The 288358-nt window shown below is 41.8% G+C and overlaps 6 protein-coding genes across 6 annotated transcripts; 3 read left to right on the forward strand and 3 right to left on the reverse strand.

Moving 5' to 3' along the window:
• Window positions 1–7840: 7840 nt before the first annotated feature.
• LOC139458988 (LIM homeobox transcription factor 1-beta-like) lies at window positions 7841–76219 on the forward strand. The gene is made up of 10 exons (XM_071240427.1): window positions 7841–7961; window positions 20488–20588; window positions 28276–28474; window positions 69157–69380; window positions 70085–70227; window positions 72694–72771; window positions 73243–73357; window positions 74167–74208; window positions 75115–75198; window positions 75709–76219. The coding sequence occupies exons 2-10, from the start codon at window positions 20513–20515 to the stop codon at window positions 75906–75908; spliced, it is 1161 nt and encodes a 386-aa protein (XP_071096528.1). The 5' UTR covers window positions 7841–7961; window positions 20488–20512; the 3' UTR covers window positions 75909–76219.
• Window positions 76220–83567: 7348 nt separating this feature from the next.
• On the reverse strand, window positions 83568–242775 carry LOC139459674 (E3 ubiquitin-protein ligase UBR4-like). The gene is made up of 119 exons (XM_071241293.1): window positions 242650–242775; window positions 240633–240730; window positions 237778–237881; window positions 236791–236923; window positions 235577–235955; window positions 232908–233154; window positions 230819–230878; window positions 228431–228612; window positions 226878–226989; window positions 225685–225825; window positions 223486–223612; window positions 222260–222447; window positions 221435–221520; window positions 220127–220209; window positions 219843–219928; window positions 218262–218502; window positions 217314–217437; window positions 215810–215912; window positions 208508–208655; window positions 208042–208121; window positions 207436–207558; window positions 206431–206613; window positions 205547–205669; window positions 205233–205370; window positions 203761–203846; window positions 202557–202776; window positions 201067–201227; window positions 200491–200581; window positions 199636–199757; window positions 198439–198545; window positions 196970–197187; window positions 192382–192461; window positions 191321–191515; window positions 190269–190332; window positions 189843–189919; window positions 187482–187596; window positions 185310–185380; window positions 184522–184669; window positions 183512–183745; window positions 181999–182172; window positions 181216–181467; window positions 179288–179377; window positions 177857–177949; window positions 177127–177186; window positions 176509–176733; window positions 175301–175385; window positions 174666–174738; window positions 173862–174042; window positions 172759–172806; window positions 171442–171598; window positions 170093–170163; window positions 168953–169042; window positions 166507–166723; window positions 165061–165271; window positions 163924–163987; window positions 163151–163285; window positions 162508–162673; window positions 161794–161985; window positions 161031–161152; window positions 159639–159747; window positions 158914–159056; window positions 158305–158472; window positions 157182–157238; window positions 156316–156493; window positions 153861–154014; window positions 152799–152895; window positions 151889–151996; window positions 151313–151426; window positions 150098–150217; window positions 149463–149630; window positions 148724–148801; window positions 148225–148272; window positions 147076–147249; window positions 145290–145368; window positions 142963–143157; window positions 142259–142430; window positions 141525–141672; window positions 140618–140703; window positions 139427–139514; window positions 138668–138796; window positions 138394–138458; window positions 137646–137706; window positions 136459–136637; window positions 135200–135338; window positions 134410–134535; window positions 133553–133681; window positions 132065–132222; window positions 131731–131842; window positions 130808–130990; window positions 129766–129850; window positions 128690–128814; window positions 127870–127996; window positions 126707–126971; window positions 125957–126098; window positions 125573–125654; window positions 124656–124829; window positions 123676–123797; window positions 122178–122331; window positions 121473–121516; window positions 120753–120836; window positions 120132–120219; window positions 119669–119750; window positions 118528–118681; window positions 117211–117336; window positions 116550–116740; window positions 115006–115078; window positions 114226–114335; window positions 113058–113157; window positions 111529–111657; window positions 110797–110886; window positions 108473–108595; window positions 107203–107336; window positions 105159–105284; window positions 104107–104301; window positions 103461–103545; window positions 102035–102174; window positions 101089–101188; window positions 86944–87103; window positions 83568–85582 (listed from the first exon to the last, which is right to left on the reverse strand). The coding sequence occupies exons 1-119, from the start codon at window positions 242763–242765 to the stop codon at window positions 85518–85520; spliced, it is 15540 nt and encodes a 5179-aa protein (XP_071097394.1). The 5' UTR covers window positions 242766–242775; the 3' UTR covers window positions 83568–85517.
• A 7815-nt stretch (window positions 242776–250590) lies between these two features.
• LOC139458989 (uncharacterized) lies at window positions 250591–251196 on the forward strand. Its single transcript, XM_071240428.1, has one exon. The coding sequence runs from the start codon at window positions 250591–250593 to the stop codon at window positions 251194–251196; it is 606 nt and encodes a 201-aa protein (XP_071096529.1).
• Window positions 251197–255077: 3881 nt separating this feature from the next.
• LOC139458479 (histone-lysine N-methyltransferase SETMAR-like) lies at window positions 255078–256112 on the reverse strand. The gene has a single exon (XM_071239917.1). The coding sequence runs from the start codon at window positions 256110–256112 to the stop codon at window positions 255078–255080; it is 1035 nt and encodes a 344-aa protein (XP_071096018.1).
• A 3386-nt stretch (window positions 256113–259498) lies between these two features.
• On the forward strand, window positions 259499–269456 carry LOC139459677 (uncharacterized). Its single transcript, XM_071241296.1, has 9 exons — window positions 259499–259540; window positions 262477–263100; window positions 264516–264572; window positions 264863–264969; window positions 265347–265613; window positions 266578–266691; window positions 267782–267817; window positions 268481–268540; window positions 269286–269456. Exons 2-9 carry the CDS (start codon window positions 262485–262487, stop codon window positions 269454–269456), a joined length of 1428 nt encoding a protein of 475 aa, XP_071097397.1. The 5' UTR covers window positions 259499–259540; window positions 262477–262484.
• A 3673-nt stretch (window positions 269457–273129) lies between these two features.
• LOC139459676 (uncharacterized) lies at window positions 273130–273972 on the reverse strand. Its single transcript, XM_071241295.1, has one exon. The coding sequence runs from the start codon at window positions 273970–273972 to the stop codon at window positions 273130–273132; it is 843 nt and encodes a 280-aa protein (XP_071097396.1).
• Window positions 273973–288358: the final 14386 nt, after the last annotated feature.

Raw genomic sequence — 288358 nt, forward strand, 5'->3', positions numbered from 1 at the left:
ATAGGACCAGGAACCCAGGATAGGGTCTGCGCCAAAGTGAGTGAGTTGGGTTTAACGCCGCTTTTAACAGTATTCCAGTTATATCACGGCGTGTCAGCTTAATGTGGGAGGAAAGGCCGAAGTGATGCAGGTCTCAAACGTTTACCACTTCGGTGAAACCCACGAGCACGGTGCTGACATACCTAAAAACATAATTGGGGCGAACCGGGATTCGCACCCACAATCATAGGTTACTGGCGTGCCAAATGGACGCAACTCTGCACAGCGAATCGCGGCGCCCTAGACGACTGGGCCACACGTGCCCCCCCCTGCACCAAAGTGAGAAAAAATATGCTGACAATTGTAGAAATCATAAGCAAAGTGTTTAAAAGAGTTTCCGAAGCGCGTTTTCTGCGCGAGTTTCTGCGCGTCGATATTAACAGTAGGACTGATACTCCGTCCCGACGTATAATAGACTGACGTCTGTTGCCAAAATAGAAATAGTTAGATATTTGCCATGTTTTTCATACAATGCAGAAACAATAGCGTCAAAGTGAACTCAAAGACTGCAGGCTGATTGCACTTTAGCTTAAACTGTTCTAACAGTCGAATTTTTACAGACTGCCGTCAAACAAAACAAACAACAACAAAAATATAAACAAAGAACTCATTACAATATTCAAACCTTTTTTTCGGCACTTGACCGTGGAACTTAGCACTTCTTTAAATCTCCACACCAAAAGTATGTTGTTTAACGCCGCACTCAGCAATATTCCAGCTATATGACGGCGGTAGATAATCGAGTCTGGACCAGACAATCCAGTGATTGACACAATGAGCATCGATCCACGCAACTGGAATACGATGACATGCATCAAACAAGGCACCGAGCCTGACCACCCGCTCCCATTAGTCGCCTCTTACGATAAGCATGGGTTGCTGGGGACGTATATTCTTACCCGGAATCCCCACAGTTTGCAAAAACGATTGCATAAAACTCCCGATAATAAATGACACTAGCGAGGAATTCTCTCAACATATACGATAAAATTAACACGAAAATAAACATACTATTCAAGTAACGCTACATTAGCGAATACAGTAGCAAAACAACATTAAAACCGAATTAATGTCTGCCAAAATTAATTCTTAACATCAGCAATCGCTGTATTTGTGTTGAATAGTGAATGTTTACAGGACCCTCGCCTGTTCCATAAAAGACGCTTGAGTTTGGTGTTTGTTTCTAACTGTACTCGTGTAAAAGTTATTTTTATTAGAAGAAGCAAAACGTGGTTTGCTCTTTAAAGGGTTTAATATCAACTGCAAATACATCAGTTATTTTCTTTCGGAGTTACACTTTAAATAGCTCTTGTAAGTTAATGAAAATGGTTCTTTGTTCGAGAGAAAACACCCACGATATGACACAGAGAGAAGGCAGCCACGGTGGTCCGTCTGTTGTTCTGATGGAATCAGTCTGTTTGGTGTGAACACATGTCATTCATAGTTTGTTTACGTGCTGTAGGAACAGAGGCATTAGAGTTGTTTGTGTGAAGGATGGATGGTTTTACATTTATAACCTTTTTAAAAGAAATGATATTGATTTGAGGGCATTGCGAGGTGGCTTGTTTGGGTGTTATTATGGAAATCGTTGATACAACGACAATGTCGGATTTTGTGGTTAAATGAAGTCATTGTAATTCAATAACAAAAGCATCTCGTCAATCGGAGTGAGTGGGTGGATGAGTGAGTGTGTAAGTGATTGGGTGAGTGAGTGATTATTGTTTAACGCCGCACTCAGCAATATTCCAGATATATGACGGTGGTCTGTCAACAATCGAGTCTGGACCACGTAATCCAGTGACTGATATCATGAGCATCGATCCACGCAGTTGGGATCGATGACATGCATCAACCAAGTCAACGAGCCTGACCACGCTAGTTGCTCTTACGACAAGCATAGTCGCCTTTACGGCATGCGTGGGTTGTTGAAGAGATATCCATATGCAGATCTTCAAGGGTCTACAATAACGTGCTGATATTCTAAGTCATGTCCCCACGGGCGAATACATTCGGTAGGGTTCTGGCAAAGGTTAATTACTTCACATTAAATAAACTACTTCTTCTTCTTCTTCTTCTTCTTCTTCTTCTTCACTCTCGCCGGGTACACGATCAGCCAACCTTTGTCAACAAATATGTCAAACCACAGTCGGTTTCAGACGGTGAGCGCAGTTTCATCAGCGCACAATAGGTCATCGTTATGTATCGGTAAATTAACTTTCTTTCTCGAAACAATATTGCGCGGTATATTATACATGCAGGAACTGATTTCACTATCAAGGTGACACATTGGGGGAGAATTGCCAACTTGTTCACGTGTCGTAACAATTTATCGAAAGATTTTTAACTGCTTCAAGCTTCTGCATGATAAGAATATTTTCAATTTGTCCATCGTGACATCTGCCGGCTGGTTTTTGTGTGTGCGGCATGTACAGTAGTCGTTGCTGTAACTTCCTTTGAAGACTCCGGATTAGAATGGGTCTTAAGAAATCCATGCTTGTAGTGAGCGACGACCAGCAGGATTGGGTGGTCGATCTCGCTGACTGGGTTGATGGATGTTATCATATCCCAATTTCGTAGGTCGATGTTCATGTTATCAATCACTGGATTGTCGGGACTCGATTATTGACAGACCGCCGTCTAAAGCTGTGATATTGCTGAGTGTGGCGTTAAAGAGCGAACAAACAAACAAACACATTTTGCTGGACGATTCGGTAGTATAGTGGTAAAATGTTGGAACGCCAGGTCCGGGTTCGATCCCTCCCCCTTAGATATTGGTGGGATATTGCCAAAGGAGTGTAGAAATCAACTTACACACACACTAAACTTGTTTCGTTGTCATTGTGCCATTGGCCCGTGAAGATCCAGGGTAGAATAGGTCTTCAGCGACCCATACTTGATGTAAAAGGCGACTATACTTGTCGTAAGAAGCGACTAAAGGGATCGGGTGGTCAGGCTCGCTGACTTGGTTGATGTATGTCATCGTATCCCAATTGCGTGGATCGATGCTCATGATGTCACTTACTGGATTGTCTGGTCCAGACTCGATTATTTACAGACCGCCGTCATATAGCTGAAATACTGCTGAGTGCGGCGTTAAACAACAAACAAACAAGCCCTGGCCTCATTGACAGAGTTTAATCCTAAAACCACGTCATTTAACCATTAACCAATAACACAACACAAAATATGTCGTAAGCGTCGCTTACAGTTTCGGCTCAGGCGTCTCTGATACACACAATGGCAGCTAAATATTCTCATTAGCAATCAGCTATACACATCTAAGCACAAGGGATATGATGTCATTGTCTTCTTCCTAAGTCAGATGCTGAATCTTCGTGGCTGACTAATCCAGCATCACCCCCGGTCAAACGTCGAACCTCCCACCTCCAGCGTAACAATTTCAAAGCCCCCCTCTTCGTCTGTCTGAATAATCCGACCATTCAACTGTTTTCCATTCAGCCCCGAGCTGACGTTTGCCAGAAACTGCAAAAGGTATCACCGAATACTTCCTATTTCTATTCTAGTTTTAAACTCGCCTCTCCGTCTCAAAGTAGGCCTCTTCAGTGTACCTCTGAATAAATCCATTCGATTGTCTCTCACCTACTCCAGCCTAGCTTTCAACGAGAGCCAAATGCTATCGTTAGCTTGAGAACTAACTTCTTTCTACTACCGTGTAGCTCGAGTGTTTCGGAGTTCCTAGTCGAAGCTCCGAGACCCCAAGCCGCCTCGTAAGAGGGGGAGGGCGGACAATAGACGCCGAGCGCACATGCCAGGGAGGGTCGGAGAAGTGTTATTATTCTGATGTCTTTGTCACGCGCCACGTGCTGAAGGCAGAACACAGTGGCAACGTCCCTCATCGTCGGGGCGATAAATCAACGCTGTGTGTCACGTGACACACACCTTCACTTCCCCACCCCCCACCCCTTTGTTTGCATGCCTGGGGATGGGGGTTTGAGCGCACTGGGCAACTTTGCATGAGAGTGTGCGACAACGCGGTAACAATAACACGACGTCCATCGTTGTTGCGTGAGCTGCCGACTACTGTCATTTGCATTCTGGTGGTATTCAAAGGAAAGTCACAAAAATTATGAAAACAAATTCTTCCAAAACGTTTCTTTTCGTTATTGTCAGTACAGTTGAAATGATCCCACTCTAGATTGATTGATTTATCTAATATCGATGGCAAATCACCCTCATTTAACCAACGCTCGGATACTTCCAGTCAGATAACTCGTCAACGGCATCTTACCGCTGCCAACAGAGTAAACGTCTGTATTTTTGGCGAGTCGGGACTAATTTTTAAAGTTTGTTTGTTTGTTTACTTGGTACGCCTCGGTCAGTAATACTCAAGCTGTTCACGACGGGCTGTAAACAGTCGAACCAGTCGACGTTGACGCTATCTGCCTACGACGACTTCTTGTACATGGGGATACGACGTTAACGCTATCTGTCTACAACGGCGTCCAAACGTGAAGACGCGACGTTAACGCTATCTGTCTACAAGGGCGTCTTGTACATGGGGATACGACAAAAAAAGCTTTTTATCTCCGACGACGTCCTGTTCATGGGAATACAACGTTAACGCTATCTGTCTACGACGACGACGCCCTGTACATGGGGATACGACGTTAACGCTATCTGTCTACGACGACGATATCCTGTACATGGGGATACGACGTTAACGCTATATGTCTACGACGACGCCATGTACATGGGGATACGACGTTAACCCTTTCTGTCTACGACGACGCCATGTACATAGAGATACGACGTTAACCCTTTCTGTCTACGACGACGCCATGTACATGGGGATACGACGTTAACGCTATATTATTACGACAGCGTCTTGTACGTGGAGCATCGACATTCTTGCCGTGTTCGGCGGAATTGGAGCCCTAAACTAAGGTACCCACGCAGTGATATTATCGTACAACCTCGATTGACGCTGACAGATTTCGTTATGACCTATACTCTCCCGATGACCACAATTTAAGACAACATTTTATACCCACGCAAGTCTTATCGTAAGCCCAAATCTACGACGAACCATAAATTCATCTTTACGTGCATGGGTTCGATAATCGATATCAACCTGGACAACTGATTCATTCATACATACGCGTGAGTAGGTTAGGCTGTACGGGAAGCAAAGACATCTGTTATTGATAAGATCATTAAAGGGGGAACCACGCTCGGTAGGTGAAGAGGGACGCCAGATATTGGAGCGGAGCATCCCTTTAAGGTTCTACTACACCAAGTAAGAACCAGTCATCAGTGCAGATCGAGAGATATCTGCAGGCTGTGATTGGAGGATATTGTGTAAGATTTTTATGTCTTTTAAATGTACATCCATCCAGTTATTAAAACTGACCATGTTTTTCTACATTTAGTGCTGTCTTTTTCAACATGATGACTTATGCTGAATGTGACCACAGCTATTTTCAAGTAGGTGACATTTGGTGCGAAACTGGGGGTGGTGTGGTTAGCTTCCTGTACTCGGAAAAGGAGCTGGCTAAGCTAGTCATGTTTTGTTTTTATGCTGCTCTAAGGCCAAACTGTGCGCACACGTACAGGTAATAGCTGTTGAATGCTTAGTTAATTTTTAACAAACTATAACGTTACTATAGAAATCTATGGGGAAACATTTGGTTGTGTGTAACCTGTAAGTATGAAAGATTCTCAAGTTACCTTAAAATTGTTGTTAAATGTAATACAACAAAACATATCTTTGTGTACTCTTTTGGAATTAAAAAAATGAAAAGACCAATAAATATAATACATATTCCGTGTATTTTGATTGAATTCTACTTTCAATGGAACTGTCACCATTGCTAAAACTGGGTGAGTATGGTCCTTCGCCGCTTTAAACAAATTCCAGTAATATTACGACGGGGGACGCCAGAAATGGTGTTCACACATTGTAACCATGTTGAGAATCAACCCTGAGCCTTCGGTGTGACGGGAGAACGCTTTAGCCCGGTGGACTAAACAAACCGCGCTAGATACAACGGAGGATTCTGTGTTTAATATTGTCTCTGGTTGTAACGTTAAGCGTCCTGCACAGCGCATGACTGAAATACAGTGAAATTCCAAATCCCTGAGTCCTCGTTTGGGATACGATATCGAACTAATGCAAATGGTCATACTAGGTTATACGCCCCAGGTAGATGAGCATGGCAATCTGGTACACACTGACCCATTGACCAGGGTAAATAAGTGGATTTGCCGCATTATAAATATCACATTATGTTTATAATTAACTAGACTCATCTCATAAAACATTGCATTTCACAATTACCGCTCAACTCGTCAGTATCTGATTGTATGAAAACAGTGAGTGAGTGAGTTGGGTTTAACGCCGCTTTTAATAGTATTCCAGTTATATCGCGGCGTTTCAGCTTAATGTGGGGGGAAAGCCCGAAGTGATTCAGGTCTCAGATGTTTACCACTTCGGTGAAACCCACAAGCACGGGTGTGGTGCTGACAAACCTAGAAACATAATTCGATTCGAACACACAATCATAGGTTTCTGGCGTGCCCAAGGGACGCCCTCTGCACAGCGAATCGCGGCGCCTTAGACGACTGGGCCGCCCGTGCCCCCTGATGTATAATATACATCGATTCCCGACATGGGTACAATGTGTGAAGCCCATTTCTGGTGTCCCCCGCCGTGATATTGCTGGAATATTGCTAAAAGCGGCGTAAAACCATACTTACTTACTCACTCAATAATCTTGCTCTTTATGCACGAGATCATTATGGAAAATCACTATCAGCTTCTGAGTTTTAGAGTATAATTTTGTATGTATATAAATTTTATCGAAGTGGGTCACAGCTTATAGGAAAACGTGTAACATAAAAATATATAGATGTTAAACAGATAAATGAATAATTATAATGCCAAACGGCTCTTGTGAATCAATGGAATCAATTCCTGTTCACATTCCAGACAGAAATAATATAATTTAAGTCAATATTTGCAATCCGTTGACAATGTTCACAAACTGTATCGAACATTGTTTCTGCGGCATTGTTCAAAGTACTGACATCAATACTAATACTATAATGTACATGGGCTGATACAGAGAAGGGGGAGAGAGGCGCAACCCCCCCCCCCCCCCCCCCCCCCTTTTTTTATTTCGAAAAAAACCTTTATTTCTGTATAAATTACCACCAAAGACAATAAATAGATCTTACTTGTGCACCCCCCGCAAGGTTCTGCCTTTACGTTTGTTTGCGGTGGAAGAAGTACCACTCCTTCCGTACTTTTCGTCAGAAGAAACACTCAATGTGTTCAACGTAACTCGAACAACGAATGTAAACAGATTAATTTAATGATTTTTGTTTACATTTGTATTTAAAACACTACGTAATCAAATCAGTGCGGCATTCTTGCTTATTGGATGCAGAGTATTCGCGGATTTGTCCGACAACTTGTTTGTGATCTCCACCCAGCTCACAGCGTTGACGAGTAAATGCACTATCAGGTTACCCCGAGGTTTTTTTATGGAACCCCTGTCTTGTTTGTACCTTGAATCGGGTGTTAAAACTATTAACGTCGCACCCGTCGAATAAGAAACGCCTTTGCGAACACAGCAACGGGTTTCAATGGGAATGACAAAGGGGGCGGGTACATTAACTGAAAGGCCAGAAAGGAAAGTCAAATACTCGTTTCTGATTGGTCCTATCGATTTAGGGTGCGTTCCGTAAGGGAGAGTGACAGTTTATCGGTCCTCCGGGAGTAATCATTGTACTGATCGCGATCAACCCCACTACACTTATCAATCGGGTGAGCGAGTAGATCACGGTTTTGCCGGGTGTCCGAGATACGATCACCACTACGGTCAGCACTGGTCTTAACGGCTGACCACTGCTAGGATTATCTGTATACACGTTGACTGGACTATCCGAGGACTCGACAGGTAAGAGTTTGGTTATGGGGTAAATAGGACAGTGGCCTCAACACCTGGCTGTAGTTTGACAACACATTTCCGTTATAAACGTGCACCCGTGTTTTCTATAGCATATCCTGTTCACTGAGTGTTTCCCGTAGTTTCGTAAACAAATACATGTGATTTTGTTGTGATAAATCTGTGTCGACATTTCGAAAACACATCTTTATTGCAACCAACGTCTCGCTCACCTGCATGTCGGTAATGTTTTCAAATGATTGTATTGTTATGAACAAAATTGAATTATTTCAACGATTTAAACATTTCTTATTTTGACGTTTCTACGTAAACAACATATTCAACTCTAAAACATGTTTTGTTAAGATTAAAATGTACAGATTAGCATTAAAGGAATCCGACTTCTATTTGTGATTATAAAAATAACAAGGAGCTATTGTGTTAATCAATATGTGATTAAATCTTATCAAACATGCATATTTGAAGAAATGGTCCCCAGTGTGGATCGACCATGTACAGCCGAACCTAAAACTATTTCTGTGAGATATATATTCTCACCGAGAGATTGACAGCTTCTGAAATCAACACTGATAACAGACAATGTAAACACATTAAAATTCATTTCATAATTGTTTTAACGTTTAGAGGTCTGAAACATAAAATGGAGATATAAATCGGAGATAAGGGATGAAATAATGACCGCCAGCGCAGCTCATGCATCTAATCAATATGACAATGCATTTCAAATAACATGTTTTATGTTACAATATTTACTTTTTGCTATATGAAATATATATCAGTATGTCCTGATTAGATAATATTGATATTATCTAAATTGAATTCACACATGTCATAATCTGACCTCTTTGGTAGCCGAGGTTTTGTATGTTAAATATTTTGCTAAATAATATGGCTAAGAGAAATCAATTACTGGCTATTGTGATTATACCGACATCTTGCTATCATCGTTAGCAGCATATTGTGATTGTTCATTGAACATCTTCAAAGATGATGTCAAAGAAAGAAAGTGCCTGAACGGGATAACGAACAAATGGAAATGTTTACATTTAATTTAATTTTATTCCAGTTAAAAATCACTAGGCGTAATGCATGCTGTCTCTCGTGGCGAGGATGAACGTCTACCAAACCTTCATTTAGAAGCATTTTGTTTCCATAGATTTCCCAGAGCCTTATGCCAGTTGCAATTCGACTGTAGTGCGGACAAAATTCATTGCCTAGAAACGAAAATAACTCAATTGGAAATCGTTAAAAGAACCATTTTGCGACTGACCGTCTGCGCTGCTGTTGAGGAATACTCAAAATTCCTCAATCCCAATTGATACATCACTATGATACAGAGAGACATTTGGAGCCAAATTTTAAGATAACTAAAACAACGAATACTTTTAGAAAGTGTATAAGAAGCATAATGTTTGAAGTCTTTTTATTCATAGACCGGTTTATGTTCAAGGCTTGTTTTACTGTAAACATAATCCATCACATGGACGACATACTTGCTGAGTCGGAATATGTAATAATATAAAATAAAATAAATGTAATTAAACTGGGGAAAAGAATCGATACACCCATGTTTTATGGTGGCTTAAATAAAACAAACACGAAATGGTTATTCGATGGTGATGTATTTGATACGGGTATCATAGGCGATATAACATTTATCATATCAGGTCAGCCTAGTGTCGTTTTGATAATATTTTTTGTTAAATCCTATTCTCAAGTGTATACTTTCTTTTGACCAGCAGTTTACACATATGTATAAAATGGAAGAACGTTTTAAATGTAATCCTCTCCTTGTAAAGTTTAACATAGGATGTTTTCATAACGACTCGACCTAAAGTTTTGTCGCTTTCAATGCCTTTGCCGGAACTAGGTTTCAAAATAAATAAGACTGTATTTACTGGTGAATTAAAAAGATTTTTTAACACAAAAGTTAGCCCTTTGAAGCATTTCTCAATGTGGGGTTTCACATATTTCTTTGATGTTTTAGGTAAAAGAACGGGACTATTCTTATCTGGCGATATTGACACTCATATTCACAAACATGGCCTTCTCAAGATAAGCTTGGTTTCGCCGTCCGTGAAACACTGTTTACTTTTAAACAAATGTTTATTTATTTATAATCATAGTTTAAATGTATCTATTATACTGTGACTGGTTGTCGTGACGACATCAGGTGCATTACCCAAGAATGAGCTAATCAAAATAGATAGGATAGGTTTGTGTGTTCAAAGTTGAAAGAAATTTCAAGCCACGTCGAATGGCGATCAAATCAAAACCTATTCTTTAAATGTTGTCTTTCTTGCAAAAGTAGGAACACGGATGAACCGCAGTGCATGTGGTACAGAATTTCAATTTAAAAAAATAATATTTCATATTTGTGTTAGGGTAATGTAGGTACGACAAACCACATTCTAGACCCCCCACCCCCAATATTTGCAGGGTCTTGTTCATTAGTTAGTGTATCGTTATCCTGTTAACAGACTCAGCTGGTAACTAGTTAACCTTACAGTAAACATGGTACTGCTAATAACGTACAGTTATCTATTAATATTGAAAGTCGCCATCATTAATCATCAATACCCTGTTCATCAAGAGGTCATGGCTTGGGAATAGATAGGAAGCTAGATAATCTGATATTAGGAAGAAAGGCTGAGGTGTAGACAACGTTGCAATTGGTTGTAAGGAGATAAGGGTAAAGTAGATGGTCGGATGGATACGTCCCCCACCCCACCCCACCCCACCCCACCCCACCCCACCCCACCACACCTACGGACAGCGTTAAGGTATAAGGGACGTTTAGGTCAAGAAACCTGGTTCTATGAGATGCTATGTTTCAAAGTCTTAAGGAGATGATTCGTGTAACAAGATGGTTGTAACTACTGTGTTTTGCTGCAAATATTCAATGTTTCATGATCTGGCTGTAGTGGTTTAAATGTGTGGCTCTGACTAGATACACACAACCAGGACCAATCGGATACCTCTACTGTTTTCACATACAATGTATGAGTAATTACGACAGGAGATACAAACAAACGTTTTACTGAATACAAATGTATTTCAACTGTACACATATAGAAAGAAACCCATATTTAATAGTAAGCATATTATTGTCCCAAATCGTAACTAATTAAAATTGTCACATCTATGTTCAATTTTTTAACTGTATAATATTTGCAAATGTGTGAAATGTAAACTATTTTCATTTTCATGTAGATATCCCTTTAAACCAGTACTGTGTGAAAGTGTGCACTGTTTCCACAAAGCAATCTTCAATTATAAATTGTTCATTTCCATTTTGTTATATTACGTTTAACAGTAAATGGTAGAATGCAACAATAAGTGTTGCACTTGTGCCAATCCCATTGTCTTTATGGACAATAAAAACATGTTTGAACTCTAAATGGTCTTCACATATTGTAAACCAGTTGCAAACCGAATCTAAGTCTTGAATCATACAAATCTTATACATATAAGCCTATAAAAAAACGTACACATTGATTAAAGTACGGTAATGATTTCGTCATAAACGTTATTTAAAAAAAGTACTAATATGAATTTAAGGTTTGGTTTGGGAAACAGAATGTAACAAAACTGTGACACACATATCATACTTAAATATATCGATGTGGCAATGCGGCAGCGTTCATACCGCGTTATACCTTCTATGAAGAACAACCAGTTCGCTAATTCCTAAACAGTTGCTGATTATGCTCGCCATCTGTCGTGATGGTGATAAAATTCTATGACCCTTCTACTGTCGTGAGCGGACATATTATTCAAATCTGAGATCAGTCTGTATTCTTTACAGCCGTAGTTCACATAATTATTTATTCATTCTCAAACTGTTTAACGTTATCCATGTTCAGCGATGGGTATAGCGTCAGGTTGTTTAATGGAAAAAACAGTATGCGAAGGTGTTTGTCGAGGTACTTATCGACGTTTTCGGACTCGGTTGATGTGGTATATCATACTTTGATAAAGATTCTAAAGATAACCATATCTTTGACGTATTTTAATAAGGACATGTTTTCTACTTATTACCGTTATCTAGAAATATTACAAACTATAAACGTGTATACTATAATCTATATAACGATGCACGTCAATTTCTTGATTGCGTGACCATACACAATGTAGATGTGTACTATTACTGGGGTACGATTTTGTGAACATATATGGTTCATATTTCGAGTTGCAGAGAATACATCATCCGAAAAGGATAACGTCAGCTTGTCACTGGAAACAGTTGTGCTATTCCCATGTGAATTCCGTTTTCAGATGTAATATGGTTATCATGTTATTTGTAACTTATAGCCACATTTTCTTAGTAGGTGTTTTTCGGTGTTTTAATCGGAGATGATTAAAATCTGATCTCGCATCCATCTTCTTGATAAAATAGACATATTTCAAGCCATATGTTTCCAAGGTTTTACGATGAGGTGATGGTGTTACCCGGTCGTCACGCCGAAGGCTTGGGTTCGAATCCCTTCATGAGGACAACTATTACATGCAAGTGTCTCCCGTCGTCACATGGCTGGAATAATCCTAACATGGCATTTAACACAACTCACACTCTCACGACTTGAAGCGATGTCCCTTAAGTATTTCTCAAAAAAATGTATAAATTGAACATTTATTGCTAAAATGATTGAAAAATAAAAAAAGTTTATCACAAAACTTGTAAATTTCTTTTAGCTAAAATCATCGTAAATTCCGCCAGTTTTTTAAAATACGCATTTGGTCCCTATAAAACCACGTTAATGTGTCTCAGGTAGCGTATTTGTGTCTCTCACGGTACGGACAATTTGTCTATCGAGGTACGTATTTGTCCCCGAAGATGTGTATACCCTCTTTATAGTCGTACATGTTCCCTTTAGGGTGCGTATTGATGTGAATAGCTGCATAAAGAGGGTCACCGAAGAGCGTATCGTGGCTTAACATTGATAAACTTTCAGTAACAATGGATAACATTTAGATGTCCGAAGTCGTTTAGTTTAAACTTAGTGTTTCATGTTCAAACAAACACGGCATATAGGTTTCTGGTTCATCGTTTTCGTTGATTGAACCGTCGAAGAATAGAGATGCATTTATGGAATTTATGGTCGTAATACGCATAAACGAGCTATTTCATGCAGCCTCAAGATCACTTAGAAGTAGAATAATTAAATATGTTTAAAATTTAGAATGTGATGTATTTTGTCCGGATGTCACAGCTTTTGTCTTTTGCAGACATTGTGAGGCACTTTATGCAGTCATAAAACTATGCATTCACATAACTTCTCGTTTTCTGTTTTTGTTCGACGTAAAAAGTACTGAATAAAAGGTTAGATGTTCAAGCAAAAATACTCGTCATTCACATTTTAAAATGCCATGCCTCGAAACAAATTGATTTTTCTCTTTTGACAATGTGAGTTGGTTGTATAGGTATTTGACATAATAGTCATAGTGATGGTATATTAAGGTAGCATCTGTTTGTCATTGATGTATCGCAATATGAATGTGCTCTACATGTAGTGTATTGTTACACACACCAGGAGCTATATATGCATCCCGCCAAATACCACCTACCTCCTTTCCTCTTATTATTTCTTAATTGGTCGTTCAGAAAATGATTTTCCAAGCTAAAACTACACAAACACATGGCCAATATCGACCAAAAGAATTTGTTAACTATAACAAACGAAAAGGGCAAAGAATTTCCGATACAAATATCGACTCGTATATAGGTTAAATCGCTTCGCATGAATTCTTCTGCTCTGTGCCTAAACTGACTTCAGTGGTCTGTCGCCACACTAATCTATAATCAATGTTGCAGTATGCAAGGTACAATTGCCCTGCGCAATAAAACCATAAACCTAGAAGCTACATGGACAATTTAACAATATTGTGATCTTTGGAAAATAATTTGATTCAAGTGTCATCATCGGCTTGTCGTAACCAAGCCTTTCTTATCGTAATGCTCTCGCAAGCTGTTGTGGGTGACATTTTATAGTAAGGGAATTGATATGTATCGTTTAGTGTAATTTATTTGAGGGTTTGTCGACATTAGAGATATAATTACATTTTATGATATTGAGAGAATTGGACTGATTTCATTTAACAACATATGATTATTTAATCGTTTATTAATTCGAATCATATTTTCACCTAGTTGGCCAGGAAGGTCTTACATTAAATTATTATTTTAATATTTGATGTTTCTGGGTGTTGTTTTGTTAAAGAAATCACTTTGTGATATGGGAGTAACACAATGCAGCACGATCGAGTGACAACTTGGATGAGCACCAAATTTCATTATTTTTATCAAAATGTAAATGTTTTAAGAGTGAATTATTGTTTGTCTTTATTTGGTGTGAGACAATCATGAAAAGTACGCTAATCTCTGAAGGAATCTTCCATATGTGTATCGTAAATCTTGAAACACATATCGCACAATTAAACCGATACATTAGTCCTGCACCATGACCGTGGAATATATTTATTTTATGAAAAAATAATAATCTAGAAATGCATACAAAAGCAAGTCTAGCCAGCTCAAGCTAGCTCTATTCCACAATCAGCATAGGGATTTTTTTTAAATTTTTCGAGTCAAGAAGGATATTGTGTAATATAAGATTTCAGAGACTAAATGTTATTCTACCGATACATAGGCTACCCCTTATAGCAGACAAGACAAGCTTTGTATTTATTGCTTTTATTGGATTTGTGGTCTAATCATCATTTTTCTAAATTAGTTTTGGGAGATTAAAAAACAGTATCCTTTATTATATTCATTGACATAACATTGAGATGAGCACCTTTTTTAATTATTTATATCAAAATGTAATTGTTTTAAGAGTGAATTATTGTTAGTCTTTATTTGGTGTGGTCTAATCATCATTTTTATAAATTAGTTTTGGGAGATTAAAAAACAGTATACTTTATTTATAGAATAGAAGTTTTGCAATAAGGTACATCATTAATATAATTATCATTATCAATAACTTTCCAAAGTATCATAGTATAATTTTATTATCATTTTACATTTCAGTGCGGCGTTAAACAACAAACAAACAAACATTTTACATTTCAATGAGACAGTTACGAAGGGATAATATCTTACGGGAGAATTACCTACTATTTATATATTTACACAAATTCTAACCATCCGGTATACCTATTAAGGCTTAATGGAACAAAGTTGAGTCCCGTTGGCGTGCGAGAAACATTTTCTGCGATCGGGGTTCGAATCCCAATATCTCCTTGATTAAATTTCTTGTCTTGTTAACACCGTGGGTTTCATCAAAATAGTCAATATCTATGACCAATACCATTTTGAGCTTCCTCCCACATTAAGCTGACACGCCGTGACATAACTGGAATAATGTTCAAAGCGGCGTTAAACCCAACTCACTCACTCTGTTAAGACTGAAACGATGCGATATCAATTCCCGCGAGACGACACGCGATCCCGTCATTTTGCAGCGATCCGTGTAGTTTCGTAATTGTTTATTTATCTGTTCATCGGAGCAAGACTATTATTCCGTTTAATTTGATATGGCATTTGTTATAGATGAACGTTAAGACGTTACATCAACATTGATTTTAAAAAGATATCTGTGTTTATTTTCTCTTTTATTTCAAGATCAGAAAGGTCAGGGCGTCATTCTTTTACTGTAAAATTGATGTGTGTAATATATATATTGTGAACAAAACATCGCCATACATATACACATTGTGAACAAAACATCGCCATATACATTGTGAAAAAACATCGCCATACATATTGTGAACAAAACATCGCCATACATATTGTGAACAAAACATTGCCATACATACATATTGTGAACAAAACATTGCCATATATACACATTGTGAACAAAACATCGCCATACACATTGTGAACAAAACATTGCCATACATATTGTGAACAAAACATCGCCATATATACACATTGTGAACAAAACATCGCCATATACATTGTGAACAAAACATTGCCATATATACACATTGTGAACAAAATATTGCCATACATACATATTGTGAACAAAACATTGCCATATATACATATTGTGAACAAAACATTGCCATACATATAAACACTGTGAACAAAACATTGCCATATATACATATTGTGAACAAAACATTGCCATACATATACACATTGAGAACCAAACATCGTCATATGTACACATTGTGAACAAAACATCGCCATATACATTGTGAACAAAACATTGCCATATATACTCATTGTGAACAAAATATTGCTATATATACATATTGTGAACAAAACATTGCCATATATACATGTTGTGAACAAACATTGCCATACATATAAACATTGTGAACAAAACATTGCCATATATACATATTGTGAACAAAACATCGCGATACATATACAAATGTGAACAAAATATCGCCATACATACAAACATTGTGACTGATATTATACATATACATATTTAAAACAGACTGTGTCACTTAATACCTAAATAGTAAACACTGTATACGAAAACATGGATTTCAGTAGCTCATGAAACAGTAGTAAATATTGAGGAATGAGCTCATATATATCTTGTAAAGCATCTTTGCTCAGAAACATTATGCTACTTCCCGACGTGTATTAGTGATAACAATATACTAATCTACGTGAATATGACCATCGGGTTCTCTAATACCAAACTTTAAATATACATATCGACATACTTACATGTTTTATAAAAATGTCAATATCTTTGTCAACATTAGTTTTCATATATCAACACACTCGAAATATTCTTATAAGTGTCCCTATATACCGTGAAGTTTCCAGTGGGAAATATGTATTAATCTATCTTGCAGTATGTTCTTGATCATAGCGTGTACTTCCAATCTGTAGTTTTAATAACTGTCATATCCGAATAAATGAAAACTACAAAATACATTTTCATAATCATAAGAACTCGCTGCAGAAAGCTGAGACCATTGTACGATTCCGACTATATCATAAGCATGTGTTTATGAATCACTATCTGGTAGTGATGACACCAGGTGTTCGCAAAAAGGTGAGCGTATCCTGCCCCACCCGTGGCACCCTTCACAAACACATGCAAAGGCAAGTCAATTGATCACCTGAAAAAACGTGGGAACATAGTCAACAGTACAAGTCAAAGTAAGGAATGGAATCGGCGTTATTTTGTCACCGAAGCGTCAAATTTAGAAGCATTCAGAAGTTTAACCAACTGAAATAGTTGATCTTTAATAAGCACCTAGTATTGAACACATACCGATATACGGTATTTCCATTCTGGGTCCCGTTCCACAAAGCGATCTTAGCCCTTAGACGATCATAATTACCATTCTTTAACATTGACTTGCGCCATTCGAGGAGCTAAGATCGGTTTGTTGAACTGGGCCTTGACCATGTAGCTTAATTTTGTTTTGGACATACCATTATCATATTTATTTATCCAGAATCAACCTAACAATATATTATTATTTTTTCTCCTTCTTCTTCTTTTCATTATTATTATTATTATTATTATTATTATTATTATTATTATTATTATTATTATTATTATTACATGATTCGCAGGTAAATTCAATTTCATATTAATGTTTATAGGACGAAACATCATGGCGGATATTCACATAGTTACTATCACGGAGGTTATTATCAAATGTTATCATTATATTATCCTTTTGGTATATTGTGATTTTTAAACTAATAAAAATATTTTTACAATATATAATGATCATTATCGACATATTTGCTTTGTTATTATGTACACATTATGTCCGCTGCTTACAGACTAAACATTGTACTTTATAAAAAACAACAACTATTAAATGGTAGTTAATGACTTTCGTAACATGGGCGCCTGGGTGTGTTGGTGATTCAGTAGAAACTAAACTGTCGAGCAAAAGAAAGTATTCACTTGAAAATTGGATTAGACAATAAAATTACAAACTTTATCAAAACATTGCTAGGCTGTAACAGTCGCCGAAACATTACAAATTTAAGGTAAACTATGATACTCATATCAAATACACAATCGTCCATTTCTTGTTTGTTTCATCTCTCCCCCCCCCCCCCCCCCCCCTCCACACACACACACACACACACACACACACACACACACACACACACACACACACACACCATCAAACATGGGGGTATACATTATTTTGCCCGGCAGTGTACATTGTACAGTAAACTACGGTTATAACGAACACGCTTATAACGAACTGACGGATATAACGAACTTACTTTTTGGTCCCGACTATTTGCTGTAGTTATATTGTGTATATGCTTATAACGAACTACGGTTATAACGAACTAAAATAAGTAGTCCCTTTGAGTTCGTTATAACCGTACTTTACTGTAATACATATAGGTACTGCGTCTACAGTCTTGGGGTTACTCGATTTAACTGGAACAGCATATTTTTACGACAAATGGACAAGACAATGATTAACAGCCTTCTAGGTAGTACACAATGCTGAGATATTCTCTGACGAAACACATCGTAACACTGAACTAGATAACGTGTTCGGTAGCTATTTAGCTGATGATCAACGAATCAATGCAGAATCTGAAATGAAGGAATTCATTTAATATGATGACTATAATATATTAAGTAATTAGGAAGGTCTGTCTAATAACTTTGGTAGAGGTTAATTGTATCAGTGACTGCTGCTACTGGTTGGGCAGGACATGTTTACCATTCTCGCGAACACCTGGTGTCATCACTGATTTTCAGTGATCCATTAATATAATTTTCACCGCTATTTTGCCGTTTACGCCCAATGGAATCTGTTTCGGCGGATAATCGAGACTGGTTATTTTCTGTCGTTGACGTTATATATTTACACACATGGCACATGGACTCTTTGTACACATGAGGGGCGGTCGGGTAGTCTAGTGGCTAAAGCGTTTGCTCGTCACGCCGAAGACCCGGGTTCGATTTCCGACATGGGTACAATATGTGAAGCCTATTTCTGGTGTCCGCCGCCGTGATATTGCTGGAATATTGCTAAAAGCGGCGTAAAACCATACTCACTCACTTTGTACACATGCTTTCAGCAGATATTTGTCATGACCATGGAAATGGTTTTGTCGCGTTTACTAACATCAACAAGAAATGACTATGTATTACATGTAGAACATATTTACATTTATAGGAAATTCGCGTATGAAATATACATAATAATAGCAACAAAACATATCTATGTATCATTTGGACAGCAATCGGGCAAATTGAAGTGGAAAGAACTACGCGTTGTTTAAGACATTATAGACACATCTACATCTGTAAAGTGCCGGGCAAAAGAAAGTATACACCCATGTTTGATGGTGGCTAAAAATGAAACAAACAAAAACTGGTCATGCGATGGTGATGCATTTAATATGAGAATAATAGTTTGTTTTGGACCTTAAGTTTGTAGTGTTTCTGCGACTATTTCAGTCTAGTTATGTTTTGATAACGTTTGTAATATTTTAGTGTATACTTTCTTTTGCACGGCAGTTTATGTTTTTTTCCAAAAGTCTATACTACTAAGAACATTTACTGTAACAGGCATTTAATTTATTACACAAATAAGTATATACACCATAGAAACGACACCCAATTATATATATTTATAATAGATTGCCATGATTAAAGATTTGAAAACATATCACTTTTCAAAGGATTTGAAAAATGCATAATCTCGTCGTGAAAATACCTTGAAATGACCATCAGTTGTTAAAAAGCCATCAGTGGACGATATCGCTTTGTCCACTGACCGTCTTGTCTTGACGCAGACGAAATGTTACATCAGATTTGTTAATAATAATGGTTGGTTGGTAGGTTGGTTTGTTGTTTAACCCCGCACTCAGCAATATTCCAGCTATATGACGGCGATCTGTAAATAATCGAGTCTAGACCAAACAATCCAGTGATTTATATCATGAGCATCGATCCACGCAATTGGGATCGATGACATGCATCAACCAAGTCAGCGAGCCTGACCACCAGATCCCGTTAGTCGCCTATTACGACAAGCGTGGATCGATGATCATGATATCAATCACTGGATTGTCTGGTTCAGACTTGATTTTTTACAAATCGCCGTCATATAGCTGGAATATTGCTGAGTGCGGCGTTAAACAACAAACCAACCAATAGTGATACTATGTACTGTACCATGTGAGTACTTAATCAACTTTAAACTTTAATTCTTTGATACTGTGGTAAAAATGTTAAAAGATATTCTAAAGGCTCTTGCCACGTCTTCAGATACGAATAGAGAGAAGTGTACCCGTGTTTATATAGGTAAGTTGAAATTTAATACATATTAAAGGTCAGCTCTAAACTGAGAAAAGAGTAGTGAAAAATGTTGACCCATAAACGTTTGAAAAATAAAATTTATGTCAATATATTGTCGAAGCCAGAAGTATGGGGCGTGTGTAAATATATGCTTGTGTTTGTTATTATTTTTAAACATTTTAATATTGAGTGTTCCTTCTGGGAACCTGTTCTGTTACAAATGTTACATAGTGATTTTTTCCTCCTAGGCTTGCGTGCACCTTCGGCCCTCGTATGAAGGTTTGTGATTGGATGGATGCTGGGTGTGACGTCACTCAAGTCCTCACCGACAACCACTGCCCACTTCCTGGTAAGTTGGCACGTGACTTCGTGTATTGCATCCTAAGGCCCGTTTGACATCTTCATCATTTCAAGCAACATTTGGTTAAGGTGAAGGTCAACGTTAGATTCTAAATAGGCGTTCACGTTGACGTATTAGGATTTGGTTTGTACTAGTCCGGACTGATGCCGATTTTCAGTGCTAGCTCATTGACATACCATGCCGCAGTTCAACATGAATACTCTCCCAGACACAGTATACAGACTCCGAGCCGACCAGTCCTTGTTTTCGCCCCTTAATGCCGATAGGGTAACAAGTAACGTCTTTTGTTATGACGCAGCCGGGGATCGAACCCCGGACCTACCGCTTTACGGGCAGCCGCTCTACCACTAGACCACGGAGGCGGTCTGGTATCTCAGGAAGACAGTGAAGGGTTGTTTAGTATCAATTCAACACCGAATACACAGTCAGTCAATGGCGGCGGATAGGGGACCAAGTCTGCCCCGAAAACAAATCGTCAAGCCTCTGTTATAAAGTGATTTTTGCAGTAAAATGACTACAACATATGAACTAGAACTCGATCCGCTTCCTAGCTGATGTTCCCTGTCACTTTGGCACCGATTCAGAATAGTACAAAACTACCAAGTATACAGTAAATTACGGTTATAACGAACTCAGAGGGACCACTAATTGTAGTTCGTTATAACCGTAGTTCGTTATAAGCTTATATACAGCAAATGGAGAGGAACAAACATTGTCACCCCCCCCCCCCCCCCCCACCCCCCCTCCACCACACACACAAACACACCTTTCCCACGCTCCACGTAATGCCGCACATTCTGACCATCCGATCCACGTATTGCCACGCTTAATGACATATCCATCCACATTTTTGACGATTATTTCGAAATCATTATTTGCTTATATACTGCCTAAGTTTAACACCGCACTCGGCTATATTCCAGCTATATGATAGCGGCCTGTAGGTAATCGAGTCTGGACCTGAAAATCAAGTGACTGATATCATGAGCATCGATCTACGCAACTGGGATACCTGACATACATTCAACGAGCGTGACCACCCGGTCCATTTAGTCGCCTCTTACGATCAGCAGAGGTTGATGGGGGCCTCTATTCGTATCTGTAATTACTACGAGTTTTTAGTCTCACTATCCCAACTGGAAATGTAATATTTTAACGAGGTCCTCATATAAATATGCTAGCTGTCGTGTTTAAAACATGCTACTTCGTAAATTATATTTCACCTGCGCTTTCACGAGTTAAGACTAATCGAACAGCGTCATATGCATGTCAAAATATCAAAGAAAGGGATCTACATTCTTGCGTGTGTGAAAAGAGCTGCACGCGTTTCGTCCAGCGAGATTGTGGAGTGGTTCATATCGACTGGGGATGCGGCGTTATTGCTACAAGTATCGTCAAGATTTACAGTCCCGACAATTACAGTATCAGGAGTTACGACTTCGCAAACTCGCCACTTCACCACCATATCTCGATTCCATCTGCCGTGGAAATTCCGCCGATACGGAGACCACCGAGGAAGCAGGTACGTCTGAGATCCGTGCGCGCGTGTGGCACGACACGAGCCTTGTTGTCGCGAGACGTAACCCACACGCGTCCTCCCCAGGGGTTTGCTAAAAACGCTTCTTGGCGGCCACAGCAACTCGCAAGAGAATGTATTCCCCGGCCTCCCTCTCGCTCTGAAATCATTCAGTCACGCTTACTGGCCGCGGTTCCATGTTCAATCGAAAGCTCCCGCAGTCATCGTGCCGGCGTCCTGGCTACGTTTAACGATGGAGTTCACGACGTTGCTATGCTCCGTGAGTTAGAGTTTGCTTTGCAGTGAGAGAAACATGTGGAGCAGACACAAACAAACTCATTATTTTACCATATCTGAGGCCTCCTTTCAAAGCCTTGACTTGGAATTGCTAAGTTATATCTTTCAATGAATGGTTACGTGCTATTCTCCGGTTGACATATTCAAAAAGCGGAAAATATGTTTTGAATAGACTGTCGATACCGTGATGATATACCACTACCCCTCGCCTGAATATTCAATAAGATTATCTCAATAAAAATGTAAGTTTATGAGATGTTATGTTAACGAAATAGCATTTAACATTTTTTGCCTTGAATATGGTGATTGAAACTAGTTGTCCTACAAGTATGACCATTATACATCGAACTAAAGTGACTACCGTCATAAGCGCAAGAAAAGCGATTTGTCTTCCTGCGACCGGCGATAGCTCCACCTATAATCTCTTGTACTAAACTGATAGAACCCAGCGTCTGAAATGTGTTTGCTGATGTTATATTTACATACTACATATTTAATTACCAGGGTCAGCCTTAAACATCCTATAACCACATCGTACACCCAGTAACCGTTAAGTAGCTCACGTTATACTGTGGGCATCAAAACCTTGAACATTTATAAAACAGGCTGAATTTGCAACATCATACAAAATTAGTTTCATCCAAATAATTGAAGCAGTATGGGGAAGGTTTTAATTGAACGTTTGGTATCTACAGTATCTACTCGAGAACTGTCTTTCAAAGAAGTTTTAAACCTCTTCAAATCGTAGTAAAATCTGTATTGAAACTCTAATTAGACACGAGCGTTACTTGACATTTTGGAATGTAAACCATCGTCTTTACAAAATGGTTCCGATATAAGTTATATGGCATCGTCACGGAAAACTGAAAGCTTTTCACTGTATTTCAACTTCTAACGTCCATTTTAACATTGCTTACTAACCGAGCAGCGTGGTCGTCCTAACGCTGCCTTCTAACAACGTATACAGTAAAGTACGGTTATAACGAACTCAAAGGGACTACTTATTTTAGTTCGTTATAACCGTAGTTCGTTATAAGCATATACACTGTATAACTACAGCAAATAGTCGGGACCAAAAAGTAAGTTCGTTATATCCGTCAGTTCGTTATAAGCGTGTTCGTTATAACCGTAGTTTACTGTATTGTTTCATTTTATCCCAGCCGTCTAGCATCGTATATCGTTTATTTGAATTTAGTATTCCAACAAAGGATAGCGTTCATTTCATCCATGCGCTTTATTTAAGCATATGTTCATTATATTCAAGCTCTCTAACTCAGTATAGCGTTATTCAAACGCTCCAAGTATAGTGTTCATTAAATCTAAACGTTTTTATTAAGCACAGAGTTAATTTTATCCAAGCCCTCTGAGGATAGCGTCCATTGTATCCTAACGTTCTAACTAATCATAGCGTTCATTTTGACAAAGCTTCCAATCGGTTATAAACTTTTATTTAAACGTAGCGTTCATTGTAGACCTAACAGTATCTATGATGTTCATTGGTCCATGCTTGTCATTAGAGGCGACTAATAGGGTCGGTTGGTCAGGCTTGCTGACTTGGTTGATGCATGTCATCGTATCCCAATTGCGTAGCTCGATGCTCATTATGTCAATCACCGGATTATCTGGTCCAGACTCAATTATTTACAGATCGACCTCAGGTAGCTGGACTATTGCTTAGTGCGGCGTTAAACAAAACTATGATGTTCCAGAACCACGGCTTCACCCTCTCCCGAGTGTTGGCCTCACCATCTACCGTGTGTTGGCCTCACCATCTACCGAGTGCTGGCCTCACCATCTACCGTCTGTTGGCTTCACCATCTACCGTGTGTTGGCCTCACCATCTACCGTGTGTTGGCCTGACCATCTACCGAGTGTTGGCCTCACCATCTACCGAGTGTTGGCCTCACCATCTACCGTCTGTTGGCTTCACCATCTACCGTGTGTTGGCTTCACCATCTACCGTGTGTTGGCCTCACCATCTACCGTGTGGTGGCCTCACCATCTACCGAGTGTTGGCCTCACCATCTACCGTCTGTTGGCTTCACCATCTACCGTGTGTTGGCCTCACCATCTACCGTGTGGTGGCCTCACCATCTACCGTGTGTTGGCCTCACCATCTACCGTGTGTTGGCCTCACCATCTACCGTGTGGTGGCCTCACCATCTAACGTGTGGTGGCTTCACCGTCGACCGAATGTTGAGAGGGAGGGTCATTGATATCGCTGTGTCCGTAATCCGTACATCATCGGAGTGTCAAACCAAAAACGGCGTGCCGTCGCTGCTGATCAAGCTATATGCTTCCCAAGTCTATTTGCACTGATAAACCGACCAGGACTAACTCATCAAATCTCTTGAAACCTCACTGAAGACCAAGTAGTTTTGTGTGCTCAAGCGTGATAGCGTACACCTCTGCGGCGCAGGTTTATGTGCGCAGCGGGAGTGAATTGAACAGTCCAACCTTCGCAGTGGCATGCGCCTTTAAGTGTCACCCGACTCGAAACATTGTGTGTGCTTTTATGATTATCGTGGTATGTGGAGAGGAAACATGCCAGGGACGTTTATCAATGTGATGTTTATGGTTAATTAGTTTTAGTATCATTGCGAAAAATAGTTTTTTTCAAAAAGAAACGCATAAATTGGTTATGTTTGAAACGGAATCGGCAAAATATGAACCTAACTGAGTCGTATACGTCTCCAATCAAACCTGACGTGAGTATGATAAACAGATTAAGTATTTTTTAACAGTAATTTAACTTATTTCGTATTCACAATACGTGAAACACGAACATTCATGAAACATGTTTTTTGTTATATTGTGACTGTTATGTGGGTATGATAAATGCACTACAAGTATACATATTTCAAAGTTGATTCTAATGTAAAAATCAGCCTTACAGTACTACCAGGAAGCATCTGTTATCTGTTAAACCCGAGTGTACATTATCTGTTAAACCCGTGTGCCTGTTGTCTGTATGATCCAAGTGAATATTATCTGTTAAACCCGAGCATCTGTTATCTGTTAAAACCCCTGTGTCTTTTATACCCGTGTGCCTGTTATCTATTAAACCCAAATGAATGGTATATGTTAAACCAGTGTCCCTGTTATCTGTTAAACCCGAACGTCTGTTATCTGTTAAACCCGAGTGAATGTTTTCTCTTAAACCCAAGTGAATGGTATCTGTTAAATCAGTGTGCCTGTCATCTGTTAAACCTGAGCGTATGTTATGTTAAATCCGTGTGCATGTTATCTGTTAAACCCGAGTGAATGATATTTGTTAAACCAATGTGCCTGTTACCTGTTAAACCCGAACGTCTGTTATTTGTTAAACCCGTGTGTATGTTATCTGTTAAAACCGTGTGTATGTTATCTGTTAACCCCGAGCATCTGTTATCTCTTAAACTCGAGCATAAGCTGTCTGTTAAATCCGAGTATATGTTATTTGTTAAATCCGAGCATCTGTTATCTCTTAAACCCGAGCATATGCTCTCTGTTAAATCCGAGTAAATGTTATTTGTTAAACCCGCGCGTCTGCTGTCTGATAAACCCGCGCGTCTGGTAGGCGTAAACTGAGTGTCGGACATCGGAACAGTTGTTATCAGTTGGTCCAACCGGATGCTTTCCGAGCGTTCTCGAATAAGTTTGTATTTCCGAAGAGAGACCGAGTGGTCATGTTTGACAATTGCCATCACACCTAATACGAATGTTGACTCACACAAAACTTGTCGTGTTGACAACGTAGGTAGACAATAGTGTCATTTACGTTCGAAGTTTAATCTCAGTATGTCACAAGTGTACCTATCCATTTTGTCTAGACCACTGCAGTTTATTGTCACACGTCAATGTCACGAGCAGCAAGACACATGCCCGACAGGATAGGAATATATCCATCTTCTTTATGCAGTAAGTATTAACACGCAAAAACACACACCTTCCTTCTTGGTCTTCGCCAAAACCAGCATCTAAACTGCCGGGCTAAAATGAAGCAACCTGGAAATGGTTCATCGGTGGTAATGTATTTCATGCGGGTTACATGGTTGTGTTAGGACGTTAACTTTCAATTGTTACTTCAGCCTAGTAACGTTTGAAGACGTTTGGATTTTTTTTTATCAAATCTAATTTTTAAATGTATACTTTCTTTTGCGAGGCATTTTATTTCCGATTTTTATATCTTATCGAAGCCCACAATAACCTTCAACTAGTGTCTTCCTTCAACCGTAAACCATCTTCTCTAATTTGAAGCACGACAACTATTATGACCTTTGTTACCCACCACCCCAACCTCTGTGCACCCCGCCCACCCCTTCCCATGTCCTCAAACCTCCCACCCGTCTCTAAAGCTGTCCTCTCTAACCCCTTCCCCAAAGGTCCCTCCTCAACCCGCATGCCCCCTTTACCCCTCAGCTGCCAGTCAAACACGGGGGCGACTTGACCACCCTGTGAAAAATGGCTTTTCAATCGTTGACCACAAAGGGCTTTGTTTGGTTTGCCAAATCTATTGCCCGTCTCTCAATACCAGCCAAGCTCCCCGCCATTGTTTTTCTCAACGGTTTTCTTGGAGCTTCGGAATCAAAGAGGTCCCACTGTCATGTCGTTGTATATCATTTTCAGATTACTGGCCAACCTCGCACCACCTGTACTCAAAACAAGAATAGATTTCCGATAGTCTTTCACTATCCTTCTCAGTTCTTGACACTTGGCCGGCTTTTGGAGGATTTTCCAAACACTGTATTCAATATTTCTGTTTGCTCCCCAAGTTTACATATCTCCCCCGTCCATAGCCTCTCTGCCCAGCGCTCCCACCACCCGAGGTCTATGCGCCGACCATGCCGAGATGCAAGGCTATCAAAGCGGTCGAGAGGGGGACTATTTGCCTTGTGTTTAGCATCGTGTGTGTTACTCGGTCTTCAAAGAGACTGCAACACTTTTGGAGATGTTTAGTTATAATACAATGATGGTTTTCTAAAAAGTATAATTTCTAACACAAACATGGTCGTCAATATGTTTGTGGGGTTTGTGTAGCAAGGTGTCAGTGCGGCAACACGATCGCCTGATAGTTTAACCTCTGCGTTAGTGCACTGGGAATACCTTACCTCGTGTTTGACATGTTGATATTTCTTTTACAAACATTGATACCTAGGGTCTAAAAAACCCCATATCGTACGAAAATACTTTGATTTGTACTGGGAAATACTATCATAAATCTATAAACTACTTTTTCAGTTTAGTTTGAAAATTTATGATATTAGACCGAACAAACATATACCGGATCGTGATAATGGACATGATAATATTGTCAAATAGATGATTATATTTATCGAATAGATTTATCAAATATATTGTCAAACAGATGGAAATCTTTCCGCGATGAGTAACAACATCCATTATACATGTATGCGTGAAGTAGATCTTCACACAGATAATCTGGTGTGTGAAAAATTCAATTGAACATTGTGACAATTATTTCTAAGGAGGAACGGGTTAGTGTACGTTATCTCAATAATTCGTAACAGAGCTAATGTAGATGTTATTTGTCGGTTACCTTGATCTATATCAACACGAGAAAGAGGTAGACTTGCGTAAAGTTGTGTGATGTCAGACTACTACTACTACTACTACTACTACTACTACTACTAGGCGGTGGGGTAGACTGGTTTTCCGCCGCTTTAGCAATTTTCCAACAATATCACGGCGGGGGACACAGGAAATGGGCTTCACACATTGTACTATGTCGGGAATTGAACCCGGGTCTTCGGCGTAACCTCTAGGCTACCCTGACGCCATGCACATCTTTTAATATACACTATCATTTTTAGAATCATTTACATGACCACCGCCTGAACTACCAGTTTTTGACTTCTTCAGACGGCATGCCTTCTCAGACAGTGGTTCACAAGGAGGTGTGTTCTGGGTGTCAGTGCCCCATCGAAGACCGCTTCCTGTTGAAAGTCATGGAAAACTCATGGCACGAACACTGTCTCCAGTGCGCAATATGCCAAATACCTCTCACCGGATCCTGCTTCGCCCGGGACAGAAAGCTCTACTGTAAAACAGACTACGAAAAGTGAGTACTAAATATGTTATTCCATTTTGTATTGTGGTTATGTCAAAAATATGAAATATTTAACGAACGTTCCACTTGCGTGCTGAAGACGACTCTGTTCTGTTCTTCTGACTTCCGGTTGTGTGGGACATGCGCAGTACAAGATAATGCTTCCTGTTGGTGTTGACCTTTTAAACTTATGATTCGGGCCTCGATTATCCGGAATCCCCCTCATTCCGGAATTTTCACTTTGGAACGTCTTTAGTCAAGTGAAAGGAGCACACGTTTTGTTTAGACGGGGATTCGTTGATCCGGACTGTTTCTCTGGATAAACAGGGTCGCATGTTACATAACATTAACCTACCCGTGCATGTAGGACGAGCCAGGCGATTCTTTTGTTGCAAAAAACAAATTTACATTGATTACACAAAACTCATCTGTCGTCTTCTTTGAAATATTTATCATATTCTTTTTGAAAACCGTAGTCTAAGGCATCTTTATATCAAACATGATGTCTATCCGCACTTTTGTTCAAAGTTGAGACGGGTGTCGCATATTTGTAAAATGTTTTAAGTAAGTCATTCCTGGACAGTTGGTCAGTCGGCTACTTTGACATGTGATCGCCGTTAATGGCGGCCCTTGTAAGCAAAACCAAGTGAGGCAGGCGATCGGAAGTGGAAGGATGGAGAGAGTGGGAGAGGGGGGTGAGGGAAGGGGGGGTGTGGGGTGTGGATGAATGGAGAGACAGGGAGGAATTGAGAGAAGCGGGGAAGGGAGGGATGAAGAGATGGAGGGGTGAGGAGAGGAAGGGAGAGAGGGAAGGGGGGTGGATGAATGGAGAGACAGGGGGGAATTGAGAGAAGCGGGGAAGGGAAGGATGCGTAGAGGAATGGGGAGGGAAAGATAGATGGATAGACAGGTAGGGAGGGAGAGACTGAGAGAAGCGTTGAAGGGAGGGTTGAAGAGATGGAGGGGTAAGGAGAGAAAGGGGAGAGGGAAGGGGGGATGGATGAATGGAGAGACGGGGGAATTGAGAGAAGCGGGGAAGGGAAGGATGCGGAGAGGAATGGGGAGGGAAAGATAGATGGAGAGACAGGGAGGGAGGGAGAGACTGAGAGAAGCGGGGAAGGGAGGGATGAAGAGATGGAGGGGTGAGGAGAGGAAGGGAGAGAGGGATGTGTCTACAACACTAGTACTGTCGAATGCATTAATCCCTGAAAATAAAAGTCCTAAAATATGGACGGCATACCGATCTTCGTCAGATTTGAACTCAGTCACTCACTCACTCACTCACTCATAGCTATCTGATGGTTCCAGAAAAAACCCCTGAAAGATGAATGATGTAGAAAAATGGAGACATGAAGCTACAGCAGAAAGTTCCACAAGATCGTCAAAATTTGGAACATATCTCTTATTACATAAAAAATATATTTCCAACATCCACGTGGTTAACATCTGTAATTTACCCTTAGCAACAAACATACGTGTAGCGTTGTTTAATTTGAGCTCATGAAGGTCGTGGAACCATCGGCATCCCTTTCTCCTGGGAGTGAGTGAATGAGTGAGTATGGTTTTACGCCGCTTTTAGCAATACTCCAGCAAAATCATGGCAGGGGACACCAGAAATAGGCTTCACACACGGAACCCATGTCGGGAATCGAGCCCGGGTCTTCAGCGTGACGAGCGAACGCTTTAACCACTAGGCTGCCCCTTCTTCTGGGAAGAGCTCTTTATACCAATGCCGTAAAGTAGCTCTTCTCTAAAAAGGATAAAATAAATGTCAGATAATTATTATAATTTTCCAAATCCCTCGATAGTCAGGCACTGTCCTCATTCAATAAACACTCGTCGGCTAGAAAATAGACAAGAAATTATTTTTTAAAAATTTTAGTGAACTATTTATTGTCAAAATGTTGATACATTTTTATCTTTAGTTGTAAACCTTCTATACTGTTTTGGACTCATTGTTGCCATGACTACTATTATGAAGAGACTTTCAATTACATTGGCGCTCAAGCCATGGTGCAAAACCTGCCAAATAGAATTATATTCTTGAAGATGTTATGTTTTATGTAATATTTGATAGGTTATGAGAGTATCTTAATACATGATAATGATAGAAAATATATGTCATAAAACGTTTTGCCGTTTAACAAACATTCTGTTAATAAAAAAATAAAATATTTGACACGGTTCAGCAACTTTGAAAATCATTGCTGATTAAGCTGCACCGGTGAGTCAGTGTGATGTTCAATACATACTGCAACCGTCCACGGGCACCTGAACACATTGTGTTTTAATATTAACACCATGTGATGTTTTTTGTTTTTTTATCTTGAAAAAGACATCACCGTTCCTCGGTATGCATGGGTCATCAAAGACAGTATCACACACATGTGCATACTTATGTAAATTTATATACCTGTGAATACGACAGGAGGGAAATCAGGTAATTAAATAAACTGCCGAGCAAAAAGTATCCACTTGAATAATGAATTTGACTAAAATAATTACAAAACAACGTTACGTTAATAATACCAGTCGCCGAACACTGCAAACTTAAGGTCCAAACAAAACTATGATACCCGCATTAAAAATATCACCATCGAATTACCATTTATTGTTTTTTCGTTTTTAGCCACCATCGAACATAGTGCATCCATTCTTTTGCGCGTTACTCTAGTTTGTACTGTAAATACGAACGTGAACGTATGTACGTCTACACACGTGGGTATATAGTACTATGTACAAGTACAGGTGAGTTAGAAAAGAGAAACCACGCCGAATTTTATTCAGCTTTAAACTCATCGAATGAAAAGTTCTTCACCAGAGACTTGTATGCTCCTTCAAACGCATCACTTGCTCACAAACATCGTCCCAAAGGTCTGGTTGCCTCCAGTCGACCCAGTTCACATTTTGGGTTTATTTTTTCAATATTTTACAACTGTACATATTTTACATTTTTTGGCGATGCTTATCCTGTTGGTCAGTACATAACATGCATGCACAATTTCGTCTGTAATAAATTATAATTGTGGGAGATGAAAAATGTCCAATCTGTCGAATGTGCATTTACTGTAGCTTATAGTATGACTTTCTCTGTAGTTGTGGTTAAAATCACCTATGAGAGTGATGTTTAAAATTATCTACATATCCATGTATATATTTATTGATGGACGGTGTTAAGAACATGATTAGAAAATATTAAATCTAAATAGAATTTTAAAATCTATCAGAAATTGTTCTGTTTATATAAGCATTTTCAAAATAGCAGATATTGATCGAGGATCATTATTATGGTACATACATTCAAGATTTGTTGAAGCGGGTAGTTAAAAGTGAATACACATATATACAAGTATATCTCAATGTGACTTTAGGTCCTGTGTAATTCAGTTAAACAATCATTTTAAAAATTATATCCCAATAGAATAATATTGGCATCGAAACTATACCTATCCTCTGTTTCCTGGATATAGATAAGATAAAATAAAAGATAATTTTGTATTTTTGTGTCATACAAAAGACCTATTCATTTACACACTGTATTATATGCAATTACTTCCAACCATGCGTGCAACCTGTTTGGTCAAAGCTAGTCAACTTGTAGTGGGCCAACATTGAACATAAGGTATAATCCTTGTCATTATCGCCCTGGCAAGATGGTTCCGCGTAAGCTGATGTATCATATATGGCGATCAATTGTGTTGAAATCTTAATGAACTATTCGGATTTCAAATTAAGTTTCATGGCACCAAATCGAGATTTGGATTTCTCTCAAATTTTAATTTGGATTGTTGCTGTGTTGGGGAAGCTCCTATTTATGTGTATATCCATAATCCCGCGTGTATAGTTCAAGGCTCTGCTGCATCTGTGTCGAGTTTTTCGGCTTCTCAATGACTTCCGTCAATAGTACAGAAATGCGAGATGTCGATAACACTTGTTAATATCAACTGACATATGTCAGCAAGGTGTCAAATGTTTCTGTGGAGTGACGTGAAATTAACAGCAAGAAACAATTTGAAAATATTTTTGAAAATTATTGATTGATAAAATATAAATTTTCCTCTAAAAATATTTTTAGTATTTTATCCTCATAAAAGAAAAAAACATTTTGTTGTACGTGCATTAATAGTCTTAGCTATGAAATACATCTTAAGGAATGTTACCAGCTTCTGTGTGAGTTTGTATATTTATGATTTATGCTTATGCGAAGATCAACATAATAATTTATATTTTGGCGATAGAGCCTTTCACATTATATATTTTTCGCATGAATTGTTCGAATATTTCAGTTTCATATCCACATTTAATATATTTGTATTCAAATAAAAATGCTTTTCTCCAATAGAATTTTTAAAATAATATTATTCGTAAACAAGATACATCTTTTTCGTTTAATAAATTGAAAAACCGTGAATATTCATAGTGTTAAAGCAAATATGAAATGATATTTGTATGACTTTCATCAATTCTTTCAATTTCGTTTCATTAATTGGTACTGGTTATTTTTTGTCAATTTATCAGCAATTATTTTTAATTCTAAATTGCGTTAATGTCGCACATTTCGCGTTTTGCAGTTCTCCTAAACTGTAATTACATGAACTCGGTATGCAATGCTATATGTCATATAACTCAAATTAAATTTGGCCATCTGTCACCATGCAACAGGCTCACAGTAGGCCATGATGATACAAACGATAGATCTGATTGTATATTTCAATAGAAACTGACACACATTCAAGCCATGAAAATAATAATAATTCAATATATATCGTGATGTACACGCATTTGTTTAGACAATATCGTGACTTGACACACAACGCGTGGAGTATGTGGTTTCGTCTGTTTTGCATGCTGGATATATTGTATTAATTAAAACGCTACCTATTGTTGATGAAACATTTTTAACACAAACACACCAGGAAAATCTCAGGTGAAATTTAATAATATTTACTCGGAGATTGATAGTCTAGATTTATGAAAATGTGCCTTCAACCAGTAAGTTTCACATGAAAGCGGGACAAATACTGTAACGGTATCGTTAATAAAAATCGCGAAAGCTACCATATGAACAGTTCAACCACAAACATTAATAGTTTATGTACCTTACGTATGCTATTGTTTTTTAGTGGCGATTTAAATATTCTTCTATGTGTAATTGCTGCAGGATATTATTATATCTATAATTTATTCGTATTTATAAAACTTGTAATATATGAAGATGCGCTTGGATTTTTTACTTCTTTGTTGTGGTAGTCATTTAAATCATCTTTTTACTAGGTTCATTTTGATTGAAGTTATGGAACATTCTTTCATTTAATAGGATGGGGGTTGGGCAAATGCTTTGTTTGTTGAAAAATATACCAAAATAAAAACATTGTTGGCATTGTTGAAAGTGTGTATATATTGGGTTTTTTAAAACACCCAAAGGTGGGAAAATGAATAGACTGTTTGATACCCCATCAAACGGATGCACCGAAACGCTGTATATTAATGGAGGCGGAATCAATATGGTTACTGTTCCAATGCGTTGTTGATATGCTTCGTCGGGGTAGCAATATAAGTTTTTAAATTGATTTGTCTGTTATGATATGCTCTACTTCCACATATATTAGTAGAAATGTAATAAGCGCCACTACATTTGAAGCAAATGCAAACCAAATGTTGTAGGTTCCCGAGTTTGCTATGGTCGTTTGAAATATTACTTTATTTATTACATACTACTTATATTTAACGAAATTAAATTTGAAATGTTATTTTATGCGTAATATGATACACAGTGAGTGAGTTTTGTTTAACGCCGCTTTGAACAGTTTTTCAGTTTAACCCCGCTTTGAACAGTATTTCAGTTATATCATGGCCTGGGAATACTCTGTATATAACAAAATAGGTTTTGTACAATTTAAAAACATATTAGAGTTTTAAAATATTTATGAATAGAATCTACCTTTGTGTGGTATCCTTAAGAAAATATTTGTTAAATGGAGTGTTCATCTTCCAAAGTGTTATACACCATAACTCCATCGGGATATGGTTTAGTGCCTTAACCAACAGCTTATCAGTCTGTTATTTAATCACCAAGGCCTTTATCAATAATATTTAAATAACTGCTGTATTTGGTTAAATTTAACGATTTCTTCACGCCTCATTATACACCTGCAATCAAACGTCCGTCTAACAGACGTGTTACCTAACGACTACGTATTAACTGTTGTAAAAGTACTTTCCGTAAGACTACTAATTGATAAGTGTGACTCTACTCGGCTCTCCCTAACACCTCGATGGCGATTATATCTTATGTTAAATGAGTACAGAGCCAAGTAATAAATGCAACCTAAACTCCCGTGTTGGTCGTCATTTGATTCTTAATTACAGATGCTAGGTCGGGGTGCCGTAAGGGTAATGGCGAGTCTTTCTTGGTATTTCGTAGTATCTGTAGCGAAGGGCTAGTAATATTGTAAGCCATGTCAATGACTTAATTGCTTTAATGACATCGTTTAGTCAATCTCCTCTCCCAAGGGAGCCGACACCCTCATTTAATACTGTGTGGCGCGGCATCGCTCCTCTTGAGCGTTGATTTATAGGGCTGACAGTTTCAATGTGGCGCGAATCTTGCGAGCAGACGACAGTAGCGAGTGTGATGTAATGGTGAATAGAAGGTACCCGTGAGATTAATTTGGACACCAGAAAAACAAATAACGTTCGGGAGCTGCCCGCAAGCCTTGGCAAGAAGCGTCATTAATTGTCCCACGTGCAGTCTGCTTCAAAGCGTGAGCAAATTCGATGACAAAAGATGGCCGTATCCTGTCTTGTTGGGGAAGAACACACGGACTAGTCAGGGCAAGGATTCGCTACCAATAAAAGCGTGGATATTTACATATCTTGTTAGATGCCACGAGGTCTTTGTCTGGTGTTTGGGCAGTCTTCCTCTCTTTTGTTGAAGGGACCATAACAAATTACTTAAAACCGGCCTATGTTGAAACAAAGGCAGGAGAATCACAGCTCTGATAACAGCAATGACTGCCAATGTCAATTTCGACAAAATTCTTCACAGATACATTGATAACACACACCTCGTATCTTCTTCCAGAATCTATATATGACTTATATTGGCCACTGTGGTTCCATCAGGAAATACTTTGAATATTGGTTATAAAGATATTGAGAATTGACTAAAAGAACTATTCTGATAATGGAAGTTTTTAAATGACAAATATTTTCAGATGAAAGTAAATATTTTCCCTGCAGAGTAAATTCAATATTCATAATTTCCATCTAGTAGATCTAGAAGCAGCTGCACATATGACCAAACAATGAAGCCGCTTGTTCATCAGCGATGGATATACTACCGAAAATGATAAAGCAATGATAAAGAAACTGAAAAGAAATTAAATTTAAAAAATATTCCCTAAATGTGACAAAACAACCTCACTGCAAATAAAATGTATTATACAAATACATAATATTAAATAATAACCTCAACTGCCAAGAAAATATATTACCAATTTTCCAATTAATGAAAATAACCTTTAATGCAAAGCCTAATGTATTACCAAACAATACCAAAATGTCAGGAATATCATTTACAGTCAATAAAACAAATAAAAATTAAACTGAAAAAATATGAGTGATTATAAATCTTAACTCTATCACACACTCACACAACAAATGAAGAAAATAACCTTTGCTGCATATGAAAATATAATGCCAAATATATCCGCCTTAGACCCCAATTCAAAGACCTGATGTCTTCCAATAAGTTTAACTGATATCAACATTTTCTAATCCATTCCATGCATAGGTGTGTTATTTAGGTGCTCCGTTTCATCTTAAAGTAAATAACGCTCTCTAATAGATGCAATGTTCTTCTAAAGCGCAAATTTAAAACAATTGCCTTCGGAGCTTTTAGGGACGACGTTAGTGGGTATTCTAGATTCGACCTGTTGGTGACCAAACGGATCGGGTGGTCAGGCTCGGTGACTTGGTTCATGGCATGTGGTCATACCCCGACGATGTGGATCGTTGCTTACAATATCGATCACTGGTCTGCCTGGTCCAGACTCGATTATTTACAGACCGCCGTCATATAGCTGGACTATTGCTTAGTGCGGCGTTTAACAACAAAATCACAAACTAACCAGTGACGGTGTCCATCTTAGAGTATCCAGGCACAGGTTTTGCCAGAATAATATGAAATCTAACTATTTTGATAGGTTGTTTCGTATTTATATAGAATACGGATAGGGAGCGAATATAAAGATATATACCACCACATGCGGGGATCGGTTGAAACCTCGCAGAATTTCTGCTGATATTAATTCTTGTTTAATGCCCCACTCAGCAATATTCCAGGTAGATAATCTAGTCTGGACCAGACATTCCAGTGATTGACATAATGAGCATCGATCCAAGCAATTGCATCAAGCATCAACCGAGTCAGCGAGCCTGACCATCCGATCCCGTTTGTCGCTTCTAACGACAATCATAGTCGCCTTTTACAGCAAGTATGGGTTGCTGAAGACCTATTCTACCCGGGATCTACACTGGTCCGTTACGAATCTATTTTACGTGATCCCCTTCCGCTTCTCTTTAAGCATATACCCATGTATAGATGATGAAACACCTCCCTATATGCTGTATCGTCCCACTGACAACCATGTGTCTGTACAGATGGACTGTTTCTGTAGCGTTCCAGCTGCTTGTACGACCCTCCCACTCTTACACACCAATTCCATCGTTATCCTACCCTTACTTAGGGCCCCATGGGGCAGCCTAATGGTTACAGCGCTCACTCGTCGTAGGTACACTGCGTGGTTCGCCCAACCTGGGTGACCCGCGACATTGCTGAAATGCGGCGTAAAACCAGACTCAAAACTTTTGTATAGACTGCTTTCTCCCTCTCTCTCTCTTTCTCTCTCCCCCCACCCCGTACCCACACGACTCCCTACTTATCGTCCCTAACAGTGCCCTAATTGAACGCACGTCCTAACCTCTCTGTGTGTGTGTGTGTGTCTCTGTGTGTGTGTGTGTGTCCCCCCCCCCCCTTCCAATACTCGGCCCGACCCCCCTCCGCTGTAAATGAGCACACCTTTATGGCTGTCATTACTACTGTTAGGACGGAGCTGACAGGTGAATGAAAATTTATCATTATTTTATACAACACCCTTTCCGATCAATACCGACGCACTTGCTCTCCATTGCAAATGCGAACCGTTTGGTTCCGAGAAAATGTTTTTGAGTGTTTTTTCACACATTTTGTTGATTTATGTTTTGCTTAAAAGGATTATTTGTATGAAAATGCGCATCGCATTTGAGATTTTTGAATTTGCCTTTAAATTTGACGATTTGATGGATGTGGAAAATGCAAAATTCTCACTAAGAACTTGGGCACATTTTTTCATTAAAAAATGGAAAATGCTGTGAGAAAGAGAAGAATTAATATAATCCAGACAAAGCTGAAATTCAATAAATAATGAACATAGACCATAACAGAATGCGCTGCGTCGGAATTGTATTTTGATAAAATGATATGATATATGAACTCTCATTTCTGATTGAAATTGAATCTAGCTATGCGAGTTCATTTCTAAAGTGTTAGAACAAAATAAGCGCGTCATCATAGACCCGTGTTGACTGACTGACACTGGAAACAAAATATCCCAACATTCACCTTAGGGCGCCCAGCTTATGTCAGACAGCTTCTTAACATCAACTAAGGATTAACGGCTTAAAGGTGGCGACTTAATCGCAGTTGTCTACCCTTGTTAGGGAGCAGTCATTAGTCAAAGGATGGATGGGGGATGTTTACGACTTATTTGGGATTTAAAGCGGTGTTTTATCAGCGGTTGCTCTCAAAAATGTTGTACATTTGTCGAGAGTTGATAACCTTTTGGGGGCGGTTATTTATACAGTTCACTCTGTCACCTGTCACCATTAGTCAGAAGTGTCAGCATGCTGCTCAACGACAAGCACGGGGCGTTAAAATGCCGGATAATGTATCCCCTCACGTGCCACACGCGCACCGAACGGTAGTTAGCAGGTAATGATACCCCTCATCCCACCCGTGGTCTGTTAACCACCGACTGGGCACACTTGATTCCTAGTCGGACGTCTCACTCCATTGCCCCGTCGTAGATCGAATTACGGCCGCATTTGATTCGCAGTACGTCGCGCACCCAAGTTTTACAGGTAGCGCAGCCGCGACGGACATGGTCACGTGACATGGTTCGGCCTTTCTCGGTATTAGCTTATCCCCCACAATCGCTGAGAGCGGATTACATGCTTTGGTACTAAAATATATCCAGCAGAGCTAGACAATGAGTACAGATGTGTGGTATTTGTTGCCTGGATGGTATGGGTAAAACCCGGAGCATTATCTGATGTAGATGCAGGGGACAATTTAAATGGTTCCCCCCCCCCCCCCGTTTATTACCACTTCTTCGGCTATGGGTAATAAATATACGCAATATTGTACTATACGAGCTCTTTACACATGATGCATGCGGTTTTATTGCAACAAAATTAACCTCAGTGACACCTGTCGCTGCACTAGTGAGTGAGTGAGTGAGTTGGGTTTAACGCCGCTGTGAATTATGTTGTTTATCAATGCGTGTCAGTTTCTTGTGGGAGGAAAGCCCGAAGTGGTGCAGGTCTTAGACGTTTCCAAATTCCATGAGCAAAGGCATGGTGCTGAGAAACCTTGAAAAATCATCGGGGCGAACCGGGATTCAGACACACGGCATAGGTGTCTGACGTGGCCAAGGGACGCAACTCTACAAGCGAATAAATGGTTGTGATTTATATCAATGTTGTTGTCAATCACTACCCTCATCCCACATTAGTAATCTCACTTATGACACATTGACAGGGAGCTATTTCCTTTAAAGGGAGAGTAGGCACGGCTGGCCCAGTCGTCTAAGGCGCCGCGATTCGCTGTACAGAGTTGCGTCCCTTGGGCACGCCAGAACTCTGTGATTTGGGGTTCGAATCCCGGTTCGCCCCGATTATGTTTGTAGGTTTGTCAGCACCGTACCCGTGCTCTGTTGGTTTCACCGAAGTGGTAAACGTCTGACACCTGCATCACTTCGGGCTTTCCTCCCACATTAAGCTGACACGCTGTGATATCACTGGAATACTGTTCAAAGCGACGTTAAACCGAGCTCACTCACTTTAAAGGGAGAAGTGTTAATAATCATTCTGACTCTTAAAGGACTTCCACCCACCCACCCCCGAAAAATAATTAATATAATAGGTTTAAAAAAACATTCCCAAACATCTAGGACCCCAAAACGACCTTATCGTTACCACTGTTGTTTTAATTGTGTGTTAATCTATGGGAGTTATGACAGTCGCAGAGCTGCAATCATTTTGTGATAGTGTCCCTGCAATACAAAGATTGTTCATCACACGGGCAATGACAACATGACGGAATCTTACAGCAACGAACGGTAGGCCCTCTGTCTCTTTTCTCGTGCAGCACGTGCGCGTCACTGCGGGGGCTGATGAGTAATCCGGCTTGATCCTGTCATTAATCTTGTACCGGTGGAGAGAAATCCACGCACACTGAAGTAGACCACAGAGTTTGCACTCAGATACAAGCCCAGTGGCTAGACTGTAGGCAGTGTGAGCGCAAGGGAGCGAGCAGGCATGGAGCAATAGGGCTTAGCCTCACTTGAGGGTAAGGGGTAACGCATAAATTCACCGGAGCGGACAAGAGGGCTCGGGATATCTGGGTGCTTGGTTTGGACTTGGGGTGGAGGGTTAAGAGGGTAATGTGAGCTAAGCTGGAGGGTCGGGGAATTAAGAGTCTTTGGCGTGGAGCAAGGGTCAGGGAGGGCTAGATGCTTAGCCTGGGGGTGAGAAGAGGTGTAAGACGAAACCCCCAGCTTGAAGGCCCGGGGAGGATGGGTGTCATTATTTGGGAGGAAATTGGGAGGGAGTGAAGTGCGCGCGTGGTTTGGAGGGGGTGAGGAGTTGGAAAGGGGTCCGATGGAGATGACTTGGCAAGAAGTTCAGGGAAAGGTGGTCTATTGGGTGGATGGTATATGGTATTTATGCTAAACAGTATCTGTTCCAGTATGTCTGGAACTGGTTCCATGTTGAACTGGTCATCGTTGAAATTTACACATAGTATGGGTTTGGTGGGTGATGGAGAGACAAAGCTCAGGAAGAGCACGTTTTTTGTCATCAGCTACTGGTATGCTAATGTGTACAATGTTAATAAACATACTACTACTACTACTACTACTACTACTACTACTACTACTACTACTGGGCGGTCGGGTAGCCTAGTGGTATAAGCGTTGGCTCGTCACGCTGAAGACCCGTGTTCATTCCCGACATGGGTACAATGTGTGAAGCCCATTTCTGGTGTCCCCCGCCGTGATATTGCTGGAATATTGCTAAAAGTGGCGTAAAACCAAACTCACTCACTCACTACTACTACTACTACTACTACTACTACTACTACTACTTTTCGTTGCTAACATTGACCCATATCGTATATAACTGAAACAAGTTAAGGATCGCTCGATTCTTTCATACTAGTGTCACATTTCAGCAGTATAGTATATGTGTCCATGTCGTCACAGGAGGGTTCGTCTGATGGATGCGGTCGGGTGGCCTAGTGGTTAAAGCGTTAGCTTGTCACGCAGAAGACCCGGGTTCGTCAATGCCTCTCTATAAGCAATGACTAATATATACCATGTTTAAACTAACGTCGTCAATCGTGTTCTGGTTTGGTCATCACTGTCTGTATATTCCAACTAATATACTCCAAAAGTTTATAACATCAAAACAATATGACTGCAGGTAGAATGGCTTATCATTTTCGAGCCTGCTGGATAGAAAACATTGTACACCTGGAATCTAATCATGTGACATCAAAGAACACGTAAATTATACTATTATTAGTAGTTTAATTAGGTTCAACTATACATGAAGATAAGAGAGCCCATAGGCGCACAATACGCCCCCCCTCCCCCAAATAAATGAAGTATGTTGTGTTGTAGGCGGTAAAATTGACTGAGAGAGGAGTTTTGGACCCCTCTCTTTTTTTAAATGCTGGATCCGCCCTTGGAGTCCTGTAAAGTAATGGGATATTCAATGTCCAATACGATATAACTGGGTTACTCCTTGGTAGCCGTAGGGTAAATAGCATTGATAGGGAGGGACTCGCTTGTAACACCGCATCTTACTCGGCTCTCCTGTTACACTACATCCTCAAGCCCCCAAGGGAGCAGTCATTGACGAGATCATATTGCCAAGCGACTCAGCGCTTTGTGTGTGTTTATGCTCAATTAAGTTCGTATCTGTCCCCTATCTGCAGTTGCTATTGTGTGCCAGTTAAACTATTAATCTCTGGTTTTACGACTGTCGAGCCTTCTTCCAAGGGAATGAATTCTTCCTCGCGACTTTGGCGCGCGGCATTTTGTCTGCATTATTCGTCGTAAAATGAGCATTCTCTGAAAGTAAAGATCTCAGTTTATGACGTCAAAGGTTATGTATACACCATTGCTGAGCAGATTTGAGAACTTTCATTTGAAGTCGGGAATTTATTATTCATAACAATTGAGTTACTTCTGTCATACTTGGCCTGGACACGGCTCTACATCACAACAAGCACCATGAGTCACTGGGTTAAAAAGCAAGGGAGGTGGTAATTGTTTTAAACTTTTACAGATCCGTACCTGGAAAAACAGTCCAAAAATAGTGCGTCTGATAGCACATGGATGATGGATACACGCGTACACACCTTGAAAAATAGTTCCCGTAATCCCCGTAGAAAGTTACTGATAAGCGCAAACTTAAAATAATTAATGAGCTAATCATATGGACGATATTACGCTGTCTTAATCAATCTTATAAAAAAAAATACTTGTCATCGATTCCGTTTTACCGTAATGCGTTTGGAGATTCTAAAATGGAAGAAAGTAAAATCTAAAGTTTCTTCCCTTTCGAACTGATGTGCATCTCTGATGGCAAGTTGAAATAAGCAGACGCTTCACCATAACCTGTGTTAAAACAGCTTGGCAGATTTCCAATTTGAAATTTGAATTAGTTTTAAGAACTTAAATCTGTAGAAATCCGATCAGGGTAATGTTCAGTCCCCCAAATAAAACACCACAGCATTTTACATCTTGTGAGAAACGGTGAATGTGTATTGCAATTGTATTGTATTCACGGCAATTAGAGAAAAGGGAGCAGTTTTAATTTAAGCGTATGTGCTTCTAAAATTGACAATACGAGGCATATGAGGGCAGGATCCCAGTTAGGAGTATGGATACGTCCCGGTATGCTTTAGACCTCGATTAGAACCATCAGTGACTACTCCAACTTCTTCATACTCAGACACGACATCGCCGACCACCCTTCTTCCCCCCTCAACGTATTCTGACACTCTCATTTCTTTGTACACATTTCCATTATTGCTTATTGATTATCATTTATGTAAGGATTTACCTCGCTTTTGTAGAAATTTAATAAGACTTTGTTATCAGGCAAACAGACTCCGTTATCGGGGGATTCTAAAGTTACACTTTGATTTTATTGAATTTCCCGGACAACGCTTTTACAGAACGTAGGGTGATATTAGGCGCTGAGAGATACATTTCAACTGGAGACGAGATTGGAGTTGTAATGTGAGAAGGCGTTGGAATTAATTTCTGAAAAAGATGAAAATCCCGTTGATATTAATTTGAAGGCAAAAGAGGGTACTCTAAATAGCAATAACATTTGAGAAAGGATTTGGATAGTGTAAGATATCAGAGTTCTTGTTAAATAAATGAAAATGTGGCCATTGTTTTAATGTCAGAGGGTCTCCTATTCATCTGGACTTTTTGTCGCGAAAATCTCACCTCACGTGTCCAAGAAAATAACAACTTGAAAGAAAGTCATTATGCTTTGTTAGCCTTGGCGAGAACTATCATTTACGACATTGACCTAGCTGTCTGAAACATGAACCTGTCATATCATGGTTACACGTTAGCAAACTGACTCAATGTGGGACCGCAAGCAATTACATTTTTTTTTATTGATTTCATTGGTAAAACATTATATAACTATGATATGTTGAACATACTAAGTATGTGTTTTGTTGAAATTGTCAGTCGGATATGTCTTCCATCGATAATCTGTGGTCATACAACTTGACCGCTGATATTGTGTACAGCATAACACTCGATCATATATCACATATTATGTGCATTGACATATTTCCTGTAAAAAATTCATGTATTTATTCGTAGTCATCATTATCCGACAAAACAGTCGAATCGATATTTTGTTTCGACATCGGTTTCGTCGCCAGCGACCTTTACTCTGCTTAGAATGTAAATGTAAATACGCTTTGCCAATTTATCGTCCAAGATCAAGAAAACACAAGGACGTAAAACGTCTCCCCGCTGTAATCCAACATCAAAAGTAATGGTTCATTGTTACATATTCTCCCCGTACAGACAAAGCCGAATCGGCACGCATTATCATGATGTATCTTATTCAGACTTAGCAAATTCAATTTTAAGCCTTAAAAAAGACCCTTTATTCTTCTTCCCCAAGCGTTAGGTTGAAATCCAAATATTTATGTGCGTTATACACACATGTTTTTTTGTCTAACTCGAGTGCCTTGTACGATTGTCTTGTCGAGATAGGTTCAAATTGCCACTTAAACCTTAAACGTAGTATTCAATTAGTGTGATCTACAACTCTCCCCAAGACAGACAAGTGCCGTGCGTTACGTGAGTCCTGCTCAGGTTTGTACCTACGAGCTGAAGTTTTTCAAACACGCTGCTTTGATTGGAGCACCCCTCTGTGAAGACCAGACCAGCAGATTTACGACCACGTTGATTGCACCTTCATAAGAAGTGTGTGTCTTCAGAAGGTCGTGTTTCACCCCTCCCCGTCCCCCTGTCTGTCTCCGCGCGGGGACCCCTGTAATCCCCCTACCCTACTCGAACGCCAACTGCCGCCTAGGGGGACTGTATTACCCGGGAGCTCGAGTGGAAAACACGTCTAATTGAAAGTAAAATGGAATAGATCACACTTAGCGCCTGGTCCAAGTGTCAACCCTCACCAGTGTCCGTGAAACAAATGTACGTGGATACTTGGGTCCCTACCCGTCTACCTTGGAGCGTGGTGATAGATTTATCGCAGGTTTTACATGGAGCGGCGTCACTCGTCTCTGCTACTACCCTTATACTTCGTGATGTGCTACTGTGACGGTCTCCTGCCTACACGCCCGTCTAGTGTCCCTACCTCGTCTGTAGCACTACCTGTAAGAGAACCACCTGAACTGCAATCTCATGTAACTAATGTTATATTTGGGATAACACTTTCTTAGTAAAGTACAGATTCTAGTACTTTTTTGGGTTGAGTCCCGTCCGGGATTCGAACCCACACCTGCCAGGGTAAGGCACCTAATCGCCAGCACACAAAGTCAGCGATCTAACCCACTCAGCCACCGAGGGTTTCACAAAAATGGAAGTCCGACAACTGGTAGCCTAGATCACGTACTGTACGTTGTGTATTCATGCAATCTCATGTTTATCCTAAAACAGTACATCTATTGTCGAAACTACAACACTCCTCCTCTTCCTACTACTACTACTACTACTACTACTACTACTACTACTACTACTACCACCACTGCTGCTGCTTTCACTAATGCTACTATCTACAAATACTACTACCACTACTGATGTTGCTACTGATACTACTGCCACTACATCAACGATTACTACTACTACTACCACTACGTCTATAAACACTGCTACCACCACCAGCCTGTTACTAATTTCATTAATGCTACTGTACCACACTTGCCACGACCACTACTACTACTACTACTACTACTACTACTACTACTACTGGCGGGGCGGTCGGGTAGCCTAGTGGTTAAAGCGTTCACTCATAACGCCGAAGACCCGGGTTCAATTCCCAACATGTGTAAAATGTGCGCAGCCTATCTCTGGTGTCCCCCGCTGTGATATTGCTGGAATATTCCTTAAAGCGGCGTTAAACCATACTCACTCACTACTACTTCTGACACTTTCACCACTACTGATTCTACAACACTACTACTGCCACAACCTCCACAACAACTATGGATACGACTACTACTGCTTCTATACCACAATTACCCTTACTACTGCTGCCACCAATTGCCATGACATCCTACTACGAGTGCTTCAACTACGGTCGTTTATTATCCGTGAAGATCCGGGATAGAGTAGGTCTTCAGCAACCCATACTTGCCGTAAAAGGCGACGATGCTTGTAAAAGGCGACTAACGGGATCGGGTGGTCAAGCATGGTTGCTGAAGAACTGTTCTCAACCCGAAACTTCACGGGTCTAGTGACAACGACCCACGTCACCAGGGTCAATGCCATGCAAGAGCCTCCAAACCCTCACTAAGCTCTCAGACAAGCCACCCGTGAAGATCCGGGTTAGAATAGGTCTTCATTAACCCATCTTTGTCGTAAAAGGCGACTATGCCTCTCGCAAGGGGCGACTAACAGGATCTGTGGTCAGGCTCGCTGACTTGGTTGATGCATATCACCTTATCCCAATTGCGTGGATCGATGCTCATGATATCAATCACTGGGTTATCTGGTCCAAACTCTATTGTGTACAAACTGCCGTCATATAGCGTGAATATTGAGTGCTAACACAATCTTACGAAAACCATAGGATAACCTAATCCTCCCCGGATCTCCGCGATGGAGTCAGCTACCACAACTACAACCACTACCATCGTCCCAATGTTGCTGAACATAACCGTCCATTATTCCCCACAACCCAACCATCAATTCCATCACCCTCATATACCGTTCCAACCCCTCCCCCACCTCCGGGTTCATATTCCTACCCCTATGCCTTCCCACCCGTATTGGGCCGATACGCCTTTCGTAAGGCCGATTGACAACAAAGGGGGAACTTTCGGTGCAAAATGCTTTGAAGTTCAGCGCTGCTCTCCAGACCTCCGTCTTTATAGTTTGGTCCAAGTCCGCGAGTTTTATTACCCGCCCAACGTCATGGCGTCTTACTTTGATAGTGTGCTTGGCGCACTCCATCGACAGTATCATCGGCGCGGTTTTAGCAGCCCACTTCATACCATTCCGTGTGATCTCGAGACAGGGACAAAGATTCTATGATTTATGGACCAGAACTATTTCACAGAAACGTATGATTCACTGTGAATTAATCCCATTTTCTCATGTTGTTGATTAAGAGACAAATCTTGCAGTTAATGGCTTGCCCCGTGCGTTCAGCAAACAGGCTTAGGGTCGCGACAGTAAATTTTAAGGGTCAGTCCAAATATGCCAGGTAAAAGGTCTGTTTGATTCAAACATAAAATAGGTCACATGAAATAAATTTCCTGGTCTTCGTCTTTTTAAAAAAACAAACAATGGGGTTGGGTGGACTGTTTTTATTGGCTTTATGTTTTTTTTTGGCTTCCTATTTACTTTGATAACTATTCTGGTTCCTGGAGCCTTAGTCCCGTTCTACAAAGCGAACTCAGCGCTACGATTGTCGGAAGTCTGTGTTCAAGTATGGGGGTTAGATGGTCTTAGCGCTACGATTGTCGGAAGTCTATGTTCAAGTATGGGAGTGAGACCCACCCCCTTTTTTATTTTTTACATCTGAGGACATTTCGTATTCGCATTTTGTACCATGATAACATGTTGACAGGGCCTTAAAGAAAAAAAATAAATAATAAACACACCATTGAGGTTACAAATGGCCCAAGTGGAACCCCATCCTGGGTCCACCTTTGTCCGATACTGGTTTCATACAAACGGCATAACAAGCAAACGTTTAAACCTGTCTGGCTTGGAGCTTATATAACCTCAGTTGTCAAACTCACTACATAATCAACTTGCGTGCAAAATAATATGCAATAAATAAACAATTTCGGGATCGGATGGCGAGGACAAACGTTGCTTGTTTTGTGTTGTTTTGGCCAAGCCGGTTGAACCTGGCAAGTCGTATACTAAACAAACCCAAATAAAATAAAATGAAGATTCCAACATTTCCGTTTTGCCTAGAATATGGACTCTGCAACTGTTATTATTATATTATTTCAAAATTGAATTTCCAAACGACACCATCAAACCCATCGACACATGACAGATCCGCCATAAAGTATAGCGTTTCATTGAGGTCATAGGTTAACAACCATCGGCGCATGCCCGTAAGGGTCAGCACGTGCGTAAAGACACTGAGTATGTCTATTATTAGACCACAATCCCGGCCATTGGTATCAGCTGGCGACAGCCACCTCAGGTTAAGGGCACCTGTGACAATGGTCAGAATGTCATCTGTCACCTGTCCGGTTCCATATCGCCAGGTAAATTTGAGTTATCGCTCAAGGGTCAAGACTTACACTGATGCTCGTAAGTTAACGTCATTTTACTGACGTCTGCCCGGAATCGCCATTGGTGCCAAATGACATTTAGGTTACAGTGATGGGGTTTCACGAGACGAGGCTACGTCATGATCTATTACTTTTGGCAGCCACGCGGCGTTTTCTATGCATATCTATGCATTTTGATTAGTTAAAATTTATTAGTGCATTACCTTCTATTTCTCGCCAGTTTTAGGGGTTCAATGATTTGGTTCAGATAGTGGTCTGTTACAATGGCTTTACTTCAAATATCAAAAGGGACTGATTATATGGATTGGTCATTTTACGGTGGGGATTGCTCAAGGACCGTATCATATTCATATTCATATCCCGCTGACATCCCCCCCCCCCCCCCCCCCCCCCACACACACACACACAAATTGATGACGTTTTCATTTTAAAATGTAGAATAGTGTAACTTTTTCATGCCCCACTTCCCACTATATAGTTGTGATAAATTATTGCAACCCCCATCATTCGCTGTGTCATTTTCTAGTACAGTGTTATTGCTAAAGCAATAAAAGAACTATTGATTCTTACATTTGCTGCAACACATTATGAGAATGGTGATCAGATTATGGCTAAAGGTTAGGAAAGGTGTACAAAATTAGATTTCTCTGATATAGATGCTTCAATCAAGGGGCTGATAAGGAAATAACAGTTCATTGAAGTTCCAAGGTGAATTTGATGCAAATATTTGCAAAAGAGATCTCATTTGTCATCATAGCATTGACAGTTCTATGTAAGAAATCAAACGATTTGACGGAAATGACTGGGACGTGAATAGCTAATATGTTCGTAAAACTAACAAGCTAAATGGCTACACGGCTGATGCATTGTCGTGAATCGACACAATATCGCCAGCTCTCGAGACCATTCGAGAACCAATAAGGGAAGATCCCTAATATCCCTAATGACATCACAATGACAAAGCCAACTATAAATGACATAGTATTTCAAAGCCCTTGAGAGCGTTCAGAATAGTTTGTAACGGTTCTCAATAAAATTCCAATGACCCCCACACCTTATTGTCTTTAAGGTGAAGGCTACGCCTGATGTGGAGTTTGGACTGCAGAGCCTGGCAGGGTTCCCATGATTAATCTTGTGCATGAATGAAACATTCTGACATGTCTCTGCTCCACTGTGATGCCCTATTCATGAGCTGAAGTCCTGTTGAAGTGGGGGCCTCTGATCCCTTGCCTAAATAAGATGTTTGTTCCAAATTTCAGATACATTGGCTTGGTTAAGAAAATATTGTTTTTGCGAGTTGTTACATTATTTAGTGTTATTTTTAAGAATTTTGAATCGTGTTGTCTCCCATGCCTTTTCTTGATAGTAGGGGCTCAAATGGTAATTTGGAGAGCTGCTGAAATAAAAACTGCATTTAAGATGTTTTTCCTGTTACCATGGTTAGCTAATATTTTGCCATAATGGTTTGGGTGTGTAAGTTTGCATTTGGCAGTGTAAAAAAATTGTTTTCCACTTTTCGGGTTTTAGGGTATATGGGTCTTGTCTGCATCTCAATAAAACGATTATACCCTTATTATATGAGTGGGTGCAGTCATCAAGTTGTGCAGTATTTATGATAGGTTGTTTGCCAGTGTAAATCTAACTTCAACAGAGCCGGTTGAAGCTTCTCTTTCTATTTGGTGACGGCGGGATGGGCAATAACAGAAATGTTTGATTGACCAGAGTTTGTATTACAGAATTCAACAATGTATAAGTTGACAGATGACAAGATAACTCCTTGTGAAATGTGTACAATGATGTTGCTATATATGTTACCGTATTCGACGTAATAAGCGCCAATGGCGATATTTGCTAATATATTGGCTAGTGAACAATCCCAATTTGCATCCCTACCGATTGATCAATGTACACAATAAAATATGCACTTGTGTGTAATATGCATCCTCAATTATGGGCAGTTAAATTCTGGAAACATATCTGTTGTATATAAACATTTCAGGCTGTCAACATAAGCCGGGAAATTTATCTATAAACTCTGTTTTTTTCAGCCAAAATAATATTCTAATAAGAGCCCCCTATTTCTTATTTTGAGAGCGCCCTGGGCGCTTATTACGTCGAATACGGTATTGTGGTTATAATAAAATTTAGAAAGGACAATCATTTCTGGACATGGAACATTATTTTGGCAATTGTATTCTGGCAACAGTAATTATACATAGTCTACATTAATTTGTAGGTAATAAATATTTGTCCTAGTAAAATCAATTGCTGAAACACCATCCAAGACATTACAATAAGACATTAAAAGAAAATAGAAAGAGAGTGTATTAATTTGCATAAATTGGAATACGGGTGTCCTCGAAACTGTTCTAAGGGCAGGAAATATGCATTTCAAAGAAAAGGGCAGCTTTTGTGTTTTTTGTCTTTTTATTCTGCATTAATTCCATTTCACATAAAAGTATCACTGTGGAATTATATTTGCATGAAGAATTTCACTGAGAGAAATGAACTTAGGACATCAGTCTATTTTGCCTTCATGGGATAAAAGAGTTGTCATGAATTCGCCGTGAAATATGCGTGAAAAATTGTATTGAAGCTGGGTTTGAATAGAGAAAGGGTGTAGTGTAGGGGTTTGCGGTCTAAAATCCTGTTTTGTGTTGGGGCGAGAATGTTTTTATTTGCAGGTGTTCGGACAAACGTAAGGGGTGGCTCATTCGTCCCCGATTTTCTCAAAAGCCAGATTAGAGGTAGTGTGTAAAGTACGGAGGGTAGACAGGGGCACGACCCACTCAGAGACAGAAAGAAATACTCAGTGTGAAAACGATATGGCTCTACGATGAAGTCAGGCACAGTGCGAAGAAAGGTACAAGTCGTGAAAACGTGCGCAAGGTTTGAATTGACGTCAAAAGAAATATTTCAAAGACACAATTGAATGTATCGATAATCATGATAATAGTGTATTTTATTCAATGGAAAGCTGTGGCCTCTGATCACAATGGAAGTGAATGTGTGAGTGAGTCTTGCCACGGTCTGGTGTTTGGATTGCTTGCTCCAACACACCCAGACCATGGTTGTTTGGGGCTGGGAATTAGCAACATTGTATAAAGCCACAGAGGGAGGGTATTCAAATAGAGGCTCAGTGATGTGTCCACCCCTATCTATTCTCCCTACCCTTTAAGAGCAAGTTGAAAAGGGGATATCAGTGAGCAGTGCCTTGCAGAGACCGTCGATTGAAGATTTATTTCCCGTCACAAAGCTTATGCAGTGATTTATTTGCTCTGTACTTCTCTATGTACCTGATCACAGTCGTGAGAGGTCCTTCATGAACAATCTTTTCAACTTTTATAGTCGGAGAAAGGACCCTGGTACAAAAAGGGTTTACATATTTCGAGCTTACTAAACATACATTAAAATCACTTTGCCCTATGAAACGGTATCCTACTTTCCCGACAGCACTGTAAAGACTTGGTGTAAAGTTTGACGTAGAACCAGTAAGGGCCTTAACAGGCAGACACAATATTGACTCTAACATTCAGGACCCTAAGGAAAATATTACCACATAAAAGTTCAAAGAGTTCTGATCATAAAAGTTTCATAGAAAATTTGTCAATGGGTATTGAAAATATTTACCCAGCCCTTTGCTTTGAGAAAGTTATACACTAGGTAGAAATATGCAGATCACTATAAATTTTCATAATTTCCTTGCTTTACATCGTAGGAAGAAGGCTTTTCAAGAATTATGTTTATGTTATTTTGAAAATCTGCTATTGGTGTATTATATTCTTCGCTGATTTTATTGTAATTGAAAATATTGGATTAAACTTTGTTAAATGAAAATTCAAAGTGAAATGATTTTTATTGGCATTCTGAAGCCGTGTCAATATTTAGTCTATTGCAAACTCTCTTCAAGGGGAAGTCTAATTTAAGATTAAAAGCTTTTGGTTAAAGGGAAAAAAGGTTTCAACTGGCTTTTTAACATGATTTCAAGATTTGAATATGTGTCTGCATGTACAGGGTTCCAGCTTGAAATAATATTATCATTATAATTCTTCACGTGGCAAAATTAACAAAAAGAAGTTTACTATGTTCAAGGAATGTAAATCCTTTGGCATTTGAGGGTAGAGGTAAGAACCTTTATGATGTTTAAATGAAACTCTGTCAAAAATTGATGTAGCAAATTAAATGACTATTAATTAGTGTTGGAAAATATGCAAAGAGGTTATCTGTGATGAAAAAAATATTATTTTGAAATTGAATATCACAGCAAACATTCCGAACAAAATCTAACTGGTGCACCATATTACCTGATTTTAGTTTTATTGAATTTCATGTAAGTTTGAATTGGAAGCAAATTGGATATTAGTATGCTTATGAATATGATGATAAGTTTGTGATATTACTTGTCCCATACTCAGAGTGGTTCTGAATGTTTATCTGAAATCTGGCATTGTATTATTAAGTTCATCTGATGGCCGTCAAACTGTCATCATGGATCTTGAGTTGTCAGGGAAACAGGATCCGCACAGTAACATGAGGTGCAAGATGAGGCCGTCAAGCTGGAAGATTTATTAAAAGTATTTCTGACTGATCTCAAGACTCTCGATAGCTTGTTATGGCTGGAGACAAACGTGGCCTTTTAGAGACTGCTTCAGAACTGGAATTAATTTGATTAGACAGAGGCCAGTAAGTGATTATAAATCATTACTTAAAACTTAGTTGGAGTTTTCGTAGTAATTCAAATATCCAGCTAAATGAAATTATTTTTATTGCTGATGAAAGTGTTAATTTATATGTTTGTAGTAAATTTTTTCCTGTGAAACGACATGTGATAGGTTTTTGAGTTTTGTAGTAATTTAAATATCCAACAGCTTAATGAAATTATTTTTATTTCTGATGAAAGGGTTAATTTTCAAGTTTTTAGTGAAATTCATCCTGTGAAACGACCTGTGATTGGTTTTGTAAATGAGATGAACGTTATCATAAAGTTATGGGGTGTACACATGGCTTGTTTTGGATAATTTAAGACTAGAAGAAGAAGAACATTCGCATACGTATTGTATAACACCTATTCTATCATTATATTTATTTGAAAATATGAAATTGGTATTGAGGTAAATAACATGATGTTTCATTCAAATGAAATATTACTTTATGGTAGAACTGCGCTCAGCCTGCCTCAGTGAAATGGTATTCAGACCGGGATCAGGAAGATTATTAAGAAGTTGTTTGTTTGTTGTTCAAGGCCGCACTAAAGACAATATGAAGTACATAACTAAATAGAATATTTGTCTTGTGACCTGAGAAAGTTGACATTTTCACTGCATTGCTCATGAAAATATCAGTAAGGTCAAGTCACTCAAAGAGATAAATCATAAATATGTTATTGGACGAGCAAGGACAAAATATCATCTGTTCGTTACTTTCTTCAAAATATTAAAAAGCCCCCAAATGTTCAGAAATACGCCAATGTTCAAAATATTTTGAAAAAAAATACATGAAATTCATATTTTTTTATATTGCAATTTCATTACAAGGATATCACCTAGGAGATATCACTTGATCACACACGAGCAATATCTCGTGTGGAAGCAAGTTTTGGATGATAAACGGCTATTTGCAAAAAGCAAACTAACCCAAGAAGATAAAGAAGATAAAGTGATGATGGTTGTAAAACTGGAATAGATTTTGCACAAAGCTCCCACAGCTAGAAAACTGTTTCAGTCTTAACTGTACAATTTAGTCCCGTTGAATGAGATGATTGTATAGCCAAAACGTTTTGTCTTCCAGTTGTGTCATGAATGGCCTTACAAATGCAGATTTCCATCTTACCAAGCACTTCCAGGCTTGTGAATTGTAGGAGATTAATAGCCCATGCTCCACAGTCTAACTGCAGGTGTTCCAAAACAAAAGAGATGCCACGTTTGCGGAATGCACGCAATTGACGGAATGATAAATTCAGTATTCTTATGCAAATTGGTGCATGTGCATCTATTCGGCTCCAGGACCAAATTTGCACATGAAGATAATTATCCATCGCTGTTAACAAAAGGGCCGGGAAGGGTGATAAAAGATAGTGTTTTTACGATGAAGAAGAGCCACGGATGCTATGCTTGTCCGACGTGAAGTTGGACGGAGTTAAGGCACCCCCTTTACACGGGAAACCAAGTATAACTGATCGTTGATTAGGGAGTTTGCCAAATGAATGGCTTCAATTGATGTTCACGTCCACTGCAAATAAACATTGAGAGGGGGTGAGATGGGGAAAGCTAAGATGGAATAAATGGTCCTTGTGCTGTGGTTTGGATAGTTGGGATGCGCTGCTCCTGAGACTGTCTCTAGTAGTGCTATTGAAATACAAAAGCCTGACTCCTTGTTCTATTGATTGTCATCGTAGCCAGGACACATCTGTGGAAGAGGCATAATTGTGTCTTTATTGTACACTTAGTATTTGCATAATTGTATGGGAGCCGTTATCGAACTTTTGTCGAGTTGCTGTTGTGACTGAAAACAGGCGGAAAGGATTAGAAACGGATCTCCCAGTCAATGTTGTCTCTGAATCGACTGTTATTCAGTTTGACAATTTGTGTTACATCTTTCTAAGAAAGTACATGGTTTACACTGACTTCCTTAAATGCAAAACTCATGTGGCCTGTAATCTTGCCATTGTGGGAGCCATTAACTGGCCAAGTTTGTTGCTTCTCCTCCAGGACAAACAGTAGGGATCGGCCTCGCTTGACTGCCACTGAAACAATGTGTTTTGTGGAATGGATGAAATAATCCGTTCCCACTATGCAGCAGAATGTGCAGTGTCGAACATTAGGTCTTCCTCCTGGTTGGCTTTGTGTTGCAAAAATGGCAACACAGAAATGGGTTCGTCAAGTACAAAGTTTCTATGTATCTGGAGTGGTTTGAGTGCTGGGTATAAGTGGCCAGATTGATAACTGAAAATGTTACAGGACACTAAACAAGTGTTTTGAGTTTGAATTAACTGAGAAATCTTAAGTTGTTTGGCGTTCACTTATCAGGAATTCTTATGCCTAATGTCTTTCTGAGATATACAACAGGCCCTTGAGACGCTAAACGTTGTAAGCTTGCAAGAGACCAACACAAGCCTCTGACACTAGGATTGTCTATTCATGCTTAAATATCACACAAGGCCACAAGGTCTTTTTAACAGCAGACCCTATATTAAATAGTAGTTTAAAAAGTCAAGTCAATTCATGTAATTAAAAGTTACTATTAATATATATATATCTGTTTATCTAATTTCAGTGTTATTTATACAGAATTTATTATCCCCTGCCCAACAAAGTTGGCGGGGGATATAGAAACAGGCTTTCACCCCTTTAAATTGAAGTGAAGTGGGACAATAGTGATACAATAGTTTATATCAAAATGTCACCCCTTTAAATTGAAGTGAATTGGGCCAATAGTGATACAATAGTTTATATTAAAATGTCACCCTTTAAATTGAAGTGAATTGGGCCAATAGTGATACAATAGTTTATATCAAAATGTCACCCTTTTAATTGAAGTGAATTGGGCCAATAGTGATACAATAGTTTATATCAAAATGTCACCCCTTTAAATTGAAGTGAATTGGGCCAATAGTGGTACAATAGTTTATATCAAAATGTCACCCCTTTAAATTGAAGTGAATTGGGCCAAAAGTAATACGATAGTTTATATTAAAATGTCACCCCTTTAAATTGAAGTGAATTGGGCCAATAGTGGTACAATAGTTCATTATAGTCAAACCTCATTAACGACATGAAAAATGATATTGTTGAAGACGATGCTACTATGTGGTCCTGACATTATAGCCTCTCCAGTCTTCAAATTAAGCCTGAAAATAAAGGTATCCTTGGTATTACTCTGTTAGAAACTAAAGTTTCAGGTGGTCCCTAAAGGTGGCTTTAGAAGAAAACCTTAAAGGTCCCACGATCTCTGTAATTTTTAACACTGGTCTATTGTCTGCTGCACTGTCTTCAACTTCCTATATTTCGGTATTTTGTTTTCTCAACCAATTGCAAGTGATTCCGTGGCATTTGATTGGCTAACCAAGCATGTTGTTATTTCATTTATGTTTCCGTAAACCAGAAAAATAATTAGGACTATCGTTTCCTGGTTGGCTGATGGTAGAACGGTGGGGCTTGTGTTGGATTATTGGGCTGAATGATGTCACTGATACTGTTTTTACCATTTTTTTGTGTGATAATCAGGGATCCATTTAAGGAACTTGATTTAAGTCAATAGTCGCACCAGACAAAACCAGGTTGCACCATGGTTCTATAAATTGATACAAGATAAAACTCAGATGCATAAATTAGTCTAAATAAGTGCAATCCCAGATCTCTGATGACTGTGTCATGAATCATGGTAAACAAGGCAAAAAGTGAGCATACCCCCGACTTCGACACCAACATAGTTCATTCTAAGTTCTAAACGTGAAAAAAGCAATTTTTTCCTGAGAAAATCCACTTATCAAACTTTATACTGCACCCCTCCTATTGGTATAGAAACTGTACCCCCAATTGGAAAAGAATCCATGAAGTAGCTTTTAAGTTATAGGTTGCACAATGTTGAAGAAAAAAACAACATTCTCGTTCAAAACGTGTAAAAATTCATATTTTCTCTGAAAATACGGATGTTAAAATCAAACGTTGCACTACACTCCTCCTATTGGTATAGAAAGTGTTCACCAAGTTTGAAAAGAATCTATGAAGTAGTTTTCAAGTTAGAGGTCTCACACAAAAATGTCCTCAGACGGAGGGACTGACGGAAGGACAGAATTCCTCGGCATAACAATATACCCCCCACCCACACACACATACCTTTTAGCTCGGGGGTATTTTAAAGCATTGAGGTATTGAGTGTCTTCAAAGATCATAGTTGTGTGGACAAGTAAGCGTTGGACTCAAATTAAAAAAATTCATGTTGACACAAATAAAAGGTTGCATTTTTCAATAATCGTTTGTACTGGTGCATGTTTTTTATAGCTAAATGGATCACTGATAATAATTAAGTAAACTGTCTGTGAAGTTATTATCAGATTATTGTTGACATTTATTTGTATGAAATAACTTCTGTATGTATTTTCATTTATGAAAACATTTTTATTTTTTATATCTTATTAACATTTTTTTTTTTATATATCTTATAAATGAACTATTCCGATATAGTTGATTAGTGTTTGACAAATTATCTGCCATTCAATATCCAATACGCGCGTGAAGATAACTGTGAAGAAGGTTAGAATTGACCTTCAGCAAGCCGCTTTTGTCGTAAGAGGAGACTAACAGGATGGGGTGGTCAAGCTCCCTGACTTGGTTGATGCATGTCATTGTATCTCATTTGTGTAGATTGATGCTCATGATGTCAGTCACTAGATTGTCTGGTCCATACTAGATTATTTACAAACCGCCATCAATATGGAATATTGCTAACAACAAGCAAGCAAACAAACAGTATTCAATCAGGGCATGTGACTATAGTTCTTCACTATAATCCACAGCTGATTTCAGACTGGTGGCTTTTGAAATATTCAAGTATGAGAATTATTCCAGGAATTCCACAGATTCCGTTACATCAAGGGTCAGTTTTGTGATACATACCATTACGATATATGCATAAGTGATATAGTCCCCCCATATCCCCAGCTAACTTTCAGTGTTTCTTAATAAAAAACATTCTCATCCCTGGATATAACTGGATTCATAAAGTTTGCGACTGTTTGTGGTTGTATGTGAACTATATTCTGAAAACATACTGTTTGTGTACTCGTAAGAGATAAAATTGTAAAAAAAAACAAAAAACGTTTGAAACTTCTGTTTATTCCTGATTTTTATCTGGATGGACACATAGTGTCATCACTTCAGTGTATTCCATGTATTGACCATTTCTCGTTAAACCGTTATATGGCTCATAGTCTCTACACCCGTATTATGTAATAAAACCTGTCCTCCCCTTGCTTGAAAAGTGTATAAAATCTGTTTATGTGTGTGAGAGCCTCACACTGGGGCTCGGAAACCTTTGATGTGTTGGCGATTCTCTGAAGTTGTATCTTAACGGGAAGTGTATGTGACAGGCAGCAGCTCAGTCTGTCTCCCTCACAATCGAGGGAGTAGCTCCCTAGATATTTATGATATACAAATGTCCACGCAGAGCCGTGCATATGATTTAACGATGAGAGACTCAAGATTCGCCAAGCTACAATGTTTGCGGCCATTCTGATAGTGTTCGATAGGGGTAGGTTAGCAGATAACTGGGGGTAAAAAGCAAGGTTTGATCACAGTGAAGTGAATATAGATGGTTCAGGTGTAATGGCGGGGCTCAGAAATGTGGGAAGAGAGCTGTGTTAAGTGTCGCGGCTTACTGGCTACTCTTAATCACCATTTGAAGTTGTGCGTCAAATCGGCCATAATCGAATCTCCCTCATACTAAGTGACAATGAAAGGGATTCCAACTTCTAGTACACTGATAAATCTTTCATGGAAACGGGTGATAAATGCTTTGGTTTCGTACAAAGGGATAGGTATAGCATAGTACCTCTTGTGAAAGCCTGTGTTGACTTGGTCGAGGTGTTCATGATATTTTGCCAAGAATTAAAAGTTTTATTCCTTTGTTATTCTCCGGTTATTGACTAATACTATCTAGGGATTTATCTAGACCTGCTCAGGCTGATATTCGGCTCCAAGTTTGTAGAAAATGTTATTAAATTCCCAAATCGAATTAAAGAATTTCCATATCATCTTAATATATATGAACTAATAACTCATTTTATGGCTTTGTAGAGATAACCTGTATTTCACAGATAGAATGACTAATAAATAGGAAGAGGTTTTGTTGCTTATGTAATATATTTATGCATTGATTGCGATCTCTAAATACAGAGTTAAAATACCTATGACTATAAGAACACAAGAACTTTTTAATAAGTTCCGATTTTGGACAAAATAACAATTTTCCCCCAATTTGCCTGTCAGGGCACTTATTTTAGAATCCTGGATAAGTCCCAGCTATCATACCATACTTCCTCTTGTATACGCCCACATATTCATATTCAAGGTGGGTATTTAGCAATGAAAGATATATAAATTTATTTTCATATAGCTCTACTGATAATCCCTAATATCAAGTACCTCAATGGACATATTGAAGGTTTTGTGAGGCATTTAGCCAAGAACTTTTCCATAATTTTAATCTCAGGGGATTGACCAATGAGAGTGTGTAAAACTTTCCTTATTACACCCAGAGGATTGACCAATGAGAGTGTGTAAAACGTTCCTTATTACACCCAGGGGATTGACCAATGAGGGTGTGTAAAACGTTCCTTATTACACCCAGGGGATTGACCAATGAGAGTGTGTAAAACGTTCCACCCAAATATGATTACGAATGATACCCTTGTGGAACAGACATGGGGGAATACAAGAGCATGATGGATGGAGTGAGTGAGGGAGTTAGTGGTAGGACAGACCGAGTAAGTGACGGATGGAAGGAAGGAAGGAGAGGCTACAATTGATGGCATCAGTGCACGACACAACCTCTATGTTTCTGCACCCCAAGATTATTGACTGGTAGAAGAAAATCAACAAAAACAAATCTGATAAATTATTGGATGAGATGCATCATTTCACTGTACATGTGCATGTTTTTTTCAGATGTTGTCTTAGTACAATTTCAATTTGATGGATGAGAAATGAAATTTTAAGTGAATTTAAAAATGATACGCCATTTGAATTCTTTTTCGGACTTATTCAAGTGAGGCAGATATGATATGTGTTGTTGAAATTAGTTTGATTTGAGAGAAGGTGTTCATTTCGTGTGATTTATTCAGAAAAGTCTCTGTGGGTATTTATGGCCATCAATCATATTTTTTGTCAGAAAAAACACAGAAATTAATTCTAAATTGACAAATTTGTTTTATTAGATTAGTGGTCATAATAAACCCAATGAAGGAATTTCCTTATTAGTCAAACAGAAGCTTAAAGTGTTCAGCATTGCATAGCAAGTCGTAAAACAGCACTCAGACTGATGTTCGTCTTTGAAATTGGAGCAGATTTTTTCAAATAGCTTGAGAACAAATATTAATGAGTGAGGATATTGCATACTGCTGGCTGTAAAGGCACCAATAGTTCATACGAAGAACAGAAAGTTTAATAAAGAACGTGAAGGAACATAGAGAGATGCTTCAGAAAGTGATTTAATAATTTGCACAGTGAAAACAGCTGACTGCTATGCTTGATTTGCTAGATTTCTCATAACTGTTGGAAGCCGAACTCACATAAAACTTGCAGGACCCCTCATGGCAGTATTGGTTTAAAATACACCGCCGTTGCGCCTTCGTCATTTATTATCCACACACCGTATGGTTTTACCGTGGTTACTGGGTATGATTCGGCGTGACAGGTCACCGTTAGCGATCGCGAATTAATAACTTGGAGGAGTATCAATATGCTTCGCTGATGCCTCGTCGCCAAACTTGACATTCCTGACCATCTGTGAAAATTTTATTTCGCGCAAAAACGCTCCGATGCAATATTGGCCGATTCTTGATACGGGCTCGACGTTACACAAACTAATAAGTCCCAGATGTGAGGGCTTGAGAGATAGTATTGTTTTCCTACGGATTTAATTGAATTAAAACTCTAAATCAATACAGAAAATGGTAAATGTGCACAGAATTGGCCACAAGGATTTCCAACTTGTAGATTTATCAAATCTTGTTTTTTTGGTTACTATATTTTTGTTTATGTAGATATTTATTTGTTTCCATGGCTACATGATGCAATAATTTTCGGTTTTTATGATTTACAGTTTGAAAACATAAAAGGAAAATAGTATAATTAAAACTACTATCCTAGCACCAACTTGAATCTGAAAAAATGTCTGATTGGAATTTACCTTTGTTGACAATGCGTGTCATTTAAGATGTAAAGTTTACAAATATGGACTGTTAAACACAAATATATCCAGACATGAGAATATGATTTCGTGAAACATGTACTAACAAAGGATATTTTATTCAGTTTATGGTCATCAAAAATCAATACATGGATTAACTCTCAAATCTAAAAAATCCATAGTTGAATAGTTGTTTGTTCCAGCAGGAATTTTTCTTTTAGGAAACATGAGATACGAACTTGTATTCATCATTCAGAAAACATTAAATGAAATAATGTCCGGCCTTTTTCTATGTACATTGCTGACAGATGCCAGTTGCCATTGTAATTCTGATCAGGGTATTGATTATATAAGATATAAATATGTACCCATTGTATGCAGTGGCGTAACATGTGACTGGATTTCTGACTGAGTGACAGGTTTTGATTGATGATCATCGTACGAGGTTACAACATACAGTTGGATCTAGGCATGTCATGCAACATATATTCAGTTGGGTTATCCCCTCTTGTCATATTTAAGCTGTGCGCTCACAATTGTGACTCATTGGAAAATAATGCTGTATCAAGACTCTATCCTAAGAGTGTGTCTTATCAGAAGCGGCTACTTTGTATGTGCATATTGTTACAGATATAGTTAGTTGAAAATTTACAAGACTTAAGAGACGTCATTTATTATTGAGGGGGAGAGTGAAAGAAATGTCATTTATTATTGAGGGGGAGAGTGAAAGAAATGGGTATCATTTTTTGCCCCTCCCCAATTCAAGTTTGTTTAATTCTCCTCATTATTATCTCATATATAGGAAGTATAATTTCATGAAGCAGAGCTACAGACAAGCTTTGTGTTTGCGTAAAATATATACCCTCCGAAAACTATCCATAACTATCCAAATTAACTTGCGAACATGAAAAACGCAATTGTTTGAAAACAGCACTAGTAAATACCCAAATGAAGCTTTTTCAGCATGCATACAACAGAGCAAATTTCCGAAACACAGTTTTGAGCTTATTTCCGTTCAGAGTCAAGTGGGCCTATATTTAGAACCGTTATATACATCTAAAACATTACTTCATTTTTTTTTTAAATCTCAAAATACTTACACATTTTGAGAAAAACCAAATAGAGTAATGAATAGACGAGTAAAAAAATATTGGTTACCCAATGAAAAATGTAATAACCCAATTAAAATAGTAACCTTTGAGTAAAAACTCAATTGCTCAAAAAGTTATCTGGAGCTCTGATGAAGTGTTTCTTTTGAAATCACACAAATACTTATACTATCATAACCAGTAACATAACAACGTTGTTTCGAAGCCTAAAACTCAATTGCACAAAATCATTGAATAATATTAATTCTATTTTTCAAAAATGTCATTGTATCTCTTCACAATTTGGCTGTATACAGACCCTGAAACAAATATACCCAATACAGCCCATGCAAGTCTGTAATATTTGGCAAGTCTAGATTACTGCAGTATAAGGAAGAAAGTCCCTGGGCTCCTTTTTATGATATTATATAATTATATTATGTACGGTAACTATTTTTCTGTAAAATCTGTTCGTTTCAGAGACTAGATGTTAGTCTAGTAGTAGTGGAGGACTGATGATCTCAGCCACCTTACCTAATCCTCAGTAAGCAACTGTGTACAACAAAGTGACAATTGATAATGCTTGATTCATCATTCACAAGACACCTTCGGTTTAGGCCAGGTATGGTATGTGAATATCTTGGTGTTTTCGATTGTCATGTCTCGTGTAAACAGACCAGGTGACTTCTCCCATTGTGGCCAAGTTGCCATGCCTTCTGAGCCACGATGAGATCAGCAACCACATGTCCTGCTCCAACTTGAAGGAATTTCTGGGGAAGATTACCAATTTGTCATTGCCATATCATATCATATCGGGCTTAGTTGAATAGGACGTCGACGAATATTTCAGTAGTTCTCGTTGCCTGTGTGATAAATGGCTGCTTGCATTGTCTGGGTTGTGAGCCTGAAGCTGTCCACCAGTACTCCCTAAGCTGACCTTGCTTAAATTTCACCTGTGAGGACAAAAGTTGTCATAACGTCAGGTCTGGTTTGTCATTTGAGATAAATAGATTTGATTTTGACACTTCTGCTTTTTGCATTATGACAGTGGTTTTTGTAAGTGGTGGCGTGTTAAGGAAAATATTGATGAATTGAAATTTTATGGAGATGCACTTGCATTGAAGTTTACTGAATATATTGATGGTTAGGCTCATAACAATAACTAAACTAGAATCCAAAGATGAAATAAAGATCTGAACAAGAGGATATGGTAGTAGATTGTATTGGATGGGCAAACATGTGGCTGCATTTCTGCTATTCTGAGAAAATATTGTGCCAGGTTTGATACTGTTAGCTAAAGATCTAGTTATATTATTAAAGAAACTTAGAAATAACGCCCATGAAAATGTTGTTTTGTTTTTCGTTTTCATTGTATCAATATAATCTGCGAGTCAGTTTTGTTTAGTTACGTACATAGCAAGGGCGGGTAACTCTAAGTATGTTTCAATGCAATATCTCAGACATGAAGCAACGAGTATAAAGTAGTCCCGATAAATTGTCTCTAAGGTGCTTCTGTGTAATTTAATGGCTGTGTTTATATTATTAATGAATTATTAAAATCATCCCAGCACCCCTTCCAATAGGGCTGGGTCCAATAAGTCCGAAATTAATTCCCGGGTACCCGACCCCCTATTACCTGACCCTACCTGGGTACCTGCTTTAGGTTTCAAGAGTTGGGAACAAAATGTCTGATTGGGAATTGTTTTACCGCGGCCCTAACAAAAACTAGTTAGATACATGTATCAAACGATCAGATCATCTTACACTGAAGTTCACTGAAGTTTTATCTTTACACAAACATATAGGCAAAAGGAATGCGTGCATCGTCATAAATAAATTCAAACATTAGCGACGTACGTGTAACCACTGAGCTATAGTGAGTTTTTGTCATTAAACAATACATCACGTAACTAACAACGGGCCCGGGTAGTCCTGTGGGTTCCCGGGTCCTACTCAGGACCCACCCGACCCGAGTTACCCACCCCAGCCCTACCTTCCAAGCACCTGCCTCACATCAGTTTATTGTCCATAAGTTCCGGGAGTTGAAGGACCATGTGCTGCCTTTACTTGATGGAAGTCAACCATGATTCATCAGGCGATTCACATCTCTTCACAGTTGGAGTGCCTTGAGTAGTTTGTATTATACAATCAGAACTACAGATAAGCAATGTATTTGTGTAAAATCCTCCCCCCCCCCCCCCCCAAATATTTAAAACCCAATTACTTTCAATTAACTTGCATACAGAAACGCATGCATTATATGAAAAACTCAAATGTATAAATGTATAAATGTATAATGTATAATGTAAAAACAGCACACGTATATACCCATGGAACCTTTTCCAGTTATATACATCTGAAACATTATTTCATTTTCTTTTTAATCTTAAAATGTTCAGTAATTTGGGGAAAAACCAAATAGAGTGATAAATAGATGCGTAAATAAATATTGGGTACCCAATGAAAAATGTAATAACCCAATTATAATAGAAACCATAGAGTAAAACACTCGATTGCTCAAAAAGTTATCTGGAGCTCTGTACAATTGATAAATAAATGCCTGCATACGTTTTGAAAGTTGTGGATGAAAATATAATAATCAATTTATTGTTGCCTAAAAGAGAGAATTTTGGTCAATATTAAACCAAATCAGTATACTAACTTCACAATATTTATATTACACACCCTAATGTTCATTGACCCCCCAAAACCTATATTTGTACTGGTATCAAGCTTCTCTGTGTCACCAGTGGATAATTCTGAACTCATTCTAAATATAAAAGTGTTTAGATCTTTAAGTCATAATGATGCCCCACTGCAGTATTTGAAATAATTTAAAACCCGGGCAGGTGACCCACAAATGGTGTCTGCTCATCTTCAAAGTTACCTGCCCTCATTCCGACATAATGAATATCGAAAAATCGCGAAAAATAAGAGACAAATCGCATCTTGCTTCAGTTGAAATAATGCCGAACAATCACTTTAGAATCTACGAGGTGCTATTATAAAACTGAATACGTAAGTAGTCTTAATATTATCTGCCAGACAGTCGGGCAGGTGGAGGAAAATTTCATGCATCCCGACAGAAAAGTTACCAGCCACGGGCAGGGGGGCAGGCAGTTATTTTGGACACTGCCATGCTAAGATCTGCTGTTAGAATACCTGACTCCCCCTAATAAGCAACCTTATTCAAGTCAGCACCAACCCTTCACAATCCACCTTGAATAAACAGGTGCTTGTTCTATGAAAATGTAACATAAAAATAACTGTCGGGTAGTTGAGGTTTTATTAAACTAATTAAAAATAATTTAGGTTGAGGTTTGTTCAAATAATGAAAACTGTAATTTGAGGTTTGTTAAAATAACTAAACATAATTAAATTCATCTATAATGGACTATTAGTAGCAAATAAGGAAATTTCTCTCCATATGAACACTTTGACAATATGAAACAACTAATTGTCATCTGTTTTGCATATTTAAGAGTTATCATGATGAGGGTAGTTAACAAGTTGCATATACAATTTTTTCAAGTAAACACATTATGTTTCAAAGGGATTATTTGTCCCATATCGATAGAAACATTTAGAATTAATTACCAAGTTGTGTACATTATTTCTTCAAATATGAACATTGTCAGTATGGAGTGAATACTTGTCCCATATTAATGAAAACTTAAGAATTATAAGGAATAATTAACAAATTGTGTCTAACATTTATTCAAGTACATTGTCAGTATAAAATGAATATTTGTTACATATTGATAGAAAAATTTACAATTACCAGAATAATTAACATATTTTTGTATATAAAATTTCTTTAAATATGCGCATTATCGACAACAAGGACCTCATATTTACAAACATTTGTTAGTGAAAGACAAACCATATAATAATTTGTTCAGAACAATATCTATCAGATCTCTCTCATGTATGAATTAGTCATGATCAGACGACACAGTGAGGCCGATTTTACATTATCATTTGGGACGAACAGCATAATTTGTTTCTTCTGTGAATTGATGAGAAACACAATAAGGGGAGATAACTCTGTTATGAATAGGCTACTGGGTCTATTCACTATTGAGCCCAGCATTGATTATCTGCAGGTGTGGATTCTTGTAATGTTGGGAGATAAAGCCGAAAAGGTAACTCAGTTCGCAGCCCTGAATATATTGGATTTGTTTTGTTGGGGACAATTTACGCATACGGTGAACCTGACTGCGGATGTATCTATATTGCTTTCATGTGTGTGTGATTGTCTGTTTATTCCAAGTTGAATTAACACCTTCGTTGCTTGTTACCTGGATTCATTGCCTTATATCTGTGAATAATTGAAAAGTTCATGCTCTCTGCATAAATGGAAATTAGTGATTATATTTTTGCTGATCAAAAAAGTGTTTCATTTAGCATGCGAAATGCAACATCTTTTTACACTGAAATATTCATAAAACTTATTGTGAATAGAGATGAATGTTATGGAGTTTTTAGTTGCATTGTTTGTGGATTTTTTTACCAGGGTAATCGGTGGTCAAATTAAATATAACAGTGTATTTATTCATATGTTGTTGAGTTTTGTATAGTATTGTTGGTTTGGATGAAATACAGAGACCTGTGAAATATAAGACTCATAATTAATATAACAAGAGTTTGCCACTAACATGGCTATATCCCCCGCCCCTGTTGCAGAATTTATGACATAATTAAATCTAAACAAACCCTAACCTATTTTTTAACCAAGGTGGAACTTGTCATGGAAATTGTAAAAAATAAAGAGTTTGGAAACTAAGTCCATTTTGTTGCCATGGAAACGTAAAAAATAAAGATTTCTACAATTTCTAAATAGCAAAAGGCACCAGTTCAGCATGTACTTGACAGACCTGCAAAGTTTCATGAAAAAATATTCAATGGTTTCTGAGTTATGCTCCAGAAATGAAACATGACGGACAGATGGACGGACAATGCCCGTTTCTATATCCCCCGCCAACTTTGTTCCAAACTCTTCTTTTTTTCACAATTTCCATGACAAGTTCCACCTCGGTTAAAAATGGTTAGGGTTTGTTTAGATTTGATTATGTCATAAATTTTGCAACAGGGGCGGGGGATATAGCCCCGTTAGTGGCAAACTCTTGTTGTTTTATTTTAAACCCTCATGGTGCCTGGCCGTCAGCTGGCTTTTCATACCATTCAGTGCCCCACTTTGATGGCGTCGCGGTTTAAAAAACGTATATGGTGCCTGGCCGTCAGCTGGCTTTTCATACCATTCAGTGCCCCACTGTGATGATGTCACGGTTTAAAAAACGTATTTGTTGTATAAAAAGTGGTCCAATGTTCTTATTTCTGCACACAGTGTAACCAAATTGTATACCGGTAACATTCAACTAGAGTTGATCGTCTCTCCAACAGTATCTAAATTAAGCAAATCCTAAAGGTACGTGCACTTGCCAAGCCATCAGTGAAAGTGCTGGTGTACTAAGTCTGGTACTTTTTTACATTGATTGTAATTTTGAAGCACCAAAATGTGGCCCTCATGATAAAAAACATCTTTGGGGTAATTGACATCAGACATTTGCAAAGGTCAAAATATGAAAGATGGTTGAACAGCCCAAACAATCCTTACATTGACATCGATCATTATTGAACATATTTATCATTTCGTACTAATTAGACCGACCCCATGGTCTAGTGGTAGAGCGTTCGCCCGGAGAGCGGAAGGTCTGGGATTCGTTCCTCGGCTGCGTCATACCAAAAGACGTTAAAAGATGGTACTTGTTGTTACTCTGTCTTGCGCTCGGCATTAAGGGGCTAAAACAAGGACTGGTCGGCTTGGAGTCAGTATACTGTGTCTGAGTGGGGTATTCATGTTAAACTGCGGCATGGTATCTCAGTGTGCTAGCACTATAAATCGGCATCAGTCCGGACTAGTACAAGCAGCCACACACACACACACCTGAAAGCCTATCACATATAGCACAACTTATCAGTACATCATCGTTTTTTTTACAGAAAATAACATACTCCTCACTCACACATTCACTCTAGTAATACAAACATAGTGCATATATCAAGCATGTATAAACTATTAAAGTTTATGTATATCATATTGTAGTGCAGGAAAGTACATGGTTTCAAATATTAACGTCTTAAGTACAAAACTTAAATTAAATTGAAAGCTGCTCTTCATTTTCCAAAAGTTGATGATACAGCATCCAAGCACCATAGAATTTCTGCCGACTACCTGTCTTGAAAGTAATATCTTTTTTAATGTTGCATCATGAAATAAGCTTCCTTTTTATTTACATGAAAATAAGGTTTTGTATTTTGCATCTATAAATATAGAATTTTGCAATAAGTAAAAGTAAATCGAACACTTAATCTGTTTTTATGTTTGTTTTAACTAAAAAAAGTATCAATTCTGTACAAAATATCCTATTATGAACTTATGATGTGTTGATTGTGGTTTAAATCTAATTTAAATGAAGTTTGAAACCCATCATACATGGGTGTATACTTTCTTTCCCCCGGCAGTTTATAAATAACGGGGGCGGTCGTGTAGCCTAGTGGTAAAAGCATTCGCTCGTCATGCCGAAGACCCGGGTTCGATTCCCGACATTGGTACAATGTATGAAGCCCATTTCTGGTGTCCCCCACCGTGATATTGCTGGAATATTGCTAAAAGCGGCGTAAAACCATACTCACTCACTTACAAATACCGTTCTTTGTGTACCCATAAGACACTGGGGTCTTAGGTGAACCATGCCATTATGAATGTTACTGTGCCATAGCACTTTAAAACAAAGAATTCTGATTCCTCAGACATACACTGTTTTCATTACTAGAATTGGTTCCTTGTTTGATGCAAAGATGAAAAGTTCTCAATATTTAGATATTTTCTACATTTGTGAAACTTTTGTGATCTGTAAGCCTAGTTATTTGTAATGAAACACGTTACCTACTATTCATGCTATTATAGATGCCTTGATGTACAAAAGTTAAAAAAACAATGTTTTTTAGCAGTTATTTGCTGGTTTACTGATCAGCTGGCCTCAAAAATTACAAATTCAGAATATATGACAATAAAGAATAAAGAAGGAAAAGAACGCACATAGTGATTTTCTTTGGCTTTACTAGTATTTAGGAACATTAAATGATGTTTTTTGTTTATTTGTTGTTGAACGCCGCACTCAGCAATATTCCAGCTATATGACGTCGGTCTGTACAAATTCTCAAGTCTGGACCAGACAATCCAGTGATTGACATCATGAACATAATATATGAGTGAGTTGAAAGCTGAAATTAAGATAGGTAAAATGTAACCATGTGCCTATATTTTTCAGAATGTTTGGTGCCAAGTGCAATGGTTGTCTGCAGACAATACCAGCCAATGAGTTAGTGATGCGAGCGCTGGGATACGTTTATCACCTGCCCTGCTTCGTGTGTGTGGCCTGTGGGCACCAGTTACAGAAGGGTGACCAGTTTGTGGTCAAGGATGGACAGTTGTTTTGTAGGCTGGACTTTGAGAAGGAGTTCAGTATGATGCCGATGAGCCCCAAAAGTGAGTGTGAGTTGATTCTTATATTTTCTCTTTTTGAAAATTTTCATTTTTATTGACTGACAAAATATTGAATTGGTGTTTATGTGTGTCCTATAGAACATAACTAACCTGATACAACACAACTACAGATAACCTATTAATGTATAATTTTATAACAAACAGCCTTTGGAATTCATGCTAGTCTGCTAGCCCGCGACTACTAATTGTGCTGAGGACAAGTGAAAAGCCAACGATGGTAGCCGTTATTATCAATGCTTCAATTTTTCTACAAATTGGAACTGAACAAAATGTAGCAGAAAATGTAAACATAGTATACACATTTGTCAGGTTGAAGCAGGACAAGCTTCAAACAGGACTAGTTGAAAAAAAAGCCCCAAACCTCTGAGGTTGAACAATCATGAAGGGAGCCTGTTTTACCCTGTGAAGGGAGCCTGTTTTACCCTTTGAAGGGAGCCTGTTTTACCCTGTGAAGGGAGCCTGTTTTACCCTGTGAATCCAAAATTGTTAGTTAAAAATATTTTACAAGAACCTTTGCTGCCTCCACTGAACTTTGTAGGCCATAATGGGATGTTCATTTCCTAATTCAATGCATCACATCAATTGAAGATATTTTGATTTTATCAGGAGTTAGCTGTAATGTTGTATCTTTAATAAAATCACAGACTTCTTTGTGATAATGGAAAAATGATTTCGATATTTTTTTTCACCAGGTGACACAAGTGACTGTGGTTTTGATGACGACGGCCATGACACTCCCAACAAAGGACCAAAGCGGCCCCGTACAATTCTTACGACCAGTCAGAGACGGAAATTTAAACAGTCATTTGAAATTAATCCCAAGCCATGTCGGAAAGTAAGTAGAACCATCAGATGATTGGCTCTTACCTAGGCTTAAGCAATGAGCAGGATACACAGTGTCTGCAGAATTATTGCAGAAATATTAGTCTAATCTGATAGAAACAATTTTTTAAGTGAGAAATTTGATATCCTAATAACAATCCCAAAGGTGCAAGGAGCATGATGTTGCATTGTCAGTTCTTGTCAGTTTTGTATTCAATACAGTCCTCCATCACTCATGTTTACATACGGTGTAGTCACTGGTTGTAATCAACGAATTAAGCCACGTCCTGGTTCCATAGAGAGAAAACAGAGCTGCAGATCAGCTGCGTATTTGCGTAAAATACCCCCATTATTTATTCAAAACCCATTTACTTTCAATTAACTTGCGTACAGAAATGCATGCATTAAATGGAAAACTCAATTGTTTGAAAACAGCACGCGTAAATACCAAATGAAGCTTTTTCAGCATGCATACAACGAAGCTAATTTCCGAGATGCAATTATGTGCTAATTTACTTTCCGAGTCAAGCCTATATTTAGAACCCTCATATACATCTAAAACTTTATTTTATTTTTTTCGATCTCAAAATGCTTACTCATTCTGGGAAAACCCAACAGAGTGATGAATAGATGAGTGAAAATAGGAAAATGTAATAACCCAATTAAAATAGAAACCTTTGAGTAAAAATTCAATTGCTCAAAAAGTTATCTGGAGTTCTGAGAGAAACTAGCGAGTGATCTGACCAATTAGTTTCAGCCTTGTGATGAACTACACTACACATTGCTGTGATATCAGGCAACAGTTGTGTAGATTCAAAATTTACACTGCAGCATTTATGACAAATTGCAACTCCAGAACTAACCAGAGCCTGATTCCACAAGGCATTAACTTATTCTGGGTAGGTGGGGTAGCCTAGTGGTTAAAGCTCATAAAGCTGAAAAATCAGGTTCATTTCCCCACTTGGTTGCAATGTGTCAAGCTCATTTCTGATGTCCCCCCTCCATGACTTTGCTGGAATATTGATTAATGTGGTATAAAACCGTACCCATTGATATTTATTCCCCAACAAATAAAATGATCACTGAAATGAAAAATCTAATTTATCGTAAAAATCACAAAGAGCTTTAGTTGAATTTTATAAATAATTCTGCCTCCGGCATTAAGTCTTTTTGTGTGGCTACCTTTCGATTTCTATGATGAAGTAACAGTTGTTGATATCTGCATTTTACCTTCACAACAACAATGGGGGAAAAATGTCTGACAGCCTGAATACCACACACTCTTTCATCTTCAGTGTTCAATTTATTGGTCCAAATTGCTATTTAATATTCATAAATTCAGTGTGACCTCAAAGAAAAAAACCTACATGCATAAGCTTTCATAACAACGTACAAATAAGTCCCATCAGCTGAAGATCATTGATTGATGAGGTATTGTTGGTGGAGTACCTGATCAAAATTCCGTCGCTTGTTTACATGAAAATAGATAGTACATGAATAACTTGCGCAAAACTATCGATCCGTACCCGTGGCACTTTAGGTACAGGCAAACGCGCATGCACACAACTTGCACATATTGTCACCACCTTTACATTGGTTGTGACAGCTTGGCCGAGTGCACTGTTGCCTCAATGCAACCCCTACTGAGCATGTAAAACTCTTTTCACCCCAACATACAGGCACAATGGTTGCCCCTTTCTGCACTAGGACATGTAACTTGCTGTTTTGCATGTCAAGGTGTTGCCACTTTTTTTCACTGCCTGGTAAGATTATATCATGGTAACAGTTATGAATTGATTTTTCGAAATTACTAATCTGTTTGTTTTTTTAGTTGTTTTTAACATTTAAGAGTGGTTTTTGTTGTGGGGTTTATTTTGTTTGAAGACAAAGTGGTTTAGTTATACTTTAGGGGAAACAAGTTAAGGGATGAGAGTGATATTTTTTGTTGTGGGGTTTATTTCGTTTGAAGACAAAGTGGTTTATTTACAATATAGGGGAAACAAGTTAAGGGATGTTTAGGTCCATCACATTAGGAATTTAGTGGAATAAGGGACTGGCCATTTATTATAGGGTGGGGGTCAGATTGGTCTTTGGACTGGATCATATTTTGCTGACCACTCCATATTATGTAACATTATTTCATGCCCCCCCCTCTCAAGTATAATTGTGATAAATTCAACCTCTCTACCTCTGATCACAGCTCCCCCCACATTACATAACCACTCTCCCAATTGTAGATTTCATAGGGCTTAATTTCATCAGCTTTAAGTAACAGTATTGATCCTGGTTGAGTGAAGGGGAGTATTTAAAACAATCATATATGTTTTATCAGTGTGTGCATGCGTGTATGTGTATATCTCAGTTCTTACTCTTGCTAAAGATAGTTTTGAAAAAATGTTTTGATATTTGCCATTCTTATCTTTTCATTACTAAAGGGATTTGACCGTATAGACATAATTTCGAACACTTTGTTTTCCAGGTGAGGGAGTCTTTAGCTGCAGAGACAGGGCTGAGTGTCCGAGTTGTACAGGTGTGGTTCCAGAACCAGCGAGCAAAGGTAGGCACACTCTAGCAGGAACACTGAGTGAGTGAGTGAGTTGGGTTTAATGCCGCTTTGAACAGTATTGCAGCTTGATGTTTACATCTTTTGTGTCTGTTTGTTGTTATGTTGTTTAACAGCAATATTCCAGCTATATGACAACGGCCTCGAAATATTCGAGTCTGGACCAGACAATCCAGTGATGGTCAGATATTGTCACCAAATCTCCAAGCCTGACCATCCGAACTGGGATTCGAACCCAGGATCCTAGGTTTCTGTTGTGCCTAAGAGATGTAACACACAGCACAGCGAATGGCGGCATCCAGGAAGTGTAATTGCTGCAACAAGGAAGCTATAATTTAATGTCAAACCATTGAAGTGGACTGGGAATTTTTCTAGGTTCTTGTGATTAAAACATTTTCTTTTCTTTTTTATACACTGTGAATCCTAAATACAGTCCATGGTTAATGAGATTATGTTTCTTTTCAGGTCAAGAAAATTGCGAGAAAACAGAATATGGAGAATAATAACAATACTGGGGATGGAAAAAAATCACAAAAATCACAAAAAAGGAAAAAGTCGGATGATGATAGTGATTCCTCAGGTGATTATTCCGGTACACACAATTTACATGTTATTCCTTCTTAGTTAATGTAGATGGCTATATATATATCACTTTTAGCAAGGGTCCTGCCATATCAGAGAGTGGGACAATATAAAGGTGCTTCTCGCATTATGCTAGGATTTGACACCCTAGCATAGATTCAGCATGTATCCAAATAGTCGACAGCTTATTTTTTACTTGTAGATTCTGTATCGTAACTAGGTTAGTGTTTGTTTGTTTGTTGTTTAACGCTGCACTCAGCAATATTCCAGCTATATGACGGCGGTCTGTAAATAATCGAGTCTGGACCAGACAATCCAGTGATTGATATCAAGAGCATCAATTTAAGCATCAACCAAGTCAGCGAGCCTGACCACTCGATCCCGTTAGTCGCCTCTTACGACAAGCATAGGCATCAGTGTTACGGCAAGCATGGTTTGCTGAAGACCTATTCCAACTCGGACCTTCACGGGTCAATTGGTTAGTGGGACAACCTGTATACCTTGCTGATTTATTGAATTAGCAGACTTGTAGTAGTGTCTTTTCCTGATCTGTACCATGTGGGGAGTGAACGATCTTCAGCATGATGAGAGAACACTTTAACCACTAGGCTACCCTTACTCTCAATATATACAAAACCTGGAGATGTTTACAAACAATATTATTTATTCAACTATTGATTTAAGTTTCTAAATCTGGACCAACTTTATGTAGTTGATTTGTAATTGTGAAAAAAATATCACAGATTCTGTTTTGAATTCTGGATGATCTATGATTGTAGGATCTAATATTGGTTTTTATCCCCGTAGATGGAGGACTGAACCCGGACAGTGATGAGAGTGTCTTAACAAGTGAGTATATATACCATCTTAGGGACTAATAATGGTCTGTCCATAAGTTGTATATTCCCCAGGGAGCTGAGAATGAAATTCGAGTTCACACTGATTCGTTGACCAGGGTGGTAATAATGTTGCACCTTGACCATTCACATGGAGAAAATGGAACTCGACGCATGATATAAGGACTTATAATTAAAACTATTTAGAATAGTACCATGACATTCCAGAATCCAACATTCTGATTGTAGAAAAACATTTTTGGACATAAACTCTACAGGTCGAACATCAAAATGCCATTTTTTAAACAGAACCTTAGAATCATGTTGCTACATAGATATACGTACATAACACATAGAGAATCTCACCCAAGTGTCTTTTGATATCAAATACAGTAAACTACGGTTATAACGAACTCAAAGGGACTACTAATTTTAGTTCGTTAAAACCCTAGTTCGTTATAAGCATATATACAGCATAACTACAGTAAATAGTTGGGACCAAAAATGTAAGTTTGTTATATCTGTCAGTTCGTTTTAAGCGTGTTCGTTATAACCGTAGTCTACTGTATATCAACATGAGTTGATAAAGTTTAAAACTCTGAGGCTTGTGCGGTTTGCCAACGCATTTTAAACTTTTATCGAGTCATGTTGATATACGTGAATTTGATATAAAAAGGCACAAGGGGGACATTCTATTTATCACCCAAAGTGATGCTTACAACTTTGTCAGTTTATTAACAGTAATAACCAGTGTTTTGAGTGTAGACAACCAGCTTCAGTGGCAGAGAGATTAGTGATGTCATTTCATTGTGATGTCATACTGTGCTTGTTTTGACGCCTATGGGCATACCAAGGGAAAGTAGTTCCCCAGTATTGTGCTTGTTTTGACGAGCGTTGAACATATATTGTCTTGTTTCAGATTTACCGCCGTTGTCTGAGAGTCAGCAGTTTCCCGGTCAGAGTCATCCCTATGACCACCAACCCCATCAAGGTATGATCTGCAGTAAGTGATTATAGCCATGTATAGATCTTCAATCTTAAGAGCAGATTTCAACCCATAAATTGGTTTATCTGTATGGGTGGATAAATGACAAAATATCTCATTTATTCACCAAAACTGTCAATCAAAGGGCACTTCCAACATGGGTTTGGCTAAGAATAGATTTATCGGAATCTAATATGAAAAAAATCCATTGCTGTACAATCTAAAAATAATGCAAACAAATACAACTAGGAACATGTCCTCACCCTATGGGGAACGAGGATGCCATTACACAAAACAACCATAGCGCTACAACTGTCGTAAGCCTATGTTAAGTATGGGAGTCATGATCACCTTACCGCTAAGATTGCCTTGTACAAGAGCTCCCTAGTTTCCAGGATTTATGCAGTGTGACAACGTTTTTTACGTTTATACTGCCATAAACGCAAAAAATATTGAAGTCAATTCTTAAATAATTTAACTGATCAGTTATTTGTGCTGTTGAGTATCTATTTCTTGTGTTGGTTTCAGGCAGCATGTTCACAGTGCAAGGTCTGCCCGAGAGCATGTACCCAGAAACACCAATGCCATTGGATGATGGTGTCGAAGCTATTGATCAAATGCTGATGAACGACAGCACAGGCCATCCCCATATCTCAGCATCAGGACCCCTTATCAACCCTATAGACAAACTGTACTCCATGCAGAGCTCATACTTCAGTGCTGAGTAGAGGAGCCATCCAAGTGTGTGTGTGTTGTGCTGGGGAATGTGTCAAAGACTTCGGCTTGTTCGGCACAGGGCTTGTGTCAAAACTAGATTGTGTCAAAAACTTCATGGAATTGCACGGAGAAGCCGTGGGATGGGTCGAGCATGGCTTCATGTTATAATCACTGTACAGATTTCAATGTCGAAATGACATTGCTGTATAAATATATAATTTATTTATTATTGTGAATATAATATTATTGGATTACCAAAGATCTATGACATTCCATGTGCATTTTATCAAAATACGGAACCGAACATGGTAGTAAGACTGTAAAATATCATAGTGCGGGCTGCTTGGACAGGTCAACACTTTCTGAAGAATCTATTAAGTTCTCCATTAAGGTAAATGCTAATTCAAGGATGTCTAAAAATTTAATGGTCTTTGCCAATATACATTTTTAACAATGAAGTTAAAACATATAGACATGTTTGAACTATATTTGTGAAAATATTAGATTCCAGTTGATGATAATAATACCATGATGTTAAAGAGATCAACGATTCAACTGGATCTTGTTAATATCATTAACACCTAGTCATTTAGTCTGTCAGCAATGAAATTTATGTATGCTAGATCTTCAAGTAGAGTTCTGTTGCTGATTAATGTAATAGATACATATTCAAAACACAATTTGGCGAATGATGAATTAAAATTACATTGGGCCGCATTAAATGAATATACAATTTTCATCCAAGCTTTTCAAACATGTGAAGGGGAGATATTTCAATATTTTAGAATTTTAGTTATTTAAGCAAACTATTTAAGGATTTTGATTCACATGAAAATATGAAAGTTCCGTATGACTGTGTATACGGTGTTATTCCTCGATTAAAGAAAGTCGTGAACACATGTACACACAGCCACGTATTTTTGAATATACACACAGCAGCATTTTTTTGATGGGGGTACCAAGGACAATAAAATTATGTAAGGTGGGTAGTGTTTGGTAGTGAGGCTGGTTGAAAATTAAGTAATTTATTATAGTCTTAAGTTATTATTTTGACAAGCAGTTCATGGACGATACAGTCATAAACAGCTATATGAGATAGCCCCGCTTGAGCACCTGTTCCAAAGTATGTACGCCCACCTGAATTTCATTACTGAAAAGAATCTTCACCGTTCCCTGAAAATATCTTCCAAACATGTCTTCTTCAAAATAACTTGTATGTGCTTGTTATTGCGTTTCAGAATAAAAGTTTTGTTGAACAGCAGAAACAATAATTGCAACCAGCCAATGTGTTTTTTATATACATTGCTTTAGAATTTGAAAGTAGAAACGGCCCAGTCTTGATCTGTTTATGTTTTATGAAATGTCTGTGCCGAAAATAATAAGATGGGTTAGATTGTCACTGGTGCAGTTTAGCAATATTAGTTCCAACACATTTGCTGAATACACCTTCCTTGACAAAAGAGGGTTTTCATTCCATAAGGTGAAAATAATGCATTCAACCTAATTGTCAGTGAAAATGACCTTTTTTTCCCATCATAGCACTGTTAAAAGACTGGGTACTGTTTTTCTTCTTTTAAGTTTAACAGAAACTAACTGGTGGACTGGTTAATCTTGTTAGGCAAATCAAGCAGCCATATTGTTTTAAGGAAGAAAGTGACGTTGGTATCTTTTGCATCTCTTAATGTTTTGTCAGCAGTTTGGAATGTGGGTTCTTATTGCGTTTCTATAATCACTAGGCAGTCATCTCCTTATGTATAGTAGTTACCATATGGTTTTAACTTATCTGTATGAATGAAGAAAACTAAAAGGAAACCGTTGACCTGACACCCATAGTAACATGTGACTTAAATACTACATCAATCTCATTTAAATTTGATCTTAGTTCTAGTTACCGCCAAACAAAGATCTGAGGACATCCCATTATGGGTCACGTCAAAAACATTTCATCGGACCAGTCAGAGCGTCACTTACAAATCAGGAATGTGACAATCCGAATCTTGCAACTTCGAAACGTTCAACACGGGGTATTCCGAAGGATATTTAAAGGTGTTACGATTGAATCAGTAAACATCTTCGTTTATCTGAACGGAAGAGACTTTGCATAGCCCTTGGAAGTACTGCCCTACAATCTCGGCACTCTATTAGACGTTCCAGTATGTTCTTTTGTTCAGTTTTCAAATTTTGATTTCGAGAACTTTGTTAAATTTCTTTTTCCAAGCATAGTCGCCAGTTTGAAACGTGCGATAGAGCTCAAGAAAGCTGCTTTCTGATTGGCTTATGTTGACTTCTTGTAAGTCATTTCATTGGTCGGTCAAAGTTGGTGAAAGGTGGCTTCATGACCCGTAATGGGATGTCCTCAGATCTTTGTTTAGTGGTAGCGAGAACTAATATTTTTTTGAAGTGAGATTAATACTACATGGAATTTACTTTCTGCACAATACACCAGTGGTATAACTACCAGTAGGCCTTATGTCGGGAAACACATAGCTGACATTAAAACTAGCACAATGTTATAAGCCTCAATCTAGGATTAAGCAGAACCTGAAATGAGCGCTTTATGAACAGACTTTTGCAACTGGCTGTCCTAACATATTTGATTTAAATATCTCAGTTTTATGATGTATACCATTAAAAAAAGTTAAGGACTAACTGATTCTTTCATATTACTATAGTTAATCTGTCATGACAGATTAACTATAGTATCCGTGTGTTATGGGTTTTCGAACGCTTAAGAAACATTCATAGTTTTCTCTCTCAGCACATGAATAAGGGTAAAACATCTCATTCTCTTTTAAAAGACAACTTTCTCTTAAAAACAAGCCATCACCTAAATATTTACAATGTCTGTGTGATGCTACACCCCCAGTTATAGTGCGAGTAATCGCGAGAAACATGGACGTGCTATAAAGTATGACGTCAGAACACCTATGATCCAACAATGATATGACAGAATCATGACAGATTAAATGTTGTAGTATGAAAGAATTGGGTGGTCCTTAACCTTTTTGAGTAGTATATATCAGTGAATGAAAACTCACTAAGAAGAAACATTTTACTGATAACTTTACCTCAATGTGAGCTGAACCAAGGGATCAATGAGACTGAGGCATCTCACACCAGCTTTGTGCTCTCGTAGTGCCTGAGAGATTGAATATAGCATTAACATGACATTCCAAATCTTTACCAATTATTCCCTTTTACAGATAGTGCTATGATTCTGATTACAAACCCTTGTGCTTCGCATTTTACCAGTAGGTTGTGAATTTGTTGATATGTTTGTATGTTAATAGTGCAATATATGGCAGAGGAGAATGTACATAGTTTGTGTTGTAGTGTGTGCATGTTTCTTCCTGTTTGTCTTGGGTTCCTGGTAGGAGGATTTCAGTAGTAAACTTTACCATGCTGGTCGGAAAGTATGGGCACAATTTCTCCATCATTACATTTAGCTGTTTTCAATTCTCTGTACTTCGCCTTAATTCTTTCCTTTTTTAGAAGATACTCTAGCATGTCTCAGGTTGTGTTGACCCATAACAGTGCTCAAGAGCAACACAATTTGAGAGTTATGTCCCTTAGCTCTGCCAGGATCCACTGATTGTGGATTGAATACTAAATTTGTGTTTATTATGATCTTTGGTTGGTATGTGAGAACCATGCCTTCCTGTTTGGGTTCATCATTGTCTTAAAGGTCCACGAGCTGCCTCACTTCCAGTTGTGGACCCGCGAAGATCCAGGGTAGAATAGGTCTTCAGCAACCCATGCTTGCCGTAAAAGGTGACTATGCTTGTCGTAAAAGACGACTAACAGGATCAAGAATAATAGAACCCGGGCCTTCTGCGTGGCTAGCGACGCTTTAACCACTAGGCTACCCCACCACTCCTTATCTCAAATAGGAACATTCCAGATCACTAGATGCAGAGATCAGTATTGAGTAGATGAGAACATCATAAACTACATACAGAATTGTGTCCATACTTCACGCCAGTATTGGTTCTAGTTTTACCATTAATGCATCATACAGCATCTTGTCCACATGTTTGTTGTAAATATCCTGTAAAGTATTGAACTACATTTTCTTATGTCGTTCCCAAATTGGAACCTCTGTCAGCATTGATATCTCGTCAAATGTTTTAGTAGGTTGTGAAAAAAATGGTTGTGACTTCACAATAAACCCACGAAGAAATCTCATCAATTAAACCCATCTACCAGCTGCTGCTTAAGTTAAGTTGCAAAGAGGGTTCAAGATTGTACATTTTCTCCGACACCACATTCTCTGGAGATCCTTCCAGAACATATATTTATTGTATTGTTACAGGTCTATGATCTTGTTTATTTGTTACTGTTTGTATACATAGTGTTTTATTTATTTCTTTGGCAAATATTGGATAGATAAGGAAAGGGGTATGATGGATAATGTCACTAGGGTTAGACATAACATTGACAGTCAATTTGATCAGTGAAGATTCACGTCTTTGCAGCTACAGGTCTGTCAACTGAATACAGTGAAACCTTGTTAATCCAGACACCTCAAGTTACAAACAATCTTTTCAGAATGTCCATGTATATTTAACGCAGCAGTACCTGCATCTGTGATTCGGAAACCATAAATTTGGACAATTGGAATGTTACTGTCCAGTTTAACAAGGTTTCATTGTATTCAAGTTCAGCATACCTTCAGTAATTCAATGGATGAAGCCCGAAGGATGTGGCCAGGAATACACAGGTCTGTCATTATGACTGATGTTAATCTGTATTCATTGCCCAAAGATGTCTGTTAAAAGTGACGTTATTTTAAATGTCTAAAAGTATTTCATAGAATGTGTAGAATGCACACTTGAGAATAATGCGCACCCCCAATTTTTGGGTACAAGTTGTGGGAACAATTGCTATTTCATATGTAATGAGTTTTCAAAAACTGCACCATATGCCAGTATCTTCAAGTACTATGGGTATGAGGCGACTAACGGGATCGGGTGGTCAGGCTCGCTGACTTGGTTGATGCATGTCATCATATCCCAATTGCGTGGGTCGATGTTCATGTTAATCACTGGATTGTCTGGTCCAGACTCGATTATTTATGATCGCTGTCATATAGCTGGAATATTGCTGAGGGCGGCATTAAACTTGTACTTCAGATAACAAACTTTGTCAAGGAAAGTGTGTATTTTGCGATAAAACATCACTAGACATGAAGGGTTTCAAATTCAATTGTACATCCTGTTACGCCAACCAGGCTTTACATATGCATCCTACATGACCAATATTACTGAGCGTTAATGTTGTGGCATAAACAGTTCACTTCACTTTTGACGTATAGATTTTTATTTTAATGAACAGATCCATAGGTTCTTTGGGAGGGAGGAGTTGTTAGGGTGTGTAATATAAAATTTTGTGGTGTATAAATTTTCTGAGGGGAATTTTCACTGACAGGTGTACGTAATTTGTACCAGACCCCTGCATTGGTTCGATCGCGATTCTTCTGAGCTACTGTCAATGAAGTCTGATGGACGCTACGACAGACATTTTGTTGCTAAAAAAGTGGATTGACAAATGTCGATTTATTAATCATCAGTTTGAAAAACAGAATATTCTTAACACAGACTTTAAAAGTAGTGTTGCACAAAGATCCTTTGATGATTCTGTAACTTGTCATTCAATTTTAACACCTGTTACGGAGGTATGATGTTTAAGCTGTTGTGATGATCTGTTTGAAGATTTCATTCCACTCCACCGTGTATGTAGTTGTTCGGGAATGGCACTTCCTGCTAACTACCGAGATACCTGACATTGTTTAATCTGTTGTGATGATCTGTCGTACTCATCAGTTCCTAAATGTCATCTTGGTTATAAATGAATGAATAAAACCTCATTTCAGTTAATTCTTGTCTTTTTTATGTAATTACAGAGAAATATGGAAGCTGTGATAACAGTAACTATGTGTTTGTTTAGTGCTGCAGTCGGGAGTGTGTGTTATGTGTGGGGTATAATTGTGCGTTCAAGATTATTGAACTGAGGTGAAGTGACATTGGGTTTAACGTCACCTCCAAGATTATTGCACTTATATAGAGACGTGCTTGCGTGCATGCATGTACTAGTTTGGACTGATGCCGATTTATAGTGCTAGCCCACTGAGATACCATCCCGCAGTTTAAAATGAATACCCCACTCAGACACAGTATACTGACTCTGAGCCGACCAGTCCTTGTTTTAGCCCCTTAATGCTGAGCACCAGACAGGGTAACAACAAGTACCATCCTTAAAAGTTTTTGGTATGACGCGGCTGGGGATCGAACCATGGACCTTCCGCTCTCAGGGCAGACCCTCTACCACTAGGCTACAGAGGCAGCCTTATTGCACTGATGTGCATTCACGTGTGTGTGTTGCTGCTTGTACTAGTCAGGAAGAATGACGGTTTTATAGTCCTAGACCAAGGAGACGCCACGCCACAGTTTATAATGCATACCCAACTCAGAGACAGTATTCGGAGGTGGGGTAGCCTAGTGGTTAAAGAGTTCTCGCGTCAGGAAGAAATCCCGGGTTTGATTCCCGACATGGGTACAATGTGAGAAGCCCATTTCTGGTGTCCCCTGCTGTGATACTGCTGGAATATTGCTAAAAGCGGCATAAAATCAAACTCACTCACACTCAGACACAGTAAACTGATCCAGAGGTGACCACCAGGCAGGGTAACAGCAAGTACCATCTTTTAACGTCTTCGAGTTAGATGCGGCTGGGCACAAACACTCAGTCCACTAGTGATTGACTCCTGTACAGGATTTGACAAGTGTGACGGTTAAGCACATGGACTCCTTCACATCAATATCCCGCTATTGAAACGTGTAACAAATTTGTCATTGAGAGTTCATACATTACAAATTATTTCGGGGAACATTTGACCACCGACCTGCACTTCGCACAGACACTCAATCCACTCGACCATGGAGAGGGATGTACAGAATCTGACTTGGCTTGTACACTAGAATGATGGTTGAAGGGTGTTAAAAAAAGTTACCCCTAAGTGCATAAAATTCTGTATATCCTGCTGTTGACACATGTAACAAATTTATCACTGGGAGTTCACACATTGCAAATGATTATTTTGGTGAAATATTTATGTATAAAAGTAAGATCTAAATTGTCACCACCATCAGTCTCTGAGTACTGTAACTTGAGTGAGTGAGTTGGGTTTAAACGCATCTTATAACAGTATTCCAGTTATATCGCGGTGTGTCAGCTTAATGTGGGAGGAAAGCCCCAAGTGATGCAGGTCTCAGACGTTTACCACTTTGGTGAAACCCACGAGCACGGGTACGGTGCTGACAAACCTAGAAACATAATTGAGGTGAACAGGGATTAGAAACCACAATCATAGGTCTCTGGTGTGTCCAAGGGCCGCAAATCCGCACAGCGAATTGCGGCGCCTTAGACAACTGGGCCACCCGTGCCCCCCCACAGTAACTTGAAGTCGACAGGGTCGATGTGATGTGAGAGGTGACTTAATGGATCAGGGAGATTCAATGAATTGTTTAATGGAATATCAACGTATCTTGACGTCCTGCATTGACTGGTCAGGAGCAGTGATGTTGTGATTCCTCAGTAGTCCAGGGAATTAATCGAACAGACAGCCATGGAAGCTCAAAAATCACAAAACAAGTGAAATATTTCTTCATAAGCATTTATTAGGTAGCAACATTGTATCACATCAAGTCTGAGTTCACATATATAATTAAGTGTTTGTCGTTTACTACTAATATTCTTATGCAATGACATAACTTATTCAAAATATTTCTTTAAAAAAATTAATTTGGGACTTTAAGTTTTCAAAGTGTTCTCATATTGTTTTTATTTTAAAAGTTAATTTAAAAATAGATCAGTGTGTTTTTGTGATTGACAGACAAACCATGTATATCTTTCACAAAATTACCAAATACAAAAATGCTGTTGATTGGGTCTTGTTTAAAAGTTTCATTTCCATTTTTTTGTTTTAGAAAATTAAATCCAAAAATTATGGCCAAGAAAATGTGAATAAAGGGATTTAAACTGATCTATCCTTAATAAAAACGGCAAAAAATGACTGAAGATTAAGCACAAGGAGCAATACAGGTGACTGTTGAGGTACTGTAAGCACGGTCATATGATGGAGTAGATCATTCACATTGATAAAAGGCCACACTTTTTTATTATTCGGTTACGGAATAGACTGATGAAAGCCAAAAGCCACATAAAAAAAAAGAATAATAAAATAGTTTTAATTGGTTTTATAGACTGCTCTATCAATTAGTACTATAAAAATAAAATGATGCAAATACAAAAATGTGACCAAAAGTTACTTTTCAACCAATACTTATCAAATGCTTTGCTTATAGTCTCAGGTAGAGGGGGCTGTGTACTGGCAAAACATTCATATTGCAATACATGTATCAGTATTCGTATTGTGATATATTGGGAGCTAGAGTGTTTGACAGTGACTGACACTGATGGTACCTACAGATCCTATTTTCTTCAAGCTAAAGTAAATATCCCGATGTCAAAGTCAGCATTGTCAGTCGCCGCCATTTTGTAGTCATGGATGAGGGGAGATAACAAAGTGGGGAAAAAATCACTTCGCATTTCCGCCGTTATGTCAGTCAGTTTCGAAGGGAAACATAATTTTTAAATAAATTTCTATGTAGATTTTAGGGTCAAACAATACGATTAGTAACAAAATTTGTAATATTTCTTTTTACTCAATATACCAGGACACGGTAAAGATAAAGCAATATGTATTGTTTGAAAAGCGCATTGCACTATTTTATGATAATATAGAGCAGTCTTAGTCTCAGGTCGCTGTAACAAATCTTCTGTGACGCATGTCATATATTTTTAACCTACTGTAAATATACTGAAAATCTTGCACTTTAACAGATGAGCATTTAGTTTTTCCTTTTAAACAGTCACCAATTTTTTAAATTTCGATCTACTCAAGCTTATTGAGTTACTCAAATTCGTAAACGTAACATACAAAAAATTATGGCCTGAGAAGAACTATCACCATTGTGCAGTGGGATTATAAAGACGAACCAACAATGCCCTTCAGAGAATGCTTGACAAGATTTCTCATATACCACTAGATCATGACAGTTCCCTAAGTAATTTGCTCAGTAACTCGAATTTTGTCCATAAAATTCTTATGAAAATTTATGAAACATCAAATTTAAACACGTGTCAAGCAAATTCACTTCAGTAAAAATCCATCCATGAACCATGAAAACATTCAAAAAGTTGAAACGCGAATAATTGTCCCAAACTTCCACAGAAAGCATGATAAATATTGGAAAACCATTTTATCATTTAATTTAGATCAACAAATCACTCAAAATATATCACCTCAAACTTACTTATCATGAAGGCTAAAACAGTGTTGAGTCTGGAATATGAAGTAGAACACAGGTGCACTCAAACATGTCTTTCTGGCAAGGTGGACCAGAAGAGAAGCATTAACTTGGAGGAAACATCTCTGAAGGTGACAATAGAGAAAGAAGCTTGCTGACATCACAGTGAATGACACGCAGCAGCAGCAGCAGCAGCAGCAGGAGCTACAACAACGCCGCAGGCTGCATCGGTGACAACTTCAGCGACTTGGTTCAAGGTAGGGCAGCCAGGAGCTCCTTCTGAAATTCCTCTGGGTTAGGGACCTCTTCAAGCATCCCTGCACAAAAACAGCATCAGTGAGTAGATGGAACATACAGTGAAGTGAAATGGGGTTTAACATTATCAACATGGATACCCCATTCAGACAAAGTATACTGACTCCGAGCCAAGCACTCCTTGTTTTGGACCCTTTAATGCCGAGAATCAGGCAGGGAAATCTTTTACCAGTACTATTTATTGGTAAGATGTGGCCGTGGATCAAGCTACTGTCCTTTCGCTCTCCAGGCAGCCCCTCGATCTACTTGACCACGAAGGTGGTCTAGATGGAACATGTCTACATTGTAGAGTCCAAAATGGGGACAGATATGATTAACAGTTAAAAATAAAATTAAAATTTCAAAATATAACAACAACAAATCAATAATAATAATAATATCAACAACAGTATTAATTTTGTGGGGAATGAGTACAGGTAGACCAACATATAGTCTACGAAAAATATTTTATTACACAAAACATTCTTTGAAAAAAATAATCAAATCAAATGATGATTGAAACAATATGGAACAGACAACCTAGACTAGCTATTATAGAATATTATCATCTAGACTAGCTGGTGTTGATTGAATTAAATGCAGAGTCATTCCCAAGTCGTGGCACAAGACTACAATCAAAGGTATTCATTAATGGAAACACACTGGATGAGCTTGGATTGCAAGCTAGTCATCCTCCCAAAAACACTATTCCACCAGAGACAGCTAGAGATGTAGCAAAGAGATGATCAGGTGTGCTTCTTGGAATTTAAGTGTGCTAGGTGGAATTTATACATGCTTCATCATCAAACTTGGTGATTGTCACTGAGCCTTGCCAATAAGCAGTTGTAATTTTGAAAGTCTGCCCTTTTCCTTTTCCCTGAGACTGATAATCATGATAATACCCTTTTTCATTTCTGAAGACCCCTATCTATTCTGCGCATCAAGTGATTTTACATGTTCATAATTGTCTGTGTTGGTCATGATCATATATGGTTCTATATGAGGAATAATGCAAGGTATTTGTACTGAAATGAATTAATTTCAAGAGTGCCCTTCAGGTACTGATAATATATTTGAACCATGCCATTTTGATTGTAACTGTGCCATTGGCAACCAAATATTAAGGAATTTCAAACCCTGTCAACTATCAACTTTCACCATCAGACTTGGGATATGGTCAATTCTCAAGACATGGATGGAATAGAGAGTTCTGTTTTAGCTGATCTAAGCATTTAGACTGTGGTAAGGTAAGGATTACAAAAAGTGCTATATTCTGCATGGTGTTGCTATCCAGGGATGATCTCTATCACTAATATTACTCCTGACAAACCTGAAATACTCCACACACGATCCTACACAAGGCAGTCCCTGATGTTGTACTTACCGATGACATCACAGAACTCGGCCAGGGATTCACATGGTAGCATCTCCCCTTCGTAGAGACGAATGATCTTGTCGCAACCCTCCAGCACTGGCTTGTCATTGTTGCGGACGTACTCCGCCAGGGAGTTGCTCCAGGAGTTGTCGGGGTTGATGGTCACCTTCTGAAATAGAGGGTGTGATTTCGTGAGTGAGTTTTGTCTTCCGCCGCTTTTAGCAAAATTCCAACAATATCAAGGCGGGGGACATTAGAAATGGACTTCACATATTGTACCCTGGGGTACCCATGTTGAGAATTGAACTCGGGTCTTCGACGTGACGAGCGAACGCTTAACCACAAGGCTACCCGACCACCATGGGAGTGATTGAGGTGGGTTCAACAGTATTTCAGTCATATCACGGCTTGTGATCTTGAGTGAGTGAGTAAGTTGGGTTCAGCGCCACTTCAAACAGTATACCAGTCAGCTCCATTTGGGAGTAAACATTGAAGTGATGCAGTTCTCAAACATTTAACACTTTGGTGAAGGCTGCAAGTACGGGTATGGAGCTGACAAGCCTAGAAATATAATTAGGGGAACAAGGATTCGAAAACACAACAGGGAGTTCAAGATGATTGAGAAACAAGAGACATCAGGGAATGACATAACCTCTAGATCTGGTGCTATTCGGAAAAGGAGTTTGGCTACTTTACCCACGATTGGTTCACTTCAATTGGGTACCTTCAGTTCAGTGAAGAAGGAAATAATGATGTTCAGTATTTTTCAAAATCCCAATCATCAAAAGGCACCAGTTGACCACTAGACTGATATGTATAGCAAGTTTCATCTACAAATTGTCAACTTTTTTTTAGTTCTGCCCTTTTGAGACTAAGTCCAAATTAATTACTATGGATGCCGTGATAAAAAATGTCCAAAATAGAAAAGGGCACCACTTCAGGATCTGTTTGATATATCTGCCAATTTTTGTAAAAACATACAGAACTGTTTTTGAGTTGTGCTCAGGAAATGAAATGATTACGGACGGATGGACAGACGAGGCGTTGACTATATCCCCCAGTATTGTATGCCGAGGGGATAATAATAGGTAATAATGAAATTATTACACTTGCATGTGTGTCATACTGATTTTAGGGAACTCGTGTAAGATTTCATGTATTACACTCGCTCTTGCTCAGAAACTATAAGAATTCTGACCCTTTTTTTCGAAAAATCAATATGACACACATGCTCATAAACAAAGGTCTATATCTTCATTTGAGTGGATGCCACAAAACAGATCTTCATACATTGGATTCAAAAAGAAAATCATACATTAATGGATGATGCAGAAATGATTTTAGTTGCAATCAGTGCAATGAAACCGATCTTCATTTAATGAAAGTCATTGAACTCATGTTCACATCACGGATGCAGAACCACCGAGGTTCATTTACAGCATCACTGGGTTCTGATGTTTATATAACTGACGCCATAGATGTTCCCTTCTTTCAATGGATACAAGAGAACTGGTTTTTATACAATGGATATTGTACATTTCTTTTTTATACAATGTATGACAAATACCACAACAGACCTCCCAACAATGATGCAATAATTCACTGATATTAATACCATGTGTGTCATACATTCATCTTGCACAAAGGAAGCAACACAAGTGTTTCCAAAAAAAACATGCCACATTAAATAGCTGTATATTGAATTTCAAGCAGCTGTTCTACCTAGCTATGATTTCATTATGTTTTCCGAACCCCTAGAATTCTACATGAAAACAAGAATCATTGTTCCACAGTCTGCATGCACTTGCTGAAATAATTTGTAACTGAGTTTCACGCCGCTTTGAACAATATTCCAGTTATATCGCGGTGTGTCAGCTTTAGGTGGGAGGAAAGCCCAAAGTGATGCAGGTCTCAGATGTTTACCACTTCAGTGAAACCCACGAGCATGGGTATGGTGCTGATAAACCTAGAAACATAAACGGGGCGAACCGGGATTCGAACCCACAATCCTAGGTTTCTGGCGTGCACAAGGGACACAACACTGCACGGCGAATCGCGGCGCCTTAGACGCCTGGTCCACCCGTGCCCCCCTACAGGTCTCAGACGAAACCAACCAGCACAGGTATGGTGCTGACAAGCCTAGAAACATAATCGGGGCGAACCAGGATTCAAATCCATGATCTATAGTTTCTATTACGACTAAGGGACAGAAATCTACACATAAATGGTGACGCCTTAGGTGACAGTGCCACCTGCGTCCTATGAATATGAAAACAACTAACAAGGAAGCTAAGTAACAAATAAATGCTTTCGGCTGATTGTTTGGTTAATTGAACCTTGAAAGAAATACATACAAACCTTAAATCAATTGAAACAATTTGCAAATTTATCTTTTTTACTATTGAAAGCTTTACACAATGCCTTAATTCCATACTGAATACCATGATGTAGTGGTTTACCTAGACTTGCTCAGGGGCCTATATATTGGCCCCAAATGTCAAAACTAAATTCCCAGTTTGGAACTAAATTCATGATACAATGTATTAGTACATATAACTAATAACTAATTTTATAGCTTTGTACAAGTAACCTGTATGCACTTTTAGCAAGACCAATAAATACGAACAGGTTTTAATGATTTGTTTTATATTATTGCATTAAATGCCATTTCAAAATACCTCTGAATTTAAGAAAATATGAACTTTTATAATTCCAATTTTGAACAAAAAAATGATTTTTCCCAATTTGACAAGCATCAACCAAGTCAGCGAGCCTGACCACCCAATCCCGTTAGTTGCATCTTACGACAAGCATAGTTGCCTTTTACTACAAGCATGAGTTACTGGAGACCTATTCTACCCTGGATCTTCATGGGTCACATCTATACTTTTAGGGAACTTTATAACATACATATAAAACTAAACTGTGCTAAAGCTAAGGTTACTTCCATAACAAGAACAAATTAGTTCGGCTGTTAGAAAATTTGCGTATCTTGAAATCCCATTACAAAAAATAAACAAATAATTTTGTGAATATTATTGCAGAAAACAGAAAGAGTTTCATTACAGATAAAGTAAGGCTTATTGGAGACTATCAATCATGACGTTAATGACAAACTTCTTTCTGTTTCTCTCATTGCAGAACATATCCCATCTCCGACAGAGGTCTGACTGTATGAGATTAACCCAACACAGTCGTGAATGCGTAGGTGTGACAATGACGGCCGTACTCCACCAAGTGTTCATCATAACTCAGTTGTCATACGACACAAATATGACACACTGGACTTGGCCTATCAATCTACACAGTGTCGAATACACCAGAAGCCCAGAAAATCCCTCCACGACAATTGTAAGTACAAATCCACAGCCCAGCCTTGCTAATGACCGGCAGGTGTGTACAGACAGAATGAACTGCCTGGGTTGGTTTGTACGCTAACACCGAGCGTGATTATAGAAGTATTACCCGATTAGTGTTCGGATAATCTGTCCCCTGTCCCCTGGAGCGCTTCACGGACAGATATTTGGGGGGGTTGAGCAGTGAACTCAGGTGAAAGGTATCCCCCCATGATCGGTCATCTAAATCCACTGACCGAGAGCCAGGGCAGGAAATGTGTGTCTTCTGCTGGAGATTAATGAGAGGTCACTGGTCTTACCACATGTTTTTATCTGATGTAGGCTTAACGGATTGACAGAAGCATTAAGGTTCTCTTCATCACTGGAGAGAAAACGAACTGAAGAGTTGGGTGTTAGTGAAATATGAACAGGAAACATTGTGATAAAGAAGTGTTCCAAATCTCATCTTGTCATAATGTTTTTTAAAAATAATTTGATAGTTTATTACCTTATTTCGATGCTCTCAAAATTAGAAATAGGGGGCTCTTATTAGAATTAAATTTTGGTGAAAAAAACTAGAAAGATCGTTAATTTCTAGGTTTATGTACCTGATATGATACAAAAGAAAAGTCTGTGCGTATTATACACGACAGATATATTTTTCCAGAATTTAATTGCCCATAATTAAGGGTGCATATAACACACGGGTGTGTATTATACACGAATAAATGTCTTTTGTACATTGATCAATCAGAAGAGGTGCTAATTGGGATTGTTCACTAGCCAATATATTTGCAAATATCACTGTGGGTGCTTATTAGAGCGGGGCGCTTATTACATCGAATACGGTAAGTTGAAAGCAGAACAAATGAGACTTTTGGATTTGGTTTCAACTTTCAGGATTTTTCTGACTTAGGATTAATTGCACATACCCCAGTTTGGGAGAATAAATATAATACTGACAGGCTTCAACTTCAACTTCAAATTTCAAATGATTTTACCTGAAATGTTTTGCGAATTGATTTATTCATAAGTTGGTAGGTGGATGAGAGGGTGGGTGAATGGTTGGATGAGTAGGTGCGTGGTTGAGTAGTCGGGTGAGTAGGTCTATGAGTGATGAGGTGATGGGTGGATGGATGAGTGGGTGAGTGGGTAGAAGGGTGAGCGAGTGAATAGATGGATGCATGTTTGGATTGATGAAGAGGATGTGTGCAGGGGTGAGTGGGTGATTGGGTGAGTTGGTGAGTAGGTGAGTTGGTGAGTCAGTTAGTTGGTTGGTTGGTTGGTTGTTTAACTCCGCACTCAGCAATATTCCAGCTTTATGACGGCGGTCTGTAAATAATCGAGTCTGGACCAGACATTCCAGTGATTGACATCATGAGCATCGATCCACGCAATTGGGATTGATGACATGCATCAACCAAGTCAGCGAGCCTGACCACCCGATCCCGTTAGTCGCCTTTTACGGCAAGCATGGGTTCCTGAAGACCTATTCTACCCCGAAATCTTCACGGGTTGAGTGAGTTAGTTAGTGGGTGAGTTGGTGAGTGGGTGAGTGGGTGAGTGGGTAGAAGGGTGAGCGAGTGAATGGATGGATGCATGTTTGGATTGATGAAGAGGATGTGTGCAGGGGGGAATGGGTGATTGGGTGAGTTGGTGAGTGGGTGAGGCGTGAGTAAATTTGTGAGTAAATCCACATGGTTGTTAGAGAGTGAGTGTACTGGACAAATCCCACTGAATGTCACTAGGGGCTAGGTCAGGCAAACAAGTGATTGACAGTGTGAAAACCAAACCACACCAATACAGCTGTGACATGGCCTTCCCTGGCAGGCACCCCTTCATCAAGTACTATCCCTCTTCAGCAGCTGAAGTGTCCACCCATCCCAATTTAATATCATCTTATGATAAACATGGGAAATATCTTCACACATATTCTTCCATGAAATCCCCACAGAGCGAAGGAGTGAATATTGTTTAACACGACAGTCAGCAATAACCCAGCCTATCACAGCAGCTTGTACGAAACAAACCAGTGACTGAAAACATGAGCATTGATGTACGCCACTCAGGCAGGAAGACACCCAATTGACTATCAGACCCAATCAGAACCAAGCAGAAACAATTCAATGTAGTCAGTCAGATCTTACCAGAAGATGAGGTGAGGTGAGGTGAGGTGAGGTGAGGTGAAATGGGGTTTAACATCGCGTCCAAGTTTATTGCACTTATATAGCAACGTGCATGTACGTGAGTGTGTTTGTGTTGCTGCTTGTACTAGTCCGGACTGATGCCGATTTATAGTGCTAGCTCAATGAGATACCATGCCGCAGTTTAACATGAATACCCCACTCAGACAGAATACTGAATCCGAGCCGACCAGTCCTTGTTTTAGCCCCTTAATGCCGAGTGCCAGACAGGGTAACAACAAGTACCATCTTTTAAAGTCTTTGGTTATGACGTGGCTGGGGATGGAACCCCGGACCTTCCGCTCTCCGGGCGGACGCTCTACCACTAGACCACGGAGGCGGTCTTACCAGAAGGACATGTCACTGGGGTATTATTCTGACCCAGAATTCCCAAGAGGGTCCACTCCACCAAGAGGCCTACCCACCCAGTCCACTTTACAGAATTCCTGACACAGCCACACAGATTACAGACAAACCGATGTATGTTGCCCATATAAAGGATCGACCATTTGATATTTGAAAAAAAAATACATTGTCCAAGAAAAGGCATGAAATAAATAATTACGACTGTTGGAAAACAAAGACATTGTCTGCCACAAAAAATACATCATTGAAAAAAAAAGGCTCTAATTTTAATTAAAAAAATATCTGGTTTTGCCTATGTAGCTGAAACAATCTCCAATCTCCAAACACAATTCCGGGGCACCCCCACTAAAATCACACAGTCGGACCCCAAAGACAAAAGGATCCCTGCCCAGTGATATTCAGTACAAACCCATGTAGACTTGCGCTGAACCAGTCACTCCGCCGATTTATAGGCAGTAAACATACATTACTGTCCCCTGCTCAGTTGTTTCCTATAATCCCTCAAAGCCAGTTGCAGCAATTTTATCAACTGATTACTTTCCTGATGGTATATTGCCTGACGGTCGTCTCTGCTATCTACCTGTCTGTGACGGCATTCATCAAAACATGAGGCCCTAGTGGGTTTCACAGACGGGCATAACATCACCCCTACCATGGAATAATCAGATTAAGAAATTAACAGCTGGTATATTTTACTTTTAGTTTGGAACTAAAACGCCATTTTTCGATGCTGCATTCAAACTGCGAGTCATCGTTCTAGCTGAGACATTTTCTCACGGGTTCATAATTCTATAGACACCTATTCACAAAATGGCTCTTTTTTGTTGATGGCAACATCAGGATCATTATGAGGTTAAAAAATGACAACAGAAACAGCTTACCACATTAGGGGAATGGATTATTGGTTTGTTAAATCTTTATTAGAAATTATAATGACTTTTTCAATATAATTACAACGTTTTTCATCTCATATTATTAAATATCTGCAAGTACCTGCACAGTCCTGCAGTCTGACTTCGCGGTGTGTCGTTGCCTTTCACTTCCTGGTTCGGCTTATCTACTGTCATATCATGTTCTTTCATTTTTCAATGGTCAAGTTAATACCTCGGCTTATCTAGGGGGTCGGCTTATCTGCGGTCATATACGGTAATCGAAATTTCATAGTCAAGTTGAACACAAAATAAAAAAATAATTAAGGTGAAAAACAACCTACCCAAAATAGACTTGTTCTTAGTCCAATAAGTGTTTTCCAATATATTGTTATTAATAAGTTAAGACAGTGGTTGATGGAAGTTGTTTTATAAATCAATTTTTAAGAAAGCGGTTGATGATGGAAGCTGATTTGTAAAACACTCAGTCTATGCACTAAAATGATAGCAGCATTAGAGCGAGTGAGTGAGTTGTGTTTAACGCCGCTTTTAACAGTATTCCAGTTATATCGCGGCATGTCAGCTTAATGTAGGAAAGCCCCAAGTGATGCAGGTCTCTGACGTTTACCACTTTGGTGAAACCCCCGACCATGGGTATGATGCTGACAAACCTAGAAACATAATTGGGGCGAACCGGGATTCTAACCCACAATCATAGGTTTCTGGCATGCCCAAGGGACTCAACTCTGCACAGCGAATCGCCTTAGACGACTGGGCCACCCGTGCCCCCCAGCATTAGAGGAAATGATACGCCTGAATTGATGAAGTAGAATTCTTCCTGCCGACCGACTCAGGGCCTCATGCATCTTACCACATCCTGATCCTCCTCCCCCAGACCCTCTACCACCAATGGGCTCCCCACAGTTAATCTTGGGTGTGACAAGAACACCATAACTCTTCAAGTGTTTGTACAACTTCAAAAGTTCATTCATATAAAGATCTTAAAGTATACATAACAAAACGTTTTTCCGTTCAGGTCTTATCATTGATTTAGGTATGCAAAGTGAAATAATAAATTAGTCCTGACCTATTCTTTCTTGTTTTCTGGAAGAGCCGGAGCATAATTTGAATAATGAGAATAGATGGGATAATATAGAAAATATGATTTTTTAACACCTTTTTGTTTGAATTTCGCAGAACAATGATGTCAAGGATCTATTTTTATATCAAGTTATTTCATTATTGGGGAAAGTAACCTCAAATAAACTATGACTCCATCGTTTAATTTTGTTCCCCACCTCCTGCTTCTTGAGATATTAACCTAAAAACTACAGAAAAACAATAAACAATATTGGTGTGGTCTTGTTACAGAAGAGGAGAAAAGGCTTCCTGGAATACAATACTGAAAATATAATTAATATTATCAATTCTAAAATGCCAAACAATGACAGTCAGCATTATCAATCAAAAAGAGGGTGTACATTGTTTTGGATGTATTCATTTTAATGTTATCAATTGTAAATGCCAAACAACTTCAGGGTTATCAATCAAGGCTGTACATTTTTTAAAATACACTGGTCCTGCATTGTTTCTGTCTCAGTCCGAGTGATCCACAAAACTGCCATCTTTCAGCTCAACAATGACAACATACATCAGCTTTGATCAACACAAAGCACCTTAAATAAACACTGAGGAGACATAGGAGGAGTGGTAAGACATCAGCCCTGATAGACATGAGGAGATATTTGTTTTAACCAGACTGTGAAATTCCCAAACATGATTTAATATTGTCGTGGGTCGCATTTTTGACCCTGCAAAGAAAACATGCCTATGTTTATTCAAATGACAAAAATTCCATTGATTGTTTTCAAGTTTAGATTTGTAACTTTTTTCAAATCATTTTAAATTCCTGTGAGCAAAAATGATTTTTAGAAGAGTGAGTATGGCTTTATGCCATTAGTAGCAATAATCTCTACTGAACACAGCATCAAGCCCCCAAGACTAACATCTTAGATTTATCCCAGAAATAAACCTTCCAGACAAGCATCTTAGATTTATCCTAGCAAGGACTCAGCTCTACTGAACACAGCATCAAGTCCCCAAGACTAACATCTTAGATGTATCCCAGAAACAAACCTTCCAGACAAGCATCTTAGATTTATCCTGGTCAGGGCTCAGCTCTACTGAACACAGCATCAAGCCTCCAAGACTAACATCTTAGATTTATCCCAGAAACAAACCTTCCAGACAAGCATCTTAGATTTATCCTAGCAAGGACTCAGCTCTACTGAACACAGCATCAAGTCTCCAAGACTAACATATTAGCTTTATCCCAGAAACAAACCTTCCAGACAAGCATCTTAGATTTATCCTGGTCAGGGCTCAGCTCTACTGAACACAGCATCAAGCCCCCAAGACTAACATCTTAGATTTATCCCAGAAACAAACCTTCCAGACAAGCATCTTAGATTTATCCTAGCAAGGACTCAGCTCTACTGAACACAGCATCAAGTCCCCAAGACTAACATCTTAGCTTTATCCCAGAAACAAACCTTCCAGACAAGCATCTTAGATTTATCCTGGTCAGGGCTCAGCTCTACTGAACACAGCATCAAGTCCCCAAGACTAACATATTAGCTTTATCCCAGAAACAAACCTTCCAGACAAGCATCTTAGATTTATCCTGGTCAGGGCTCAGCTCTACTGAACACAGCATCAAGCCCCCAAGACTAACATCTTAGATTTATCCCATAAACAAACCTTCCAGACAAGCATCTTAGATTTATCCTAGCAAGGACTCAGCTCTACTGAACACAGCATCAAGTCCCCAAGACTAACATCTTAGCTTTATCCCAGAAACAAACCTTCCAGACAAGCATCTTAGATTTATCCTGGTCAGGGCTCAGCTCTACTGAACACAGCATCAAGACCCTAAGACTAACATCTTAGACTTATCCCAGAAACAAACCTTCCAGACAAGCATCTTAGATTTATCCAAGCAAGGATTCAGGTCTACTGAACACAGCATCAAGTCCCAAGACTAACATCTTAGACTTATCCCAGAAACAAACCTTCCAGACAAGCATCTTAGATTTATCCAAGCAAGGACTCAGCTCTTCTGAACACAGCATCAAGCCCCCAAGACTAACATCTTAGATTTATCCCAGAAACAAACCTTCCAGACAAGCATCTTAGATTTATCCAAGCAAGGACTCAGCTCTTCTGAACACAGCATCAAGCCCCCAAGACTAACATCTTAGATTTATCCCAGAAACAAACCTTCCAGACAAGCATCTTAGATTTATCCAAGCAAGGACTCAGCTCTTCTGAACACAGCATCAAGCCCCCAAGACTAACATCTTAGATTTATCCCAGAAACAAACCTTCCAGACAAGCATCTTAGATTTATCCTGGTCAGGACTCAGCTCTACTGAACACAGCATTAAACCACCCTGACTATGATCTCAAACTTATCTTGGCAAGAAATCAAGCTTTACTGACGCAGCACCAAAAGCCGGCAAGACTACATGAGCAGGATGTCCGAGTTCATTCCAATCCCATCTCCGGATGTCGTGGCCCTATCAGATAGCCGAGTGGTCAAGGCTGGGGATACCTGGCGAGCCTCTCACTGTCCCAAGTTTCCATGTAGATGATATTTGTCCCAGTAAACTTGTAGCTTAAGCAAGTGCGATGTTTACCCCAGAATGTGTAAACACGGATCACCTAAGTACACAGTGATTAGATATCATTTGTAGCAGCCTTAGCATTTCACTTCATACACAGCCAGGGCTCTGCTGTGTTAGCCCCTATCAGAGATCAACTCTTTCAACCCTCAGTGTACACGTTTAGAACAGAGCTTCTCAAGACTTAACGATTTTGTAACTTTGTAGCCATGAAGAACTACCGATTACATAGACTCTTAAAGTCTTTGATGCGCGTTACATTTTTAACCCTGTTACTTACATAAGATTAAAAAAACTAGTTTTAAAACAATTTCTCTTTATGCAAGCAACAAAACAGATTAAAGTATATACAATCTGATGTATTTTTTACAGGGCTAAACAATTTGCTTATGTCATTTTCAATCAAACAACACATATAGTGACACTCCAAAAGGAGTGTGTTAGTGATCTGGTCCGCTTTAAACAGTATTCCAGCTGTATCAACTCATGCCAGCTTGATGTGGGAGGATACCCCAAAGTGATGCAGGTGCCTCAGTAAAGCTTTCAAAACATTTCATTGTAGACATGTGCAGGTCATTTCCTAATTTGACGCAACAGTGACAAAAATGATGTCTGATGCAATTTCCCATTTTGACTTGTACCATATGTTCCTGTGTTTTTTCAGGTGAACAATTGACTTGCCTTTGCATGTGTGTGTGATGGGTGCCACCATTGGGACAGGACACGCTCACCTTTTCGCGAACACCTGATATTTCTAAAAGTCTGATATCGAAAATCAGTTTGTCTCAAACCTTGAACTTCATATAATATTAATCGGGTGAGAAGTAGGACCATCGATTTTCCACAGGTCTAAGTTATCACAACAAGCTGAGTTGTGTCCCTTAGCTGGGTCAGGATCAGCTCATCAAGAGTTCAAATCTTTAGTTATGATCTTTTGCCTTTCAGGGGTTCAAATTATCATCTTTTGCCTTTCAGCACCAAACCGATGCTTGTCATCATCAGCAAAGAGATGATATCTAACACGTATCATAACTTTGTATTTCCTTCAACATTAAGCTGACATGCCATATCATAAATATTGTTCAAAGCGGCCATAATCCCAACTCACTAACTCAGGTGACAGCTTTATATGGTAATGATATGCAGCATGTATGACTCAGAATACAGCCCATGATTACACAGGATCTGCCATGGTTAACACCACGTCCCTAAAACATGGGAGGAGATGTTCAGATAACTCTGTGTACAATATTACTCATTCTTTATTCATTGAAAAAAACAAAGGTCTCCAATAAATCAAATCAACATTTTTAATATTAAGACAGAAGTATTTCTCAGGCTATTCAATGACTTGTCATGTCACTAGAGACAAAGGTGTACATGAAAATACTACATAGCCTGTCCAGCTTGGAATGAAGATAAGTTTAAATACTGTATCCACGAACGTTGCTTAGATCATAAAGAGCTCATTGACTTTTAACTCACTGTGCAGTTATTGATTTTTTCAATGTTTTTTTTCATAAATAGCTTTTTCTGTCCAGTAGGTACACTGTTACACATGAATCAATTGAAGTATTTAGGACAATGAAGAGCAGGTACTGTGGTTTTATACATGATACTTCTGTTAGTTTGTAGCCTTGAGATATACTGTATTCAACATAATAAGCGCCCAGGGCGCTCTCTAAATTAGAAATAGGGGGCTCTTATTAGAATATTATTTTGGTGAAAAACGACAGAGTTGAAAGATCGTAAATTTCAAGGTTTATGCTGACAGCCTGAAATGTTTATATACGACAGATATATTTTTTCAGAATTTAATTTCCCATAATTAGGGATGCATATAACACAAGTATTATACAGGAATAATAAAGTCTTGTGTACATTGAACAATAGGAAGGGGTGCTAATTGGGATTGTTCACTAGACAATATATTAGCAAATATAGCTGTGGGCGCTTATTAGAGAGGGGCACTTATTAAGTCGAATAAGGTAAGTGATATTACTGGCACTTCACATAATATTGCACAAGAATTTAACTCACTTATGAAACTGGAAAATGAGTACCATGGAATTGGTAACAATGTTTGTTTGCTGACACAGTCTGAAATTCCAGCGGTAAGACGACATCCTGTACAGAATGGAGTCAGAGCCAGATAAACCAGTGATTGATATCCTGAGCAACATTTCACAGCATCGGGCTATGGTGACACACAATGAGTGAGTGAGTGAGTATGGTTTTACGCCGCTTTTAGCAATATTCCAGCAATATCACGGCGGGGGACATCAGAAATGGGCTTCACACATTGTACCCATGTCGGGAATCGAACCCAGGTCTTCGGCGTGACGAGCGAACGCTTTAACCACTAGGCTACCCGACTGCCCCGACACACAATGAACCATGTCAACCAGACCATTAGATCTATGTAGACGCATCTTACAAGTATAGGTTGCTGGGATAAATTCTTACCCAGAATCCCCATGGTGGTAAACCTATACAAGGTACATACATGAGTGAGTGAGTGAGTGAGTGAGTGAGTGAGTGAGTGAGTGAGTGAGTGAGTGAGTGAGTGAGTGAGTGAGTGACTTATGGCCTCAACTAAGTGTGGGAGGAAATCCTGAAGTGTTGCATGTTGTAGACACAGTGAGTGAGTGAGAGGGGGTTTAACCCTGCTTCAACAGTGAGTGGGGTTTAACCCTGCTTCAAAAGTGAGTGAGTGGGGTTTAACTCTGCTTCAACAGTGAGTGAATGGGGTTTAACCTTGCTTCAACAGTGATTGAGTGGGGTTTACCCTGCTTCAACAGTTACTGAGTGGGTGGGGTTTAATACTGCTTCAACAGTAGCGAGCGAGGGAGCGAGTGAGAGAGAGGTTTATGGCCTCACCTAAGTGTGGGAGGAAATCCTGAAGTGCTGCATGTTGTAGACATTTATCATTTTGGTGGGAATGAGCATGGGTATGGTGCAAACAAAACAAGAGACATAATCTAGGTTAAGCTAGGACTTGAACCACTACAGTGGATCCTGTATAAGCTGTGAGGCCTTAGGCCATTGGGCCACCATTGCCTCTTGCACAAGTCAACATCAACTTCATAGGTAATGCATTTGTGAGGTAAGTCCAAACTGGATCTTATGTCGCAGTGTGTAAGATTATTGCACATATATAGTGATGCACCTGTGTGTGTGTGTGTGCATGTATGTGGAAGGGGGGTTTACTTGTACTAGTCCGGACTAATGCCAGTTTTATAGTGCTAGCCCACTGATATACCATGCCACAGCTTAACATGAATACCCAACTCAGACACAGTAAACCAACCCCGACCAGTCCTTGTTTAAACCCCTCAAAGCCGAGTGCCGGTCAGGGTCACACCAAGTAGCATCTTTAACGTCTTCTGGAATAAACCCCCGACCTCCACTCTCAGGACAGACATTCTACCCACTAGACCATCGAGAGGGTCTAATGCAATTGTGACCATTACTCTGCTTTCTTCCAACAATCTGCAAAGGTCTTCAAGTAAAGATTTTCAGAAGTCCTAAGGCACCTATTCTGGAGGTCCAAGTGTATTAGTAAGCTCTTTCATTATGATAAACACCCTGGACCAACAATAACGAATTTTTGAAATAATTTCCTTCTCAAATATTATCACTTTTGAGAATTAGGGGGTTGGCAGATCGGTATACAAAGTAATAAAACAATGAATGCCTGATGGAGGTCAAGTCTTACCTTCAGGATCTTGTCATAGAAACTGCAGAGGAAGCCGAAGAAGATGAGGACATTCTTATACACCGAGTATTCCTTGGGAGTCTTGTCATTCACTGGCACACTGGAACATAGAACACAGGGTTACCCCAGATCCGGAAATCAAAACACGAACGATGAATGTTGTCTTAAGCCAAGGTCAGCAGTATTTCAGCAATATCACATCAGTAGACACTTTAGTGAGTGATATTATGAGCAATGTTCCATCCATTTGGAATATGACCCTGAAATCAGTTAGCCTAACCACCTGATCCATATTGTGACATTGCAATGATAGACATAGGTTACTGGGGTCCTATTCTAACCCAGAATGTCTTTTGTTGACATGAATAAGTTCTTAATTCAATCACTCTGAAGATGAGGTTTCCAGACTAAGAAGCTTCTAAACTAATCCTCTCGAAGATGAAATCTCCAGAGAAAGAGAATCCAGACTAAGAAATTCTTAATCTAATCACACCAAAGATTGAATTTCCAGACAAACAGAATCAAGACTAAGGAAGTCTCAATCTAATCACACCGAAGATGGAATTTCCAGAGAAAGAGAATCCAGACTAAGAAATTCTTAATCTAATCACACCAAAGATTGAATTTCCAGACAAACAGAATCAAGACTAAGGAAGTCTCAATCTAATCACACCGAAGATGGAATTTCCAGAGAAAGAGAATCCAGACTAAGAAATTCTTAATCTAATCACACCAAAGATTGAATTTCCAGACAAACAGAATCTAGACTAAGTTCTTCATCTAATCACATCGAAGATTGAATTTCCAGACAAACAGAATCCAGACTACGAAGTTCTTAACCTAATCACACCAAAGAAGGGATTTCCCGACAGAAAAGAGACTATCTGATCTGTATCTAATCAAATCAACTGTTTTAGTATCTGAGCTGACAGATGTTGAAACTTACGTCTTGGCGCCGACCTGACAGACACTCCTGACATGGGCCAGCACCAACAGCCTCTTGAGGTACTTGACACGGTGCTCCTGCCACTTCTCCGGGGAGTGCACCAGGATGGACAGGACAGGGTAGTACAGTGGACCCTCGGCCTGCACACAGTAGATGCCAGTCAGTCAAGGAGTCAGTGAGTGGGTGGGTGGGGTTTAACACTGCTTCAACAGTGAGGAGTGAGTGGGGTATAACACGGCTTCAATAGTGAGGAGTGAGTGGGGTTTAACACTGCTTCAACAGTGAGTTGGTGGGGTTTAACACTGCTTCAACAGTAAGTGAGTGGGTGGGGTTTAATACTGCTTCAACAGTGAGTGAGTGGGTGGTGTTTAACACTGCTTCAACAGAGAGTGAGTGGGTGGGGTTTAACACTGCTTCAACAGTGAGTGAGTGGGTGGTGTTTAACACTGCTTCAACAGAGAGTTGTGTGGGTGGGGTTTAACACTGCTTCAACAGTGAGTGAATGGGGTTAATCCTGCTACAACAGTGAGTGAGTGGGTGGGGTTTAAACACTGCTTTAACAGTGAGTGAGTGGGTGGGTGGGGTTTAACACTGCTTCAACAGTGAGTGAATGGGGTTTAATCCTGCTTCAACAGTGAGTGAGTGGGTGGGGTTTAACACTGCTTCAACAGTGAGTGAATGGGGTTTAATCCTGCTCCAACAGTAAGTGAGTGGGTGGGGTTTAACACTGCTTCAACAGTGAGTGAATGGGGTTTAATCTTGCTTCAACAGTGAGTGAGTGGGTGGGGTTTAACACTGCTACAACAGTGAGTGAATGGGGTTTAATCCTGCTTCAACAGTGAGTGAGTGGGTGGGGTTTAACACTGCTTCAACAGTGAGTGGGTGGGGTTTAATCCTGCTTCAACAGTGAGTGAATTGGGTTTAATCCTGCTTCAACAGTGAGTGAGTGGGTGGGGTTTAACACTGCTTCAACAGTGAGTGAATGGGGTTTAATCCTGCTTCAACAGTGAGTGAATGGGGTTTAACACTGCTTCAACAGTGAGTGGGTGGGGTTTAACACTGCTCCAACAGTAAGTGAGTGGGTGGGGTTTAACACTGCTTCAACAGTGAGTGAGCGGGTGGGGTTTAACACTGCTTCAACAGTGAGTGAGTGGGTGGGGTTTAACACTGCTTCAACAGTAAGTGAGTGGGTGGGGTTTAACACTGCTTTAACAGTGAGTGAATGGGGTTTAATCCTGCTTCAACAGTGAGTAAGTGGGTGGGGTTCAACAATGCTACAACAGTGAGTGAGATGGGTTTCAACAGTGAGAGAGTAATACTTCAAAGTAATATAGGTAAAAGGAATCCGGCAACAGACATCCATGTAATTAACACAAACACACAGTTGCAGCAGCAAGAGAAGAATCCTTCAGTGGCACACCCTTACCTCAAAACAGTTTTCTATCCATTTTTCTTTCGGCATGTCGAGGAAGGTTTGCACATTCTTCTCATCCCTTGTCATAGAGCGTGTTCTAGAAGAGAAAGACACTCATTCATAACAGGTGAGGTGAGGTGAAATCAGGATTATTGCACTTATATAGCGATGTACATGCACGTGTATGTATGTGTGTGTGGCTGCTTGTACTAGTCCGGACTGATGCCGATTTATAGTGCTAGCACACTGAGATACCATGCTGCAGTTTAACAAGAATACCCCACTCAGACACAGTATACTGACTCCAGGCCAACCAGTCCTTGTTTCAGCCCCTTAATGCCATGCGCCAGACAGGGTAACAACAAGTACCATCTTTTAACGTCTTTGGGTATGACGTGGCTGGGGATCGAACCCAGGACCTTCCGCTCTCCAGGCAGACGCTCTACCACTAGACCACGGAGGCGGTCCATTCATAACAGAGATGATCTTCCTTCTTAACGAATACAGAGACCTGATTGGCCAGACCCTGTCTTGTAAACACTCAAGGCAGCATGCAGTCCTGTATGGATATCATGTCATAATGTTGGGTGTTACATGCTTTTGGACAAATATATCAACACGTTGACAGCAGCGTAACATCATGTAGAAATAAACTTACGTGTTGACAACGTAGAGGGCCATGTGAACCATGTAGGGTACGAGATGCATGTTGCTCTGTCGGCCGCCGCCACCACTCTCGTCGCTGAAGGACTTCTCCTGGGCGAACCTCATGAGCAGCAGCTTGATATCATGCACAGTGTAGAGATGGCTGGGGTCCCGCACCCCCGTACACTCCTGTAGATAGTTGTTGTGTCTGCAAACACAGAGCAGCTTGGGTTAACACTGCTTTGTCCACACCTCAACACGGAATGGTAATGCTTAACGGGCAGATTTTACAACTAATTTGTATGTAGCCAACAGAGCTTGCTCCTTAAAGTTACAGGCCATTCTCCAAACTGGCCTACAACTAAATGGCGGAGGCCACGAAGAGTCTGTACCCGAGGTCACGTAGCCAGCTAGCCGGGTTCTAAAAACTCACCCCTAAAATGATTTTTCCTACACTCTAAGATTAAATTTTGTCTTCCATTTGACACATTTCATTTTGATATTTGAGCAAATATAGAAGTTGTTGTACACAACGTTACAAAATGGCGGCTAGTCATTCTACCGAGAAGATCCAAATAAAACAATTCAACATACAAGAAGGGATGAAATTTTGACTAGCCAGATGGGCTATCTACTTTACGTTTTAGCAAGCCTTTTGAAATTTTAACTGCCCAGCAGTTAAATCGACCCCTGCTTAATGGTTAGTCCCGTGAAGATTCCGGGTTAGAATTGGTCCACAGCAACCCATGCTTGTCGAAAGAATTGTCTAGCAGGATGCGGTGGTCAGACTCGTTGACTTGGTTGATGTATGTCATTGTATCCCATTTGCGTAGATCAATGCTCTTGTCAATCACTAGATTGTCTGGACTCAGTTACCAACGGACCGCCGTCATATAGCTACAGCTACGAGGCACCAACTCTTATGACAAGTACTAAGGGTCTACATCAACATAAAGTAACCAACTAAGTTTCCATCCATAATTGATTTGAAAAGGACAAAATTGAACTCAACGTTGAGTGGAAGTTACAGGACTCAAGTTGACAAGATGGCCACGTTGAACCCACCTGGCGAGACAAGTGGCGAAGACGGACTCCTGGACCTGCGGACCCCACATGGGGAGGAGTCCGTTACACTTGGTGTTAGCATTCTGGAGTGCCGCACTCTCCCACTCCTCTCTACCCCGTGCATGTCTGAAACAGGACACTCATAGATGACTTCTCAACAACAAACATTCTTGTATCCCCACATAACATGTTTTCGAGCCTTACCTCATTTTGAGCCCCTAAACAATACGTTACCATGCGTAATCAAAGTAGACACTTCAAAGACCACTGATGATATCAACGTGTTCACCACTGTCGCTGAAGTTATTTTACGAATTAAGCTACACAAGGCAAGATATTCAATAATACCTCAAAATTTACTTTTTCACTAAAGCACATTTTAATCAAACTTGATCTGATGATAATTTTGCTCAGAACAATTGTATGCAGCAATGATGTATCGGCTGCTGTTTGTAAACTTCCTGTCTGTAATGTCATGTGACTGATCATGACGTGCATCTCTTTTTAACTTGACTGTAATTGAGGGGCTTGAATAAGGTAACGCCTGATTGACTTGTCACAATCAAATTGACAAGATGTGGTAATTTGACTATCCAATTGTAAACAGAAATAAATGTTCTCAAAGGTAAGACTTAATTTTAGTATTGCGATTGTTATTAGACACGTAATGAGAAATACTTCTTTGGGACACGAAAACACAGTACGCAAGGATATATATATACTGCCCATGAGTGTTGAAAGATCAAGTGTATCAAGGACGATGTTTTAAATGAAAGACGATGCAACCATGACCTAATGTCAGTATTATTCACGGCTAAAACTTGACATCTCGAGTTACCAAGGTTACCGTACTCTTCATCCTCCTGTCACTTACCTTACAGCAGCAGCATGACACTCGACGTGTATGACCTAATGTCAGCATTATTCACGGCTGAAACTTGACATCTCGAGTTACCAAGGTTACCATACTCTTCATCCTCCTGTCACCTACCTTACAGCAGCAGCATGACACTCGACGTGTATGACCTAATGTCAGCATTATTCACGTCTGAAACTTGACACCTCGAGTTACCAAGGTTACCGTACTCTTCATCCTCCTGTCACTTACCTTACAGCAGCAGCATGACACTCGAGGTGTATGACCTAATGTCAGCATTATTCACGGCTGAAACGTGACACCTCGAGTTACCAAGGTTACCATACTCTTCATCCTCCTGTCACTTACCTTACAGCAGCAGCATGACACTCGATGTGTATGACCTAATGTCAGCATTATTTACGGCTGAAACGTGACATCTCGAGTTACCAAGGTTACCGTACTCTTCATCCTCCTGTCACCTACCTTACAGCAGCAGCATGACACTCGACGTGTATGACCTAATGTCAGCATTATTCACGGCTGAAACTTGACATCTCGAGTTACCAAGGTTACCATACTCTTCATCCTCCTGTCACCTACCTTACAGCAGCAGCATGACACTCGACATGTATGACCTAATGTCAGCATTATTCCTGGCTGAAACTTGACATCTTGAGTTACCAAGGTTACCGTACTCTTCATCCTCCTGTCACTCACCTTACAGCAGCAGCATGACACTCGACGTGTATGACCTAATGTCAGCATTATTCACGGCTGAAACTTGACATCTCGAGTTACCAAGGTTACCATACTCTTCATCCTCCTGTCACCTACCTTACAGCAGCAGCATGACACTCGACGTGTATGACCTAATGTCAGCATTATTCACGTCTGAAACTTGACACCTCGAGTTACCAAGGTTACCGTACTCTTCATCCTCCTGTCACTTACCTTACAGCAGCAGCATGACACTCGAGGTGTATGACCTAATGTCAGCATTATTCACGGCTGAAACGTGACATCTCGAGTTACCAAGGTTACCGTACTCTTCATCCTCCTGTCACCTACCTTACAGCAGCAGCATGACACTCGACGTGTATGACCTAATGTCAGCATTATTCACGTCTGAAACTTGACATCTCGAGTTACCAAGGTTACCATACTCTTCATCCTCCTGTCACCTACCTTACAGCAGCAGCATGACACTCGACGTGTATGACGTTGAAGTGGGACACGGTGGTGTAACCCACGGACTTCCTGGTCTTGTTCTCAAACTCGTCCAGGTTTGTTCTCTTGGTGAAGGTGTAGATGGCAAGCACCTGCAGGTACAACGCGCTCAATCTTCTTAATCATGTTTTATGACAAATATGTGCATATACTTTGTGAAAGAATTGCAGGTGGCAGATAACACATAGCAATGGGTTTTCTTTAGCACTGATTATATATGCTGAATTATAGGAAGATAGGAATAGAGCTATCTCCCGAATCAGACCTTAATTTTTGTGAGTCCGATTGGCCTCGTTTTGAACAAGCGGACAGCACGTGCTGTGAAAAATTGTTTAAGCTCCATGAAGTCAGTCACATTTAAGCTATCTGTTCATGCTTAACAAGCTTAACATGTCTTCAAACCAACTGCAATGGCATCTGCTTCTCAGCTTCTAGCCCTTGTGTAACAACTCCATAAGCTGAATGATGCTCTGCTTCAGTTTTCCAACAGGTGAGGTAGGGTGGGGTGAAATTGGGTTTAACGTCGCGTCCAAGATTATTGCACTGATATAACGACGTGCATGTACGTGTGTGTGTGTGGTGTGGCTGCTTGTACTAGTCCGGACTGATGCCGATTTACAGTGCTAGCCCACTGAGATACCATGCCGCAGTTTAACATGAATACCCCACTCAGACACAGTATACTGACTCCGAGCCGGCCAGTCCTTGTTTTAGCCCCTTAATGTCGAGCGCCAGACAGGGTAACAACAAGTACCATCTTTTAACGTGTTTTGGTATGATGCGGCCGGGGATCAAACCCCATACCTTCCGCTCTCCGGGCGGACGCTCTACCACTAGCCCACGGAGGGGGGCTTTTCCAACAGGAATCGTTATTCATGTATAACTTCCATCTCAGACTTTGAGACTTTGAACCTTGTATTCAAACCCTTTTTTTGTTGAACTATTTATTTTTTTAAGCCTTTTATGACTAAAAGGCCTCCTTAGATAACCTTAGATGACTTTGAACCTTGTATTCAAACCCTTTTTTTGTTGAACTATTTATTTTTTTAAGCCATTTATGACTAAAAGGCCTCCTTAGATAACCACTTATTTACTGTTGCAAGCCTGCATATGTCATGTTCAGGTCAGCAGTCAACCCAGACTCCCATATTCCTGCATGGGACCTCCGTAAATTATGGATGGGAGTCACCTGGCCTAGCTGAAGTCAGGTCAAGGTGTGCAGGTTTACCTTCTGAGGCTGGTACCTGTAGCCCTCTCTACAGATGCAGCAGGTGAGGCCCGTCTCCTCCTTCAAGTCCTCCATCTGCTTCAGCACCGTGCTCTTCACCGTCACCTGCCCCTTCTCGTTCGTCTACAACAGTCAGTGGTGGGAGTAACAACAGGGCACATACAGGAGTATTTGGTTTGTTTGTTTGTTGTTTAATGCCGCACTAAGCAATATTCCAACTATATGATTGGTTTGTTGTTTAATGCCGCACTAAGCAATATTCCAGCTATATGATTGGTTGGTTGGTTTGTTGTTTAATGCCGCACTCAGCAATATTCCAGCTATATGACGGCAGTCTGTAAATAATTGAGTCTGGACTAGACAATCCAGTGTTTAATATCATGAGCATCAATCCACGCAATTGGGATTGATGACATGCATCAACCAAGTCAGTGAGCATGGGTTGCTGAAGACCTATTCTACCCCGGATCTTCACGGGTCTCCTACTATATGATGTCAGTCTGGACATTGATAGTGGGCAACAATCCATGCAGTTAGGCACAAGCTGGCCATGTGATCCATTTGGTCCCCTTTTACGACAAGCACAGGTTGCTGGGACCAAATCTAACTGGATTCCCCACAGATTGAAACAGGAGTGACTGTGTTGGTTTATGATACATGTACTTTGAACAGTTATACAGTTACACAGTGTTCAAAATTAAGCATGAAAGACATGGGGTCCTTGTCATAAATCCTAATGTTAAAGTTGAAATGGTCCCCAAACTAAAATACTACAGGAGGACCCCACGATCCCCCTTCCTTGAAGCACAGTTATATCACAGCAGGTCAGCTTGAGGTGAGGTGAGGTGAGGTGAGGTGAGGTGAGGTGAGGTGAGGTGAGGTGAGGTGAGGTGAGGTGAGGTGAGGTGAGGTGAGGTGAGGTAGAAGGGGGTTTAACGTCACGTTTGTGTTTGACTGGTTGTACTGGTCTGGACTAAAGCCGATTCTATAGTGCTAGCCCACTAACATGAATACTCCACTCAGACACAGTATACTGACTCTGAGCCGACCAGTACTTGATTTAGCCACTTAATGTGGAGCGCCAGACAGGGTAACAAGTTCCATCTTTCAACGTCTTTTGGTATGGCATGGCTGGGGATCGAACCCCAGACCTTCCTCTCTCCGGGCGAACGCTCTACCACCAGACCACAGAGGCGGTCTTGATGTGGGAGGAAAGCCCAGGAAAGTGGTGCAGGTCTTCCCACTTTGGTGAAACCAATGGACATGTCATGTCAAACCAAGAAGCATAATCAGGCAAATATATAATCATAGGTTCCTTGCACGCCTAAGGGATGTAACTCAGCACAGACAACTGCTTCGCCTTAGAGGACTGGGGCATTCATGCCCCCTGGATGATCAAAGAGGATAGGATACATCAGAACCATTGTGTACGGTCTCAGCCAAGTATTCCATAAAATGATCATTGCACTAAGATGATTGTAACTCCTGTACTGTAACACGACTTATGACAGTCATACTGTGAAGACCATTATGTGAATGAAGCCCACATCTCACTCCCCAACGTGATCTTAGTACTGAATCAATTGTAAGTCTAAGTTAAAGTATGTGAGTCATGACTGCCTTAGCGCTAAGACCACTTAGTGAACAAAGCCCACATCTCGCTCCCCAACGTGATCTTAGTACTGAATCAATTGTAAGTCTAAGTTAAAGTATGTGAGTCATGACTGCCTTAGTGCTAAGACCACTTAGTGAACAAAGCCCACATCTCGCTCCCCAATGTGATCTTAGTACTGAATCAATTGTAAGTCTAAGTTAAAGTATGTGAGTCATGACTGCCTTAGTGCTAAGACCACTTAGTGAACAAAGCCCACATCTCGCTCCCCAACGTGATCTTAGTACTGAATCAATTGTAAGTCTAAGTTAAAGTATGTGAGTCATGACTGCCTTAGTGCTAAGACCACTTAGTGAACAAAGCCCACATCTCGCTCCCCAACGTGATCTTAGTACTGAATCAATTGTAAGTCTAAGTTAAAGTTTGTGAGTCATGACTGCCTTAGCGCTAAGACCACTTAGTGAATGAAGCCCAAATCTCCCTCCCCAACGATATTTTAGTAATGAAACAATTGTAAGTCTAAGTTAAAGTTTGTGCGTCATGACTGCCTTAGCGCTAAGACCACTTAGTGAACAAAGCCCACATCTCACTCCCCAATGTGATCTTAGTATTAAAACAATTGTAAGTCTAAGTATGTGAGTCAAGACTGCCTTAGCGCTAAGACCACTTCATTGGCTCAGGACAATAACAACATCAAAGGCCTCCAGCTCACCGTCATCCCGAGAGCTCCGAGGTGCTTCTTCCTGACGGCCATGGCTAACCTCTTCTTCTCCGCCTTCGTCTGTTGTCGAATCTCCTCAATCTAAACATCATCAATAGCAATGATCATTACAGCACACACTCCAGCTTGATAACAGTGTAGAAATCTACATGGAAACATTGCCAAATGCATGAACCAGAAGCTGTTATCCATAAAGATGCATGTTTTCTTATTTAGGTCTAGAATGCCAATGAAACAGTTAGCAGACTGGCAGTCACATCTAACCCTGCTTTGTGACTCAGTGATTTACTTTCCCACTTTGCTAGCTCACTGAGATACCAACAGTTTAAAATGAATACTCAACACAGACACAGTATACCGACTCCGAGCCGACCATTCCTTGTTTTAGCCCCTTAATTCCAAGAGCCAGACAGGGTAACAAGTTCCATCTTTTAACGTCTTTTGGTATGGCATGGCTGGGGATCGAAACCCGAACCTTCCGCCCTCCGGGCGTACGCTCTACCACCAGACCACAGAGGCGGTCTTGATGTGGGAGGAAAGCCCAGGAAAGTGGTGCAGGTCTTCACACTTTGGTGAAACCAAAGTACACGTCATGTCAAACCAAGAAGCATAATCAGGCAAATATATAATCATAGGGCTGCTTTGTGACTCAGTGATTTACTTTCCATGACAAAATGACCCGTATAAACCCTGTTGTATTGTGTTTCTGCAGCAATGTTTCACCTTTCTGGCAGCAGACTCGTTGCTCTTGAGGGCATCCAGGAGATTCTCAGCCAGCGTCCCGATGTGCTTGTCAGACGAGACTTGCTCCAGCTTGTGGAGGATGGGGATACAACTCTCTGCTATCAGGTCCTGGAAACAGAGCCAAAGCAGAGTAATACACAGCACATGTTCAAATTCATCAGTACCATATTCACCATGTTAACCAACCTGCTACAATAAGCACCCCTGAAGCAAATTCAAGACCAATCGGCCGGGGATTGAATCCTGGATCTTCCTCTCTCCGGGCGGACGCTCTACCTCTAGACCACGGAGGCGCTCTTATTCTAGCTAATATGAAACAGGGGACACTTACAAGGAGCTTCACATTGGGGCACTGAAACAGGTCTCAGTGCATTCAACATGACAAAGAAAAGATTCTTCAAATGCTGATGAAATACTGATCAACTAAAAGAAAGAATTCTAAAGAAAAAAGTCTGAAAATGACAAGTGACCAAAGGTTGACTTGTTTCTTGGTCCCACTACGTTTTCACTCTGCATTGTTTGTTTGTTTCTTTGTTGCTTAACACTGTACTCCACAATATTCCAGCTTTATGACGGCAGTCTGTAAATAATTGAGTCTGGACCAGACAATCCAGTGATTGACATCATGAGCATCAATCTAGGCAATTGGGATACGATGACATGAATCAACCAAGTCAGCGAGGCTGACCACTTGATCCCGTTAGTCACCTTTTGAGACAAGCATATTCGCCTCTTACGGCAATCATGGGTTGCTAAAGACCTATTCTCTACCCGGATCATCATGGGTCTCTCTCTGCAATCCTATTAAGGCTGTCTGCTGATAAGGTTTTGTGTTCACTGAACAACTATAACGTTTGCACATTGGGAGTTCTTTGAAGCCATATTTAAAGTCACTCTATCACCACCGTCTCTATCATGCAAAGTTACAGCTGATAAGGTGAGTGAGTGAGTGAGTTGGGTTTTTAACGCCGCTTTTAACAGTATTCCAGTTATTTCATTGGGTGTCAGCTTAATGTGGGAGGAAAGCCCGAAGTGATGCAGGTCTCAGACGTTTACCACTTTGGTGAAACCCACGAGCACGGGTATGGTGCTGACAAACCTAGAAACATAATCTAGACGAACCGGAATTTGAACCCACAATCACAGGTTTCTGGCGTGCCCAATGGACGCAACTCTGCACAGTGAATCGCGGCACCTTAGACGTCTGAGCCACCCGTGCCCCCTACAGACGATAAGGATAAACATAATAGAGAAAAATCTCAACAGATTCAGACAATGACTCATGCAGTGATGCCATCTCATAAAATGAAGCAACTAGGAACATACTGGATAATTTTGGGTCTAAATGAGGAATTAAAACACAAGCTTATCAATCACCATAAGCTTGATTGACTGTATACTTTTGATCTTTCTATTTCATTTTATCACCCATGAATTTGTAACCTTCCCACTCACGATAAAACAAGTTAACAATTGATTGCATATGTGAAGGTGAGCTAACTACTCACCTGGGTCAGTTTGTGTTTGGTACAGAGCCCGGTGAGAAGACGGAGAGCATATCCGAGGGACTGCTTGCTGATGAACTCTTTCCACACCTCAGAGTCAGTCCTGCAACAAAATGTGGTCCTTGATTAAAATCAAATAATTAGACATTTTGTTGAATTTTTTGTTGGAATAAGTCCTCATTCAAACATCTTGAACTTGACTGTTATTTGAACTAAGCCAATCAGCTGATTAAACAACAATAAAACAACACAAAACCTGCTAGATGTGATAGGTTAGTTTGTTCCCATGCTTGAAAACTATCCATTGATTTTTGTTCACAAGATCCTGGTACCTCCACCTCACACAAGCATAGAAGGGTCATCACATTTTTACATGGAGCAATATCGAGTTCCTGTGAGTGGGTGAGTGAGTGAGTTGGGTTTAACGCCGCTTTTAACATTATTCCAGTTATATCACGGCGTGTCAGCTTAATGTGGGAGGAAAGCCCGAAGTGAAGCAGGTCTCAGACGTTTACCACTTCGGTGAAACCCCCGACCACGGGTATGGTGCTGACAAACCTAGAAACATAATTGGGGTGAACCGGGATTCGAACCCACAATCGTAGGTTTCGGGCGTGACCAAGGGACGCAACTCTGCACAGCGAATCACGGCGTCTTAGACGACTGGGCCACCCGTGCACCCCTCGAGTTCCTGTGGGTACGACCATAGATGACCCTTCTATGCTTGTGTGAGGTGGTGGTACCATGGATCCTGTGTCTTTTATGTAGCATAGGGGCGTACATTTTTACATGGAGCAATATCAAGTTCCTGTGGTCGTACCATATCATACACTATAGCTCAATAACAGCAAGTTCCAAAGGCCACTTATTGAACATGCAAGAGTGATGAGTACAGGACGCAGAAATGTGCATCCAGTACTCACAAATGTTCGTCAAAAACGCAAAAATGTATAGAATGGACATAAAAAATTTATACATGGTGCCACCATGGGAAACACAATAATGTTCATTGAACCAAATTCTTGACAGGAAATATACTTCCTGTAATTTAAGTAATTATTAACAATACACCAATTCATTACTTTACAGGACCCTCAGATTAGCCATTGAAATTAGTAATTGGGGTTCCCTGGGCCCCTAGTATTGTAGGTTAAGGTAAACAGACACTTACGCCAGGAGTGTTTTGATGGCCGGGGCATGCATGAGAATATAGTCCACCGAACTCTGAACAACGCCGTCTTGTAAGATCAGATTCTTCAGTCGGATTCCATTGGCATTGCTCTATTGAAAATGTATAAATCAGTCAGTGAGTGAGTTAATGGTGCTTTATGCAGCACTTGGCGTTATTTCAGCTGTATCTACAGTAATGGGATTTAAATATTAATTGATGCAGAATTAAAATATAAACTGATACAAGTAAGTGTGTATCTCGTATCATATTGTCCGAGAATATCATGGTTGGTTGGTTGGTTTGTTGTTTAACGCTGCACTCAGCAATATTCCAGCTATATGACGGAGGTCTGTAAATAATCGAGTCTGGACCAGACAATCCATTGATTGATATCATGAGCATCGATCCATGCAATTGGGATCGATGACCCTGCATCAACCAAGTCAGCGAACCTGACCACCTGATCCCGTTACTCGCCTTTTACGACAAGCATAGTCGCCTTTTACGGCAAGCATGGGTTGCCGAAGACCTATTCTACCCCGGATCTTCATGGGTCTGACATGACATCCCTGTATGTTTTATGATGCTTTTAACAATATCACAGCAGGGGACACCAGAAAAGGGCTTCACACATTGTACCCATGTGGGGAATGGAACCATAGCCTTCAGCATGAAGCAAATACTTTAACCACTTGGCTACTCATGTGATCCCAAGCCAACACAGAAAATGTGACAGTCGTGAGAGACACAAGATAATTTATCGTGATGGCTTCCTCTTACCTCAATACCACTTGCGATGACACAGAAACAGTCGAGGTGCACCTGCTCATCCTGGCTGTGCTCAAAGTCAAACCTGGCAGAAGAAAGGCAGATTAACACCTGTATAAATACACTTTTAACATTGTTTCAGTTATACCAGGGCATGTCAGATCCTGGCAAGACAAAGGTATGCAACTCTAGGCAGTGCAATGCTTAACAGACCTACATCGTCTGTCTGGTGTCATCAGGCCATAGCACCTGTCTGATTACACACTATTAGAGGATAAAGACATATTGAACTTAATAATAACCTTCAGTGCTTGTATTATTTGCTTAATAACTTTCACAGTGTTTGGTATTAATTCCAAGAAAGAACATAAACCAAGCCAGCGAGTTTGACCATCCCTTCTGTTAGCTGCCTACTACCCACATTGTGACCACCCAATCTCATTTGAGGATTCAAACATGGTTTGGTTTGTTGTTTTACGCCGCACTCAGCAATATTCCAGCTATATGACGGCGGTCTGTAAAATAATCGAGTCTGGACCAGACAATCCAGTGGTTGATATCATGAGCATTGATCCACACAATTAGGATCGATGACCTGCATCAACCAAGTCAGCGAGCCTGACCACCCGATCCCGTTAGTCGCCTTTTACAACAAGCATAGTCGCCTTTTACGGCAAGCATGGGTTGCTGAAGACCTATTCTACCCTGGATCTTCACAGGTCGATTCAAACATGGGTTGCTGGGGGGCTAATCTGACCCAGAAACAGCATGTGGTCATGACGAAAGCCTGCACATCCTAAGTCCTGCTCATCCAGTGTCCAGTTCTCCAGTTATATCAACATGTGTGAGGAAACACAATGCAGGTTGTAGCTGTCTAGCACCATGGTCAAAGCCATGGGAGTATTGGTGCAGGCAGACCAAGGATCATAATCAGGGCTATTCTGGGATTCAAACCCACAACAGCAGGTCCTGGCAAGGTGAAGATCTGTTATGCTTGGCACAGGTCCACAGCAAGGCTGGAAAGACCTGAGTTTGTCAGCATCATGAAGCCTCAGCATCTGTCTCCCCAAGTGATAGAGTGTCTGCCCGGAGAGCGGAAGGTAGCGATACATACCAAAAGACATTTAAAGACGGTACTTGTTCTTACCCTGTCTGCCGCATTAACAGGGTATAACTAGGACTGGTTGGCTTAAAGTCAGCATACTGAGTTGGATATTCATGTTAAACTGTGGCATTGTATCTCAGTGGGCTAGCACTATAAATCGGCATCAGTCCGCACTAGTACAAGCAGCCTCATACACCCACGTGCATGCACGTCGCTGTATAAATGCAATAATCTTGGACGCGACGTTAACCCCATTTCACGTCACCTCACCACTTGAAGCCACACAGGAGGACAAAGTTCATCTTGAACTTCCAGAGGTAGCGGTTGCTTAACAATATATTCCATGGCATCTGGTACAAATTCTAATTCGAAAAAATGAATCTCTATTTGAGAAAGTAGTCCTTGCAGTTTGTGTTAAGCATGGATTGTATCATCAAGAGATTGTACTTACTTGTTGAAGTCGAGGTACTGCTTGAAGTGGTTGAGTAGCGCCATCATCTTGTCGTCCTCCCCGAAGGCCAGGAAAGGGATGAGCCTCATGAGAGCCTGCAGGACGTTGTTGTTGGCGCGGACGAAGGGGGAGTTGATGCGGCCAAGCAACATCATCAGCTGCTCCTTGTCGCCACACAGCTTGGAGAACTCCTGGGGGAATACAGTGTACAGTGTCAGATCGTACAGTGTCCCCTTGTACAGTGTCAGGTCGTACAGTGTCACCATGTACAGTGTCAGATCGTACAGTTTCCCCTTTGTACAGTGTCAGGTCATACAGTGTCCCCTTGAACAGTGTCAGGTCATACAGTGTCCCCTTGAACAGTGTCAGGTCATACAGTGTCCCCTTGAACAGTTTCCCCTTGTACAGTGTCAGGTCATACAGTGTCCCCTTGTACAGTGTCAGGTCATACAGTCTCCTCTTCTATAGTGTCAGATCGTACAGTGTCCCCTTGAACAGTGTCAGGTTGTACAGTGTCACCATGTACAGTGTCAGATCGTACAGTGTCCCCTTGAACAGTGTCAGATCATACAGTGTCCCCTTGTACAATACAATGTCAGGTTATAAAGATCCAAATCTATAGATACAGTGACAACCAGCAGTGTCTCCTACAACTACTCACGGTATACTGCTCCGGGGTCTGCTGACTGGCCTCCAGTAGGATGACCTCCAAGATCTGCAGGATCTGCTCCGTGATGGTCTGCCCCTTTGTGGCACTGGCCCCACCCTCCTGCTCACTCCACAGGGCCTGCACACAGGAGCAAACAGGAGTCAATGTTACTGTACGTCACAGACAGCAATATACCAGTGACCTGGCAGCCTGCAGCCCTTGTACAAGCTCTAACCAGGCAAACCAGACACACCAGACTGGATGATCAATGATCCAAAGTCTCACACACTGACTCATACACAACCAGGTCACACCCTGCAATCCAAGGTCACACACCCCAGGTTACATATCCCAGGTCACACACCCCAGGTCACACATCCCAGGTCACACATCCCAGGTCAAAGATCCCAGGTCACACACCCCAGGTCACACATCCCAGGTCACACACCCCAGGTCACACATCCCAGGTCAAAGATCCCAGGTCACACATCCCAGGTCACACACCCCAGGTCACACATCCCAGGTCACACACCCCAGGTCACACACCCCAGGTCACACATCCCAGGTCACACATCCCAGGTCAAAGATCCCAGGTCACACACCCCAGGTCACACATCCCAGGTCACACAACCCAGGTCACACAACCCAGGTCACACATCCCAGGTCACACCCCCCAGGTCACACACCCCAGGTCACACCCCCCAGGTCACACATCCCAGGTCACACACCCCAGGTCACACATCCCAGGTCACACACACCAGGTCACACATCCCAGGTCACACACCACAGGTCACACATCCCGGGTCACACATCCCAGGTCACACACCCCAGGTCACACACCCCAGGTCACACACACCAGGTCACACATCCAAGGTCACACATCCAAGGTCACACACCAGGTCACACATCCCAGGTCACACCCCCCAGGTCACACACACCAGGTCACACATCCCAGGTCACACACACCAGGTCACACATCCCAGGTCACACACCAGGTCACACATCTCAGGTCACACATCCCAGGTCACACACCCAATCCTAATCAGTTTTTCCATAAGTAGGGTATACCTTATCAGCCCAAGAATCAGAGGACTCAGGTTTTGAAGGGTCACAGAAAAGTGTCTTTAAATCAAAAATGTAAGCATGAGAAAACTGGATGCAAAAGCTGACCACACGTGTATTTCTAAGTAGTTAGGCCTTTTATTTTTGCTAATGCTTTAAATATACAATAAACACTACACTTCACCAAACAAGTCAGCAGATAAGTGAGTGGGGTGTAACACCGCTTTTTCACAGCAATATCATGTAAAGATGTGAGAGTGGACTGACCAGATTGAGAGCGCCCAGCATGATGTTGATAGTGTTGAGTTCCGGTTTGATCAGCTCCTGTCTGTTGGCCTTGACATTGACAGCGAAGCCAAACAGCTTGAGGAGCACCACCATGAGCTGTTTGCCGAGAACCAGGTCCTTCACCGACGAGAGTCTGAAACATAACCAAGCATGTGAGTCCACAACACAGGCAGCTAAAACTGTCTTGCTAAGTGTCATATTTGTTTCACCTTGAGAAGACTTTCTAGTTCTTGTGAATTGAATGCTGTTCTAGTTGCAGCCAGCTATTCTAGATATATCGAAGTGGCCTATAAGTATTCGAGTCTGGTCCAAGCTGACAGGACCCATGAAGATCCGGGGTAGAATAGATCTTCAGCAACCCATGCTTGCCGTAAAAGGTGACTATGCTTGTCGTAAAAGGCGACTAACGGGATCGGGTGGTCAGGCTCGCTGACTTGGTTGATGCATGTCATCAATCCCAATTGCGTGGATCGATGCTCATGATATTAAACACTTGATTGTCTGGTCCAGACTCGATTATTTACAGACCGCCGTCATATAGCTGGAATATTGCTGAGTGCGGCGTTAAACAACAAACCAACCAACCAAACCAATCCAAACTGACAGAATTACCACTGATCTACAGCGTCACAGCAGAACCTAGTATCAGGGACCTAATTTGACCTGGGATCCCCAATAAGAAACAAGGTGGGGGTAACAGGGACCGTTCTGACCTGAAATCCTAGATGGGAAACAAGGTGGGTACCAGGGACATTGTCTGACCTGAAATCCTAGATGGGAAACAAGGTGGGAACCAGGGACATTGTCTGACCTGAAATCCCAGATGGGAAACAAGGTGGGTACCAGGGACCGGTTCTGACCCGGGATCCCTGTGGGAAACAAGGTGGGTACCAGGGACATTGTCTGACCTGAAATCCTAGATGGGAAACAAGGTGGGTACCAGGGACATTGTCTGACCTGAAATCCTAGATGGGAAACAAGGTGGGTACCAGGGACATTGTCTGACCTGAAATCCTAGATGGGAAACAAGGCCGGTACCAGGGACATTGTCTGACGTGGTATCCTGGATCGGAAACAAGATTGGGTACCATATTAACCTGAAATCATGTCATTCACTCACCTCTCTAACATGACCTCGAGTCCACCATTCTCAGCCAAGATGGCAGCCATCTTGAACACCTCTTCCTTGTCAATGTCCTCCTCTGTAAACAAGGGAGATAGAGAGCAAGTGAGTGAGTGAGATAGGATGGAAGGTGCTTTGAATATCACTGCTAAATGTGGGAGAAAGTACATAGTGTAGCAACTCATACCGGGAAAACCAACAAGCAGTAGTTGGAGCACAGTTTGGAATGATTGTGGATATACAAATGACAAACCTTGACTGTGGATATACAAATGACAAACCCTGACTAGTGATATACAAGTTACAAGCCCTGACTATTGATATACAAGTGACAAGCCCTGACTAGTGATATACAAGTGACAAGCCCTGAGTATTGATATACAAGTGACAAGCCCTGACTAGTGATATACAAGTGACAAGCCCTGACTGTGGATATACAAGTGATCCTAGCTGTACCCACCTGAGCTGTTGTCGAAGGAGTTGACCATGTCCTCGGTGGCGTCGCCCAGAAGCCCCCTCATTCTGTAGATGATTGGCATCGGCTCCCCCTGGACACAGACAATCAGATGGTCAGACACAGACCACAGCCTGGACATACATCCTTACTAAGTCAAAGGCATAGATATAGACAGTAAACATCCTTGATCGTAGAACCCCTTGCAGTCTATGTGAACTTATCATCCATGCTGTATAACCAAAACACAACAATAAACAGAAAACAAGTTTCTTTGTTTGTTTCTTGTTTAACGCTGCACTCAGCAATATTACAGCTATATGACGGCTGTCTGTAAATAATTGAGTCTGAACATCATGAGCATCGATCCACGCAATTGGGATATGATGACATGCATCAACCAAGTCAGCAAGCCTGACCACCCGATCCCATTAGTCGCGTCTTACGACAAGCATAGTTGCCTTTCACAGCAAGCATGGGTTGCTGAAGACCTATTCTACCCCAGATCTTCACGGGTCCAGAAAATAAGTGTTCACACAGGTGGGTTGGTTGATATAGTCCAAACCAAGGCTATTCTAGTCAAGCTTCTCTTGTTTCTCCGTTGTGACGTCTCTGACAGGTACCCACCTCCCCATGTTCAGGCAGCCAGATCTTCTTGTACACCTCCTTCACAGGCAGATCCAGGCTGATGATCTTCTTGTTCACCAGCAGCTGCAACACAACATTGGGTATTAGATGAACACCGATATTGTGACCACCCAATCAACATTTACATGGCATACAGAGATGTAGTCTTGAGATAAGACTGATGTGAATATGTGTGAGTCCAGTAACCGATAACCTGTTAACATGATCAGCCAGGGAGAGAGAGAGTGAGGGAGTGAGTGAGTGAGTGGGTTTGGGTGAGTGAGTGAGTGGGGGTGAGTGAGTGAGTGAGTGAGTGAGTGAGTGAGTTTGAGTATTGAGTATTGAGTAATGTGACAAAAACCCAAGTGATGCAGCTCTTAGATGTTTACCACTTTGGTGAAACCCACACGACTGGTATCAGTAAACCAGTGGTTGATAGCATGAGCAACTACTCATGCCATATAATCAACCAAGAATATAAACAGCATACAGGAATGGAGACACACATGTTGTAGATATAGTAGTGAGTGAGTGAGTGAGTACAGTTTTACGCAGTTTTAGCAATATTCCAGCAATATCACGGTGGGGAACACTAGAAATGGGCTTCACACATTGGACCCATGTCGGGAATCGAACCCCGGTCTTCGGCATGACAAGCGAACGCTTTAACCACAAGGCTACCTGACCACCCCAGATATAGTAGTCGTCATCAACACTCACCTCCATCCCGGTGTCATCTTCTAACAGAGCAACCAGCTCACAGTCTGCAACAAACCAAACAATCCACATAAATAAAAGATTCTCCGTCATAACACAAACACTGATAAATCTAATCAAAAACTATAGTAATGCCATGACCAAACTGCAATTAAGTTCTCTATCTCAATTACACTGAAGAATCGAAATTCAATCCAATGTTCAAAATTTAGCACAAAAGTCATGGCTCATTGACATTGTTCAAACATTAAAAATTCAAGACCTAGGGGGTCCGTAGATTCAAATACGATAGAAACAACCTCAATGAAACCCAGGACCTCCATATTTTCAAACACTGCACTCATTTCTGTCCAAGGTTCCATATTTACAATACCAATCACACCCATGAGTGAGTGAGTTGGGTTTAACGCCGCTTTTAACAGTATTCCAGTTATATCGCGGCGTGTCAGCTTAATGTGGGAGGAAAGCCCGAAGTGATGCAGGTTTCAGACGTTTACCACTTCGGTGAAACCCACGAGCACGGGTATGGTGCTGCGTACCTAGAAACATAATCGGGGCGAACCGGGATTCGAACCCACAATCATAGGTTTCTGGCGTGCCCAAGGGACACAACTCTGCACAGCCAATCACGGCACCTTAGACGACTGGGCCACCCGTGCCCCCTACACCCATGAGCTATTCTCTAGTACCCTGTCCCCTGTATCTTACCTTGGCAGATTTTGTTCTTGATGTCTCTCATGAGTGGCCCCATTCCTGGCTCGTTGGAACTGTATGGGTTACCCAGCATCCTCCCCTGCAGGAAGTCCTCTTGTTGGGGATCTTTCTCCAGAATCATGAAGAACTCCGCAACATCATTCTCCTCCTGGTCATCATAATTAAAGCATGATGTGGTTTTTTTTAAAGCACATATTAATACTCGATAAATATTTTTTTACACTGAATCATAAATAGCTTCTATTCTAATCTTTTTTGAAACTCTGAAACGTGCAACGTAGATTGTGTTAGGTAGGCAGAGCAAGTATACTGTTTTATTGGTCATCTACCACCTACAACTTGACCTTTGTTAAACCACTGATCATCTATAACGCTCATCAATTGTCTGGGCCCCGAAGGTAGCATTGTAGCGAGGGATCACTGTATGAGCAAACACATACAGAATGCTGTTTCTACAACGCGACCTCACACATTTTCATACACTAGAACTGTTGTAACACCAAAATATTACCATAAACATATGATAATTGAACTTCCAAGACACCTGTACCTTAAAATAGATTTATGATAGAGTGAGTGAGTGAGTGAGTATGGTTTTACGCCGCTTTTAGCAATATTCCAGCAATATCACGGCAGGGGACACCAGAAATGGGCTTCACACATTGTACCCATGTTGGGAATCGAAACCTGGTGCTTTGGCGTGACGAGTGAATGCTTTAACCACTAGGCTACCCGACCGCCCCGATTTATGATAGACATATTAGGGGTGCAATGATATGGAAGGTCACAATATGTAGCACGAAACATGAAGTGAAATACTTATATGGTTCAAAAGAGTGAAATAATGAAACATAGTGTCCCAGAACGTCTCCAGTACCTTAATAGAAACTTCAGATAGTAGTCATCATCTTCCCAAGGCAAGGCAGTAACCGTATTCAACGTAATAAGCGCCCAGGGCACTCTCAAAATTAGAAATAGGGGGCTCTTATCAGAGCAGAGTTGAAAGATAAATTTCGTGGTTTATGCTGACAGCCTGAAGTGTTTATGTACGACAGATATATTTTTCCAGAATTTAATTGCCCATAAATAAGGGTGCATATAACACACAAGTGCGTATTATACATGAATAAATAGCCTTGTGTACATTGACCAATCGGAAGGGGTGCTAATTGGGCTTGTTCACTAGCCAATACATAAGCAAATGTTGCCGTGGGCGCTTATTACGTCAAATACGGTAACTGCCTTTTAAAGTCCAGTTGCCATCCTTGCCAAACTAGGTTGGAATTTTGAGGTAATGTGTCCCTCTTATTGACTTATATAGTCATCTAACTCCCTTGCCTTGGGAAGATGAGTAGCCATAACAACCAGGTACCCAACTACTTTAACAAACTCCATAGTCTTAGCACTAAGATGACTGTGGAACAGGGCCATGGGCAGGTGCTTGATTCATAGGATTGTCCCTTATTCCTTGCCTGTCTGTCTGTGAACCTACCGGGTAGATGATGCTACAAAGTCTCTCAAAGATGAAGACAGGTGATCGGTTGTCTTTGAGAGGGTACTTCTTCACTGTCTGCACACACACAGCCATAAACTCTTTAGTCTCACTGTCAGTGCCTGCAACAGATTGGGAATAAATATCATAATAATATGGTGGCAACTTGAACACTCAGACCCCCAAGATTGCATGAATTATAAGGAGGAAAGAGTCCTAGTTGTGTGTATATGTGGATCTATCTTTTCCCTGTGAGTGGAGGATAAAGATCTCACTAAAGCAAACATTATTTTCAGTCTTCTGGGGTACTTGTAGTGAGGCAGCAATATGTGTGAGTTGAGGCAGTGTTGTGTGTGAGCTGAGGCAGTGTTGTGTGAGCTGAGGCAGTGTTGTGTGAGCTGAGGCAGTGTTGTGTGAGATGAGGCAGCGTTGTATGAGCTGAGGCAGTGTTGTGTGTGAGCTGAGGCAGTGTTGTGTGAGCTGAGACAGTGTTGTGTGAGCTGAGGCAGTGTTGTGTGTGAGCTGAGGCAGTGTTGTGTGAGCTGAGGCAGTGTTGTGTGAGCTGAGGCAGTGTTGTGTGAGAGCTGAGGCAGTGTTGTGTGATCTGAGGCAGTGTTGCGTGTGTGAGCTGAGGCAGTGTTGTGTGTGTGAAGTGAGCCAGTGTTGTGTGTGATGTGAGCCTGTGTTGTGTGTGAGGTGAGCCAGTGTTGTTTGTGAGCTGAGGCAGTGTTGTGTAAGCTGAGGCATATTTGTGTGTGAGCTGAGAAAGTGTTGTGTGAGCTGAGGCAGTGTTGTGTGAGCTGAGGCAGTGTTGTGTGTGAGCTGAGGCAGTGTTGTGTGAGGTGAGCCAGTGTTGTGTGTGAGGTGAGCCAGTGTTGTGTGTGTGGTGAGCCAGTGTTTTGTGTGTGAGATGAGCCTGTGTTGTGCGTGAGGTGAGTCAGTGTCGTGTGTGCGAGAGGTGAGCCAGGGTTCTATTTTACCTGTCGTGAGTTCCTCCAACAGCTCTAGCAGCTTCTCCTGGGTCTCGTCAATGAGCTTGGTGCGCTGCACGACCAGCTTCCGCAGCGACAGGTAGCCGTTGAGGATGTAGCCCACCAGACGGTTCTTGTAGTGCTGCTTCAGCATCTCCTGCTCCACAAACATGGACAGCAGCTCTGGGGGAGGAGAACACACTTAAAATTACTTCCATCTGCCACATAAGAATGATGGCTGTCTTACTGCATGTGAAGCTGAACAGTGTACCATACACACAAACACAAACCTATCTCGTCTTATCATATCACTTGACAACCCTGACGTGTTAGAGATACAGTCCAACACCGCTGTGTCATTGTTGAAGGGACAGGCATAAATACTTTGAGTTATCCGAGGTTCGACAACCAAAAATGAACAAAGAAGAATGGACCAAGCTTTTCAATTCGAGTCAACCACAAGGGTTCAGCACCTACATGGATGTCAAGTCAAGTCTCCAAAGGACAAGTGTACTGGATAATATACATTCAAACAGGGTTCGACCCGTGAAGATTCCGGGGTAGAATAGGTCTTCAGCAACCCATGCTTGCCGTGGTCAGGCTCGCTGACTTGGTTGATGCATGTCATCGATCCCAATTGCGTGGATCGATGCTCATAATATTAATCACTGGATTGTCTGGATTTACAGACCGCCGTCATATAGCTGGAATATTGCTGAGTGCGGCGTTAAACAACAAACCAACCAACCAAATCAAACAGGGTTCATATTGAAAGATCTCATTTGTGATTTCTTTAATATTAGGCATTTACAACTCTCTACCAAACTTAGGTACCTTGAGCCTTATTTTGGGTTGATACCAACTCCTTGACTACATTTGATGACTATTTTGGAAGAATCAGAGAAGCACAATGGTTGTGAACCTACCTGTAAGGGACTTGAGAGCAAAGCCTTGTGCTAGGTCCGAACTGAGAGTTGTTTCCTCAAGGTATTCCAGATGCTCTACTTCCTGAAACAACATCGTTATATGTTTGCAAAGCATTTAGATGTGATACACATACTGAAGAAAATTTATGGATGTTAACTTGTTGAACACAATGTTTTGGAGTATATGTTTACTCCTTCATTCACATGATGAATGAGTAAGCGTATACTCTGCAATATGTTCTATTCCAAAACATTGTTTTTAATATGTATATACTTCCAGAAACCAAATTGTCATAACCACACCCACACCCAGCCACACACACCCAGCCACACACACACGCACACACACACACCCACACAATCCTCCCCCATTATCATGCCTACCTTTGTGATGAGGTCTCCCAGGTGCAGCAGCACCCCCTTAATGGCCAGGTAGAACTTCCAGTAATCGGGGATGATGAGTCTCTTGTACATGCACAGGAAGTCACTGGCACACTCCCCGCTCCTCCCCACCTCGTCCAGGCACCTGAACACAACAGCAAGTGGGATTGGTTTCATGCTGTTGTAGATGGTCAGTCATATCATGATATGTTAATTTTGATCATAGGGATGCTGGACAGTGATGCTTACAGAGGTGTAAAATCATGTTCCTTTACACACATATATTAGATTGTCAAGTGACCTGACCCTGTGACTGGCTACCCCTCTACATTGGTCAGTAAATGGTCATGCTTCCTCAACCTGTGTTCATGCACTACCCACTTGACATTCTCCCCCCCCCCCCCCCCAGACATTGGTCAGTAAATTGTGGAGCATCCTTAACCTGGTCAGTGAATGGTCCTCACCCTGTGGACACCACCACTCCACTCTACTACCCTACCCCCCTACACCAGTCAGCTAATGGGTAAATGGTCCTCATCCTGTGAACAGCACCACTCCATTACCCTACCCCCCACACTGGTCAGCTAATGGGTAAATGGTCCTCACCCTGTGGACACCACCACTCCACTCCACTCCACTCCACTACCCTACCCCCCTACTTCGGTCAGTTAATGGTCCTCACCCTGTGAACAGCACCACTCCACACCACTCGACTACCCTACCCCCCTACTTCGGTCAGTTATTGGTCCTCACCCTGTGATCATGTCCATGACCTCCTTCCTCCGGCTGGGCACCTGAGCGATGGCCTCAATGATGCTGCAGGCAGTCTGTCGGGCGGAGCGGGAAGATGGGGAGAACATGGCCTGCTGTAACCAGGTGTTCTGAGTCAGCTTCAGTGTGATGGCCGGGGTTTTCCACATCTTCTGCTGCCACCTCATCCCGTACTTCTCCATCAGGTAGCGGGCCCGGACCTCTTTCTTCTCCTCCTCTTTCTTTGTCTCTGACTCCTCGGTAACCGCTAAACAGTAATTGTTATAGTTGTTGTTTGCTTGTTTGTTTAACACTGCACTCAGCAATATTCCAGTTGTCTAAAATAACTGAATCTGAACAGGACAAACCAGTGACTGACACCATGAACTACACAATTTCGATACGATGACATGCATCAACCAAGTCATCAAGTCAGACCATCCGATCTCCGAGTGATCAAACGATGACAATTCCTCCTGGCCACCACAAGAGCAAAAGGCACCACTTCAGCCCCTGGTTAATTCATGTATCAAGTTTGGATAAAATATCTTTCACGGATTTCAAGTTATGCTCTGGAAACGAAATACGGACAGACAGACCAGGTGACTATATCCCCCAGCATTACCAGGATGATAAAAAGTTAGACGACTTGCCATCTGTCTCCCCCACCCCTCACCCACACCAAAAGATTCCGGAAGAGACACAAAGAAACATTTCACACAGCAATCATTAAGATATATGTTTAGTAACTGTTTGAAAGTGTAGTAGCTACAATAACAAGAACAGATCCAGCATCTTTAAAAGGGAGGGGTCCAAAATATCAAAATCCTCTGTCAGTCAGTTATACTGCCTACAACACACTACATTTGGTTTTCAAAAGGGGAGGTCTCGAACCCTGCCCCTTCCCGCCTTTGAATAGCCATCTTGGTAGAACTGGAGTGAGTTGGGTTTAATAACGCTTTTAACAGTAATCCACTCATATCGCGCCGTGTCAGCTTAATGTGTGAGGAAAGCCCGAAGTGATGCAGGTCTCAGACGTTTACCACTTCGGTGAAACCCACAAGCACAGGTATTGTGCTGACAAACCTAGAAACATAATCGGGGCGAACTGGAATTCGAACTGGTAAAACTGGTGGAATTCTGTGGGTTCTAGTGTTGGCACTCACCTCTCCTGGGCAGCCTCTTCCTCCACTGACAGTAGGAGTAGCGTGGGTCTCCAGCCAGCCACTGCTTCACATCCATGTGGAACTTGGCCGGCAACAGGTACTCACTCATCCCAGCCTCACAGCCCTCCTGTAATGCATCAACATTAAGGACTTTCCCAAGACTGCATTTCTGCTTGCATGTAATCATCCTCATAGGTATTTCAAATGTTTTTGGCTTTCATTATATTTTTATTCAAGGTGTGTCCTGCATAATGGAAACTTTCAAACCAGTAAGTAGAGAAATTTGTCTGTTATGTACTCAATTGAGCAGACTCAAATGGTAATGCTTCTTTATGTGAGCAAATATATTGGTATTTTGTAGTTTGAGGGACAGATTTTCATCCCCTGTGATTTCTAGAGATTTTTACACGGCTTTTAGCAATATTCCAGCAATATCATGGCGGGGTCACCAGACATGGCCTTCACACATTGTACCCATGTCAGGAATCGAACATCGGTCTTTCGGCGTGACCAGTGAATGCTTTAACCACTGGGCTACCCGACTGCCCTGATTTTTAATGAGCTTCCTCAAATAGGAACTCACATGACACTCATCTCAAGCTCACTAAAGGATCAAAATGAAGCCGTCTTGTAGATTATTCTATTGCACGCACAATCTTTATTTCTAACTTTGCACTCAGCAGAAGAAAAATAACAGCTAGTGCTTTTTAGATTATTTCTTTCACAACATTTTGGGAGGGGGAATCCGTACACCTGTTTTATAAGTCTCGCCTTAAGCATGTTGGTAAGAAGACCATGACCACTGAAACCAAACACTCACCCTTTTCTTGAAGATGACGCCATCGTTCCTGACGAGACTCTGGAGGATGCGGAGACAGGGCAGTGTGATGCTCTCCATGATTACCGGGCTCTTGATGTGCATCCCCATCAGGAACAGTCGCATCACTGCACGAAGAGTCAGAGAGTGAGTGAGTGAGTGAGTGAGTGAGTGAGTGGGTGGGTGAGTGAGTGGGTTAGTGGGTGAGTGGGTTGGATGGTGGGTGAGTGAGTGAGTGGGTTGGTGGGTGGGTGGGTGAGTGAGTGAGTGAGTGAGTGAGTGAGTGGGAGGGTGAGTGAGTGAGTGAGTGAGTGAGTGAGTGAGTGAGTGAGTGAGTGAGTGTGCTGTGCTTAATGCCACTTCACAGCATGTCTGCCTTATGTCGGAGGGAAGCACAAAGTGATGCTGGATTTGAATGTTTACCATTTTAGTCAAACTAACAAGCAGGGTATGGTGCTGATGCATCAAGCTTGTTTGTTTATTTGTTTATTTGTTGTTTAACGCCACACTCAGCAATATTCCAGCTTTATGATGGCGGTCCTTAAATAATTGCATCTGGACCAGACAATCCAGTGATTGATATCATAAGCATCGATCTACGCAATTGGGATACGATAACATGCACCAACCAAACATAATCGGGGCGAACCGGGATTCGATCAAACAATCATAGGTTTCTGGTGGGCCTAAGGGACGCAACTCTGCACAGCGAATCGCAGTGCCTTAAGACGACTGGGCCACCCGTGCCCCCTGATTTTGTTTAGAGATGTAGGTTACTACAATTCAGTTCTGAAGTTAAACTTTCCAGGGTGCTGTTGTACAAAGCGATCTTAGCGCTAAGTTGATCGTAACTAAACATAGATTTACGACAGTCGTAGCGCTAAGATCGTTTTGTACCACGGAAACCTGTTCGGTCAGATTGGTTCAATGGTTGTTGTTTAAACCATAACATTGTGCACACGTCGTTGACTGTGTTTCAGTGTACCCTGACAACACAGGATGTTCATACTATCAACCCCTGGCTTGTCTGGACCAGAGATTGATATAATGAACCCAGGTTACTCTGACTGGAGACTGACCACATCGCACTCTCTGTTCCCAGCAGGTGTCGTCCTGGTTGAGGGAGCTGGCAAGCAGCAGGATCTCATGCCGCACTGATGAACCCTGCAACAACACAAACATCCTGTCAAGCATCTGTAGTGTCATATATTTACAGACTAGGTTAGACTCTGATCTGAGGCCTATATCCAACCTGAAGTTGATTGTCTGCTTAGATTGTCAGAGGATGAGTGAGTGAATGAGTCTGATTTTACTCCACTTTTAGCAATATTCCAGCAATATCACGGTGGGGGACACCAGAAATGGGATTAACACATTGTACCAATGTGGGGAATGGAACCCAGGTCTTTGGTGTGATGAGCGAATGCTTTAACCACTAGGCTACCCACGGACCTGTCACAGAATGACATTCCCAGGATGTCATCACATACACATGATGTCATACACAGGATGTCATTCTTTCTCACAATGGTGTCAGGTGGATCAATGTTATCAAAGGAAACTGCCTGTAATATTCTTGTGTTTAGATATTGTTTCCCCCAGTGCTATATGAACACACTCATATCCTTTGGATCGTTACTTTCAGGGTAAGGGGAGGGTGGTTATAGAAGTCTTTTACAGTGTTAGAAATTGGCACTAGTCCTATAGTCCTTGCCAAACTGCCCAATAGTGAAGGTATCCTAAGGACTAGTAGAAAATTGCCCTTTTTAGGGGTTTTGCTATATGTTCTCATAGAAGGACTAGTGGCCTAAAACTGTTAGTTTCTATCGCTGCTTTTATCATTCATTATATTTCATGACTGTCAAAAGAAAATGGAACCAATGTGATAAACAGCAACAAGAGTTGTTCTACCTTGAGCCCACATCAGTCTAAGTATGAGACAAACTAGATGGAAGGGTTCTACTGATACTCTTTGATGGCAGCAGTAACAGCTACGCTGACTGTTATATGTGTAAGCAGTGTTTGAAGACAAGCAAATGCTGTCAAATACTACAGGAGCAATCCCCCAGGACGGTCCAGGACACCAGTCAATGTCAAACACTGAGTAAGTATGAGACCTACCAGATCAGGGTTGGACTGATGTCCCTTGATGGCAGCAGTGATCCTGGTCATGATGAGGTTGTTCATCTCCTCCGTGCCGCGGCGGTTGTCCTTGGTCAGTAGACACAGCAGTGAGCGCACCTCGTTGCGTACAGGCAGGGTGCCATGGCGCAGGTTGTAGTCAATCAGCTGCTGGATCATGCCCTGGGGAGACAACATTCAAAGTCTAATCATATACATTCAGAGGTGGAATGAGAGCGAGAGTATGGATTTTCCAGGCCTTTTATATTTACCGTATTCGAGGTAATAAGTGCCCCTCTCTAATAAGGGCCCACGGCGATATTTGCTAATATATTGGCTCGTGAACAATCCCAATTAGCACCCCTTCCGATTGATCAATGTACACAAGACTTATTTATTCGCGTATAATACTCACTCGTGTGTTATATGCACCGTTACTTATGGGCAATTAAATTCTGGAAACATATATCTGTCGTATATAAACATTTGAGGCTGTCAGCACAAACCACGAAATTTATCTTTCAACTCTGTTTTTTCCACAAAAATAATATTCTAATAAGAGCCCCTTATTTCTAATTTTGAGATGGGCGCTTATTACGTCAATTACGGTAATTTGAATGCTTTGTCTTGTAAAATGTCTTCAAGTTTGGCATTAAGCTTAGCTGATGACAGCTCATATGTAAGGATTAAAATCTACTAAAAAGGATGTACAATGGTTGGCTCGAGCTGGTAGACTCAAAATAATTTGAGTGAGCCATTAGCAATATTCCAGCCAAACAATATCAGGAGACTCCAAGATTATCTTCATACATTGCACTTTGTTGGGTGAATCAAACCTGGGACATTCTCATACTGGGGATCAACGCCAAATCCTCAACTTGCGAAAACTAAGCACTGGGCCACTATCACATCATCTGACTTACCTGGCTACAGAGGATCTGGCGCATATTGCTGTTGGTGACAAGGGCTCTCAACAAAGTGATGCAGTGCTCCACTGCCGAGCTGGCACAGCCGTAGCAATTGGTTGGACGCAGGCTGAGAGATACAAATCATACATTAGAAAATAAGACAATGCTATCTGAAACGTTTGTCTCTAAGAATATGTCACTGTTCCAAGATGGTGACATGGTCCATGACATAAGCTTACTAAACTTTCAGCATTCTGAGTCGCATTATTATTGACTAATGACAGCTTTTGAATTGTTGTTGTATTAAAAACAGTATCTATGGGAACTCTCATATAGTAATGTATCTCACCTCTCCTTCTCCCTGCGGGGCGTGGCAGCGGCACACGATTCCACTTCCTTAGCCTTGGAGTCCTGTCTCCCGAAGAACATCTCCTGCCCCTTGACGGCCACAGCCTCTCTCTGCTGTCTGTCATACTCCACCAGCTCCCGCCGACATGCCAGTACTTTCTGTCATGGTCATACAACAACTGTACTCAGATGTCAGGGTCATACAACAACAGTGTACTCAGGGGTCAGGGTCAAACAACAGTGTACTCAGGGGTCAGGGTCATACAACTGTACTCAGGGGTCAGGGTCATACAACAACAGTGTACTCAGGGGTCAGGGTCATACAACAACTGTACTCAGGGGTCAGGGTCATACAACAACAGTGTACTCAGGGGTCAGGGTCATACAACAACAGTGTACTCAGGGGTCAGGGTCATACAACAACAGTGTACTCAGGGGTCAGGGTCATATGACAGCACTGTACTCAGGGGTCAGGGTCATACAACAACAGTGTACTCAGGGATCAGGGTCATACAACTGTACTCAGAGGTCAGGGTCATACAACAACAGTGTACTCAGGGGTCAGGGTCATACACCAACAGTGTACTCAGGTGTCAGGGTCATACAACAACAGTGTACTCAGGGGTCAGGGTCATACAACAACAGTGTACTCAGGGGTCAGGGTCATACAACAGTGTACTCAGGGGTCAGGGTCATACAACAACAGTGTACTCAGGGGTCAGGGTCATACAACAAGTGTACTCAGGGGTCAGGGTCATACAACAACAGTGTACTCAGGGGACAGGGTCATACAACTGTACTCAGAGGTCAGGGTCATACAACAACAGTGTACTCAGGGGTCAGGGTCATACAACAACAGTGTACTCAGGGGTCAGGGTAATACAACAACAGTGTACTCAGGGGTCAGGTTCATACAACAACAGTGTACTCAGGGGTCAGGGTCATACAACAACAGTTTACTCAGATGTCAGGGTCATACAACAACAGTGTACTCAGGGGTCAGGGTCATACAACAACAGTGTACTCAGGGATCAGGGTCATACAACAACAGTGTACTCAGGGGTCAGGGTCATACAACAACTGTACTCAGGGGTCAGGGTCATAGAACAACTGTACACAAGGGTCAGGGTCATACAACTGTACTCAGGGGTCAGGGTCATACAACAACTGTGCACAGGGGTCAGGGTCATACAACAACTGTACTCAGAGGTCAGGGTCATACAACTGTACTCAGAGGTCAGGGTAATACAACAACAGTGTACTCAAAGCTGAATTCATAGGTCAGGGTCAGACAATGCTTTACCATCCACACCTCATTCAAAAAAGTCCATGTCTTGCAGAGTAAAAGTATGACAAATAGAACTGTTATTTCTTTATTTAAACTGTAAACACCTGAAAATTAGATTTGATCACATGGAAAACTTAAGGAATTACGATGTTATCTGGCATTGAAGCTTTGAGCTACTAAACACCAATTAACAACTGTCACCTGAATGATCTTGCTGAGTTCATCAAAGGAGGTCTTGCACTCCACACAGTACTTCTGAGCCAGCATTTGGATGGCCTTGTTGACACTACTGGCCGGAACTCCACCTCCACTGCCTGCGGTGGGGACCTCCTGTCACAATCAGAGTGAGAGATATTTTACACAGCCTGCAGCAGTATTCCATCAGTATCAAGGTGGGGGAACACTCGGGTGGCCCACATGGGAAATGGTACCTGTGTCTTCAGTGTGATGAGAGAATAACAAACAAGGACACTTACAGCCTATATTCGTGAGGGTACTCCCCAATTGTGACTTTCTACTACTTTATTCTACTTATTACTGATATCTGATGTGAAGAATAATGTTTGAAATGTCAACCATACAGAGAAACTTCAATAAAGTCATCCCATTGTTCAGATGACATAATGTATCAATTTGTTTGTTTCTTTGTTTGTAAGTTTGTTGTTTCACGCTGTACTCATCAATATTCCAGCTTTATGACTGAGATCTGTAAATAATTGAGTCTGGACCAGACAATCAAGTGATGGACATCATGAGCATCGATCTACGCAATTGAGATACGATGACATGCATCAGCAAGTCGGCGAGCCTGACCACCCGATCATGTTAGTCACCTCTTACGACATAGTTGCTATCAATTTGTACACAATATGGGAACAAAGGGTACAGCATATTGTTTTGTTCTCAACAATGAAGCAATAAGATCCTGTAGCTTCATCTAAACAACCTCAACTGAGAATCACTAATGCAGTAAAGTCAAACTGCAAACATAAGAAAGTTATTACACTTGGGTCTTTCTACCCTGACAGATAACACTGGACATGGTGTTGTGGCCTTACCCCGATCCTATCAGTGTTGTGTTCTGTCACCTGGATGAGGAGGTTCTCCAGCAGAGGCCGATGGGACTGTAGGTTCTTGTAGATCTTGTCCGCTTTCTCCAACAAGCTGTTGATGGTGCTGATAGCCTGGGAACAAATAAGAAAGACTGATGTCTACAGAGTTCACAACAATTTACATCTATCTTCGTCTGAGATGTTTTGGCCTAGTAACTCCATATATGTATTCTATATGTATCTTTATAGCTTTCAATTTAACCATCATCACATAATTATAAGTGCAAGATGTAGTTCACCAAATTTCGTATATAATTGAGTTATGGCCAGGCAAACCAGTGGTTGATAGCATGAGCCAAGGTCTTGAACTTTGAGTGAGTGAGTATCGTTTTACGACCCTTTTAGCAATATTCCAGCAATATCACTGCGGGGGACACCAGAAAATGACTTCACACATTGTACACATGTCGGGAATCGAACCCGGGTCTACTGTGTGACAATCGAACGCTTTAACCACTAGGCTACCTGACCACCCCCTTGAACTTTGAAGACTCAGAAAACTTTGAACACTTATGAAGTAATACACTTAGAAGTTCAGGGTGTCAGTGGTTGGTTATATTCCCTTGCACTTAAAATAGATAAATTCAGGTGAATACTCCCATGCCCTGAGGATAGAGATTATTGAAACCCAGCATCTATCTTCAAATGATCTATCAATCTGGAATAAACGCATGGTTATTTGTCCTTACATAGAAGGATGGTGTCTTTATTCAATTGCGTACACAAACAAACTCACCTTCTTGCGGTCGTCTTCACTCTCGATGGGGTCCACCGCACAGCAAGGTTTGGCAGTGAGAGTAAACTCGAACTTTGCATACTTGCAGAAACCACAGGCATTGCACAGGAAGGGATCCTTTTCATCATAGTTAATAGCTCTGAACAGAAAGAGAGGGCGAGGTAAGGCGAGGTGAGGCGAGGCGAGGTGAAAGGAGGTATCAAGATACCAGGTTCCACTTATGTAATGAGTTGGGTTTAACGCCGCTTTTAACAGTATTCCAGTCATATCACGGCGTGCCAGCTTAATGTGGGAGGAAAGCCCGAAGTGATGCAGGTCTAAAGACGTTTACCACTTCGGTGAAACCCAAAGGCACGAGTATGGTGCTGACAAACCTAGAAACATAATCAGGGCAAACCGGGATTCCAACCAACAATCATAGGTTTCTGGTGTGCCCAGGGGAGGCAACTCTGCACAGCAAATCGCGGCGCCTTAAGCGACTGGGCCACCCTTGCCCCCCTTATGTAATGATGTGCATGCAGGTGTGTGGGGCTGCTTTTACTATTATGAACTTCTCATGGCTATATTGTGAGATCAGTGAGATACCATGCCGGTTTAACATGGATACCCCACATGGACTCTAAGCTGACCAGTCCTTTGTATTGTCCCCTTAATGGCGAGTGCCAGGCAAGGAAACAACAAGTCCTGTCTTTTAACATCTTCTTGTTTGAAGTGGTCGGGGCATCAAACCAGATATCTTCTGCTCTCTGGGCAAGAACCCTCAGTCCCACCCTACAGGCAGTCAGGGGAAAGATGGTTTTGTTTGTTGTTTAACGCCGCAATATTCCAGACGGCGGCCTATAAATAATTGAATCTGGACAAGACAAGACGTTGTCACATGGCCCTGGCCTGTGGCAGAAGCACTAGGCTGGCCCCTAGGAACTCTGGGTAGGAGTGTGGTCAACTAGTTGAGTGAAAGCAACGATTCTGGTGCTGACAAATCAAGGATGATAACTAGGGTGAATGTGGGATTCACATCTACGTTGGGTTTAACACCGCTTTTAACAATATTCCAGTTATATTGGGCGTGTCAGCTTAATGTGGGAGGAAAGCCCGAAGTGATGCAGGTCTCAGACGTTTACCACTTCGGTGAAACCCACAAGCACAGGCATGGTGCTGACACAACTCCCCACGACAAATCGCAGCTTCTAGATATATACACACTCCCGGGGTTGGCTGGGACAGATGGTCATATTGAACGGACTCCTCACGAGACGTACCTGCACTTGTGACACTGAAACACATTCTCCCCACAGTTCCCACACACCCCGGGGTTCGCTGGGACAGACGCGCTACAGCGAGGGCACTGAAGAGTCTCTGCTGTTGCTTGTAGGTTGTCAAAGAAGTCAGCATACTCAATCATCAGGTTGCAGGCCACGATAGGAATTGGGAACTCCACCTGAACAAGAAAACATTGTGTACAGTCCAACAAAAACAACCAGTGCTTGACAGTTCTGTTCTCCCCAACCTTTAGAATCATAATGGCTATGCTAGTCAGCAGGAGTAGCCACTAGTTAGAGGGCTTGTATAGCTGCTTTTGGTCTAGTTTTCATAGCTTATGACAGCCCAAATGTCAAGAGTAAATCTACTATGCTGGATGGATGCTGAAGGTCAAGCTTAGGCTGACATGCCATCACTAATGAAGCTACAATTCCAGCACACTGTAGCTACTTGGGACAATGCATGCTATTTGTTGACAATGTCATGTTTCAAGTTCAAAAAGTAGATAGAAAAAATTAAAATAAACAAGACAAAAAGTAAGCGGCGCTCACTAATACCCTCGATCTCGACTTGAAGATATTTCTAAATTCAAAACATGAAAAAAAAAAAAATCCACTTATCGAAATCAACTGTACCCCCAATAAGAATAAATAAAGTAGTTCTGACATTAAAGGTGGCACAAATGTCGTGGCAAATAAATATTTTAAAGTTCAAAACACTAAAAAATAATATTTTACAGAAAATACACGTCAAACATTAAACTTTTGACTGCACCTCTTCTATTAGTATGACAACTGTTTCCTAAATGTGAAAAGAATACATAAGTAGTTTTCAAGTTATATGTCCCACAATGCTTAAGTAAAACAATTCTAAGTAAACAAATGAAAAAAAGCTGTATTTTTTCAGAAAATCCAATTATTGAAATTTAACTTCACACTGGACCTCTATGATAGGTATTAACCAATTTTGAAACAAATCTATGTTGTAGTTTTCAAGTTATAGGTGAAATGAAAAAAATATCCTTGGAATGATGGATGGACAGTATTCCTTGGTGTAACTATATAACCCAACCCTATTAGGTAGGAGTATAAAAATATTTTGGCAAGCAGACAAAGGACAAATGGACAAAGGCTGTTATAGCATACTTGGATTGTTCTTTCCAGCAAACACTAGCTGTGACCCTCACCTTGACATCAGTCTGTCCAGCTGTCAAGGTCACCTTCCTCGCCTTGTGCCACAGACCAGGTCTGAAACGTAGCATCAGTCAATGTGTGACACAAGAACATGTTGTCCAACAAATGCAGGGGTCAAAGTACTGACCTCCAGAAAACTGACCACTCTCAAACTTCCCGAAAATATTAAACACACAGTATTATCAGCCATATTTGTGTTTTCAGATCTTAATTGTCATATATAAGGAGCAAAAATGTCTTATGCAAGCCTGTGGTCCCCTTCAGTGAGAGAGCATGGTTTTTATGCCGCTTTTAGCAATATTCGGGGAACACCAGAAATGGGCTTCACACATTAACCCATGTCGGGAATCGAACCCGGGTCTTTGGCATGATGAGCGAACACTTTCACCACTAGGCTACCCGAGCGCCCCGGTCCCCGTAAGTAGAGTCGGAAACTGGTTTTGGTTGGTTGGTTTGTTGTTTAACGCCGCACTCAGCAATATTCCAGCTATATGACGGAGGTCTGTAAATAATCGAGTCTGGACCAGACAATCCTGTGATTAATATCATGAGCATCGATCCACGCAATTGGGATCGATGACATGCATCAACTATGTCAGCGAGCCTGACCACTCGATCCCGTTAGTCGCCTTTTACGACAACATAGTCACCTTTTACGGCAAGCATGGGTTGCTGAAGACCTATTCTAACCTGGACTCTTCACGGGTCCAGATAAATCCCTGGGGAAGCTATAGCAATTACCTGTTCTTGAGCTCCACCACAGCCTGGACTGAGCGGTTGTTGTAGTAGATGTTCAGACTTCTCACCTGCGCAACACCAAATAGACGAGTGGAAACTATTCTAAATTTATCCATATTTGGTGGTGTTGAAATATTGATCAATTAGTTCCAAATGTTTATGAGTGACGATGAAACTATCAAATTTGGTTCGGTACATGGTAAATTCGGTCAATATATGTTGAAGTTATCCAAGTCCCAGAAGTCCCAGTAACCCCAGCAACCCAGACACCACTCACCATCTTCGTCCGCTTCAGGTCACTGATGCGGAGCGATATCTTGGAGATGTTGTGACTGCCAACCAGTTTCACAATCTGCGTGGTTGTCGTGAACTTGGAATCCACTTTGATAGCAGACAGCTTCAGACTCTGCAAGACCAATTTGACTTTGATTAAAGTATAATTTTGGTATTCGAGTGACAATCATGAGATACTGGGTACCTATTATGCCATGGCATCCCCACATACCCTGGGGACCTATTATGCCATGGCATCCCCACATACCCTGGGGACCTATTCTGCCCTGGCATCCCCACAGGACGACAAGCATGGGATACTGGGGACATTCAAATTTGGGACAAGAAATAAAATGTATTAAAAATAAAATTCTTTCTTTCTTTCTCTTTTATTCTGTAATAAAGACCTCCAGCCCAGAATACATGTGTATATAATCAAGTCACAACAATTTTAAATTACAAATAACAATTACAATCATTAAGAAAAGATCTACTATAATCATCAAAAGTAAGTGAAGCACCCATAAACTATATATAAAGTTGTCTCCCTTTAACCTCTGAGAAAAAAAATTAACTGGCAGTATAGACTACACATCCAAATTCCAGTTGATAATGTTTTGTGAACCAGTCAGACTGCAGCACACACATCCATTCCATTTATGATATAGAATTAGGAATTCTTCCATACTAACAGCACCCATCTGGTTCTATAATAACACAGCGAGGAAGACTATTTCCTCCACTTCTACAAGCAGCTACTCACAGCATAGGGGACCTCTGGGTTGTTGCAGACTAGGCACGGGTCACTCTCCAGGTAGTACCCATCGAAGTCCACCAGCCCCTGCAGCATGCTGCACACACAACAACAAGCTGTTTACAAGCCTTAGAGACACACATAGTAGCAAATAATGTCACGTGACCAATTAAATTACTGACTTATGTGTATATCACTTTGTGGACCAAAACTGACGGATTTCGACCCAACACCGAAGATGCGATGCTGGAAGGCTAGACACAACTGACAGCTATACAGTGGAAACCGTTCCATAGCCAAGTTAGTCAAACCAGTTAGGTTGACATTGTATATATTAAATCTATGTGTCTGTGAATTACTAATAACTTGTATGTATATATATATCAACCAGTTACTTTTGAACCATTTTTAAAAAAGAAAAAGATGTAGAGGGTAGTAATCATAATAAAAATCGATCATAAAATTTAGTTACATTGAAGTTAAGACTATGTTTGTCCACTTCACCAGAAGTGAAATGGTCATGTTATTTTATGACAACACATATCCATGATCAGTTATATTTTGTTGTGTTTGTTTGCAATATTCCAGCTAAATAACAACAGCCAGTAAATAATTGAATCAAACAATCCAGTTATCGATATTGTGAACAGCGATCCATGCCATCGGGCACGGAGCAACACCATCAAACATCCGATCCAATCGGTTGCCTCTTACCAACACCCTACTTTGGTGACAATCAATTCCAATGTGGAATCCCCACTGGGGTAAAAAGGATCACACGGAATAATGGGTTAATATCATTTAACCAAATATTGATCAGTACCAGATTGTGGAAGATTACAGAAACAACCTGAAAAGTGAGTGAGTGAGTGAGGTTTTACGCAGCTTTTAGCAATATTCCAGCAATATCACAGCGGGGGACACCAGAAATGGGCTTCACACATTGTACCCATGTCAGGAATCGAACCCGGGTCTTCAGCTTGACGAGCAAACGCTTTAACCACTAGGCTACCCGACCGCCCCCAACCTGAAAAGAGTTACAAGTGCTTTCCAAAACAGCTGCAACCCCTTTACAGCTATTTATAGAAGTACCAAATCATGCAAAATGGTAAATATCATTCATCTTCCTAAGTGAGTATTTGAAAGTGCATTAACAGGCACACTGCTACTGCTGGACTTGTCTGACAGCCCCGAACTTACTTGTAGATGGTTGCGTTGGGGTGGTTGGCCAACACCTGGTTCTGTTCCCGAAGCACGGACACAGCCTTCTCCAGGTACTCCCCAACCTGGAACACAGTCATCCTCTTACATCAGGAATGATTGAGTGAGTTGGGCTAAAACAACTGTCAGCAGTAGATGTTTGATGGCAATGCTGCAGACAGTAATATTCGAGCTAAACTATGATGGCCTGTAAATAATTGTGTCTTGACCAGACAAGTCAGTGATTGCTGTAATGAGCAATGCCCCTGCTCTAGGATTACAATGATATGCAATGAATCAAGTGACATATCCTCATGCATAAGTGACCTCTCACGTGCACAGACTACCATGGACCTAGTCTAACTTGGAATTATATCCAGGATTGTTCTAGTTATATTTGTTTGTTTGTTGTTTAATGCTGCACTCAGCAATATTCCAGATATATGACGGCTATCCGTAATTAATCGAGTTTGGACCAGACAATCCTGAGATTGACATCATGAGCATCGATCTACGCAATTGGGATATGATGACATGCATCAACCTGACCACCCGATCAAGTTCGTCACCTCTTTCGACAAGCATAGTCACCTTTTACGGCAGGCATGGGTTGCTGAAGACATATTCTACCCCGGATCTTCATGGGTCTTTAGCTATATGATGTCAGCTTGAGAGGAAAGCCAAATATGACTCAGGTCTAAATGACCAACAAGCATAGATATGGTAGTGACAGAGTTTAATTCGGACAAATCTGGGATTTTAAAACCCACCCCTGATCAAGCACAGCTAAGGAACACAACTCTGCAGACCAAATGTGGCACTTAGACCACAAGACCTCCAACCCCCAACCAAATTCATTTAGGGAAAGCCTGAAAATAACATAGATGAAGTACTGCAGTCTTCTTACCCTCTTGTCGGGGATGTCTGGCGTCTTGAGCACAAAGTAGCCGAGAAGGTCAACGAACTGAGCAGCCTTCCTGCCGTAGATGGGCAGCTCTGTCCACAGTTCCCACATGATGTTCAGGATCGTCTCCTGTTCCTCGGATGTCGTATTCCTGAACAGTGAGTGAGTGAATGAGTGTTTGTTTGTATTTTTTGTTTATTTGTTGTTTAAAGCCGCACTCTGCAATATTCCAGCTACATGACAGCGGTCTGTAAAGAATCATGTCTGGACCAGACAATCCAGTGATTGACATCATGAGCATCGATCCACGCAATTGGGATACGATGACATGCATCAACCAAATCAGCGAGCCTGACCACCCGATCCCGTAAGTCACCTCTTACGACAAGCAAAGTCGCCTTTTATGGCAAGCATGGCTTGCTGAAGATCTATTCTCCCCGGATCTTCACAGGACTGAATGAGTGAACGCAATCTACCAATGCAATAAGCCTGTATTCCACACAGTTGCATTTTATGACAAGCATAGGTTACTGGAGAACCCAGAATCCCAACAAGATGGATTTAACATGGACACTACCTTCTGTCTGAGTGGCTAAGTTTTGTTTTCATGCAAGAATCCACCCCGTCAAGGTAGGATGACACGCAGATCACAGACCATGCTCAGAACTTACAACATTAATTCCCTCGGAACTGATAACCTATAATTTATTGTTACTTGTAAGTATTTCTCTAATTACCTGTAAATCTGTAGCACGAGACTGTGGGCCAACCATCTGTTGCCACTGGAGTTGGACTCCAGGAGGAATGTCCTGATGAATTTGATGAAGAGCCCTTTGTCAAGCACCCGGTTCAGCAGCTTCACAAGGGTGATGCACAGAGTCTCATCAAACTTCTGACTCTCCTCGCAGTCTGCAGGGAGAGCAAAAACAGTGTCAGAGCCAAACAGTGGGGTGGGTGGGTGGGTGGGTGGGTGAGTGAGTGAGTGAGTGAGAGAGTGAGAGGGTGGGTGGGTGGGTGGGTGAGTGAGTGAGTGAAGGAGAGAGAGGGTGGGTGGGTGGGTGGGTGGGTGAGTGAGTGAGTGAGTGAGCGAGTAGAGTTTCACTGGATATATAAGCTTCATGTCGAAGCCTAAAGTGACACAGGTTGTAAGTATCTGTATATACATAGCTTCTGTAACTCATGTATCTGATCAAAATATTGAAAGAGAATGACACAAATGTGTGTCATAAGTGAATGTTGTTTTATATTCCTGCCATATGACAACAGCTCATCAATAATAGGGTCAAACTGGCCTCATTTCATCTGGGTCATTGACATTATCAACCATGGCAAATACCCCATCCTCATTTTCCTCTCATTCCAAATGTGGGATACTGGCGACCTACGTGCCCGGAAATTCCAAAACTTTCTAAGGGTTAAAGAAATGTCACATGACTGTCACCTTCTTCAGACTTGTTTTTGTTCTTGTCCTTCTTCTGTTTGACGGGTGACGTTGTGGAACTACTGGAGGAGCTGGCAGCGTTCTGGGCCGGGGAGGGCTTCACACCACACAGCGCAGACTGCAGCAGCTGCAGCAAGGTGGGAGCCACACCCTCATCCAGGGAGATGCTTGCCTTGACCAAGAAGGGGAGGGTGTCTGAAGAACGATACAAGTGTCAACCATATTCTCAGAGATGCTCATTAGGAACTATACTGAACAAAAAATGTTCAGGATCATGCATATTTTGGGGGGCATTTTTATGAAAGTGTGTGTCTCCACTACAAAAAATATGCTATATCCTTTTTTCTTTTTTGTAGCCGGAGGCCTACATATGCTCTTTGTTTGTTTGTCGTTTAACGCCGCACTCTGCAATATTCCAGCTATATGACCAGACAATCCAGTGATTGACATCATGAGCATCGATCTACACTATTGAGATACGATGACATGCGTCAACCAAGACAGTGAGTCTGACCTCCTGATCCTGTTAGTCGCGTCTTACGACAAGCATAGTCGCCTTTTACGACAAGCATGGGCTGCTGAAGACCTATTCTACCCTGGATCTTTATGGGTCTCGTTATATATCAAAGCAGACTAGTTGTATCATGTGGCCTGTATATCATCATACCAAACAAACCAGTGGTGGATACTATGAGCAACATCACATCAGGGTGCAACGACAGGCAAGCAACCCAGTCACTGAGCCTGACCAATAGATTATCTGAGTCACCTCTTACAACAAGACAATGCTTTGAATCAACCCAGTCACGAAGCCTGACCAATAGATTATCTGAGTCACCTCTTAAAACAAGACAATGCTTTGAATCAACCCAGTCACTGAGCTAGACCAATAGATTATCTGTGTCACCTCTTACAAGACAATGCTTTGAATTAACCTAGTCACTGAGCCGGACCAATAGATTTATCTGAGTCACCTCTTACCACAAGACAATGCTTTGAATCAACCCAGTCACTGAGCCAGACCAAGAGATTATCTGAGTCACCTCTTACAACAAGACAATGCTTTGAATCAACCCAGTCACTGAGCCGGAACAAATAGCCTATCCGAGTCTCCTCTTAAAACAAGACAATGCTTTGAATCAACCTAGTCACTGAGCCGGACCAATAGATTTAACTGAGTCACCTCTTACAACAAGACAATGCTTTGAATCAACCCAGTCACTGAGCCGGACCAATAGCCTATCCGAGTCTCCTCTTAAAACAAACACAATGCTTTGAATCAACCTAGTCACTGAGCCTGACCAATAGCCTATCTGAGTCACCTCTTACAACAAGACAATGCTTTGAATCAACCCAGTCACTGAGCCTGACCAATAGCCTATCTGAGTCACCTCTTACAACAAGACAATGCTTTGAATTAACCTAGTCACTGAGCCTGACCAATAGATTATCTGAGTCAACTCTTACAACAAGACAATGCTTTGAATCAACCAAGTCACTGAGCCGGACCAACAGATTATCTGAGTCACCTCTTACAACAAGACAATGCTTTGAATCAACCCAGTCACTGAGCCGGACCAATATATTATCTAAGTCACCTCTTACCAAGTCCCTGAGCCTGACCAATAGATTATCTGAGTCACCTCTTACAACAAGACAATGCTTTGAATCAACCCAGTCACTGAGCCTGACCAATAGATTATCTGAGTCACCTCTTGCAACAAGACAATGCTTTGAATCAACCAAGTCACTGAGCCGGACCAACAGATTATCTGAGTCACCTCTTACAACAAGACAATGCTTTGAATCAACCCAGTCACTGAGCCGGACCAAGAGATTATCTGAGTCACCTCTTACCACAAGACAATGCTTTGAATCAACCCAGTCACTGAGCCGGACCAAGAGATTATCTGAGTCACCTCTTACCAAGTCACTGAGCCGGACCAATAGCCTATCTGAGTCACCTCTTACAACAAGACAATGCTTTGAATCAACCCAGTCACTGAGCCGGACCAAGAGATTATCTGAGTCACCTCTTACAACAAGACAATGCTTTGAATCAACCCAGTCACTGAGCCGGACCAATAGCCTATCTGAGTCACCTCTTACAACAAGACAATGCTTTGAATCAACCCAGTCCATGAGCCTGACCAATAGATTTACCTGAGTCACCTCTTACAACAAGACAATGCATTGAATCAACCCAGTCACTGAGCCGGACCAATAGCCTATCTGAGTCACCTCTTACAACAAGACAATGCTTTGAATCAACCCTAGCCTATGTCGCTACAGTTTAACAACACAGAGACCTTCATGCATGCCCTCACCTTGTGCCTGCTCACAATAAGTCTGCCAGTTGCAGGGTCGAGATGAGGCGATTTCGTACACCACCTTCAGATGTTCAATCTGAAATAAAACAGAAGTTACTGAGTGATATTGAACAAATGGAAGTGTATGTCGCATGGCAAAAAAATATTCAAACCCATGGCAAGCAGTATAATATAGGGGAGACTCTACCAAGGTAAGCAGTGTTATGTAGGGGAGACTCTACCATGGTAAGCGGTGTAATGTAGGGGAGACTCTACCATGGTAAGCAGTGTTATGTAGGGGAGACTCTACCATGGTAAGCAGTGTATAATAGGGGAGACTCTACCATGGTAAGCAGTGTTATATAGGGGAGACTCTACCATGGTAAGCAGTGTTATGTAGGGGAGACTCTACCATGGTAAGCAGTGTTATGTAGAGGAAACTCTACCATGGTAAGCAGTGTTATATAGGGGAGATTCTACCAGTGATAAGCAGTGTTCTGTAGGGGATATTCTACCAGTGATAAGCAGTGTTCTGTAGAGGAGACTCTACCATGGTAAGCAGTGTTATGTAGAGGAGACTCTACCATGGTAAGCAGTGTTATGTAGGGGAGACTCTACCATGGTAAGCAGTGTTATGTAGGGGAGACTCTACCATGGTAAGCAGTGTTATGTAGAGGAGACTCTACCATGGTAAGCAGTGTTATGTAGGGGAGACTCTACCATGGTAAGCAGTGTCATGTAGAGGAGATTCTACCAGTGATAAGCAATGTTATGTAGAGGAGACTCTACCATGGTAAGCAGTATTATGTAGGGAGATTCTACCATGGTAAGCAGTGTTATGTAGGGGAGACTCTACCATGGTAAGCAGTGTTATGTAGGGGAGACTTTACCATGGTAAGCAGTGTTATGTAGGGGAGACTCTACCATGGTAAGCAGTGTTATGTAGTGGTGACTCTACCATGGTAAGCAGTGTATCGTATAGGGAACTCTACCAATGATAAGCAGTGTTATGTAGGGGAGACTCTACCATGGTAAGCAGTGTTATGTAGGGGAGACTCTACCATGGTAAGCAGTGTATCGTAGGGGAGACTCTACCATAGTAAGCAGTGTTATGTAGGGGAGATTCTACCATTGTAAGCAGTGTATCCTATGGGAGACTACCATGGTAAGCAGTGTTATGTAGGGGAGACTCTATCATGGTAAGCAGTGTTATGTAGGGGAGACTCTACCATGGTAAGCAGTGTTATGTAGAGGAGACTCTACCATGGTAAGCAGTGTTATGTAGAGGAGACTCTACCATGGTAAGCAGTGTTATGTAGGGGCGACTCTACCATGGTAAGCAGTGTTATATAGGGGAGAAACTACCATGGTAAGCAGTGTATCCAATGGGAGACTACCATGGTAAGCAGTGTATCATAGGGGAGACTCTACCATGGTAAGCAGTGTTATGTAGGGGAGACTCTACCATGGTAAGCAGTGTAATGTAGGGGAGACTCTACCATGGTAAGCAGTGTTATGTAGTGGTGACTCTACCATGGTAAGCAGTGTATCGTATAGGGAACTCTACCAATGATAAGCAGTGTTATGTAGGGGAGACTCTACCATGGTAAGCAGTGTATAGTAGGGGAGACTCTACCATGGTAAGCAGTGTTATGTAGAGGAGACTCTACCATGGTAAGCAGTGTTATGTAGGGGCGACTCTACCATGGTAAGCAGTGTTATATAGGGGAGAAACTACCATGGTAAGCAGTGTATCCAATGGGAGACTACCATGGTAAGCAGTGTATCATAGGGGAGACTCTACCATGGTAAGCAGTGTATCGTAGGGAAGGATGACGCCATGGGGGATGATGTCGGCTCCGACGTCCAGTCCACCCTTCTCACAGATGTCGACCACAGACTGGAGGTTGCTCTCGATGGCGTGCATGTCACGCAGCTGTCGGTATTTCTCCTTCGATCCACAAATGAACAGCAGCAGCTAGAAAGAGGGAGATTCAGTCAGGTTTGTACCGAGCATACAAGAACAGATCAGGACTCACTGCAAATCTGTTTCATAGAGTATAACTGAGCCCACAAGTCATAACAAAGAATATTATCAAGAACATTGTGGCGCTGTAGATGACTTGGCCACAATTGCTCCATTGAGGAAATGTGCAAATATACCTAGGTATACATATCCTCCTGTCTTGTTCAGTCATTTTTCAGTCTCCAATTTCCAAATTGTTTCAGTCTATGAGTCTGAACGGTCTTTTTCTCAGATACAAGTGTTCAAGCTCAGGCTATCACACAGAAATATATTAATTTGACCAAGGCCTTAGACTAAGTTCTGTTTCACCTGTACATATAAAGAAAACTATGGTTATAACGAACTCAAAGGGACCGCTTATTTTGGTTCATTATAACCGTAGTTCATTATAAGCATATATACAGGATATAAACAGCAAATGTCCACGACAAAAAACAACAACAGTATGTTATATCCATCAGTTCATTATAAGCGTGTTCGGTATAAACATAGTTTACTGTAGTATGATAAAATGCAAGGCTGATGAACAGCCTGAACAAACATGGCAACATGTCAGGGTTAGAAACTAACAGTTTTTGTCCACTAGTCCTTATAATGATAACATATAGCAAAACCCTTAAAATGGGCCAATTTCTACTAGTCCTAAGGGTACCTTTACTATTGGGCAGTTTGATAAGGACTACAGGACTAGTGCCAATTTCTAACGCTGCATGTTCAGATAACTTTTTGAGGACTTTCAAAATAATTTTTGTTCCTACCTACAAAAAAACCTTGTAAACTAAGAAATGAACACATTGTCAGTACCCAAAGCCTCCTGTTTCCCTTGTCTGGAAAAGTAGGGGCCCTAGATGGTCTATATCCTGTCTAAATAAATACAATACCTTTATGCTACAAATACCTCTGCATGTTATTAAAATGTCAGCTTACCTTTCTCACTTGTCTCTTCACAAATGGCGTCTGTTGTGTCATCAGATACTGAAACAGTCCATGGCATAATGCTATCAGACTTAAAATCAGAGGTTGGATGATTCACTGATACATCAAGTTTTGATACGACTAAATTTGTTTTGTATGTCATGGCTATTTGTTTAAAAATTTTCAGCTTTAAATAAAAAAAAAACAAAGAGAAAAGAAATAAAATGGTTTTGATATGACAGTTGTATAATGAAAGTGTTTGATCTCAACAGTTTTTCTTCATGCAGTTTATCTATTTTCATGTAATTTAATAAAGACATTAATTGGTTTGGACAAATCATGCTCTTTCAAGGCCCTTTATCAGTTTTCATGGCTTTTCAGAGCAGAATCTAAATGCAAAGACTCTTCAAGAAAGAATTCAAAATTCAAAACTTTCCCAAACCTGTTTGTACCTGCTAACATAGGACTAATGTCAGCTGAAGATCTAAGACCTAAGTGACGTTGTACTCACCTCTGACAGCACTGAGTGCCAGTGAGGCTCGAAGGAGGCACTGGGCACATTATGTACAGCATCCGCAACTTTCTTCAGCTGCAAGTAGGAGGGGTGTATACATCAGCATGAATGTAACGTCAGATGTCATTGGTCTTACATGAGGAAAGAGAATTTGAAATTGGAGCTCAAGTAGTTAGTTTATTGCAGCTTCAAGATGAGCTTGTAAAACTAAGAAAATGCACATAAACATAACCAAAAACATTATGTCAGCAAATTTGAGGTGAGCGAATATTGTTTTATGGAGCAATATCACAACCAGTTTATCTGTATGTCAATAAAGTGAGTGAGTGAGATGGGTTTAACGCCGCTTTTAACAGTATTCCAGTTATATCGCGGCGTGTCAGCTTAATGTGGGAGGAAAGCCCGAAGTGATGCCGGTCTCAGACATTTACCACTTCGGTGAAACCCACGAGCACGGGTATGGTGCTGACAAACCTAGAAACATAATCGGGGCGAACCGGGATTCGAACCCACAATCATAGGTTTCTTGTGCGCCCAAGGGATGCAACTCTGCACAGTGAATCGCGGCGCCTTAGACGACTGGGCCACCCGTGCCCCCTATGTCAATAAAGAGTTAAAAAACATGAGAGCTCTGCTCCACAAAACGATCATAACACCACAACTGTTGTAAGTCTATGATAATTCATGGAAGTTGTGATTGAAGGAAGATGAAGATTGTGACTGTGTCTTCTCTCACCTGGTAGGGCAGCCGGAGCACCATCTCTGTCAGCAACTGAGGGTAGTCCTCAAACACGTCATTAGCATGACCCTTAACATACTGGCGGAGAAAGAAGGGGGACATGTCGGGGGGTGGGCAGTTGGGGTGTGGCTTCAACAGCTGACCGGGGGTAGAGTTACCCTCCTCCTGCAACAAACAGTAACATATGATCATAAGGTGAAGGTCTGATCATAAGGTGAAGGTCTGATAATAAGGTGAAGGTCAGATCATAATGTGAAGGTCGGACCAGAAGATGGTCCATGCAGCTAAGTTTCATTTCTAGCAGCCCTTTTTTTTTAAAATAAACACTTGGGAATAGAATGCTACTCTCCTGAAATCATTTACCAGACAGATATTTCACAAAGGTTTGGGGCAGTTAAGGTATGAAAAACAGTGACTGAGTGAATAATTTTGTTTGAGGCTGTAGTCATCAATATTACAGCTAAATAATTACACCCTGAACACACGAAGTAGTGGTCGATAGTATGAACAATCATTTGGGTATAATGTCACAACTAGCCAGGGTCGGACATTGCATTGCCCCAGTCAATTACATGAATTGGGTTTGGGGACCTACACTCTACCCAAGAATCCTACAGGGTGTGTCAGTGTACCTCTGGCGTGGAGTAGTTCTTCCAGTAGGGCAGGAGGTTGCGCAGAACCTGCATACAGTACTCTATGGCATCACTGGACAGCAGGGACGTCGCTGTGCTGTTGCTCACAAAGGACAGGCACTGTCACAGAAAAGTGTCAACACTATAGAAGCTGTAGACAAGTACAGAGTAGCTATCAAATGATATTAAAATAGTGCCACAACACTCACCGGGATTTGTTGTTTGTTTTTTGCTTAACACCACACTCAGACATATTCCAGCTATATGACGGTGGTTGGAAAATAATGGAGTCTGGACAAGACAATCCAGTGATTGACATCATGAGCATCAATCCACACTATTGGAATACGATGACATGCATCTACCAAGTCAGCGAGCCTGATCACCGCCTCTTACGACAAGCATAATTGCCGTTTACAGCAAGCATAAATTGCTGAAGACCTATTCAACCCCACTTGGATATGTAGCCAACAGTTTAAAACACAGACAGCCATTGAACAAAACTTATTGTTGGCACTGATAATAAAATATTTTGTGCTTAAATACTAAAAACTTACACTGAAATCAAAATAACTAAACAAAATGTGATGTGACAATTTTCTTAAGATAATGGTAAAAAACAAATCAAACAAAACTAGTTAAATCAAATGTCATTACATTATGCCCGATGTCTAACACCCGACTCTCAACGCTGAATGGTTTAAGGCCTCTTCTGGTTCCAGACAGCAGGACGCTGTGCACTAAACTCACCCTATGTCTAACACCTGACTCACCCGATGTCTAACACCTGACTCACCTCGCTGGATGGTTTAGTGCCTGCTCTGGTTCTAGACAGCAGGAGGCTGGGCACTTAACTCACCCGATGTCTAACACCTGACTCACCAGATGTCTAACACCTGACTCACCTCACTGGATGGTTTAGTGCCTGCTCTGGTTCTGGACAGCAGGACGCTGGGCACTTAACTCACCCGATGTCTAACACCTGATGTACCCGATGTCTAACACCTGACTCACCTCGCTGGACGGTTTTGTGCCTGCTCTGGTTCTAGACAGCAGGACGCTGAGCAGCCTAAACTGCACTTCACCTAAACTCACCAGGGTGTCATAGTACAAAATAACTTTAGCGCTACAAATGTTGTAAGTCTATATTAAGTGATCACCTTGTGCTAAGACTGCTTTGTACAACGGCACCCTAATGTCTAACACCTGACTCACCTCGCTGGATGGTTTAGTGCCTGCTCTGGTTCTAGACAGCAGGACACTGAGCAGCCTCAGCAGAATCAGCTTCACCTCGAACTGCCGAGTCCGTGTCTCAATGTTCTCCAGGCCCTGAAGTCATAAAGTATAAAGAATGATGTCTCCATGTGTAGATTTAACAGGTGTGATCAGTATATGACTGACTGAGTTAGGCTTAATGTTGCTTTGAATAATATTTCAGTCACGGCATGAGTAAGGATCATAATCAGTGCGAATCTGGGATTCAAATCAATGATCAGCAAATCCTGGAACTGCTCAAGGGATGCAACTCTGCACTGAACTGCAATGCCTTTGACCACAAGATATGCTTAATGTTGGCTTAATGTTGCTTTGAATAATATTTCAGTCACGGCATGAGTAAGGATCATCATCAGTGCGAATCTGGGATTCAAATCCATTATCAGCAAATCCTGGAACTGCTCAAGGGATGCAACTCTGCACTGAATTGTAATACCCAAGACCACAAGGCTGAACTTCAAACACTGCCATGCAAATGACAGACAGTAAACTGAATCACAGTCCATTGCGACTTGCCTGTCCAGAGAGGTCCAGTTCCTTCAGGATGATGGTCAGCAGGTTGTCCAGGGCTGCTCTGTCCTTATCCTCCTCATTGTCCAAGTCAGAGGTCAGCATCAGCAAAACCTGACAACACAATATGTCACATTGTATACCGATGTGTCACTTTTAGGCTTTTCCAGTTTGTTGTTGAACTCCTCACTCAGCAATATTCAAGCCCTATGGCAGTAGTCTGTCACTAAAAAAATGTGTCTAGACAAGACAAATAGGTGACTATATAATGAGGTGAGGTGAGGTGAGGTGAGGTGAGGTGAGGTGAGGTGAGGTGAGGTGAAATGGGGTTTAACGTCGCGTTCAAGGTTAGTGCACTTATATAGTGACGTGCATGCAAGTGTATGTGTGTGTGGCTGCTTGTACTAGTCCGGACTGATGCCGATTTATAGTGCTAGCTCACTGAGATACCATGTCACTCAGACACAGTATACTGACTCCGAGCCGACTAGTCCTTGTTTTAGCCCCTTAATGCCGAACGCCAGACAGGGTAACAACTAGTACCATCTTTTAAAGTCTGTTTTGGTATGACGCGGCCGGGGATCGAATCCCGGACCTTCCGCTCTCCGGGCGTACGCTCTACCATTAGACCACGGAGGCCGTCTGACTATATTATGATCAACATCCTCGGTGAATTATGACAAGTCACCAAGTCTGAACATCGAATCTACCTTGTTTGCTTGAGACCTATTCTAATCCGTACTTCTAACGGATTATCATCAGCAGAAGTGGTTGTAATTTAGACTATCAAACATGCTTGATTTTGTGCAATCATATTAATGCTTCTTGATCTATTTATTTACAGACTTGGCTGAAAAAAAATATTCACATGAGTTCTCATTAGCAAGCATGACTTTCATTCAAAGGCTTCACGTACCTGCATGAAAGGAATGGCCCGAACTCCTCCCACGTCTCTGATCTCGGGCAAATACTGCAGGAGTCTCTCCAACAGCTGCAGTCTCAGGCTGTGGAGCCTGACAACACACACAAACATTATTTTTGGTTTGTTGTTTGACGCCGCACTCAGCAATATTCCAGATATATGACAGCAGTCTGTAAATAATCGAGTCTGGACCAGACAATCCAGTGATTTACATCATGAACATCGATCCACGCAATTGGAATCGATGACATGCATCAACCAAGTCAGCGAGCCTGACCACCCGATCCCATTAGTCGCCTTTTACGACAAGCATAGTCGCCTTTTACGGCAAGTATGGGTTGCTGAAGACCTATTCTACCCTGGATCTTCACGGGTCACACACACACACAAACAAATGGAGGAGATACATTGAAGGCGACTACTCATTCCAACTAGATACAATGTTTTTTAAAAAAAATGGACATCTATCTTACGGATTTAATATCTCACCACTTGTCTCACCACCTAGGTAACAAGATTTTGTTTGTTTGTTTGTTGTTTAATGCCTCACTCAGCAATATTCCAGCGATGAGACGGCTGCCTGTTAATAACTGACTCAGGACCAGACAATCCAGTGATAGACATCATGAACATTGATCCACACATTGGGATACGATACGCATCAAGCAAGTCAGCGAGTCTGACCACCCGATCCTGTTGGTCGCATCTTACAAGAAGCATAGTCGGTCATGGGTTGCTGAAGACCTATTCTACCCCGGATCTTCACCGGTCCTAGGTAATAAGATACTGTAGGAGTTTCTCCTATATGACTCTCTACAGTCTGGGGACACACTATAAAAGTGACATAGTGGCCTGTGTCATAAAACATCTATCGGAATAGTTGTGCACCAGCATGTAAACAAATGAGGAACAAAAGATGTCACAGTTTGGAATTTGTTTGTTAAAGCACATATTCCCCATATGTACCGCAGCTATTCATCAATGGCTTCTGTTTAAAAAACACAGTCTACAATTGAGTGTGAAAAAACGTGCAGCACAGCCAGCACTCCTGCTGACCTGCAGCTTGCATCATATTCCGCATCCGTCTCCATGACGTCCACTTCATGGTGCATGGATCCTGAGGGCCCTCCTCCAACACTGCTGGTCTCACTGCGGGCTGTGGCCCCTCCTTCAGGAACCGAGTAGCCATACGCACTGCTCCGCCCACTCACTGCAACAATGGAGGAACAACATTAATACTTGCAGGCATACGCACTGCTCCGCCCACTCACTGCAACAATGGAGGAACAACATTAATACTAGTAGCCATACGCACTGCTCCGCCCATTCACTGCAACAACGGAGGAACAACATTAATACTAGCAGCCATACGCACTGCTCCGCCCATTCACTGCAACAACAGAAGAACAACATTAATACTAGTAGCCATACGCACTGCTCCGCCCACTCACTGCAACAACGGAGGAACAACATTAATACTAGTAGCCATACGCACTGCTCCACCCACTCACTGCAACAACGGAGGAACAACATTAATACTAGTAGCCATACGCACTGCTCCGCCCACTCACTGCAACAATGGAGGAACAACATTAATACTAGTAGCCATACGCACTGCTCCGCCCATTCACTGCAACAACAGAAGAACAACATTAATACTAGTAGCCATACGCACTGCTCCGCCCACTCACTGCAACAACGGAGGAACAACATTAATACTAGTAGCCAAACGCACTGCTCCGCCCACTCACTGCAACAATGGAGGAACAACATTAATACTAGTAGCCAAACGCACTGCTCCGCCCACTCACTGCAACAATGGAGGAACAACATTAATACTAGCAGCCATACGCACTGCTCCGCCCACTCACTGCAACAATGGAGGAACAACATTAATACTAGCAACCATACGCACTGCTCCGCCCACTCACTGCAACAACAGAGAAACTTTAATACTAGTAGCCATATGCACTGCTCCACCCACTCACTGCAACAATGGAGGAACAACATTAATACTAATAGCCATACGCACTGCTCCGCCCACTCACTGCAACAACGGAGGAACAACATTAATACTAGTAGCCAAACGCACTGCTCCGCCCACTCACTGCAACAATGGAGGAACAACATTAATACTAGCAGCCATACGCACTGCTCCGCCCACTCACTGCAACAATGGAGGAACAACATTAATACTAGCAGCCATACGCACTGCTCCGCCCACTCACTGCAACAATGGAGGAACAACATTAATATTAGCAGCCATATGCACTGCTCCACCCACTCACTGCAACAACGGAGGAACAACATTAATACTAGTAGCCAAACGCACTGCTCCGCCCACTCACTGCAACAACGGAGGAACAACATTAAAACTAGTAGCCATATGCACTGCTCCGCCCACTCACTGCAACAACGGAGGAACAACATTAATACTAGTAGCCAAATGCACTGCTCCGCCCACTCACTGCAACAACGGTGGAACAACATTAATACTAGTAGCCATATGCACTGCTCCACCCACTCACTGCAACAACGGAGGAACAACATTAATACTAGTGTAGCCATACGCACTGCTCCGCCCACTCACTGCAACAACGGAGGAACAACATTAATACTAGTAGCCAAATGCACTGCTCCGCCCACTCACTGCAACAATGGAGGAACAACATTAATACTAGCAGCCATACGCACTGCTCCGCCCACTCACTGCAACAACGGAGGAACAACATTAATACTAGTAGCCAAATGCACTGCCCCACCCACTCACTGCAACAATGGAGGAACAACATTAATACTAGTGTAGCCATACGCACTGCTCCGCCCACTCACTGCAACAACGGAGGAACAACATTAATACTAGTAGCCAAATGCACTGCCCCACCCACTCACTGCAACAACGGAGGAACAACATTAACACTAGGGGCCATACGCACTGCTCCGCCCACTCACTGCAACAACGGAGGAACAACATTAACACTAGTAGCCAAATGCACTGCCCCACCCACTCACTGCAACAATGGAGGAACAACATTAATACTAGCAGCCATACGCACTGCTCCGCCCACTCACTGCAACAATGGAGGAACAACATTAATACTAGCAGCCATACGCACTGCTCCGCCCACTCACTGCAACAACGGAGGAACAACATTAATACTAGTAGCCATACGCACTGCTCCACCCACTCACTGCAACAACGGAAGAACAACATTAATACTAATAGCCATACGCACTGCTCCGCCCACTCACTGCAACAACGGAGGAACAACATTAGTACTAGCAGCCCTAGCAGAAACTGTAGATCCCTCTGTGACTGCACTTTTCCCAACCAATCCCCCTCAATATTGCAACATTCATGTCTAACCTGATATAGTGTTTTGATCCTTTTTCGGACTTCATTATCGCGACAATCACAAGCAAGTCTGCAATGCTTTCAAGACTCTGACCAAGAACTGCTACTGATAGGGCAAATTATGACCCCTCACTACTGCAAAAATTTACTTCTAACCTGATATCGAGTCGACAGCACTACCCCCACTCTCTGACCCGGCACTGCCAGGCTGTTCTGCTGGTGATGTGCGAAGAGTTGACCCCTCAGTGGCTGCGTTACTCCCGACTTCGTCATCACTTCCAGGAGCTGAGGCTGTTGTGTCCGACAGTGGACCTTCCTCGATTGATGACGCACTCTGGGGACAGGAAATGACCAATAAATGGTTAAACTTGAAACATCCAGGTCTCTTCTGAAACACTTTTTCTTCATTAGTGAGTACAACTTTAAGGTGCGGTGTACAATATTACTACATGTAGGTGAAACCCATAAGCAAGGGCTTCGTGCAGATAAATCGGGGATCATGGCAAATTTGGAATCAGATCCTGGCACAAACAAGGTATGCAACTCAGCATATTATTATACATTGGACATGCCTATGCGAGAATTCATCACTTTCACAATGACTAACTAAAACTAAAACACTGAATAAATAACAATTACAAAGAACTCCTGCCATAAGAAGGCGCACCATATTGCCAAGACGTTGTTTACCCCAAGGTTCTGTTCCCCAAGTCTTAAGGTGAGATCAAGGAAACAAGCATGAAATACTCATATCCAGGGCAATATGACATATCCGGTCTAAATCAAAGTTGTTGCGATGGAAACTTGAAAAATGATTTTTCCAAAATCCCAAACTATCAAAAGTCACCAGTTCATCACTAGACCTATCTACCTGCCACGTTTGGTAAAGATATGTCTCATGTTTCTGACTTCTCCTCAGGAAACTAAACATGATGGATGGACCGACGGACGGACAGCACCCTATCCTACATCTCCCGTCCACTTTGTGACAGGGGAGATAACCAACTAGTCCTGCTTCTTACCTGTCCCTGCCTGGCCAGACCAAGACTCTGTAGACTCAGACCACCAGCTCCCCCTTCCTGGAAACAGAACAACACTCAAACTACACTACCTGAAGACATTGAGGCTTTCATGACAGAACACGAGTAAATTGGTTGTTTTGTGAGGTTCATCCAATCAAGATGTTCTACTGGCGATAATCGTAGTAAGGGAATTCTGCTTTCATGTGTCAGTGTTACTTTAGGCCTGCAAGCCTTTTGAGATGACTCGAGGACTATTGGCTGTTCCAGGGTTCTTTCAAGTTTGCTGCTATAGTTAACAAACCAATTATTTTGTCCATTCATGTCTAAAGAGGCATAATGTACCATCCTTGAATCTTGGGGGCACATGTGGCCCAGTCGTCTAGGGTGCGATTTGCTGTGCAGAGTTGCATCCCTTGGGCACGCCAGAAACCTAGGGATGGTGGGTTCGAATCCCGGTTCGCCCCAATTATGTTTCTAGGTTTGTCAGCATCATACCCGTGCTCGTGGGTTTCACCGAAGAGGTAAACGTCATAGACCTGCATCACTCCAGGCCTTCTTCCCACATTAAGCTGATTTAACTGTAATACTGTTAAAAGCGGTGTTAAACCCAACTCACTCACTCCTTGAATCTTACAATAACAAGGTCAAACACATTAATAATTAGATTTTTATCCAAATTTAAAAGAAATGTGAAGCAGTAGGCATTATATTTTTAATATTTGTTCTATTATAATTTTTAAACTGTTTCAAGACAAGTGTCAGTTGTCACATCAACTGTCGACATGAATGTTTGGAGTGAGCGAGTGAGTTGGGTTTAACGCCGCTTTTAACGGTATTCCAGTTATATCGAACCCACAATCATAGCTTTCTGGTGTAACTCTGCACCGCGAATCGCGGCGCCTTAGACGACTGGGCAACCCGTGCCACCAGAATGTTTGGAAGAACTCCATACAACATATATGAAAAATCATCCATTGAAGAAAGAAGGGAACAGACATTGTGATTTCTGCATAGGTAACAGACACTATGACAATGAGGTGTGTTTGTTAGTGAGGCAAGAGAAAATCAAATAATTTAAATTCATTTTGGCCCAAACAAAACGTAACAGAAGTAATTATGTCACCTGTTCTTGCAGACTGAGGGCTATTGCCAGTTCCACCATTGCCTCATCGTCAGCATCAGCGGGCAGCTCAAAGTTTCGGTCAAACCCGTACAGGGCCTCCAGACCTGAGAGATGATTGCCCTGGGCGTTGCCCTCACCTGGCTCCAACACCATCGGCTCGTTGTTTTCCTGTGAATAACACATCTTTATTAGTTTGATTGTGAAATAGGGTTTAAAGTCGAAGATTATTGCACTTATATAGCAACGTGCATGCACGTATGTGTGTGTGGCTGCTTGTACTAGTGCGGACTGATGCCGATTCATAGTGCTATCCCACTGAGATACCATGTCGCAGTTTAACATGAATACCCTACTCAGACACCCTACACTGACTCCGAGCTGACCAGTCCTTGTTTAGCCCCTTAATGTCGAGCGCCAGACAGGGTAACAACAAGTACCATCTTTTAACGTCTTTGGGTATGATGCAGCCGGTGATTGAACCCCGGATATTCCGCTCTCTGGGAGGACGCTCTACCACTAAACCATGGAGGCAGTCATTAATGGTTGGAGGTCTGGGAGCTTTTAGGTAGGGGTGTGAACCTAATCAAATAGTATCATGTAATCACTGACCACAACATCGAACTGGTCATCTCCCTCGGGGTCCTGGTCTTGGTGTTCCACATGGTTGGAGATCTGGGGGCCCGATGGGGGAGGGGTGTCTGGCTTGTCCGGCTTGGGGTCATCATCATCGTCATCATCACCACCAGGGCCACCTGCGACATCATCCAAAACACATCACTCTAATTCAACATTTCAACATTTCAGGCTTGCTGACTTTGTTGATGCATATCAGCGTATCCTAATTGCGCGGATCGATGCTCATGATGTCAATCACTGGACTGTCACTTCCAGACTCGATCATTTACAGACTGCCATCAAATAGTGTGGCGTTAAAACACAAACATAATGTTGCACAATTTTCTTTTCTGTTTACTAAGGAACCACTGAGCTTACCATCGAGACAAAAGCCAGTAAAGATTGATTCTGGCCACCTTAATGTTTCTAGCAGATTTCTTGTCCAATAAATACAGATGTCGTGCTTAAATAATTGTAGACATTTATTGGTGAAATATAGGAGTGAAAAACAAATCAACCAGCTGATTGGCAACAACACAAGCTGGTAAATGACTAACAACAGCATTGAGTGCCTATCACACTATGTCAGACAATGGCAAGTTCTATTTTTGATGCATAAGCCCTAGACCATACCTGCAGACAGATACCAATTGAAATTACAAAATTTCCTTCTGTGACACTAGATGTCCGAAGTGAGTGCTGTGGCCGTGTGTACTCACCCGGGGAGCTGCAGCGTGGTGGTGACGGGATGAACACCCGTCTCCTTCTGTGTGGCGGCCTCAGAGCTCGGATAAGGGCCTGGCGACATGCGAAGCTCACCACAGGGTCCTGAAGGGAGAGACAGGAACACAAACTGAATTTATTAATATTTTGTATTTTCTGGTACTGTTGGTTCTTATTGAAAACTCTTCGGAAACACTGACTACATAACATATCTCATTAGAGGGAGTGAGTGAGGTGAATGGCAGCGTTAGAAACTGGCACTAGTCCTGTAGTCCTTACCAAACTGCCCAATAGTAAAGGTATCCTAAGGACTAGTAGAAGTTGGCCCAATTTAAGGGTTTTGATATATGTTATCATTGTAAGGACTAGTGGACAAAAACTGTTAGTTTCTAACCCTGGAATGGGCTTTAATATCCTGTTCAATATTACATAATCAAAATTTCGTTGTGTTCATTAAAATTCCTGCATTCTGATTAGCTGAATTGGTCATGTGTTATTGCATTCATTTCCCAATGAATGTAAACAATTAAGCCACGCCCACCGAGGCGGACTACTTTTATTACTACGGAATGTCGGGGAATTCCCTTTTTATGCACATGTGTATCGTCATGCACAGGATATTAAGCGAAATTTGTGCATATTCATTGTCCAATCAACTCTTTGAGACCGAAGGCAGAGGAGGAATGAAACAGCAAACGTGCAGGCTCGCTCGTCTCGGTTCCACAACTTTCATGTCTTCGGGTTTCATTTCTAACTAGCATGTTTCCAACTGTGTCTTCCCATTCTCAGGGAACTAATGTTGGAATCTGGCGGTAACTGACCATGTCATTTGAAACAGCCGCCTTCTCCCGAAGATATTTTTTATCATACTCTCCGTTGATTGGCTACTGACTTTGTAGGCGTGTCAAGTTATGTGCATAAATTAAACAATCACCTAATTCATGTCAAGCCACAGTACGTATTCCTACACCCGGAACATTTATCAATCTTGTCATTTTTCTCTGCTTTGATACATACAACTGTTTTTGGTTAAATTACTGTAGATAAAACATATTTTCATTGTTGAATTTAATCATAAGCATTGACTTTGTATTTATTTTGATTCATAACTCAATGAACCGAAAAAAATACAGTCAATCCGTATTTCAACTGCATAGTGACGTGCATACACATGTGTGGGGCTGTTGGTACCAGTCCACACTAAAGCTGGCTTTATAGCGCTAGCCCTCTCAGACACAGGAAACTGACTCTGAACTGGCAAGTCCTTCTTTTAGACCCTTACTGCCAAGCGCCAGACAAGGAAACAACAAGTACCATTTTTCAAATTCTTTTGGTTTGATTAATCCGGGGATTGGACAACCAACATTCCGCCCTCCATGAGTACTTACAGCAGACAGCAGCAGTCGGACGTAGTGTTTGGTGGCGAGGTTGACGGCCTCCTGGTCACAGACAGTGAAGGCATGGATGATCTCCACTACGGCGCCCACAGTTGTGTCCACATGGGCCAGTCCTGATACACACACACAACATTGTTGGTCAACACTAGACAGTTTTTTTGTTAAGATGATTATGCAAGATTGACTAAGTGAGTGAGTGAGTTTGGTTTTACGCCGCTTTTAGCAATATTCCAGCAATATCACGGCGGGGGACACCAGAAATGGGCTTCACACATTGTACCCATGTCGGGAATTGAACCCAGGTCTTCGGCGTGACGAGCGAACGCTTTAACCACTAGGCTACCCGACCGCCCCAGATTGACTAAGCAAGGAGCGATTCTATTCTAGCCTTTTAATGAGAAGCATCACTTATCCAAATATTTACTCTAAAAATGTTCACAGGATCATCACAATCCCATTTAATATTTTGGCTATACATAATGATAGGTTACGCCCTTTCAATAAAATCATCGGAAGCTTAATTCCAAAATAAGCAAAAAACTAATTCAATTTCACATCGACAAGGTTAGCTAGTTCTGATGAAATCTGGACAATCTTGACATTCAAAGGTCTTATGTCAAAACAAAAACACCCTGAAACAAAACTGTTCACAAGGCATGTAATAAATGAACTCTTTGTGAAAATGATGATACTGTTCTTTTTTTTTATAACTTTCACAGCATAATGTGAACTGTATCAACAGTGAGTCAGTCACCTGGCAAACAGACTGGAGCCAGCATTGAGTTTGTGGGTTTGGCCGTGTGCAGCTTCCAGAACGTCTCCACCAGCTGTGTAGTGAAGTGGCAGTAGTCCTTTGGCTCCAGCTCGTGGCATTTGAGGGATGTGGGGGCACTGGGCTCAGTCTTCTCCTCCTCCTTCTCCTCCTCCAAGTCCTGCACCTCCATAGCTGCACCAGAGACATTGTGACATTACTGCCCTGACTATGATGGGAGTCCTGTTGGGGTTGTCATTAATCTTTGTTTGTTTGTTGTTTAACACTACATTCAGCAATATTCCAGCTATATGATGGCGGCCTGTAGATATTCGAGTCCGGACCAGACAATCCAGGGATTGATATTGTGAACAACAATCCACATCATTGGGGTATGTTGATACCATCAACCAAGTCAATGGTGTGGGTATGCTAGTTCATTTTTAATGTGCTTATCAACTTAGTAACTCAAGATTACCAAAATAACACACAAACTATGTATCCCACTTATGTAGATCGATACTCTTTTTGTAATAATGTCTTGACTTGGTTGGTTGGTTTGTTTGTTCGTTGTTTTACGCCACGCTCAGCAATATTCCAGCTATATGACGGCGGTTTGACAATCTTTGAAGCAAGTAAATATTAATGAAAGATATCTATTAAGGAACACAACGTGGGGCCCAACGTGGAATGTTAGATGATTAGTGAATGTCTCACTCTCTTCCTTCATGTCTCCTCCCTTCTCCGCGAACTTGAGCAGGTTGGCGGGCCGTGAGACAGCGACCGAGCGTGCCGTCACCACCAGTCTCTGGAAGGCCTCCACATCCATTTCAGAGCTCTCCTTCGATAGGCTCTTCATCACGTGGACCAGCTGCGCTTGATCCTGGAACACAATAATGGAGTGAGTGAGTGGATCAGGTTTAATGCAACCTACCTACCAAGGACATCTTACCTTGTGGTTGTTGTAGGTGGCCTTGTTAGCAAACAGCGAGGCCAGGAGGACATCTTACCTTGTGGTTGTTGTAGGTGGCCTTGTTAGCAAACAGCGAGGCCAGGAGGACATCTTACCTTGTGGTTGTGGTAGGTGGCCTTGTTAGCAAACAGCGAGGCCAGGAGGACACCTTACCTTGTGGTTGTGGTAGGTGGCCTTGTTAGCAAACAGCGAGGCCAGGAGGACATCTTACCTTGTGGTTGTGGTAGGTGGCCTTGTTAGCGAACAGCGAGGCCAGGAGGACATCTTACCTTGTGGTTGTGGTAGGTGGCCTTGTTAGCGAACAGCGAGGCCAGGAGGGACATCTTACCTTGTGGTTGTGGTAGGTGGCCTTGTTAGCAAACAGCGAGGCCAGGAGGGAAGTCTTACCTTGTGGTTGTGGTAGGTGGCCTTGTTAGCGAACAGCGAGGCCAGGAGGGACTTGGTGTGCTGCTGCACTGTGGGTGGGGTTGGGAGGGTCAGCAGGCTGGTGGACAGATCCAGGGCTTTGTCTCGCAGTGGATCCTGAACACAAACACAGACACTCAGTGCATATTGCAAGGGGACTAGTTCAGGTCAATTAGCAGTGCCAGCAAGTTTGAGTCAAGTCATTCAAAACATACATCTGTAAACTTAATTGTTATGATGTACATAGTTTCATCCTCAAAACAGCTACATTTTTGGGGACAACACCAAGTGTGAAACTAAGTAATATGTTTTCTTCTTCGTAATTTATCTAATAAATTCAATGAAATTTAAATACAAATACTCTTGAACAAGTTTTAAATTCATCAACTTCATGTTGTTCATTTGTATCCTGTTCCCTTCATTAATCAAAGTGAGCCAGGGGTAAGAGTTACATCCCTTTGATCATCACATGATCTGCTGATCAAGATCTTGTGTCCACATGTACAAAGATGCTCTGGAGGTGTTGTTTTCCTTAAGTCTTGGTTTGATGTCTAAGTTTAGATACATTCATAAATCACTGCTAGTTTTGAATGTCATAATGAAAACCTGTTGAGTGATTCCACACCAGAATTGTTTACATAGACTAGCAACAATGTTGAAAATATAATGCTGAAGCATATGTTATTGTGTACTAGTTATTTTATATGCAAGAATGACGTAAAACATTGTCAAAATAAATATGACAATTTTCTCACCTTTTCTTCAAGTTTGCCAGCGGCAAATGCTCCCTCCAACACTTCCAGTGCACTGCTCAGAAGCCTGAAATAACAGCAATTACATATTGAGAGAGTTTGGTGTAATGCCTCTATTTCATGTTCAGCATGGTGTGTCAGCTTGATGTACCAACACGGTAAAAAATGACATGCTGAATAAATACTGGTACCATAAGATAATCAAAGCAAGAATTGCTCACAATATTCACTGTAGGACATTTTACACTGTTAAGTTTTCTAATGGTGGTGGGGGCACGGGTGACCCAGTCGTCTAAAACGCCATGATTCCCTGTGCAGAGTTGCGTCCCTTTGGCACGCCAGAAACCTATGATAGTGGGTTCGAATCCCAGTTCGCCCCGATTATGTTTCTAGGTTTGTCAGCACCATACCCGTGCTTGTGGGTTTCACCGAAGTGGTAAATATCTGAGACCTGCATCACTTCGGCTTTCCTCCCACATTAAGTTGACAGGCCGTGATATAACTGGAATACTGTTAAAAGCGGTGTTAAATCCACTCACTCACTCACTCAAATGGTGGTAATGATCATGCCTATAGGCACTGAGTCTTAGCCTGCAATTTTTGTAATGCTTCACATGAACATAGGTTCCTGGCGTGCCCAAGGGACACAACTCTGCACAGTGCATTGCGGTGCCTCAGATGACTAGGCCATCCTTAGCACTAAGACCATCACAACTCCCACAGGGGCGGTCGGGTAGCCTCGTGGTTAAAGCGTTCTCTCGTCATGCTGAAGACCCGGGTTCGATTCCCAACATGGGTACAATGTGTGAAGCCCATTTCTGCTGTTCCCCGTCGTGATATTGCTGGAACCATACTCACTCACAACTCCCACACTATAACATAGGCTTATGACAGTCGTAGCCCTAAGCCAATCGTAACTCGTATATTTTAACATCGACTGACAACAGTCATAGGGCTAAGACGATTGCAACTTCTATACATTAACATAAACTTACAATAGCCTTCGCACTAAAATTGCTTTGAGCATGTGGGACCAGTAAATGAAAGTTGTTGGCAGTTACTTTTTGTTCTGATGTCTTCTGGGTGCAGCGAGAATAATCGCTGAAACAAAAATGTTGCGTCTGACAGATATCCACTTACTTGTCTGCTGTAGTCATAGGCAGAGGTGCACTCTGCACTGTGTCAGTCTCAGTCGATGCAGCTGCAGCTGCCACAGCAGCCATGACCTTCGGAGCAGTGGATTCAGGGAACTCGTCTGTTTCCTCCGGCCACCCAAATGCCTCCTTGGTCTTGACATAGACCTTGATGGAGTCCACCATGGTCACCCCTGCAGGGTCCACACTGGCACCAACTGAAGAGAAGGACGCAAGGGAGTGAAGTCTTTACCCCAGTAATATCACAGCAATAATATTGCTGCTTTCTAAGTGGTTTAGAAACTGACGGAGCAGTGTCCACTATAAGAAATGAACCACTTCAACCAAGAGCATTGATCGTAGCTGTTTAGTTATCATGCTGTCAGCTGACCAAATATCACCTTGTCTCCCAAGTTTGATGAAAAAATATTGAACAGTTTATGAGTTATGCTCCGGAAACAAACCCTACCCTCACAGAACCTAAGTCCATCTTGTTGCCATGGAAACATAAAAAATAAAAATTTCTAAAATTTCTAAATAGCAAAAGGCACCAGTTCAGCATGAACTTGACAGACCTGCAAAGTTCTGAGTTATGCTCCGGAAACGTAACGTGATGGACGGACGGACGGACGTACGGACGGAGCCCGTTTCTATATCCCCCGCCAACTGTGTTGGGCGGGGGATAATAAAGTAGTTGTTCATCCATTTCTTCACTTACTTGGTTGACAAGTATTTTGACTCAACAACTTGTGGATGCAATTTAAACATCAATGAAATCCAAAGATTAGCCAAGATTGCCACAGCGACAGAAACTAACACTTTTAGTCCACTAGTCCTTATAATGATAACATATAGCAATACCCTTAAATATGGCAAATTAAGGCCTTAACTATTGATCAATGTGGCAAGGTTGGTTGGTTGGTTTGTTGTTTAACGCCGCACTCAGCAATATTCCAGCTATATGACGGCGGTCTGTAAATAATATTGATATCATGAGCATCGATCCACGCAATTGCGATCGACGACATGCATCAACCAAGTCAGCGCGTCTGACCACCTGATCCTGTTAGTCGCCTCTTCCGACAAGCATAGTCACCTTTTACAGCAAGCATGGGTTGCTGAAGACCTATTCTACCCCGGAATCTTCACGGGTCTAATTTGGCAAGGAGTACAGGACTAGTGCCAATTACTAACACTGTTGCCATCCTATTAATACTCGGCTCCGAACAAGGCAAGGCAATGGTATATAACATGAGCAAAGGTCCACCTTGTAAGGCATGATGACATCCAATCACCCAGGTCACACATTGTGACCACCCAATCAACATTTTAGTCCCCTCTTACAAAAAAGTCAACAGTGGTTGCTAGTTGCCTATTCTTCCCTATAGGGTCTCAATGTACTGACCTGATCACCATTCCAAATAATCACACAACCAAACATCAAACCACTCACCAAACAGGCTGAACTTCTTGTCAGCAGTGAGAGACTCTTCGCGTGTGAAGGCCATGTCGATCCATCGGGCCCGGTTGACGTTGACCTGGGTGGTGCGGCCGAACACTTCCAGATAGGAGGGAGCTCTCTCTAAGCTCTGGCTCCCCACCATCACCCGCACACCCACCATCACAGTGGTATTGTTGGTATTGCTCAGCTCAACTGTGAAACCGGCAGGCTGAAGACAAAAAACACATTTGGGGGTGGTCAATTTAGTTTCTACATAGCACACCCACCATCACAGTGGTATTGTTGGTATTGCTCAGCTCAACTGTGAAACCGGCAGGCTGAAGACAAAAAACACATTTGGGGGTGGTCAATTTAGTTCCTACATAGCACACCCACCATCACAGTGGTATTGTTGGTATTGCTCAGCTCAACTGTGAAACCGGCAGGCTGAAGACAAAAAACACATTGGGGGGTGGTCAAATTAGTTCCTACATAGCACACCCACTATCACACTGGTATTGTTGGTATTGCTCAACTCAACTGTGAAACTGGCAGGCTGAAGACAAAAAACACATTGGGGGGTGGTCAAATTAGTTCCTACATAGCACACCCACTATCACACTGGTATTGTTGGTATTGCTCAACTCAACTGTGAAACCGGCAGGCTGAAGACAAAAAACACATTGGGGGGTGGTCAAATTAGTTCCTACATAGCACACCCACTATCACACTGGTATTGTTGGTATTGCTCAACTCAACTGTGAAACTGGCAGGCTGAAGACCAAAAACACATTGGGGGGTGGTCAATTTAGTTCCTACATAGCACACCCACCATCACAGTGGTATTGTTGGTATTGCTCAGCTCAACTGTGAAACCTGCAGGCTGAAGACATGACTGGGGTGAGCTGCTTTGAACAGTATTCCATTTATATCATGACGTGTCAGTTTGATGTGGGAGGTGTCAGTTTGATGTGGGACGAAAGCCCTAAGTGATGCAGGTGTCAGACATATACCACCTTGGTCAAACCCACGAGCACGGGTATGGTGCTAACAAACCTAGAAACATCATCAGGGGCCAGTCATTCTTAAAGTGTCTTGTGAACAATATGAAATGTCAGCCAACTATTTTGTTTACCTTTAAGAGAATGAAAATACAGAATTTGCACCATATTTTGTAGTTCATACTTATTGTCTAGCCCATACTAATGGGCTTCAGACATTATATGCCCACGAGGGGAATTAGAGTCTAGGAGTGTCGAGTCATACTCTAACCACACTTCAGCACCCCTAGGGCAAGCATGGTACACTGGTACCTCTCCTACTATGGCACAAAAGAGATTTCCCAGAAAATTAGGTGTGAGGCCCCACTTTGAGTTTCAGAAAGGTGGATTTCAATTTAAGTGAGTGAGTGAGTGAGTATTGTTTTACGTCGCTTTTAGCAATATTCCAGCAATATCACGGCGGGGGGACACCAGAAATGGGCTTCACACATTGTACCCATGTCGGGAATGGAACCCGGGGCTTCGGCGTGATGAGCGAACGCTTTAACCACTAGGCTACCCGACCGCCCGATTTCAATTTCAACAAAGGGAGTGTTTGAAAGTCACAGCTAAGATCAAAGATGTGTTTTTAAATACAGTGTCTGCATGAAATCTCCAATTGAAAGACACTGATTCCAGTCATGCGCAGATCGATGTTCCTAAATATATCGCAGAGATTTCCTGGAATTCATTCAAATTTGTTTTCATTGTAAGCATAACAGTCATGAGTATGACACTTCGTTTATATCAAGATTGACGTCGCAATTTCTTTACTAATGACACACTATTTTGTGATTTATTTACAAGTAATTATAGTTCCATTAAAAAGTTTTTTCACCCACTGTGAAATTTCAAATGTGACTTAAAATGGTTTTCTGCGTGATTTTTCACTCACAACAGATTTAAAAATGTGTGATGATAATTAAATAAGTGTGAATCTGTTTATAAAAAGGAAGCTTTTGACAATACAACATTGAAAAACATATTGCTTTCAAGACAGGTAATCAACAGAAATTCTATGGTGCTTGGATGCTGTATCATCAACTTTTCGCAGCTATCATTTTAAGTTTTAGTTTTGAACTTAAGACTTTAATGTTTGAGACCATGTACTTTCCTACACTGCAATATGATATATATAAACTTTAATAGTTAATGCATACTTGATATATGCAGTATGTTTGCATTACCAGAGTGAATGAGTGAGTTAGAAGTATGTTATTTTCTGTAAAAGATGTATTGATAAGTTATGCTACATGTCATAGACTTTCTGCTACCTGGCCGTAAGCACATTTTATGTAACAGGTACCTCTTTTTAAAAACAATAAAATAAAAAAAATAAAAGATAAGTGTGAATCACGCCACTGCGAACACTTTCAAAATCCCTGCCCAATGGCAGCGTCCCCCTGGTGTTGTGTTACCTTGGTGCTGGCGATGTACATCCCCGTGGTGTTGAGTCTGTGTTTCACCTGCTGGACATTGTACACCTGCAGCACATCATTGCCGCCGAACTGGAAACAAGTGTTACAGTTATTTATCAGGTTGGTTGGTTGGTTTGTTGTTTAATGCCACACACAGCAATATTAAATAATCGAGTCTGGACCAAACAATCCAGTGATTGATATCATGAGCATCGATCCATGCAATTGGGATTGATGACATGCATCAACCAAGTCAGTGAGCCTGACCACCCGATCCCGATAGTCGCCTTTTACGACAAGCATAGTCACCTTTTCATGAAACCAATAGTGTTATCCATGTGCAAAACCAATCCAACAAGCATGAACTACTCGTATCCCCAGCCAATATTACATGTCCAGTTGTGTGCAAGGCAAGAAATATTGTACAGTTTGCTCTGGAACAAGATCTGCTCTGGAAACAAGCAGTACCACCATATTCAGTCTAAGTCAATGTTGATGGTATGGAAACTTGAAAAATAAATTCTAAAAAAAGCCCAAACTATCAAAGGCACCAGTTCACCACAAGGCTATGTATGTTCCAAGATTGGTGAAGAAACATTGTATGCTTTTCTAGAAGTGCTCTGGAAGCGAGTACTACCATCATTTTCAGTCTAAGTCAAAACTCGAAAAAAAATTATTTTTTTAAATCCCAAACTATCAAAAGGCACAAGTTCACCACTAGACCTATCTTTGTTCAAAGTTTAGTTCAGATATCTCGTGGGTTTTTAGTTGTAATTGGAAACGAAACGTGACAGAAGGAGGGACGGACAGCACCCTTTCCTACATCGCCCTTCCACTTCATGGCATGGGATAATTAAAATAACAGATCAAGGTGGCCACTACCTGAAAAGTTTATTTTAGAGAGCAAATTCTATTCATACTGTAAAGGCGACATTTCGGTAAAGATCCTTTGGAGTAAGAGAGTAAGAGACTTGTAGCACTACCATCCAGGCCATGTTCCACAACACAAGGTAATCATAGTGCTTAAAAAGGTCTTAACTCACACGCTTTAACATAGACGTATGACGGAGTGCGGAGATTGATTTGTGGAATGTCTCCCCGGTGTGAGGTTAGACAAACTGGGAAAAAGTGTACACTTACTTCAATATCATTGGTCTGCTGGCAGTGTTCAAAGAAGTCAATAGGGAACGTCACCACTCCCGCTGGACGCCCTGGAACCATTCAATGAATGTATTGTGAGTGAGTGAGTTGGGTTTAACACCGCTTTTAACAGTATTCCAGTTATATCATGGCATGACAGCTCAATGTGGGAGGAAAGCCCGAAGTGATGCCGGTCTCAGACGTTTACCACTTCAGTGAAACCCACGAGCACGGGTATGGTGCTGACAAACCTAGAAACATAATCAGGGCGAACCAGGATTCGAACCCACAATCATAGGTTTCTGGCGTGCCCAAAGGACGCAACTCTGCACAGCGAATCACGGCGCCTTAGACGACTGGGCCACCTGGGCCCCCAATGTAAGAAACCCTCAGAGTATTCAAGTTGTTCTTTCATGAACATGAACATCAAAAGTAATATCTAACATGTGACACTATACATTATAGCATGCTCCAAGGATAATTTCATAAAGAAGGGGTAAAAATGAAATTTTCAATATGGCAGCCATGGCGACAATTTTGAAAGTCATATTAGAATTCTGTAGTCTAATTACAATGACAATATTTTACGACCTGTAAGGGAATTCTTTGTACATATGAAAGTGCAAGCAGATTGTTTACATGAAATGACACATCTAAAACAATACATAACCTAACAATCATTTAAGAGATCGATACATAGAGAATCTCACCCGAGTGTCTTTTGATATCAAATATATCAACACGAGTTGATAAAAGTGGAAAAATTCCGAGGCTTGCCGAGGATTTTTGCCACTTTTATCAACGCATGTTGATATATTTGATATCAATAGACATGAGGGTGAGATTTTATTTATCATCCAACATCATTCTTTCAACTTTTTCAATTTGTAGACAGTAATTAGCAGTGTCTTCAGTGTAAAAAGTACTGCAAACAGCTTCAGTAGCAGAGCCATTAGTGATGTCATTTTATTGTGACGTCATGGTAACCAGTGACGTCACTATGGTCTGCAAAGCATTGTGATGTAATTTCATTGCAGCGATATCTACAGTGTAGATATCGCTTGATCTCGCAGCGATATCTACAGTGTAGATATCGCTTGATCTCATCCAAGCGATATCTCCTGTGGGAGCCAGTTTTGGATGATAAATAACAGCTCTATTTGAACATGGCAATAAATATCACCAGCCAGAAGGTAGACGTGCACACTCTTTGCTAAACTTTTCAGTGATCATTCTAAAATGTTCCACGCAAAATTTCAGCCTTGATGTTTCAGAGATGATGAGAAAATGTAAAGTCGTCCGAACAGTGGATGGACAGGGCCCAAAAGACTTGAATCACAGAAAATGACCTGATTTGCTGGACTTCTTCTTCTTGGCTGGTTTGAGCACTGCGATGGGACTCTGAGGCTGGAGGTAGGGGGACAGCCAGTAGTTGGTGTTGTCCACGTGGGCCATGTAGATGCGGAGGCTGCCGTCCTCGCACAGGAGGATCATGGTGGTGCGTTGCTGGAACATGGGTAACGCTCATATACTTACATCTGCATATGTAGGATTATGTAGTCCCTTTGATATTGTGTAACACACCTGATCTAATATAAGTCACAACCTCATAATGTTTACTTGATTGACCTTGAAATTACCTCTACTCTCATAGGGCAGGGCAGGGCAGGGCAGGGCAGGGCAGGGCAGGGCAGGGCAGGGCAGGAGGTCAGAAGCTTGTGAGGTGGGGTGGGGCAGATTCATTCATTTTACCAATACATTTTTATGTGATACACATATCCCAAATCATGCTAAAGTCTTCATGTACTTGATCATTGAAGGATGCATGTCATCCTAAATACCCCATGAAAAGAACTTATCACCTTCCTATCGAGAGACATTAAGATATTTCCACTACAGAAAATGTTGCAAGTTACTTCATAATTGTTTTTCTTTAAGTATTCCAGCAGATTATGAACATATAAAACGTAATACCTGGATGGAACACAAGTTAAATAAGGCATGTCAAGCATAGCCATTCCATATCAATAATACCATATTCCACATAATAAGCGCCCAGGGCTCTCTCAAAGTTAGAAATAGGGGGCTGTTATTAGAATATTATTTTGGTCAAAAACAACAGAATTGAAAGATCGTAAATTTCGTGGTCATGCTGACAGCCTGAAATGTTTATATACGACAGATATATTTTTTCTAGAATTTAATTTCCCATAATTAAGAATGCATATAACACACGTATTATACACAAATAAATAAGTCCTGTGTACATTGATCAATTGGAAGGGTGCTAATTGGGATTGTTCACTAGTCAATATATTAGCAAATATCGCCATTGGCGCTGATTAGAGCAGGGCGCTTATTTCGTCAAATACGGTACTAATTAATATCAACCTCCAACGCCTCTGTGAGTCACTTGTGTCACTTGCTTTTCATTAGTAACAGTATTTCAGTTTAATCACAGGTTAATGTCGGTGGAAAACCCAAAGTGATCAAGGTCAGAATTGTCAACAATTCTGGTGACAAAGCATGGAGACTTTTGAACACAAATCTGGGTCTGAACCTACAAACAGCATATCCTTGCATGTCTAAGGGAGACAACTCCGTGCCTTAGACCACTAGGCCACCCTTGCCTCCCTACTCAGCAGATCAGGAATCTCATGTCTCACCTGGTCTGTGTTGGAAGCAACGTGTCTCATGGCCACTACATCTTGTATCTGAAACAATACATATAACTTTGTAGCTCTTCAACTATGAGTATTATATCAATATCAGTGAGTTATGTGACAGATCCAGCTATCTAGAGTGGATGTCAAAGTATGGGTGTTACATTGCTATGACTATCAGAGTGAGTGAGTTGGGTTTAACGCCGCTTTTAACAGTATTCCAGTTATATTGCGGCGTGTCAGCTTAATGTGGGAGGAAAGCCTGAAGTGATGCAGGTCTCAGACGTTTACCACTTCGGTGAAACCCACGAGCACGGGTATGGTGCTGACAAACCTAGAAACATAATTGGGGGCGAACCGGGATTCGAACCCACAATCCTAAGTTACTACTACATTTTTTGTTAACCTGCACTTCAGCTCTCAATCTTCTGGTGGTCAACTACAAGAAGCCCAAAGTCTTGTTTGTTTATATCACTGCAACAGTCGTAAGTCTATGTTGAACCACAGAGTTGCAATAGTCGTATTGCTATGACAAATTGTGGACCAGGGCCATGTTCCACAAAGCCAAAATGGCCGTAATTTCCATACTTTAACATAGACTTACAACAGTCACAGCGCGAAGGTTGTTTTGTACAACGGCACCAAGGGCAACGTTCAACGGCACCCAGGGCAACGTTCCATGGCACCCAGGGCAACGTTCAACGGCACCCAGGGCAACGTTCAACGGCACCCAGGGCAACATTCCACAAATCAATCTTACTGCTAAGATGACCGTAACTCCCTAACACTTATGACAGTCGAAGCTCGAAACTCATTTTGCGGAATGGGGCCTTGGGCCGGGAACTAAAACTACATCTAGGATTTGAACTAAATTGAGACTATTGAGAATACGAACTAAATCGGGAATATTGTGAATTTGAATTAAATTGAGAATATGGAGAATTGGAACTAAATCGAGAATATTGGGTATTTGAACTAAATTGAGACTATCGAGAATTTGAACTAAATCGAGAATAACAAGAATTTGGTAAATCAAGAAAACCGAGAATTTGAAATATGAAACTGCAAGACAAAAGGCCCGCACAGTGTACAAGAGCATCACCAACCTTTGTTTTAGCTGGTACAACTTTGATCTCCTGCATTTGGATGCCGTCGGGCTTGACCATGAGGACTACCGGGTTGTTGGAGGTCTGCGCCATGCAGTACAGGAGGCCAGTGTGACCTGCGACCTCCGACCACTGCACCAGGGGCTGGTAGTTGTTACCTCCCTTGCCACCACCATTGGAACTGAAACAACCACACATGTTCTCATCAAGGAGTGACTACCAGACAGCTCTATTGCTCTAGGGTTCTACTGAGGTGATGTGAGGTGAAATGGGGTTTAATGTCGCGTCCAAGATTATTGCACTTATATCGCGATGTGCATGCACGTGTGTGTGTGTGTGTGTGTGTGTGTGTGTGTGTGTGTGTGTGTGTGTGTGTGTGTGTGTGTGTGTGTGTGTGTGTGTGTGTGTGTGTGTGTGTGTGCGTGCTGTTTGTACTAGTCCGGACTGATGCCCATTTATAGTGCTAGCCCACTGAGATACCATGCCACAGTTTAACATGAATACCCCACTCAGGCACAGTATACTGACACCGAGCCGACCAGTCCTTGTTTTAGCCCCTTAATGCCGAGCGCCAGACAGGGTAACAACAAGTACCATCTATTAACGTCTTTTGGTATGACTCGGCCGGGGATCGAACCCCGGACCTTCCGCTCTCCGGGCGGAGGCTCTACCACTAGACCGCGGAGGCGGTCGGATCTACTGAGGACTGAACCAGGGTGTATGTCACTCCTGGCAGTATCATGCACCAGTATCCCAATGAGTGAGTGTTGTTTTACGCCAATAGGAACAGGACATAACGCTCACCTCTTGAAGCTGATGGGGAACAGGTTCGTCACTTGTGTCAAGTCTTTGGACACTGGGGCAACAAAGCTCTTGCCTGCAAATATCAATAACAGTCGGTTTTCAGATCAAACAAATATTCAGCTACTTGCAATCCTATTATATCTTATTATAAAGATACCAAAGCCTTATCAGAAGAAAATACATTGATAACAATAAATATTAGTGTGCACTCAAGAGTTATTCTCAGCTCCCTGGGGTTGGTTGGTTGGTTTGTTGTTTAACGCCGCTCTCAGCAATATTCCAGCTATATGACGGCGGTCTGTAAATAATCAAGTCTGGACCAGACAATCCAGTGTTTGATATCATGATATCCATTCAATTGGGATACGATGACATGCATCAACCAAATCAGCGAGCCTGACCACCTGAGCCCGTTAATCGCCTCTGACGAGAAGCATAGTCGCCTTTTACGGCAAGCATGGGTTGCTGAAGACCTAGTCTACCCCGGATCTTCACGGGTCAGCTCCCTGGGGAGTACACTACAAATTCTGCAATACTGCTGCAGGATTATAGCATGTCCCCCTGTTAACCATGAAATACAGACAGTGATCCTTGTCTTGGAGATGAGGAGAACAATGATGAGCTGATGCCTGTACCTTGAGTGTAGCTGAAGAACAACAGCTGCAGGGCATGGGAGTAGAACACAGACACGCCTCCACCCGCCACCTGGCCATTGTTATCCTGAAAGACGGAGATACCCACAATTTACTCTCCAATTCCCACAGACTCTGCGGGAGCATTTCTAATATTCTGGAAGACATTTTGCATGCTTGTGTATCTGTTACAGAGATAAACTAAGCATGTCCCATCTTTGCTACAAGAGTGAGTGAATGAGTTTGGTTTAACGCCGCTTTTTACAGTATTCCAGTTATATCGCGGCGTGTCAGCTTAATGTGGGAGGAAAGCCCGAAGTGATGCAGGTCTCAGATGTTTACCACTTCGGTGAAACCCACGAGCACGGGTATGGTGCTGACAAACCTAGAAACATAATCGGGGCGAACCGGGATTCGAACCCACAATCCTAGGTTTCTTGCGAGCCCAAGGGACGTAAACTCTGCACAGAGAATCGCGGCGCCTTAGATGACTGGGCCACCCGTGCCCCCCTTTGCTACAAGAAGATGTTGGTGATCACTATTGAGGCAAGAGCCAAATAGAGCACCTCTACAGTATTCCATCACCTAGGTGTAATTAAGAAACAAACGATGACTGGGAGTTGTTTATCGCAGCCACCAGTGGTTTATTCTCCCTGCAGTGTTCTATTGTACTATAAACAACAATCACACATCATTTATTTCTTATATGAGATATCAACCTTATCTATAGCCTCTTTAAGGATGATGATAAAATGTACATGCTTTAAAAATATTTACCCAAATTTTAATTACGATGACTCCCTGAATAGAATATGACCTTGGAAAAGTCGAACAAGTCCATTTTTCGAACAGGTAGGTTATGTTTGGTATTTCTCGTATATTCTCCGAATCCTCACGTCGATTTATCTGTACCTTTTCTCCCAATACCCATTGTCGTATTTCGCCAACTTTTTAATGCGTTCGTTCGGCCACTACATTTAGCCAAGCTACATCTATGGGGAACAACTTACTAGACAATACCTCTCAAAAATAATGTTGTCCAATATTTGACGTCATCAAGTTGCAAGCGCATATTTGTATCTCCAGAAATGATGTCACAATAGAACAGTATTTTATCGTGAAAAATACCATGCTTTGTTCTTCATTTTTCTTAGCGATATATTGCGTAGCTATCTTATATATGCAGACATGCATTCCTATGTAGGACTTGCCTTGAGATCTGCGTGTTTGACCTCGAGGACGTTGGTGATGTAGAAGGGGCCATGTACTGCACTGCTACAGTCCTCCATCAGCTGGGTGTAGATGTAGCCGGTGGACGCCATCAGCACTATGTAGCATCCGTCTTCGGTATACACGAATGTGGCGTCACGGATCTTACCACTCGGCAGCAGGAAGTAGTATTGAGGGCTGATAGCGTCAAGGCCAAGGTCGTAGATCTGCAAGTGTTGCATAAAGTTTTAAACGTCTCAATGTTACTGTACCTTCCAAACTTGCACAATTTCCTAACAGATGAGTGAGTGAATGGTGTTTTACGCCACATTTAGCAATGTTCCAGCAATATCACGGCAGGGGAAACCAGAAATGGGCTTCACACATTGTACCCATGTCGGGAATCGAACCCGGGTTTTCAGCGTGACGAGCGCTTTAACCACAAGGCTACCCGACCGCCCACAACATGACAAAAATAAAATAATAGATAACATATAAAATATAATGGAATGACACTTTGTCCCCCACATATCCCCCAGAAGGCAAACACCAATGTTCAAATTGGTGCAACACTCAACTCTCAAATAGTCATTAAAGTGTTTGAACATTCAGGTTCCTACCTTAACAAAGTCAGCAGTGACCACAGCAAGTTCAGTCTGGGAGCCTGGCAGCCATATTGCCTGGAAAACACAATCAAATATATCCTGTATTTCCTTCTTGGGCAGTGATGTAATGTATAACATCTGTAATAACATAATGTAAAAGGTTAACACCAGAGAAAAATCAGTCTCGATTAGTGAGTGAGTGAGTGAGTCGGGATTAACGCCACTTTTAACAATATTCCAGCTATATGATGGCCGTCTGTATATAATCGAGTCTGGACCAGACAATCAAGTGATTGAGATCATGAGCATCGAACCACACAATTGGGATCAATGACATGCATCTGGGTCATGGTAGTAAGGCACTATCAGCCTTATCACAGACCACCCAATGCCCTTCTAGCAAGCAGCATCAGATGAAGTGAGTGTGTTGGGTTTAATGCCGCTTTTAACATCATTTCAGTTATATCACGGCGTGTCAGCTTAATGTGGGAGGAAAGCCCGAAGTGATGCAAGTCTAAGACGTTTACCACTTCGGTGAAACCCACGAGCACGGGTATGGTGCTGACAAACCTTGAAAATAATTGGGGCGAACCGGGATTCAAACCCACAATCATACATTTCTGGCGTGCCCAAGGGACGCAACTGTGCACAGTGAATCACGGCGCCTTAGACGACTGGGCCACCCTTGCCCCCCGCATCACATGAAAGAAGACGATGAGTTATTCATCTTCTAAGCATCCATTACCTTGATGATGAAGTTTCCTGTAGCCAGAGATGGGTGAAGAACAAGATGGTCGGCCACGGAGCCTGAGCTGGTGAAGGTCAGAACATGGCAGTCCTTGGAAATAAAAACAAACCATAAAAAACAAAAAATCTCATCAACACAGAGAGGAGGATGTTAGAAAAGTATTTCTGTCATATCCTCTTCAAGTGGGAGTTAAGGCATAGGAGGGTCCAGAGGGGGGTCCAGAGGGGGGTCCAGAGGGGGGTCCAGACCATTCCCCCCCACCCCTGATGAAAACCAAATTTATGTTGTAGGCAGAAGTATGCTGCAGGCAGAGAGGATTAAGATATTTTGGACCCCTCTGTTTACAAAAATGCTGGATCCGCCCTTGGCTGAAGTAAGGTTAAATGGGGTTTAACGTCCCTTTAAATTATTTTACTCGTGTAGCTACAAAGCCACAGTGTTCCATCGCTATTGCACTTTTCAATATGGCGCTAACTTGGTTATAGTGCACAGGAAAGCATGGCTCCCAAAATTTACTAACATTTTTAATAAACTCAAGTTTTCAAATTGACACGCTGTTTTCCCCCCATCTCACAGTGATCACATAACCATGGTAACACTGAAAATATCAGTCAACAAACTGAATTGAAGTATGCAATTTAATCCTTTTATTATAATATCTGGTTATAAAAAAATTGTTCATTGTTTATCTGGACTACCGGTAATGTTTGCAAAATATTTTATTAATTACATTGAAAATAACATTCAATAATTGTAATAATATTTACAATAATTTCGGGGAAATCGTATGCAAAGTAATCGGTAGCTTGCCAACTCACTGTTATTTAAGGCAACCACAGTCAGATTACCGCCATTGATGCCTTGAAACAAACTTTAGTTGCAAGAGAATGGATACACATATCATAAACGCTGTACCATGACTTGCTAGAAGTCATATTTGAGGCAGTTTCACTATATATCAGAAACTTTGATCATGACATCAGGGATTGACTTAGGCCGCGATACTGCGATATTCTCGCATACTTGTCGATTGAAAATCTCGTAGATCTTTCAACAGATTTATCTGCATTAACACTCACTTTTTTTACCTACAAAAATCAAAACTGTTGTATTGCTTGAATAACTTTATCTACGGTACCTAAAAATGTCAATAAAAAACTTACACGCTAGTTTATTCAATAGTCAAATGTTGTCAATCGAAACAGCGATTTGCATACTCGCAACATTGCATGCTATCTCTTACTGTGCATAACTGATTCCTATATCACTGCATGGAGCTTTGTATCAGCTGACAATGGTGGAGTGCGCAACATTTTTTTTATCCCCGATTGGCAAACAAGTGTTTGTTTTTACAAACTAAACACTTTGGTAGCGCACGACAATCTTACTCCGTGATCTACAAATCCAAGTCATGCAGCTTCCTCTCACCTTGAGTCCACACACAGCAAGGAAGTCTTCATTACATGGGTTGCCTGTGATGGACAAAACTGTGAAGGGGATGGGTGCTGAGGACAGTCTCTGAAAAAATATGAAACCCAGTCATCAGTACATCAGTCTGGACACAGCAGCCCTAGGTCGCTACAGGACACCTGTTGTACGTGCACACTTTGTTCACAACATATTTGTGCCACACTCAGCAATATTGCAGCTATATGACGACAGTCTGTAAATAATCAAGTCTGGACCAGACAATCCAGTGATTGACTTCATGGCATCTATCCACACAATTGGGATACGATGACATGCATCAACCAAGTCAGTGAGCCTGACCACCCGATCCTGTTAGTTGCATCTTACGACAATCATAGTCGCCTTTTACAGAATGCATGGGTTGCTGAAGACGTATTCTACTCTGGATCTTCTGGGGTGTTCACAACATAATGGCCATCTTACTTTCATACCCTACTGTTGTTTGATGGTGCAATATTCAAGCTGTTTGATGGAGGTGTGTACCAGACAATCCAGTGATTGACTTCATGGCATCGATCCCCGCAAGTCAGCAAGCATGACCACATGATCCATTTTGTCATCTCTTATGGCCTGAGATTCCTGGTTAGAATATGTCCATACCAACCTATGTTGGTCGTAAGAGGTGACGAGAGTGAGTGAGTGAGTTGGGTTTAACGCCGCTTTTAACATTATTCAAGTTATATCACGGCGTGTCAGCTTAATGTGGGAGGAAAGCCCGAAGTGATGCAGGTCTCAGATGTTTACCACTTCGGTGAAACCCACGAGCACGGGTATGGTGCTGACAAACCTAGAAACATAATTGGGGTGAACCGGGATTCGAACCCACAATCCTAGGTTTCTGGCGTGCCCAAGGGACGTAACTCTGCACATCGAATCGCGATGTAAGAGGTGACAAAATGGATTGGGTGCTCAGACTTGGTGACTTGGTTGATTGAGTGTCGTAGTACCCCAACAGCGTGGATCGTTGCTCACAACATCAATCAATGGATTGTCTCGTCCCAGACTAAATTATTTACATGTGTCTGTCACATAGTTTGAATATTGCTGTGTGATGTGTTAAACAGGAAACAAACAAAATGACAGGCATTGTTTCTGAGGACCTATCTACCATGAATAGTCTTACATCTAAAATAATATTAAAATATTGCAAGTTATTCCGTGGCATTTGATTGGCTAACCAAGCAGTTGTTCTTGCGTTTTGGAGTCCAAAATCAAAAACAATTTAGACCACACCCACTAAGAGACCATTGTTTCATGGCTTGGCTGATAAGAGATTTGGCACAGCTTGTGTTGCGCAATACCATAATTACTGGGCTGAATGTCACTGATTTCGTACTGTTGCCAATCCCATTAAAATCAGATCTTAGTTCTCGCTATCGCTAAACAAAGATCTGAGGACATCTCATTAAGGGTCATGTCAAACCGACCTTTCATCCCCCCAATCAGAGCGTCGCTTACCAGATCATGAAAGTGACAGTTGGAATGTGATTTCTCATCATGCAACCTCAAAAACGTAAACACGGGGTATTCCAAATGATAGTTAGAGGCTTAATGACTGAATCCATACAATATGGACCATCTATTACCCATTCCCGAATTTTCTTTGGTTCAGGTTTCAAATTTTTAATTGAGAATTTGTCAAAATATGATTCGGAGCGTAGTAGCCAGTTTGAAATTAGTGCTGTAAAGCATGAGAAAGCTGCCTTCTGATTGGCCAATGTCAACTTCTTGTCAGTTATTCCATTGGTCGGTCCAAGTTTGCACAAGGTGGGTATGACGTGACCTGTGATGGGGTGTCCTCAGATCTTTGTTTAGAGGTAACGAGAACTATGATCTGAATTTAATGAGATTGTACTGTTGTCTACAGTATTATGTTTAGTACTTACAGTGAGAGTGAGTTTCTTCTTGCTTGAGTCGGCCTGTTTGAGGAGGGCGGACAGCTGGAGGATGGTGATCTTGCCCTTCTCATGGCTGATGGCCAGGTGCTGTCTCTTACCATGGGGAGAGGACAACACACACATGGCCACACGGCGCAGCATGTGGGCGGTGATCAGCTGTCGGATTGTCTGCCCTTGTTCCCCGCTGTAATTCATCCTTACATTTTCAAATGCTCCTTCTTGCGATCCCAACGTCACAGTCTGGAAAAGTGGTCATGCAGATCAATTTAATTACTCATGAAACTCAATGATATTTTACACCACAATCAGTAATATTCCATCTGAATCACTGTGACTTGCAAATAATTAGTGAGTGAGTGAGTGAGTGAGTATGGTTTTACGCCGCTTTTAGCAATATTCCAGCAATATCAAGGTAGGGGACACCAGAAATGGGCTTCACACATTGTACACATGTCGTGAATCGAACCCGGGTATTCGGCCTGATGAGCAAATGCTTTAACCACTAGGCTACCCGACCGCACTGCAAATATTTAGTGAGTGAGTTCTGTTTGAACGCCATTTTAAACAGTAGTCAGTGATACAATTTATTTGGGAGGAAAGCCCGAAGTGATGCTGGTCTAGATTTACTACTTTGGTGAAACCCACGACCAGAGTAGGTTGCTAGGGACCAATTCTAACCCGGAATCCCCATGGATACCTGGATGAAGGAACTGTCACATGTTATGCCTCCCTTCATAAATTATCATCAATGGCCATGTCAGAATAACCCACCATGAGCTGTTCCGAAGCAGGTTCTATTTTCTTCGAAAGGGAGTGTAGTTCCTGCAGGGCCCTCTGAGCTCGTGCAGTAGACCCCATGGGGGACATGTCCTGGTAGTTCTCTATCAGGGGCGGCAGGATCTTCTCCAACATCTCCAGCACCGTGGTCACTGTGTTGGCACTCTCCTGAAATATACAAAAGGTGCTTGCAGTACAGAGTGAATAGTGGACAGAGATCTAGAAATGAAATTGTATTCTTTTACAAATTTGTTTAGTGAGTATGGTTTTACGCTGCTTTTAGCAATATTCCAGCAATATCACAGCGGGGAACACCAGAAATGGGCTTCACACATTGTACCCATGTCGGGAATTGAACCCGGGTCTTCGGCATGACGAGCTAACGCTTTAACCCCCAGGCTACCCGACCACCCCACAAATTTGTTTAGGACAAATGGATTGTTTTATATTATCCTGAAGTAGAAACCCCTCAATCTAACGCTTTTTTTAATTACAAAAATAAACAAAGTCAATATTGAATAAAAAATGTAAAAGAAAATTGATAGGCAGAATGAAAAGTCATGCCTCTGACACTATTAACCTAAATGATTTAAGTAAAGTGTCTGAGCTTCAGTAAGAAAAAAACAAAGATACCAAAGTCTGGCTTCCCAACAACGACCAATGGTTGGTTTCTTAACATAATAACAATAGACTCAGCCGGGAGCTTCTTTATCAATAGGGGTTGGTCGGGTAGCCTAGTGGTTAAAGCGTTCGCTCGTCATGCCAAAAACCCGGGTTCTATTCCCGACATGGGTACATTGTGTGAAGCCCATTTCTGGTGTCCCCCGTTGTGATATTGCTGGAATATTGCTAAAAGCGGCGTAAAACCATACTCACTCACTCACTCACATTATCAATAGGGAATGTTGACTAATGTCATCATTAACAGGAAACCACTTGAAATGTTTTGGCTTCATTGGCCACTTGTCTCTGAGGGCATGTAAACGGTCACTGATAAGGCCAACAGCAAATTAGCAGGCCAAATGACACTAGAGTAAATGAGCTGGTAGGTTTTTATGCCATTTTTATCAGAAATCCAGTCAGATCACAGCAGAGGGACACCACAAAATAGGCTCCGTACACTTCACCCAGGTGGGAATCAAAACCCTTTGGCATGACAAGCCAAAGACACTAGGATACCCCACGGCTCTCTAAACCCACTTGACCATCAGTGAAGTCAGCTTGTTTGTTTGTTGTTTAACGCCGCACTCAGCAATATTCCAGCTATATGACGACAGTCTGTAAATAATCGAGTCTGGACCAGGCAATCCAGTGATTGACATTAAAAGCATGGATCCATGCTATTGGGATACGATGACATGCATCAATCAAGTCAGCGAGCTTGACCATCTGATCCTGTTAGTCGCCTTTTAGGGCAAGTATATGTTACTAAAGACCTATTCTACCCCTGATCTCCACGGTAGTGAGCTTGTAAGAAGCCAGCAAACAAAATCCTCTCCTCCCTCACCATCTGTGCTAGGAGACTGTCTCTGCAGCTCTCAATCTGTCTACACAGTGCCTCACGAGCCTTGTTGCTCATCTCGGTGGTCTTCATCATCTCGCTGGCCTTGTCGTCTATTGATGGGGAAGATAGTCGGCGCCGTAGGGAGCTAGGCTGGACAGTGTCCATTGAGAATGGTGACTGGGCCTGTCCAGTGCCACTCGAGTCCAGCCCACTCTGAGCTGTCCTCTTGACCAATGCCTGGCAGGAAGAAGAACAATAATCATTGCATTTCCAAAACTCAAATCTGCCATGAATACATTTGAAGTACTGAGTCACAAAAGTACTTTGATAATCTGCAACCCTTAGTTTTCTCCCCTTAGAACAACAAACACTCATATTACCACAGCATACAGTCAGGACTATACCCCACTCAGAGACAGTCCTTGTTTTAGCCCCTTTATGCTGAGTGCCAGGTAAGGTAACAACAAGTACCATCTTTTCAGGTCTTTTGGAATGACGCGGACGGGGACTAACCCTGGACCTTCCTCTCTCCAGGCGGACGCTCTACTACTAGACCACAGAGGCGGTCCAAAAGAAGTTAAACAACACTCTTTTCTTTCATACATGTATTACTTGGTTGGTTGGTTGGTTTGTTGTTTAACGCCGCACTCAGCAATATTCCAGCTATATGACGGCGGTCTGTAAATAATCGAGTCTGGACCAGACAATCCTGTGATTTACATCATGAGCATCGATCCATGCAATTGGGCTACGATGTCATGCATCAACCAAGTCAGCGAGCCTGACCACCCAATCCAATTGGTCGCCTCTTACGACAAGCATAGTCACCATTTACGGCAAGCATGGGTTGCTGAGGACCTATTCTTCCCCAGATCTTCAGGGGTCTATAGGAATATGAAATAATCGGGTGTTCTTCAACTTCTTTTGAGCAGTATATTACAAATCCACCATGATTAATGTTAACCTGAATAAAGAACTCAAATCATTTGAAAGTTACGGTTGCGGAAGCCTACCTTGCAGCTACCATCCTCCTTGGCGCCACAGTCACAGAAGAAAGACCCAAACTTGGCATATGTCAGATCATGGTCTTTGTGGCAGACCTTGGCACAGATCGTGCACACGCCAACTCCATCGACCATCTTACAAGTGTGACAGTGGTACCTGTAACCCAACACAACATTACTGAAAATAGTGTCCTACAGCTTATCAGGTCATAGAGAAAACAAGTCAGTGGTTTGTGGAAGCTGATTTTCAAATTGTTTAATTAAATCATCAGTGTTGTTTAATGCTACTTTGAAAGGTTTTTTAACGTTATCATCAAGGTTGTTTTAATGTTATTGGTAATATACTTTTTTGCTGCATCCGAAATATTTCTTAAAGCTGCAATGGCAATGTTGTAAAATGCTGCATCAGTAAATGTTGCTTAATGGCAACATGTCAGTGTTGCATAATCATGTCAATGCTGCACCAACAATGTTATTTAATGCTGCATGTGCAATGTTTTTTAATGCTGCATGAGCAGTGTTCTTTAATGCTGCATGTGCAATGTTTTTTAATACTGCATCACCAAGGGCATTTAATGCCACATCAGCAATGTTGTTTCATGCTGCATGAGGAACGTTGTTTTAAAGCCACATCAGCAACATTGTTTTAATGTCACATCAGCAATGTTATTTAATGCTGCAACACTTGTTTAATATTGCATCAATGTTATTTAATACTGGATGAGCAATATTATTTCCACAACATGCGCAATTGTATTTAATGCTGCATCAGCACTACTATCCTGCATCCCACTGACCAGTGTTGGTTCATGAACTCCTTCTGGGTGATGGTGAAGGTACACAGCTTGTTGTTCAGCGACTCCTCATCCTGAAAAACAGATGATCAACTAGTCAGCAATAATACTACCTTTAACAAGCATGAACTACTCATATCCCCAGCAAGTATGACATGTCCGGTTATGTGCAAGGCAAGAAATTTTGTACGTTTTTCAAGATTTGATGCGGAAAGGAGCGCCACGGCCATTTTCAATCCAACTCAAAGTCGTTGCCCTGAAAATGTTTTTAAAAATCCCAAACTATCAAAAGCCACCAGTTCACCACTAGGCCTATCTATGTGCCAAATTTGGTCTCTCATGGTTTTTAGTGCTGCTCTGGAAACGAAACGCAACGGCTGGACGGCGAGATGGACTGACGGACAGCAATCATTCCTATGTAACTGACAAAACAATGCAACTCATGAATCACTATAATAAATAATCAAATTCTGCTTGGTAACTTAAAAAAAGAAGAATGAAAAAAATGAATGTTCTTTTATGCTGCAGTGATATTCCAGTATTATCATGGCAGCCTATACAAACACAAGGAAAAAATGAGCATTGGCCAGCAAACAATGGCTTATAAAATGACAAATCATCCATGTCCTCTCAATTCACCTGCCAACTCTAAGGACAAACATAAACATACCAGCGACTATTCTCTCACAAAAAATTCTTAAATTATGTCATCATGATCATGACATAAGCCTGGACCAGAGTAAGTAAGTGAGTAAGTGAGTATGGTTTTACGCCACTTTTAGCAATATTCCAGCAATATCACAGTGAGGGACACCTGAAAATGGGCTTCAAACATTGTACATATATGGGGAAATCGAACCTGGGCCTTCAGTGTGATGAGCCGACACTTTAACAACTAGGCTACCCCACAAACCCTGCCTGGACAAGGCAAACCAGTGGTTGATATAATGACGAATGCCCTATGCATCAGAGTATGATGCCACACAATCTGCATATAAAGACATCGAAAACCGATCCAGTTTAGTTACCCATTAAGGTGAGCATAGGCTACTCGGGATCATAGTAGCTCCACTCCATGGAAAGAAAATAAATTTATGAAATCAGGATGATTTTTGTATTTTGTTTGTCATTTAACACTGCACTCAGCAATAATCCAGCTATATGACGGAGGTCTGTAAATAATTGAGTGTGAAACACACAATCCACTGATTGTCATCATGAGCATTGATCTACAATAACAAGCCCGCAAGCCTCATCACCTGGCTGTTCTCTCACCTCTTATGACAAGTATGGGTGGCTGTACAGTGGTCCCTCGCTACAGCGCTACCAATGGGGTCCAAATAATTGGTGGGTGTTATAGACGAAGAGCACAATAGCGAGGCATCACTGTACATAGAATACTAAAAAAAAACCAAGCTCCCGTGTAATACCAATTTTATGAAATGAGTGAATAGTTCTGGTATCTGATGAGCGACAAAATTGTTTTAACACGGAAGCGAGTTTAGTATTTTATTTATTACTTTCCATTTAAAACTATCGTGTGTGAGAAGGCTGAGAGCTTCACGATCCACGGCCTAATCCACTTGAGTTAAACAGAATAATACTTCAAACACGTCAAAAGTTGAAACGTATTAATTTAATACCATACAACAGTCCACCTTTAGAATTCAGGCGTCCGTTCCACAAAGTTATTGTAGCGCTAAGGTTATCGCAACTCACATACTTTAACATAGACTTATGACTGTCGTTACACTATAGTACGATCGCCCTGTGGAACGGGGCCCTGCAAAGTTTACAATCATGTCACAATACCCCATGATGTAATTTGTGGAATTTTGTTGCAAGATCCATTGGCGAAACAATGCCATGTGACGTAAGCCTAACAACAAGGTTGCTGGGGTCATCGAGTGTGCATAAGCTCCTCTCAGTGATCTATCAACTCCATACGCAATGTTGCTGAATAAGCCAAGGGATGTTGAGAGCTTTCAATATTTGTTCGTGAAACTTGTTCCGACAGTACAAGAGCATGCGTTTTGGTATTACTCAATGTGTAATACAGCTGTATGTTTATTAAACGGGTGATCTCTTCATGGGCAAGTAATAAAACCAATTCTAAACCCGGATCTTCACAGGGATTAATCAAGTTTGCATCTACGTGGTCCAGCCAAGTCTTACCGAGTCTTCAGCTCCGGAGTCCTCATCATCCTGGGTGAGTTCCTCTGTCCAGTCACTGTCGGCATCCTGCATGGTCACCACCTCTGTGTCCAGGGGAGGAGTGGCCGTCCCACACCTGATAAACAATGACAAGTGAGTGAGTATGGTTTTACGCCGATTTTAGCAATATTCCAGCAATATCACGGCGAGGGACACCAGAAATGGGCTTCACACATTGTACCCATATCGGGAATCGAAACCGGGTCTTCAGCGTGACGAGTTAACGCTTTAACCACTAGGCTAGACCGACCCGATAAACAATGACAAGGAGTAGATAAGTACAGGTGAGGTGAGGTGAAATGGGGTTTAACGTTGCGTCCAATATTATTGCACTTATATAGCGACATGCATGCATGTGTGTGTGTCTGCTTGTACTAGTCCGGACTGATGCCGATGTATAGTGCTAGCTCACTGAGATACCATGCCGCAGTTTAACATGAATACCCCACTCAGACACAGTATACTGACTCCGAGCCGACCAGTCCTTGTTTTAGCCCCTTAATGCGGAGCGCCAGACAGGGTAACAACAAGTACCATCTTTTAACGTCTTTTGGTATGACACGGTCGGGGATGGAACCCTGGATCTTCCGCTCTCCGGGTGGACGCTCTACCTCTAGACCACGGAGGCGGTCTTGATAAGTACAGGGTTTGGGCTGAGACCCAAGAGTAATCTCAAGTAGGAGTTTCGAGCAGAGGGGCTCTCATAAGACTGTTGGTAAGTGGGTAGGGAAGTTTCTTATGTACTCTTTGTCTTCCAGGTGTTCCCGATGATACCAGCGGAGTGACAAGGAGTAGTTACGAAACAAGGTATTTTCTGTACTAGTTCCATAAATGGGACATACATGTAGGTCATTGAGTACAGTGACTGAGTCATAATTGGTTTACGCTACTATCAGCAATTGAGTTTAGACCAAGGGTTGATAGCATGAGCATCTTGGTAGAATGGCACACACTTGGCCATGTCAAATACTGAAACAACCGAATCATTACTTTAGTAGGCACTTACACAGGCACAGGTGCTTGGAATCTATTGTGTCAAGCAAACAATGGGTTCAGTATAAGGCAGATCCTGTCAACATTATTTCCCTAACAGAGGAAACAAACCATATTCTAAATTTGGAAATAACTTGATTATAACTTCTATGAGGAGACTGTTGATTCTGTTGTACAGATGACAACAGAAACACATGATGCTGTGCCTCCCTGTGTTGTTACAGTCTGGTCAAACTGTGAGCCTACAAGCCGAACTTTACTCCTAGCATGATTGTCATGAGATCTTTGTGTCTTTATAACAGTCTGTGCCAAAACCCTTTCAGCCTACAAGCTCCAACTTGGGTCTGAGCATCATTGTCATGAGATCTTTGTGTCATTATAACAGTCTGTTCCAAAAACCTTTCAGCCTACAAGCTCCAACTTGGGTCTGAGCATCATTGTCATGAGATCTTTGTGTCATTATAACAGTCTGAGCCAAAACCCTTTCAGCCTACAAGCCCCAACATGGGTCTGAGCATCAATGTCATGAGATCTTTGTGTCATTATAAGAGTCTGTGCCAAAACCCTTTCAGCCTACAAGCTCCAACTTGGGTCTGAGCATCAATGTCATGAGATCTTTGTGTCATTATAACAGTCTGTGCCAAAACCCTTTCAGCCTACAAGCTCCAACTTGGGTCTGAGCATCATTGTCATGAGATCTTTGTGTCATTATAACAGTCTGTGCCAAAACCCTTTCAGCCTACAAGCCCCAACTTGGGTCTGAGCATCATTGTCATGAGATCTTTGTGTCATTATAACAGTCTGTTCCAAAAACCTTTCAGCCTACAAGCTCCAACTTGGGTCTGAGCATCATTGTCATGAGATCTTTGTGTCATTATAACAGTCTGAGCCAAAACCCTTTCAGCCTACAAGCCCCAACATGGGTCTGAGCATCAATGTCATGAGATCTTTGTGTCATTATAAGAGTCTGTGCCAAAACCCTTTCAGCCTACAAGCCCCAACTTGGGTCTGAGCATCAATGTCATGAGATCTTTGTGTCATTATAACAGTCTGTGCCAAAACCCTTTCAGCCTACAAGCTCCAACTTGGGTCTGAGCATCATTGTCATGAGATCTTTGTGTCATTATAACAGTCTGTGCCAAAACCCTTTCAGCCTACAAGCCCCAACTTGGGTCTGAGCATCATTGTCATGAGATCTTTGTGTCATTATAACAGTCTGTTCCAAAAACCTTTCAGCCTACAAGCTCCAACTTGGGTCTGAGCATCATTGTCATGAGATCTTTGTGTCATTATAACAGTCTGTGCCAAATAGATTACAAGCCATCCTACCTTTCTGAGGTCCTCTTCAGAGCACAGAGGATGTCGCCAACATACGTGAGAAGACAGCACATTGTCTGGAGCACCCCCTAAAACAGAGAAATGTCACGTTGTTGGTATACTACATACAGTTGGGTCTTGTCATCATCTACACCATTCTCATCAAAATCAGCTCTGCTACATCGATTCAACACCACTCTCACTCAAGATCAGACAAACCCAGAATAGGATGTCACAACCGGTGAATTATAACATCAGCAGATACGAATGTAAGCTTCTAAACTCTTGGTTAAAACAATCAAAGAACTGTCGTTCAATCAATCATTTCTTCTTCACCTTAAACTGTTTGCAAAGAGCTGCTCTATAGGCAAGCTTTTTCACAAACTGAATTGTTTCTTAAAGCTTCAACATGATTGTAAATTATTCTCAAAACCTTACCTTTCCAGCAGATCCATTCTTAAGAATCTTCTCTAGAACATCCTTCTGCTCCAAGTAGGATTTGCTGCAAGAGATGACATCAAATGTGCATACTCTCAAATGAGACTTTAAAATTAATTTTGAAAATATTTCCTAGAATGATAAGAAAGATACTGAACTCTAACCATGCTAACCTTGTTGTGGTGAAAAATCCTGATTATGAAATATACTACTCAAAAGAAGTTAAGGATCACCTGATTCTTTCATATTACTATAGTTAATCTCTCATGTCATGACAGATTTACTTTACCATTATGAAAGAATCGGGTGATCCTTAACTTCTTTTGAGTAGTATACATGGGGCATCAGTTTCTTATGCTATGGTACCATACTAACACTAACCATCATATATGGTTGAGGCAGAGAAGATGATTGCACAGAGGATATGTCATGTTGCTTGACAACAGCATGAGGGTCGATATCAAAATGTCACTATTACAGTTAAATAAAGACCATTTGTTTGTTGTTTAACATCGCAGTCAGCAATATTCTAGCTATATGAAGGCAGTCTGTAAATAATCGAATCTCGGCCAGAAAATCCTGTGACTGACATGACCATCAATCCACGCAATTGGGATACGATGACATGCATCAACCAAGTCAGCGAGCCTGACCACCCAATACCGTTCATCAGCTCTTATGAAAATCAGTCGCCTTTCACGGCAAGCAAGGGTTGCTGAAGACCTATTCTACTCTGGATCTTCACAGGTCATGAAATAAAGAAGCTGTTATCCATAAATTGTGCCTACTTCGTCATCCGTCACCTTCTAAAAAATACCTATCAAACAATTTATGTTCATGCTGTTTCAAGTACAAGGATTTGAACAAATCAAAATGCATTGCCTTTACTTCTTTTCTTCTTAGTCTGAATATATGCAAATTTGAAGCTTTTCTAGCATGACAGAAATCATGGTGATGGGTGGACAGAATCCATGGCAATATCTGACGAGGTGTACGATAGAAGGTGCACCTATCATGCTAATCAGTGTCTCTAATAAATTGAAATTTGTTACCAGAGATTGAGCCATCCAGTAGCTGCCTGGAAGAGGGTGACATGGCCTGCCCCCTGCCCCGCCCCTGCCAGCATGTTCATGATGACCATCAGTTCAGGGAAGCCAGACATGTCCCCATCCTGCTCCGTCAGCAGCGGACTTCCCATGGGGATGAGGGCCGCCAGAACAGCCTGGGCCACCTCTTGACCCACGGGGCTGAAACATATGCTGGCTGTTACCACACATAGATACAACCCAACACACAGGGCTGAAACACATGCTAGCTGTTACCACACGCTGATACAAACCCTGACACACAGGGCTGAAACACATGCTGGCTGTTACCACACACAGATACAAACCCTGACACACAGGGCTGAAACACATGCTGGCTGTTACTACACACAGATACAACCCCTGACACACAGGGCTGAAACATATGCTAGCTGTTACCACACACAGATACAACCCCTGACACACAGGGCCGAAACACATGCTGGCTGTTACCACACACAGATACAACCCCTGACACACAGGGCTGAAACATATGCTAGCTGTTACCACACACAGATACAACCCCTGACACACAGGGCTGAAACATATGCTAGCTGTTACCACACACAGATACAACCCCTGACACACAGGGCCGAAACACATGCTGGCTGTTACCACACACAGATACAACCCCTGACACACAGGGCTGAAACATATGCTAGCTGTCACCACACACAGGTACAACCCCTGACACACAGGGCTGAAACATATGCTGGCTGTTACTACACACAGATACAACCCCTGACACACAGGGCTGAAACATATGCTAGCCGTTACCACACACTGATACAACCCCTGACACACAGAGCTAACATATGCTAGCAGTTACAACACACAGGTAGAGACCCTGACACATTAAGCTGTAACACACACTAGATGTTTGTGACCCCCACATACAACCTCAAACCCAGGGTCAATAATTAATTCCAAAATACATTGTACATTCAATGACAAATTAAGTTTAGCCATAGGCAGAAATATCAAAGGTGAACACTCAACATTGGATAGTTTAAAAGAAAACTACTTACCTTTTTTCCTTGACAATAAACATGGTAAGATTTTGTAGCAGCACCCGATTCTCTCGCACATTGCTCTCGTTCTCCTCTCCCTGAAATCACATCCACAACTTACATTCATACATCCTTTCCTCCACAAGTAATGCTTTTCTTTGTCTGTTTGTGTGTTGTTTAATGCCGCACTCAGCAATATTCCAGCTATATGACAGCGGTCTGTAAATAATCGAGTCTTGACCAGACAATCAAGTGATTGACATCATGACCATCGATCCATGCAATTGGGATACGATGACGTTCATCAACCAAGTCAGCAAGCCTCACCACCTGATCCCGTTAGTGGCCTCTTACGAAAAGCAAGTCGCCTCTAACGACAAGCATGGGTTGCTGAAGACCTTTTCTACCCCGGATCTTCCTGGGGACCACAAGTATTGCAGGTGCATGTCGTCTAATGCTGCAGTCTCAATATTCAAGCAATATCATGGCACCCTTAGGCTAAAAAAAATAATAGTCTTGGTTCTCAGGCACTGCCCACATCATCATAAAGTTCATTGCCCGTGTCTTTTGTTTCCATTTTTTTTTTGTGTGCATTGTGTTAAAGTATTAGGATTTTTATATTTTTTTGAAAATGGAAATAAAAACAAAATGTGCAGCAGACCTTATGATGATGGGCCCACGTGGCGCCTGAGAACCAAGACTATTATATTTTTTAGCCTAAACAATCGAGTTTGGACAAGACAAACCAAAGACTACAAACATAAGCAACATCCACACTGTTGGGCATACAATGAATCGAAATCAGTCACGATACAGTCTGACCAACCGATCTGTTTTGGTCTCATCTCACAACAAGCCTAGGTGACTAAGGACCAATTCTAACCCGGAATTCCCATGCGGGCAGCTAGTAAAAACTAAAACTGGTGTTGTTTGTGGGTTTACACTGATTTGTACAGTGTTTCAGTTTTATCACAGAGTCAACTTAAGTCTAGGAAGAAAGCCAGCAGAATTTTACCACTTTGTTGAAGCCTACTAACACAGGAATGTTACTGACCAAACAAGGGTCATTATCAGGGCAAATCTGGTATTTATCACAGGACCCTGGTGTGCATAAGGGACACAACTCTGCACAGCACTAGATGTGCTACCTCATTTATTAAACAATAAAGACATATTTTCATTTAGAAGTAAAATTTAATCATGGTAACCACAGGTAACATCAGCAGTAAATATACTGATCCTTATCCTTCCACACAACAGGCATGGAGCACTGGGGACTCCCTCTGTCCACCAACCCTCAACTCTGCACCCTTCAACTCTGACCAAGACCCTGTCTCTGCCCACCAACCCTCAAGTCTGCATCACAGCTCCTCAAGCCAGCCAACCCTCAACTCTGACCAAGACCCCGTCTCTGCCCACCAACCCTCAACTCTGACCAAGACCTCGCCTCTGCCCACCAACCCTCAACTCTGACCAACACCCTGTCTCTGCCCACCAACCCTCAACTCTGACAGAGACCCTGTCTCTGCCCACCAACCCTCAACTCTGACCAAGACCTCGCCTCTGCCCACCAACCCTCAACTCTGACCAACACCCCTGTCTCTGCCCACCAACCCTCAACTCTGACCAAGACCTCGCCTCTGCCCACCAACCCTCAACTCTGACCAACACCCCGTCTCTGCCCACCAACCCTCAACTCTGACAGAGACCCCGTCTCTGCCCACCAACCCTCAACTCTGACCAAGACCTCGCCTCTGCCCACCAACCCTCAACTCTGACCAACACCCCTGTCTCTGCCCACCAACCCTCAACTCTGACCAAGACCCTGTCTCTGCCCACCAACCCTCAACTCTGACCAAGACCCCGTCTCTGCCCACCAACCCTCAACTCTGCATCATAGCCCCTCAAGCCAGCCAACCTTCAACTCTGCATCACAGCCCCTCAATCCAGCCAACTTACAACTCTGCATCACAGCCCCTCAAGCCAGCCAACCTTCAACTCTGACCAAGACCCCGTCTCTGCCCACCAACCCTCAACTCTGCATCACAGCCCCTCAAGCCAGCCAACCTTCAACTCTGCATCACAGCCCCTCAATCCAGCCAACTTTTAACTCTGCATCACAGCCCCTCAAGCCAGCCAACCCTCAACTCTGACCAAGACCCCGTCTCTGCCCACCAACCCTCAACTCTGCATCACAGCCCCTCAAGCCAGCCAACCTTCAACTCTGCATCACAGCCCCTCAATCCAGCCAACTTACAACTCTGCATCACAGCCCCTCAAGCCAGCCAACCTTCAACTCTGATCAAGACCCCGTCTCTGCCCACCAACCCTCAACTCTGCATCACAGCCCCTCAAGCCAGCCAACCTTCAACTCTGCATCACAGCCCCTCAATCCAGCCAACTTTTAACTCTGCATCACAGCCCCTCAAGCCAGCCAACCCTCAACTCTGCATCACAGCCCCTCAAGCCAGCCAACCTTCAACTCTGACCAAGACCCCGCCTCTGCCCACCAACCCTCAACTCTGACCAAGACCTCGCCTCTGCCCACCAACCCTCAACTCTGACCAAGACCTCGCCTCTGCCCACCAACCCTCAACTCTGCACCACAGCCCCTCAAGCCCACCAACCCTCTACTCTGACCAACACCCTGTCTCTGCCCACCAACCCTCAACTCTGACCAAGACCTCGCCTCTGCCCACCAACCCTCAACTCTGCACCACAGCCCCTCAAGCCCACCAACCCTCTACTCTGACCAACACCCTGTCTCTGCCCACCAACCCTCAACTCTGACCAACACCTCACCTCTGCCCACCAACCCTCAACTCTGACCAACACCCCTGTCTCTGCCCACCAACCCTCAACTCTGACCAAGACCCTGTCTCTGCCCACCAACCCTCAACTCTGACCAAGACCCCGTCTCTGCCCACCAACCCTCAACTCTGACCAAGACCTCGCCTCTGCCCACCAACCCTCAACTCTGACCAACACCCTGTCTCTGCCCACCAACCCTCAACTCTGACAGAGACCCTGTCTCTGCCCACCAACCCTCAACTCTGACCAAGACCTCGCCTCTGCCCACCAACCCTCAACTCTGACCAACACCCCTGTCTCTGCCCACCAACCCTCAACTCTGACCAAGACCTCGCCTCTGCCCACCAACCCTCAACTCTGACCAACACCCCGTCTCTGCCCACCAACCCTCAACTCTGACAGAGACCCCGTCTCTGCCCACCAACCCTCAACTCTGACCAAGACCTCGCCTCTGCCCACCAACCCTCAACTCTGACCAACACCCCTGTCTCTGCCCACCAACCCTCAACTCTGACCAAGACCCTGTCTCTGCCCACCAACCCTCAACTCTGACCAAGACCCCGTCTCTGCCCACCAACCCTCAACTCTGCATCATAGCCCCTCAAGCCAGCCAACCTTCAACTCTGCATCACAGCCCCTCAATCCAGCCAACTTACAACTCTGCATCACAGCCCCTCAAGCCAGCCAACCTTCAACTCTGACCAAGACCCCATCTCTGCCCACCAACCCTCAACTCTGCATCACAGCCCCTCAAGCCAGCCAACCTTCAACTCTGCATCACAGCCCCTCAATCCAGCCAACTTTTAACTCTGCATCACAGCCCCTCAAGCCAGCCAACCCTCAACTCTGACCAAGACCCCGTCTCTGCCCACCAACCCTCAACTCTGCATCACAGCCCCTCAAGCCAGCCAACCTTCAACTCTGCATCACAGCCCCTCAATCCAGCCAACTTACAACTCTGCATCACAGCCCCTCAAGCCAGCCAACCTTCAACTCTGATCAAGACCCCGTCTCTGCCCACCAACCCTCAACTCTGCATCACAGCCCCTCAAGCCAGCCAACCTTCAACTCTGCATCACAGCCCCTCAATCCAGCCAACTTTTAACTCTGCATCACAGCCCCTCAAGCCAGCCAACCCTCAACTCTGCATCACAGCCCCTCAAGCCAGCCAACCTTCAACTCTGACCAAGACCCCGCCTCTGCCCACCAACCCTCAACTCTGACCAAGACCTCGCCTCTGCCCACCAACCCTCAACTCTGACCAAGACCTCGCCTCTGCCCACCAACCCTCAACTCTGCACCACAGCCCCTCAAGCCCACCAACCCTCTACTCTGACCAACACCCTGTCTCTGCCCACCAACCCTCAACTCTGACCAAGACCTCGCCTCTGCCCACCAACCCTCAACTCTGCACCACAGCCCCTCAAGCCCACCAACCCTCTACTCTGACCAACACCCTGTCTCTGCCCACCAACCCTCAACTCTGACCAACACCTCACCTCTGCCCACCAACCCTCAACTCTGACCAACACCCCTGTCTCTGCCCACCAACCCTCTACTCTGACCAACACCTCGCCTCTGCCAACCAACCCTCAACTCTGACCAACACCCCTGTCTCTGCCCACCAACCCTCTACTCTGACCAACACCTCGCCTCTGCCAACCAACCCTCAACTCTGACCAAGACCCCGTCTCTGCCCACCAACCCTCAACTCTGACCAACACCTGGCCTCTGCCTACGAACCCTCAACTCTAACTACAACCCTGCATCTGGTCACCCCATCAGCTGTACCCACCTCCTCTGGCTTGGTCACAATCTTAGACAGCAGGCTCTGTAGGATGACTTTGTCCACAGTGGCCAGTTTAGACAGGGTGGCACAGAGGGCCTCGTAGCTCTTGTCTCCTGGACACTTCTCAGCCAGGTGGAACAGCTTGTTGAAGAACTTGAGGACTTTGGTCGCAAACTGAGGAGATAGGTTGTCACGGACCACCGACAACAACAGGCTGGTCAAATCTGAAAACAACATCAGAAAATAATATTTCGACCTCTTAAACACAAAACGTCCTCCTGGTACGTTGGAATGTTTCTTTGTATAATGTTCCACTCAGCAATATTCAAGCTATACGATGTCAGTCTTTAAATAATCAGACCAGACAATCAAGTAAATGATATGTGACTGACTGAGGTGTGTTGGCCCGTTGTCCTGTGCAAAGGGCACAGGTTACAAATCAGGAGAAGTTAAGAAACGCTGGTCGCGGAGAGTCCTTGCATGGCTGATGGTGTTTCGACAGCTTCGCTCCTGAGAGTTTCTAGGGCTTCGGTCCTACTCCTTCCTGGAGTCTCCTTGGACAAGTGGCTTTGTTTGACATGTGCCTCTGTTCACCCAGTAGTGGATACCCGGTAGTATGAGGTTGTTAACCATCTAGCACCTAAAAGGCAGCTTGGGTTGTATACTCCCCAGGGAGCTGAGAATGATTCTTGAGTGTACACTGATCCAGTGACCGAGGTAATTATAGCGCTTTGAGCATGCCAGTGAGTGGTGTGGAAATATGAGGAATATAAACAGCCTATCATCAGTATATTACTTTCTTGCTTTTAACAATATTACAGCTGGAGGCACCAGAAATGGACATGACACATCGTGAATCAAATCTGGCTTTTCATCATAATTCATGAGCCAACACATAAACCAGTAGGCTACACCTCACACCCTTTAAACTACTGACTGTCCTTAAAGGGGCTTACCATATTCCACGTAATAAGTGCCCAGGGCGCTCTCAAAATTAGAAATAGGGGGCTCTTATTAGAATATTATTTTGGTGAAAGAAACAGAGTTGAAAGATAAATTTCCTGGTTTATGCTGACAGCCTGAAATATTTGCATACGACAGATATATTTTTCCAGAATTTAATTGTCCATAATTAGAGGTGCATATAACACACGAGTGCATATTATACACGAATAAATAAGTCTTGTGTACATCTTGAGTGATCAATAAATTTCGTGGTTTATGCTGACAGCCTGAAATATTTACATACGACAGATATATTTTTCCAGAATTTAATTGTCCATAATTAGAGGTGCATATAACACTCGAGTGCGTATCATACATGAATAAATAAGTCTTGTGTACATCTTGTGTGATCAATCAGAAGGGGTGCTAATTGGTATTGTTCACTAGCCAATATATTAGCAAATATCGCCATGGACGCTTATCAGAGCGGGGTTATTATTGTTGAATATGGTATATAAGCCTGTAGTTACCAGCGCGCTCAGTGTAGAACTGTTCAAAGGCTTTCTTCCCAGCAGTCTTTTCCAGATGGTTCTCCATGAACTTGAGACAGTCCTGCAGGATCTTCTCATCCAGGCCACTGCAACATAACACAGTGTCATCTTATGGGCTCTGGGATATTGATCTTATCACAAACATTGTTCGCAACTAAGAATGAATGTCAAAGGGCCCTTGTCTTAATGCTAAAGTTCAAGGCTTGGGGGTCCAAAATTCAAATATCATACCATGGCATCAAAAGTACCCCGCACCCCTGTTAAACTGTTGAGAACCATATAGGATCATTACAGTCAGTTCTTACATCAAGCATGGGATTATGAGACCATTCACAGAATTTCAACTTATCCAATACCACTAAGCAACATCTGACCAATCAGTAGATGCTTTATGCTGTGCTCAGCAATATTCCAACTTTAATACCTAAGAGGGCAACATATCTGGTTCATAAATATCAAATGTGCTCTTGGGTCATATCACGCCACAAGACAACAGTGTATTGTCTCCGTCATCCGGATGTCATTGTTGACGTCATTCAAATTTTAATTTGAAGTGAGGTTGCAATGACGTCACACTAGAAACGCTATCATAGCTGAAGATTGTTGACGTCATTCGACAAATTGTGATTTCTGCTGCTGTTGCGACTTGCTGTCCTTATAGGTATACACTAAAATTCATCTTTGTATGAAGACATCTTCTTTGGTAATAAATAGAACATTATATTCGTGTTCATGTCATGCTCTCGATCAGGAAAGACTGGAATATAGACACTCATGTTGAGTGAGTGAGTGAGGGAGTTGGGTTTAACGCCGTTTTTAACAGTATTCCAGTTATATCACTGCGCATCAGCTTAATGTGGGAGGAAAGCCCGAAGTGACGCAGGTCTCAGACGTTTATCACTTCGGTGAAACCCACGAGCATGGGTATGTTGCTGACAAACCTGGAAACATAATTGGGGTGAACAGGGATTCGAACCCACAATCATAGGTTTCTGGAGTGCCCAAGGGACGCAACTCTGTACAACAAATCGCGACGCCTAGATGACTGGGCCACCCGTGCCCCCACTCATGTTGTAAACATAATATGACATGAACACTCCTATAATATCGATTATATGTGACATTCAGCAGAGAGACAGTGTTGTTCCTGTGTTCACTGATCTTGTGGCATCTCACCTCTCGGCATCAGAGTAGTCGATAATGAGTTCATGACAGACGGAGATCACGTGGCCATACATCTTGAGAGCAAACTCTTCTCCATCAGCCTGACCCAGGAACTTTTCCAGCGAGCTGGACACCTGAGACAGAATTAACATGATTAACAGCTTTGTAAGGACTCTCCTGGGGAACACTAGCACTGTTTTCAAGGCTAGTAACCCCAAAGTTTGGTAACAGCAGATATGATACAAAAAACCTGTAACAATGGTGCTCCAGTCTCCTAACATGCCCTGAATTTTATATCCCATTTGTACAGTAGGCAGCTTCAGCCTCCAGTCAGGAGCTGAGTCTAGCCTTTGGTTTGGTTTGGTTTGGTTTGTTGTTTAATGCTGCACTCAGCAATATTCCAGCTATATGACAGCTATCTGTAAATAATCAAGGCTGAACAAGACAATCTAGTGATTGACATTATGAGCATCGATCCACGCAATTGGGATACGATGACATGCGAAGTCAGCGAGCCTGACCACCCGATCCAGTTAGTCGCCTCTTATGACAAGCATAGTTGCCTTTTACGGCAAGCAGTCTAGTCAAGACCTATTCAATGCTTAGGCCATATTACAAAACTAAAATCGACTGATAATGATGCTTAGGGAAAACGTAAACCTTTGCCAAGTAGGTTTAAATGATGTTTGAACATACTATCTGTAGATCCTGAATGTGACCCTGCAAGATATCCATTTATTTGTTTAAAGTCTGAAAATGATTGATTCATCCAATATTATTCCCTCATTAGTCAAGACATAAGGGTTGAGGATCACATGAATTAATGTTGGTCACAAGGTAATGGAATGTCTGTGACTGAGAACTCACGGAGTCAGCTAGGTATTCTGTGGTGATGTCGTACATCAGGGGGAACATCACCCGCACAAACTCCTTGCTGCTTTCTGCATCAGGACACCACCTGAAACAGTGATATAGGTGTGATGTAGGATTGGTTTGTTTGTTGTTTAATATCACACTTGGCAATATTCCAGCTATATGACGGCGGTCTGTAAATAAATGAGTCTGGACAAGACAATCCAGTTATTGATATCATGAGCATCGATCCAAGCAATTGGGACACCATGACATGCATCAACCAAGTCAGCGAGCCCGTTGGTCGCCTTTTATGACAAGCATGGGTTGCTGAAGTATGAGTTATATATGGTCTGTAAATAAAACTCAGGCAAGCCGAATAGAGCCATTTTACATTTTGCATCCCTGTTTTTGAGCCAACTAGGAATTCAACAGATCCAGTTCGACAGAACCGTGTATGAATAAATCACAGGGACCAAAATATCAGTTAGCAACAACTTGGAATTGGACCCATCCAAGTTGGACACAACAAGGTTCAACCGTATCTTAATTCAACATCACGATGCTGTCTACAACAGAGGTAATACTTACACCACCAGGTCACTGGCGAAGCGGACAAGTGAGTTGAGAACATGTCTCATGGAGGCGTTGATGCAGAAGCTGGGCTGACCAGACAGGGTGACCATGTGGGCGCTGTGGACAGTGTCCATGTAGCTCTCACAGGGCAGGATGTCATTGGCGAAGGCATTTCTCTGTAAACAATAATAAGGGGCCATTTATGTTGCACTTCAATTCCGCAGCACACACAGGCATGCTACACATTATCATCTCAGTCAATGGATCAGTGTGCACCTTCAATTTCTCAGGGAGCATACAACCCAAGCTGCCCGTGAGGTGCTTGAAGGTATTTCCACATCCACCTCACATGTAGGGTACCCAATCCCATCTGGGTGAACAGCGGCACATTTGAAGGATGACACCACACGGTTAACACTAATAACAGACACATTACCCTCTAATCCTACCAGGTACCCATTCACTGCTGGGTGAACATAGGCAAATTTGAACTAAACCAGTTGTCCGGGGTGACACCACACGGTTAACAGACACATTACCATCTAATCCTACCAGGTACCCATTCACTGCTGGGTGAACATAGGCAAATTTGAACTAAACCAGTTGTCCGGGGTAACACCACACAGTTAACAGACACATTCCCATCTAATCCTACCGGGTACCCATTCACTGCTGGATGAACAGAGGCAAACTATTTGCCTAAGAGACACCACGTGCTGCAGTGTTACCATCACATACAGTGAGTGAGTGAGGGACTGATTTGTTCAAACGCTCATCACATTTTATTTTTGGTGAATGAATTTGAAGGCAAGTCACATGTGCATATAGAACAACATGATGTAAACATGGGAAAACTATGTGAAAATGCTTAGTCCTGGGATAACTTATTCGATTTGCCATTAACGCTGAACACAATTAATGTATGATCTTCAGAACAGCATGCATTTTTTTAATACATGTCTTGATAAATACTGCAATCACACATGATATAAATCTTTTGCATGTATTTGATTCTGAAACCATAAAAAGGTTGCTAGATTAAAGGACTGTTCTGGTAATGTAACCATGCCTACCCATGCTCCAATACCGGGGAACCTGTTCCCTGTTTGTTACAGGGACTGTTCTGGTAATGTAACCATGCCTACCCATGCTCCAATACTGGGCAACCTGTTCCCTGTTTGTTAAAGGGACTGTTCTGGCAATGTAACCATGCCTACCCATGCTCCAATACTGGGCAACCTGTTCCCTGTTTGTTAAAGGGACTGTTCTGGTAATGTAACCATGCCTACCCATGCTCCAATACTGGGGAACCTGTTCCCTGTTTGTTAAAGGGACTGTTCTGGTAATGTAACCATGCCTACCCATGCTCCAATACTGGGCAACCTGTTCCCTGTTTGTTAAAGGGACTGTTCTGGTAATGTAACCATGCCTACCCATGCTCCAATACTGGGGAACCTGTTCCCTGTTTGTTACAGGGACTGTTCTGGTAATGTAACCATGCCTACCCATGCTCCAATACTGGGGAACTCGTTTCCGCTGCTGCCGTTCCACTTTTCCACAGCATTCCTCACTGGGCTCGGAAGTATCGCCATCACCTCGGACCCCAACACGGACACCTTGGAGGTGCGGCTTGACCCGATGCTCATCACCATGCCAAATGCCTGTAGTCTGTGAGGGGTCAAAGTAGAGTCGTCCGTGTCAGCTACCTCGCCAAGGACGCATGATCTGGAAAAGAAAGTACCGTATTGACATAATAAGCGCCCAGCTCTAATAAGCGCCGACGGCGATATTTGCTAACATATTGGCAAGTGAACAATCCCAATTAGCACCCCTTCCGATTGATCAATGTACACAAGACTTATTTATTCGCGTATAATACGCACTCGTGTGTTATATGCACCGTTAATTATGGGGAATTAAATTCTGGAAAACTATATGTCGTACATAAACATTTCAGGCTGTCAGCATAAACCATGAAATTTATCTTTCTACTCTGTTTTTTTCACCAAAATAATATTCTAATAAGAGCCCCCTATTTCTAATTTTGAGAGCGCCCAGGGCGCTTATTATGTCGAATACGGTATTCGGAAAGTTTCATGCCATGTGGGAGATGACATATTATTTAAATTACTGCGAAAACCCAACCTAACATGATGTAACTCTGGTCCTACCACGATCCTTGTTTCCACATGTTCAAATCACAACACTCTTTTCAACTAGAGATAACTTGATCATAATGTTATATGTGACTCAACGCCACACTCAGCAATATTCCAGCTATATGACTGCGGTCTGTAGATAATCAAGTCTGGAGCAGACAATCCAGCATCGATCCTTGCAATTGGGATACAATGACATGTATCAACCAAGTCAGCGAGCCTGACCACCCGATCCCGTTAGTTGCCTCTTACGACAAAGGTAGTCGCCTTTTACAACAAGCATGGGTTGCTGAAGACCTATTCTACCCCGCATCTTTATGAGTCACAACTTGTGTAAACAAACTGACTATGCTTCACACGATAAACGGCACCAAATCTAGTGCTCAATTACATTGCTTATTAGGAGCTTTGTTACGTACGTCACTGTTTCCGACCAAGGGACACTCACAGTTGTCACACTAATGACATGCTTACATTAATATTATAACTTACAGTAACTGAAATACTATTCACATGCACACCCCTGAAAGATAGGTAAACTTGAACTCACCTGACATATACACTGTAAGCTTCAACAAGAATAAGAATGGCGGGTATCAAATCTAGGGCAATGTCCATCGTCTCATGGGGATCGGCCTGGAATAAAAATACACGTTAGGACAGACTTTGGTTTTGTATGTTTGTTTGTTGTTCGACACCACACTCAACCATATTCCGTCTCTATGACGGCAGCCTTAAAATAATCAAGTCTGTATCAGACAATCCTGTGATTGGTATTGTGAGCAACGATCCACTGTGATGGGGACACCCTATCCAATTAGTCAGATTGAGCCTTAGAGCTCCTTATAGCATTAGAAATTAACACAAGTCCTGCAGTCCTTGCCAAACAGCCCAATAGTAAAGGTGTCATAAGGACAAGTAGAAATTTGCCATTTTTAAGGGTTTTGCTACATGTTATCATTATAAGGACTAGTGGACTATAAATGTTAGTTTCTACAGCTGTCTTACAACCAGCATAGGTTGGTGGGGACCAGTTCTAAATCAGATAGCATAACCTTAACTTGTTAGTACAGATTTTCAAACATAGTGAGGCCATGAGACATTTCTTGGGTTAAACGCCGCTTTTAACAGTATTCCAGTTATATCACGGCGTGTCAGCTTAATGTGGGAGGAAAGCCCGAAGTGATGCAGGTCTCAGACGTTTACCACTTCGGTGAAAGCAATGAGCACGCGTATGGTGCTGACAAACCTGGGAACATAATGGGGCGAACCGGGATTCAAACCTACAATCATAGGATTCTGGCGTGTTTTCAGAGTTGCAGCTGTTATTGAATATTTGATGCCTGGACATTTAAACATGTCAATAACTGAGTGTAAGCCAGGTCAACCAGGGGTTGACTATCAAATCCTAGACACACCATCATCCACATTAAGGATTTTAACCACTAGACCACCATCAACCAGCTCTTACAACAAGCATATGGTAATACGGCATCCCAGAATCAACATGTGGATATAAAGCAATGAGTGAGCGAGTGAGTGAGTTTGGTTTTACGCCGCTTTAAGCAATATTCCAGCAATATCACGGCGGGGGACACCAGAAATGGGCTTCACACATTGTACCCATGTCGGGATTCGAACCCAGGTATTCGGCGTGACGAGCGAACGCTTTAACCACTAGGCTACCCGACCACCCCTATAATGCAATGAAGTAGGCTAGGTGTAATGGGGCTTAATGGCGTGTTCAAGATTATTGCTCTTGCATAGCAATGTGTATGCACGTGTGTGTGCTTGCACTAGTCCAGACAAGCACCAGTTTTATAAAGCTGGCCCACTAAGATACCATGCTGCAGTTTAACATTGACACCCCATTCAGACACCGTACACTTTCTTTGAGCTAACCCAACCTTATTTTATCCTCTCAATGCCGGATCCCAGACAGGGTAACAGCAAGTAGCATCATTTAACACCTTTTGGTACAATGAAGTCATCTACTGCCAAACAGTATACATCTCTACTTACAACGGGCTTGGAGAAAGCGTCGTCCAGTCCCACCTCCACTTTGGCCACTACAGCGTCCAGCATCAAGATGGCCGACAGACCGGGCAGGTCCTTCATCTGGAGGATCTCCTTCTGGTCCACTATTGGCAGGTTCTTAATCTGAAATACACATGAGTAGAGTGACACCTGGGAAACCCTGAGAATTGACTCAGAGACTTACCCATAAACTAGGTTCTGTGGAATATTAGTTCAGTAAATGTCACATGATATTGTCATACAAAAACTGGAACTGGTTGTCTTTGTTATGCATTTCTCTTTTGAACAAATATTCTAACCTGGTCCTGTATGAATTTCATAGAGAGTCGGACATCATAGTTGATGCTGTTTGCTGTTGAGTTGGCTGAAGAAACCAGTGTCTCTGCCTGTTGTGTGGTGGAACCTTGCTTCACAAGCCAGTCCTGTAACACATGAAGCAACTCCTTGATGATGATGATGATGATGATGATGATGATGATAATGATGATGATGATGAGACATGAACATGATTAGTGAGTGAGTTGGGTTTTAACGCCGCTTTTAACATTATTCCAGTTATATCACCGTGTGTCAGCTTAATGTGGGAGGAAAGCCCGAAGTCTCAGACGTTTACCACTTCAGTCAAACCCACGAGCATTGTTATGGTGCTGACAAACCTAGATTCGAACCCACAATCACAGGTTTCTGGCGTGCCCAAGGGATGCAACTCTGCACAGCGAATCATGGCGCCTTAGACGACTGGGCCACCTGTGCCCCCAAAACATGATTAGGAATAGAAAGTTCACAACTAGCAGATGGAATGGAACCTCTGAATTGAAGGATCAACAAACTAGGCTGTGGACAATGGTTAACACCTTAGTCAACAATATAGTACAACAATATAGGCACAGCACTGACTATAAAGCACCAGTCCCTGTAGTAAAGGATGATACACAATCAACCAAGTGACTCTGACCACCTGGACCAGTTTAGTCACCTCAGTCAACAATATAGTTGAGTCTGGAAAGGCACAACAGTAACCGCATAAGCACCAATCCCTCTATTCACAATCAACCAAGTCACCAAGCATCCGAGCCTGACCACCGGACCCATTTAGTCGCCTCTTTCAACAAGCAATACAGCGTTGGGTGCTCATTCTAAACGACTGTGAGAATAAGTCATAAATGCAATATAGAGTGCCCACCTTCACCCAGCTGACAAATGCCTTGTGGCCAAGTCTGGGTGCCCAGCGGAGGGTGTGAAGGATGTGCCCCTTCCCCATAGACAGCTGGCTGCCCTCCAGCAGCTTGATGTACTGGATCGACGGGGGCAGACACGCCAGCAGGCGCCACACGATCAGGAAGTGGTAGTGCATGGCTGAGGCATCCTGGGAAAATCAAAAATGTGTCGAAAGTCGTTTATTTTCCAATACCTTGTCTGAATAATATTACACATGTTAAATTATCAATACAAAATTTCAATTCCCTGAAATAAAGGGTTCACAGCTGGAGTATATTGCATTGGTGGCACTTTATATCATTGAAAACCAAGTCGGTCACCATTCAATCCTCATTTTAGTCAGGTCTTACAATGAGCAAGAAGCAGTGTTCCAAAATATGCACAAACATCATTTGTTATACCCAAAATACTAAAAGATAAATAAGTTAGGAGGTCTCTAGATTAAAAAAACAAACAGAGGCAAACATCCACAACACCCAAACTCCCTCTAAATTAGAACACTGTTAAAAAATAAGGACCTGTTGTTCATCCTGAAGATAGTGTAGACAGGTGAGGTGAAATGGGGTTTAATGTCGCGTCCAAGATTATTGCACTTATATAGCAACGAGCATGCACGTGTGTGGCTGCTTGTACTAGTCCGGACTGATGCCGATTTATAGTGCTAGCTAACAGAGATACCATGCCACAGTTTAACATGAATACCCACTCAGACACAGTATACTGACTCCGAGCCGACCAGTCCTTGTTTTAGCCCCTTAATGCCAAGCGTCAGACAGGGTAACAACAAGTACCATCTTTTAACGTCTTTTGGTATGATGCGGTCGGGGATCGAACCCCCGACCTTCCACTCTCCGGGCGGACGCTCTACCACTAGACCACGGAGGCGGTTATAGTGTAGACAGTGTAGAGAGAGTGTAGAGAGAGTGTAGAGAGAGTGTAGAGAGAGTGGAGGACATCTAGCAAGTCTTACCAATAGAGTGAGTTTGTCCTTGGTTTTGTCACATCGTGATCCGGCCATGAGCAGACTGATACATGCATCATACAGCTGGTTGTAGTTCAATGTCTCTGCATTGGACAGTAGGAAGTTGGATGCCTGTAACATTGAAAATAAGATTTAGTTTGGTTTGTTTGTTGCACTCAGCAATATTCCAGATATATGACAACGGTCTGTAAATAATCAACTCTGGACAAGACAATCCAGTGATTGACGTCATGTGCATCGATCCACGCAAGTCAGCGAGCCTGACCACCCGATCCCGTTAGTCGCCTCTTAAGACAAGCATAGTCACCTTTTACGGTAAGCATGGGTTGCTGAAGACCTAGTCTACCCCTGATCTTCACGGGTCAGCTCCCCTATGCAATTGAGATGTGATGGCACCTCTTACGACAAGCATAGTCGCCTGTGACGGCAAGCCTGGGTTGATAAAGGACTATTCCAACCCGGATTGTCACGGCTCTGCTGTGATTAGTAGTATTACTGGATCAAATACGACATCAAGTACAATTCCAGGTAAGTGGGGCAGACATGAGAAATGATGCTAATGAAATGCCAGATGCAGTTATAAGTAATACCCACCAGTCCATCTATCTTCGGGGAATCTTGATTGTTTATCTCCCCTGGTCCAAGGCTGTAGAATCTCGGCTTCATGTGTCCCACTATAGAGGTGAAAATGTAGTATTACCATGGCAACAATGTACCCATGAAAAATATTACAAACATAAATAAGAAGAATTGCACAATCTGTTAGTCTCCGACTTTAGACACCAGTCCCAAGTCCAAGTCTAGTAAATTTCAGTTTTTTTCGGTAAGCTCAGTCCATATAATAACACTAAATTCTACTTAAGTTCACTTAAAGTTATCAATCTCTGGTGTCAAGCAGATTTATTGATGACGGTAACTGAAAATAAATAACAAGAGATCTATGTAACCATGGTAACACGATACAGTATAGTTGATGACATGAAATTAATTTACGTCTTGATATAAACTGTAAGAACCATAAGCCATGAAATGAGTACCATTTTCCCTGCAATATTAATACCTTCAGACAATTCCTGCGTTGTGAGATTTTTGCGAAAGTTCTCTTCTACCTCCCGACACACAAAGAACTGACTTGCTTTAGTGATGACCCCTGTCTCGCGATCCCCCGTCTGGGTCAGTGTGTGGACAGTGAACAGATTCCACTGGACCTGCAGGGGAACAATCATCATAATCATCATAATAATCATATCGCTGACAAGAGTGACAACAACTTTTCACAGGCAATGATTTGTGTTGTCTGTTGTTTAACACCACATTCATCAAAATTCCAGCTACATGACAATTCAGATTGGACCAGATAATCCAGTGATTTGTATAATAGGCAATGATCCATGCTGTCAGGGTACATTGACATGCAACCGACGATGCCTCTCAGCCAAACCATTGGGATACAATCAAATAAGACACACTTTCAGTCGGGTGACACTTTCACTAAGTGATTGCAGTGCTACAACTGTTTTGAGAGTATGTTTAATTGCTGATACGATATGAGTTACGGTAGTCGGAGCCCTGTGATCACTTTGTGAGTGAGTTTGGTTTAACGCCGCTTTTAACATTATTCCAGTTATATCACAGCGTGTCAGCTTAATGTGACAGGAAAGCCCGAAGTGATGCAGGTCTCAGACGTTTACCACTTCGGTGAAACCAACGAGCACGGGTATGGTGCTGACAAACCTAGAAACATATTCGGGATGAACCGGGATTCGAACCCACAATCACAGGTTTCTGGCGTGCCCAAGGGACGCAACTCTGCACAGTGACCCATGCCCCCGATCATTTTGTGAAATGGGACCCTTGGAAACTTTTTTGCCTTGAATTCACTCTATACTGTAAACTGATAATTTCAGTGATAGGGATGGGCATACACATATACAAAATCAAGGGTATCACAAAAAGAGATGATCATCATAAACTTTTTTTTCGAAATCAATTAAATTTTTACAAACCTGTAGAGGTTATGAATTCTCTGATGAAATCCTCCTTGGGGCACTTATTGCATTTTCCTTGCTCAAGAAAATCTACATGACATAGTTGTAACCATTTTCCTTAATAAAAAATGTTACCACACAAAAAACTTCGTTTTTGTATGATATACGACCACCCTTACGGGGCCTCACCACCAACGGCGCCTCACGCCAGGGGGAGCAACTCTCACCCAAATCACTTTCCATATGTCAAATGCTGACGGAATGTGGGGAGGTGGGTGGCCGTGCCCCAAGGAGGATTTCATCAGAGAATTCATAACCTCTACAGGTTTGTAAAATTCTCTTTCTGATCCTCCTTGGGGCACTTATTGCATCAGGACAGACTCCCAAAGATAATCTAGGAAGTGGCATCCGTCAGCAACAGGCGAAAATAAATACATCGTATTTGATTATTCAACAGAATAAAATATTGAGTTCAATAAATGGAACCAACCTTATCGTGAGGCACCACCGTCGAAAGGCTGGGGCTAGAGACAGGGCGTGGTCGACCATATATTATGATAAAGCCTGTTTTTGCGGCTTGTCATAAGCTGAGAACTCGAAACACCTCCCACCCCCACACTTTTTTTGAACAAGTGATATAGGGGCGTAGATCACGAGAGACCATAACCAGCGCTGAGCTAGGCCAGAGGGTACCCGTGGATCGAAGGAGCGCGTGCGCAAAATACGAGTATTATCGAGTAGTAAGGACTGATATTTATCGTCCGCAGAAGATAAAATCCGGACCATTACTGAGCAGTATAACCGGAGGACTGTCTAAAATCTCGAATGCTCAATCGGCTAGAGATTAGAACTTTGCCCCGTTCGGAGAACTGACTGACCAAACCGAGTACGCTCGCTTGAGTGTTTGTCGAGTTGGTAAGGTTTGATGAATCGTGCTCGGCTGGCTCCAAATAGCCGCGGAGCAGATCTGCTCAATGTGCAGAGCCGCGGCATAAGCTTTTGACGCAGCCACTGCTCTAACCTAATGAGCCTTCAACCTGGTAGGGGGGTCCCTGCCTGTAAGCGTATACGCTGTACAAATGGTTGAAACTATCCACCTCGAGATAGATTGTTTACTCGCAGGTGAGCCAACCTTCCTATCGCCTTCCTTACGGACACCAATATTTCTGCTGATATAGGCCTTGAGAGTCGTGCGGACATCCAAGACATGAGCATGTCTTGCAGTGGTCCCCGACGAGGAAGGCTGTGAAAGAGCAGGTAGCTCAATAGGAGCCGTTCACGTGGAAGCGTGTGCGACCCTTTGACGGTAAGAGTCCGGTAGTCGAAAACTGACTCTGTCCCGGTGATATTTATCGACCGTATGGAAGACAGTTATTTCGGGATCGGCTGACATAACACGAATGTCGCCTACCCGTCTGCCGGACGTTACCACCACAAGGAACGCCGTCTCCCAGCTCAACAGCTGAAGAGAGAGAGACGACAGATCCCGAAAGGAAGGACCGGACAGCCAATCGAGAATGATTGACAAGTCCCAAGGGGGACTGATCCGCCGGACTGGCGGTCGGATCCTGTCCACACCTGCTAAAAAGCGCTGCACTAATGGGTGTGCACCCAGAAGTGCCCCGTCGACAGTGACGTGAAAAGCTGCGATAGCTGTAGAGTACCCCCGGACTGTTGATGCGGCCAGGCCGTCATCTAGTCGCGACTGGAGAAACTCAAGCACGGATACGAGATCTGCAGAAAAAAAGATCTGCAATCCCTCTATCGACACACCAGGGCGCATAGCAGGCCTATCTATCGTACTGAACGTTTGTCGAATCCCTCCGCGAAGCCAGTATTGTGTCTGCAACTCGTGCAGGAATACCGTTCTTCTGGAGGCGATTCCTGACAGTGGCCAAGCCACCCATTGAATCCTGGGATTCGGGTGGAGGTCCCCGTTCTGGGATAGGAGGTCCGGTCATAAAGGTAATATAACAGGAGGCTGAGCCAGAAACCTGAGTATTACTTGAAACCCACTCTGCGCCGACTAAAGAGGTGCCAGGAGCACAATTAGTCGCGCAGGCTGAGTGCTTAGCTGAGACAGGACCTTGGAAATCAGAGGTACTGGGGGGAATGCCCACAGAATTCTGTCCGTCCAATCTAGCTGGAAGGCGTCCGGTGCCACCGACCTCGGGTCGTGGACTCGGGAGCAGAACGTTGGTGTCTGGTGATTCATCACAGACGCAAACAGATCCACCTGTAACGGCCTGTATAACAGGGAGAAAATCCCGAATATCCCCGGGTCGAGCCTCCACTCGTGAGGAGCGAGGATCCGGCGAGACAGAGCGTCCGTACGGACGTTGTCCACCCCCGGGAGATAAACAGGTAGCACCCTGATATCGTGAGAGTCGCACTATTGTAGGAACTGCCACGTCTTTCGTCGAAGCGACGGAGACGCCGTTCCCCCCTGCTTCCGGATGTAAGTCATCGCCGTTTGGTTGTCCATCTCTAGACGAACCACTTGGCCACGAAGCAGACCCGGGAAGCGTTGGAACACCCACCTGACCGCTCTCAGTTCTAGCACATTGATATGCAGTTTGATCTCCTGCTGGGACCATAGTCCCGAGGCAGTGTGATCATTCAGAACGCCTCCCCAGCCGGAGAGTGACGCATCTGTTTGAACTGTGAGAGACGGAACGGGAGTGTCGAGGGGGAGCCCCCGGGACAGATTCCCGACCTCGGTCCACCACTGGAGGTGTGTAATGAGCCACTACGGAGTCTCGAGCACAGTCTCGAGATCTTCCGAGTTCGCCCAAAGTCGACAGAGTGCTTGTTGAATGGGACTCATTCTCAAGCGCCCCGCCAGACCAAATCCACTGTCGCCGCCATGTTGTCCAGTAACTGGAGCTATGTACGAGCAGTGTGACTTGCGCTTAAGGGACTTGATATCTTGTGACAGATACACGTCCTCTCACCGTGTTGAAATTAGCCACTAGGAAGACTAGATTCTGAGTGGGGCTCAGATCTGACTTCTTGAGATTGACCATCCACCCTAGAGTGATCAGAATATCTATCACTTGTTGTGTAGCTATCTGACTCAGGGATTGCGATAGAGCTCTTAGTAACCAGTCGTCGAGGTACGGATGGCAGAACCGACCTTTTGACCTGGCCACTTGGGCGGGAATCAACATCAGCTTGGTGAACACCCTCGGGGCCGTGAAGATCCCGAATGGTAGAACCCTGAACTGATAACACCTCCCGTCGAAAGTATTTAAGTCTATTGACGTTAGCCATTCTCCTGTCTCGACAGGTGAGATCACTGTTTGGTGACTAGGAAACAAGTCGAGTAGAAGCCCTCGCTTTCCTGTCCCTCGGGACCTGGTTTTTTTTCGATCGCAGCTTTCATAAGTGCGTCGACCTCGGCACGGAGGAATTCCGCCTTCTCTCGGGTAGCAGGCACCGGAGTGTGCTTTATCCCGGAGAAGGGGAGGGGCGGATGATGTTTCCACCGAGGCAAATGGCCATCCCTTAAAATGGACGGGGTCCGGGGATTGTGATGTAACTGTCTCCGATTCCTTCAGGAATAGAGCCAGTCGGCCGCCTACGGGGATATCCGGCTGTCGGCAGTGGACCCCGGCTGTCGGCAGTTCGATAACTTGCGACTGTGGGTTCACCCGGGGCTCTTCGGGCGCTAATGGGAACCCATCGTTCCCAGCCCCGCAAATAAGCTGTTGGTCTCGACCAGCTGCCTTGCCCCGGCCCGTGCCTCTCTTGCTCCTCCCGGTGCCCTTATACCTGAAGGAAGCGGCGGCTTCCAAGCAGGTGTGGACGTTTGACCCGTGTGTTAGCGTAGGAGGGAACAATTGGAGAGGCCCGCTTACGCGGTTTTAACGCTTGGTACCTCCAACATGGCCTTATGAGTCTTTGATGGAAGTATACAATTGAGCGGCCTCTCGGACCACCTGCTGAGCCCCAGGGAAGAGGGTAGCACCCTCTTAAACGGCAAAGCAAGTAGGTCTTGGCGTGTGTAAGTCGAGTATTTAGATACCGACATCCACCGCCTGCGCATGCCCATAACAGCGCACATCATCTGCGAGGCACAGCTACGAATAGCGTCCCGCGTAAGATAACTGAACTTCCGTTAGTTGCGCGGCCAACTCCGAAGAGTCGACCGGACCCTCTCCCGCTAACTCCCTCTGTACAGCCGACAGATACGCGGAGTGTACGGACACACGGAGCTGTTGGCATGCATTATGATATTGCTCCTCGAAGCATATGTAAGCAGCCTTCAACTCCGCACCGTACGCGGGAAAAGGGGGGCAACCGCTGGCCCTGCTTGACCTTAGTCAAGTTGGGTGTCTCCGACTCTGGCATGGGCGCAGCCACCTGAGGCAGTACCTGGACAATCCTGTCCCGCACGTGCCTCTGCACCCGGCCCGATGCCGAGTCCCGGTGCCGAGGTGCCGAAGGTTCAAGGGAACCCACCTGGCACCGGGCTAGGTATCCACTAGTGGAAGCCTCGGCCTCGGAAGAGGCGTCTGGCTCCGCTAGGGAAAATTGTGCGTCGGTGGTGCACGGGCCGGCGCCCGCCACCACTACGCTTGGGAGCGACCTCGAGCCAGAGCCGAAGCTCGGTCTCGGATCGTCCCCGAGACAAAGGGAACCAACCTTGCTCCGGGGCAGGTATCCACTAGTGGAAGCCTCGGCCTCGGAAGAGGCGTCTGGCTCCGCTAGGGAAAATTGTGCGTTGGTGGTGCATGGGCCGGCGCCCGCCACCACTACGCTTGGGAGCGACCTCGAGCCGGAGCCGAAGCTCGGTCTCGGATCGTCCCCGAGACAAAGAGAACCCCCCTGGCTCCGGGCTACGAATCCAGTAGTGAAAGCCTCGGCCTCGGAAGAGGCGTCTGGCTCCGCTAGGGAAAATTGTGCATCGGTAGTGCACGGGCCGGCGCCCGCCACCCCTCCGCTAGGGAGCGACCTCGAGCCGAAGCCGAAGCCCGGTCTCGGATCGTCCCCGAGATCAAGTGGCCTGGCTCGGCCGACGCCGGGCATAACACAGATCTCGAAGCCGCGTCCGGCGCAGACAACGGGGAAGGCTCAGCCCGTAGCTCCTGCCGGAGCCGAGACTTCACCTCCTCCATCATCGACGCCATCGGCGACTTAAGTAACGCAGAACAGTCTGCCAAAGACAGTGCAGGAGAGGGTGCAGTGCTTACTACGGGGACCCTCGAGCCTTCTCCCCCGGCCCCCGGAGAGGGAGCGGGGGAGACAATCTCGGCAGCTTTTTTTTTTTAGATGGGGAGGGGGGGATGTCTTAGTAGATCTGATATCTACCCCCGCCTTTAATAGACCTCTTTAGAGTGGAACAAGTCAACTTGTCTCTTTTGGGGGGTAAAGGCAATGTCCTCCGCCAGACATATCAGGCAGCGTTCGTGCCTGTCTTCGAACAACCCGTACACAGTTTGAAGGTCTTTGTAAACAAGACCGTAATTTCTGAGATGGGCGGGAAGGGTATTAACGTGTATCAGTGCGATATAAAGATTGGAAAGATACGTGCATAAATTGTGAAACTAGAAGCAAAGGCGTAATGTAGAATGCGATTTGTAACGCGATACTAATAGCCAATGTCGTAGTATAATTATAACACCAAAGGGGCGTGTTACGCGCTAAGGTGTAAAACCCGTAAAAAAGGTAAGTGCAGTTTATAAATTAACACACCACCTTGGGTTTTGTAAAGGAAAAAATTGTAGACCAATGCTGTATGATATAACAAAACCCCAAGCCGTTTCTTAATGGCCTTGGTGTTACATGTATCAGCCCGTGGAACTACAATATGGACGCCATTACGGCCATTTGAATTCAAAGGTACCGTGCACGTGGCGTCAATTACAACTCTATAACTTCACAATGCGAGGTATTACGCCTTTGCAATGAAAGAAATGTACCATACATACAGTTTGGTCAGCCATGGTTCTTGTCGAACGATAGATTTCTCTTATTTTGTCTTGTGTGAAAAATCAACACGTCTGTCTCTTACAGCTGACATAAGAAAAGTGATTTGGGTGAGAGTTGCTCCCCCTGACGTGAGGCGCCGTTGGTGGTGAGGCCCCGTAAGGGTGGTCGTATATCATACAAAAACGAAGTTTTTTGTGTGGTAACATTTTTTATTAAGGAAAATGGTTACAACTATGTCATGTAGATTTTCTTGAGCAAGGAAAATGCAATAAGTGCCCCAAGGAGGATTTAATCAGAAAGAGAATCATGGTCCTGGAGTGTAAGAACAGGGATGGTACAGACAGTCCAAGGATAATAACCTGGAATTCAGAATAGGATCTGCAGATCCAGGTATGGCCAAGGGACAGAATTCAACAACAGATACCTGTGGATGTTCCTACCTGATCAATGAAGGTTGCTGGAGGGTCATAGAAGTAGTGAAGCAGGTAGTCCAGCACTAACATCACTCGGCTCAGCGGCAGTGGCACTGTTGTCTCCAGCTTCCTACACAACATAACAACAACTGCCCCTGTGTATGTACTTCAGGTTAGGTTACATGTAGGCCCCAGTAGGACCCTTTTTTGTAGTGTGATGCTGCAGTACTGGCAGTACTTGGGACATGTAAAATATAGGAGTGAGTGAGCGTTTACGCCACTTTTAGCAATATTCCAGCAATAACACGACGGGGTACACCAGAAATTGGCTTCACACATTGTACCCATGTGGAGAATCAAACCCTGCTCTTCGGTGTGACGAGCGACTAAAATACATACAGCATACGTTTAACTATCTAAACATCTGCATTTAGTGGACCTGAGTTACCAATAAATTTTTAATTGGGCTTTACAGAATACTTCAGACATGCTAAATAAATCTAAATGCCCTTGGTCTGATCTTAGTGTTGTGAACACTATGTGGAATAGAGCTCTGAAATCAATATCATTAAAATTAGATCTTAGTTCTAAATACCGCTGAACTTTGACCGACCCATGAAATGATTGGCAAGAAGTTGACATTAGCCAAACAGAAGGCAGATATCTCACGCTGTACAGCAAACTGGCGACTACGTTTCGAAACATATTTGACAAATTCTCGACCAAAAATTTGAAAACTGAACAAAAGAACTTTCTGGATTTTGGTTGGTTGGTTGGTTGGTTTGTGGTTTAACGCCACACTCAGCAATATTCCAGCTATATGACGGCGGTCTGTAAATAATCGTGTCTGGACCAGATAATCCAGTGATTAATATCATGAGCATCGATCCACGCAATTGGAATCAATGACATGCATCAACCAAGTCAGCGAGCCTAACCACCTGATCCCGTTAGTCGCCTTTTACGGCAAGCATGGGTTGCTGAAGACCTATTCTACCCCGGAATCTTCACGGGTGAGAACTTTCTGGAATGGCTAATAGGTGGTTTAGCTTGTATTGATTACCGGTAGGTGAAGCTTGTAACTGTCGTTCAGTAGTGTTTAAGTAATAAAGGTAGCATGATTAGAAAACACATTCCGACTGTCACATTCATGATCTGGTAAGCGATGCACTGATTGGTCGGATGAAAGATCGTTCATGACCCGTAATGAGCTGTCCTCAGATCTTAGTTTAGTGGTACAAGAACCAAGATCTTATTTTAATGGGATTGCTCTGAAATTGAATTTCATGCCAATAAATACTACTGGCAAAGGCAATAATTCCTGTATGTTTTAAATTATTTTAGTTTCTCATGCAATCCACATATATAAAGCATCATAGAAAATAGAAGTGGCACATCACTGTCAGAAAATGCCCCCAAAAGAGACATCACGAAAATAGATGACTATATGCCATGTTATGTTACTCTCACTATGGAAATACACTGTTAAATCTCCACCTTCGGTGGCTAGGTGGAGTGAGCTCACACTTACTCAGGCTCCATGTTAGCGAGTGTGATGATGCATTCAGCTATGCGCAGCAGCAGTGACTTCTTCTGCATCAGCTGCAGACTGTGGAACAGGAACAGCAACAGTTGCATGTGCTCCACGTTGATGTCTGCACACAGATAAATTACAATGGTCATAAATAGACAGGGAACAATGGCTGGATATTGTCACAAATAGTCATGTCACACATATTAATGTGTCAATGAAAATTCCCATGGCTCTATGATTGTTTGTTACTTCCTTTGTTGTATAACGCCTCACTCTGCAATATTGCAGCTATATGACAGCGGTCTGTAAATAATTGAGGCCTGATAATCCAATGATTGACATCATGAGCACTGATCTATGCATTTGGGATGCTGTGACATGCATCAACCAAGTCAGCAAATCTGGCAACCAAAAACAATGTAAGGATGCAGCAGTAAAATTCAGTTATTATCATGATTATGCTCTGGGGAGTACACAACTAATGCTGCCTAGATGTGCAAGGTCTTCTTACATCCACCTCACATAATCCTACCGGGTACCCATTCCCTGCTGGGTGAACAGAGACACATTTGAACTAAGTCACTTGCCCAGGGTTACACCACACGTTTTGACACTTGTGTTTCAAGGGTATGTATGTATTGGTGTTTCCACCATCTGGTCATCTTCCATCGGATGAGTGGGTTCTTTTGAGTGCACAGGGTGTATGTACAGTACACTAGGGGTAGTGACAACACTGTAAAGACCTGTAAACATTATTGGTCCCAAGGCTGAATAACAGCCTGGTCACTAGCGGGATACGATCTCAGCGCCTGGCGCTTAAGACCACTTGCCTACTCTGCCCCAATGACTTATTAATCTGGACACAAACACAAACAAATTCAAAAGGAAGAATACTGTATGGATTAAAAAGGTTTCACTGTAGACAAGATAACGAAATGTCACTACCTTCAAACTGTTCTGTCTTGTTGTCAAAGTTGAGGATGGCAGTCTTGAGAGTGACGATGAACCTGACCCAGATGTTGATGACAGCGTTGTCACTGTGACTCTTTATGGTCTTGGCCTCTCTCTCCTTCTGCTGTTTCAGCAGCAGCACCTCGGCCAGCACGGCCAGCGTCCGAGGGTACACGGTCAGTGGCCAGGGGTCCACAGAGTTGGGCGACACTCCCAGCTGGACCAGTAGCACGTCCTGACACAAGAAGGTAACAGTGGAACAATACATCGTTACACCAGTGCAGCGTAAGTTTGCATACGAAGATACGATTGCTTGGTTTGTTTGTTGTTTTACGCCGCACTCAGCAATATTCCAGCTATATGACGACTGTCTGTAAATAATCGGGTCTGGAACAGATAATCTAGCGATTGATATCATGAGCATCGATCCACACTTTACATGCTTCAACCAAGTCAGTGAGCCTGACCACCCGATCCTGTTAGACGCCGCTTACGACAAACAGTCACCTTTTACGGCAAGCATGGGTTGCTGAAGACCACCAGATCCCGTTAGTCGCCTCATACAACAAGCATAGTCGCCTTTTACGGGAAGCATGGAATGCTGAAGACCTATTTAGCCCGGATCTTCCCAGGTCTGCCATGATACGATGCTACATGATAAATTTTCTTCTGAATCGATACAAGACACTTCCGTAATCATATTACTTAATGACACCCTCCACCCACAGCAATTTAGTCAAATATTGCAAAATATGCTGTCATTAGCATGGTTAGCATTCCATGTTCACTACTACAAACAGCCACTATGAACATCCATGTGATCTTGCTTTGAAATGTTTAAAGTCAAGAAGTTTCCACATGATTTGACGTAAATATGTGTATGAAGACAATATCGTATCATATCATTGAATTTGTATCGTGATACGTATCGTATCGTGACCTTGTATTGTTTCACTCCTACAAGGTCGTCACACTCTTATTGTATTTTGCATATCTTATAGTCCTTATCCCTCTCTGCGAGAACTCTTCCTGTTCTAGCCCGTCATGATACATATGACACGATACATGGCTAGACACATTGAAACACACTGTTTGTATTTCGCATATTTGACATTCCTTATTCCAGCATGCAAGGTCTAATTTGGTTCTAACTGTTGTGCTATCACCTATTATGACCAACATAGGTTGGTGGGGTACATAAAGAAGGTGAGGTGAAATGGGTTTACCATCGCGTCCTCGCGTGTAGGTGCTTGTACTAGTCCGAACTATTGCCGTTTTCAAAGTGCTAGCCCACTGTGATACCTACCACAGTTGAACATAAACACCCCAGTTAGACACAGCATACTGACTCTGAGCCGACCAGTCCTTGTTTTAGCCCATTAATGCCCAGCGCAAGACAGGGTAACAACAAGAACCATCTTTTAACGTCTTTGGGTATGACGAGGATGGGAAGGAACCCTGGACCTTCTGCTCTCCGGGCGAACGCACTACCTCTAAACCATGGGTGAGGTCAGTTATAAAGTAGCACTATGATGTATTTATAAGCACTATAGAAATACCAGATGCACAACAGACCTGCAAGTTGTCAGACAGACAGCCAGTTGCAATGAGGCTGTGATTCAGTTTGGCCAGGGCGACAGATATATCTTCATACACCTTATCTGAAACAAGAAGAGAAATAAAATCATGTCAATCAGGGCCACTATCGTTTTGTTTCGTTAGTTGTTAGATTAATGTTTCGTATGGTGATTAACAATGAACAGGCACACAAACAATAGTTGCAATTTACAAGTTAAGGTTACTATTGGGAAAATGTATACGCGATAAAAGCCCAGAATCGAGACATTGGCTGAACTTACCATTGCCAACCTTGTAGCATTCCTTGTCCATCTCCCTGATGAGAGTAGCCAGGTTGCTCACATGCTCCTCATTCAGGGACGTTCTGGTGTACAACACAATACAGAACATTTCACATACTGAATGTAGCAGGAATTAAACACCTTCTAGGCATAGTTCATATTCTTTACAAGCTTTTGAAATCTTGAGTGAGTGAGTGAGTGAGTGAGTGAGTGAGTGAGTGAGTGAGCATGGTTTTACGCCGCTTTTAGCAATATTCCAGCAATAACACGGCAGGGGATGCCAGAAATGGACTACACACATCGTACCCATGTCGGGAATCGAATTCCGGTCTTCCGTGTGACAAGCGAACGCTTTAACAACTACCCGTACCCCTCTTTAAGCAAGAAAGAATATCCTCTACTTCATGGAAATATGTACTTGGTGTCATTGATTCCATATATGTTGTCTTCAAGTGTATGTGTCTTACATGAAAGCTTCTGATACTGAGTCTGATCAAATGTTAACTTAACATCAGTTATGCTCATTGCCAATCAGTTGAATGTTCTCTACCAATGATTGAATGAAATAACCATGACTGTCACTATTTACTGCTGATGCCAACATCACCAGTGATTAAGCTAGTGAGTTGTTTTGACCAGTGTTTCAGGCCGGGGTCCGGAAACCGTCATATGCGCCGGACATGTCCGACATGTCTCAAATGTCCGGTTTAAAATATTGCTTACGAGATATTTAAATAAGATGCAGTCTATTGACTCCCATCAGTCCTTGTTCTATCCCTTTAATGATGAAAATCAGGCAGGTAACAACTATATTTTAACATAGTTTGGTATGAGTGAGTGAGTGAGTGAGTGATTGAGTTGGGTTTAACACCGCTTTTAACATTATTCCAGTTATATCGTAGCGTGTCAGCTTAATGTGGGAGGAAAGCCCGAAGTCATGCAGATCTCAGACGTTTACCACTACGGTGAAACCCACGAGCACGGGTATGGTGCTGACAAACCTAGAAACATAATCGGGGCGAACTGGGATTTGAACTCACAATCATAGGATTCTGGCATGCTCAAGGGACGCAACTCTGCACAGCGAAATCATGGCGCCTTAGACGACTGGGCCAACCGTGCCCCCCTATTTTGGTACGAAACAGCCAGGGGATTGAACCACTGACCTTTCGTTCTCTGGGCACTACACCACAGAGGAGGTTTCTCACAGGTATTAATCATGCATGTTCATTTCCTTATCTCACTATGAAGAATCTGACCACTTATGGTTATGGCAAAACGAGTTGGTCCCGTGCACAGGCTGCCTACCTGATGAGCTTCTTGATCTCAGCATCAGGAGAGTTCACCATGAACACATTCAGAAAGCTCAGGACACTCGTTGCCATGGACACAAACTGCAAAGAAATGGTAATATTAATACACCATGAGTTCATACTGTTTGACCAGACAATCTAGCAATTGATATAATGAGCAACGATCCATGCCATCTGGGTACAAAGATACGGAACCAAGTCACTGAACCTGATCTATCTGGTCACCTCTTATGACAAGCATAGGTTGCTGGGGGCCTAAGAAGTATCAAAAGCTAAAGAGATCTGTTAATGGAACACTAATAATACATGTGTTAATATTAATAAGAACATCCTTCATACGGTTGGTTGGTTGGTTTGTTGTTTAATGCCGCACTCAGCAATATTCCAGATATATAAATAATCGAATCTGGACCAGACAATCCAGTGATTGATATCATGAGCATCGATCCACGCAAATGGGAATGATGACATGCTTCAACCAAGTCAGCAAGCCTGACCACCCTATCCATCATCTCTTACGACAAGGATAGTCGCCTTTTACTGCAAGCATGGGTTTCTGAAGACCTATTCTACCCCGGATCTTCACGGGTCTCCTTCATCTTTGAACATCAGACTGGTTAATAATTATATCACAATAACCCTTTAACAAGTTTGTGAGGACTGACATTTCTCAAGTATAAGTTAAATATAGGATTCAGCACTGGACTCAAAGTTATCCAGATAAGTATGGAGGCAAGAATAAGATTGTAGGAGGGTGAACACATATCTAGCGTTAATTACATTGACAACATTAATTTTCTTCTAAGTCGGATTTACCCACCCCATCTGGTTCCCGTTTGTCTGGTACAAAGTTTGGTTTGTCGCCATTGCTTGGGTGCCTGCTCCTCTTGTTTTCACCTCCACCGTCAACTCGTGGTGGGAGGGGTGGAGGGGGCGTGGCATCAGAGGGCTCCTCTGGGGACAGGGTTTCTTCAAACCAGTGGCCAAGAATGGGCTCTGAATCCTCATCTGAAAATAGATTCCAATTAATATTGTCAAGACTTCGATAAAGTCAGTTGCGTTGTGTTAGGCTGAGGTCAGCAAACTTAATATGGTGGCCCATAAATAATGGATCAGACAAACAAAAGTAGTATTGGAAAACGTAATTTCAAGGTAAGGTAAGGTAAGGTAAGGTAAGGTAAGGTAAGGTAAGGTAAGGTAAGGTAAGGTAAGGTAAGGTAAGGTAAGGTAAGGTAAGGTAAGGTAAGGTAAGGTAAGGTAAGGTAAGGTAAGGTAAGGTAAGGTAAGGTAAGGTAAGGTAAGGTAAGGTAAGGTAAGGTAAGAGTGAGTGAGTGAGTGAGTGAGTCAGTTTTATGTGGTAGGAAAGCCTGAGACATTCAGATCTTAGACGTTTACCACTTCAGTGAAACCCAAGAGCACAGGTATGGTGCTGACAGAACTAGAAAGTCTGTGATTCAAGCCCATGATCTTATGTTTCTTGTATGCCCAAGGGAAACAACTCAGCACATGGAATAGCAACACCTTAGACGATTGGGCCACACTACCTCCTTATGGTCCAAGTGTCTTGTCAACATTTCTATCTCGTCATACAGGTATTCTGATAACAGTAGCAAACATCCAATCTATCAGGAATGGTTATACATGGTCCTATCTAGACCTGCTCAGAGTCTAATTTTCAAATGTCAGTAAATATTCTCAAATTAAAAAAAAATTAAAAATTCATGTTATATAGTTTTAATATTATGGCTTTTTAGACATGGTGGACATGATTAGTATTTCTCTGACGAATAAGAGGAAGGGGCTTTAATGCTTAGATTGTAATGCTTACAATGTTGAACTGATTCCAATGTTAAAATATCCATGAACTTAAGAAATCAATAACTTTGCAAAAAATTCCCCATATTTTTTTTTTAAATTGCCGGCCATGGAAAGTTAGTTTAGAATCCTAGATAAATATTTGTGTTCATTCTATACTAGTTCGAAATCTGAAGGACCACTCCATGAAGTGGGATGCTGCCAAATGGTTTGTGTTGTGACGCAGCCTACCTTCCTCCTCGCTGCTGTCCTCAGAGCTGCTGAAGTCGTCCTCGTAGAAGGTGTTGGAGTCGGAGGTGCTGCTGCTGCTGGTCTCCGAGCTCTCCGATCCCTGCTTCAGCCTCTTCAGCATGGCAGCCTACAACAAGCATTCACAGGACACATGGGAGTTGTTTGTTTGTTATTTAATGCCACACTCAGCAATATTCCAGCCACATGTGCCACAAGTGTTATTTAATTATAAGGCCTCATCAGATTCCTTCTGTTTGCTGCCATAGTGTTTAAATGAAGGAATGCCTAATTTGAAAAATTAAACATTGGGGTTATGACAAGGCCATGGACTTCCAAGCATAAGTTTGGACATTTGGCAATTATCCGGTTGTAAAGGTAAAATGACAATCATCCATGTTGCAATCTGCAAATAACCAATCCTTGAAAGTAAATAATCCAGTTCGTGATTGTTATTATGAGCAAACTCTAACCATGCCAACCAATCAACACAATGGATTCAATGAAGCCTGAACACTTGGCCCCATAGAACAAGCATAGGTTGCTTGGAACCAGTTCTTACACTGAAGCTCCATGTAAGTGTATCAAGTGGTGAAATTCACCAGCTTCATGGGGAGGCTGCAATCAAGGGCAGGTAACACTTAAGAGAAAGACGGCACGCTAGATGACATGTAGGGGAGGGGTTAGAGGGAAGGGGAGAGTCCCCCCTCACAGACCAGCATCCCGGCCGACTGACTTGCTTCAAAGGGGTTGAGGGTTCACTGCCACACCCATGGGAAGGGGAGAGTACCCCTTACAGACCAGCACCCTAGCTGACTGACCTGGGAGGGGGGTTGAGGGTTCTTTGTCACATCCATGGGAAGGGGCGAGTCCCCCTTACAGACCAGCACCCCAGATGACCGACTTGCTTCAGAGGGGGATTGATGGTGCATTGTCACATCCATGGGAAGGGGAGAGTCCCCCTGACAGACCAGCATCCAAGCTGACCGACTTGCTTCAGAAGGGGGTTGAGGGTTCATTGCCACACCCATGGGAAGGGGAGAGTCCCCATTACAGAGCAGCATCCCAGCTGACTGACCTGGGGGGGGAGTTTGAGGGTTCATTGTCACACCCATGGGGAGGGGAGAATCACCCTTACAGACCAGCATCCAAGCTGACGGACTTGCTTCGGAAGGGGGTTGATGGTGCATTGTCACACACATGGGTAGGGGAGAGTCCCCATTACAGACCAGCATCCAAGCTGACCGACTTGCTTCGGCAGGGGGTTGAGAGTTCATTGACACACCCATGGGGAGGGGATAGTCCCCTTTAAAGACCCGCGCCCCAGCTGACTGACCTGGGAGGGAGTTTGAGGGTTCATTGTCACACCCATGGGGAGGGGAGAATCCCCCTTACAGACCAGCATCCAAGCTGACGGACTTGCTTCGGAAGGGGGTTGAGGATTCATTGCCACACCCATGGGAAGGGGAGAGTCCCCATTACAGACCAGCACCCCAGCTGACTGACCTGGGAGGGAGTTTGAGGGTTCATTGTCACACCCATGGGGAGGGGAGAATCCCCCTTACAGACCAGCGTCCAAGCTGACCGACTTGCTTCGGAAGGGGGTTGAGGATTCATTGCCACACCCATGGGAAGGGGAGAGTCCCCCTTACAGACCAGCGCCCCAGCTGACTGACCTGGGAGGGAGTTTGAGGGTTCATTGTCACATCCATGGGAAGGGGAGAGTCCCCATTACAGACCAGCGCCCCAGCTGACTGACCTGGGAGGGAGTTTGAGGGTTCATTGTCACATCCATGGGAAGGGGAGAGTCCCCATTACAGACCAGCACCCCAGCTGACTGACCTGGGAGGGAGTTTGAGGGTTCATTGTCACATTCATGGGAAGGGGAGAGTCCCCATTACAGACCAGTGCCCCAGCTGACTGACCTGGGAGGGGGTTTGAGGATGCATTGTCACACCCATGGGAAGGGAAGAGTCCTCCTTACAGACCAGCATCCAAGCTGACCGACTTGCTTCGGAAGGGGGTTGAGAGTTCATTGACACACCCATGGGGAGGGGAGAGTCCCCTTTAAAGACCAGCGCCCCAGCAGACTGACCTGGGAGGGGGTTTGAGGTAGCATTGTCACACCCATGGGTTGGGAGGGAGGGGAGAGTTTGGTGGACCAACCTGACAGTCAGGAGTGGGAAGACCTTGCAGTTTTACCTTCTTGAAAGTGACAAGGACGAGGCTAAGCAGGAGGTCGGTCAGGTTGACCCGGGCAACCAGTTTCTTGACCCTCTTCCAGGCGGACGCTGACGTCAGGATGGTCACATCCATACCAGGCTTCACTTCAGAAGGAACAGTCTGGGGACAGAGAGACGGTCATGAGTGCCTCAGTGCATTCCCAGGGATTCACATAGGCATCTGATATTTCGGCTCAAAACTTACAGTAAATATTAGCAAAAATGACCAAACTGAAATGACAAAAGTCTCGTTATATAAAAGGTTTATCATGAGCTCTGATTTCTGCTTCATCAGTTCCTTGGTTTCTGAGATGAAGATGCTGACAGTGTTTTATGTTGAGGCACGTTATTTGAAAGAATTTAGTAGCATGGTCAATGTGGAAAGGTCAAAATATAAATTATCACAAAAGACAGTACACATGCCTTGAACCCTACTACTAAATACGCATGTACCAAATCTATTTTTGCATCCATTTTGGCATCCATTTTGAAAAAAAGGATTTTAAACTCGTGAACAAATTAGGCATCATCATTGGTGATCTAAAAATTAAGCCACACCCACTAGCAAACTAACGTTTCCTTTTTTGATGATAATAGTGAGTGAGTATGGTTTTACGCCGCTTCTAGCAACATTTCAGCAATATCACGGCGGGGGACACCAGAAATGGGCTTCACACATTGTACCCATGTCGGGATTCGAACCCAGGTCTTCGGCGTGACGAGCGAACGCTTTAACCACTAGGCTACCTGACCCCCCTTTGATGATAATAGATTAGGCAGCCCTTGTGTTCAATGCATTATTGTGATATCACTTATTTTCTTTAGTTCTTTCTGTTAATGTAAACAACCGATCTGTGAAGTTATTATTGTGAACTCACATATCAATAAGAATTTGACAATGTTATATTTGTGTTTTAAATTACTTTTATATTTATACCTAAAAAAATCACAATATCAAATATGGAAGTCAATTGTTAAGTGAGTGAGTGAGTGAGGTTTTACGCCGCTTTTAGCAATATTCCAGCAATATCATGACGGAGGACACCAGAAATGGGCTTCACACATTGTACCCATGTCAGGAATCAAACCCGGGTCTTCAGCGTGACGAGCGAACGCTTTAACCACTAGGCTACCCGACCGCCCCGTCAATTGTTAAGATTACACTGAACCTACCTTCAGGTCACCAAGAGATCCTTCTATCTGCAGGTCTTCAAACAGAGTTGTAAGCAGCTGGACAGCATTAGAGCCCAGAGCCACCGACAGTGCTCCAAATCCTTGGAAAGAGCTGAAACAAGGGCTGTAACACTGAATCAGTCAGCAAAGTTTGATAATTTTTGTGAGGTGAGGTGAAAGGTGAGGTGAAATGGGGTTTAACGTAGCGTCCAAGATTATTACACTTACATAGAGACGTGCCTGCAGGTGTGTGTGGCTGCTTGTACTAGTCCGGACTGATGCCGATTTATACTGCTAGCTCACTGAGATACCATGCCGCATTTTAACATGAATACCCCACTCAGACACAGTATACTGACTCCTAGCCGACCAGTCCTTGTTTTAGCCCATTAATGCCGAGCGCCAGACAGGGTAACAACAAGTACCATCTTTTAACGCCTTTTGGTATGACGCGGCCGGGGAGCGAACGAGCGGACACTCTACCACTAGACCACGGAGGCAGTCGACAATGCGTCTGAACAATTACAGCAATGTTGGATTGCATGAGCAAGTCTTATTACATTAAGGAGCCTCATTGGAATCTTTATGATCGATGCATTAGCTTTTGAATGTAAGAATCCCTACATCCTACACATTAAACATCAGGGTTATGACAAGGCCTCATGTGCATAGTTTCCAACAGTGGCATGCATCTACCTAGTGTACCATGAGAATGGTTTCATGCATCTTCCCTAGACAAGAGAGTTAACTGACTATAAAAGTCCAGTTTCCATCCTTGCCGAACTAGGCTGGTATTATGGAGTTACATTTTGTCTGGACTAACGAGTCTATGCATAGTCCAATCAAAATCGCGCACCGAAATCGAAATATGGTTCATAAACTGTCGTGCAGATTTCGGTCGATTGCAGGATTTGCAAAGCTTATACACCGCCAACTCGTTGTCAGCAGATATTTTCCAAATCTGTTCATGTTTTTAATCAAGGTGCTCACGTGATTTGATGCATTTCGTTTTATCACAATATAGATCTTGATTATCCATCAGATCGTCCTGACTGGGCGCTACCATTTTGTGTGAAATAAACGCAAGTGATACGAGAGGTGGAATTTGATTGGTCCATAGGAGAGGCTTAGAAGGGACATAACTGGTAATAGCCACTGGTGGCGCTATGATCGAGCCCAGTAATTCCATCCTTGTTTCGGCAAGGGTGGAAACTGGACTTTTAAAGTCAGTTAACTCTCTTGCCCCGGGAAGAGGGGTTTCATGCTGCGTTTAGCAATATTCCAGAGATGTCATGGCAGGGGACACCAGAAATTGGCTACATATTGTACCCATGTGGGGAATCAAACCTGGGCCTTTGGTGTGAAGAGCGAACACTCTAACCATTAGGCTACCCCATTGCACCCCCTGTTCTACAGGTGAAATGACAATCATTCAGGTTACAAACTGATGTTACAAGGTTACACACTGACGTTACAATTCTCAAAAGTAGAGCAAAGGGTTCTGTGGACCCAATCTGTCCTCATTACAATAAGGCCTCACAGTCAAGACGTACCTTCTCCCAGAGCTGGGCCTGCTTGAGGGAGAGCTTGATTCCTTTCCCTTCTGTCCTGTCTCCCCGGACTTGTTCTTCCCAGCATCCTTCCTCTCCAGGATCATGGCAGGAGTCAGCCCCAGGATTCCCTGAAGGCCCTTCAGCAGCACCCAGGCAGCCAGCAGGTTCAGATTCTGGGCAACCTGGAGTGAATAAGTGAGTTTAACACTTTATTTTGCTTGTTGTTTAATATTCCAGCTATATGCATAGGAAAAACACGCCTCCGGAAAAGCCCTCTAGTCTATGGCACTTGGGCATTTCTCTTGCTCGCAGTTTTACATTTTCAACCAAAGCTTCAGATGCTTGTCTTATCCAACTTATGTATCGTCTAAATGAAAGAAATACCAGTAAAAATAAAAAGACATCAAGATACTTTATAGTGAAATAATACAGCGTGTCGTGGTATAAAAGGAATTCAATCAAAGTGTGCGAGAGAAAAACCACATGCAGCATCAGGGGTTGAAAAATACCATTGCCCGACGCCCATGCCAAGTAAGGTTTAGATGTCGGGCGTGTAATATACGTTTTCTAGCATGCCCGTGGACAAGTAGAGCACACAAAATGAACTGGGTCAAGTTTCACGCGAATGTAATCATGTGATCATGTTACGGTATTTGATTGGCTAATATTATGTTAGTGTCCCAGACTGACAATGTAATTTGCATACAGCTACGCCAGTCAACCAATGAAATTAATACATTTTGATGTCAGGCAGGTCAACAACGAGAACCAGGCTTGTTTCATTGTTAAATCGTAGTAACACTTCCATATATGGCACATGTTTCTTGGAAATGGAATTTCTTGGAAATTGTAACGCGAGGTTGAAACATTTTCCGACTTTAGATGTTTCATTAGGCCTAGCTTTGATGAAATATGATTTTGTCGACCTACAACAAACGGGACTTTTAACGAGTGAAAGTATGGCATTTATTTAATATGTGTTTCTTTTCGTTGTCAACTAAAGTTCATTTGAGGCGCTGACCGTGGTTGCTGTAAATAACGGCGAGTTGTGCGATCTATCGACCCCTTTACGCACGATTTCGGCAAAATTGATCTAAACTGTATTGAATGAAATTTTAAATAAAATTAATAAAATATGCTACAAACATATGTCAAGGTACAAACATGTTTTTTTTTATAACCAGATAGTAATAATAGGATTTAATTGCGGAATTTGTTGATTGGTATTTCCGGTGTTGCATGCAGGTGGTAATGTTTTTGCGATGGGGAAATCACATCGTGTCAGTGACTTGAGTTTACTAAAAGTGTATATAAGTTTTGGGAACCATGTGTTACCGCACACAATAACCGAGTTAGCGCTATATTGAAGAGTGCAATAGCGAGGGATCACTGTAAGTAAATCTGTTGTTTCAAATGAGTAAGCTAGTAAAGGACAGAGTAGCCTCCCTTTGCCTCATTAGCACCCAGAGGGGTATCTGCAATAACAATTTATATTGCCACTACCGCACATGGCCGATCATGTCTCAGTGGTCTATTTTAAGTTTCTTTGGCAGTGGGGACGAACTTAAAAGGAAGGCAGAGGGAAATTCCGAAAGTTGTATATCGGCAAAGAATAAGAAGTATGACGAATGTAAACGAAAACGAACATTCATCGCTGGGTGGAAAGACCAGTTTCCTTGGGTTGCGTATGATGACACAGCGAAAGTCATGAAGTGCACCATTTGTTCCAAGTACCCAAACATACACGCTTGCAATCGTAAGAGAACGTTTATTGATGGATGTTCAAAATTCAGAATTTTATTCTCAGTTCTGCAGCAGTAACATTTTACTGAATTTATTACCTTTATTTTGGGCTAGTACATTTGAAAAATAGGGCAAGTGAGAATGTTGGTCATACTCGCCCTTGGTCAAGTAACATTTTTAATAATTTTTCAACCCCTGAGCATGGACCAACTGGAGTCATGACATGTAAAATTAAACAGCTTCTCATCACCTTCCCTGGTGGATCAGTGGGAAAACAGTGGGATACAAAACTTAACACGATATGTGAGGTTGCAGGTTCAATTCACATCATGGCATTTTCATGCAAAAAAATTGTGACCTTTAACCAATCAAAAATGCATATTGTGTTCATATCAAGAGGCCAGTTTATAAAATGTCAATTGTAAAACCTAGGTATTTCAATTGAAATTTGAATCAAATTTGATTTTATTCCCACTTTTTATTATGTTACATTTAACAGAATCTCTAAGCAAATTAACAAAGAGTTTTGCCTCGGCATCCAAGTGCAATTTGGTAAATTATTTTGACTACTCATTCAAGAAAAGATTCTTATACAGATCTTCTTAATGATCCTGTTGAAGAAAAGATCAGTAGCAATATACATACACTTCCGCCTGCTCTGGTCGAGTTCCTCACAGCTGTGGACACTGTGTTGAATATTTCAAGCTGAAATAACAAATTCAAAACATTAAACATATGTATGGTGATACACAAGGAACAGACAGAGTGACTGAGTCAGGAATATTCTATCTACAATCTACATCTGTGAGTCATCAGGAGTGGATGAAAGAAACCAGCGATCCATTTTGTGAGCAATGCCCCAAACAATAGGACACACTGACACACAATCTACCAAGTTACTGAGTGAGTGAGTGAGTTTGGTTTTACGCTGCTTTTAGCAATATTCCAGCAACATCACGGCAGGGGACACAAGAAATGGGCTTCACACATTATTACCATGTCAGGAATCGAACCTGTGAATTAAGCGTGACGAGCGAATGCTGTAACCATGGTAGCCATAAGGCCACCCGACCGCCCCTACCCAGTCACTGAGAATGACCACCTTGTCCATTTAGTCCATTTACCTGTTACCGCATTCTACATAATAAGTACCCGGGGTGCTCTCAAAATTAGAAATTATTTTGGTGAAAAAAAGAGTTGAAAAATCGTAAATTTCGTGGTTTATGCTGACAGCCTGAAATGTTTATATACGACAGATATATTTTTCGAGAATTTAATTGACCATAATTAAGGGTGCATATAACACACGAGTGTGTATTATACACGAATAAATAAGTCTTGTGTACATTGATCAATCAGAAGGGTTGCTAATTGTGATTGTTCACTAGCCAATATATTAGCAAATATCACTGTGGGCGCTTATTAGAGCGAGGCACTTATTACGTCGCATACGGTATATTAATGTGGGAAGAAAGTCAAGTGAGAGTAAATGGGGTTTAACGTTGCATTCAAGATTATTGACACATATGCATGCTTGTATGAGGCAGTTTGTACTAGTCCGGACATATGCCGATTTCATCGTGCTAGTGGTAGTCCACACTGATATCCCACTAAGACACAGCACACTGACCACGAACCAAAGAGCCCTTGTTTTCTCCCCTTAATGCCAAGCACCAGGCAGGGTAACAATAAGTACAATCTTTTAATGTCGTTGTGGCATGATGTGGCCTTGGGATCAGACCACAGACCTTATGCTCTGGGCAGATGCTCTATCCATGATGCCACGGAGGTGATCAATAGGTCCTTGAACCCAATGCTTGTCGTAAGAGCTGACAAATAAGATCAGGTGATTGTGTGACCTTAATGTGTGCTCTATCCACTAGATCACAGAAGTGGTCAATGTGGGAAGAAACCCTGAAGTGATGCAGATCAGCATGGATATGGTGCTGACAAACCAAGCATCAGAATCAGCACATCCTGGCTGTCAAGGGAGGCAACTATGCACAGAAAAACAAGCATCTTCATCCAGTCTGAGTGAAAGTTGTTACTGCCGCAGTCAGCAATATCACAGCCTCAAAGGATGGTAAGTAAGATAGTCAAGATGTGACTGGAAATTGTGGTTTGGTTTGGTTTGTTGTTTAACGCTACACTCAGCAATATTAAGACTATATGACGGCAGTCTGTAAATAATCGAGTCTGGAACAGACAATACAGTGATTGGGATTCGATGACATGCATCAGCCATGTCAACGAGTCTGACCACCCGATCCCATTAGTCGCCTCTTACGTCAAGCATAGTCGCCTTTTACGGCAACCATGGGTTGCTGAAATTGTGACTCACTAGCCCAAAGTAAATAAACCTAAGCAACAGTTCACCCCATTGGGATACACTGACAAACATCCAGTCAGGTTGCCATGGTTACATAGTGATTGGAATACTCTGAGAATCATTTAGTCAGGTTGCCATGGTTACAAGGTGTAACCACTGTATCCTCATTACAAAGCTCTTACGATTTAACAAGAGCCCGAAGCCCCACTCTGCCTCGATATTCTGACAAGGGAGTGAGTATGGATATTCCAGCAATATCACGGTGCGGGACATCAGAAATGGGCTTCACTTATTGTACCCATGTCGGGAATCAAACCCGGGTCTTCAGCATGACAAGCGGATGCTTTAACCACTAGCCCACCCCATTCTGACAAGGACGTACTTTGTTAATAAAGCCTGACTCACCGTTTTCTGTACAATACTTGTTCCATATCCTTCGATCTCCTCATCCTTGGATGCTGATGGCTGGTTTGCTGCAGTCGGCTTCACCATGTTCACTATAGTGTTCGCCATGGCAACTGTCACTGATGCATACAGGCAGCTCAGGGTTGCAGTGACAATTTTCTCCAGCCGTTTTGGGGTCAGAGGCTCCAGGGCTGGGAGGGAGAAGGCACGCCACACGATGGAAATATCACTCAGCAGCGCCTGGTAGCTGCAAAAATCAGAAAAGAATTTTGGGGTGATCTCTTAACCAGCAAATAATCAGGAATTGTAATGGTTGGTTAATATTGATAAATGTCACCTTAAATATTTCATTTCATAATACGAGGGCGATAAGGATCCCTTGAATTTCCTTCCTAAGTTCAAACACTATTGACCATCTTAACCATTCTGCCAAGGGGAGACAATCAGGTGGTTCTTTGGATTATGCATTCTTCCAATTAGAGCTCAGGTCAATAGTGTATTACTGGGACCTACTGGTGTGGATATTATAACCCCTGGCAGGGGGAGAGGTAAGTATTGGGCATTTTCAGACCAGAACTCCCCACTGGGAGACAAGCATGGTGTACAAGGGAACCTATTTTGTCCCAAAATACCACACTGGGAGACAAGCATGGTGTACAAGGGACCTATTCTGTCCCAAAATACCCCACTGGGAGACAAGCATGGTGTACAAGGGACCTATTCTGTCCCAAAATACACTGATGGGAGACAAGCATGGTGTACAAGGGACCTATTTTATCCCAAAATACACTGACGGGAGACAAGCATGGTGTACAAGGGACCTATTCTGTCCCAAAATACCACACTGGGAGACAAGCATGGCGTACAAGGGACCTATTCTGTCCCAAAATACACTGACGGGAGACAAGCATGGCGTACAAGGGACCTATTCTGTCCCAAAATACCACACTGGGAGACAAGCATGGTGTACAAGGGACCTTTTCTGTCCCAAAATACCACACTGGGAGACAAGCATGGCGTACAAGGGACCTATTTTGTCCCAAAATACCCTGACGGGAGACAAGCATGGCGTACGAGGGACCTATTCTGTCCCAAAATACACTGACGGGAGACAAGCATGGTGTACAAGGGACCTATTCTGTCCCAAAATACCCCACTGGGAGACAAGCATGGTGTACAAGGGACCTATTTTGTCCCAAAATACACTGACGGGAGACAAGCATGGTGTACAAGGGACCTATTCTGTCCCAAAATACCACACTGGGAGACAAGCATGGTGTACAAGGGACCTTTTCTGTCCCAAAATACCACACTGGGAGACAAGCATGGCGTACAAGGGACCTATTCTGTCCCAAAATACACTGACGGGAGACAAGCATGGCGTACAAGGGACCTATTCTGTCCCAAAATACCACACTGGGAGACAAGCATGGTGTACAAGGGACCTTTTCTGTCCCAAAATACCACACTGGGAGACAAGCATGGCGTACAAGGGACCTATTCTGTCCCAAAATACACTGACGGGAGACAAGCATGGCGTACAAGGGACCTATTCTGTCCCAAAATACCACACTGGGAGACAAGCATGGTGTACAAGGGACCTTTTCTGTCCCAAAATACCACACTGGGAGACAAGCATGGCGTACAAGGGACCTATTTTGTCCCAAAATACCCTGACGGGAGACAAGCATGGCGTACGAGGGACCTATTCTGTCCCAAAATACACTGACGGGAGACAAGCATGGTGTACAAGGGACCTATTCTGTCCCAAAATACCCCACTGGGAGACAAGCATGGTGTACAAGGGACCTATTTTGTCCCAAAATACCCTGACGGGAGACAAGCATGGCGTACAAGGGACCTATTCTGTCCCAAAATACCCTGACGGGAGATAAGCATGGTGTACAAGGGACCTATTCTGTCCAAAAATACCCCACTGGGAGACAAGCATGGTGTACAAGGGACCTATTCTGTCCAAAAATACCCCACTGGGAGACAAGCATGGTGTACAAGGGACCTATTCTGTCCCAAAATACACTGACGGGAGACAAGCATGGTGTACAAGGGACCTATTCTGTCCCAAAATACCACACTGGGAGACAAGCATGGTGTACAAGGGACCTATTCTGCCCCAAGAGTTAATAACACATTCAGGACTTCCTGGCCACAACTGAGTTGCCAAGGGATATCGGAAAAATGTTCACCCCTAAAACGTCATTTCCTGCACTCTGAGATTAAATCTTGGCTTCTAGCCTCATTTCGTGGCAATTTTATGAGCAAATACAGACACAGAGAAGGGGTAACATTTTGACTAGCCAGATGGCCCATCTACTTTTGTTTCAGCAGGCCTGTTGTAATTTTAACTGGACATGGGCAGTTAAATCAACCCCTGCTTTGAATACTGATTATCCATGTCATAAACTGATCAACAGTTACAAGATCATTTCAAGTTTGAATAACAGGCGGTTTTATTTACTAAATTTACGGGACCACGTGCAACCATTTGTACCAATCTTAACACACCTTGCCACGTGTGAACAATCAATAACTTTCGCATTTAGAAGGGTACACTTAAGGAAGAGAATTTATGGTCAACTTCTTTATTATGAGGAACACATGATAACCTTGTTGATCATGTTGATATAGACAGCAAAGATGTTACAACCTACCTATTCCTTGTTGTGAGAGCCTCCGACAAAGTCCCCGGCATCAGGAATGTTTTCCCAGCAACAGCATCCTTGTATCGCTGGATGTATTTTCCAAGAAAGGTCAGTTGGAAGCAACAGTCCACCAGGACATTGGCGCCATTCAACTGAAGCAAGTGAGCTGTGTTCTTCTTGGCAAACAGGACTGTCATCTCCTCTGTGGAATCGGCAACATGGATCACAGTGCTGTTGCCATCATTGCTCATAGTTTCTGTTGGGGTGCCAGTCTTCGGTACACCGCCGGCGCCCATTTCGTCAAAGACCGAGGTCAACTGGTCAAACAAGTTGTTTCCAGTGTCCAGGCGTGGTCTTTTCACTTCTTTGGGTTTTATCTCTTCTTGTTCTGTAAAACATTTCAAGATATATCAAATTATATATCAACAGTCACACATTGATACCATATAGCACTATCGATAGTATTGATGTCATACACAGTGATACAGGGACAAAAACTGTTTATCATTAACTTTGCTGTTTATTTTAATCCTAATTTCACTTTTCTTTTAGACATAGGAAGGTATCCATTCAGTTATTGTACATAATCATAAAAGGGCAATAATCACGATAAGCAATCTCCTCTCTAACATGATCCAATAAATCTAGGAATAAATAAAAAGTATTTTTAACTGTCAGCAAAAATATTCTCCTACAGCGATGCCAGCCCTTCCTGAATTTTACTAGTCTTGGAATAGCAGACTTTGAGGTTACGGTTGGTTGGTTGTTTAACGCCGCACTCAGCAATATTCCAGCTATATGACTGCGGTCTGTAAAATAATCGAGTCTGGACCAGACAATCCAGTGATTGACACCATGAACATCGATCTACGCAATTGGGATCGATGACATGTATCAACCAAGTCAGCGAACCTGACCACCCGAACCCGTCAGTCGCCTTTTTTGACAAGCATAGTCACCTTTTACGGCAAGTGTGGGTTGCTGAAGACCTATTCTACCTCGGAATCTTCACGGGTCTTTGGGGTTACGGACAATAGTGATGTATCAATGGTTTCAGCCATTAGTGTTCAATGTCAAGGTCAGTTTCAGTGTCCTTGAGCTTTGTTCCTACAGTATTTGAAACTTGGGATTAATCTTTTAACATTTATCAAATGAGTCATGTCACGAGACGCTTCTCATTCACACTTCACTGTCCCTCATTACACCCCCTCGTCTTTACGAACCTGTGTCCTCCCCATCTGTGATGTGGGGAGGTCGAGTGGCCGACTTCAACATTGAAGCAAACGTCACCACATCAGCCTTGGGTAGACATCCTCCTCCATTGCACAGCCCCTTGATCAAGATCATCAAGTACTTCTGCAAATGGATGATATGATGGAAGTAAAAAAACATTTCTCAAGCATATACAATGAAGTGTGTTTTGTCAGGTCATAAAATATAGTTTTTTTGTTTTTTGGTTGTTTAACGCTGTATTCAGCAATATTCCAGCTATATGACGGCGGACTGTAAAGAATCGAGTCTGGACCAGACAATCCAGTGATTGATATCATGAACATCGATCCACACAATTTGAATACGATGATATGCATCAACACCTGATCCTGTTAGTCGCCTCTTACGACAAGCATAGTCGCCTTTTACAGCGTCTCAACAGGTCTCAAATATAGTCTGAATACATAATGGTCAAGTTGGTCTGATTAGTCTTAAATTTTAACATATTGTATTTAAAAATGTTTTGGTGAACATGAAGGTTGGGCAGAATTGAAAAGATAATATTTTGTCCAATTGTCATTGTTTTAGTCAGAAGATCTGTATATGTTTTTTCAGTGTTTGCAATTGGGGTCCCCTGTGAGTTAGCTGCAAGACCCCAAGGTGCTTGGCCATCAAGAAAAATGTTCAAATGTGGGCCTGAAATGGTATATTGTAAGCCATTCTGAGCACAAATAGAGTGTCTGGTTGAAATCTTTCAGTGTCTGTTTTTATGTGCGTATTACATGGATTTTGGGAGGCGAGAGAACCTCGAAACATAACAATAAGTTATGTGTGAATTAAACTTTTTACAAAATGAAACATGTAAGGGGATGCACGTAGGTTTCAGTGCGTATCTTTGTATATGGGACGCCGTTAACGCAAACTCAGTTTTTAATGTCGGGTCATGGTGCAAGAATGGTTGCCTCTTCTGTGTCTCTTCCAGTGTGAGTCAGACCCACCTGTGATATCGTGCAGCTCTCATTGTGGTTCTGTAGACGCAGCAGCATGAAACGTAGCAGCACTCGACATGCATTGCTGGCCTGGATTAGTGTCGACTTGGTCACTGAAATTAAAGTGAAGTGGTTTACTTCACAATAAAACATTGTTCTATCATGACAACAGTTGGGTTTAACGCCGCTTTTAACAGTATTCCAGTTATATCACGGCGTGTCAGCTTAATGTGGGAGGAAAGCCCGAAGTGATGCAGGTCTCGGACGTTTACCACTTCGGTGAAACCCACGAGCACGGGTATGGTGCTGACAAACCAAGAAACCGGGATAACCCACAATCATAGGTTTCTGGCGTGCCCAAGGGACGCAACTCTACACAGCGAATCGCGGCGCCTTAGACGACTGGGTCACCCGTGCCCCCTTCTGGAGATTTGAAAATGCACTCGTAACTTGATGATGTCATATATTGGACAATGTTATTTTGTTATTTGGATTAGGGTCAACTTTGTCACTGAAATATAAGTGAAGTGATGTGTTTACCATGTGTAGATTTAAAAATGACTATACTACTCCACCTTTTAAAGGGACATTATCTTTCCATGATACACAAACATGATTCTCATTTGTCAAGTGTATATTTAAATCTCAAAATCTGATTATCCCTATCAAAAGTTGAGTAGTATGATTGTGAGTGAGTGAGTGAGTTTGGTTTTACGCCACTTTTAGCAATATTCCAGCAATATCACGGCGGGGGACACCAGAAATGGGCTTCACAAATTGTCCCCATGTGGAGAATCAAATCCTGGTCTTCGGTGTGACCAGCGACTAAAATACATACAGCATACGTTTAACAATCTATACATCTGCATTTAGTGCACCTGACTTACCAATGAATTTTTAATTGGGCTTTACAGAATACTTCAGACATGCTTAATAAATCTAAATGCCCTGGGTCTGATCCTAGTGCTGTGAAAACTATGTGGAATAAGTGAACCCGGGTCTTCGGCATGACGAGCGAACGCTTTAACCACTACGCTACCCAACCGCCCCAGTATAATCGTGAGAATGCTTCCAATACATATATATATCCTCCCAGTCATGAATACTTGTCTCCCAACACTTCCAACTTCCAGTGATTTACTTGCCACCAAAGACTAGAATACCTCAGTATAACTCTTAGTGTAACTCTTATCAATGCCAGAAAAACTGTGTCACAAGTGAGGAAGTCACAGTGCCAAAATAATTGGAGTTTACAAAGCAAGACTTGTATTGTGCCATTACTTTCAGTACAGTTACCCTTAGTTTATGGTCTAGGATCAGCTGATCTTACAATCCAGTGATTGACATCATGAACATCAATCCATGCAACTGGAATCCGATGACATTCATCAACCAAGTCAGTGAGCCTGACCACCCGATCCCGATGGTCACTTCTTACGACAAGCACGGGTGGTGCTGAAGACCAATGCTAACCCCGGAACTTCACGGCATACAAACCACCAATCATGCCAATAGCATGGATTCCACACCAAGAGCAAAATTGGGGGAAAATCATGTTTTTGTTCAAGATTTGATTTGTTTTAATGTTCATATTTTTATATATTCTGCTAAATTGGCAAATTTATATTTTTTAAAAAGGGACTTTTCTGTCATTTCCGGCAGATTTAGGACCAAATATCGGCCTCAGCAGGTCTAGATATATCCCTACAATACCTACACAAATATTCCCCTACTCAGCATGCTTGCACACTAGTTTTCCTACTCATCCTGCAAATTTAGAATTGATAGAAAACAGCTTTGCGATTGAGCTGAGTTTAACTTGTGCTATGTCACGTGATTTCCATTGACTCGGGGGGAAAGTGCTTTGAAGCGGGCTATAGGGGACTTATTCTGCTTCTCAGAAATCCATGTGCAGCCTGACTTGCTCGTGGTGGGTATAAGATATTGATTCCCCAATTTATTTCCCTCCAAGCCAGCATACTTAGTATTTTATCAAGATCACATGGACCAATCAGATCTCATCATTCTGACACGGAGGTACGATAATTTCCCTTGCACACGTCACATTAATGTTGCTAATCATGCTAATGCATTAGATATGACAGTTATACAATTATGCTGACTATGCAGATTTATAAAGTTGGCACTTAAGTTTCCTATTCATTCAATTATTGTACTCATAACATGATAAAAAGAAAAATGCTAACAGAATTAATGGACAAACTCATAAATGTGTCAGCATAACACTAGTATTTATTGTAACCTATTAGTTTTTGTATTGTGACCAACCAATCCCCTATGATATTGTAACCAACCAATTCCCTTACCAACCAATCCCCTATCACATTATAACGACCCCATCCAATATCACATTTTAACCAACTGATTCCCTATTAAATTTGAACTCACTTATTTTATTGTAACAAACCAATTCCCTGTTATATTGTAACTAACCAATCCCCTATTATATTGGACCCCTGAAGATTTGGGGTAGAATAGATCTTTAGCATCCCATGCTTGCTGTAAAAGGCGACCATGCTTGTCGTAAGAGGCGACTAACAGGATCGGGTGGTCAGGCTCGCTGACTTGGTTGATGCATGTCAAAGATCCTAATTGCGTGGATCAAAGCTCATGATATCAATCACTGGATTGTCTGGGCCAGACTCGACTATTTACAAACTGCCGTCATATAGCTGAAATATTGCTGAGTGTGGCGTTAAACAACAAACCAACCAACCTATTATATTGTAATGAACTGATTCCCTATTACATTGTAACCAGCCAAACCCCAATTTTAACTGCCATGTTACAAGGTCTACTGTGGCCTGTCATCCTGCAGGGTGAAGAGAGAGAGGTCAACGTACAGTTACTGGAACTTGCACTGATGAAATGAGAGGACAGGGCCACAAAGGAGGAGTAGAATGGCTCGAACTCATCATCATGTTCCAGGATATCCTTTTCACTGAAAACAAAAACACATATTGATAACCATGATCTTTTGGAAGATATATAATAAAACTGAATATAAATGAAAAATAAAATAAAATAAAAACAGAAATGTTCGAAATTCAGAATGAAAATCTGGGGTGTGAGCTTGTTATCGCCCTCATGTTTATTATGGGCGTCTACTTGGTAAAAAAAATATCAGGTGAAATAAAGGACAAATGTACGCAATCACAGTCAAATGGTATTAATAAATCATTAAATGTTACTAATAAAGGTCAAAAGAAAGAACAATGTATACTAAAGAACGTCAGTGCGCACAAAGGACGCCAAGTATGTTAAAAGACAATGTTAACAATAAAGAACGCAAGATGGTGCTGCAATTTATACCACATTCCGATTTTAATCGGCCTGGTCCGCTGTGTATATGATAAATGTTGGCAATGAGCAACACGACAGCGACGTGCGCAACGCATTTGTATTATGTCTTTTCTTGTGCACCCATTGTGTGACGTCATATACATGTTGCAATTCTATCAAGTGTTTAGTCATCATCACTGGGAAAAGAAGGACATTTTGATATTTTTTTTTGTTTATTTGAGAATTGACTTTGGCTCATATAGTTTGTGTTTGTGTCTAAAGCATTTAATGATTATTATCAATGTTGTCCTTTAGTGTACTATGTGTCCTTTGTGCGCGCTTTTGTTGTTCAGTACATATTGGGTTTTTTCATCTTTATTGGTAACATTTAATATTTTGCTCATAACAATTGACTTAAAGGGCAATTTTTGTCCTTTATTTAAACTGATATATTTTTTTTACCAAATGGCCACCCATAGTTTATGCTCTAATAAATAGTTAAAGATTTAGGAATCAAATATTATAGGAGCAAACCTCAATGACCCCACTTAATTTTGAACACTGCACTCAAAATCGGAATATTCATGGAATTGAACTTCGGTCAACAAAAAGAACACTGAGAAATTACCAAACTGGCATTCTTTTTCTCAGCCTTTGCCTCTAAGGAAGAGAATTTATGATGTCAACTTCTTTATTACGAGGAACACAACGTTTCGGAGAAACTTCTTTATTATGAGGAACACAACGTTTCGGAGTATATGCTTTTATGGATGTCAACTTCTTTATGATGCTTACTCCATCACTCCTTACTCCTTCACCAGATGAAGCAGTATGCATAAACTCTGAAACATTGTGTTCCTCATCATAAAGAAGTTGACATCCATAAAAGCACATACTCCAAAACGTTGACATCTAAATTCCTTTCAACATGTTCAATGACTTAGGCTCTAGTTTCCAATACATAGCAGGGAAAACAACAAATGTTCTCTACAAGCACAATAATGTAGCAATAATGATAGCATGTGTGCATAGTGGAGGTAAGCAAACTGCTAAAAAAAAGTAATTCCCCGACCAGTACCTTCAGCATGTTCAGGAACATGTTTACACCACGAACAAGAGCAGATTGCTTCAGACAAGTGCTAATTTCTTTACTTGCACATGCTTTATGGTTCAATTTTCCAATAAATATTCACCTGCTGTTCACATCAGTCTACGTGATACTTATCAGTGTCATTAGGCACGCCATAACCATTAATTCCGTCTACCTGTTGGAACTAGTCCGATAACTCTATTTCCACAGCAACTTGGTCTACTGCGTTTTGTACTTTACACCGTCACACGGCGAATAGACGAAACAAGACAGATAAGCCTCCAATCTGGACATGCAAGCATTGACTGTCCTACAATTTAGTAGGCCTACTGCGTACATATTGAACGAAGCATAACGACAATGCATCTGATTTCCTTGTTTATTGAAAGTGTTGGTGTAAACAAGTTGACACCAAATCTGCATCATCATCTGTCGCAATTGATCATGACTAAAAGCTAAGTTGTAACTAAACGTATTTCTTGGTGTACCTTTTTAGTATGCCTTTAGTCAAATCTGGGAGGTCATTTTTGTTGAATGATGAGTATGAAGCCGACAAAAGTGGCTTTATTGCCAACGAAAGCCCTTGTCCTGGGCTGGTCGCCATTTCGCTTTCTTTCTGCTACCGGAATTCGGTGAGTTATCTCCCTTGAATTATATTTTAACATTCGGGATGTTCCGGTATGTTTCGGTTTCTACGAATTAGACTTGATTCGGCTTGCTAATGTTTGCCAGTTTGGTATGAGTTTGTTGTTTAACCCCGCACTTAGCAATATTCCAGCTATACGACGGCGGTCTGTAATAATAGTCTGGACCACACAATCATGAGCATCGATCCACGAAAAAAATAGGACACGATGACATGCATCAACCAATTTTTTAAGTCACTCGCCTCTTACGACAAGCATAGTCGCTTTTAACGGCAAGCATGGGTTGATGAAGACCTATTTGTAACCCGTCCAGTGATTGACATCATGAGCATCGATCCACGATACGAAGACATGCATCAACTAAGTCAGCGAGCCTGGCCATCCTATCCCGTTCGTCGTATCGTGATGAAAATTAGATGAGCTCTGCACTTGGTGTGTTTTGTGTATGTTCCAGAAAATTAGATTCGACCCAAAAATTACGAATTTTATTAAAACGTCCCAGGGTGAAAACAGTCGCGGAAACACTGCAAACATCAGGTTAATAACACAGTCTGAGGTATGATACTCGTCCCCACAACATCACCATCAAACTCCCCTGAATCTACAATCACACAATACGCTCCCTTGTACCCGTCCCTTGAATCTACAATCACACAATACGCTCCCCTGTACCGGTCCCTTGAATCTACAAGGTCACAATACGCCCCCCTGTACCCGTCCCTTGAATCAACAATGTCACAATACGCACCCCTGTACCCTTCCCTTGAATTTACAATGACACAATACGCTACCCTGCACCCGTCCCTTGAATCTACAAGGTCACAATACGCTCCCCTGTACCCGTCCCTTGAATCAACAATGTCACAATACGCTCTCCGTACCCTTCCCTTGAATTTATAAGGTCACAATACGCTCCCTGTATCCTTCCCTTTAATTTACAATGTCACAATACGCTCTCCTGTACCCTCCCTTGAATCAACAAGGTAACAATACGCTCCCCTGTACCCGTCCCTTGAATCTACAATGACACAATACGCCCCCTGTACCCGTCCCTTGAATCTACAGTCTCACAATACGCTCCCCTGTACCTATACTATAAATCTACAATGTCACAAAACGCTCCTTTGTACCCTTCCATGGGGCGGTCGGGTAGCCTAGTGGTTAAAGCGTTCGCTCGTCACGCCGAAGACACGGGTTCGATTCCCGACATGGGTACAATGTGTGAAGCCCATTTCTGGTGTCCCCCGCCGTGATATTGCTGGAATAAGACTTGTATTTATTTGGCCAAATGAAATGCTTATCTCATTTTGTGGTTTACTAAACTTGATATTTTGACTTCTGGCTGTGCCACTCATGAAAACATTAACTTTGCTATCATCATTTTTTGACAAGGAAAACACATTTCCTCTTTGTATTTATTGATTTTTTTTTATTTCTCGTCCTGATTGAATTATCAAAATTATCAAAAATATCACACCATGTGACTTGATTAAGTTAAACTAAAGTTCTGTAGATTGTTAATAATAGCAAAATATTACATCATAACAAATATAATTATTGCACACTAATACAGTAAGCACAACTATAATCTAATATATGAATTAATATGATTAATACATTTTATCATTTAACTAAAGCATTTACCCATGACAGTAACTTCACATGGCAATGGAAAACATGTATCACAACGCACGATCTATACGTAAGATTTCGACTAGTTGCTTATGTTAATGTTATTTCAATTATTCCTTAAAAGGGAAGCAAAATGTGAAAATGATAAATAGAATTCATCACGAGTGAAAAAGGCTCGGCAAAAACCGATTAACTTAGACTCGGTTGATATTTCCTATATCAAAAACACTCGTGATAAATCCTCTATGTAATGACAATAATACATTACATGGCATTTGCTTGCACAAAAGAAATTATTTTGTTTTAAAAGTTTCAAAACATGTTTGTGTTCAAACAACAAGATGGATTTGACTATTAAACAAAGGAAATAAATGAGTTATGATTGCAATACCCATGGGAATTGCACAACATTCATGAAAATAATTCTGTTTATTATTAGGTCTACGGCAAGCAGCCATGTTTTTTGTATTTTTAAACAGTCTGTAGATGATTATTGTTTTCAAGAATTTTCTGTGACATTGTTTTTTTGGGGATAAAGTCCCAACTCTATCCCCCTCTAACTTCCCCAAGAGCTTGAACACGTGTGTTGCTGTGATGACTCGGTCATTACGTGACAGTCAGCAAGAGTTGTATCACAACTGCCAGTAAATAACCAGCATCAAGATAATCAGCATCCACATAATCAGCATCAAAATAATCAGCATCAAGACAATCGGCATCAAGATCATCGGCATCAAGATTATTGGCATGGGGATAATCGGCATGGAGATAATCAGCTTCAAGATAATCAGCATCAAGACCATCGGCATCAAGATCATCGGCATCAAGATCATCGGCATCAAGACAATCGGCATCAAGATAATCAGCATCAAGACAATCGGCATCAAGATAATCAGCATCAAGACAATCGGCATCTAGATCATCGGCATCTAGATCATCGGCATCAAGATAATCAGCATCAAGACAATCGGCATCAAGATAATCAGCATCAAGATTATTGGCATAGAGATAATCGATAATCAGCATGGAGATAATCGGCATGGAGATAGTAAGCTTCAAGATAATCAGCATCAAGATAATCGGCATCAAGATTATTGGCATGGAGATAATCGATAATCAGCATCAATATAATCGGCATGGAGATAATTGGCATAAAGATAATCGACATGAAGACAATCAGCATCAAGATCATCGGCATCAATATAATCGGCATCAAGATAATCAGCATCGAGACAACATATATTCGGCATTTAGATCATCGGCATCAAGATAATCGGCATCAAGATAATTGGCATCAAGATCATCGGCATCAAGATCATCGGCATCAAGATTATTGGCATGGAGATAATCGATAATCAGCATGGAGATAATTGGCATGGATTTTAATCGGCATGGAGATAATCAGCTTCAAGATAATCAGTTTCAAGAAAATTGGCATAAAGGTAATCGGCATCAAGATTATTGGCATGGAGATAATTGATAATCAGCATCAATATAATCGGCATGGAGATAATCGGCATAAAGATAATCAGCTTCAAGATAATCGGCATCAAGACAATCAGCATCAAGATAATCGGCATCAAGATTATTGGCATGGAGATAATCGATAATCAGCATCCATATAATCAGCATGGAGATAATCGGCATTGAGATAATCGGCATCAAGATTATTGGCATGGAGATAATCGATAATCAGCATCTATATAATCAGCATGGAGATAATCGGCATTGAGATAATCGGCATCAAGATTATTGGTATGGAGATAATCGATAATCAGCATCCATATAACCAGCATGGACATAATCGGCATTGAGATAATCGGCATCAAGATAATCAGCTTCAAGATATTCTGCATCAAGATCATCGGCATCAAGATTATTGGCATCAAGATCATTGGCATCAAGATTATTGGCATCAAGATCATCGGCATCAAGATTATTGGCATCAAGATCATCGGCATCAAGATTATTGGCATCAAGATCATCGGCATCAAGATTATTGGCATCAAGATCATCGGCATCAAGATCATCGGCATCAAGATCATCAGCATCAAGATCATCAGCATCAAGATCATCGGCATCAAGATCATCGGCATCAAGATCATCAGCATCAAGATCATCGGCATCAAGATCATCGGCATCAAGATTAATGGCATGGGGATAATCGGCATGGAGATAATCGGCATCAAGATAATCAGCTTCAAGGTAATCGGCATCAAGATCATTGTCATGAAGATAATCGGCATCAAGTTAATTGGCATCAACACCATTAAGCGCTGTGAAGGGAGCATGGATTTGATTTGTATTTGGAGGGGCGAGGGATTTTTTTTGTAAAAGAGCACGGGCACGGGTATGGTGCTGACAAACCTAGAAACATAATCGGGGCGAACCGGGATTCGAACCCACAGTCATAGATATCTGGCGTGCTAAGGGACGCAACTCTGCACAGCGAATCGCGGCGCCGTAGACGACTGGGCCACCTGTGCCCCCCATATATATTTTGGTATATTTCACAAAACATTTTTTTTCTTTTTTCATATTTATTCTTTTTCACCACTGTCTGCTTATCGTTTTCAGTTTAGGTCAAGTGGATATAGCTACTACCCTTTGTGGGGCTGTGGGGTAACCTAGTGGTTAAAGCGTTGACTTGTCACGCCGAAGGACCGAGTTCGATTCCCCAAATGGGTTCAGTGTGTGAAGCCTATTTCTGGTGTTCCCCGTCGTGAAAAAAAAAATAGACTATGTTGCTAAAAACGGCGTAAACCCATACTCACTCACACACTACTCTTTGTGAAACTGAGACTTTGTTTTCTTGTAACCATAAGTGGTAATCATTTACTGATATATATCATAGCATTTCAGTCGGTTTGCAGGGGCTACCAATTTTGCAGTTGATTGTTCAGCCAGGTAAAGTAACATAGTTATTGTGTGGGCAAGACATTGCACATAAAAAAAAATCCCTATGACGATTATTTTATAATGTAAAAAATAAATAAAGGTAAAGCAATGCAAGAAGGTTAAAATTAATTTAATTTTAATATAATTAAATGGAGACTTTCCAGTGTAGTAAACGTTAAGAACGCTTAAGTACAACAGACCGTGAAGATACGGGTTTGCTTGTACCACGACCCATGCTTGCCTTAAAGGGCGACTAGTGTCGTAAGAGGCGACTAACAGGATCGGGAAGGCAGGCTCGCTAACTTTGTTGATGCATGTCATCGTATCCCAATTGCGTGCGGCGTTAAACAACAAACAATTATGTACAACACATCACATGACTTGATGCACTTAAAGTATAAAAGGGAGCACGGGTGGCCCAGTCGTCAAAGGCGCCGCGATTCGCTGTTCAGAGTTGCGTCCCTTGGGCACGCCAGAAATTGTGGGTTCGAATCCCGGTTCGCCCCGATTATGTTTGTAGCTTTATCAGCACCATACCCGTGCTCGTGGGTCTCACCGAAGAGGTAAACGTCTTAGACCTGCATCACTTCGGGCTTTCCTCCCACATTAAGCTGACACGCCGTGATATAACTGGAACACTGTTAAAAGCGGCGTTAAACTCACTCACTGAAGAATAAAACATATCGAGTAAATTCAAAGCTGATTCCTACGTAGAGGGCCGTTGCTAATTGTTCTTCCCGGGGATATAACTATATAAGTCATTCATGGTATTATGTTATGCCGAGGCACACAGCATATTCCTACCAAGCAGTCAGTCATTATATCTTCAACTACCATTTATATGCCCTATTATGCATGTATCGAAAATCTGTCACTCTGCTAATGACATTAACGGCTTAGACCCTGAAACGAAGCCTTGTTACTTAATCCCAGTGCCTCAACAAAGACACGGCTAATCCCAATCCGTGTGTAGTGCCGAGGAAAGAGGGCTTTGTAGTCATGGTAGGTTGTTATAGGACTTTAAGGACGCTTCTACCCCGGGTACACGTAATCTACCCAGTGAGCTGTTCACATTGCCGGGTGTTGAGGGAGGACCTAAGAAACGAGACTTAAGTTGACTAACTTGATTATCGATTTTTTTGAGAATTTATTTCTTATCGATTTAAACATGGTGTTGACAGTTGTGACATGATCCAGCGGTGAAACTATCTTGTTGGTGCGCGGTTTCACGGGACTTCACTATTTCGTGTAAGTGCACTGCAAGATTGGCCAGCATGGATGTGTAGTTTCTCCATGCTCTCAATACACGGGGGACAGTGCGTCCGCCTCAAGGAACCATAGCCAGTGTTGTGTGAGCGGAGAAGACGTGATTCAGCGTCTGTGACATTGATACGGGAAACGGTACATCGAAATAACCCCAGGAACCACAGACAGCGTTTGTTGAGAGGAGAAGTGATTCGGTTTCTTGGAATACTAGACGTGTGGGTTTAGAAGACGTGATTCGCTCTCAAGGAAGACGTGACTGTGTTGGTCGTTAAGGCGTGATTCACGCTCAATGAAGACGAGACATTTTTGCTGAAAGTGCGCTAGGTATTTTCCGTGAGGACAAGACAGTGTTGTTTTAGTAGACGTGATTCACTCTCAAGGAAGACGTGACAGTGTTGGTAGTTAAGGCGTGATTCACGCTCAATGAAGACGAGACATTTTTGCTGAAAGTGCGCTAGGTATTTTCCGTGAGGACAAGACAGTGTTGCTTTAGTAGACGTGATTCACTCTCAAGGAAGACGAGACAGTGTTGGTCGTTAAGGCGTGATTCACGCTCAATGAAGACGAGACATTTTTGCTGAAAGTGCGCTAGGTATTCTCCGTGAGGACAGGACAGTGTTGCTTTAGTAGACGTGATTCACTCTCAAGGAAGACGTGACAGTGTTGGTAGTTAAGGCGTGATTCACGCTCAATGAAGACGAGACATTTTTGCTGAAAGTGCGCTAGGTATTTTCCGTGAGGACAAGACAGTGTTGCTTTAGTAGACGTGATTCACTCTCAAGGAAGACGTGACAGTGTTGGTAGTTAAGGCGTGATTCACGCTCAATGAAGACGAGACATTTTTGCTGAAAGTGCGCTAGGTATTTTCCGTGAGGACAAGACAGTGTTGCTTTAGTAGACGTGATTCACTCTCAAGGAAGACGTGACAGTGTTGGTAGTTAAGGCGTGATTCACGCTCAATGAAGACGAGACATTTTTGCTGAAAGTGCGCTAGGTATTCTCCGTGAGGACAGGACAGTGTTGCTTTAGTAGACGTGATTCACTCTCAAGGAAGACGTGACAGTGTTGGTCGTTAAGGCGTGATTCACGCTCAATGAAGACGAGACATTTTTGCTGAAAGTGCGCTAGGTATTTTCCGTGAGGACAAGACAGTGTTGCTTTAGTAGACGTGATTCACTCTCAAGGAAGACGTGACAGTGTTGGTCGTTAAGGCGTGATTCACGCTCAGTGAAGACGAGACATTATTGGTGAAAGTGCGCTAGGTATTCTCCGTGAGGGCAAGACAGTGTTGCTTTAGTAGACGTGATTCACTCTCAAGGAAGACGTGACAGTGTTGGTCGTTAAGGCGTGATTCACGCTCAGTGAAGACGAGACATTATTGGTGAAAGTGCGCTAGGTATTCTCCGTGAGGGCAAGACAGTGTTGCTTTAGTAGACGTGATTCACTCTCAAGGAAGACGTGACAGTGTTGGTCGCTAAGGCGTGATTCACGCTCAATGAAGACGAGACATTATTCTGGAATGTGCTCTAGGTTTTCTACGTGAGGACCAAACAGTGTTGCTTTAGTAGACGTGATTCCCTCTCAAGGAAGTGTAGACCTTCGTTGTAAAGGAGTAATTCACTCTCAAGGAAGGGTAGATAGTGTTAAAAAGGCGCGATTCATAAGACTAGACAGTGTTTCTCGAGAATACGTGATTTACGCTGAAGGCAGACAAGACAGTTTTGGTATAACAGGCGTAAACCACTCCCCAGGACGACAAGACAGCGTTTGCCGAGGAGACGTGATTCATTCTCCAAGTCTTACCGGAGGAGGCCATTGGCGAAGACGAACGGACAAATCAATCGTAAACAGTATATATACAGTTTAACTGTTTATGGAAATAAAGTAAATCCGTCGCCAAGCTTTTATTTTTTGGTCTACCCCTTTCAAATCACCGAGAACTGATAAAAAGGACCGAGGCCAACTGAGAGTCCTCGGATTAAGGCCATGACGTCCAGAAGCGCTAGTCCCCGGATTAAGGCCATGACGTCCAGAAGCGCCAGTCCTTGGATAAAGACCATGACGTCCAGAAGCGCCAGTCCTCGGATAAAGGCCATGACGTCCAGAAGCGCCAGTCCTCGGATTAAGGCCATGACGTCCAGAAGCGCCAGTCAGTCCCAGGTGTATGTGCGACAGAGTACGGGAGCTCCCCATCGAGTGGTTGACATCAGTGTCGGAGGAGCAGGCAGCGTTTACCTACCTTGTTTCAGCTCGCCACCTCGATTCCTCCGATCCAAATCGGCCTTCAAGTTCTCCATCGATGGCGCATCTCCCAATTTGCTGACGCCTGCCGACAGAAGGAAGCCCGACCTGCTGACGTCTGTTGTGTATGAAGGGGAGGTGGCAGACATTGTCAACAGACTCCGGCGTCCGACAATCTCGACGAAACGTAAAACTGTGAAACTTTATCCCAATTTGGGGTACGTTGATATGAACTTTTATTCCTGGAAGAACATGCAGCTGTACTCGGACTACCAGAGGACTATCTTTAATGAAAACGGAGCAGTCAAACCCTCATTTAGAAGATGCGGACAAAGGAATTCTTGGATGTGACATAACATTGTTGTTCCATCTGAAAGATGATATTGTTTTATGACCCCGTTTACAATTTCCCAGTATTTCAAATTGTTGTAAGCTGCATAAATACATAACGTTTCTCAAAAGCGAGGATGGAGGTAAACCTTGTTTTTATTTAAAAAATGATGGGGGAGGAATATATAATATTTTTCCCCACAAAGAATACCACAAACAAGACTCGAATTTCAAGACAAAGTCAGTTGTCAAGCATGGGTCTGCTTCATATGATGCAGGACATTTTAAAAATACCGCATTCAACGTAATAAGCGCCCAAAATTAGAAATAGGGGGCTCTTATTAGAATATTATTTTGAGTTGAAAGATCGTAAATTTCGTGGTTTATGCTAACAGCCTGAAATGTTTACATACGACAGATATATTTTTCAAGAATTTAATTGCCCATAATTAAGGGTGATATAACACACGAGTGTGTATTATTCACGAATAAATAAGTCTTGTGTACATGGATCAATCGGAAGGGGTGCTGATTGGGATTGTTCACTAGCCAATATATTAGCAAATATCGCCGTGGGCGCCTTTTAGAGCGGGGCGCTTATTACGTCGAATACGGTAGTATTTATTGTCAGTACAAAGGGCAGGATTTAAAGTGAGGCGCCGATTCCCAAGAAACATTTCCTGTGTTTGCCTTATAAAGGCACAATTGTAGGCACACTAACGGACTTATTTTTCCTGATTGGCTCATAGTATGATGGGCGGAGCTTGTGTTGCATTACTGAGCTGCACGATGTCCCTGCTTTCGTGTTGTTGTCAACTGTATTTGTGTATTAATGATTAAATAAACAGTATCTGATGTTCTTATTGTTGACCAACATGTTTTCAATTATGATTGACTTCAATATTTATTGATGTTTTTTGATAAACATTGAAAAAAACACCCACAGATGCCTTTGCTCTACAGTCTGTCTGTGTGTGTGTGTGCGCGTGCGTGCGTGCGTGCGTGCGTGCGTGTGTGTGTGTGTGTGTGTGTGTGTGTGTGTGTGAAATGTGTAGACAGCACCACAAATAAGCAGATGACACGGATCACGAGATCAATGGCGTCACCAGTTACTACATGGTATTTACCCACAGGTCCTGCATGATGTTACTGTTGACACTGACATCGTTCGTTTATCATATAAGCTCATAGTGAGTGAGTGAGTGAGTGAGTATGGTTTTACGCCGCTTTTAGCAATATTCCCGCAATATCAAGGCGGGGCACACCAGAGAGGGGCTTCACACATTGTATCCATGTCGGGATTGGAACCCGGGTCTTCGGCGTGACGAGCAAACGCTTTAACCACTAGGCTACCCGACCGCCCCTATCAGCTCATACAGGTACACGCATTGAAGTCGTTGTCACAGGGTTAACTGGAAGCAGGACGCAGATATCGGGATGGTAGAGGAAACTAAAACTGTATTTAGTTGTTAATTTTGTGGTGGGTGTTATGCTTTTAATTGTGGTCAATACGGATAGACATCGGGGTTATAATTGGTCTTCAGCAAACCAATGCTAGCCGTAGAGGCGTAGAGACGACTAACGGGTGGTCAGGCGCTCTGACTTGGTTGATGCATGTCATCGTATCCCAATTGCGTGGATCGATGCTCATGGTGCCAATCACTGAATTGTCTTGTCCATACTCGATTATTTTACAGACCGCTGTCATATAGCTGGAATATTGCTGAGTGTGGCGTTAAACAACAAAGAAACAAACAAACAAACAAACAACTTTGCAGGCAATAAGATTGGGTCCAAACCTGACTCTATTACGTGCCGTTTCAACCATTCTAAAAATCAAAAATAAATGTTTACAAGAAAACGTATGTCTATTCTTTTGAAAAAGGTTGAATCATGTCCTAACACTGGGCAAAATGGGCCCCTGTGTCTCGTCTTTTACGGTCAAATATAACTTTCATAATACCGTTTTTATTGTTTTAAGTGTGTTTGTGTTTTGGTTGTTGCTTTTGGGTTGGTGTAGGCTATTTTGTTGGCCATCAGGTCTCTAGAACCAAGCATCTAGAACAATCAATCTCTACTGATTTTACTGTGTATCAGAATTTTGTGTGTACATTTTATAAATACTTGTCATGATTTCATGTTTAACTAGTTGTAACCTTAAGTGACCGCCTCCGTGGTCTAGTGGTAGAGCGTCCGCCCAGAGAGAGGAAGGTCCGGGGTTCGATCCCCGGCCCCGTCATACCAAAAGACGTTAAAAGATAGTACTTGTTCTTACCCTGTCTGTCGCTCGGCATTAAAGGGCTAAAGCAAGGACTGGTCGGCTCGGAGTCTGTATACTGTGTCTGAGTGGGGTATTCATGTTAAACTGCGACAAGGTATCTCAGTGGGCTAGCACTATAATTCTGTATCAGTCCGGACTAGTACAAGCAACCACACACACACGTGCATACACGTCGCTATGTAAGTGCAATAATCTTAAACGCGACCTTAAACCCTATTTCACCTCAGCTTGTAACAATAAGTAATCGTGTTTTCTTTTAAAATATATAAAACAGCATTTCTTCTTTCTCAATGAGTCCAAGGTAAAGAAATTAGACCTGGAAGAGGTGGTGAGGTGAAATGAGGTTTGACATCGGATTCAAGATTATTGCAGTTATATAGCTACGTACAAGCATGTTTGTGTGGCTGCTTGTACTTGCCCTGACTAATATAGCGCTAGCCCACTTACTCCGAGCCGACCTGTCCTTGTTTTATCCCCTTAATGACGAGCGCCAGGCAGGGTAACAACATATACATCGATGTGACGGGGCTAGGTGATCGAACAACCAACCTACTGCTATCCAGGAAGACGCTCTATCCACTAGACCACTGAGAAGGCGGCCTACAACCATGTTAGAATTTGAAGCCAATATTTGTGTCAGGCAAATGAACGTTCACATACCATCAGACATTTCACACTGGGACCTAAAGACGACGACAACAACAACAACAACAACAACCACAACAACAACAATACAATTCTTTGATTTTTTTATTATTATTAATTATATTTTAACAGTTGACCGTATTGTGTAGGGAAACATCAATAAGCTAACTACTTTTTAAAAGGCCGTTTGATTCTGATAAGATATCTCTCTCTCTTAGTTCAAGCCAGGTGAGCCCTCAGAGTGGTGAGTTCTATGATCTATCTCAGCACAGCGCGCGTAACATTCGGAACATAATTACTGACTTCAATATCTCGAAAACGAAAAATAAAACCAGGCAGATCAGAATGTTGAATACTAATTGAGCGCTTGTTTTTTTAAAGCTGTATTAGACATTGTCTTCTCAGTCGGGTCTTCAATCAATGAGTAATAATTTCTCCTACACCAAGCATAGATAAAACTGGGCTGGCGAAGGCGTCCATTTTGACAATACTGCCTAATCATGTAGGAAATAAACACAACTGATTGGTCTAAAACATGACACAATCTGTTTGATTTGGTGGTCGAGGGTCGATCCTGACACACGTGACAAGGGTTTGTCAGGTCCTGGCGGACATAGCTTATAGAGATATCAAAACTAATTTGATTTCGGTAAAAACGATATTTTTCATTTTCTTTTCAATTTTTTTAAAATTCCCAGTGTGAGACATGGCCGGTCGCTCATCACATATTCAGTGCCCTACGGGGGGAACTTGCAGGTAGAAGCTCTGCGTGAACAATCACCTAGTCAGTCAATGAGGCAGGCACTGTGTGACCAGTCATCCGATCAGTCAACGAGACAGGCACTGAACAATCGCTCAATCATCAGTCACTGACTCACGAAATGTGTTTGGTCGGTGGTGTCCGGCATGTACGAGGGGATATCAAAAAGTTTTGAGCCTCACAAAGAAAAAGTAAAAGAATTTGATTGTTACTACTTTATTTTTCAACATAGTCCCCTCCCAACTCCACACACTTGTTCCACCTAGTTTGCCAGTCACTGATGCCCGATCGGTAGAAGTCAACATTCTGGTCCCCTAACCAACCCTCCACAGCAGCAGTTAGCTCATCGTCATCTTCAAATATCCGACCCCGGAGGTGTTTTTTCAGCCTGGGAGAGAGGTGGAAGTCACTAGGGGCTAGGTCTGGAGAATAGGGTGGGTGAGGGAGGAGTTCGTAGCCACATTCTTGCACAGCTGTCATTGCAATACGGCTCGTGTGAACTGGTGCGTTGTCCTGGTGAAGCAGAATCCCACGACGGATTTTTCCACGGCGTTTCACCTTGATTGATTGGCGCCTCTGTTTAAATAACTTGGCGTAATACTTCCCATTCATTGTGGTGCCATGGGGCAGGTAGTCGATGTGAATCACTCCTTTGCTGTCCCAGAAGATGGTCATAACCTTAGTGGATCTGGTGGCTTTGGACTTCTTTGTCTTTGGAGAAGTGGCGTGTTTCCATTCCATCGACTCCTGTTTGCTCTCCGGATCATAATGATAAACCCAGGTTTCATCACTGGTTACAATCCTAAAATGAAAATCATCTGGGATGGCGTTGTACCGAGTTAGCAAGGCTCCACTGATGGTGACCCTTGATAGCTTCATGTCATCTGTAAGCATTCTCGGGACCCATCTGGCACACACTTTGGACATGTGGAGTTTGCCATGAATTATATTATGTATGGATCCATATGATAGGCCTGTTGTTTCATGGAGAGTAATACGGCGGTTTTCCATCACTAGTTTGTGTACAGTGTCAATGTTTTCAGGGCTGGTACTGGTTGATGGCCGTCCGGACCGGGCATCATCTTCTAAGCTCTCTCTGCCACGCTGAAATTCCATCACCCACCGTTTGATAGTTGCAGACGATGGGGAAGACTCTCCATAAACTGCAGTCAATCGCTCTTCCACCTGTTCGGCAGATTGACCCTCCAGGACAAGGAACTTTATCACCGCTCTGTACTCAGATTTGTCCATTTAGCCAATTCACTAGGGGTAGGTTTCTTCCACGAAGTGTTGTGACAAAATAATTGCAGCCAGCAATATGTTTCTACATAACATCAGTAGCTAAGACATTCATGTACATCAGGTGTAACGCATTGTACCATTCGACCAGGAATACTCCGTGAGGCTCAAAACATTTTGATATCCCCTCGTATGCGATGGGCAGCTGACTGTCAGGGTGTCTGCAAAACGACGATGTATTGTGCCATAATTTGGAGCTAATATTTTGGGGACATTTTATTTCCTTTCTGACTTAGAGTGAGTATGGTTTTACGCCGCTTTTAGCAACATTCAGTGGTCAACCCCTAATCAACTCTATATTGTCTATCTTCAACTTCACTTTTATTGATGCGACGTCACCATTCAACAAAGAACTTTAAAACACAGTTGTGTAAACATTTTAATATTTTTAGATAATTAAAAACTCTTTTCGAGATTATTGATTGCCAGATACTTCTTTCCTTGGTTTTGTCTTAATCCACTTCCCTGAAATACAAACAAACTTGATAAATCTCGATAAAGTTTGATCAATGTTGTAATTGCAGGTGTTTGATGGAAACACATTTTAACAATCATTGAGAGACATAACTGAATACTTGATGTGGTAACTAAATTTTCAAGAATCACGTTGAATACAAAACGTGGTACGAGCATAGAACACAATACATTTATGCAAATACATTCTTAGCATTCATTTAAAGTCACAAAACCACCAACATGTATATAGACCATGGAATTTAACAACTGTACCTACGTTATCATATTTCACAGCCCCTGGTTCATTTCTCAATGATCCAACATTCCTGTTATTATGTCCTTGAATTCTCCTGTCTCATTTTCATCCTCGCTGCAGCGAAAGCAACAATGTTCCACATTATAACAAAGTCAAAACTAGAACTATATTCAATAAGCATATAATTATAGTTTATCCAAAAAGATAACATATATTGTATAATTGCCTAAAATTTAGGAAAAACTGTAAATTTAATATCCACATGTTTGTTTTGTTGTTTAGCGCCGCATTCAGCAATATTCCAGCTATATGACGTCGGTCTGTAAATAATCGAGTCTGGACCAGACAATCCAGTGATTGACATCATGAGCATCGATCCACGCAATTGGGATCAACCAAGTCAGCAAGCCTGACCACCCGATCCCGTTAGTCGCCTCTTACGACAAGCATAGCCGCCTTTTACGACAAGCATGGGTTGCTGAGGACCTATTCTATCCAGTATAACGTCGGATCGGAAATATCTCAGCCTCCAGATATCAAGTAACAAAATTATTAAGTGAGTACCATAATTAGAAATACCAAACGTAATTTGGTTTCAATATCATACTCCGGTCTGAAAATAACGGATTGGATTCTTGGTCAGACAGTACAGTGATTGATATCATGAGCAACATCCCACAACCTCGGTCTGAGTACAATGGCACAACCTTAATTTTGTTCCCCTCAGGCAGCTGTTAGTACAAACATGGTTTATTGGGGACCTTTTCTAAACCGGAATTCAAACGGGAATAGATATTATATTAAACAGGCTTTGTAACTAATTACGACTCACATCTTCATCGCTGCGCAGTTCATAACTACAGTACGATTTCGTAGCAAACATTGTAATCAGACTCGTTCAGTTTTCGATCGCAACTTTCTCTCTCTCATTGTGAAAAAGTTTCAGAGAACCAGTGAGTGAGTATGATTTTGCGCAATATTCCAGCAATATCACGGCAAGGGACTTCAGAGAACCAAGTATGACATGAAATGTATTTGGTACTATATTTATTGAACAATATAGTTCAACATCGTTAAATATAATTCTGTATAGTACATGGCAAAATATGGAGATCGAAAACCGAACGAATATGGTGGCTATCAATTTCATTGTATTTTTCATTGGTGCACATTGGCTACACCTATCTCACCCTAATAATCAACAAACGATGACCAACTCACTGACAATGCATGCATATTGTAATAACTTTTGATAATCGACAAGCTTATCACCTCACCACCGAGGACCAACTACCGCAAACACCCCGTTATAGCGCGACGAGAGACTCGTTTTACTGTTGCTCGTTTTCATTAGAAGGAAGTCTGACATATTTATCGGAAAATGATGAATTGATTCTTTATGGGAAATATTAGAATTATACATTGTAAGCGCGATAAGACTAGGGCGATAACTAACAGCCTACAGTTCGTCGACCTGACAATATACTTCCTTTGTTTCGATTTCCTCTCTTGGCTGTATAACAGAAATCCACACAACCATTCTTACGGACTGAAATGATCGAAATTGTTTCACAAAAATCAAAGTCAGTAGATTAGTACATGTACAGTAAACTTTAAATAGCAATGATTTCAGAAATAACACGGAAGAAATGGCGATAACTGTCAGTGGTCAGTAGGCGATGCATACGTTATAAATACAGTAGGCCTATTGACCTTTTTCGAACTTTCGCCATCTTGGATCGAAAACGAGGATTGGAGAGCAAAGGCGACTATGCCTGTCGGAAGAGGCGACTAGCAGGATCGGGAAGACAGGATCACTGACTTAGTTGACGCATGTCATCTTATCTCAACTGCGTGGATCGCTGCTCATGATGTCAATCAGTGGATTGTCTAGTTCTGACTCGCTTAATTACGAACCGATGTCATATAGCTGGAATATTGCTGAGTGCCGCGTTAAACAACAAACAAAACATATAATTTACGTTTTGACGATTCTGCGTGCATTTAAAAAACACCCGTTGGTTCAGTTTGATGTTCTTTGGGGATAAGGGTGGTGGGCAATTCTATTTCAACATTCTGCATAATTATTTTTTTTCAAACAGTTTCTGTGACAATTTTCTTGATACAATCTCCGGCCAAAATATCAAATGGTTCTTATCATAGCAATGACGAGTGATGCTAATATGTGTGAGTATTCTGAAATCTGAAGACCCGTGAAGCTCCGGTGTACAACAGGTCTTCAGCAACCCATGCTTGCCGTAAAAGGCGACTATGCTTGTCTTAAAAGGCGACTAACGGGATCGGTGGTCAGGCTCGCTGACTTGGTTGATGCATGTCATCGATCCCAATTGCGTGGATCGATGTTCATGATATTAATCACTGGATTATCTGGTCCAGACTCGATTATTTACAGACCGACGTCATATATCTGGAATATTGCTGAGTGCGGCGTAAAGCACCAACCAAACCAAACCAAACCAAACCAAACCAATCTGAAATCTGAAACAACAGGCAATGCTGTATTGTATCTTGAAGTAACTCGGCCCTTACAATAGTTGAATGTGGCCCGTGACACAGTCTTACAGCCTCGGTCGTGCTGTGCCTCATCCAGCGTCCGGAAGTCCGGAAGTCATCGTTGAAACACCCCTCGATTCTTGTGTTGACGTCAGTAAGTACAAGTTACAATTTAAATGTTATCGTTCGTTTTAAAACTGTTGTTCTTTTCTGTAAACAGTTAATTTGTTTTCAGGTTTGTTGTCTGATGCCACAGGCAGCCTTATTACAGGTTTTGACGGCCGTCTGTAAATAATCAAGACTGGACCAGACAATTTAGTGATTGTAATACAACAAGCATAGGATACTGGGGGGTTAGACTGCCCCGACACTCAACGATTGTACGTCGTTTGTGTTGCATTACTTAGATTTTATGTCTTTTGTGTTGCATAATTATTACTGTCATGGATTTTATGTCGTTTGTGTTGCATTACTTAGATTGTATGTCGTTTGTGTTGCATTACTTAGATTGTATGTCGTTTGTGTTCTTTTACAATAATGGATTGTATGTCGTTGTGTTGCATTACTGTTATGGATTGTATGTCGTTTGTGTTGCATTATAATAATGGATTGTATGTCGTTTGTGTTCCTTTACAATAATGGATTGTATGTCGTTGTGTTGCATTACTTAGATTGTATGTCGTTTGTGTTGCATTACTGTCATGGATTGTTTGTTGTTTCTGTTGCATTACTTAGATTGTATGTCGTTTGTGTTGAATTACTTAGATTGTATGTCGTTTGTGTTCCTTTACAATAATGGATTGTATGTCGTTTGTGTTGCAATACTGTCATGGATTGTTTGTCGTTTGTGTTGCATTACAATAATGGATTGTATGTCGTTTGTGTTGCATTACTGTCACGGATTGTATGTCGTTTGTGTTGCATTACTGTCATGGATTGTTTGTCGTTTGTGTTGCATTACTTAGATTGTTTGTCGTTTGTGTTGCATTACTTAGATCGTAGGTCATTTATGTTGCATTACCTAGATTGTATGTCGTATGTGTTCCTTTACAATAATGGATTGTATGTCGTTTGTGTTGCATTACTGTCATGGATTGTATGTCATTTGTGTTGCATTACAATAATGGATTGTGTGTCGTTTGTTTTGCATTACTTAGATTGTGTGTCGTTTGTGTTCCTTTACAATAATGGATTGTATGTCGTTTTTGTTGCATTACTTAGATTGTATGTCGTTTGTGTTGCATTACTGTCATGGATTGTATGTGGTTTGTGTTTTGCATTACTTAGATTGCATGTCGTTTGCGTTGCATAACTGTCATGGATTGTATGTCATTTCTGTTACATTACCTAGATTGTATGCCGTTTGTGTTGCATTACTGTCATGGATTGTATGCCGTTTGTGTTGCATTACTGTCATGGATTGTATGTCGTTTGTGTTGCAATACTGTCATGGATTGTATGTCGTTTGTTTTGCATTAATTAGATTGCATGTCGTTTGCATTGCATTACTGTCATGGATTGTATGTCGTTTGTGTTGCATTACTGTCATGGATTGTATGTCGTTTGTGTTGCATTACTGTCATGGATTGTATGTCGTTTGTGTTGCATTACTTAGATTGCAGGTCGTTTGCGTTGCATTACTTAGATTGTATGTCGTTTGTGTTGCATTACAATAATGGATTGTATGTGGTTTGTGTTGCAATGCTGTTATGGATTGTATGTCGTGTGTGTTGCATTACTTTCATGGATTGTATGTCGTATGTGTTACATTACCTAGATTGTATGCCGTTTGTGTTGCATTGCTGTCATGGATTGTATGTCGTTTGTGTTGCATTACTTAGATTGTTTGTCGTTTGTGTTGCATTACTGTCATGGATTGTATGTCATTTGTGTTGCATTACTGTCATGGATTGTATGTCGTTTGTGTTGCATTACTTTCATGGTTTGTATGTCGTTTGTGTTGCATTACTGTTATGGATTGTTTGTCGTTTGTGTTGCATTACTTAGATTGTATGTCGTTTGTGTTGCATTACTGTCATGGATTGTATGTCGTTTGTGTTGCATTACTGTCATGGATTGTATGTCGTTTGTGTTGCATTACTGTTATGGATTGTATGTCGTTTGTGTTGCATTACTGTCATGGATCGTATGTCGTTTGTTTTGCAATACTGTAATGGATTTTGTGTCGTTTGTGTTGCATTACTGTCATGGATTGTATGTCGTTTGTGTTGCATTACTATCATGGATTGTATGTCGTGTGTGTTGCATTACTGTCATGGATTGTATGTCGTGTGTGTTGCATTACTGTCATGGATTGTATGTCGTTTGTGTTGCATTACTGTCATGGATTGTATGTCGTTTGTGTTGCATTACTGTCATGGATCGTATGTCGTGTGTGTTGCAATACTGTAATGGATTGTGTGTCGTTTGTGTTGCATTACTGTCATGGATTGTATGTCGTTTTTGATGCATTACTGTCATGGATTGTATGTCGTTTGTTTTGCAATACTGTCATGGATTGTATGTTGTTTGTATTGCATTACTGTCATGGATTGTATGTTGTTTGTATTGCAATACTGTTATGGATTGTATGTCGTTTGTGTTGCATTACCTAGATTGTATGCCGTTTGTGTTGCATTACTGTCATGAATTGTGTGTCGTTTATGTTCCATTACTGTAATGGATTGTATGTCGTTTGTGTTGCATTACTGTTATGGATATACATACAAACGCATGCACGCATGCACGCAGGCACACATTTACATATACCCGCTTTGAAGTAGTTGTCAAAGGGCTAGCAGGAAGCAGATATCGGCCAGAAGGCACGACCCAATTTCCCGATTACACGGGCTTACATTCTCCTTCAAGACCGAGGGGTGGGGGGTGTTTGTAACATTTCGATTGTTAATGATACTCCTCGAATCATACAATAGTCAAAGAGACATAAACATACAAATTCCATTGACACACTGAATATAACCATTACAGAGTTCTGTAATAAAGATACAGCTGGCGATCTGTAATTTCAACAAATTTCTCTAAATATTAAATGGTCACCCTCTGATCTGGTTTATAAATATCACATTCCAGCATCAAAGATGTTGCAGCCGCCTTTGGGGGATGAACTGTCCCAGGATTCCGAAACAGAATCCGTTTCAACGCTCCAAAGAGCCGTGCACGGGGATCCTGAGCCAGTTTCAAGCAATGAAACATCGGGCGATTCAGACGCATCGATACACTCTGCTGCGATGAAGATAGAACCTCTTCCACTACAATGCGAGAGCCGTATGGATGTCGCTCCTCCCCTCCCAGAAGGAAAGAAATACCACGCCTTCTTTTCTTATGAGTCTACTGATCGACAATGGGTGGAACAGATTACCCGCAAACTGGAGTCTCCAAATCTTGGCTTCAAATGCAGCGTCCACGAGAGAGACTTTCATGGAGGCAAGCGTATCATTGAAAATATCACTGAACACATCCAGCTGTCGGAGAAGACGGTGTTGGTGCTGTCTCCAGACTTCATCCAGAGCCACTGGTGCATGTTTGAGACACAGATGGGGATGATCCTGAGCATGGAGGAGAGCCAGCTGCTGGTGGTGCCAGTCATGGTGAAGCAGTGCCGTGTACCTGACACCATCAAGACCCTCACCTACATCGACGCAACTTCCGGCGATGACTGGTGGCCGCGGTTCATTGATGCCATTGTTTCTAGAGGTATTCTAAATCTATGGCGACTTGTGTGTGACTGCTTGTGCTAGCCCGGACTAATGCCGATTTAATAGTGCTAGCCACCTGTGATACCATGCAGCAGTTTAAGATGAATATGCCAGATAGACACAGTATACTGACTCCTAGCCGACAAGTCCTTGTTTAAGCCCCAACGCCAGGCAGGGTAACAACAAGTACCATTTTAACGCGGCTGGGTTTCGAACCCGGGCCATCCGCTCTCCGGGCGGACGCTCTTCCACTAGGCCATCGAGCCGGTTTGCATAATGTTTAGAATAGGTACTAACACCTTTTTTTTTAAGTTGGCTTACGGATTGAATTCCTATAAAATCTTTAGTCGGTCGAAAACAAATCAAAATCAAAGTAAACCCTTCAATTTTTGTCATTATTTGGCTAAACCATAGGGTCTGTGCGATGAGAAGAAAATGAAATTTCGAATCTCTAATTTTCAGTTCGCATGTTAATGATTTCGTAGGACCGCCTCCGTGGTCTAGTGGTAGAGCGTCCGCCCGGAGAGCGGTAGGTCCGGGGTTTGATCCCCGACCGCGTGGTAGTGGTAGAGTGTCCGCTCGTTCGATCCCCGGCCGCGTCATACCAAAAGGCGTTAAAAGATGGTACTTGTTGTTACCCTATCTGGCGCTCGGCATTAAGGGGCTAAAACAAGGACTGGTCGGCTCGGAGTCAGTATACTGTGTCTGAGTGGGGTATTCGTGTTAAACTGCGGCATGGTATCTCAGTGAGCTAGCACTATAAATCGGCATCAGTACAAGCAGCCACACAAACACACACGTACATGCACGTCGCTATATAAGTGCACTAATCTTGGACGCGACGTTAAACCCCATTTCACCTCACCTCATTCCACAAGACATGATTTCATGAGCTTGTACCCGTGATGATGTGAGCAGTACTCGTCGTGGCTTCATCTTTTGCTTTGAGCCTACATTTCAGGTCCGTGTACCACAATGAGCGTGTAGGTTGGGTAAACATTTAGAATTCGTGTTTGGAAGTAAGCCCAGTGGGCTTGGTGATAATAAGAGAGCTGGAGCTTTAAACTGAAATTATATTTTTTCTCATTCTTGAATTGTGTCTGGATCAATAAACCAATTTCTAAAATATAAATCGCCTGGATTCCTATATAGCATTATGTTTTACTGGAACTAGAGGAACAATTGCTATACATATGTTAAACCTATTTTGGCATGTAGGTATTAACCTAGTGCTGGCTTGTCACAGACATTGTGAGCGTGAATTGCCTTATAAGGCTTGTGTGAAACAGGCCAAAGTGTAATAGAAACACATATAAAATACACTTCGGAAATACATTCCGTTTTGATAGAAATACACCGTTATGAAAAAGGGTATTATTGATCATGAGATATTGTATTTGATTATTTTTCTAGACGACCTCCTCAGCAACTACAGTGGCACAAGAGACGTGACAGTCCGGCCTCGATTTGGTGAGACGACATCCGTTGTGTCGCTGCTATAATATCACTCATCACCAGTCATTAGGAAATCATATACAGTCAATAGGGACCGAAACCACTTTTATGAAATACATTTGCTCATGGTTTTACAAAAGAAACCCAAAGGTGTTCACCGCACAGAACGATGTCTTGAAATAATGGGTTGCAATCTAATTAGAAGACACCAACCTGTCAACAAAGGGCGCTGGCGCAAATAGCTGAACGTGAGACCAGATACACCCTAGCTCACGAAAACCCATTTACATTATGTGCCTTTTCAGGTAATATGGAAAAACTGACTGAAATACAGTCCAGCTATAAGTGTCCATCGGGAGAAGCTATAAGAATACCTTATGTTCCCGAGGTGTTGCTAAGACCAGGCATACAGGTATTTATATATAAGGAAGAAGAGTATATATATCACTTGACCCTAAAATTGAAATGGGGTGCACGACAACCCATATGATTTTAAGTCTAATTCTTAAACATCTCCAGGAACCCGTGGGAATTCCGAGTTGTAATTGGTCCCCTGCAACCTATGCTGGTCCTAAAAGGCGACAAAATGGCTCGGGCAGTTAGGCTGGTTGACTTGTGTGTCATCGTACCCCGACGGCGTCAATCGTTTCTTATAATATCAATTATGTCTGCGGCGTTAAGGATCACCGCCACCAACAACTTTCTCTAGACGTAACCTCATTTTTATGTCTTCAATTTGTTTCCATCTATGGACATATGTATCTGTCACATTGTCACATTTTTTATCAGATACCCCCGGAAGAGTTTGACAAGTCAGTGGACATCATCCGCTCTGCAACCTGCTTCTGCAAACATCTCTATGACAACATATCTTGCTGTGTACCAATTCTTGTAGTGCTGCTCTGTGTAGGCTTCGTTGCCATGCCAACTCTTACAGCCATAATTGCAACTGCACCTTATTCTGATTTTAATAATCATCTACGTGTTATCTTTATTATCACTATGACGCTTCCCTGGTTGGTGTTTGTTTTGGTCTTTTTCCTTCAGCGATCGATGGTGAGTAGAATTTACGTTTAATACATTCTATTGCGTAAAAAACAAATGAATTTGGCACACATGACACATTTACACTTTCACGTGAATATGTGTGGAGATGGTCATGAATATGCATGAGGGCGTCTATTTTTAGCTACGGACTCCTGTGCTTGATCCCATTGGTGTAGAAGGCGTCCTCCTGATGGCGTCTCCACAGCAGAAATGACGTCACCATAATTTGCTTAATGCTTGCTAGAGTAGTTCGTATTAAGTTTGGGAAGAGGTGAAAATCTGACGCTGCCAAATCTGGTGGACGTGTAACAGCTAAAACCCGCCAGGAAAACATGACTCGCTGTTAGGTGTGAGCCGTTTTTTCGGACTGTTTCGCATACGCCGTACGGCCCCAAATCACATTTATAGGCCCTGTTATGGTCCTTGCTCAATACTATAAATAAAATACAATACAAGACAATACAATGCAATGCATTACAATGGAATTGAATTCAATACAATGCAATGCAATAAAATACAATATAATGCTATAGATTACGATACAAAAAATACCATGCAATGAAATAATTAATGCAATAAATATCATACAATGCTTTAAATTACAATATAATACAATGCAAAATAATTCAATACAATACAATTCAATAAACTGGAATATAATGCAATTTAATGCAATAAATTACAATACAATAAATACCTTGAAAAAACATACAATACAATACCAAACAATAATTACAATACAATATATTGTAATATAATACAATAAATACAACACAACATTTGATGCAATAAATTCAAATACGATACAATACAATGTAATACAATGCAATACATGTATCTGGGGATTTCTGGAAATTTCACTATGACATATTTTTGCTGTCATTAGATGGTTCCCTTTAAGATACGTTTGTCGACATGCTTATAACGACATAGAGATAAAGATGTTCGTTTGTTTGTTTTAAACTGACCACAGAGGAAAAGAAGACTTCGAAAAGCTGTGACTCAAGCCAACAAAATATTTCTGAAATACAACATCGTCGTGGTATTCAGTATGAAGATGTCTGGATGTGTGACATCCAGGACGTTTGTGAGTAAACCATGCATGTCAAAGAGAGAGAGAAAGAGAGAGAGAGAGAGAGAGAGAGCGAAAGCGAAAGAGAGAGATAGAGGCGAGAGAGAGAGTGAGAGTTTGTGAGAGAGCGAAAGCGAGAGAGAGAGCAAGAGAGAGAGATGGAGAAAGCGAAAGAGAGATATAGAGACGAGAGAGAGAGAGATTGAGAGAGAGCGAAAGTGAGAGAGAGGAAAGCGAGAGAGAGAGCAAGAGAGAGAAAGCGAAAGTAAGAGAGAGAGATAGAGATTAAGAGAGAGCGAAAGCAAGAGAGAGAGCAAGAGAGAGGGAGAGATGGAGAGAGAAAGTGAAAGAGATAGAGACGAGAGAGATTGAGAGAGAGAGCAAGAGAGAGAGATGGAGAGCGAGAAAGCGAGAGAGAGAGAGCAAGAGAGAGAGAGACACGGAGAGCGAAAGCGAAAGAGAGAGAGAGAGCGAAAGAGAGAGATAGAGACGAGAGTGAGAGATTGAGAGAGCGAAAGCAAGTGAGAGAGCAAGAGAGAGAGAGAGATGGAGAGAGAGAAAGCGAGAGAGAAAGAGAAGAGAGAGAGAGAGATTGAGGGAGAGCGAAAGCGAGAGAGAGCAAGAGAGAGAGAGAGATGGAGAGAGAGAAAGCTAAAGCGAGAGAGAGAGAGCGAAAGCGAGAGAGACAGAGCAAGAGAGATGGAGAGACAGAAAGAGAGAGGGATTGAGAGAGAGCGAAAGCGAGAGAGAGAGAGATGGAGAGAAAGCGAAAGCGAGAGAGATAGAGAGACGAGAGTGAGAGTGAGAGAGACAGCGAAAGCGAGAGAGAGCGAAAGCAAAAGAGAGAGAGTGAGAGATTGAGAGCGAAAGCGAAAGAGAGAGAGTGAGAGATTGAGAGAGCGAAAGCGAGAGAGAGAGCAAGAGAGACGGAGAGAGAGAAAGCGAAAGTGAGAGAAACAGAGAGACGAGAGAGAGAGAGAGGGGTGTAGTGTAGTGTACACAGATTTGGGTATTTCAGATTGCCTTTCAGAATTTTTCTACTGAACTACACTTAGCATCCATTGTGATTTATCCTTGTCTGACGATCAATGATGTGCTTTTACAGCTCGAGTTCTGGTTCTACAACCCCACGGAATGCAAAGTAGGTACAAACCGCCGTTCACTTAAAGGAAGCCACCGAGCGATACACAAAGGCTGGATAACCCAAAATAACACGTGATCTGACATGTAACAATGTAATTCCCTTTGTACACCAGAGAACAACGTCCACTCATATGTAGAAAACACATGTGATGCACAAATAGCACAACAAAGCCAGTCTCGTTTGGAAATAAGCAGCGCTTTGAATGTGCGCTCAATGACTACCTATCTATGGTATTGCTTTTAGTCCTATTTTACAGTTGTAGCTTATCACGAGAGGAATATGGCTTGATGTACCCTTTGTGTGTCCGTGAACCCAGAGTCGACACGGCAACAGAGGTTACATCAAGCCTTCAATGTTATCTCACCGTCATGTTTATCATTGACTACATTTTAGAAACCCAGTGGTGCGATGCGTTTGTTTATTGTCATATCGCCAAAGGAAACCCTGGAGGCAATTTGTTTATGATAAGGCTCTGTGCATCACGTAAATGTAAAGTACATGTTAATATACATTATGCGAGGCTATTTCACTGTAAAGAGCTTGAATCCTCGAAGACGTGTTGACTCAGTTGATAATACGCAATCTCAACTTGAAAACTATCTCATATACTCAAATATACCTTATTAAGTAAATTTTAACGTAGAAAGGGTGTGTTTTCAGAATGTCTTGGCAGAGTTTCTCGAAGGCAAACACGACGGAATTAATGCAGACGCCTCACAGGTCAGTTCTTCACCTGATATGCTTTCAGTGATCAAGGCCCTGTAATGATCACTGCTCCAATGTTTGCTTTGATTCGCGAGGTGCTAAAGACGTCTCTTGATCAGGTGCTACTCGACCTGTTTGTTTGTTCTTTAAAGACACAATGTAAGTTAATTTATAACATGAAGCCGAGTATCATAGACTATAAGTCGAGTTGAGCAAAATAAAACAGAACTGAATCAGTTCACAATTTACGACTTGTCGCTTACGGAAAAGGAGACTGGGAGTAGTGCTGAAATCGGCCTTTGCACTGTGTCATTGTTTCGTGACGTCAGTGCAATCACTGTATGAACTGATCAGTGGATTGTTGCACGAGCAAAAAAACGTAGATTGTCCAACATGCTTGTACATGCATGTACATAATTAAATGAAGGGTTTAGAAAAAAACATATTTTGGAAAACGTTCAATACTCTAAATACAGACCATAGGACATCCTGAGTGTGTCTCAAAAGTGAAGATTGAGAAACCATTTCGCCCACCAAGCATAACAACACACATAAATGGGCACACACTGAACTCTGTAATACAATGTCAGTTGTCATGCATGGAAAAACAGCGTCTGCTTCATTTGACGCGGGAAATTTGCAAAATGTTTTTGTTGTTGGCAACAATAATAACTGATGCTCTAGATTTAAACTGATACGAGAGTCCCCGAGGAACATTTTCTTTGTTCAACCTAATGAATTCCGTGTTTTCTGTACACAGGCGTATGCATCGCAGCTGATTCACCACCATTGCGTGGGCTACACCACCGCCTACCAGGATGGCAAGTTGAAGGTGCATGGACCCAGACACGTTCGTAATGCTGCCTGTCTCTGCCAGTACATTGACGAGAAGTACTCTGAGGTTGGGATACCCCCACTGGAGGTTGTTTGATTGTCTGTACATTGCGGAGAAGTACTCTGAGGGAGGGATACCCCCACTGGATGTTGTTTGATTTCTTTACATTGAGGAGAACTCTGAGTGGGAGATGCCCCCACTGGATGTTGATTAATTGTCTGTACTCTGGGGGTGGGATATCCCCACTGGAAGTTGTTTGATCATCTGTACATTGAGTAGAAGTATTCTGAGGGAGGGATACCCCCACTGGATGTTGTTTGATTGTCTGTACATAGAGGAGAAGTGCTCCGAGTGTAGGATACCCCAAGTGGATGTTGTTTGATTGTCTGTACATTGAGGAGGAGGACATTGAGGGTGGGATATCCTCACTGGATGTTATTTGTATTGTGTACGGTTTACCATTCCAGAGTGATGTGTCTGTCTCACATGTTCACGTAGAAAGATTGTTTGCATAATTTCGCCGTAGGTTCAAAATGGAATTCCCGGTCGTCAACATATTCACCACCAACCGAATATCTAAGAACGCACACTGGAGCTTATATTGTTTCAAGATTAATAACTATCATGCTGAAGTGTAATGTTATCTGAAATAACTTTGAAATACTCTCAATACCCAGCGTGATACTGAGTTATCACGTTACAGCACTAAAACTGTCTGATACCATCCCTGTTATGGTAAGTGGTACATTTGTAAGTCTCAAGTACCAGCTGTACCATTATTTTGAATTTATTTTTGTCTATGTCGGACCTATAAATAGTTGGATTCAATGCGTTCCTTCAATCTTTTATGTTTGTCTGTACCATGACAGACCTGTATATAGTTGGCTTCAATGCTTTCCTTCAAACTTTTATGTTTGTATTTGCCATAACAGACCTGTAGACAGTTGGCTTCAGTGCATTCCTTCAATCTTTTATGTTTGTGTGTATCATGACAGACCTGTAGATAGTTGGCTTCAATGCTTTCCTTCAATCTTTTATGTTTGTATATGCCATGACAGAACTGTACATTGTTGGCTTCAGTACGTTCCTTCATTCTTTTATGTTTGTGTGTACCATGACAGACCTGCATGTACATAGTTTGGCTTCAATGCGTTCCTTCAATCTTTTATGTTTGTGTGTACCATGACAGACCTGCATGTAGACAGTTTGGCTTCAATGCGTTCCTTCAATCTTTTATGTTTGTGTGTGCCATGACAGACCTGTAGATAGTTGGCTTCAGTGCGTTCCTTCAATATTTTATGTTTGTGTGTATCATGACAGACCTGTAGATAGTTGGCTTCAATGCGTTCCTTCAATCTTTTATGTTTGTGTATGCCATGACAGAACTGTAGATAGTTAGCTTCAGTGCGTTCCTTCAATCTTTTATGTTTGTATATGCCATGACAGACTCGAAGATAGTTGGCTTCAGTGCTTTCCTTCAATCTTTTATGTTTGTGTATGCCATGACAGACCTGTAGATAGTTGGCTTCAGTGCCTTCCTTCAATCTTTTGTGTTTGTGTGTATCATGACAGACTTGTAGATAGTTGGCTTCAGTGCTTTCCTTCAATCTTTTATGTTTGTGTATATCATGACAGACTTGTAGATAGTTGGCTTCAGTGAGTTCCTTCAATCTTTTATGTTTGTGTGTACCATGACAGACCTGTAGACAGATAGCTTCAATGTGTTCCTTCAATTTTTTATGTTTGTATATGCCATGACAGACCTGTAGATAGTTGGCTTCAATGCGTTCCTTCAATCTTTTATGTTTGTGTGTGCCATGACAGACTTGAAGATAGTTGGCTTCAGTGCTTTCCTTCAATCTTTTATGTTTGTGTGTATCATGACAGACCTGTAGATAGTTGGCTTCAATGCTTTCCTTCAATCTTTTATGTTTGTGTGTACCATGACAGACCTGTAGATAGTTGGCTTCAGTGCGTTCCTTCAATCTTTTATGTTTGTGTGTACCATGACAGACCTGTTACTGTTACAGTAGATAGTTGGCTTCAGTGAATTCCTTCAATCATTTGTGTTTGTGTGTATCATGACAGACCTGTAGATAGTTGGCTTCAGTGCGTTCCTTCAATCTTTTATGTTTGTGTGTGCCATGACAGACTTGAAGATAGTTGGTGTAACGGGTTGGGGGTGGGGAAAACGTGGTTGTCAGGATGTTTTCAGTCCCATCCCAACCGTCAGTTTCCAAAGAGATATTGTTAAAACGGATGTAAAAGAAAACTATAACAAATAATAAAAGTCAATTGAAATCTTTACTTGTTGTTGTTGTTATTAATAATGATAGTTACAATTTCAATTTGTACATAAACTAACTGCAAGGCGTACTCTAGTTTTAACGCTTGTCAGTTTTGACAGTTAGATCCTAGATAATTAATTTCTACAAATTCTATTTAATCGACTCGAAAAAGAATAATTACTATGCGCAAAGGCAGAGCCAATAATGCTGCACGGTAATTGTTATTAAAAAAACTGTAAACTAGTCTATGGAATCATTATAAAATTTATAAAAACTCGCTGGCCAAAAACTACAACTTACGTTGAGTCTGTTATTTCTGCAACTGATTTGGAACGAGATTATATTCGTTGTGACGTCACTTCCGGAAATACATGTAGCAGAAGACGCCAAAAGTTAGAGGGAGAAGAATGCGATTAAACACCAAATATACGACGTGATATTAGCTAGGATGGATGTAATCTACTCAATAACATGTCCAGGAAGGTGTTTACGTAAGTATTTTGGAATAAATATATTTACTTTAGTGTATTTAGAGCATGAAACAATTTCGGAATGAACTACCCAACTTTTGATGACGTAAGCACCAGTAGATCGCGGGACTATTTGAGCCGATCACTGGAGCTAACTATAACTGTTAAATATTACTATGAAACATTTAATTGATCTTATACGTACAATATACATAGTTTTTACACACAAGACGTGTATGTAATAATAAATAATCATATATTTAATAACTATTAAAACTTCAAACGATCGCGGGAACGTGGACGAAAACCGAAGGTCTTGATCGTTTTCGACCGAGCCTGACTATTACAATAGCCCCTTTTTTAAAAGAAGACTCGTCCCGAGTTAACATTTTTACATAAACATGGTATTATACATTGCATTTCAAGTAGCGAAAATTCTCATCCTGTTAATATTTATATCACTATAAATATTCATGTTTTTTCCTTGCAGTTAGCCCTTACAACGGCAGTTAAAGAAAGTGGTTTGTTGTGCAAGAATAACAATAATTCAACTTATTACATGTTATGTTACATCATTTACATTCAATTATAACTTCTTACCTTGTTGATTATCAATGGACACTGTTATAATACTTACATGTATCCCAAGAAATGGAAATCCAAGAATTAATATCCTTAGATATGAAAACACATTCTTATTATTATAATAAGGTAATTCTTCACCAGGAAATATGTCAGTGAAGCACAATTATCAGTCTGTGAAACACACAATCTTTGGTTCTTGAAAACACAGTTCAGTTTCTTCACACACAGTTCTTGAATAGAATGTTCTGTCCTTTTCCAGGATATGGGTCTGGCTGTTTTCCACATGAATCAATGAACACAAGAATACATCTCAAAGAAATCAAGAGAGAAAAGATAAGATGATCAATGAAAGAAAAAAAATAAGAGCCTTCATAAAAAGAAATTGCAAGAAAAATTAGAAGGAAATTTCCTCTCAAAGACAGATTATTATGCCGGCTGACTGCCACTGCCATGTGCCATACCTCGGATGAAGGCGTCAGCAGCGCGACGCTGGTCAAGCTGCTGCTGAAATCGCCTACCCTCGGCAGACTGTAGCACGGCCATTGCCTCCCAGCCCTTGGCGATAAATTCATCAAGCTGGGGCCTGTTTGTGGGAATATCCAGGCAGGTAGGCCAGTGTGCCCCATGGCGAGCGGCAAGAGCCTGCTGCATCACAATATTGCGCTCTCTTAGAGCTGCAATTTCCATCTGCAAATCGGACACAGATGGCATATTTGGGAGTGAACATTTGAGAGGAACTGAATCAATTTCTTTCTTAGGTTCTGTGACAGTCTGTGACGTTTGGACAGACAGGGCAGAGCAAGAGGAAGATGCTTTTGCTGATTTCCCCTTCTTACCCGCCCTCTTGCCCCGGGGACGCCATGTCTGCCAGGACAAACAGTAAACCCCAGGGTCAACGAAATTTTCATTTCTTTCCACTTCAACAGTCACATCTGCGCAAAGCTTATCAACCTGAGAGGTAATAACATTTGAATTTAAATGCTTGTGCGCAATATGGTATTTTAAACTTTTTAGTGAAGCGCGACAGTCATGACACTTCTTTACAGGGCAAGCAAATGATTTATGCACCCTGTGATGCGTTCGCGCCCAATGTTCTTCAAAGTCACGTCGCGATGCAAATGTCTTAGTGTCAAGACAGGCAGGGCAGTCCATATTTGGTATGAATTTAATAAATTTCATTCCTGGCGCCCCCTCCATCACCTCTGGATGTACCGATCCCCATTGCTTGATCTCCTCTTCATCAACATCCAGGGTGAGAATGTCAGCCATCCTTCTGACTGCAAATAAGGAGTAAGTAACGCCTGCATGAGATATGTTGTAACTTCAACAGTGCTTATCACTTCTCTTTATTCTAGATTCATCCTAGGAATCATGATCCATCATCAGCTTCGTTAGTGAGAACTAGAGTGAATCCCATACCAATCAACCATATCCAGTAAATAGTTTAGAAAGCTTACATCAAGCCCAAATTTTAAATCTCTACCACTTAAAAGATGTGTTGTTTAACATTCAACTTTCGTGCCAGTACATTCCCTAGATCACATTTTGATCTGTTGCATCCACAATGCAACCGCAATATTCATATCTTCATGAAACTAAAGTATAAAGGGGTCTGACAATATGTAGGAAAACAAGTGAAATATAATTGTTTTTAAATTCATTTGGAATAACAGTACACTAACAGTATGTGAGAATTACTGAGAAGTCCACCATGTTGGAGGATCATCTCCCTCATAGGGCAGAAGTCTGTCAACATGGACAACCCGAGGTGAGTTATTTGAACCATCCTGTATACGGTAAGTCACATCATCAATCTGTTTGATGACCACCCATCCCTTCTTCCAGCGAGTAATGAACTTCCTGCTGGACGGGAGGTTCTTCCCAGGATTATATAACCACACCGGTTGTCCAACCTTGAGTCGAAACTCTTTAGTTCCCACATCGTACCTTTTCTTCCGGATTTCGGAAGAATGTTTAAGGCTACGGCGGGCAGACTCAAAGGCATATTCAAACCTCTCCCTGAGTTTCTCAACATACTCGTCATGTTTCTGAGCATTCTCATTTGGGTTTCCAGTAATAAGTTGGATTGGTAACCGGACTTCCCTACCCAAGGTAAGTTCATTTGGCGTAAAACCAGTAGACTCATGTCTAGAAGATCTGTAAGCTGCCATGACATAGGGAAGGTGCTTGTCCCATGATTTTGGTTTCCCATCTGCATATATGCAGAGCATGGCACCCAAGGTACGGTTAAAACGCTCAACCTGGCCATTGGCTTGCGGTCGAAGAGCTGTTGTCCTTGTTTTCACAATGCCAAGCAACTTACAGAATTCTTGGAAGAGAGTAGCCTCATATTGTCTGCCCTGGTCACTGTGTATTAGTGCAGGTGTACCAAAGCGACAAACCCACTCTTCCACTATTTTCTTGGCTACTGTTTTAGCCTCAATGTTTGGAATGGCGTAGGCCTCAGTCCACTTTGTAAAGACATCTGTAACCACCAAAATGAATTTGTTACCAGACTGTGTACGATCGAGCGGCCCCATAATGTCAGTAGTAAGTCGCTCCATAGGTGAGCCAGTTACATACTGCTTCATAGGTGCTCTCTGCTTCGAGGGTCTTTTCCGAGCAGCACACTTGTCACATTTGGTACAATGTTGTCTAATGTCTCTTTTCATGTCAATCCAATAATAAGACTGTTGGATTTTTTGGAGAGTTTTCTGCACCCCCAGGTGACCTCCTAAAGGAGAATCATGATTATGGGTGAGGATCAGGCGACGTTTACAAGTTGGCATGACAATCTGCCAGTGCCACCGTCTGCCATCTTTGTTCTCCCACCTTCTATGGAGTACCCCTTGTCTAATAGACAACCGATCATATTGTCCCCACAGAGCCTTACAAGCACTCGAGGTGGCAGACACCTCTTTCCACTGTGGTCTGACATTATTAGCTCTGGCCTCGTAGATGAGTGCAATATCATCATCAGCCAACTGAAGATTTTTCAGTTCAACTGGAGACAATTGTTCATAATGAACGGCAGTTTGGGTCATACTCCCAGTCTTTGCCGACTTGGACCTAGTCACTACACCACAAATGCTTGGAGATGAATCCGGGCCAGCGCATTGTTTGCTGCAAGGTCCATCTTCTCGTTTGCATTGAGGACATGGTGCACAAGGTCGGCGACTTAGGGCGTCTGCATTCCAGTGAATGCGCCCAGGTCTATGAACTTCATTTAAGTCATAATTGCTCAGTTCTTGTAACCACCTGGCCATCTGATTTACAGGTTTCTTAATCCGCTTGGCCCAAACCACAGCAGAATTATCGGTTCTTATAATGACAGGCCGTCCAAATACATAGGGATGCCAGTACCGACAAGCAGTCACTACCGCAAGAAGTTCACGTCGAGTAACACAGTAGTTCCTCTCTGCTGCGGAGAGAGTCTTACTGAGGTATCCCAGAACTACTTCCCGACCTTCTTGCATTTGTGCCAAAACTGCGCCTAGTCCTTCACCTGAAGCATCAGTGTCAATGATAATTTGGCCTTCTGTTTGAGGAAAACCAAGAATCGGAGCGGAAGTAAGAGCGACCTTTAAGCTCATAAAAGCTTCGTCTGCTTCGCTACTCCACTGGAACTCTACTAATTCACTAGTCAGTCTGGTTAATGGTTTTGCAATCTTTGTAAAGTTTTCAACAAATCGCCTGTAGTAATTTGCTAACCCTAAAAACCTCAAAACATCTTTGCGACATTTTGGTGTAGGCCATTCTTTAACAGCTTCTATTTTTTCAGGTTGTGTGTGGACACCATCTGCTGAAATCACATGCCCTAAAAAGTTAACTTTTGTCTGAAACAAGTAACATTTTTTAGGCTTCAGCTTCAACCCAGCTGCGGTAAGTCTGTCCAAGACCATTTTGAATCGTTCAAGGCATTGCTCAAAGTCTGTCCCAAAGACAATTATGTCATCAAGAAAACAGAGGCAGTCTTCCCATTGAAGACCTCTGAGCACTGTTTCCATCAAACGCTCAAAAACACTTGGTGCATTGCACAGACCGAATGGCATAACTGTCCACTCATATAACCCAGATCTTGTGACAAATGCGGTCTTTTCACGATCTTTAGGGTCCATCTCTACCTGCCAATACCCTGCTTGTAAGTCCATCGTGCAGAACAGTCTTCTATTCTCGGCAGAGGGTATGAATCTTTTTTGCTTGAAAGATTCAACAAACGGTAGTCACAACAAAATCTGTAACGGCCATCACTACGCTGCACTAATACTGTTGGTGAAGCCCAAGGACTGGTAGAGGGTGTGATTACACCTTGCTCCAACATCCGAGCAACTTCTTTTTGCTCTGCTTCACGTTTTGCAAGTGCCTGGCGTCTAGGGGCCTGCTTGATTGGTTTAGCATCACCTGTATTGATAGTGTGCTTGACCAAACCAGTGCGCCCCAAATCATCGTCATTCTTAGCAAAAGTATTTTTATAAGAAGAAAGGACATCTTCCAATTTCTCCTTTTGAGATACATTAAGATTAGATTTACTTCTGTCAAAGAGATCTTTAAGATACTCAGGAATTACTGCACTTTGGACATTAAGTTTTGCAATTTTCTTGACCTTTTTGCTTGAAGGCAAAGTAACACTTTGACATTGAGCCAAAATTCTACCAGAGGTAAGAGTAATTGGGTTATCTGTCACATTAATGACTGTAACATAAGCTGCTCTAGCCCTGTTGACTACACCATTACCCATGAGAAGACCACTTTGAACTAAAATCTCCTTACATGGCTCCACAAGAACATTCTTAGTGTTCTGTTGATTATCAGGTAAGGACAGTTTAACATAAGACACTGACTGCGGTGGGACCAAGGTATCATCAGCTACTATTGCAGTTCTATCAGCTGCAAAAGTAGGTAACCAAACTCCCTGTAATTTGATCTTGTGATCTGCAAGATCAACTACAGCACCTAGAGCAGTGAGTATGTCCATGCCCAAAATACCATCAACTTCGAACGAGTTCTCTATCTCAGCTACAAGAAATTCTTCCTGAGTAGGTTCCACGTCCTCACTTATAGTCAGCAGTGCCTTGAATATTCCGTTCACAGGAAACAAAGTTCCATTAACGGCTTCCAATGACAAAGCAATCGGACTTAGTGTGACAGAACGAGGAAGACGCTTGTAAGATCTAGGAGATAACAAAGACACCTGGCTACCAGTGTCAACTAACAAGGTAAAGTAAGTGTTACCAAGTTTTACATTCACTAACTGGCCTTCATCGCCTATTTTAAAACAAGGTCTCATCATTGCAATAGCTCGCTGTGAATCAGCTGTGAGAGAATATTGTGGTTGCGCCTCTGCTGCAATCCTATCCTCTTCCAGTTGACCACTTGAGTCTATTAGCTTAGGGTTCAATATAACATTGTCATCCACCAAATCTCGACCTAAGTCCGAGATGGTGGTTTGGCGTTTCCCTGTGCTTGCTGCGGAACTGCTCTACCGTGTGACTGATTCACACACTGCGATGTCCAATGTCCAGGTTTATGACAGTTTGAACAAAATGAATTTGCTCTGTTGTCACGCCTAGATGGACTCTGAGCTCTGCGCATGCCTCTATTTTGGGTACGACCCGGACTGCCATAAGGAGTCTGGCTCATTGAATTGTTTTGTCTCATGGGGCTATGACTTTCATCAGCCCTATAATGCGATTTTTCTTGCACTTGAGACAATCTCTCAACAGTCTTTTGCAAGTCTGCCAGCTGTTTTGAAAAAACATCGAGTTTATTCTCAACAATTCTCTCCGGCGACTCAAAATGTACTTTTCTCACTGCAGGTTGTGGATAAGCAGTGGCTCTCACAGATCGCTGAGTGGTCCGACAGTTTGGTCCGCCCAACACAGACTCGTACATCTCTGCAACATCAACCGCTCCTTGTAGCGAGCAAACACTCTTGTCAAGGAATCGGAGACGGAGATCTTTGTCTACGGCTCTTTTGAGAGCATCTAGCGCCAATCTCTCCTGGAGGCCATCATCCAGATCAGGATAGGCTTCCTGGACAAGTCGCCAAACATCGTCTCTCAAGTCTGCTATTGACTCCCCAGGCTTGCGGTTCCGGTTGAGTAATTCTTCCTGCTTAACATCAGGGAAACTACTACCGTACCGTCTCCGAAGAGTATCGGAAAGCCATTGGTAGTCGTAGCGACTTCGCTCAGGTAACCTTGCATAAAACACCTGTGCTGCTCCTTCCAGAGCGCATCCCAGCATATCTGCACACTGCTGGTCAGTCCATTGTGACTGTCTAGCGACATTCCTGAACTGAGCCTCGAAGGCAGCATAATCCCCCTTACCACTGAACTTTGGCAAGTGCAAGGAGATCCGCGCCACAGGAGTAGCTCTGGAATCAGGTTGTCTGACATCCATGGCGTTAACCCGCTCGGCTAAGCTCAAAACTGTGTTTGAGAGCTGTGCCATAATGTTAACCATGTTAGTCTCATTCTGACCATTCTGCTGGTCATTCCTACCAATAGGTCTATATAACACATTGTCATACAAAGATGGTGAGTAGTGCCTGTTCGAGTCCAATGACTGTGAATTGCCCTGAAAACTTTGCTGCCGGCCATGACCATGTAAGTCACCTTCACTGAAGGACCTACTCGGATCAACAAACCTGGCGCTATTTTCTCTGGCTGCACCTTCTTCAAGGTAACCATCTGCTATTGGTCTGCGACTTTCACTCGCGACCTGTTGTCTTACAATTAGGTTATCAACAATTTGTTGTCTACGAGACCTTAAATTAGTTGCAGGGCCTTCCATTGCATCGAGTTTATCAGAAAAACTGTTTTGATTATGATCCATAACTACACAATTAAGTTAAGAAGTAAAGTTTCAACATTATTTCCATTTATCCAAATAGACAATATCCCACTTCTGACACCATTAAACTGTAACGGGTTGGGGGTGGGGAAAACGTGGTTGTCAGGATGTTTTCAGTCCCATCCCAACCGTCAGTTTCCAAAGAGATATTGTTAAAACGGATGTAAAAGAAAACTATAACAAATAATAAAAGTCAATTGAAATCTTTACTTGTTGTTGTTGTTATTAATAATGATAGTTACAATTTCAATTTGTACATAAACTAACTGCAAGGCGTACTCTAGTTTTAACGCTTGTCAGTTTTGACAGTTAGATCCTAGATAATTAATTTCTACAAATTCTATTTAATCGACTCGAAAAAGAATAATTACTATGCGCAAAGGCAGAGCCAATAATGCTGCACGGTAATTGTTATTAAAAAAACTGTAAACTAGTCTATGGAATCATTATAAAATTTATAAAAACTCGCTGGCCAAAAACTACAACTTACGTTGAGTCTGTTATTTCTGCAACTGATTTGGAACGAGATTATATTCGTTGTGACGTCACTTCCGGAAATACATGTAGCAGAAGACGCCAAAAGTTAGAGGGAGAAGAATGCGATTAAACACCAAATATACGACGTGACATTAGCTAGGATGGATGTAATCTACTCAATAACATGTCCAGGAAGGTGTTTACGTAAGTATTTTGGAATAAATATATTTACTTTAGTGTATTTAGAGCATGAAACAATTTCGGAATGAACTACCCAACTTTTGATGACGTAAGCACCAGTAGATCGCGGGACTATTTGAGCCGATCACTGGAGCTAACTATAACTGTTAAATATTACTATGAAACATTTAATTGATCTTATACGTACAATATACATAGTTTTTACACACAAGACGTGTATGTAATAATAAATAATCATATATTTAATAACTATTAAAACTTCAAACGATCGCGGGAACGTGGACGAAAACCGAAGGTCTTGATCGTTTTCGACCGAGCCTGACTATTACAGTTGGCTTCACTGCTTTCCTTCAATCTTTTATGTTTGTGTGTATCATGACAGACATGTAGATAGTTGGCTTCAGTGAATTCCTTCAATCATTTGTGTTTGTGTGTATCATGACAGACCTTTAGATAGTTGGCTTCAGTGCTTTCCTTCAATCTTTAATGTTTGTGTGTATCAAGACAGACCTTTAGATAGTTTGCTTCAGTGCCTTCCTTCAATCTTTTATGTTTGTGTGTATCATGACAGACTTGTAGATAGTTGGCTTCAGTGCTTTCCTTCAATCTTTTATGTTTGTGTGTATCATGACAGACTTGTAGATAGTTGGCTTCAATGTGTTCCTTCAATCTTTTATGTTTGTATATGCCATGACAGACCTGTAGATAGTTGGCTTCAGTGCGTTCCTTCAATCTTTTAACCACAACAACAACAACAACAATACAGTTCTTTGATTTTTTTATTATTATTAATTATATTTTAACAGTTGACCTTATTGTGTAGGGAAACATCCATAAGCTAACTACTTTTTAAAAGGCCGTTTGATTCTGATAAGATATCTCTCTCTAATAGTTCAAGCCAGGTGAGCCCTCAGAGTGGTGAGTTCTATGATCTATCTCGGAACAGCGCGCGTAACATTCGGAACATAATTACTGACTTCAATATCTCCAAAACGAAAAATAAAACCAGGCAGATCAGAATGTTGAATAATAATTGAGCGCTTGTTTTTTTAAAGCTGTATTAGACATTGTCTTCTCAGTCGGGTCTTCAATCAATGAATAATAATTTCTCCTACACCAAGCATAGATAAAACTGGGCTGGCGAAGGCGTCCATTTGGACAATACTGCCTAATCATGTAAGAAATAAACACAACTGATTGGTCTAAAACATGACACAATCTGTTTGATTTGGTGGTCGAGGGTCGATCCTGACACACGTGACAAGGGTTTGTCAGGTCCTGGCGGACATAGCTTATAGATATATCAAAACTAATTTGATTTCGGTAAAAACGATATTTTTCATTTTTCTTTTCAATTTTTTTTTAATTCCCAGTGTGAGACATGGCCGGTCGCTAATGGCATTGCCTAAAAATCGGGCCGGGCCGGGCCAAGACGGGCCAAAGTGTTACTGGCTAATTACTTCATTATCGGCGATCATACCTACATATAATTGATGCAACATAGACACATGACATTAATGAACAATCACCAAACAAAAAAGTGCACCATAAATAAGTAATTCGGAGTAAATCGCTTGAAAACCAGAAAGTGGAGCAGTGTGTAAGCGTCGCTGATCTTGGTAACACGTAAAAGAGCAATCGTTAAGCGAAGTAAGATTTGAAACGTATCAAATACTTCTAGCTATCTTGATACAAATTTCCATCTGTGAGCATAGTGTTTATATTTATAGGAACGTTCTATATATAAGTAAATACCGCTTTATAATGTCACTGATCGTCGTATTTAAAGCAGACACGTTGGTTAAAGTAGACCTCTTCTCCCTATACTCTCAACAGTCACACAGGTGTTCGGTCCGACTTGGCCCGGGCTGTCAAAATCAACTTTAAACTCACATATGTATCATCAAATGGATTCACATCTAATAAACTAGTATAATATCTACCTAAATACCACTTTATAGTGTCTCAGATCACTGTACTTAAACAAAACAAGGTGCTCAAAGTGAAGAATTTTTACTGTATTTTCTTAATAAAATCTATGTCAGAAGTGTTCAGTCCGACTTGGCCCGGGCTGTCAAAATCAACTTAAACCTCACAGATGTATCATCAAATGGATTCACATCTTTAGATTAGTATTATATCTACCTAAATAACACTTTTTTATGTCACGGTACATCGTATTTAAAGAAAACAAGGTGCTCAAAGTGAAGCATTTTTACTGTATTTTCTTAAGAAAATCTATGTCAGAAGTGTTCGGTCCGACTTGGCCCGGGCGGTCAAAATCAACTTTAAACACACAGACGTATCTTCAAATGTGTTTACATCTATAGATTAGTGTTATATATCTACCTATATACCACTTTATAATGTCACGGTACATCGTATTTAAAGAAAACAAGGTGCCCAATGTGAAGCATTTTTACTGTATTTTCTTAAGAAATTCTATGTGTTCGAAGTGTTCGCGTATTTTTGTGCTTAAGTCACTTGGACATTGTTTAGCTTCATAAACTGTTCATAAGAAACATGTCAGACAGCTTTGACATCATTGATGACTTAGTCTTATGAGATGTGTAAACCTTAGGGGAAATGAGCTCAAGTAAATACAGAAACAGAGGGTCTAAAATTGCCACTGTGTTATGCCCGAAAGTCTATTTAGGATATAAATTGTGATTTAGGTAGTAGAGGGTAGAGAGAGAACAAGATAACAAATCTTAACAAAACCTACCTGCCAAACAAGTGCTAGTTCGTTCGTATCCGTAATCCGTCACAAACTGTGATGAACGCATAGTGTGTTCGATGAAGGAAATACAGCCCTTCAGATCTTTGTTTACTGAATACACCTTGACCTATGTTCAGTGATATAATTTAAAAGATGTTGAAGCTACATGGCCGCCCATAGTTTTTTGTAAATGTCCTGGCTACACTTCAAGGTTTCGTGCTCAACAAATATATATGAATGTATATGATGTCTCATCTTGATGTACTTTAATAATGCAATTCGACAAAGAAGATGTACAGATGCCTCGACAGCATTTTTGGCAGTCAAGTACAAGTACAGGTAAACATGGCTATTAATGCTCATGTGTGTCAGGTTGCCCTTACCTCGCCGTCACATCTGTACACAAAGCAAGTGCATATTCTAAACTAGGCTACATTTGCATTTCTTTAGCTGTTTACAGATGCCTCGACAACATTTTTCACACATGAATGACTTCAACCTTGGCTCTCAACTAGTACAGGTAAACATGGCTATTAATGCTAATGTGTGTCAGGTTGCCCCAACCTCGCCGTCGTATCTGTACACAAAACAAGTGCATAGTCTAAAAAGAAACTCGTTTATCCGGACAACATTTTAGAAAAAGCAATTGTCCGGATAAGCGAGGTTCGACTGTATAGCGCGTGATACATGACAAAACAGATGTGTTAGGACCTGATTCGCACTTGTTGAAGGGATACCAATGGACCCTGATCATAATACATTGGTTGCTTATTATTATTATTATTATTAAACATATTGTATTGTCCAAAAAGACAAACGGATTGGGCACAAGTACAGCACTTATTACCACCTTCTCCCTATATACAGTTATACATAATATTGCATAATGAAAATTAACAATTTACAGTTGAAGCATCACATTGTGGAAACATAGTGCGCAATATAAATTTTTATACAATGCTCATATGAAGGATATGTACAATGTGCTGGAAAGTGAAGACAGTGTGCATCTCATACATATGCTAATATTATACATGTTAGTGTTGTACATAGATTTAACAATATTAATGATTAACAGTTTGGAAACAATAATATGCTAGCTGCTGAATCTGTTAGTCGTTTCTATAAATTTGTGTACAGACAAGAATATTTTTGTATTCAGGAAAACATCTAAGTTTGGATCACAAAAAAAGAATACTATTTAGAGTTTTTTGTCCTCCAAGATTATCGATAGCTGTCAGTAATGTCTCCCTAATATCATCATATAAGGTACATTGGAAGAAGAAATGGAATGAATTTTCACAAGGAGCTCCGCATTTACAGGAAATAGTATCAGATAATTAACACGAAACAGGTTGGAATTTAGTGTGCTACAATTGTGTCTCAATCTATTGTGCAATATGTTAGTAGATCTCTCACCGCAATTATAGTGCATAGGTGGTGATGTAGGCTGCTCAGATGCGACAGCTTTAAAATAAGATATTGACAGACTATCCCTGATTCTTGATGATAGATTATTCCATTGGCCTAATGTATCTATAATATAAGACCTTTTAAACGTAGATGTCCGTGCAAATAGAACTACAAAATCATGGCGGTTTCTGAGATTATAACTGACGTTCTGTGATACAGCTGGTGGTATAAGATCAGTTACATATGAAGGAAATGGCTTATTTATTATTTTATACATAGTTACAAGTTTGTTGACGTTTCTTCTATACGCTTAGATATATGTATCCACGTCACACACGCCTAGAACAAGTACACTTATTTGAATATTACTAATATTACATGAATGTTACTGAGCAGTCAGTTAGAGTTTATATCTTTGCGCTTAATCAGCAACATTAAGCCTTTCACGTATATTACAACTTTGTAGGTTAACTTTCCTTTCCAGAAATACCATAGCATGGTGACAGAGATGAACTTCTACCCCAAGAGATGTGTCATTGACTAAAATCTGCTTTGTTAATTTGATTTCAAGTGATAGCCTTCACCTGGAAGGAATTTATATTTGTATTATTTCAAATTTTTTTTTCATATATATCCCTCTGAATTTTGGGTTTTGAAATAGCATGTCGCAGAAATAACTCCTGTTGGACCCTTAGACTTGCAAGAATACTCTAATCATTGGCCGAAACATGCCCCATTTGTGCTTCTTGCTTTGTAAGACCAAACCCATACTGTTGAATTTCTCAAAAGCTTTAAAAGGGTTAAAGCTATTTTTGGAAGTAAATGGGTTGATAGGTGACTACCACAGAAGTAGCAAATGGAGTTATGTCCGATGAAATTCTCTGTTTTGACTTGTGCTAATCGGGTTTAACAACTAACTTGCCTTTGTGTGTGTTTGTTCCACCGGTGGTGTCATCTTAATATATCACTTGTGTTAGCCCTCTTTTTTGGGGTGTACTACAAACATAAATCAAAGTTTCTTTTGAGCTATCATGAATATCATAAAATACTTAGCAAGTCTATGCTTATCATTCCCTCTACTCCTACCAAAGGCTCTAATTGTGGCTAATTGTTACATATTCTTCACGCATACCGTAAATCATGAAACGTGTAACCAAATTAATGCGAGTTTAGACCGCTGGCTAGACTAACATCTAGTTTCTGAAATAAACATATTTTACAAAAATAAAAACAATTGTTTGATTATATTGATAAAATATATAACTGCAGTAATCTAGTCTTGCCAAATATGATTGACTTGCATCGGCTGTATTGGATATATTTGTTTCAGGAACTGTATGACAGGCCTAAAATGCGTCACGAAAGTAATGCGATTAACTTTGCTTTTGACCTGTAAAAGCTAACCAGCAAACGAAAACACGGCGTTGTTTACAATGAACGCATGTCTAAACAAACATCCTTTTTTATATACTTAAGTAGAAGTATCACGATGGAAAGTGCATACAACTGTTTGGCAAACAATATCAAGCATTATTTTAGATTCAGAATCAACATACCATGACATAACAGAAACATATATATTAAATTGTATATATTCATATTTGCCGCTATTCACGATACATTTATTTTACCGTCACTGTTTAAAACTACTCTGAACTACTTGTATGTATAGATCATCTTATTTGTAAACAGTAGGCGGACGTATTATATATCTAACAGTTACAAAAGTCTGCTGAAATCTTCTATTTCTTTATTATGTAAAAAGGTGTCAACATGAATAAATGCCAATTATTTCATAACAGTCCAAATATAGTTGTCATAATGAACATAGTTTTAAAGTATATTTGTCACATGCAATAATACTGTCCGGTATTATTAGTAATATTTTCAATATCAACCACATATTGTGAGAATCCAGTAAAAAGGAACTGAGTAAAGCAGTGGTAAAATCTATCCATATATACAAAATTGTATATTTTTGGATATACCATATATACAAAATTGTATATTTTTGGAAATACCATATATACAATTGTATATTTTGTATATATTGGAATTTTCCCTTGTGATACTTTCACTGGCCACTGACAAAGATTAGCAGTATTAGAATAAGAAACTAAATTAAATCCAGTATGACGTGATGATGTGTAAGCATACAGAAAACTAAGAGAGCCCAGCTTACTTTAGTTTCTGTACCGTACTTGCGCTTACCTCCTTTTGCATCCTGCGTATCATTCAACCTGTCGGATCGACTTGTCCCGGGTGGTTAATAATCTTAAACATCACGACTGTAAAACAAAGTTGCTTACTTACTTACTTTGGAGATTTAACGTGCGCTTTCCGACTGATGCGTATTTCTCTCCCAGAAAACAAGGTGCTCAAAGTGAATCATTTTTACTGTGTTTTCTTAAGAAAATCTATGTCAGAAGTGTTCGGTCCGACTTGGCCCGGGCTGTCAAAATCAACTTAAACCTCACAGATGTATCATGAAATGGATTCACATCACAGTCCTATGACAATCGCGAATATCCACTTGCAGAAAACATCATGTGTTGGTTTAACATGAATTAGTAAAGGTTAATTAGGTATGCCAAACACGTTAATTAATGAAAGAAGAGTAGTCAAAACACTGTCATTTCGAATTCCTGCCCAGGACATCACACCCCTGCACGCTAAGGTCGGTGAGAAACCTTCTCATCAAAGTAAAGACACAGTCAAGACACTGACTTTACGGTATGAACTCTCGGTATGTAGCTATAATTATCAGTTTATTACATTGCTGATGATTTATTTTGATTCAAACTCAATTAAATGAGCAAAACTATCCGTTTCTGGACATTTGAGATCTGCCTAGATATGCACGTTTCGTTTTTTATTCTGCAATCCATTTTTAGTATTACCCGCTGGCCCGGCCCGGCCCGACTTTTCTTGGCCCGACTTTTAGGCAATCCCGTCGCTAATCACATATTCAGTGCCCTACGGGCCGGGCGGGTATAATCTTGCAGGTATAATCACCCAGGGAGAAGCTCTGCGTGAACAATCACCTAGTCAGGCAGGCACTGTGTGACCAGTCATCCGATCAGTCAACGAGTCAGGCACTGAACAATCGCTCAATCATCAGTCACTGACTCACGAATTGTGTTTGGTCGGTGGTGTCCGGCATGTACGAGGGGATATCAAAAAGTTTTGAGCCTCACACAGAAAAAGTAAAAGAATTGGATTGTTACTACTTTATTTTTCAACATAGTCCCCTCCCAACTCCACACACTTCTTCCACCTAGTTTGCCAGTCACTGATGCCCCATCGGTAGAAGTCAACATTCTGGTCCCCTAACCAACCCTCCACAGCAGCAGTTAGCTCATCGTCATCTTCAAATCTCCGGCCCCGGAGGTGTTTTTTCAGCCTGGGAAAGAGGTGGAAGTCACTGGGGGCTAGGTCTGGAGAATAGGGTGGGTGAGGGAGGAGTTCGTAGCCACATTCTTGCATAGCTGTCATTGCAACACGGCTCGTGTGGACTGGTGCGTTGTCCTGGTGAAGCAGACGGGTTTTTCCACGGCGTTTCACCTTGATGGATTGGCGCATCTGCTTCAATAACTTGGCGTAATACTAGTACTTCCCATTCATTGTGGTGCCATGGGGCAGGTAGTCGATGTGAATCACTCCTTTGCTGTCCCAGAAGATAACCTCATAACATCATAACCTTCTTGGTGGATCTGGTGGCTTTGAACTTCTTTGTCTTTGGAGAAGTGGCGTGTTTCCATTCCATCGACTCCTGTTTGCTCTCCGGATCATAATGATAAACCCAGGTTTCATCACTGGTTACAATCCTAAAATGAAAATCATCTGGGTTGGCGTTGTACCGAGTTAGCAAGGCTCCACTGATGGTGACCCTTGATAGCTTCATGTCATCTGTAAGCATTCTCGGGACCCATCTGGCACACACTTTGGACATGTGGAGTTTGCCATGAATTATATTATGTATGGATCCAT

Source organism: Haliotis cracherodii, unplaced genomic scaffold (genome assembly GCF_022045235.1).
Source record: "Haliotis cracherodii isolate W230 unplaced genomic scaffold, xgHalCrac1.p SCAF_13, whole genome shotgun sequence".
In the NCBI taxonomy this organism is placed as follows: Eukaryota; Metazoa; Mollusca; class Gastropoda; order Lepetellida; family Haliotidae; genus Haliotis; species Haliotis cracherodii.

Excerpts from the sequence above, each read along its gene's own strand:
- LOC139458988 (XM_071240427.1), top strand. The coding sequence starts at position 20,513 with ATGAAGGTTTGTGATTGGATGGATGCTGGGTGTGACGTCACTCAAGTC. Across the intron at positions 74,209-75,114 it reads TGATGAGAGTGTCTTAACAA|ATTTACCGCCGTTGTCTGAG; the intron begins GTGAGTATATAT and ends GTCTTGTTTCAG. Across the intron at positions 75,199-75,708 it reads CCATCAAGGTATGATCTGCA|GCAGCATGTTCACAGTGCAA; the intron begins GTAAGTGATTAT and ends TGTTGGTTTCAG.
- LOC139459674 (XM_071241293.1), bottom strand. The coding sequence starts at position 242,765 with ATGGCGACCAGCCCAGGACAAGGGCTTTCGTTGGCAATAAAGCCACTT. Across the intron at positions 114,336-115,005 it reads TCATCGCAAGTGGTATTGAG|AGCAATGCCAATGGAATCCG; the intron begins GTAAGAGGAAGC and ends CATTTTCAATAG. Across the intron at positions 104,302-105,158 it reads TTCGCCACTTGTCTCGCCAG|ACACAACAACTATCTACAGG; the intron begins GTGGGTTCAACG and ends CTGTGTTTGCAG.
- LOC139458989 (XM_071240428.1), top strand. The coding sequence starts at position 250,591 with ATGACGTCCAGAAGCGCTAGTCCCCGGATTAAGGCCATGACGTCCAGA.
- LOC139458479 (XM_071239917.1), bottom strand. The coding sequence starts at position 256,112 with ATGGACAAATCTGAGTACAGAGCGGTGATAAAGTTCCTTGTCCTGGAG.
- LOC139459677 (XM_071241296.1), top strand. The coding sequence starts at position 262,485 with ATGTTGCAGCCGCCTTTGGGGGATGAACTGTCCCAGGATTCCGAAACA. Across the intron at positions 264,573-264,862 it reads GACAGTCCGGCCTCGATTTG|GTAATATGGAAAAACTGACT; the intron begins GTGAGACGACAT and ends GTGCCTTTTCAG. Across the intron at positions 266,692-267,781 it reads GTGTGACATCCAGGACGTTT|CTCGAGTTCTGGTTCTACAA; the intron begins GTGAGTAAACCA and ends GTGCTTTTACAG.
- LOC139459676 (XM_071241295.1), bottom strand. The coding sequence starts at position 273,972 with ATGGCTGACATTCTCACCCTGGATGTTGATGAAGAGGAGATCAAGCAA.